This window comes from Puma concolor, chromosome B1, assembly GCF_028749965.1.
Source record: "Puma concolor isolate L17-30 chromosome B1, mPumCon1.1.hap2, whole genome shotgun sequence".
Lineage (NCBI taxonomy): Eukaryota > Metazoa > Chordata > Mammalia > Carnivora > Felidae > Puma > Puma concolor.
In genome coordinates this window covers 82,615,143-82,837,166 of record NC_141670.1, presented here as the reverse complement: position 1 = coordinate 82,837,166, position 222,024 = coordinate 82,615,143, and the positions used below count along the sequence as shown (strand labels likewise).

Genomic DNA, 222,024 nt, shown 5'->3' with positions numbered 1-222,024 from the left:
ATGTCCAGAAAGGTAAGAAAGAAAATAGCAGACAAGCAACATAAATGGTATATCCATGGTAAACATACCTAAACTCTTCCAGGTTAGCTTCTCCAATAAGCAAGTGAAATCCCAAAGAGGTTTAGCTGGTGGTAAAAGGGTACTCTGAAACCTATACTCTGACCCAGGCACAAAGTCAAGGAATTAATGTAGACAGAACCACAACCAAGTAGACATGGTGGCAGAGGGACTCGTTTAGAGTAGACTGGAAAGGAATTTGCTATTTTCTTCACTCTAGTTTTATTGAAACCAATAGGAAAATTGTATTTAATAATGCAATATCAAAGCAAACACAGCATTAGGCATTTCTCTAGGCCATTCATAATCTTCTTGGGTGGCTGACAGCCCTCTGCTTCCAGTGTATTTTAGGTGTGTACTAATGGCTTAGTACAATGAAGTATCTTAATGGCATATTTATTGAAGCACTTAATCTACTCTTGGGGGGTGAAGAGATCAAGTGCATCTCTGTTGAAGCACAGAAGCTTGTTAGAGACTGTATAATGACTATTACAGGCTAGAGTCCACAGACTCACCCTGTGGTTTTGTTGATAACCTCGACTTGTCAAAGTTCTAATTTGTCACCAGGCATTTTGAATGAGAACCTCAGACATTTCATCAATACCTGTCAATCCACACCCAGCAAAGAAAGCGATACAGTGTCAAGCAAAGGATTTCACTTAATGAGCTGGCCATAAACCTGTCATGGGTTGTTTTTACCTAGCTTCCGTTCTTTCACTGCTTCCCAAGCCAGATCCCACCAAATACTCAGGGTTAAACAGAATCACTCAGAGTTGAGAGAAATCCCCATAGACTTCCCCACCACCCAACTGTGTAACCTACCAGAGAATTGGCTGGCCCATAGGGCTTTGGTTTATTTGTCTGTTAAATAAAGAGATGAAACTAAGTGGTTTTGAGAGCTAACATTCCATAATTCTATCTCACTTTTTCTTTCAGTAACTAGTAGTTTGAAGAACCCTGAGTAAAGTCAAATTTCCAATTTTTGCCTCAAGGAAATTTGATTTTTTTCTTTTTTTTTATAAAATAAAATCTCTATGGTTCAAGAAAAGCTGAAGGCACCTATTTTAGCTTTACTCGTTTAGGGAAGTATTTAAAGAATGAAACCAGGAATGGCTGCTATTTAAAGAAGCAGTCACACACACACAAAAAAAAAAAAAAAAAAAAGATAAAACTTATGATGATTATAATAAAATTGCCTTCAATGAAATAACTTCCCATTTGACTGTATCTTCTTTTTAAACCTACCTATGTAGGTATAAATACTATGCCAGCATCTCTGTGTTATAAACCAGCTCACAAAAGGGACCCTGTAAATGAATTATTTTTATTGTAATTAAGGGGTCTAAAAAAAAAAAGGCTAGTTGTGAAAAGGACCTTGGAATTGAAAATCATGCCTATATACTACCTAAGGAAAAATATATATGAGTAAAACTATATTCAGCTTCACTGTTGGACACATAATTGCTAATCATATAATTACTAACTGTGTAATTCCCAGCATTTTCAGTCCAAGCAAAAGAAAGAAGATTAAAGTGTTTTTTGGGTTTGTTTGTTTTTTTAACATTTATTTATTATTGAGAGACAGAGCATGAGCATGGGAGGGGCAGAGAGAGGAGGAGACACAATCAGAAGCAGGCTCCAGGCTCTGAGCTATTAGTACACAGCCTGACGCAGGGCTGAAACTCACAAACCGTGAGATCATGACCTGAGCCGAAGTCGGACACTTAACCAACTGAGCCACCCAGGCGCCCCAAAGATTAAAGTGTTTTTAACGAAAAACAACACATGTAATCAATAATGTATACGTCAGGGAAAGGAGAGGTACTATGCAAGAAATGGGTTTTACAACAAGGGTCCAATAGGGAGACGGAGTAGGGTTGAAAGAACAGATTCTTGAATCGAGCTGAGTGACTCACCTCTTGGTCTGAACCGCATGGAACAGTTTAGCTAAGTCCTACAGAAGGAATTGAATTCCTTCTCCAGGAAGTGGCCTGCTCTTAGGCTATAGTGGGATTAGACCAGTTATTTCTAAGTTTCTTCAAGTCCCTTTTTTCACTGATTCCTGGAAATTTCATACTTTTTTTAAATGCTTATTTATTTTTAGAGAGAGAGAGAGAGAGAGCAGGGGAGGGGCAGAGAGAGAGGAAGAGAAAGAGCCCTAAGTTGGCTCCATGCTGTCAGCACAAAGCCCAACGTGGGGCTTGAACCTCGAACCGTGAGATCATGACCTGAGCTGAAGTCCAACACTCAACCGACTGAGCCACCCAAGTGCCCCTAAATCTTGGAACTTTCAAAGACTCATCCAAATGAAGCCCATGCCTGGTCTGAGGCACACCTGCCACAGAGAAAGCCTTCTGTCACATGCAGTTCCATCTCACCTCAAGCAGTTTATTCAAGATTCTGGCCTTTCCGGTTTCTGAGCTCAGATTTTCATCCCAACTACTCCATCTCCTAGAAATACCTAATGGACTATTAAAGAATTGGCAAAGAGTAAAAGAAATATGTCATAGCTGGTATTTTTATTTTGGTTAGAAAAATTCACAGGTTATTTTAATTCACTGCTATAGTTCTTAGCCCATTTTAGAGGAGCAGTTGGGGTCTGGAAATTTTTTAGTTAGCTTTTCTCTAGACTACCTGAAAATCATTAAAATTGTATCCCCAATTGGTCCCACAGTTAATTAACTGTTCTTTGCAAAATCTTTCTGTAAAGATTCAGTGTAAAACACATTTTATTTCCCATTTTGCTTGTGATCCTAAGTTATTTAGTGGCTCCGCTTAGGCTAATCTTGACCTAATTCTCATAAAAATAAACACCGTGATGTTAGAGTTCACAACCTTTGGGCATCACAGCTGCACTCTTGGGGCTAACACTGCTCTTGTGGGAATGACACAAGAAATACAGAGCACCCAAGTTCTAGGAAGAACTTGAATTATGTGCAGCCCCACATAATTCCCACCAGATGAGGAAGGTGTTTAAATCTTATAATCCTGTTTTAGGAATCTCCTACTGTATCATGTTGAAATGTTCTTTGAAGCTGGCATTTATTACACGGTTACCATCCAGCGGCAATAAGTTAAATGTTTGTTTAGTGATAAGGCCTCCACCTACTCCATTCACCCTTGATCCTGCACTTCTGAGACCCAGAACATACACAGGAAGAGAAAGCAAAGTTAGTTAACAGAAGTAGACTGAGAATTGATTAACTATTAGTTGTCCCTCTGATTAACAGTGATAGTCCTAATGATTCCATGAAGTTTCAAAAAGTTTCAAAAAATTTAATATTAATAATATGAAAACCCAAGAACCCACATTAAAATAGAATGCTTTCATTGGCATTTGGTTACGAATGAGTTGAAATAAGGAAAAAAACACTAGATCAGGAGTCAGAAGACCTGCTTCTGGTTGCTTATGGTTTCCGTTTCATCTGTTTTACGGGGCGACACCTGCCTTACCTGCCTGACAAGGTTGCTTTAAGCATCTAAAGCAGTGGGCATGAATGTTCCTTGTAAACAAGAATGTGCTTTAAAAAATATTTTAATAATTCACTTTCCTCTTATGTGTACAGAAAATGAAATACATTTTTAAAAGAACTTTTTATGGGATGCCTGTATAGTTCAGTCGGTTAAGTTTCCGACTTTGGCACAGGTCATGATTTCGAGGTTTGTGAGCTTGAGCCCCAAGTCGGGCTCTTCGCTGACAGCTCAGAGTCTGGAGGCTGCTTCAGATTCTGTGTCTCCCTCTCTCTCTCTGCCCCTCCTGCTCCCCCATCTTTCTCTCAAAAATAAATAAACATGAAAAAATAATTTTTTAATATATAAAAGAACATTTTATTACAAAGTTTCAAAAGGACTGCAAAAGATTCCCAATCAACTTTTCTACTGGATAGCAAGGTAGCAGCTGCCCAAGGAACCAGAGAGCAGAGAGCTGAAAATCCAGCATCAGGGAGAACACTGAAAATACTTGAACATTTCTAAGAAAGTTTGAAGAAAAAGAGATTCAATGTTTTCCACAAGACCTAATTTCAATTTAATTACTGATTTTTAACTACAAAGCAGCAAAATATTCACACAAGCAAAGCTATTTATTGGCCACCCCAGGGCACTTGTCCTTAGATTGGCCCCTTCTCACATCTTTACAATGTTTTTGGACACCTGTGAAATTCTGAAGGTAAAAGAAAATGTCTGCTCACACCCCTACTCATGCCTGTAGGTTCTCTAACCCAACATTATTATTAATTTGTTAGTAGCTATTAATTTATTAATAATTATGTTACCTTCATAGCAGGATTTAGATTAGACATTTAGATGACAAATGGTAAACTGGATAGATGAAGTATTATTTTAATTGAGATTATACTAATACATGTATGATTTATTGTGAATCCAATGGAGGGCCCTAAAGGTCTAAATGCCTCAGGTCCAGAATTACTTAAACAAGGCCAAAATAATTAAACTCAAGCCTCAGTATGAAGTAGAAACAATAGTTCAAGACGAAGTTTGGAGATATGTGAGTTTCTCTAAGAAAGAGTAGGGGAAAGAAATTCCTTGTTCTTTATAAGGCTCTGTTTAAAGTAAATCACATTGATTTATTTTCAAACAAAGTTGTAAAGTCACGAAATAGTCATGCAAGCCCCTTATTCTCTAAGAAGTTACAGAGAGAAATAAATATGTGAATACTTTTGTCTGTATTCAATTAATTGTTCCTGTTTTCTATCTCTCTGTCTCTCCATCCCTCCTCTCCATTCTTCCTTCTTTTTCTTTTTTTAAAAAAGCAACAGGCTTAGTCTATAAAAAAGTAGGAAGGAATATAGCCTGGTCACCTTTCCATATTTCTTTATCCTTGTGTCCCCATCCTGTAACACGCCCTCTCCTAACAGTAGTGATGTGTGAGGGAAGGTTTTATTTGATAAGGTCAAAGGTGAGAATCCCAGGCAACATTGTCTTTTTAATAGTCTTTGGTATGACAGAAAACATAAAACCAGAGGCCACATACCTATCTTATCCACACATACCATCAACATCAATAGGTACCTCACTACAACCTCAGGCAGTTTATTCTAACAAGCATTCTGCCCTCCAACCACCCCTGTATCCTGGTGACCCAGCTTGCTTTTGACTGCTCACCCATTCCTTGTATTTTCCTCTTGTCTATGGTTTGTAAACAGAAATCAGCTAAATCTTACATTTCATAACAGCTACATGAATATTTCTGATGCTTAAGTAATATTAAATGATTATTGCAACGCAGTATCAATACAAGATGGCATTAATTTTTTTTTCTAATGTTTATTCATTTTTGGAGAGAAAGAACATTAACAGGGGAGGGGCAAAGAGAGAGGGAGACACAGAATCTGAAGCAGGCTCTAGGCTCTGAGCTATCAGCACAAAGCCTGACGTGCGGCTTGTACTCACGAACCATGAGATCATGACCTGAGCTGAAGTTGGACGCTTAACCAATTGAGCCACCCAGGCACCCCAATACACGATGGCATTTTGTAGACAGAGACAGAGAGAGGAAAATTACTTCAGAGTTACTTAACAGTAAATATTCAATTTAGTCATTTAGTAGCTGTGTAATTTTGTCAAATTAATGTTTGTTTCCTTCATTCTACAAGGAGCGTATAATAATTATAAGATTATTATAGGCATTAACTATGATAATACATAAAGAATGCTTCATAATGACTAGCACAAAGAAAGCACTCAGTCAATGTTAACTATTTTTAATGAGGACAAGAGGCAGTCTATGCAGGGACTAGAACACCAGGCCTAGGTACACACCTGTAAGAACCTGGGTGCCTCCACATCCCAGCCCTGCCTACCTTTCATATTTCAGTGTTAAAAGGTGTGAGTGAACAAGAGTACTGAACAGCAACACTTGCAATGAGCAAAAACACTTTTAAAAGGGACTTTTTTAGCCAAGATGATTTGGATTTAACCTGTTGCTATTCTGAATAATGCTAGAATTACTCCCTAAGTTGTAAATAGCATGATCACTGGATAGGCCGGAGTTTGTGGTCAGTCATATAATATTTTTAACAGGCATGGGGAAATAAAATCTAATAAGGAAATAACTAAATGTTAGTGTAGTTGAAATAGCGTTACTTTACTTCTTTAACGTGGAAAATTATCTTTTCACTTGACAAATGCACAGGACAGTGGCCAATGCCTTGTGTATCTTCTAGTTACATGAAATTAAAGCTATGGCATAATTTCATTATGGTGATAATTCCCTTTACAGTCATTTTTACTATGAAACATTTCATATATTTGTAAAATGTAGAGAAGATAGCCCTTGCGTATACACTACTCAGCTTAAGAAATAAAATCTTATAAATGTATCTGAAGCCTCCCCTAATGATCTCATTTCTAATTCCTCTTTCCCCTAGGCCCCAAGGTAGCCCACTGAATTTGGTGTTATTTACTCACATGGGATACATTTTCAAGATTATTTTCTCAGACTAATATAAAAGGGCTCGTCTTCTATCAATATTTAGAGTTAATTACTCTCTTTGTGCCTCTGAGTAGAATTTACAATGTGGCAAGGTCTAGTAACATCAGAATTATTTTTTAAATTAAATCAAAAGAGGGAAAATATCCCATTGTCAGCCCCATCCAACTGTGAAATGCAATGCCCTTAAAAAAAAAAATAAGGTCAAGCATATTTGGAGATGAAAGGGCGGGCCTACGCCGGCAGACTCCATCTTATTCTGTGTCCTTCACCTAGACCACGAGTAACCTCTCGCTCACCCGTTCAAACTTCCTGATCAAAACACGCCCAGCGACCTGCATAACAGGACTCTGACCCTTCCCCAGCCAATCGGCCGAGGCCACGACCCTTACCCAGCCAATCGGCTGAGGCCACAGCCATTACCTCACCAACTGCCCCTAGACCCCAATAAAACCTTTGTGCTTTTGAAACTCGCTCTCTCTCCCTGGTATCTCACCGCTGTGTCGGTGCAGGTAGGGGATTGAGCTTCAGCTAGCTCGAATAAAGGCTCTGTTGCTTTTGCATCGGACTCGGGCTCCCTAGTGGTCTTTGGGGATCACAAATTCTGAGCATAACAGAGATATGTGGAGAAAAAACTCTACAGTGAAAGGAACAATCCAAATGACAGCCCTGCCTTAGTTTAAAATTTTTTTTTTTTTTTCAACGTTTATTTATTTTTGGGACAGAGAGAGACAGAGCATGAACGGGGGAGGGGCAGAGAGAGAGGGAGACACAGAATCGGAAACAGGCTCCAGGCTCTGAGCCATCAGCCCAGAGCCCGACGCGGGGCTCGAACTCACAGACCACGAGGTCGTGACCTGGCTGAAGTCGGTCGCTTAACCGACTGCGCCACCCAGGTGCCCCAGCCCTGCCTTAGTTTAAAGCTAGGTTCTCTTTTCTGCTTATTATGGATCTTTGATAAGAAATACAATTGCTGAGAAGTCTGTTTTGCTTGCTGTTTGCTACGAGCATTGTGAGGCCTTTCCTGAATGTAACCCACTGTGTAGTAGAATGGGTTGTAAACCTTCCTAAATGTAGTCTGATATGTAATGGAATGAGTGATTGTACATGAACTAACCGGCATTTCTCGCTTCTGTAAACCTGCTTGCTTAGCACATTCCTTACCTACCCCCTTCCCCCTTCCCCCTTTTTTCCTCCCGCCACAAGTAACGGACAAAGCCTTCCCGCCAAAGGACAGACAAAGGACGCCCAATCAGAGAACAACAAATGTCCTTACTTTAAAACCAACTAATCAGGCCCCTCATAATTTGAAACCTCCCCTGTGCTATTTGTCTCTGTCTATAAAAACGCTGTACCAACCCTGATTGAGGCCTCTTAGCGTCACCGGCAACGAGTGCGCAGAGGTCCAGGTTCGAACCTGCAATAAACGACCCTTGCCGCTTGGCTTTGACTTACGACTCTGGTGGACTTTTGTGGGAGGTTTCGGAACTTCAGGCATTACAACAGATGTGGAAAGAATTCAAGAATTGAGTTTCAGAAATATGGCAGATTATACATTAAAAATTCCTCCTGCTAGATTAGTTAGGGATGCTGAGAAGGATTACACCAGCTTTAAAAAATGCACAGCTAAACCGATATAAAAGACAAATATCCAGGTGTCAGGAATAATGAAGCAACTGAAACAGGGACTGGCAAATGAGTAGGCTACCTTGCCTTTGCCTTGATGATGGGTGGTGAGTAACAGTCACAAGCTAGGAATTTGGCTTTTAAGGGAATGCAAAGGACAGGAGATGGGAACTTGGCTATTGTAAGGAGGAGAATTGAAGTTAAAATCCCTGCATAAAACTAGAAGGGCTTAAAGTCTCAGAGGAAAAAAAAAAAAAAAAAATCTCCCAACCAGTAAAAGAACACCATAGACAATAGGGAAACTGGTTTATCTGTGCTTGGGCTCTAAGTGAGTTATTTTATATAAATCCCTTGAGAATGTATAAAATCTGGGCCTGCCCAACACAGAGAACTGAATTTATATCACATGTGGTCTACAAAGCCACAAGTCAAAAAATTACAAAGAACTAAGTCCTAAGCCAGAGATCTCCAATGAGTATACACAGAAGTAAACCCAAAACTATGCTAGAAGAACACTCTACCTTAAGCTGAACAAGAATTTTATAGATAAATTCATAATCCAAGATTTAAGACAAAAAAGAAAACAAAAAACAGTGGATTAAAACACCCAAGAAATGAACACAATAGAAATGTCTGATAGAGGGGCTCCTGGGTGGCTCTGTCAGGTGTCGAACTCTTGGTTTTGGCTCAGATCATGATCTCACAGTTCATGAGTTTGAGCCCCACATTGGAATCTGTGCTGACAGTGTGGAGTCTGCTTGGGATTCTCTCTCTCTCTCTCTCTCTCTCTCTGCCCCTCCCCCACTCATGCTCTCTTTCTCTCAAAATAAATTAAAAAAAAATCTGATCGAGACTACTAAATAATCATGACTAAAAGAATTATCATATATTTTAACTAATTAATCTAAAACTCCCTAAAATTCTAATTACTAATACAAAGCTGCATTTCTTAACATACACAAATGAAAAATGGATGAGTAGTCACTCAAGGAAAGATTAATAATTGTATTGGGGAGAAGATCAGGGCAAAACAAGAAATAGGAAATATTGAATTATTCGCCACTGAATTACTTTGGCACCATGTAAGAATATAAAATTGTAAATGCACTTAATAGGTAGTTACTGTAAGGCAATATGGCTTCCCCTTGGAAATGTGTAAATTGAGGCTTTTTCATCAAAAGTACCTGCAAAAGCATCGACATGAAGCAAACACCTACCTATATAGGATCTAGAGGATCTTCGTCTATACATCAAAGCAAACACAGTAGTTTGAAAGTTGGAAGAGGTAGTGGTGAAAAAAATGTTGTACTCATCTTTAAATTTTCTCTTTGGGGCACCTGGGTGGCTCAGTCAGTTAAGCATCCAACTTTGGCTCAGGTCATGATCTCACAGTTCGTGAGTTCAAGCTCTGCATCGGGCTGTGTGCTGACAGCTTGGGGCCTGGAGTCTGTTTTGGATTCTGTGTCTCCCCCGCTCTCTCTCTGCCCCTCCCTGGCTCTCACTGTCTCTCTCTCAAAAATAAATAAACATTAAAAAAATTTAAATTTTCTCTTATATTTAACTACTTGTAATGCTTTATAAATTAATAATCAACATATTCATCATTGTCTCCTTATCTGATTTATTATTGAGGCCCCATCTAATAGACACCTATATAAACATCCTAGAATGTTATCTGTATCTGTTTGTTGATTCCCTTTTACCTAAACCTCCTCCCAGACACATGAATTCATAGACAATGAATTTTGTCTATTTTATATTTCTAGTGATTTCCACTGCCATATTCCTATCTGGCCCCTCATCACATCTCACCTGGGTTTTTCATTTAGTCATCAAATATTTCATTGCAAGCTTACTATGTTTCAGGTACTGTTGTTCCAGATGTTGTTCCTGTTGTTTCAGGTAATGTTGTAGTAAAACTAAGATGTAGAAAACTAAGACGTTTTCAGAACCTATCTTCATTGCCTCCAGTGCTTCCTACTCCAGTTGAATCTTAATGCTTTAACCTTCTTAAAACACATATCACTCACCTACCTGCTCAAAACCTTCAAGGGTTTCCTGAAAGAAGATACAGGCCAAATGTTTTACTTTGACATTAAAAGGCCTCCAAAATCTGGCCCCAAACCACCTTTACTTAAAGTTTTCTCTCACTGCTCCCCAGACATTTACTTGCATTGGTTTGAGAAGCAATATCTTGTTATTGTTTTTTAAGTTATAATTATTTAAGTAATCTCTACACCCAACATAGGGCTCAAACTCAGAACCCTGAGATCAGGAGTCACATGCTTTTCCAACTGAACCAGCCAGGATCCCCAAGAAGCAGTATCTTTCAAATAAGCCATATAGATTTCTTCCTCCCGGAAATCCAAACTGAGTAAAAAACAAAACCCATTTTTATTCTATTTACAAAAAACAGATAAGGGATATAAATATATGAAATGTTGAAAGTAAAAGAAGGGAAAAAGATATAACATTCAACACTAATCAAAGGAAAACTGGTATAGCTTTATTAAATCAGAAGAGTAGATTCTATGGCAAAAAAATACTGCTAGAGACAAAGAAGTACACTTCATCATAAATGATTTGATTCATCAGAAAGATATAACAATTCTAAATGTGTATGTACTTAATAACATAGTTTCAATATATATAAAGAGAAAAATGACAGAATTATAATGAAAAGTAGATATCCACAATCATGTGGAAGATTTTCATAAATCTTTCTTTTTATTATTATTGCTATTATTTTAAATGTTTTATTTATTTTTGAGAGAGAGAGACAGAGAGACAGAGTGTGAGTGGGGGAAGAGCACTCGAGAGAGAGGGAGACACAGAATCCAAGGCAGGCTCCAGGCTCTGAGCTATTAGCACTGAGCCTGACACAGGGCTTGAACCCACAAACTGTGAGATCATGACCTGAGCTGAAGTAGGACGTTTAACTGACTGAGCCACCCAGGCACCCCCATACAACTTTCTTATTAACTGATAGAATGAACAGACAAAAAATTCAGTTGAATATAAAATATTATATAATTATATAAAATAATTAATAAACCTGATCTAATTAACATATATGGAGCACTGCAACCAAAAACTATAGAACACATACAATTTTTTTATGAAACACTAATAAAAATTACGCATATGCTGGGCTATTAAAGCAAGTTGCAACAAATTTCAAAATATGTTCTTTGACCAAAGAGCAATTATGCTAGAAATTAGTGATAAAAGATACACTGAAAATTCCCATTTATCTGGAAAGAAAATTATGAAATGTACTTCTAAATAACCCATGGCTCAAAGAGAAACTTTCTAATAGATATTAGAACATATTCTAACTGAATGACAGTAGATAATTATGTATTAAAACATGTAAGATCAACCAGAGCTGTACTTGGAGAGTAATTCACAGCTTGAAGTACATATTTTAGACAAGAAGAATGCTGAAAATCATTAATCTAAGTATTCATCTCAAAAACTTAGAAAAATAAGGGAAATTAAGCCCAAAGAAAACAGAAGAAAATAATAACAGAAAGTAATGAGATAGAATATGTGCACTAGAAAGGATAAATAAAGCCAAAAGTTGTTCATAGAAAATACTAACAGAATTGATAAATTTTTGCTGAGACTAATGATAAAGAAAAAACATATCACAAATAACCAATATCAGGAATGATGAGGGACCTAACAATACAAATCCTAGACATTATAAAGATAACCAAATGATATGAATAACTTCATGCCAATAAATTTGAAAATGTAGATAAAATGGATAAACTCCCAGAAGAATATAAATTACGAAAACTTACACAAGAGGAAGTACAAAGATCTGAATAGTTTTCCATCTATTTAGAATTAGAAGCCAAACCATAATTATGTCTTCACAATGAATGTTATAATTCATTTAAGGAATTATTCTAAGCTCACACAAACTCTTTCAGAAAACAAACAAACAAAAACTTTCTCATTTATTTTATGAAGCCAAAACATGACAAGGACAGCACAAAAAGGAATATTACAGGCTAATCTCACTTATGATGCAAAATCCCCTGATGCACATGAATGAAAAATTTCTAAACTAATTTTTACCAAATCAAGTTCAGTGATTCATAACAAAAGATAATGCCTATAGCCAAGTTGAATTTATTCCAGAAAGCAGGTTATTCAACATGTAAAATTCAACCAGTGTAATTCAACATAATAATAAAAAAGAATAAAATCATAGGGTTATTTCAACAGATACAAGAAAAGCATTTTATACACTCAGTATTCATTCATAATTTTAAAACAAACAAAAGATTTTGGTAAACTAGAAATAGAAGGGACTAGCATTAATTTTGTTAAGGGTTTCTTGAAAAAACCTAAGCATTCTCAAAAAAAAAATAAATAAATCCAAGAAAACATCATACAAAGTGATGAAATCTTAAAGCTTTCCCACTGGGATCAGAAACAAGGTAAGAGTGACTGCTCTCAATGTTCAATTTAATATCTCAGACTTCTATTTAATACATTACTGGAGGACATAACTAGTTTAATAAGGAAGAAAAATAAATTAAAAATATAAGGAAAGGAAAAAATAGGCATGACTTAAAGATGTAAAAAAATTAAAAGAATCTACAGAAAAGTTATTTTAATTAAGAGAGAAGTTAGGTGTGCCTGGGTGGCTCAGTCAGTTAAGCATCCGACTCGTGATATCTGCTCAGGTCATGATCTCGCAGTTGTGGGCTTGAGCCCAGCATAGGGTTCCATGCTGACAGAGAGGAGCCTGCTTGGGATTCTTTCTCTCCCTCCTCTTTGCCCCTCCCCCACTCCCCTGCTCATGCTCTCTCTCTCCCTCTCTCTCTCTCTCTCTCTCTCTCTCTCTCTCTGTGTCTCCCAAAATAAAATAAACATTAAAAAAAGTGAAGTTAGAAAGTTGCTAGTTATAAAGTAAATTTACAAAAATCAATCTTATTTCAATTTACCAAAACAAACTTCTTTTTAAGTATCATTTATAATGGCCTCAAAAATATCAAATTCCTAGGAATAAATCTATAAAAAAATATGTCTCTCAAGAAAACTATAAAACACTTTTGTAAGACATTAAACATACAGAATCTCATAAAGTCTCAAACATACAGAATCTTCTATAAATTAGAAGACTCAATATTATAAAAATGTTCTCAAATTAATCTATAGATTCAAAGCAATCCCAATAAAAATTCTATACAGATTGTGTGTGTGTGTAACCTGATAAGGTGAATATAAAATTAATATAGTAATGAAAAAGGCCAAGAATAGTTGAAACAGTTAAAAAAGAACAAGCTGGAAGAACTTGATCTATTTGATGTCAAACGTATTACAAATCAGCAGTAATAAAGACTGTGTTGTCTTGATATAAGAATAGACAAATTGAATAGAAGAGGCAGCTCAAAAACACACCACACACATATGGATACTCAATTTAACAAAAAGGTGCCACTGCAGAATGATGGGAAAAGATAGTCTTCAACAAAAAATTCCCTATCTATGTAGGGAAAGAAAAAATTTAATTCCTATCATATGAGGTAGATTACAGATCTAAATCTGCACAACAAAGCAACTAAAGCTTTTAGAAGATAATATAAGATTATGAATCTTCATGATGTTCAAATCAGAAAACATTTCTTAGCACAAAAAACCAGTAAACATCATGGAAAAGATAATAAATTGGTTTACATTCAAAATAACGGCAATTTCTATACCCTGCTATTGAAATGTGAATGGAAACATCTACTTTGGAAATGGATTTGGAATTATCTACAAAAAGTGAGCATATATATTCCCTTTGAGCCAGCTATGTGACTCCTACATACATATCTAAAAACAAAAAATGCACATGCAAAAGGAGTCAAAAGACAAGCACCAGAATTTCATACCAGCATTACTGTAATAGCCTGAAACTGAAAACTTCAATACCCAACAGTAGAATGGATAAATAAAGGCATATTTCTACAATAAAATACTACACATATAGCAGCAAAAATGAACAAACAATACCTACAAGCAGTAACATGGATATGTATTACAAATATCATGCTGAGTAAAAGAACACCAACACAAAAGACAATATATTTTACCTTTGTATATACATATGTACATAATGTACATTACATTAAACATAGGTGAAACTCAGCTGCACCATTTAACTCAGGGTAGAGGCTAATCTTGGAGAGGAGGAGAAAAAAGTGGTTGAGAGCAAACACAAAGAGAAGTTTCAGGGTACAAAGGTGTCCTAACGTTTGGCATGTACATGGGTGTCCACTTTAACCTAATTCATTGAGCTGGTGTTTGGTGCACCTCACTATATGTACATTATGCTTCACACACACACACACACACACACACAGGAAAAAAACTAAAAAAAAAAAAAAAAAAAAACAAGAAAAAAGGCTGACACAATATGCCAAAGATTATTGTAGATATGACGATCCTGGTGCTCATCTAATTCCTATAAAACCAAGTTGCTTTCTTCTAGCACACAAATAATAAAAATTTTCACATACAGAACATTTCCATTAAAATAGTATTTCCTGTTATTGTATTCAATAGCTACAGAGTATATGCAAAATGGTTACTATTATTGAAAACGAGAAACAGCTTACACCATATTGTTTCTTCATATCACTGGTGTAACTCATGCTTCATTTGACATATCTTTAAAAAGAATCATAGTATGAATAATACTGTTTCAAAGACTTGTTTGGTTTTAAAACAAGGCTTTCTTATTTTGAATCCAAAAGTAATTAGACATAAGACAAGCACAAATTGGACCCAAAGGAATCAAGTTGTGTTCCTACTAATGATGATTGTCTTTAAACACACAACATGCCACAGTCCAAGAACTCAAATATTTTTGTAATAGCCGCTTGAGAGCCTTATTTGGAGCTGTGTATGATTTCTGATGGTCTTGCTTACAAGCGTATTTTTCTAAGAATTCCATTTATCTAAATCTCTGGAATGGAAGGAGGGAGCCTGGAACAATGGATCCAAATTGGGCAGACATTTCTAGGATTCCACAAGCATCTAAGGAACATCCTTTGGAAAAATGCAGATTTTCACCCAACTTTTTACCCCAGGCAAACTTCTGATAACCTCCTCCATGGTCCGATGATTATAATTTGATAATTATATATGAAAAATATTAAATATTTTAATTTACATGAAATTGTTTCAAAAAGTAGAGTGTCTATTCCACAGTCTCCTTTACAATGTAAAATGGTAGTAGGTGTTAGGCTACCTATAATGCCTCTATTTTCCTCCAAAGTTTTAATATAGCATTAAATATAAGAATTAGGTAAGGGTATGGATATAAAACTATAGTTATAACAGGGTAAGATTAAACTTTTACTGCACCCTATCCTATCTATTTTCCATCCGATAGCTTAAAGATGTTACAGATTACTCAGGTTAGCACCCCACGGTACCACATGTAAATATAACCTCCTCACTCCACAAATGTGTAGTTTTCCATGCCTAAAGTGCCCTCCCATTTCACCTCTACTTAAATTTGCATATTGCTTTAGAACTAGCATGTAAATTTAGGAACACTTCTTTCTACCCCCAATGATTCCTAACTGGAAGGAAGCTCAATGTCTTTACTCTGAGCCTCTCTCCACCCTGTCACACCATCCCTGAGGAGGTAAACATCTGATTTGTAAATATATATTGAGAATACATGGCTCTGTTCCATCCTCTGTCTTCGAGGCAGCTTCCTGCCTCTTCAATGTGCAACCAGCAATGACATGAATCTTAGGGATTCATTATTAGAAATCCAAATTAGCTACAACTTGAAAATATATCCATCTGCCTTTCAGGAAAAAAGGTAATTATTTTGGCTTTCATCTTCACTAATGTGTTTCTCTACTTGTACAGAACCTAGGAAGGGGGCCTCTTCAGATAACCCTGCATACACGAGTATCTATGTCTTCCATAAGACCCCTTACTAACTACACTAGGCACTGGTGATATTTGCCCTTGTTAAAATAACATTTATTATGTTTCACTCAGTACTACTTTACACTGAGTAGGTATGAATGTCTCTGTGTGTCCCCAGTCATCGTCAGCTAGACTGTAAATTCTTTCTGAATAAGCAACATGTTTTCTTATTTGTATTCTACACTGTATTCAATAGTACATCTTGATTGCTTGAAAAAAGATGTAATATTTTTCTCCTGGTAACTATAACTAATACAATTAATCACAGCATTGTAAGTATCTTTTGTTTTTATTTGATAGGAATGAGCAATCAAGTATCCGTAATAATTAAAAAATGACACTGTGGATTATTTCGGTCTAAGTAAATCTTTATGAAATGCATGCTTTCCAGCCTTAGTATACATAAGCCAAACTACTCACCTTTCTTCATTGGCACCATGTTACTAACTTGACCAATTAGGTTATTAGAGATAGTCTAGAACAGGAACTTCTATTCAGTTGATCAAAATAGAGAAAGCTTACCCAAAGTGGCCTGAGAGAACAACACTGAAAAGAGACAAGTTTGGAGCTAGCAAAATAGTGCTTATCATAATATTCTAAAGAGGCAAGCCAGGACAGCAACAAGAATTAGCTATGGGCTACTAAGGGATTCAGACCTAGATCAGGAGTAACAACCACTTTTTGTTGAATACTGCTATTTGCCACACATTGTGCTAAGTGCTTACATTTATTATCTCTTAATCCTCTGATGCGTACTGCTATTATTTACAGTTTGCCGATGAGGGTGTCAAGGCTTCGAAAGATTATGTGTGACAGGTATCATTTACTGTCTACCTCATATCTATTCTCCCTTCTTCCTTGTGTAGAGAATGCTATTTGTATTTTTGTGTTTTTCAGGGAGATGATGTGTTTTGCCCCAGAAATAGTAGTTTGCCTAAGGCAACAATGACAATCCCACTCCCTGCCTTCTCAGACAAGCTTGCTTCTCTTTCAGGTAGAGACAGCCATGTGACCCAGTTCTGACCAACAAAACATAGGAAGCCCACTGGAGATTTCTGGGGATAAAGGAGGACTGATACAGCCAGTGCTATTCTTCTCCCTCTTCTCTCAAGTGTGATAGCTAGAACTATAGCAACTATCTTTTGGCCATGAGGATGACCTAAAAATTCTCAGAAAGCTGCTGTTATTAAGCTGCTGGACCAGTAAAGCAGACATAGATCTCCAGACTTTTTAATATACAAGAAATACAAAAACTTATTTAAGTCACTGTGGCAGGGATTTCTGTTATTCAATGTAATCCTGACACAGTGATTTTGTGAAAATGATGTATAAGAGGTAAAAATATGTTGATGCAAGATCTTACGAAAACAATGTATATTTATAACTTCATGCCTACTATATGTTGACAACTGTAATAATGCAAATCACTGCATTCCTTGCCTGATTCTTTGAGAGTTAGCCATATACACAATATAACATTCATATGTTAATATAGTACTGGCAGAATACATAAATGGTAAGAGGATTTAGAATAAAAGAATGATCAAAATACACAGAATTAAAATCAGATTAAGTAAAGGCATTCAAGGGAGTGATTTTTGAGCCAGTTTGCTTAGGAAAGTGGTATCTCTTGGAAGAGCAGTGACAGCATTCAAGGCCATTAGATGTGACATATAAAATAGTAAAAATGAGAATAAGGGAGTTGTATGCATAAAACAGATAAGCATATTTGCTGGGCTAGAGCAAAAAGTCTAAGAATAATGGAAAGAAGGTTGTAAAAGAGGCAGGGAAGATGTATGACCTTGAAGGGATGCCAGAGGACTTTGGGTTTATTTATATAGGTAAATTTATATAGGTAATGTGGAATTAGTATAGATTTTACAGAAAGCCATATGATGGAAAATTGTTTGGATAATTTTATCTTAGCATAAACTAAAGACCAATGGCCCAGCTGGGAGCTTCCTGCAATTGGCCTAGAATGATGTAAATGGAGTGAAACTAAAAAGTGATAATGTGGAGAAAGAATCTGCAGGACTTGGCGTTACTGAGTATGGGAAGATGAAGGAGAGGAATTAAAATTACACCCGAATGGCAGTTTAACATTGAAAATTTGAAGAAAAAAATGATGAATTTTATTCTAAACAGCCCTAGTGACTTAGAAAAAAATAAAATTTCTGAAGACCAGGTTACTTGCATCTCCTAATAATTACTGAATGCTACCTAAAAAAATAAGCACTGTTTTAAAATAGTGAAATTCCTTCTTTGTCTTCAGTAAACACCTGAGTGTGTTATAATTTAAGAGCTAGATAGGTAGCTTGTTACCATTCTTTTACTGAGGCTACCCTCTGTTTCATTTTGTTGCCATATCCATTTAACATGTGATTCTTACAAATTTTAACAGTTGAAAAACAAACAGCTGGCTGAACTCTCTGCTTCAGTGTTTTGGATACTTTGCTTCTTGGTAAGTGATCAGTATTTTGATACTGCTGTAGTAATAACAGGAAATGATCTGTTAAAATCTGGATCTCCAGCTATAGATGAATGCCAGGGTAAAGAGGAGAAGTAGTCTGAGAATAGTCTATAAAAACAGTTTGGGAAATTATTTCTAGGACCACAGGGAGAGAATCATAATTTACTCTTAACTTCGGAAAAGCAAATGCAAAGTAGAAGAATATCTTATGATGATCACTGAACTGTATCAGTGGAAAGCTTATAGCCACAAACACAGTAATTAAAACAATTGAGATGGTAAATGCTAGAGCTTCAACAATACACAAGGTGAAAAACCACTCCCTGATAAATTCACACAGAAAAACGTTTTGTAAGTAAAACACTTCTAAATTGGTCTAATTACAATCTTGTCTACGTGCACAAAGTAGTAAACTGGTTCTATTCACCAGAAAGGACAAGAGAAGACGAGCAGGGAACGGAATTAGCCACAGAATAAAGAGAGGGTATTTTCACCTAAGGAGTCACAGAAGTGAGGAAAGCACAACAATGTGGGCAAAAGAAGATAATCTTGGTTTAAAAGATGCACAACTGGGGTGACTCAGTTGGTTAAGCATCCGACTTCGGCTCAGGTCATGATCTCACGGTTTGTGGGTTCAAGCCCCACATTGGGCTCTGTGCTGACAGCCCAGACCCTGGAGCCTGCTTTGGATTCTGTGTCTTCCTCTCTGCGCCTCCCCTGCTCAGGCGCTGAGTCTCTCTCTCAAAAAAATAAACATTAAAAAAATTTTTAAAAGATGCACAACATAAGTGTGTCCACATATAATTACAACTAAAGTATTTTCTCTAATGCTTTAATGTAACATATTTTATAAGTTTTATCAGTTTTAAAAGGTAATTGACGAAACAAACCAGTAACCAACAATTTAACTAAAAATACGATAAGCCAACATTTTATGGAGAATTTTAGAGCAATAACAATTTTCTAAAACACTAGAAATTTTATATTCATAAAAATTTATACTGTGCTGTTTAATCTAGTGTATTAAGTAATGTACTAAATTAGTAGTCATAATGGCTAAAAGAACAGAAGGCATGGTAACTAAAATTACTTTCCAAGATTGTCAGTATTTTAATTGCTGGAAACTTTCAAACAAGAGGAAATGTACAAAACATCACTTGATTCTGAATACACAAATCATCTGTTTCAAATTAATCATTACTCATAAAAACAATGACAGTCTGGATACAAGAACAGACTTGAGAAGTAAATAACTAGATGATATTACAGTCTTTCTTTTAAAATCCCACTTCTCTAACAAATGTCTTCTTTCCTTCACCTCTTTCTGAATGGAAAGTCAACTTTCCTCTCCTTTACACTACTCTCCACCAATTAGAGATCTTATCACTTTAATTTCTGATTTTGCTAATTAGAGGCCTATTATTTCCCCCCTAATAGACTATAAACAACTGGAAAGCAAGGTCTGTATCAGATTTATCTTGGTTTCCTTATCACATCTAAGTCAACAACCAATATCTATTAGTCTTTTTTGAGTTGTATATTTATTAGTGTTCAATGAACTGCTGTATTTTAAAATTCCATAGTTTGATACAGAGAAAAGTTTCTTATGACAGTATTTCTCCAGTTAATAAACTGATTTTGAAGTTACATTACATTTGGATTACATGTGAATTCTTTAAGATGTTTGTTTGTTTGTTTATTTTAGAGAGAAAGAGAGAGACAGAAACAGAGAGAGGAGGAAACAGAGAATCCCAAGCAGGCTCCACACTATCAGTGCACAGCCCAGTGCAGGACTTGAACTCACAAACCATTGACATCATGATCTGAGCTGAGGTCAACAGTCAAATGCTTAACCGACTGAACCACCCAGGCACGACCACAGATCACATGTGAAATTTAAAAATTTAAATCTTAGGGGCACCTGGCTGGTTCAGTCAACAGAGCATGCATTTCTGATCTCAGGGTCATTGAATTCAAGCCCCATGTTGGGGGTAGAGTGTGTTTATTAAAAATTTAAATCTTATTAACTGCACAGTTTGTCCAACACTCAAAAACATACACTGATTATGAATGAATCAGTGAATTCATTTGCTGTCACTGTTTTATTAACTGTTAAAATAGTTCTTCAATCTTAGTTTTTTATTCTCAAATCCTATACAGTAAGACATGGAACTACTTCAAACCTAGCATCTTTGAATGATTACTATGTGAAACAGGTAGAGTAAGCTATTTTAAAATCAGCTTTATTGAGGTATAATTGACATGCAATAAACTGCACATATTTGAAGTATATAATTTGATAAATGTTGGTATATGTATATACCTGTGAAATCAGTCACAGACTAATGAACATCTGTATCATTTCCCCCAAACAGTTCATCCCTCCTTACTTCTCCCCTCTCCCCATCCCACACAACCAGGGATCTGTTTTCTATTGATTTGTTTGTTATTTTCTAGAATTAAAAAAAAAAAAAAAGGCATCAAACAGTATGTACTCTCTTTTGTATGGCTTCTTTCTCTTTGCATAATTATGACCAAAATTTATCCATGTTGTTGCATGTATTGTTCATTTGTATTACTGAGCAGTGTTCTATTATATGGATATACCACTATTTGTTCATATATTCTGCTACTGACCAACATTTGGGTTGTTTCCAGTTTTCAGGTATGAAAATTAAGCTATGAATATTCCTTGTATAGATATATGCTTTCTTTTCTGTTGGGTAAATATCAGGGAGGAAGTAACTGGGTCACACAATAGGTGTATGTTTAAGTTGTTAAAAAAATCACTACACTGTTTTCCAAAGTGGTTAGACATCAGTTTCATCTTCACCATCAGTGTGAGGTTTGGTTCCTCCACATCTTTGTCAACCCTTGCAATCATCTTTTTAATTGTAGCCATTCTAGCAGCTGTGAAATGATATCTCATCGTGCCTTTACTTTGCATTTCACTGATGTTGAGTGAAGCTGAGCATCTTTTCACATGCTCATTGGCCAGTCCTATGTCCTCCTTGGTAAAGTGACTATTCAAATTTTTTGCTTACTTTATTGGATTGTTTGTGTTCTTACTGTTGAGTTGTAAAAATTCTTTATATATTCTAAATACAAATCCTTTGTCAAGTATATAATATGCATTTTTAAAAAAGAAATGCAACTACTTTAGATAATTATTCTTTGTCAATATAATACATGGTCTGTCTGTATTTTAAATAACCCATATAAAAAGGGAAGTATTATTTCCATTATCCTCAGCTACCAAGTTTCCCCATGCCTAAGAAAGGTGGTCACCCAGCTGGCATATAAAAAAGAGAATAAAAGTAGAAATAGAAAACATACGGATTTTCTCAACATTCTTCTCAATCCCTCCTGATTTTAGGAGCCTTATAGCAAACTATTAGTAGTAAGAGATAACAGAGGGGATCATGTAAATGATAATTAGTCTTCTTCCTTTTTCTTTTAAGCAAAATTTTAATAAGCATTTAGCAAGTAATAACATTATTATTAATAAGCCCTCCTGTATTTTTTATTAAATGTCTCTATCTCTTATACTAAGACCCTGTTGTTTACATGAATGTTTTCCTTATCAGACTAAAGCACAAGATTCAATACAGTACCTAGTAAATATTGTTATTATTTCTTTGATTCCCTCCTTTTCTTTTAATTCCTATCCATGTGTTTTCCTCTCTTCTTCCATTTCTAGCATCCCCCAACTATATTCAGATTAATTTGCTGATCCCAAATGAGTCGTGGTTATAGACTTTTTGGTGACCCTATAGATCACCGACCATGCTTCTTACTTCAAAGAAACAAAATGAAAATGACAATAAAACTCTTTGTGGAACTCACTGAAAGAACATCAGATATTCTCCCGAGTGAAAAAGTGACACCTTTTTTTTTTTATAGTAGCCATGCAAATTAGTACTCCTTGCCAGAATAAAGCATACACATAATTATTTTTTAAACTTTACTATTTAATGGATTAAAGACCTAAACATGAGACCTGAAACCATAAAACTCTTAAAAGAAAACACAGGCAGTAATCTGTGGGACATAGGCCTTAGCAACATATTTATGGATTTGTTTCCTCAGGCAAGGGAAACAAAAGCAAAAATAAAATATTGGGAGTACAACAAAATAAAAAGCTTTTGCATAGAGAAAGAAACCATCAATAAAACAAAAAGGCAATCTACTGAATAGAAGGTATTTGCAAATGATACATCCAATAAGGGGTTAATATCCAGAATATATAAAGAACTTCCACAATTCAACAGGAAAAAAAATCTGATTAAAAAATAGGCAAAAGAGATACATGAAAAGATGGTCACTAATCATCTGGGAAATGTTAGTCAAAATCACAATGACTTATCACTTCACACTATTATCAGAATGGCTATTATCAAAAAGACAAGAAATAACAAGTGTTGGTGAGGATGTGGACAAAAGAGAACCTTATAGATTGTTGGTGGGAATGTAAATTGATGCAACCACTGTAGAAAACAATATGGAGGATCCTCAAAAAATTCAAAATAAAAATATCATATGATTCAGCAACTCCACTGTTGGGTATTTACCCAAAGAAAACAAAAACACTAAATCAGAAAGATATATGCACCTCTATGTTTATTGCTGCATTATTTACAATAGCCAAGATATGGGAGCAACCCAAGTGTCCATCAGTAGATGAAAAGGTAAAGAAGATGTACTATATAAATACATACACAATGGAATATTACTCAGCCACAAAAAAGAATGAGATCTTGCCATTTACAACATGGAGGGACTTAGAGGCTCTAATGCTAAGTGAAGGAAGTCAAATAGAGAAAGGCAAATACCATCTGATTTCACTTATATGCGTAGTCTAAAAAATAAAACAAACTCTTAGATATAGAGAATTGGTGGTTGCTATGGGGGAGGGGATAAGGAGGATGGGTAAAATAGGTGAAGGGGATTAAGAGGCACAGACTTTCAGTTCTAAAATAAATAAGTCATGGAGATGAAAGGTACAGCATAGAAAATATAATCAATAATACTGCAACAACTTTGTATAGTGACAGATGGTAACTATACTTATTGTGGTGAGCATTGCATAATGTATAGAATTGTCAAATCACTGTTATACACCCTGAAACAAATAGAACACTATATGTTAAGTATACTTCAAGTAAAAAAAAAAAGATCTAAAACTTTACTATTCAAGACTTCAGTCTACCAAGCAATGCAAGAACCACCCAGGAACCTTTCCTAAACATAAGAGCCAATCTGGGTAAGTTCTGTGGCTAAATAACCATCCTCCTAAAAAGTAGTAGATATAGGGGGAAAAAAAGAAAAACCATACAGAATCAAATCTATTCATTTTAAACCATGGAAAGAAAACATATTTAAGCTCCTTTAAAATATTTTCATATACAAAGAACAATTTTATACATTTTAAAAATTTTTATGAGACATATTATCATCCCTCAGAGAATGCTTCTGTGTCAGACACAAATTTAAAAAAAAAAAAACATCTACTATAAGCAGCACTAGCATTAGAATAAATAGCAGATGATACTGGCAATCGCTGACACAATATCGGGATACAGAGAACCCTGGGATTAAAAGTATTTCATGGAAGTAATTATGATACATTTAACTATATTCCCCAAATCAGAATGGTTCTCATCAGATATCTAATGCTAAGCCTATTTTGACACTATTTTTTAAAAGGCCCAGTATTAAAAGAATAAGCTTCCTCTAGAGAGAGGGGGAAAAAAAGAATAATTTTGGCCTATTAATTGATAGAACATAGTACTGTTCCCAAACATGCAATAAATCATTACTTTAACACATGACCACTATATGAAATAATAACTTGGTTATTAAAAATGGCGTATCTCTTAAAATACTCAGTTCAATTGTTTTTCTTTTGATATAATGAAAAATTTAATGAGGGGCTTCAAATACTTTTTTAATAATGTAAAATATGTGAGCTTTATTATATGTTAAAGAAAATAAAAATACTATGACCCAAAATTTATTTGTTAAAGTTACAATAAAATACTCTTCAATGCATACAAAATTGCAAAATAACTGATGTTTTTTTCAATAAAGATTCCAGATATAATATTTACTGACAAGATAAAACAAAGGTACGTTTAATGACTTTTGTTCTGTGTTAAGGTCACCTTATTGAACGATACATCATGAAATCAATAGTTGTACATCTAGGAAATTTGCCAATGGAGCTCTCTTCCACTGGTGTGTATATTTTAATTTGTCTCATGTGGGTGTCTCTTCCATTTTGGTGATTGGCTAGAACAGCAATCTGTATCATGAATGTGCGAGTGGGCTTCTTATGATTATCAGTTAAGGGAACGTGAATCCAGCCACTTGGTTCCACCAATTCAAGTTGCTGCCAAGAAAACAAAAGTGGGATTATGTTTTCACCCGATGAACATAATTTATTACAATGAACACATTCTAAAGTTGACTTATAATTAACATTTTGCTCACTGAGAGAATGACAGTATGATAACAACCATTACTAGTTATTTGGCACTTTTACACCATGGTCCATTTTTACACTTGCTAATAAGCACTCTACATGTACCATCTTAGTAGACAAAATAAAAACAGATATATGCAGTCTTAGGGTTTATAGAAATCTGTATAACATACAAGTTTAGAATTAGACATGTACAAACGTATACAGCCAATGGAAGACCATGTTGATATAAGTAGGAAAAGAATCTAACATTATGCTTCAAGTATATTTTATTTCAAGGACCATACCTAATATACACAAACACATTCAGATTCTACATAAATTACAAGAATAACAAAAGAAAATCAATCCTTAAAAAGCCATCAGACAAAGCTTTTTTTCCTTGAAAAATAGTAAGTGATTTATGTAGCCTGGATGATATTCTAAACCTAAAATCTAGATTTTTAATATAAAATGCTAGATAAAAATTTTTAATTCTTAATAAGAAATGCCAGGCAAGTTTGTTTTTAATTCTTAATTTTATTTTAATCAAGAGTCCGAACTATCCTTCCTTAACAAGGGAAAGAAAATCCTAAGTCAAAAGATAAACCTAAATTTCTAAAATTTTTGCTAAAGTTATGAAATAGTTTTTAAAACATACTGATTTCTAAATTATCTTAATTATTGAACACATATAAACTATATATATCACAGACAATACAGGCTTATCTTATCAACGCAGCCAAATAGAGGTGTCAGAGAATCTAAATGTGGATTCCATGAGTGACTCTAGCAAAACAATTAAGTGAAAACACCACTGTATCTTCTTTCCTTCCCTTTTTCCCTTCTTCCCTTCTTTCTTTCATGCGTTCTCATTTTTCTCTTCTTCCCCTCCCTTCCTCCCTCCAGCCCTTTCCTTCCTTCCCTCTTTCCCTCCTTCCTTCTTTCATTCATTTTTTTTTATGGAGGAGAAGGGTGGGTAGAAAAAAGTAAAGATGGGACAAGAGAAAGAGAACAGGAATCTTTAAAAAGTCGCTATTTTTAAGACTGAATAATTTCCTCTTTTTAACCATAGAACATAAGAATGAATAAATCTCTACTCCTTGTGGTATTTTCAGTGTTTTGTTTTGTTTTTTATAAACTTCCATTAGCACTAACTTAAAATGAAAGAATCAGACCAGATATATCTGGTTTCCATCACTAACCTTTTATTCATTCAGGTAACAAAATAGTTACTGAGTAGTTAAAATGTTCAAGGTATTTTTCTAAGTAAAGTTAAGTATAACATGAATAAGGCCTTGTTCCTAACCTTAAAAAAAAGCTCAAAGCCAGAGGCGCCTGGGTGGCTAAGTTGGCTGAATGTCCAATTCTTGAGTTCAGCTCAGATAATGAACTCAAGGTCATAGGACTGAGCTCCATGTCAGGCTCCCTGCTCAGTGTGGAGCCTGCTTGGGATATTCTCTCTCTCTCTCTCCCTCTCTCTCTCTCTCTCTCTCTCTCCCCCCCCCCCCCCGCCCTTCTCCCCTGCTTGTGCTCTGTCTCTCCCTCTCTCAAAAAAATAAATTAAAAAAAAAAAAAGCTCTGAGGCAGACAAACAACCTCTCTGACTTCAATCAGTTTCTTCAAGTATATATATTTTTAATGTTTATTTATTTTTGAAGCAGGCTCCAGGCTCCACGCTGTTAGCACAGAGCCTGACACAGGGCTCAAACCCACAAATGCGAGATTATGACCTGAGCCAAAGCTAGACGCTCAACTGACTGAGTCACCCAGGCGCCCCAGTTTCTTCAAGTATAAAATAAAAGGATTGGACAAGTTATCATCTCCAGTGTCCCTTCCAGGTCTGATATTTAATAATTCTAAATAAAAGAAGAAAGATATGGAGGCAGAACAATGGGCTCCCAAAGATATCCATGTCCTTCTTCAAAACCTGGGGTTATTTTAACTTACATGGAAAACAGGGCTTTGTAGATGTGATTAAGTTAAAGATTCTGAGATGACAAAATTATCCTGGATTTCCTGGGTGGGCCTAATGTAATCACAAGATTCCTTGTAAGAGGAAGACAGTACAGCCAGAGAAGGAGATGTGATGGTAGAAGCAAAGGTTAGAGTGATGGGACCATAAGCCAAGGAAAGTAGGTAGCCTCTAGAAGCTGGAAAAGGCAAGGAATGGTTCTCCCTAGAAATCCCTAGGAAAGTAGGCCTCTTGCTGACACCCTGATTTTAATCTGTAAGACCCATTTTGGACTTATGTCCTCTAGAACTGTAAAATAACTAATTTGTGTTGCTTTAAACTACTACATATGTGATGATTTGTTATAGTAGGTAAAGGAAACTATTATAACAGATATTTGTGGGAGTACAGGGAAGGGAGAAAGCACATCTGGTAGGAAGAATCCATTCTCAAGGTAAATGTACTATAATGAACCTCAACAATGAACAAAATGTAAAACTAAGATTCTACGTTTATTTATTTTTGGGACAGAGAGAGACAGAGCATGAACGGGCGAGGGGCAGAGAGAGAGGGAGACACAGAATCGGAAACAGGCTCCAGGCTCTGAGCCATCAGCCCAGAGCCCGACGCGGGGCTCGAACTCACGGATCGTGAGATCGTGACCTGGTTGAAGTCGGATGCTTAACCGACTGCACCACCCAAGCGCCCCTAAAACTAAGATTCTAAATTCAACTCCTTACTAGTAGAATGTTTTTGACAAATTTAACCATTATTTCTGATAGACTCAATGTTATTTTCTTAGCATATCTTTTTTTTTTTTTAATTTTTTTTTCAACGTTTATTTATTTTTGGGACAGAGAGAGACAGAGCATGAACAGGGGAGGGGCAGAGAGAGAGGGAGACACAGAATTGGAAACAGGCTCCATGCTCTGAGCCATCAGCCCAGAGCCCGACGCGGGGCTCGAACTCCCGGACCGCGAGATCGTGACCTGGCTGAAGTCGGACGCTCAACCGACTGCGCCACCCAGGCGCCCCATTTTCTTAGCATATCTTAAATGCTTCGGTGTGCTGAAAGTTATATTAAGATTTTATAGCATAAATGCTTTTTGGCATGATATGCACAGCATTATAAATGTAATAAATTATTCAATAAATACTATTAACATTGCTTCAGAACATATCATAAGGCTTACTGATCTCTATTACTAAAACTACATTACAAAGTACATACAGATGTTAACATCTTTCAAATGGTTTCATAATTAACTATATTGCCCAGAAGTCATAAATTTCAATTCATGTGTCTACTGCAGTTCTACTGTGGGCAGTTTAGAATTCTCAGAGTCATCTCTAGAAAGTTCTTATTCTGATATTGTCATACCTTAGATTACTTCATAGATGCAAAAAACTCAAGTACATTAACTAATTGGCATTTAAATAAAAACTTTTTAAAAACCCGTAACAATATACAGTATATATAATTCTTATGTTTTTATAAATGTTTGGTTAACAGATGAATATACTTTAAGCAAAAATTATAATATTTTTATATTTTAATCAGAAAATCAATGAAAGGTAAAAATTTGCCAATTTAGCTTTCTTTTTTCTCCATTTCTGGTTTACCTCAATAAATGAAAATTTCATCACCATTACTATACAAATTTTTCTATATTTCTCCTTGTTCTTTCTTCCTACCATCTCCCTTTTTGGCTCTTTTCTCTATATATTCACTCAACATTTTTTTATTGGCCTATTACACACCAAAAATACCATTATTAGCTGTACATGTAGGGTAGGGGCTGGCAAATTTTTGCTGTAAAGGACCCAAAAGTAAACACTTTAAGTGTGGCCATATCATGACTGGTCAGTCTATCTTTGCAGAGTGAAAACAGTTACAGGTATTATGAAAGTGAATGAGTGTGCCTATGTTCCAACACAACTTTATTTACAAAAACAAGCCACTGGCCAGAGTTGGCCCTGGATTACAGTTTGCTGACCCCTGACATAGGGAGTAGTTACTGATGGAATTTACCCTCAGAAAGGTAATATAACTTCATAAAATAGAAAATAACTTGTATGCCCCCTGACTCAGCCTGGAGTCAGGGGGCATACAAGTTATTTTAAGAGAGAATTCACTAAGTAGGAATCAAGTTGTTAACTAGAGAAGTGAAGAGGCCAAGAGAACTAAGGTATCATGGAGGGAACAAGTACAAGAAGTGAAATTCTAAGGTTGGGGGAAGAAAAGAAAAGAGACTGAGATTATCAAAACGGGGAAGTTCAGAAAAGGAGTCCTGTGGATTTGAAACTCCGATCCCTGAGGAGGGAGCTGTTTGGCTGGTGTTTGTGCCCCTGGAGGAAGAGCCCTATGGGGCTGGCGTAGGGAACTCTTGAGGAGTGGGAGCTGACTGCCTTGTGGTGCTGACATTTCTGACATGGGGTTCATTGGGCTGGTGCTGTGAGTGTCAGAAAAACTGCAAACTGGAATCAGGTATAGCTATGGGGAGGAAATGCTGCTGTGAAGAAACACTACTAGGATGATGGAAAACAAACAGGACACAAAAGGGAGCAAGTCTCTTTTTCCTCTGCCTGCCATGCAGTCTCCCTCTAGTGCACCCTCTCACCAGAGCTTAACAGATATGCCAGGGCTCCATGCTCATCGAATGTTACTGAGCAAATATTACATGGCAAGCAATGTTCTAGGGACTGAAAAAACAAAACAAAACAGTGGCAAATAAGACAGATCACACCTGAAAAAAAAACTACTCAGAGAAATACAAAGAGATAGGATTTAAACATAAGACTTCAAGAAGTCATAATAAAAATGCTAGTAGTGAGGAAGAAACAGACAAAAAAGTCAAAAAGAATAAATCAAATGCTCATAAAATAAAATGTAAATGTCAATAATAATTCCTCAAAAAGAATGCTCATGATAATAACAGCAGCAACTTCTTACCTAGCACATATTATGTGCCAGGTAATACCCTAAGTACATTAAGTATATTAATTTATTTAATGCTAGCAATGTGGCAGATATTATTATTATTCTGATTTCACAAATAAAACAACTGAGTCACAGAAAGTGTTAACTAGTTTTGATGAGGTCACATAGCTGGTAAGTGGCAAAGCAGTGAATAAAACAGGCAGTGTGATTCCAAAAATTGTGCTTTTAAATACATAATGTGTTTTACATGATGTTAAGATAATAATCTGGTAGTAATTTTTTTATCTGAAATCCTATATTATATAAATAAAACATGAATTAAATGAAATGAAATATGGCAGGAGAAAATTCGCCACTAATCTCCTTATCATAATACAATTTCCTTTACATCCTACACATAAACAGATACATACATGACCTAAAGGGAATTATAAAAGGTAACAATAATAGAATTAAAAATCGAATTTCTGGGGTGCCTGGGTGGCTCAGTCAGTTAAGCGTCTGACTCTTGATTTCAGCTCAGGCCATGGTCTCACAGTTTGTGGGATCGAGCCCCGTGTTGGGCTCTGTGCTGAGAGAGCAGAGCCTGCTTAGAATTCTGTCTCCCTCTCCATTCCCCTACCCTGCTCGTAATCTCTCTCTCTTGCTCAAAAATAAATAAACATTTTTTAAAAAAGTAATCTTAAGGAAAAAAATCAACACAAATTTAAAAAATGGACATACACCTGTACAGACTAAACACACACACACACACACACACACACACACACACACACACACACACAAATGCAATGGGCCAACAAACACAGGAAATTGTTCAATCTCACTAATAAATACATACATATATGTATATATACATATAAATACATATATGTGCATATATACATATAAATACATATATGTGCATATATACATATAAAACATATATGTATATACATATAAATACATATATATGTATATGCATATATATAAAGCATCTATCACATTGGCAGAGATTCAAATAATTAAGAACACGAATTATTGATGAGAATAAGGGAAATGTACTCTCATGGACTGATATGGAAATTATATAGGTATAACCTTTCTGAAGAGTAATGTGGCAATACCTATCAAAATTTTAAATGTAACTATTCTTTAACAGAACAACTTCACTTCTGAACTATAGAGAAATACTAAAGAAAAGGGCACAAGGATTATACATATATATAGTAATATTCATAACTGAAAATAAGTTAAATGACTACCAATAGAAGAGTGGCGGTGGTATCCAGCCCCCAAGAAGACCCTGGTGAGTCACACTCTTAAATAACCTCCTCCTACAATGGCTTAGGGTTGGTTTTGTGTAACCAACAGAGTATGTTACAAGTGACAATGTGTGACTTGGCAGATAAATCATAAAAGGCATTGTAGCTTCTTCCTGGATCTTTTGTATCACTCCTTCTGGGAGAAATCAGCTACCATGACATGACAACACTCAAGAACCCCACGAAGAGGTCCATGTGGAGAGAAACCTAGGCCCCCAGCCACCAATTAGCACCACCCTGCTAGCCATGAGTGAAACACCTTAGAAGTGGATTCTCCAGTCTCAGTCAGCCTACCTGACATAGGACTGTAACTGCATGAGAGACTCCAAGACAGAAATGGCCAACCAAGCTTTTTCCAAACTCCTGAACAGAAATCATGAGAGATAATAAATGATTACTCTTGTTTTGGGTAATTTGTTACACAGCAGTAGGAAAGCACAGAGTGGTTAAATAAATAATGGTCCATCCATATCCTGGAATATCCTATAGCAAGTAAAAATGATGTATCTCTTTACATATTCGCAGTAATTTGAAGCCATCTCTGGTTAATTTTAAAAAGCAAAATACTGGGGCGCCTGGGTGGCGCAGTCGGTTAAGCGTCCGACTTCAGCCAGGTCACGATCTCGCGGTCCGGGAGTTCGAGCCCCGCGTCACAGTCTGGGCTGATGGCTCAGAGCCTGGAGCCTGTTTCCAATTCTGTGTCTCCCTCTCTCTCTGCCCCTCCCCCGTTCATGCTTTGTCTCTCTCTGTCCCAAAAATAAATAAACATTGAAAAAAAAATTTAAAAAAAAAAAAAAGCAAAATACTAAACAATGGATTATATGATTATATATACACATATATACATACATATATACATATTTATTTTATTTTATTTTTTTAATTTACATCCAAATTAGCATATAGTGCAACAATAATTTCAGGAGTAGATTCCCTAATGCCCCCTACCCACTTACCCAATCCCCCATCCCACAACCCCTCCAGCAACCCTCAGTTTGTTCTCCAGATTTAAGAGTCTCTTATGTTTTGTCCCCCTCCCTGTTTTTATATTATTTTTGCTTCCCTTCCCTTATGTTCATCTGTTCTGTGTCTTCAAGTCCTCATGAGTGAAGTCATATTTCCCTGATAATGAGTGATGTTGAGCATTTTTTCATGTGTCAGTTGGCCATCTGGATGTCTTCTTTGGGGAAGTGTCTATTCATGTCTTTTGCCCATTTCTTCACTGGATTATTTGTTTTTTGGGTGTTGAGTTTGATAAGTTCTTTATAGATTTTGGATACTAATCCTTTATCTGATATGTCGTTTGCAAATATTCTCCCATTCTGTCGGTTGCCTTTTAGTTTTGCTGATGGTTTCCTTCGTTGTGCAGGAGCTTTTTATTTTGATGAGGTCCCAGTAGTTCATTTTTGCTTTTGTTTCACTTGCCTCCGGAGACGTGTTCAGTAAGAAGTTGCTGCGGCCAAGATCAAAGAGGTTTTTGCCTGCTTTCTCTTCAAGGATTTTGATGGCTTCCTGTCTTACATGGAGGTCTTTCATCCATTTTGAGTTTATTTTTGTGTATGGTGTAAGAAAGTGGTCCTGACTCATTTTTCTGCATGTCACTGTCCAGTTTTCCCAACACCACTTGCTGAAGAGACTGTCTTTATTCTATTGGATATTCTGTCCTGCTTTGTCAAAGATTAGTTGGCTATATGTTTGTGGTCCATTTCGGGTTCTCTATTCTATTCTATCGATCTGAGTGTCTGTTCTTGTGCCAGTACCATCCTGTCTTGATGATTACAGCTTTGTAATAAAGTTGAAGTCCAGGATTGTGATGCCTCCTGCTTTGGTTTTCTTTTTTGAGATTGCTTTGGCTATTCAGGGTCTTTTCTGGTTCCATACAAATTTTAGGATTATTTGTTCTAGCTCTGTGAAGAATGCTGGTGTTATTTTGATAGGGGTTGCATCGAATATGTAGATTGCTTTGAGTAGTATCGACATTTTAACAGTATTTGTTCTTCCTAACCAGGAGCATGGAATCTTTTTCCATTTTTTGGTGTCTTCTTCAATTTCTTTCATAAACTTTCTATAGTTCTCAGTGTATAGATTTTTCACCTCTTTGGTTAGATTTATTCCTAGGTATTTTATGGGTTTTGGTGCAATTGTAAATGGGATAAATTCCTTGATTTTTCTTTCTGTTGCTTCATTGATGTTTGAAATCAAGAATGAAAGAGGAGAGATCACAACCAACACAACAGAAATAAAAACAATAATAGGAGAATATTATAAGCAATTATATGCCAATAAAATGGGCAATCTGGAAGAAATGGACAAATTCCTAGAAACATATACACTACCAAAACTGAAACAGGAATAGAAAATTTGAACAGACCAATAACCAGTAAGGAAATCAAATTAGTAATCAAAAATCTCCCACAAAAACAAAAGTCCGGGGCCAGATGGCTTTCCAGGGGAATTCTACCAAACATTTAAGGAAGAGTTAACACCTATTCTCTTAAAAGCTGTTCCAAAAAATATAAACGGAAGGAAAACTTCCAAACTGTTTCTATGAAGCCAGCATTACCGTGATTCCAAAACCAGACAGAGACCCCACTAAAAAGGAGAACTATAGACCAATTTCCCTGATGAACATGGATGCAAAAATCCTCAACAAGATATTAGCCAACCAGATCCAACAATATATTAAAAAAATTATTCACCACGACCAAGTAGGATTTATACCTGGGATGCAGGCTGGTTCAATATCTGCAAAACAATCCATGTGTTTCATCACATCAATAAAAGAAAGGACAAGGGAGGAGCCAAGATGGCGGAACAGCATGGAAGCTTTTTGTGTGTCCTGCGTCCATGAAATACAGCCAGACCAACCATCCTACACACCTAGAAAACTGATTGGAAGATTAACACAACAATCTGCACAACCTGAACCACAGAATTCAGCAGGTACACGACACAAAGAGCTGAACTTGGGGAGCAAGAAGCCGTGAAAGGTAAGGAACCCCTTTTGCAGGCGGAGAGAGGATGGAGACTGGGGAGGGAGGAGCATATGGGAAAAGCACCCCTCCCCAAAAGTAGCTGGAGAGAAAGTGGAAAATTGGAAACAGCCGCAGGGACTAAACTAAAAAGGGTGAATGGAGAAAGGAGAGGGTTTAAATTCCATTGAGACTGTAAACAAGGGGAGCGCAAAGTCTGCAACTATGCAGCTCAATACCTGGCGATGCTCTGGTGGGAAGGGCAAATCCCCAGGAGCAGAGTGGGGTTCAGGAGGTTCTCGGGCCACACGGAGAAAAGTGGTTCCACTGCTGGAAGGACATTTGGTAGAGACTGTTAAAGCCACCTGGTCCTAGCAGACACCTGATGGCAGCCACATTTGCTGGTGCTGGGGCAAGGTCGTTGAGGGTGAAGCCTGTTGCCAGATGTGTGTTGAGATTTTCCATAATCCCTGAAACGCTGATGCTACACTGTCTCGCAACCTTTTTTGGGGGGCGGGCTGGCACCTGGCCGCAGTCTCAGGGCACCGGCCACAGCAGGGTCCAGTGGACTTTCCAGGGTGCTGCTGACATTAGGCCATTGCTCATTCAGCCATTGCTCAGCAAGACCCTCCCACAGAGGGGCGGATCGGATCAAAGCCGCAGTCTTTTGGAGTAAGGGGCCAGGGAAACAGCCGCATCTGAGACAAAACTTGGGAGAGAGGTACTGCCTGGGGCCTGGTCACTGAGAGTGGAAAAGTAGGGAGTGGATGAGAGCTGAAGACAGAGGACCTGTGCGTAACTGATGATCTGGGAGAACAGACTGGGTAGCTGGGTAGTGACATTTTCACCACTCCCGCACATGTGCACACGCACCTACGAGCACTGCAACAATCTACCCCAGTAAGCTAGCAGTGCCATCTAGTGGAGAGCGGAGCTATTACACTGAGCCCCGCCCAACTGGGCCAACTTCTCTCTTCAAGGACACAAACCTCACCACTGGCTTAATTTATGGACTATAAAGAGGTACATGGACTGACCTCTAGGGGAAAACGAAGCAATTTCAGTCCTACTTCAATCTGTTAGCAGGTTCATGTATTCAATTCTTTTTTTTTTCTCTTTTTCCTTTTTCTGTTTTACAATTCTTTTTCTTCAATACAGAAAGAGAAAAAACTCATTTTATTTTCAATGTTTATTAAAAATATGTCTTTAATTTTTATTTTATATTTTTTACTTTTGTGTAAATTTTTTCAAATTCTACTTTACTTCCATCATTTTATTTTAGTCTACTTCAGTGTACTCACCTTTTCAAATTTTCAATTTCCTTTTTTTCTTTCTTTCTTTTTTCTCTTTTTCTTGAATGTAGAAAGAGAAAAACTTCATTTTTACTTTCAATTTCTCTTAAAAATATTTTTATTTAATTTTTATTACTATATTTTTGCTTTCATGTAAGTTTTTTCAAATTCTATCTTACTCCCATCATTTTATTTCAGTCTACTACAATGTATTCATTTTTTCAAATTTTCAAATGATTTTTTTCTTTTTTTATCTGTTTTCTCTTTTTTGTTTCTTTACTTTTTTCTTAAATACAGAAAATGAAAAAATTCATATTTCTTTTTAATTTTTTTAAAAATATTTTTCTTTTTTTCTACTATATTCTCTACTTTTGTGTATATTTTACCCAATTCTATTTTACCCACATCATCTCATTTTAGTCTACTTTAGTGTATTCATTTTTTGAAATTCTCAAACGATTTCCTTTTTTTTTTTTTTCATTTCTCTAATCTGTCAACCCACTTTCAACACCCAACCAAAACACACCTAGGATCTAGCATCATCTATTCAATTTGTTTGTGTGTGTAAGTTTTAATCTTAATATTTTTTTAATTTTAATTTTTTTAATTTCAATTTTTCTACCTCATTAATTCATTTTCTCCCTTTAAAATGACAAAACGAAGGAATTCACCTCAAAAGAGACAGGAGGAACAAACAACAGTCAGGGATGTAATCAACACAGATACAAGCAAGATGTCTGAACAAGAATTTAGAATCATGATAATAAGAATACTAGCTGGAGTCGAAAATAGATTAGAATCCCTTTCTGCAGAGATAAAAGAAGTAAAAAATAGCCAGAATGAAATTAAAAATGCTGTAACTGAGCTGCAATCACGGATGGATGCAGTGGCGGCAAGGATGGACGAGGCAGAACAGAGAATCAGCGATATAGAGGACTAACTTATAGAGAATAACGAAGCAGAAAAAAAGAGGGAGGTTAAGGCAAAAGAGCACGATTTAAGAATTAGAGAAATCAGTGACTCATTAAAAAGGAACAACTTCAGAATCATAGGGGGTCCCAGAGGAGGAAAAGAGAGAAATAGGGGTAGAAAGGTTATGTGAGCAAATCAGAGCAGAAAAGGTTCCTAACCTGGGGAAAGACACAGACATCAAAATCCAGGAAGCACAGAGGACTCCCATTAGATTCAACAAAAACCAACCATAAACAAGGCATATCATAGTCAAATTCACAAAATAGGGAAGAAAACAATCATGAAAGCAGCAAGGGAAAAAAAAAGTCCCTAACCTACAAGGGAAGACAGATCAGGTTTGCAGCAGACCTATCCACAGAAACTTGGCAGGCCAGAAAGGAGTGGCAGGATATATTCAATGTGCTGAATCAGAAAAATATGCAGCTAAGAATTCTTTATCCAGCAAGACTGTAATTCAAAATAGAAGGAGAGATAAAAAGTTTCCCAGACAAACAAAAATTAAAGGAGTTTGTGACCACTAAACCAGCCCCGCAAGAAATTTTAAGGGAGACTCTTTGAGGGAAGAAAAGATGGAAAAAACATATATATACACACACACACCAAAAGCAACAAAAGATTAGAAAGGACCAGGGAACACCACCAGAAACTCCAACTCTACAAGCATCATAATGGCAATAAATTCCTATCTTTCAGTATTCACACTAAACGTCAATGGACTCAATGCTCCAATCAAAAGACATAGGGTAACAGAATGGATAAGAAAACAAGATCCATCTATAGGTTGTTTACAAGAGACCCATTTTAGACCTAAAGACACCTACAGATTGAAAATAAGGGGATGGAGAACCATCTATCATGCTAATGGTCAACAAAAGAAAGCCGGAGTAGCCATACTTATATCAGACAATCTAGACTTTAAAATAAAGACTGTATTAAGAGATGCAGAAGGACATTATACCATAATCATGGGGTCTATAGACCAAGAAGACTAACAATTGTAAACATTTATGCATCAAATGTGAGAGCACCCAAATATATAAATCAATTAATCACAAACATAAAGAAACTCATCGACAGTAATACCATAATAGTAGGAGACTTCAACACCCCACTCACAGCAATGGACAGATCATCTAATCAAAAACTCAACAAGGAAACAATGGCTTTGAATGACACATTGGACCAGATGGACTTAACAGATATATTCAGAACATTTCATCCTAAAGCAGCAGAATATACATTCTTCTCCAGTGCACATGGAACGTTCTCCAGAATAGACCATATACTGGGACACAAATCAACCCTAAGTAAGTACAAAAAGATTGAGATCATACCGTGCATATTTTCAGACCACAATGCTATGAAACTCGAAATCAACCACAAGAAAAAATTTGGAAAGGTAACAAATACTTGCAGACTGACGAACATCCTACTAAGGAATGAATGCGCTAACCAAGCAGTTAAAGAGGAAATTAAAAAGTATATGGAAGTCAATGAAAATGATAGCACCACAACCCAAAACCTCTGGGATGCAGCAAAGGTGGTCATAAGAGTATATAGCATATATACATAAGAGTATATAGCAATCCAGGCCTTCCTAAAGAAGGAAGAAAGACCTCAGATATAAAACCTAACCTTACACCTTAAGGAGCTGGAAAAAGAACAGCAAACAAAACCCAAAACCAGCAGAAGACAGGAAATAATAAAGATTAGAGCAGAAACTAATGCTATCGAAACCAAAAAAACAGTAGAACAGATCAATGAAACCAGAAGGTGGTTCTTTGGAAGAATTAACCAAAATTGATAAACCACTAGCCAGTTTGATCAAGAAGAAAAAGGAAAGGACCCAAATAGTAAAATCAAGAATGAAAGAGGAGAGATCACAACCAACACAACAGAAATAAAAACAATAATAGGAGAATATCATGAGCAATTATATGCCAATAAAATGGGCAATCTGGAAGAAATGGACAAATTCCTAGAAACATATACACTACCAAAACTGAAACAGGAAGAAATAGAAAATTTGAACAGATCAATAACCAGTAAGGAAATCAAATTAGTAATCAAAAATCTCCCACAAAAACAAGAGTCCGGGGCCAGATGGCTTTCCAGGGGAATTCTACCAAACATTTAAGGAAGAGTTAACACCTATTCTCTTAAAAGCAGTTCCAAAAAATAGAAATGGAAGGAAAACTTCCAAACTCTTTCTATGAAGCCAGCATTACCGTGATTCCAAAACCAGACAGAGACCCCACTAAAAAGTAGAATTATAGACCAATTTCCCTGATGAACATGGATGCAAAAATCCTCAACAAGATATTAGCCAACCGGATCCAACTATACATTAAAAAAATTATTCACCATGACCAAGTAGGATTTATACCTGGGTGCAGGGCTGGTTCAATATCCACAAAACAATTAACGTGATTCATCACATCAATAAAAGAAAGGACAAGAACCATATGATCCTCTCAATAGATGCAGAGAAAGTATTTGACAAAATACAGCAATGCTTCTTGATAAAAACCCTCAAGAAAGTAGGGATAGAAGGATTATACCTTGAGATCATAAAAGCCATAGATGAACGACCCAACGCTAATATTATCCTTAATGGGGAAAAACTGAGAGCTTTCCCCCTAAGGACAGGAACAAGACAGGGATGTCCACTCTCGCCACTGTTATTCAACATAGTATTGGAAGTCTTAGCCTCTGCAACCAGACAACACAAAGAAATAAAAGGCCAGGAGGAGGTCAAACTTTCACTCTTTTCAGATGACATGATACTGTATATGGAAACCCCAAAAGATTCCACCAAAAAACTGCTAGAACTGATTCATGAGTTCAGCAAAGTTGCAGGATATAAAATCAATGCACAGAAATCGGCTGCATTCCTATACACCAACAATGAAGCAACAGAAAGAGAAATCAAGGCTACAATAGACAAAGCATGGAAAGAGCCCAAATGTCCACCAATGGATGAATGGATAAAGAAGGTGGATATATATATGATGGAGTATTACTCAGCAATAAAAAAAGAATGAAATCTTGCCATTTGCACCTAGTGGATAGAACTGGAGGGTATTATGCTAAGTGAAATTAGTCAGTCAGAGAAGACAAATATATGACTTCACTCATATGAGGACTTTAAGAGACAAAACAGATGAACATAAGGGAAGGGAAACAAAAAGAATATAAAAACAGGGAGGGGGACAAAACAGAAGAGCCTCATAAATATGGAGAACAAACTGAGGGTTGCTGGAGGGGTTGTGGGAGGGGGAATGGGCTAAATGGGTAAGGGGCATTAAGGAATCTACTCCTGAAATCATTGCTTCACGACATGCTAATTTGGATGTAAATTTTAAAAAATAAAAAATAAAGTTAAAAAAAAGATGACATGACAATCTATGTGGAAACCCCAAAAGATTCCACCAAAAAACTGCTAGAACTGATTCATGAGTTCAGCAAAGTTGCAGGATATAAAATCAATGCACAGAAATCGGTTGCATTCTTATATATATATTTTTTTAAAGATTATTTTTGTATGGATAGAGAAAAGTCTAAGGATATTCACCAAAATATAGACAATATCTGTAATGGTGAGAATATGGATCATTTTCATTTTATTCTAACTTTATGTATTATGCATGTTTTTCTCAATAAACATGTGTTTATCTTATTTAAAAAGCTATTTTTCATTTGATAGTAAGAGGAAAAATTTCTGAAAGTTTCAATACCTGATCTTAATATCTCATTGACAGTACTCTTTTCCTCCACTAATAGACTCATCCTTCTTGCTGATTTCAACATCCATAGAGACAATCCATTTAACAATTTGGATTCTTCTTTACTGAATTTGTTCACTTGCAATAATTTTGATATCTACCTTAGTTGTGCCTCCCACAGTCATATTCTGTACTTGATCATGAGTAGTAGCTGCAATATAGCTGAATGTTGACTTAAAATATCCCCATCTCTACAGGCTCCTAAGATACTGGCTTTCTCTAATGACCCCATGGCAATAGTATTAACCCTAGTGAAAGAGCTAGACTATTGATGCTATCTATTTTTTTACTATTCATTAATCATTCAATCTTAGTTCCTACTTTATCTCAATGACATCCCATAGTTCATTATGATAATCAATCTCTTTACACACTTAAAATTCAATGCCCTTCTCTCGTTTTTTTTTTTTTAAGGAAAATAACAATAATCCTGGTTAAACCCAACTCTCTGCTTATTCTATGCCAATTTGAAGAAAAACAAACAAACCATGCTAACTGGTTCTCACTTTATTTTTAATTTATTAATATTTGTTTATTTTTGAGAGAGACAGAGGGCGAGTGAGGGAGCACAGAATCTGAAGCAGGCTCCAGGCTCTGAGCTGTCAGCACAGTTCCCACTGTGTGGCTTGAGCCACCCAGGTGCCCCAGTTCTCACTTTAAATTCAAGATGACAAGTATATATTCAAGTGTATATTTAGCACCATGCATAATTCCTACTATATCCCTTTAGAAAATTTGCTTTCACTGTCTCTGGGATAGCTGTTTCTAGGCTTCTCCTCAAATCCTAACACCTACTCTAATCTTCTCTCTCTGAGCTAATATCTTATTTCACTAAGAAGACAGAGGCAATCAGAAAAGAAAACAAAAACCTTTCTTCCCATCAGCTGTTATACAGTAAAAAAACTGCTCCTGCACTTTTCTGGGGCTAGTTCTTCTACCTGTCAACAGATCCCATTTCTTCTTTCCCAACCAAAGACTCTGCTCCCATCATAAACATTGTCTCTCCAAATCATTTTCTCTTCTCCACTGGATCACTGTCACCAGCATTCGAACATGCCACAGTATTTGTCATTTTAAAAATTAAAAATAAAACAGACCTTTCTTAATCCTATCTTCCTCCACTTGCTGCCCTAATTCCCTTTTACTGCAAAATCCCTTTAAAGTTCTGTTTTTGTTTTTGTTTTACCTGCTAGTTACCTTTATCGCATTCCAATCTGAATGACTGGAATCACTGGAATCATTTCAGTGGTTTCACTGAAACCAATCTTTGACCAATCTGGTCAAAGTCGCCAGGGACCCTCTCAGAAGAGTTCTTTGATACAGTTTATTATTGTATTTTGGATTTTATCTAATGACTTTACTTAATGATTCCAACCATAAGATCTATTTGTATTTAAAGTTTTAAGGTTAATTTTAAAGCTTTATAATAGTATTGTAGTTTAAAAATAGTTTTGTGCACAAAATATGGAACATGGTTTATAAAGATACTAAGAGAATGTTAATATATTACAGAGAAAATAAGTGGTAACTTGGTAAAGATACATGAATTTAAAGATGAATAAAGTCAAGATTTATTAATGTTAAGCTAAATAAAAGACTTGAAATTATGTGCTTAAAAATACATCTACCTGAGTGAACTTGTACTTAGATCCTTTCTAAGACAAGCCTGTGATGAGACCACATCTGGAACATCTTGACTGCAGCCTTCTAAGATCCTGGGTGGAGGATGCAGCTAAGACTCTTGACTCACAGAAACTGTGAGATAATAAACATGTGTTGTTTTAAACCACTACATTTGTGGTAATATGTTACACAGAAGTAGAAAAGTAATACATAAGGGCATCAGATGAATAATGAATACTGAAAAGTGTATATGAGACTAGTGAAAATTCCATGTTTAAAAAGGTCAAGGGTTTTACAAATATTTGTAACTAACCCAAAAAGATATAACAAAATGAGACAATTCCCAGTGTTAATTTGGAACAAACATTTCTTCAATATTTCATTATTTGACCATAATCTTGTTTGGCCAATTTAATCAGCTTCTTATAAAATATGTGTTTTAGAGGCAACCTACATAGTAGCTATTCCACCTAGTGGCAGGAGAAGCAATGTAATGGACCACAACATCAGCACCACTGCCAGACCAAAGCCTATTAAGTCACTTCTGAATAGGAGCTACCACATTTCCTTAATATTCCTTCTTGAATATCAGCTGCTGTGCTGCAAAGACTACAATGGTAAAAACTACAGGTAAATAGAATCCATTAGAGTTTCTCTATGAAATTATCTTCCAGCTTGGCTCTGGGATTCTGCTTCCTACACTAGCCTCTTAGTCATTACCTCTACTCTGGCTATGATTTAAGAGCAGGTGGACCCCTCCAAGGATACACTGATTAACTCCACCATAAACAAAACTCGCATAAAAAAAAAAAAAACAGAAGTGATTCATCAATAAAAACCATGTAAAATATTAAGTACAAAGTTGCTTATATTTGCTGTTGCTAATCACATATCCCTGGAAAAATTAATGAATAAGGAATAACTACTTAATAGTTGTTTCAATAAAATTGTCCTCTACTCTCCACTCTATCTTTTCCTCCTTCATTAACCATAGCTGTGACTTGATAAAATTCTATAGAACTCAATGAGAACTGTCAACACAAAGCAACAGATTCTGGAATTTTAACTATCCTTTCACTTAAGAAGGAATAGAACCAGTTTACAGCAATGATGACCTACTTGTAGAGAAAAAAAAAAAAGTCTAATATGATCCAAAAGAAACTTCAGAAGTTCCAAATGTGCTAAAAGTTAAGAATACCACAAAAGCAGCTTAACAAATTAGAGGGAATCCGACTCAAATAGCTCAGTATGGAAAGCAAGCTCTTTTGCCCTAGTGAGGAAGGCAACTACGTAAGAAGGTGACTTTGAGGTCAAAACCAGTCAACTTGCCGCAGATGGTCAAGACATTCATTTTGGATAGTAAGTCAGAAAAAGTTTCTATACAGAAAAATTTATTCCAAAAATTGTTCCTAGAAAGTTACGATTACATAGCTTAAATGGTCTTAAAGTGTCCTAGTTTTTTTTTTTTAAAAGAGGTCTAACAAAAACAAAAGAACTAGTAGAGTGTCCTACTAATCTACACAAACAATTTTGAATAAATTTGAAATTAATGTCAATTAAAAACAATAATTTCATCAAAAACCTAAAGTGGGAAAGAAATGTTAAGAAGAAACTGCGGAAAAACTTTTGACAACAACAAAACTTGGAAAGCCAAGTTAACCAGACTTAACTATCATTTAAAAAGAAATCTCGTAAATATAAATACATGCACATACACGAAAATCATGCTTTAGTTTTAGTTTATGTTTTAGTTGTAAAGGAAGGCTAAAAGTCTTAGCTAATGAATAATCAGGAAATGATAGGAATAGATAAACATATGTAGTATAGTGGAAACAACATCAGATCAGATGTCAAAATAAGACAAAGATCTGAATTTCACTTCTAATCTTGAGTTTAAGCAAATTACTTATCTGTGCTAAATGTTTACTTCCCCAAGTGTTGAATCATGTGAAATTGTCATTTTAAAAAATGTTTATTTTTGAAAGAGAGAGAGAGAGAGAGAGGAGGGGCAGAGAAAGAGGGGGAGAGAGAGAATGCCAAGCAGGCACTGTGCTGCTCAATCTCATGAATCGTGAGATCATGACCTGAGCCAAAATCAAGAGTCGGATGCTTAACCAACTGAGCCACCCAGGCACCCCGGAATTGTTATTTTTGTAGATCAAAAATAAAAGGAGGATAATTTTACTTCTGTATACTTTTTAAGCTTTCCTCATAGGAATGTTGTAATATAACAATAGAAGTGTCATCATTGCTCAATCCATGGGACACTTTAGTTTGAAACTTCTTATCCTTTCTACATAACCAGAGGCAAAATCTTAATTGAAATGTTCTCATGGCCTCTGTGATTTCACCTTCTTCAGATATTCTTCCTACCTTTCTCTTCTTTTCTTTGTCTTTCTGGAAACTCCTTGGCTGTTCCTCAAGTGTTGTATTCCTCAGAGTGCTGTCCTAAAACTAGTCTCACAACACAGAGTTTAATTTACACAATTGTCTTACATAATCTTGTCCAGACCCATGACTTCAGATACCTCAAGTGGCCGTATGCTAATGACTTAACATTTTTTATCTCCTTTGTAAGAGACAACTTCTGAAGGGAATAGCAAGGGACCTAGGAAGGCAAGGCAAGATAGAAAGATTCCACCACAAAAGCCACATAAGAAAGGTCTAGACTTTAAACGTGTCTCCTTTAAACAGAAGAGAATGGAGTAGTTTGTGGCTGACCAATGTTCCTGCTCAAAATAACTGCAGGTAAAATACAACCATCATTATAGAGTTATCAGAGAGCTGCTAAGCAAGAAGAACTAGAGGGGGCCAGGATGTTGGGGAAGAGAGAATCTCAGAGAGGTTACTGGTCTTTACCTACTTCAATCATGGGCAGGGGGTGGGGTATTTACTGATTCTGGGATGAGACAAGATGCTGAGAATTGTGGTCTTGCCCAGGCAGAGAGTTGCTTCTTGAAGCCAGAGAAACATGCGGGGTTATTACTAGAAGTGTTTCAGAAAAGACAAAATTAGAGACTTCAAGAGCTTCAAGCACACATCTTTCCCCTCAAAATATTTGCCACACTGTGAAACTGCCTGAAATGGGAGGCTGAAGGGATAAGCAAGTGGTCTCTGAGAGCAGAACTGAGTTTCTGGTAATCTCTCAGGGCCAAGGAAACAAGTACTAGAGTCTAGAACATGCCAAGGGGAAGGAACCCAGTGAATACATCAGGCCCCTCAAAGAAAGCCCTGAACAGCTGTGATGTAGGAATATTAAAGAATAGAGGTAGGGGCGCCTGGGTGGCGCAGTCGGTTAAGCGTCCGACTTCAGCCAGGTCACGATCTCGCGGTCCGTGAGTTCGAGCCCCGCGTCAGGCTCTGGGCTGATGGCTCGGAGCCTGCAGCCTGTTTCCGATTCTGTGTCTCCCTCTCTCTCTGCCCCTCCCCCGTTCATGCTCTGTCTCTCTCTGTCCCAAAAATAAATTAAAAACGTTGGAAAAAAAAAAAATTTAAAAAAGAATAGAGGTAGACAGAACGTTACCAAAACAACACAGCCCCAACTCAACTTGGAGACTGACAGGAGTGAAGCTACCCAGTCTACTGCTCTAGCCCAGGAAAAAGCAAACTCTCCCTGAAGAGAGAAAATAGAGAGCAGCACTATCCAGCAGAAAAATAGTGCAGCCACAAATGTGACCCATGTACACAATTTAAAATTTCCTAATAATTACATTTTCAAAAGTCAAAAGAAACAGGTCAAATTAATTTTATATTTAGTATATACAAAGTAACACTTCACCATGTGATCAATATAAAAAGTTGTTAATGGAATACTTTACATTATTTTTTGTTGTACCAAAAAATTCAGCATTTTACAATTACGGCATACCTCAATTAGGATTAGTCACATTTGAAATGCTTAAAATTAAAAGTCACATGCAGCTAGTGGGACTGTATGAATAGCATAAATCTAGACCTGCAAAAACATTTTCTCCTAATGTCCAGCAATCAATGAAAAATTGCTATTAATATGCCTAAGGAATTAAGAGGCCAACATGAAGAAAAAAGACAGAAAATAGAAAATGAAAAGATAAATAATTTCATGTGAGTATTGGAATATATTTTTAAATGTAAATTATAGAGCTGAAAATAAAATATTTGCAATCAAGAATTCATAAGACTGATCAGTAAGTTATCTATAGGAAAAGATAAAATGGACATAAAAGCTAAAAAAGAAGAAATAGAAAATATGATTAGAACTGTGCCTGTTAAGGAAACTGCCTCATAATTTAAAATCTATCACAACACTCCAGTTCCATATGATTTTGCCAGTCAATTCTTCCAAAAATTCAAAAAGAAAAGTGTATCAATTTTGCACAAAGCCTTAGAGAATAAAAAGAGGAAGAACGCTTTTAACTGTTTCTATGAAGGCACCACAAGATTAGTTCCAAAACTTGGTAAGGACATTAAGAAAGAAAATTACAGACTAATCTTTCTCATGACAACAAATAAAAAATTTTAGAACAAAATATTAGTAAATCAAATCAAACGATAAAGATAAAGGATAATATATCACAGGCAAATGGGGTTTATTCCAGGTATACGAGGTTAGAATATCATTTGAAAATTAATGTAATTGACTTCACCAATAGAAGAAGGGAGAAAAATAATACAATCATCTTGGTGATGCAAAAACAGCATTTCAAAAATTCAATACCCATTTATAATTTAAAAACCCTTAGCAAATAGGAACAGAATGCAATTTCCTTAATATGAAAAACAGCATCTTTCAAACAAATAACCTACAGCATTCATATACAATGGTGAAATCTTGAAAACTTTCTCAGTGAGATTATAAACAAAACCAGATTACCACCACTTCTATTTAACATTGTACTGAAGGTTTTAAGCAGTGAAATATTGCAAGGAAAATGGAAAGAAATGGAGGAGAGAGAAGTAGAAGGAAGGAGACAGGATAAAAAGGATGCCAAACGAAGAAAAAAATAACATTATTTGTAAATTATATGACTGCAGATCTAGAAGATACAAAAGAATCTATTAACTATTAGAATTAATAAGAAAATTTAACAAGGTCACTGGATACAAGGTCAACATAAAGGTATAACTAAAAGAGCAGGTAATTAGTGGAAAGATATAGTAGACTAATGGAACAGCTAAGAGACTTCAGAAGCAGACCCACACATTTACAGCCATTTGATTAATGTCAGAGATGACACTCTGGTGCAGTAGAGGAAACATGGTCTCTTCAAATAATGATGCTGGATATTCTGATCTTCCATTTGGGAGAAAAAACATAATTTTGACTCCCACAATTCCCAACATAAACAAAAATGAGCTCCAGTTGGATTTAGATCTAAATGTCAAAGGTAAAATGTCAGAAGCTTTTTTTACAAGAAAATAAAACATGTTTGTAACCTTGGAGTAGATAAAATTTTTAGGACACAAAAAGTACTCATCGATAAATATTGATCAGCTATCTTAAAACTAAGAACTTCTGTTCATTAAAAGACACAATTAGGGGCGCCTGGGTGGCGCAGTCGGTTAAGCGTCCGACTTCAGCCAGGTCACGATCTCGCGGTCCGTGAGTTCGAGCCCCGCGTCGGGCTCTGGGCTGATGGCTCAGAGCCTGGAGCCTGTTTCCGATTCTGTGTCTCCCTCTCTCTCTGCCCCTCGCCCGTTCATGCTCTGTCTCTCTCTGTCCCAAAAATAAATAAACGTTGAAAAAAAAAATTAAAAAAAAAAAAAAAAGACACAATTAAGAAAGTGGAAAAAACAAGCCACAGACTGGAAAATATGCCTATCTCCAGCAAAGGACACCTATCTTGAGAATACAATATACACATATATAATATAGATATAGATATAGATATAGAGAGAGAGATAGAGATAGAGATAGAGATATACACACAATATACAAAGAGTATATATCCAACACATGTTCAACAATGTATACTCAAATGTTCACAAGAGTATTAGTTATAATAGCCAGAGTATCCAAATACATATTGACAGATTAAAAAATTGGAATAAATCACAAAATGGAATATTCTACAGTCAACGAGAATGAACAATCTACAACTACCCAATTACATAGATAACTCTCACAAACATGTTGAGTAAAAGGAGCCAGATGCAAAAAAGTACAGGCACAGGGCACCTGGCTGGCTCAGTCTGAAGAGCAGGCCACTCTTGATCTCAGGGTTGTGGGTTCAAGCCCCATGTTGGGAGTAGAGCTTACTTCAAAAAAAAAAAAAAAAGTATAGGCACAATATGATTCCATCTTTATAAAGTAAAACATCACAAAATAAAAACAAAAAGATTTTAAAAATGCAGGTGAGAGTAATCCATATTGGTACAAGTCAGAATAATGATTAGCTTTGAGGAAGCATAAGGAAACATAAAGGGGGTTTCTGGATTTTTATTTGGTTGCTGGTTATATAGGTCTGTTTAGTTTGGGAAAATTCAGTGAGCTTTTCACTTATGATATATGGACTTTATTGTTTCAATATAAAAATTTTAAATTAAAAAAAAAAGACCCAGACCTTTCTGCTCTGTCATGCTGTGTGTCTATGTTGTCTGCAGCAGCTGCAAGCATCACGCTCTCACACAACAATATCCAAAAAGGCTTTCTCCTCTGTTAATTATGAAGAAAAATATTTTCCAGAAGCTATCAGATTTCCCATTGGCCAGGTCTGCGTCACATGTCTATGCATTAAGTGAAAGGGAAGTTGGAAATGGAGACTCGGGCATTTTCTATTTTTATTGTGGAAAGTGGTCTCTGTTGGCAGGGAAGAAAGATGGAGGAAGAATGCTACATACGGTAATCAATACTATCTGCTACCCAGGATTATTATTAGTGGCCTCTTAACTAATCTTGCCATAGCTACTTGTCTTCTTCCAATCTAAGCTTGGATTAGCAGCAGAGTCACTAGATAAAAATGTAAAGTTGAAAAACCTTTCATTAGCTTCTCATTTTAATAGGAATAAATCCACAATCCTGCATGATCTGGTCTCTGCTTACCTCTTCAGCCTTATCCTGCATGGTCTCTCACCTATATTTTAGTCATATAACCTGCAATAATGCAAAAACAAATTTACATTGTACAGGAAACTGGTTCTGAGCATACTCCAAAGATCAAGAGATGACAGAAGTATTAATTGTATGTCACTGAAAATGGGTCAACTCTCATGGATATATATGGTCATGAATATCTTAGGGTTATATATGGGAGCAAAGATTTTTTAAAATTTTAATGATTTGCTTGGAAAACGAGAAAACAAAAGAGATAGAAAATCAGTGGCTCAATGCAGGAGGTATAAGAGCTAACAAGTGTGAATTCAGAAAGGACAGAGCAAACAGAGAGCAAAAATATGAAAGAATATAAGAGCACCTCCCAGAACTAAAGGACAGGTGCCTCCTTACTGATGGAATCCACTGAACCCCCAGCACAATAAAGAAAACACACACACCAAACACACACACACACACACACACACACACACACACACACACACACACACACAATCATGGCATAGCAGCATGAAATTTCTGAACATGAAGGGTAAGGAGATTATAAAAGCTTCTATAGAGAAGAACCGATCACATGCAAAGCATCAGGAATCAAAAGTGATGTTGTATTTCTCAACCTTTACACTGAAAACTATGAGGCAATGGAGAATGTGCTTAAAATTCTGATGAAAAATTATTTCCAAACTAGAATTCCATACCCATCCAAATCATCCCTCAAGGGTGAGATTAAAATAAACTTTTCAGTCATGCAAGGTTTCAACAATTTTACCTCCCATGTGGAGAATGCATTCCACCGAAAAAAGAAGTAAATCAAAAAGATGAAGACCTGGGATGCAGGAAACAAGGGATCTACCAAAAGAGAAGATGAAGGAAATTCCCAGGATGATGTTGAAGGGATGTCTTAAGCAGATAGCTGTCAGACCGGGTCGTCTGAGAAACAGATACCAAGACATGCATAGAACTTAGAAATTAGAAATGCCAGAAATTTATTAGGGGAAACATCTGTGAGAGAACATGGGGAGGGAGCCGGGGAGGCTGGAAGAACTGTCAGATAGTGATGCAGGTCTGACCCCAGGGGAAGGAGACAGGGAGGGAAGGTTGGAAAGTTGGGTGGACATGTGTTAGACTGCAGTGCAGTTCTAGGGAACGTTCAGCAAGGCCATCAGGGTTCAGCCAAGGTTGCCTGTCAGAGGACTCCAGAGTCCCCAGGAATGAGCTGCTTTTGTACCCCTGCTGTTTCGGTCACTGGCTGGGGGCAGACTGCAGGAGCACATGGGCTCTGCGCAAACGTGGAGATGGATTTCAGACAGCAGCAGCTGGGGCCATCAATCAGTTACTCCCCACAGTCAGAGATCTGAGAAGAATATTCTCATGGCCACCTGTGATGACTCTACAATGTGCCACGGTGGCTAGCCTAAACTACATTTCCCAGGATTCCCTTCCTCACATGTTTCTGGTTATGTGAGACACAAGGAATATTTTCATGCACAAGATTTGGAGGGCAGAAGTGAAGCAGCAGCCATTTGGTTTTTTACAAAAACTCGAGTTGAGGTAGGTGCTCTTGTAGATCACACGTGCTGTCACTATCTGCTAGTCCCCCTTACTGTCATCAGCATGCAGCCAGGCATGTAACTGCTCCACCTTCCTCCTGCAGTACTCGGACTCCTGGGACAGGTGTGTTTACTCCATAATGAACGGCATCCGCTTCTTCTGCAGGACACTCACATCACAATGTTGGAGGCAGTGAGAACTGAGGTGGATTCTAATTCATCTAGTTTGTGCTGATGGGTTCCAGCTTCTCTTTGCTCTTCACCACTCTACATTCATGTTCACTTTTGATTTCCTATGCTATGAATTTCAAGCTCCAGCATCAGACATGAAAGCAACAGCCTTAGAATTTACCCATCTTCCACTGTGTAAGGTAAACTCCCTGTATAAACACCCTATTACATACCTCCACCCACCCTCTCCACACATGTATACACATACGTATATGTGTGTGTGTGTATATACACACACACACATATATATATATATATATATATATATATGCTGCATGCACATGTACACACACACATACACACACTCTAGTGCTCTGCTTCTCTGACTGAATTTACACTGACACACTGGCTGAGCTGGAGATCCAGGAGGGATGTCTTCAAGAAAAACGTGGAACCGAGAGAGGACACATGACTATTTCAAAAGGTATTTTAACCATAAAATACCTAGGAATAGATCTAACCAAAGAGGTGGAAAATCTATACACTGAAAACTATAGGAAGCTTATGAAAGAAATTGAAGAAGACACCAAAAAAATGGAAAAAGATTCCATGTTCCTGGATAGGAAGAACAAATATTGTGAACATGTCGATACTACCCAAAGCAATTTACATATTCAATGCAATCCATATCAAGGTAACACCAGCATTCTCCACGGAGCTAGAATAAACAATCCTAAAATTCATATGGAACCAGAAAAGACCCCGAATAGCCAAAGCAATCTTGAAAAAGAAAACCAAAGCAGGAGGCATCACAATCCCAGACTTCAAGCTATACTACAAAGCTGTAATCATCAAGACAGTATGGTACTGGCACAAGAACAGACACTCAGATCAATGGAATAGAATAGAGAACCCAAAATGGACCCACAAACGTATGGCCAACTAATCTTTGACAAAGCAGGAAAGAATATCCAATGGAATAAAGACAGTCTCTTCAGCAAGTGGTGCTGGGAAAACTGGACAGCAACATGCCGAAGAATGAACCTGGACCACTTTCTTACACCATACACAAAAATAAACTCAAAATGGATGAAAGACCTCCATGTAAGACAGGAAGCCATCAAAATCCTTGAGGAGAAAGCAGGCAAAAACCTCTTTGATCCTGGCCACAGCAACTTCTTACTCAACACGTCTCCGGAGGCAAGTGAAACAAAAGCAAAAATGAACTACTGGGACCTCATCAAAATAAAAAGCTTCTGCACAACGAAGGAAACCATCAGCAAAACTAAAAGGCAACCGACAGAATGGGAGAATATTTGCAAACGACATTATCAGATAAAGGGTTAGTATCCAAAATCTATAAAGAACTTATCAAACTCAACACCCAAAAAACAAATAATCCAGTGAAGAAATGGACAAAAGACATGAATAGACACTTCTCCAAAGAAGACATCCAGATGGCCAAGTGACACATGAAAAAATGCTCCACATCACACATCATGAGGGAAATGCAAATCAAAACCACAATGAGATACCACCTTACACCTGTCAGAATGGCTAACATTAACAACTCAGGCAACAACAGATGTTGGCGAGGATGTAGAGAAAGAGATCTCTTTTGCATTGCTGGTGGGAATGCAAGCTGGTGCAGCCACTCTGGAAAACAGTATGGAGGTTCCTCACAAAACTAAAAATAGAACTACCCTACGACCCAGCAATTGCACTACTAGGCATTTATCCACGGAATACAAGTGTGCTGTTTCGAAGGGACACATGCACCCCCATGTTTGTAGCAGCACTATCAACAATAGTCAAAGTATTAAAGAGCCCAAATGTCCATCAATGGATGAACGGGTAAAGAAGATGTGGTATATATATACAATGGAGTATTACTCGGCAATCCAAAAGAATGAAATCTTGCCATTTGCAACTATGTGGATGGAACTGGAGGGTATTATGGTAAGTGAAATTAGTCAGTCAGAGAAAGACAAATATCTATGACTTCACTCATATGAGGACTTTAAGAGACAAAACAGATGAACATAAGGGAAGGGAAACAAAAAGAATATAAAAACAGGGAGGGGGACAAAGCATAAGAGACTCATAAATATGGAGAACAAACAGAGGGTTACTGGAGGGAGTGTGGGAGAGGGGATGGGCTAAATGGGTAAGGGGCCCTAAGGAATCTACTCCTGAAATGATTGTTGCACTACATGCTAACTAATTTGGATGTAAATTTTAAAAAATAAAAAATAAAATAAAATAAAAAAAGGTATTTTATAGGTCGGCAAGAAAACTCAGGGATATACTGATACTGATAACATTTTAAACATTAAGAAAAAAAGGAGGCAACTATTAATTCCAGAAAAATGAAATTATACATATAAAGGAAATTTAAGCATAGGACATGACATGAATCGGGTATGAACAATACTTATGTGGTCATAATAATGAAAATGTGCATAATCAGCAAATACCATGAAAAGTCACACCAGGAAGATGAAGAGAAGGGAAGTCTATGAGAGAAGAAATGGGATTATAGGGCTAAATCCAATATTTCATAGTTAAGACACCATTAGATCATGTCTTTAAATACAGATAGGTACCCATACATTCAGAGTTGTATGTATGTAGTATAGAGATCTATGTACACATATTATTTAAAAATATGAAAGCAAATACATGAAAAAAGGCTAAAATAACTAAGAGGATTGCTCCTAAGGAGTGGGATAGGAGTGTGGGATAGGGAGACAGGTGCTACTACTATAAATGCTGTCACAATCCTTTCAGACTTTTAACCTATGTACATGTTTCACTATAGTAAAAATACACTTAAACTTCAAAATTAAACTCAAAAAGGGAAGCGTAAAAAATTCAATGTTAAGGTAACTGAAAATTAAAGACTAAGACTCATAAAGCTGGCAAAAACAAAAAAAAATAGAGGCAAAATTTGACAATATCAAGTCTAACCCACTTAGAGTTCCAAATCATGCACTAACCGGGGCGACTGGGAGGCTCAGTAGGCTGAGCACCCGACTTCAGCTCAGATCATCTTGTGGTTTGTGGATTTGAGTCCTGAGTCAGGTTCTCTGCTGTCAGCACAGAGTCGGCTTCACATGCTTGGTCTCCCTCTCTCTCTGCCCCTTCCCACCCCTCTCTCTAAAATAAATAAACATTAAAAAAACAAACAAAAAAAAACACGAAAAACAAAAACAGGGGTGCCTGGGTGGCTGCGTTGGTTTAGCATCAACTTCAGCTCAGGTCATGATCTCACGGCTCATGAGTTAAAGTTCCACATCGGGCTCTGTGCTGACAGAGCCTCAAGCCTGCTTTGGATTCTGTGACTCCCTCTCTCTCTGTCCCTCCCCTGCTCATGCTCTGTCTCTTTCTCTTCCTCTCTCAAAAATAAACAAACAAAAAAACCCATGCAGCACTAACCTACTACTAAGGATGCATATAGGTGGTAAAACTATAAAGAAAGCTAAGAAATTACTATAAAAAAGTTAGCAATACTGGTTACCTCTAAAGAGCAGAGATAGGATTGTGATAGTGAAGGAAAGAGGTATACTCCCAACTTCTGGGATGCTCATAAGGTTCTATTTCTTACACTAGATAGGTTATATACACATATAAACTGTATGAGTGTTTTGTAAACTTTGGGGAGGAGGGAGCATTAAGCACACGAATGAAACTCCAGCACACAGTTGTAGAACTTCTCATACTACATAGAAAGGTTAGCTTTTTCCTAGTCCTTGTTATTCCAAATGAATTTTAATATGCTGTTAAATGAGCTCTAAAATAAATGAATGTTTATTCATTTACAAGGTAAATTTATCTACAAGGATAACATTGATCTTTTATCTCAGAACAAAAATGGAAGTAATTTGTATGTACAGCAGATCTGAGAAAACGTTATGCAAATATATACAATTTTGGACTTTTCACATACATGAGTAATTTTTAAGTAAATTAAAAAGTACATTAATTCTATCCCCTAAATCTTACAACAAGGAAAGGCTAGAGATAGCTTTAAGCACACGTCAGTAATGCATCTAAGCAAACAGGCTGTTTAATGGCCTACCATTTTATTGTAAAGCATTGAAAAACAACGGGAAAAACAGGAATTTAAGATCTGAAAAAATCACTATAAAATGCTTTTTATAATAATCATTTAACCGCCAAGTAAAAAAGTTGCTTGTTTAAAAAAATTCCAGTTGAAGAAGGATACATGGAGACCCAATTCTTTTTTATTTTTTATTTATTTATTTATTTTTTTAATTTTTTTTTTTTCAACGTTTATTTATTTTTGGGACAGAGAGAGACAGAGCATGAACAGGGGAGGGGCAGAGAGAGAGGGAGACACAGAATCGGAAACAGGCTCCAGGCTCTGAGCCATCAGCCCAGAGCCCGACGCGGGGCTCGAACTCACGGACCGCGAGATCGTGACCTGGTTGAAGTCGGACGCTTAACCGACTGCGCCACCCAGGCGCCCCCCAATTCTTTTTTAAAAAGAACTTTCAGGGGCATCTGGGTGGCTCAGTCAGTTGAGTGTCCGACTCCTGATTTCGGCTTAGGTCATGATCCCAGAGCAGCAATATCAAGCCCTTCGTCAGGCTCTGTGCTGCCACTCTCCCCCACTCTTGCTTGCTCACTCTTTCTCTCTCTCAAAATAAAAAAAATTTAATTCTAAAAAAATTTTTTTAATTAAAAAAACATTCAATTTGGTAATGAATCTTTAAAAAGTCTTTTCACAATCAAGCTGCCTTCAAAAGGACTATTAAAAAGCTAACTAGGGCAAGGCCTATAAGAAGCAGGTGACAAACTCAAGTTACATTTAATTAAGAGACATCTAAAATTTTCACTGTAAGGGCATCACAATTATATGATAGCAATGAATAAAAAACAGAATTCTAACTTCTATATAATCATAAATATACTTTCAGGAGATGTGGGGCTCTGAAGCAACTAGAAAGGTAACAGGAAGTATTTAGAAGTCGATGAAAGAGACATTCATTAATTAGGGCTGATTCCAAGTTTTCTGGCCTTATGACTTTTCTTTTTCCATGAGATAATAATAGTTCATAACAACTAACATGTTTGGAACACTTACTCTTTGCCAGGCATTGTTTTAGGAGTTTTACAAGTACTGATTTATTCTAGTAATACATGCAACAGTCCTACAACGTACACTATTTTCTTTTTTTTTTTTAATTTTTTTAACCTTTATTAATTTTTGAGACAGAGAGAGACAGAGCATGAACAGGGGAGGGGCAGAGAGAGAGGGAGACACAGAATCGGAAGCAGGCTCCAGGCTCTGAGCCGTCAGCCCAGAGCCCGACGCAGGGCTCGAACTCACGGACCATGAGATTGTGACCTGAGCCGAAGTCGGAGGCTCAACCGACTGAGCCACCCAGGCGCCCCAACGTACACTATTTTCATCTTCATTTTATACACAAGAAATCTGAGGCACAGAGAAGGCAAACTTCCCAAGGTTCATAGTGAAGTGGCAGTGCAGGAACTCAAACCCCAGCAGATGACTCCCAAGCCCATTGCTCTTGGATCTTTATCAATCCAAAGACATAAATGTATAGCCAATAGTTATGTGTAGTTAAACCCAATTTCAAAAGATTATATGGAAAAGCATAGTGGTGGATGCTTTTACAGCCTATAAAAACATTACCAGTTTTCAAGGCTTTGCTCCATTTATTCATTCTACCATTTATTGAGCTGCTACCATGTGCCAGGCACTTAACATACATTTATTTTAATCCTTCCGACACCACATCCCTAATTTACAGCTGAGGGACCTAGAGTTCACAGACAGGTTATATAGTTTGCTGAGGGTCACCTCACTGGTGAAGGAGGAAGCCAGGATTTGAAAGCAATTTCCCTGCCAAAACTGTGAACATCAAAGTAATAAAATAGTCTTAAAATATGTCTGTCTGGAATAAAAATAAAACAAGAATATATTCTGAGATGAGTACAAGTGAATTAATACTGGCAATTCAGAAAGCTACAATACTGTATATTCTTTAAAGAGATGTGGAACTATACTGGGGAGAAAATAGGAAAATACCTCAACTGTGTGAAAAGTCCCACAATATTCACTGTTTTCTATTAGTGATAGTACCTACAAGTAAAGCACGACAATGGGAATAAATGAAATTCTGGTTACAGGTCTAGGCAAAGGTCAAAACCCATGATACATCCCCGGTTACATTAAAAATTAAAATGTAAACATCTCTAGTATTCTCAATAACAGGTTTCAAAACAGCTGAAGTAGCTCACCCACACATATAAATTTTGTCTGCCAGGTCTGTGATTTCCATTGATTCCATAATTCACATATATAATAGATTTTGTTTATGGAAGTATTTTAAAAACTCAAAAACTCACCTTATAATTTATTTTCAGAAGTGTTTATCCAAATCTGGAATATCTGTCTAGAATAGTTCAGGTGGAGTTATACAAAATGAATATTTTGGAGCAAGAAGTAATGAATTTTATTTTATATAGATTTTAAAAGCTCTGAAGTAACTATATAACTTATTGCTTAAATACTATGAAATTTGACTTCATCTTGATGTGAATTACTACAATTTTAAGAAAAATGTTAACTTGTTTCCTAAAACTGCAATCAGTGACAACTGAGTAGAAAAAGCAAAGCCATTTTTGTTCTATTCACATGCACCAACAAACAGCCCAGTGGGGAAATGGCAGTGTGCCAGGTTGCCTTGTGAGCAATTAGGCTTCGTGGCAATCAGGAGACTCAGGAGTCTTAGGCCCTTAGAAAACTAGTATGTTAAGGACGTGGTGCTTTCACTTCGCTTTCCGAGAAACGTATGCGAGATATATCTTGTGTAGAGGACAATTTCTTCCATCTTCAGGACTGAAAGGTTAAGACAACTAATAAGAAGCAAATTGAGGAAAACATTTGAGAGATTAGTCAGAATCATTGTCTACTGGACCTTATGACTAAATGTAATAACTGGTCCCAGGTAGACAGTAAATTCATCCTAATAATCAGAAGTAATAATAACTAAAAGATTCTTGGGACTGTTATGAAATGCAGTTATAAGTGCATTTTATTAAAAAAAATTTTTTTTTCAACGTTTATTTATTTTTGGGACAGAGAGAGACAGAGCATGAACGGGGGAGGGGCAGAGAGAGAGGGAGACACAGAATCGGAAACAGGCTCCAGGCTCTGAGCCATCAGCCCAGAGCCCGACGCGGGGCTCGAACTCACGGACCGCGAGATCGTGACCTGGCTGAAGTCGGACGCTTAACCGACTGCGCCACCCAGGCGCCCCTATAAGTGCATTTTAATTGGTCAAGAAATTCAGAATGGAATTCACAGGCAAACAAACTGAAATTATATATGAAAAAGAGTTGAAATGGGTAAAAACCCAATACAGCAGAGATGTGTGTATTTACTCTTATTAACCTGTACATGGAAAGTTTCAAAGAAAAAAAAAACGAACGATTCAGATATACCTTACAGGAGATTGTGGGCATCAACTTCCATTTAATGAAACTTAAAAAAAAAATTTTTTTTTAAGGTTTATTTATTTTTGAGGGAGAGAGAGACAGAGAGCAAGTGGGGGAAGGGCAAAGAGAGAGAGGGAGACACAGAATCCGAAACAGGCTCCAGACTCTGAGACGTCAGCACAGAGCCCAATGTAGGGCTCAAACCCACGAACCGTGAGATCATGACCTGAGCCGAAGTTGAAACTTAACCGACTGAGCCACCCAGGTGCCCCACCATCTAACTAAATCAAAGCCAAAGTTCCCCATTATCTGGTAAATGCTTTTTCTTTTTGATGTTTTATGAGTCTGAATGAAAGGCAGAGACTGCGAATACACTGGACCCCATTTTGTAAGTTTGCGGTCTGTGCCTAATACGACACCCAGAAGCATAATAAGAATAAAAATGAATGAAGTGAATGCGATTAGAAATGAAAACAATCAATGTAAGGATCCATAAGTATACTTTCTAATATATTTCTTGGTTACAATAATTATGTAGGGTCATTTGAAAACTTTTACTAATATTGTCAAAAAGCCACCATATTTGAGTATCTGAATTTCAAGTAGGATACAGGACAAATTTACGATACTTTTACAGTCATCAAGCCAAGACACACTTCACTTTATAAATAAAATAGATTTTAAAGGGCAAAAGTCAACATTCAAATTAATCCTTCTTTATATCAAAGGCTCATTATTCCTCACCTTTAATATTTTATAATTTCATTTAAAGTTTTTCATTATTTTGTAGTACATAAACATACAAGGCTTTTCTCTACTTCTTGATGTGCCTGTGACGATCATGTAATACACATCTATAACAACTTATTCTATAAACAGAAATCCTTACAAATTTAAAATGTAAAGACCAACTAATGTTTCACTACACTCAGAAAACACAGAGTCTTTATTCCAAGAGGAACTTTTACTAAAAAAATGATGTGTGAACAGCAGACACTGATGTTCACACAAGCATACTACAGACAACCCAGCAGGCGGTTTTCTGTTTTTTTTGGATTATGCTCTGGAGGTGCTGGCACAATGGAATTTCAATACCATAATTGCTTATTTCTCTGTGTATCTTTAAAATAACAGGTAAAGAAAAAAAATCAACTACAAAAATAACAAAACAAAAAATGTTTTTAATTCTTCTTTTCAAAGGATGTAATTTATAACCATTACACAAATAGAGAAGAAGCACAAAAGGGGGGAAAAAAGAAATAAAGTAATGTTCCAAAGGTTCAGTTTACAAGGACCTCACACTAAGTTTTTTTTTTCTCTTCTCTGCAACTCTTACTAGAAACAGTATTATTTGCTAAAAATGCACTAGCTGCCAAGAGCCATGGTCCATCTAAAGCAAAATGCTTAAGATGGAAACAGAGTGTTAATACAGAAAAAAGAGCAAGATTCAGTATACAAATTTCTGTAAAACCTATTTAAAAAAAGAATAAGATGAAGTTTTGATTTTGGTATCTTTTTGACTAAAAAATCACTGTGGTCATAGATAAAATACTAAAACATATAGCACTTTATTACAACAAAAAGATGTAATCAAATTTCAAACTTTCTAATTAAACCTTTTTTCTGTAAGTTATTGGGAATTCAACACTAGTCTTGGTTCACATGATAGAACAATGGGAAAATTTTCCGAATGGTTGAACACTAACCCTGACAAGTGTGGAGAGCCAACTACAATACATTATATGGTAGCATAACCTGCCACCCACGTTGCTGAGAGAACAGCTTTCAAACACATGCACTGAGCTGTAAAACCACAAAATCCCTTATTACACATTGTTTCATACTCTAGGTGAAATATACCATCAATTCTTTCCATTATAAATCTTTTTTTATTACTATTTTTTGAAGCCCATTTAACAATCTGACTGTCTTTTTCTTACAATGTAAAAGATGCCTTTGTAAAAAGTAAAATGCAACAGGAATGTCATCACCCTACTACAATATTTCAATGAAGGCTGATATCTGCTGCTCAGTTTCTCATAGCTTATTCTGGGGATCCATTTACCTAAAATGCATTTTAAGCTAATGTTCTTTTTGTATTTCCTTTAAAGACCGAGCCTATTGATACTGGTTCACTAAGTTTCTTAGAGCATTTGAAAATATTTACTTTAAGGAAAACTGATCTATTGCTTTGGGGGTTCTTTAATAAAATACATGATTTTCGTCATTACTAAAAAAGAGAGGGAGAGAGAGAATTAAAAACAAATAGTCAAAATTTGTCATGGAGTGAATGTTTTCTCTCTCTGTCTCTTCCCAACATTCCTCCTTCCCCCACCCTGGTGCAAATCCAAACCTATTTCAAAAAACAAACAAACAAACAAATCCATTTTAGAGTCAAAGATATAATGGTGCCCTGACAATATGTGTCTTACGTTGGTATAACATGTAAATGAAGCAAGACTGCAGGATGACAAACATGTTTCATCCTCATTACAGCACTGCTTTGTCAAAGATGTGTTCTTACCTTCCAGAAAAGAGCTCACTGCAATAACGGCTATCAAATCTGTACAAAAGGGCTTGATTTACAGACTGGGAAGGGTGAAAAACAAAACAAAACTTAGACGCTACTTTTACAGAGATTCAAAGACACTACTACTTTGTAGAGATTCAAGATAGCTAAATCTTCTAAAACTATGTGTGTCTAACAACTGGCCTGTTTAATTTCTTTCCAAAATTCTCCCTCCTATCCTTTACATTTCATTCCCCGCAATTCCTGCCCACCATGACCCACCTCCAGCCACAGTCTGCTAACTGAATCACAGCATTCCAGGACAGGACATAACAGTTTCTTCTGGGGTTTTCATTTGCAATGTTGTTGGCAAAGAGAACCCTATTTGTAACTGTTCTATTATACTAGCAAGGTCAATTAGTCCTGTGAACTCCTGGTCTTTCTGCCTGATAGCTTGGTGGATTATTCAAGTGGGACTGTTCATAACCCATAACTGAATGCAGCCAATTAACCTCAGAAACATAACAATACTAGTATCTAATGGGATTTTAAGCTTATCTTAACAACATACCACAGTAACGTCATTTTTCCCACATTGGTGGAATATTATTTGATGGAAACTCTACATTCTCCCCAAATTGAATTAATTTGTAAGTTACAATATACAAATTATATAGAGTAATTAAAAAAAGTTTAAATAGCTTTATTGCTATATAATTCACATACCATACAATTCACCCATTTAAGTTTATTTATTTATTTTGAGAGAGAGACAGATAGGCAGCGCACACCCATGAGCTAGGGAGGGGCAGAGAGGATGCAGAGAGAGAATCCCAAGCAGGCCCCATGCTGTCAGCATGGAGCCCAACAGGGAGCTCGAACTGATGAACTATGAGATCATGACCTGAGCCAAAATCAAGAGGTGGACTCATGCTCAACCAACTGAGCCACCCAGGCATCCCACAATTCACCCATTTAAAGTGTACAATCCAATGTGCATCTATCACCACAATTCTTTTGTTTGTTTGTTTCAAGTTTTTATTTAAATTCTAGTTAGTTTACATATAGTATAATATTGGTTTCAGGAGCAGAATTCAGTGATTCATCACTTACATGCAACACCCAATACTCATCTTAACAAGTGCCCTCCTTAATACCCACCACCCATCTAGCCCATTCCCCCCCCCCCTTTCCCTCCACCAACCCTCAGTTTGTTCTCTATAGTTAACAGTCTCTTATGGTTTGGGGCGCCTGGGTGGCTCTGTCGGCTGAGGGTTCAGCTTTGGCTCGGGTCATGATCTCATGAACCATGAGCTTGAGCTCCATGTCAGGCTCTGTGCTGACAGCTCAGAGTCTGGAGCTTGTTTCAGATTCTGTGTCTCCCTCTCTCTATGCCCCTCCCCTGCTCGTGCTTTGTTTCTCTCTCTCAAAAATAAATAATATTAAAAAGAATTTAAAAAAAAAAATGAGTCTCTTGTGGTTTGCCAAATTACATAATTTCTGTTACAAGAAAGTTCACCATAAAGATGTTGAAGCTTTTAAAAAATAATCAAAATAAAAAATAATAATCCTCCATTATGCCTATATTTGCTTATATGGTTCATACAACTAAATTTATATAACTAAATAAAGAATAGGAGAATCCTTTATTTTTCTAAATGTTTATTTATTTTGAGAGGGAAAGAGAGAGGATGAGCAGGGGAGGGGAAGAGAAGGGGGAGAGAGAATACCACTTCACACTTAGATCTGCTGACAGCACAGAGCCTACTGAAGGCCTCAAACACACCAGCTATGAGATCATGACCTGAACCAAAATCAAGAATCGTTCACTTAACTGACTGAGCCACCCAGGCACCCCAAGAATCTTTTATTGTGCAATATCCACTGCTCCTATCAAGATTTCTCCCAAGATGCAAAAACACTACTACTCTCTCAGAAGCTATGTGGAAATTAATTTGCATTATTCTTCAAATATTCAAAAAGTCTTTAGTTGTCAAATATTATTTAATTTTTAAAACAACAAAAGAGAGTTTGCATCATTTGAGTGCTTACTATGTGGCATGAAATATGAATCCATACTTTGCAAACTATCTTAATCATCTCAGGAATCCAATGAAAAAGGCATTTCCCTCCCTATTCTATGTATGAGGAACCTGAGGCTTCAGAGGTGCTAAATATGTTCCCAAGTTTCACACCGCTAATAAGTTGCAAAAATAAGAGATGTACAACCAGATCAGTCTAGTTTGCCAAATTGTAGTCTTTCAACATCACTTGGCCTAAAAATTATGAGATAACACTGACTCATCTCCCAGGATCACCTGTATTGCCAATCTTCAAAACCACCATATAAAAGAATGATATCTAATTATAACTGAGTAACAACCAGAAAGAAATGAATGAATGAATGAATGGATGAATGAATGAATGAATGAATGAATAAGGGTGTTTTGATATCCATATAATCATATCAACACTAAAGTTTTACTAAAGGCAAGACAGTATTTTTTTTCATATCACTTCCAATCCAAATGCACTCTCACATATATGAATGGACATGCAATCTTCCACACACAGACCAGTATAACTACCTGCCCACATACATGCAACACACAAAGTCATCCAAACTGTCACACCTAATACTCCGATTTCTAAGACAAAAGTATTTTCTGTTATGCCAGGTCATGAAAAGCTGCCTTAATATTGCAGGTATCAAGATATCAGATTTCAAAGAAGGATTTTTAAAATAAGCTGAATAAATTTTTCATACAGTAATGTTTTTTAAAACTATTTGGTCTAGTAAGGCTACTTAACATATATTCTAGCAAAAATCGTACTGTGATTACCTCTGTTTTTGCTTTACCAATTTCAAACAGAAATAACTTGTTCAATCATTAGGCCAAACTGTCCTAAAAGCAAATGCCTATTAACAGGAGCACAGCCTGTGTGCATTCCCAAAACTCAATCACTATTCCCAACTTCCCTGCTATGGGAGTTTTCAGATTGGCCAGAGTTGACTCTCAGGGCTTCACTCACTGCTTAGTGGAAATATTTGTAAAAATATTTGTGCAATTAGGATAAACAGAGCTTTTATGAAAATACTGGCTTAGCTAAAAGTAATGACAGTTAAGATGTGCATAAATGGCATTTTTAAATGTCCATTTATTCCCCCCTACTCTATAAGTTTATTATGATAAATGTTGCATCAGTTTGAAAGAATATATTCTGCAAAGAAAGTAGAAGGGCTAAGAAGTAGAATTCAGAGTCCTCGATATTAAGTCAGCTTTGCTTACTTTTTAAATAAATCAAATAAAAATAAATTGTGTTCTATAAACACAAAAAAATTTCAATAACAGAATGCAAAATCAAAGGATGTATCCAAGTTAGTAAACTTTGCCTTAATTAGTAAAGAAAGATCTAATATATTGACGCAGTGGATGAACATGTGATCCAACAGATCTTATACTATTAACTAGATCATATCAGGAAAATTAAAATTGCTAAACCATTTATTCCCTTTTAAAAGGCACATAATACCAATGCCACTGATGCTATAGTTTCAAAGAACTGAATCTGTAATGGAAATCTCATTAAAATAAAAAACAAAAACTAGAAAACCTGCATGGGACATATGCTCTATCCAATTCTGGACAACTGATTTTGAAGTGCAAAATATCAACCTTAATTAAAAAAAAAAAAAAACCAGCTCACACAGTAAAGAACTGAATCCAAGACGACTTACCTACTCTCTGTTATTAGAGCATGCCTTAAAAAAGAGAAGACATTTATCTAGCATTTTCCAACCTTGTGCAATCATGTATGAGTAAGGATAAAGTGGCCATTATAAAACTGAAGTGAAAAAGATATTTGGAGGGGCCCCTGGGTAGCTCCGTCGGTTAAGTGTCCGACTCTTGATTTTGGCTCAGGTCATAATCTCGCGGTTTTTGAGTTTGAGCACCACATTGGGGTCTGTGCTGACAGGGTGGAGCCTGCTTGGGATTCTCTCTCTCCCTGTCTCTCCACCCCTCCCCCACTCATATTTTCTCTCTCTCTCTCTCTCTCTCAAAATAAAAAAACTGAAAAAAAGATATATAGAAGGATATAAATTTACATTGACTGAAAAAACAATGTATTTGGTATGTTGCAGATGTTTTTACACCGCTTAATCTCATTTAATCTTAACAACCACCCAAATAAAATAGGTATTGTGATTCTTATTTTTTAAAGTAAACAGAGAAAGAACAGAGAAAGTGCCCTATATCACAAAATAGAGAAGTAATAGTACCAAGATTGCAACTCTGATCTGACTACAAAACCTATGATTAAAGCAGCATGTGGCAAAGACAATCTAGAAACATATTCCTTCCTCTGGCATAGGCCTCATCCTTCTGTCCCATTTTGAGTACAATATTTAAAACCCAGATTGCAGATTATGAAACAGCCTGGGTTTTTGCACCCCCCCCCCCCAAAGCCAAGGTTAGAGAACTCTGCGTTCAATGGCGAGTACAATATGACTCTGGGGGAATAGCAGCAAGTTTCAAATAACTACAAATTCAGGTTAAATGGAGTTCAGTGAGTCATGATAATTCCATGCCACTGATAATCCTGATCTTAGTCAAGGGAATTTTCAAATTTGAATTCCATACTTGCCTTAGACAATTCTCTTTCAACACAAGGCAACTCTTCATACAAGGTAAGTATTTTAAAGCGGGGAACACCTCTCAGTGCCTTTCACTAATTTTCTACAGAGAAATAGTAAAATTTTTAAATAGATAAAGCTAACGCTCAACAACCAGATTTTACAAACTAGCTGAGAATAATTTTGAGGGTTTTTTTTTTTTAATCCTTTTATTATCTTAAATGTGAAGCAGCTACCTAAAATGCTAAGGTAGATGAGTGAAGACAGATTTCTTTTCATTCCTCAGTTTGTTCTGATTCCTTGAAGTACCTTCCTTATCATACTTAACTTGAGCTTATCACCTTTGGGCCATGATAAGAGGTAAGTTATGAGTCTCCTGGATTCTCCCTAGTAAGTTACATTTCCTTTTTTCATGATCTCTAAGAGCACATGCTTATACCAGAAAATGGGGCTGCTAGGGTAGAATCAGTTTAAAAACTAATCTGCCTTGGACCCTTTCCTTCAGGAAAGCTAAAACAAATCCCTCCCCCCCCCCCCACACACATACTATCTTTAAAGTAAATACAAGGGCCCCTGCATAAACAACAACAAATTGCACAAATGTTAACTAAACACCTATGTGCCAAGTACTTAGGCTTGAGGGGTATCAAGACAGATACTATCCTTGTGCTAGTGGAAGCTATCAAAGATTTATGGCAGCTCATAAGAAATATGCCATACTAAAATCAACAACACAAGAAACAACAGGTGTTGGCAAGGATGTGGAGAAAGAGGAGCCCTCTTGCACTGTTGGTGGGAAAGCAAACTGATGCAGCCACTCCGCAAAAGAGTATGGAGTTTTCCTCAATAAAAAGTTAAAAATATGTGATGAGCACCAGATGTTGTATGGAAGTGTTGAATCACTGAATTGTACACCTGAAACTAATATCTGTATGTTAACTAACTGGAATTTAAATTAACACTTTAAAAAAATTGGGGCGCTTGGGTTGCTCAGTCGGTTGAGCGTCCGACTTCGGCTCAAGGCATGATGTCATGCTTTGCGAGTTCGAGCCCCGCGTCGGGCTCTGTGCTGACAGCTCAGAGCCTGGAGCCTGCTTCGGATTCTGTGTCTGCCCCTCCCCTGCTCATGCTCTGTCTCTCTCTGTCTCAAAAAAAAAAAATTTTTTTTTTTTTAAATTGAAAGAAGATGTTACTTGTCAGAAGGAAAAAAAGTTAAAAATAGAACTACCTTACAATCCAGCTATACTATTAGTATCCAAGAAATACTATTAGGTAATTCCCTAAAGAATATAAAAATACTAATCAAAGGGATATATACACTCTGATATTTACAGCAGCATTATCTATAGCCAAATTATGGAAATAGCCCAAATGTCCACTGACTGATGAATGGATAAAGAAGATATGGTGTGTATGTGTGTGTGTGTGCATATACATTATATGTATATGTATGTGTACACACACACACACACACACACACACACACACACACACACACAGGAATATTACTCAGCCATAAAAAAGAATGAAATCTTGCCATCTGTAACTACCATGGATGGACATAGAGGGTATTATGCTAAGTGAAATAAAGGCAGGCAGAGAAAGACAAACACAGTATGATTTTACTCGTATGTGGAACTTAACAAAACAAATGAGCAAAGGGGGGGGAGAGACAGAGAGAGAGAGAGAGAGAGAGAGAGAGAGAGAGAGAGAGAGGCAAAGAAACAGACTCTTAACTACAGAGAACAAACTGATGGTTACCAGAGGGAGGTGGGTGAGGGATGGGTTAAATAGGTGATAAGGAACAAGGAGTGCACTTGTTGTGATGAGCACCAGGTGATGTATGGAAGTGTTGAATCACTTCACTGTACAGCTTAAACATTACACTGTATGTTAACCAGAATTTAAATAAAAACTAAAAAAAATATATTCCATAAAATTGCTAAATAAATGGCAGAAGGGTAAGTTTAATGCATAAAAATATATATACAATTATTAAGTAGGTTACAAATTTGGCTCCATGGTTCCTGGCAGCCAAAGCAAAGTGGGTATCATTACTGGTTGTGACATGGTATAGAGGCTCTTCTACTTATAAACAGATCAGTTTCCAAAGAGCTATCATAAGTCCATTTAATGACATATGCAAATTTTTAACTACAAAAGCAACTGCTAATATCATCTACTGGTGACTAACAGAGTTGCCATACTTTGTCCCCCAATCACTGCTCCCTCACAACTGGTAGGTTTTTCATATCTACCAAAGTCCCTATGCTGAAGGGTCTGGAGCAGAAGAACCTGTGTGTATGTGTATAGCAACAACCCAAATGCCTTCCTGAATTCAGATCTGAAGGAAATTTTTACTCTGGATCTGTATTAAAAGACCACTTTGAGATATAGTGGACTACATCCTTGACAATGTTCCTAACAGAATTACAATAATAACATTTCTTATTTCCTAGATGTCTCAATGTAGGCCTATGGATTACCATTAAAGAGAACTTCTATAAAAGCAATTTTATAAAATAATGTAGCCAAAATATAATATTTATAATAGCTAAAGAAATGCATGTCTTTCAAGCGGCTCCTAATTAGAAAGAAAGAAAGAAAGAAAGAAAGAAAGAAAGAAAGAAAGAAAGAAAGAAGAGAAAAGGAAAGAAAAGAGGAAATTCAACTCTTGCAGGAACAGTCTAAAGATCTAAGAATGAGCTTTTAAGACCATTGGCATCACACTCATTGCTTACACAAGTTTTGTGTGTAACACCACTTTACTGTAATTCATAAAATAGGGAAATAAAGCTTTCAGATTAAGTTTTGAGGTTTTAGTAATTATATCTAAAATAAGTATAGTAGTTAGTGGACAATGAAAACAGATACAATTCTTTTGAAAGGGGCTATTTATTTTTCTCATGAATCTCAAAGAAACTGCAATTAGAGGAATAAGTCAAAGGCCACAGTTATTATTGTATAGGGCATGTGTAAAAAGAGACACACTATGTAAACAACATATATTGATTGGCTAGATTCACTACAATTAAGTGAGATGAGAGAAAAAGCAAAAATAGGACCTTGAAGGATAATATACTCTGCCTGAAAAACTTGATTTACTCTAAACACACTACTACTAAATAATCAGAGTACCTTTTCCTCAACTTCAGAGGAGTTTACTGAATCTAAATACTTAGGTTACCTCATACAAAACTGAAATTCAGTTAAGTTAAAGAATATAAGATTATTTTAACAGGGATTCTTTTTTTTTAAAATTAGAGTAAAATAATACTTTTTAGTCTAAACATTTTACAGGATTAGAATCTGTATTTTCAAAGTTGCTTTCTAAATACAGATAAAATGGATACATAAGATATGAAAATTGTTATCGGTTAGAAGCTTCTGTTATAATTATTTTATTGATTTCTGTTATAAAATTGGAAATGTATTCCTACGTAAAAAATATTAAGGTACTCATTATTATGAAATCTCATTTGTTTTGCAGCAAGTACACAGTCTTAGAGAAGCAGGGGAAACAAAAGTTGCCAGCATTTTATAATTGTCTCATATGAGCTCAACATGCCAGTCAAATCCTATGAAAATTTGTTACCCTGAGTGGTGGGGAAAAAGATAGATAGTATATTATATATTTTCTTTTTTAGAACGAGACAACTTTTAGTGCAGTTTTGATTCACAGCAAAACTGAGAGGAATGTACGAGATTTCTCATACATCTCCTGCCCCTACCACCACATGCAGAGCCTCCCTCATTACCAACATTAGGGTTCACTCTTGGTGTTGTACATCTACGGGTTTGGACAAATGTGTAATGAAATGTATCTATCATTATAGTATCTTACAGAGTATTTTCACTGTCCTAAAAATCCTCTGTGCTCTGCCTATCCATCTCTCCCACCACTCCCAACTCCTAGCAACCTCTAAGCCTCTCACTATCTCCATAGTTTTGCCTTTTTGAGAATGTCACAGTTGAAATTGTACAAATAATTCCACATTGTTGGAATTTTACAAATAGCCTTTTCAGATTGGCTTCTTTCAGTTAGTAATATGCACGTCAGGCTCCTCCACGTCTTTTCATGGCTTGATGGATCATTTCTTTTTAGCACTGAGTAACATTCTGGATGTGCCACAGTTTATTAATCTATTCACCTAGCGAAGGATGCCCTGGTTGCCTCCAAGTTTTCACAATAATTAATAAAGCTCCATAGACATCCATGTGCAGAATTCTATATGGATATAAGTTTTCAGCTCCTTTAAGTAAATACCAAGGAGCACTACTACCTAGTCATATGGTTGGTTGAGAGCATGTTTACTTACGTAAGAAACCACCAAACTGTCTTCCAAAGTGACTGTGCCATTTTGTATCTTCACCAGCAATGAATGAGAACCCACGTTGCTCCATATCCTTGCCAGCACTGGACACTGTAAGTGTTCCAGATTTTGGCTATTCTAATAGGTGTGCAGTGGTATGTTGTTTTACTTAATTTGCATTTTCCTGAAGACATGATGGGAAGCATATTTTCATATGCGAAAATATGCTTATTTGCCATCTGCACATCTTCTTTGGTGAGGTGTCTGTTAAAGTCTTTGGCCTACAGTTTGCTTTCTTATTGTTGAGTTTTAAAAGTATCTTGTATATTTTGGATAACAGTCCTTTATCAGATGTCTTTTGCAAATATTTTCTCCCAGCCTGTAGCTTGTCTTTTCATTCTGCTGATACCAGGTATTTTCAACCCGAAAATATCTGTTGCCATGTGAAATTTTTTTGGTGGCAAAGAATGGGAATCTATGGAATATATAAGACCCAGAGTAAGAACTTTTATTCTTCATTATCAAATAAAAGTAACAGAAAATTTACACAGCTACTTAGTAAAAACATATTAACTTGGAATGAGATAAAAGACCTCAGGCTCAGGGCATCTGGGTGGCTCAGCTGGTAAAGTGTCCGATTTCGGCCCAGGTCACAATCCCATGCTTTGTGGGTTCGAGCCCCACATTGGGCTCTGTGCTGACAGCTCAGAGTCTGGAGCCTGTTTTGGATTCTGTGTCTCCCTCTCTCTCTCTGCCCCTCCCCTGCTTGTACTCTGTCTCTCTGTCTCCCAAAAATAAATGAACATTAAAAAAAAAGACCTGAGGCTCAATAAAAATTGAGCTTACATATTATCTGGACAATTTCCCTACTACTGCCTCAAAGTTATGGTACCACTTAGTCTGACTCTAGATCTTGTTCTCATCAGAGTTCCTGGAGGGTCTCCTCTGCCTAGTGCCTCTGTCCTACTTAGTCAAGCACCAAAGATCAAGGCTAGCTGTGGACTATTCAACTAGAAAATTATCCTTCTAAGCTAATTTACAAACGAGACAATTTGTTCTGAAAACGGTGCTGAGATTACTGAACCACTGTTTCTGTTTTCTACCACCAAAAATTGCAAACACAGGAGGGAAGACTATCCACCCCACTCTTCAAGCCTACAGACCCTTGAATGATGATTTTTCTTAACTGCCTTATGAAGATAAAATGGCCAGAGAAGAAAGAATCAATTGGCTTAGATTCCAATAGTTTCCACTCCAATATTCTCTCTCACTCTTTTATTCAGAGGCTTGGAGATGGTTTTTTTTTTCTTTTTTCCTTAGAAATCTTATCCTCCAAATTACATTGTTTAAAGCTTTTTATAAAATCATTAAGCAAAAGCAACCAGCAAAAAGAAAAGCAAGTATTTGTAACTGCTTATGCCAAAAGCATTAGCATTACAGAATCAACCAATTTTCAATAGAATATATCAAGAAAGTAAATACATTTCAAAATTCTATAGTCAATCTATCCCGTCACTCATTTACTTGGCTCCACACTTCAATTTTTCTGAAAAAAATTTAAAGAAATATTTTGGTAACTTAAAATCTAATGTGATGTTAAGCAAAAGATGGAAGGAATATGTATTGCATGTTGATTCCCAGCTATACCACTGCCTTGCCGTATAACATCAGGCAGTTCACTCTGCATCTCGCAGTGGGATTGCACTTTATTAGAAGTTGTTAACTCGTGGTCCTTTCACCACATCCAGACTGTGGACATACCTTGTTTGCCCAGCATATTTTAAAAATTGGGAAATTTCCACATTTTAAAAGTTGGGAAATTTCACATTCATATCCAGATTTCTCTTAAAAAATGTTAGGACTGACAACACCAGGCCTACACTCCCATGGGGCAACACAGGCTGAAACTGAATAGAAACTGCCCCCCTGGCATAAAGGCATGGAACCTTGCTGTTACATTACCTGCCTGTGTAGCATCTAAGCTTTTGATGAAATACACTACCTCTGAAGTTTCTTTCAGCTCTAACATGTAGAATGAGCCACATAGCAAAAGGTCCTTTTAACTTAAGTCTCAACTTTACTTGAATATAGGGATAATAACATCTGATCACCACTTGTGCTTTGGAGACAAAATGAAACAGTGAGTAGTGACTGCTTAGCCCAGTGACATAAATGTTGAGAGTGCTTTCATAAATAGTAAAGGTTACAAACCCAAGTAACAGTGAACGAGAGGACTCAAAAACAGTACTATGATGGTCAATCCAATCTACATCAAAACTGACATGCTGATTCTTCTCTTCCTAACACAACACTGATCCATTAAAAATCTGCTACTTGCCTCTAATTTTTAGAGATTAAGTCTTCATTCACTATGTATAAAATAAGAGGCTGAGAAAAAAAATGAAGGTCCTGAATGGGCTGACCTCAAGATATACTTTAAAATTATGACAAAACTTTTCAGCATGCAGTTTTCAGCAAAATCTGCTGTAGATCTTTCTATTCTAATCACGACCATTCTTAGTTGCCAAGAATAAAGAAAGATGCATTCAAAAGTTTCTACAGGGAAAGGGGGCTTACTAAAAAGTTAGCCAGGAATCCAGGAAAAAGTAAACAACTAGGGACCAGAGAGGTCAGTAAATGAAGAACACTGGGAGCACCAGCCATTCATTCAGCTCTATTTTTCTCTCCCCTAGTCAGTCTGATTCTGTGCCTGCATCCGTTCTATTTGTTCTACACCATCCTACCTCCTCCCATTATCTTAGAGTCTATAGCCTTCTAACTTTGAAACTTGAAACGCACATGGCCCTTCACCTTACCACCCTCTCCATATCGCTATCTCACTGTATCAAGTCTGGCTAACTTGCCTGTTTCTTGTGAGTCATATTTCTGAGAAAGGCAAAAAAAATAAAAATAAAAATAAAACTACCAGGGGTGCCTGGGTGGCTCAGTGGGTTAAGCGTCTGACTTCAGCTCAGGTCACCATCTCGTGGTTCGTGTGTTTGAGCCCCAGGTCGGGCTCTGTGCTGACAGCTCAGAGCCTGGAGCCTGTTTTGGATTCTAGGTCTCCCTCTCTCTCTCAAAAATAAATAAACATTTAAAACTAACTTTTTTAAATAAAAAATAAATAAAACTACCATACAATCCTACAATCCCACTTCTGGGTATACACCCAAAAGAACTGAAAGCAGGGTCTCAAAGAGATATTTATGTTTGCACATTCATATTCATAATAGCATTATTCACACCTCTTGTGGAAGGTCCATCAACAGATGAATCGATAAACATAATGTGGAATGTTATTTAGCCTTAAAAAGGGAAGATATCCAGTCACATGCTACAACACAGATGAACCTTGAGGACACTGTGCTCAGTGAAACAAGGCAGTCACAAAAGGATAAATACTATGAGCCCACTTATATGAGGTATTAAAAGAGTAACCAAATTCATCGGAAAAGAAAGTAGAATGGTGGTTATCAGGGGTTGAGGTGAGGGAAAATGAGGAGGAGTTGTTTCATGGATATAGATTTTCAGTGTTGCAAGATGAAGTGATTCCGAATATGTGTTGTGCAACAATGTGAATCTGCTTAACACTACTGAACTGTACACTTAAAAGTGTTAAGATGGTAAATTTTAAGTTACATGTTTTTTATCACAATTATAAAAAATATTTTTTTGAATTTTTGAGAGAAAGAATCAGATCTGCCCAGATAATCTTCTTTTAAGAAAACTACACAAGCAGGGATCAGTGGCAAGCCTAGGGACTGACTGCTGGTATACTCATTTGACAACTTTTTATTAAACGCCTACTGTTTCCGACACTGTGCTAAGTTCTCAGCCAGGTGCCCACCCCTTCCCTGTTCAGCTGGCCGTACTCAGTACGCTTTCCTTATTTAAATAAAAAGGGTTGATAATCGGTATCTCCAAAACCATGGGCATTTTCACTTTTGTAAGTAAAGTGCATATTTTTATTGCATTGTACCCTGCTATATAGTTAAATAAAGGGTTTTTAATTTTGTTTTTTGTTTTCTTTGTCCCTGGCTGTTCCTACTGTCACTCTGCCTAAAAGAAACAGTGCAGTTCTTCCGTAAGTGCTGCAAAAGAGCACTTGAAAAAGGCGACTCTAGGGCACAATGCTCTTAAAAGAAACCTCATCAACTTCAAAGTTAAGTACGCATCAGCACTACAAAACCTTCCAATTCAAAGCATTACGAAACAAAACAAGAATCCCCTTCAGAATCTTCTTACTTGGTCCAAATATGAGAGTAGGAAAAGTTGGAATTCCTGGTATTAAATAATTTCATTGGTCTCAGATCTATAAATGTAGAAACTATTACTCCAAACAGTGATTAAACTAAACTACTTGCAGAAGCTGCTTACTACAGAATTGCATTAAATAAATTGCCTATGAAAACATGCAACACAGGCTTAGGCAGGAAGGGTTTCATTCCCTATCTAAGTGGGTACTCCTGCCCATTCTCAGCTTCTGTGACATTGTCTCTCAATTTTCTTCTCATCACTGGCAGTTCCTTTCAGCTTTTTCTCACTGAATAATCTTTTTTCTCCCCAGTCCTTGAGTGTTGGCATTTCCACAGTTCCAGCCCTGGCACTCTTCTTTTCCACTGCACACACTCCCTGAATGAATCGGAACTCGCACCGAAGCTTCTTACTTGCATGTTGGTAATTTTCAAGTCTACACCTCTAACCTAGACTTCTTTCTTCAGGTTTGGATCCATGTATCTGGCTACCCCTTGAAAAGCCCTCTGTCAGAAAAAAATACCAGAAGTCAGTGACAAAAACTAATCTCATTAGCTTAACCTTTCTCACCATCCTCGATGTTCCTTAACTCTGCATTCCATTGCTGATTAATGATAAAAATCCACCAGTTGCCAAACATGAGAAGAATTCTAGTTGCCCTCTTCTACCTATTTGAAGCCCCTACCCATACATACTCCCTGTACACCCTAGGTAACAATCAGTCACAAGCCTTTTTGAATCTACTTCAAATGCACCCCTTTCTTTTGAACCCAATTGTCATGGCCTTGGTTAAATCCTCCTAATTTTCAACTGGATACCACCTAGCCGGTCTTCACGTTGCTCCAGCCCCAGCCATCCCACGATTAAACTTTATCAATATCTCCTCATTTAAAGTCCAAACTCCCTAGAAGTCTATGAAAGTAAGCATAACCTGATTTTTGCCTACGTATTCTCACTGTAACAACTACACATCACTCCCCGCATGAACATTCACTCCTTATGTGCAGAGGCCATATTACCATTACCATCACAATAAATGTGTTGAATGACAAGTACTTCTCCAGTCTTTCTTGCCATTGCTTCATAACTACCCAGCTTCCAGAAGTACTAAATTTCTTGCAGTTCTGCCATTATGCCATGCCTTCCTGCTTCTGTACTTTTAGGTACACTGTACCCCTTTCAAAATGCCTCACTTTATTCTCACCTGAGTGGGCTTTATGTTGATCCTTAAGATTCAGTTGAACTATCACCACTTTTAGAAAAACTTTTTTCTTAACTTTTTAAAGTTTATTTATTCTGAGAGAGAGAGAGAGAGAGAGAGGGTGAAAGGGAGAGAGAAAGAGAGCGCACGAACAGAGGAGGGACAGAGAGAGGAGAAAGAGAAGCCCAAGCAGGCTCTGCACTGATGAGGGCTCAATCTCATGAACCTGTGAGATCATGACCAGAACTAAGATCCAGAGCCGGGACGCCTGACTGACAGAGCTACCCAGGCACCCTAGAAAAACTTTTTTTTTACATTTTTTTTTTTTCAACTTTTTATTTATTTTTGGGACAGAGAGAGACAGAGCATGAACGGGGGAGGGGCAGAGACAGAGGGAGACACAGAATCGGAAACAGGCTCCAGGTTCTGAGCCGTCAGCCCAGAGCCCGACGCGGGGCTCGAACTCACGGACCGCGAGATCGTGACCTGGCTGAAGTCGGACGCTTAACCGACTGCGCCACCCAGGCGCCCCTAGAAAAACTTTTTAAACGGTTGCTCCTAATATTCCATTGTATTTCCACAGCACCATATGTCTTTACTAGACTATATTGTAATTGTAGATTTACTTGCCTGTCTTTTCCACCAAACTATGAGGTGCATACGGACAGGAACAGTGACTATCTTTACTGTATTCCCAGTACCTAATACAGTTCCTGGCACTTAGCAGGCCCTAAATAAATACCTAATAAATACAGTATGAATTTGTCTTGTAATAGGAATCCCAGATTACATCTCTACATTGACACAGTCTAGGTTTGTGATCAAACAAAAAACAAGAGATACAAGAATATTTCTCTCTTAAAATATATATATATAATATTCCACTATGTAACATTTTAGATTCAAAAGGAAATACATCCTAAATGCATAGTCATCTCAACTCCATTTTGGAAATAAGTAATGTATATAATCGTGAATAACGCTCTTTAAATTGTGTGTTACTTTTAGAGAAGGAAAAAAAAAGGATAACATTTCTGGCCTAAAAATTATGTGTATCACAACAAAATATTCCATACTCATTTCAGAGATGTCCCAGTGTCAGTTATAAAAACTAATTTTTAAAAATATTTTCTTTTAAATTAGCTAAATTTCAGTAAAAATATTTTTCCAAAGGCTCAATTAAACACTGTCCTATCAAACAAATTTATGTTTATAAGTACTGCCTAAATCATTCCATTTTATATCAAGTTGTTTAAAACAGGCCCCTCATCAGAAAGTAAATATAAGTAGATTTTAAGATCGATGGATAGAGCCAGAGACTCTGTCTGCATCTTCTTACTCCACCACACACATTAACAAAACTCAAATTATAATCATAAATGTTATGTTAACAGAAGAGTTGACTTTTTAACCACTTTTGTCAAAGTACCAAATATGGACTCCCATAGCCATGCTACTGATTCAAGACCCACGGAAGAGAGCCAAAAGGCTCATCCACAAGGAAGAAAAGAAAAATATCATTACAGCTCTCTTAACATCGAAGACTTGTTTCAAGCTTCTTCTTTAAAAAAAAAATCATTTGGTAACAGCTTTATTATCTGAAGACAAAAACAGGGCTTAAAATTCACTTAAGTGCTCAATCTTGTACTCCATTAATATTCTATCCTTTTGCGGTCACAAATTTTAGAAGCAAAACGCTAACAATGAATCAAAGGACAACTTTCACATATGCTGAAAATATCTGCTTCAGTTAACAAGTTGTTTTTTTACAAAACTGTATAGAAATAATTTTGAAAACAGTTTCAAACATAGAGGAGGCAAACCACAAGAGACTCTTAAATACAGAGAGCAAACTGAGGATCAGTGGGGGGCCGGAGAGGAGGGGAAAATGGGTGATGGGCATTGAGGAGGGCACTTGTTGGGATGAGCACTGGGTGTTGTATGTAACTGATGAGTCATGGGAATCTACTCCCGAAACCAAGAGCACACTGTATATACTGTATGTTAGCTAACTTGATAATAAATTACATTTAAATAAATAAATACCACAGAGTAACTCATTTAAAAAAATAATTTTGAAAGTTGTCATTCTATGTCTAATAAATCAGTTTAGTATCATATTTAAGTACAGAAATTTTTTTTCAATTTTTTTAATGTTTATTTATTTTTGAGAGAGAGAGAGAGACAGAGCCCAAGCAGGGGAGGAGCAGAGAGAGAGGGAGACACAGAATCAGAAGCAGGCTCCAGGCTCTGAGCTGTCAGCACGGTGCCCGACACAGGGCTCAAACTCATGAACCGTGAGATCATGACATGAGCCAAAGTCAGATACTTAACCGACTGAGCCACCCAAGCACCCCTAAGAAAAAAATTTCCATAATAGTTTTTAGAAAGAGAAATAACTTGTTAGCAAATTGAAAAAGACTTTAATTTTTCTTGAATTTTAGCTGGAGATGCTTTCTACAAAGTTAAAATGGTCACATGTAAGACATAGTGCTCTTTGGTTTCTCGCTCTAAATGACAAAAAATTTCCAGCTATTTATTTTTCCTTCTGAGAGCAAAGGAAAAAAAACAGCATTAAACCAAAACATAACGCTAAAATGCAAATGATTTAAAAATTTTAAAAGCAACTGTATCTTTATTTGAAAACTTCTCTTGAATAACTTCCTTAATAACATGATGAACATGACTTCCTATATAAAAGTTAACACAACTGAGATGAAGTGTTTTGAGAAGATAATGCCATAAAGACTCTGAAATGCTAAGTCCTCACTCCTTTACAGAAGTAGTCTTGTGTGGAAGCAATAAATCACAAACATCTCATAAATGTTCTTATGTCTTTGGTTCCCAATTTCTGAAGGATGGACAATTTTAAAAACACAAAAGTAGAATGAGCAGCACAAATGAATTCAACTTTGGCGTCAAAAATGTTCTATTTGGCCAAACTTAGTTTTAGTATCTTGTAACCATTAAGCAGAAAATTTAAACCTTATTTCCATTTTAAGTCCCTCCTCAGGTATAGAGATTGAAATATGCATTCAAGATTAGTAAAGGAAAGGCCTGATCTCTTTGTAGAGGTTTTTCAACAGAGGTTACAAAGATCAGGATAGAACAGCATGCTTTGTAACTAAAATGAAGGAAAACATATGATAGCAAAAGAATAATTTTTTGATAAATAGAGTAGCCATTAGCTTTTCTTACCCTGAACTACATTTTTGTAAAAGTTACTACTTCAAATCAATAATAAAATGACAGAAAATAGGTTTTTAGAGTGTTTCAAGTAAACAAATCCATAATTTCTAGTAAAAAAGGAAAACCTATTAAACACTCCAATACACACTACACCCTCCCGTGGGCAAGCCTCCATGGAAAAATATAAAAAGATTTAGTTGGGTTTTCCACTCAGTTAAATCAGTCCTATAACTAATGAAACGATGGCTCTAAAAACCTCATAAAAGTTAACACCATTTTAATCACTTGTCTTAGCATCTGAGTTGGAAGAGTTTTTTAGAAATAACAATTTAGATCCTATAGAGTAGGAAATAAAATCATAATCTGCTTATCTTCCCTTAAAAAACAAAGTGATAATAGATTATTTCTTTAACTTAGAAAAACAGGTAAATAAAGTAAATCACATGTAAAGATATATAATTAAAAGATAAAGTATACTTTATATCATGAGCTGCAAAGGCGGTACTAATATTTTAAAGCAAAATACAAAAATTATGGTTCCTTAGTGAGAACTGTGGCAGAAAAGCAGTATGTTCATTAAGTTTTTCAGGAAAACAACTTACATTATCACCTGGTAATATTTAGTATTACTGGCCTCATGAGGCTGTGTGGTCACTACACAGAAATATAAACACACTTGGAATAAAATTAAGAGACTACCTAAAAGAGCCCTTATTCTATATGGCTAATGTTTCAGTACTTAAATGATAGAATAGAAGCAAAACTAGATTAAAAGTATCTGCAATGGTCCAAATATCATTTGAGTTTCTCTAATTTACAACAGAATACAATATATATATTTAATACATAAAGCTAGAAATCATGTATGAGGATGTACATTTCCCAAAATGCATGAAAGAATTTTTGAATAAATATACTCAAAGAAAAATAAGTTACAACTAAGACTACTTAAGGGCTTAACAACTAGACAGAAACCATCAATTAAAGGACAACAGTGACATCTAGTGGACATTTCAAATATAGGCCACACACATTTTGGATGAAAACATTTTGTGTGTCACATATTTCAACCTGCCTGAGGACTTACGGGACAAATCTTTAATTTTAAAACAGAACAAGCCAGCTATGATACAAAAAGGCTTATAAATATGAGTGACCCAATCATGTGATAAATACAAAATGTTTAAGTATAAGAAGTACATATCTCGCATCTTTAAAGTACTTTGAACACTGATTAAACATATCATATATGACTAAAAGAAGGGCTAGCAAAAGGTCCAATGTAATTACGATAATAAAAAGAATTTAAAATATTCTGAACGAAAAAGCACTGGGGTGAATGAAGAAACTAACAAAGTTTATACTTTGTTTATACTGGTTTATACTTTTGGTTTAGGGGCTCTTGGGTGACTCAGTTGGTTAAGTGTCTAACTTCGGCTCAGGTCATGATCTCACAGTTTATGAGATTGAGCCCCGTGTCAGGCTCTGTGTTGACAGCTTGGAGTCTGGATGGAGCCTGCTTTGGGTTCTGTGTCTCCCTCTCTCTCTGCCCCTCCCCTGCTTGCATTCTGTCTCTTTCTCTCTCAAAAATAAATAAAAACATTTAAAAAAAAAAGTAAATGAACATTAATAAGACCAGGTGGCCATCTCAAAAAGCAACAAACTTAACTCAAAGAAGGATGAAAAAACAAAACAAAACAAAAAACCAAAATACCTGTGGATGAAAATGTTCTTACTTATTCTTATTTGTCAATACATAAACAAATTTCACAAGAGAACAACACCACATTCATTGAGTAAATAATGAAAATATATGTGATTTTTATTAAGTATTTTATTACTAACTCAGGGAAGAAATATAAATGTAGAGGCAGATCTTATAAACACTAAGTCAAATAAGAGTCCAGGCCACAAATTAGCCAGAAGTCTTTCAAACATCACAGGTGCTTCCAGATCTCTCAGAACTACCTAATTTAAAAGATTTTAGTGATTATTTGAGCTCAAAGATTTCCTGACAAGGAAAAAATGCAAAGGGCCAGAACTTTATAAATACAAAGTTCAAACTCATTCAAAGTACATGAAATGTAAACGTGTTGGGACTAGTAACATTCAAGTCACAAAAGCATTATCTTAATAGCTTCAAAAAGTTATATAGTACATAAATAAATTGGGTTATATTCAAACAATGGACTATAACTCCAGAATATAAAAGAATGAAGTACTGATACATGCAAATACAAGGATGAAATGTCAAAAAATTAGGCTGAATGAAAGAAGCCTTACAAAAAGTTATACCTTTTGTGATTTCATTTATAGGACATGCTATATAACAGGCAAAACTGATCTATAAAATGAATGAATGAACGAATGAAATTAGAGCAACACTTACCTCTGAGAGTAGGATAGAGATGGAGATTGACTGGGAAGGAATATGAGGGAATTTTATGGGGTAAAGAAAATATTCTATATCTTAATAGAAGTTGGGGTTATACGTATGTTTGCATTTGTCAAAACTCACCAAATAATACATAATTAAGATTGTGCAAAACATATATACATTGTACCTTAAAAGAAGAACCTGAAGCAAATATTCATAACTCTAGTTATCATATATCATGCTGAAGTATTTGGGGTGACATGTACAAATATCTGCAACTTATTTTGAATTGCATATAAAAATTAGATGAATTGATGGGACAGATTATAATAATGCAAATACAGCAGAACATTAACAATTATAGATAGAATTTAAGAGATGAGTATACTGGGATTCACTATATAATTCTTTAAATTTTCCTGTATGTCTAAAAATTTCCATAATAAAACACTGGGAAAAAATTAAAATGACAATCAGAATTAAAAAAAATTTAAATATAAAAAATTTAAAATGTTTTCTTATATATTAATAATTTTCCATTTATATATTAACATTTTAATCTGTCTAATCTAAAGTCAAATGTAACCATTCTCTAAAGAGCAAGAGTTACAGGAAAACATATTTTTAAAAATGTGAAAGACATACCCGAATTTCTTGAAGATTGTGAAAATTATTTCCTACTCTGACCGAGATCTTGCTTGGAGTATAGCTTTCATCAGATTTGTAGTCTGCATAAATACATAATGTCTTCACTGTTGTTTTTCTTCTAAAAGCAATAAAATAAAAACATGTTCTTTATCACATGGGAAGATTATATCCAAAACATCTTCTGATCGCAGTTCACTCAAATGAGTACTTCAATCAACAATTTCCATTTCATTTCAACAATGATGAAAATGAAGAACAAGTAAAAATACAGATACACATTCATACAGGCATCTCTTATCTAGAACATGGTCAAGAACCAGATGTGAGTAAATTAAAAACAGTTGAGCTAAAATAGGTACCTTAACATGCAAACAGCATTAAGAATTTCAGTCCTCTTCATTTGTTTTACACAAAAAAGTTACTCTAAAAAACTTGGTTTTTTTTTTTTTTACTAGTTAATTACTTAATTTCCTATATCAATATTTGAAAATAACTAGCTAAGTAAGAAATTAAGTCCAACAAAACCAAAATCATTTATAACTTTATAATATATAAACATATATTACAGCACATATTGTACAATAATAGTGTAGTTTTAAAGGAAAATATATTATGTAATGCAAGAAATAAAATTCTGTTTTTAAAATATATATATACCTTAGGAAGAGAAGCAAAGACTATATAACACAAAATTAATCTCAGAAAAAAAAGCAAGTAGCCAAAAAACATGAAAATGTTTTAATCTCTAATAATCAAAGAAATATAAATTAAAATACATAGACATTAGTTTTCTTATCATATTAAAAAATATTAAAATGACTGATAATATCCAAATTTGGTTAGAAAAAGTTACTGTCATAATGAGCTGGTAAGGCACACAGCCTTTGACCCATGAATTCAACTTCTGAGAATACATTAAAAAACAAAAATAACACAAATACTTAAAAATGGATGCAGAAAAAATGTTTACCATCCTGGGGTTAAATTACTAAAAAATTATAAACTCAAATATCCACCTCAATAGGTAATTAGTTATATCTATTCAATGAAATCCTATATAACTATTTCAAATAATCACACACATATACAGGTTAGGTAAAAAGGCAGATTACAAAACAGTATATACAGAAGGATTGCATTTTGGGGAAAACAAAAAAAATTTTAAAGGCATATACACCTACATATATGTATAGGTATACATTACATATATATATATATATATATATATATATATATATATATATATATATATAAAGATGTAGATAGAATCATACAAAAACACTAAAAGGGACTGCTTTGGTGGAACAGATCTATGAGAGAGCTTTATTTTTTTTTTATGATTTATATATTTTTGGAATAATTTTTTTTTACATTAAGCATGTGCTATTTGGGTCATTAGGGGAAAAAAAAACACTAGACAATTTTAAACATCAACCAAAAAAACCCATTAAGAAGTCTATTTAAACATGCTTTAAAAGTTAAGTTCTGGTATAAACTGGCACTAACTTATTAACAATGAGCTCCTTGAACAGAAGTAGTCTGTGTCAAAAGTCAACCAATAAAAACAGCAGGGGATCTGTAGCTCTTAGTGTGGGGACCAAACTTCTATAGCCCAAGCTATTCATCAAAAACAAATGGGGAAAGTTAAGGACTTTTCTTCAAATAATAAAGACAGATCAAGATGTAAAACACTAAGTACCCAGGAATCGCTGACAGGATAAATACCATTACCAGGTTTTCAGAAGAGGCCAGAGGTATCAAACTGACATCTTTCTCTTTCTGTTGGGCCAGGAAGGAGACATGAGAGGAAGCAAGGGAAGAGGGGAAATTTTGAAGGGCATACAAAAGATCTTTTCCTGATGAGCCAGAAGCAGGCAGTAAAAGGTCTGTCTTATTATGGAGAGATCAAAGATCATGAAGATTACTCTTGAAGACTTTTGCTTTTCTTTTTTAACAAAAGCACATCTAAAGAGCCAAGCTTTCCGCTGTTCAGAATAATTTTATCTCCAAGTTATGAAATTTAAGATAACTTAGTCACTGGAACATAAAAGATAATCAGGATGAGGTTAGAAAAGCAAAGAATAACAACAACACAAATGATTATAAAGACAACAGCAACAAGTACAAAATAGCAAATGAACTTTGGCCCAGAAGCAAAGCTTTTTATGTATTATTTAATTCACTTCTCAACCTTGGATACAGAAGCCATTTCCACCTTCATTTTACTGATTTAAAAAAAAAGCAACCAGTAACACTCAGGTTAATATTAACTGACTGAAGGTAAAAAAGCTAGTATGCAGGCAGGCACAGTTGAAGTTGAAAGATGTGTCTATCTGCTTCACATGACCTTAACACATATCACCTTGCTGTTAATTAATTATACTTAACTTACTCAACAATCATTGGTACCAATTTGCAGGAATATGTACGTGTCTGTAGTTCTTTAAATTTTATCTGCCATAAATTGGGATCCATGTATTCCCAGAAATCATATTTAATATGATAATCTGATTACATAATTATATAATTTCATTACATTTGCAAAAGAAACTGTGACCTCACGAAAAGTTTAAAAACTATTACTCTAAAATGTACCCATAAAGCCTTTTAAAATTATTTATCAATTTTATCTCGTGGTGAATGTAAAAACTAACACTGCACAGAAAACCATCTATGTGTCAAATAGCAATGCATGTGGGAAGATTAAATGTGTAGATTATGAGACATCATGGCAGCTACTTAAATTGCTCAAATCATCATTATAATAATAATCACCATACTCTGTAAGCCAAGCATTGTGCTAAACATTTAGGGTAAAGTACTATAGGAAGGAAAGAGGGAGGGGGTAACATGTCCCCATTTCTGATGACATAAGTAACATTCCCAGCCTCTCTATTCCTCACCCATGACTCCCTTTCTGCTGAGAAAGAGCTGCTGGCAGGAGGTACACATTGACTTTGTTCCTTCATGCCACAAATTTAATAGAGGCAGGCTCTACCTGGTCTAGCACCTTCATAACTGGATGGGCAAGTCTGTTTAATTCTAGGGTTCAATATTAGCAAATACACTTAACTGTAGATGTAAGCCCCTTTCTCAAACATCAGCGTTGTCAGTTTTACAAGGGTGATACTTTGGTCTCCACCTGCTGACTCCTGAATAATTTTTCAATTCATTGGGAACCCATGAAATTGCAAGAGAAGACATTAGAGACAGACACTCCAGGTTGACAACCTAACAGCCCCTGTTCCCTTCTTTCCTTATGGCATTCTACTAAAAGACTATATTCCCTAGCTTCCCTTAAAGCTAGATATGACGACATGACTAAGTTATGGCCAATTAGATTTACACCAAATGACTGTATTTTATAAAGAAAGGTTTTTTAAATTTTTAAAAAATTTCTTAATGTTTATTTTTTGAGCATGAGCAGGGGAGGGGAAAGGAGAGAGGGAGACACAGAATCCGAAGCAGGCTCCAGGCTCTGAGCTGTCAGCACAGAACCCAATGCAAGGCTTGAACCCATGAACTGTGAGATTATGACCTAAGTTGAAGTTGGACACTTAACCAACTGAGCCACCCAGGCGCCCCTATAAATCAAGTTTTTAATGTTTATTTTTTTTATTTGCAAGAGAGAGAGAGAGGGCAGAGAGAGAGGGAGACACAGAAACCGAAGCAGGCTCCAGGCTCCAAGCTGTCAGCACAGAGTCCAACACAGGGCTCAAACCCACGAGCCATGAGATCATGACCTGAGCTGAAGTCGGACACTTAACCGACAGAGCCACCCAGATGCCCCAAGAAAGGTTTTTTTAAAGGAAGAAATCCCACTTTACCTTCTCCACCTACTCCTTCCTGCTACCTGGGATATGGACATAATGGGTAGAATTCCAATAGGCATCTTGAATCATGAGGTAACCTTGAGGACAAAACTCATGAACTAAGAATGGAAAGAGAAGGAATCTGGGTCTACAAAACACTGTAGGGCTACCATACCATTCCTGAATTGCCACGCTCCACTTATATGAAGAGGGAGAGAAAATAAATTCCCACCTTGTTTATTTATTTATTGGGGGGTAGGGGCACAATCTCACAATTAGTGAGATCATGACCTGACCAACGCTCACCCAACTGAGCCACCCAGTCGCCCCTCCACTCTGTTTAAAGCACTGTTATTAGAAGCTCTGTTACCAGTTCTCATGCCTATTTAACACATTATCACGTCCACACTACAGATGAGGAAACTGAGCTCAGATTCGGGTTAAGCAAACAGTCTCAGTCACACATCTAGCTATGCAGAGCCAGAATCTGAATCCAGTTCATGCCTGGTGGACTTAGCGATATGCTCCAGTGGGGAAGGAGGGCGGAGACCCAGGAGCCAGCAGATTGGTCTGAGGATCCTCTGGGTTGCAAGGGGCAAAACAATTCCCCTGCTTGCAGTGCACTTGGGAGAGGTGGCCCAGCCTCTCTGGGGGCAGAAGACATGGCAGCGCCATTGAACTGCCCTGTTCACTAACATAGGAATGGGGACACTAGCTAAGGGCAGCAAACTTTGGCACCGGCCTTGTGCTGCACTTTCCCAAAAATTCCTAACCACTGTGAGGTCACGTGACTATTTTCTGGGACAAACCAGCCCTGGGCTACAGTGCAGTGAGATCCTCCCCCCACCCCAGGGGGTCAGTGAGTCTGTGCCTTGCAGATGTCTAAAAGATGAAATAGCTACATGGACAGCTCAGAGGTAGGCAGCGTAAAGGTGGAGATATGGCAGAAGCTGGGGACAGAGGAGGAATGATTGTTTGCTCTTCTGTGAGTGCTTCCTGAAGAGTGAAAGGCGCAAACTCCCCCATCCGGGATGAAATAGGGGGAGATTGCCATTTTCACCCCACTCATCAGCTCAGTGAGCTAAACAGTGCCACCATGTGGAGGCTGGAGCCACATACACCAAGCCCTGACTGCCCTGCAGGTACATTTCTACTAGGGCAAGTACACCTGAGAATCAGCTCAACAGGCCACACCCCCAGAAGACCAGCATAAACCCCTTGCTCACACCAAGTCTACTGATCACAGAGTGATGCAAAGCTTCAACTCTAAGGGAAACAGGATTTAACTTCCTTTCGGGGTTTTGGGTTTTGTTTTTTTTTTTTTTGATACAGAAACAGCAATTTTTAAAATTTTACTATTACTATAATTGTTATTGTTATTATTATTATTTTGGATCAAGCTTCACTTAACAAACAGACAAAAACATGCCCAGGATCTAGCTCCCCCTTTTTTTTTTCCCTTTCATCTCCAAAATGACAAGACAGAGGAATTCACCTCAAAGGAAAGAACAGGAAGAAGTGATGACCAGGGATTTAATAAAAACAGAGAAGATGTCTAAACTAGAATTTAAAACAACAACTGTAAGAATACTAGCTGGGCTTGAAAAAAGCAGGGAAGACACTAGAGGATCCCTTACTGCAGAAGTAAAGGAACTAAAATCTAGTCAGACCTAAGTTAAAAATACTATAACTTAGATGCAAGCCTGAATGGATGCCATAACAAAGATGGATGGATGAAGTAGAGAAACAAATCAGTGATACAGAAGATAAAATTATGGAAAATAATGAAGATGAAAAGAAGAGGGAAAGAAAAGTTTCAATCACAAAGGTAGACTTAGGGAACTCAGAGACTTAAGACATAGTAACATTTACATCACACGAGTCCCAGAAGATGAAGAGAGACAAAAAAGGGACAAAGGTTTGAGAAAATTATAGCTGAAAATGTCCCTAATCTGAGTAAAGACACAGACATCGAAATCCAAGAAGCACAGAGAACTCCCATTAAATTCAACCAAAACTGGGTGATGACCTAGACATATCATAGTCAAATTCACAAAATACACAGACAAGGAAAGAATCCTGAAAGCAGCAAAGGAAAAAAAGTCCTTAACCTACAAGGGAAAACAGATCAGATTCACAGCAGATATGTTCACAGAAACTTGGTAATTGAGAGGGAATGGCAGGATACATTCAACATGCTGAATGGGAAAAATATGCACCCAAGAATACTTTATCCAGCAGGGCTGTCATTCAGAATAGAAGGAGAGATAAAGAGTTTTCTAGACAAACAAAAACTAAAGAAGTTCATGACCACTAAACCAGCCCAGCAGGATATATTAAAGGGGACTCTCTGAGTGGGGAACAAAAGACCAAAGAAACAAAGATTAGAAAGGAACAGAGAACATCACCAGAAACACCAACTTTATAGGTAACATAATGGCAATAAATTCCTATCTTTCAAAAATCATTGAATGTAAATGCACTAAATACTCTAATCAAAACATACTGTGTATCAAAATGGATTAAAAAAAAAACAAAAAACAAGACCCATCTACATGCTGCCTACAAGAGACTCAATTTAAACCTAAAGACACCTCTAGATTGAAAGTGAAGGGATGGAGAACCATCTATCATGTTCATGGACATCAAGAGAAAGCTGGAGTAGCCATATTTATATCAGACAAACTAGATTTTAAACCAAAGACCGTAACAAGGGATGAAGAAGAGCATTATATCATAATTAAGGGGTCTATGTATTTAAAAGATCTAAAAATTATAAATACTGATGCCCCCAACTTGAGAGCACCCAAATATACAAGTCAATTAATAACAAACATGAAGAAACTCATTGGTAATAATACAATAATAGTAGGGGACTTTAACATCCTATTTACAACAATGGACAGATTATCCAGAAGAAAATCAACAAGGAAACTATGGCTTTGAATGACACACTGGACGAATGGACTTAACAGATATATTTGGAACAGTTATCCTAAAACAAGAGAATACACATTCTTTTGAAGTGCACATGGGACACTCTCTAGAAGAGATCACATACTGAGTCAAAGATCAGCCCTCAACAAATACAAAAAGACTGAGATTATACCATGCATATTTTCAGACCACGACGCTATGAAACTTGCAGTCAACCACAAGAAAAAATTTGGAAAGATCACAAATACATGGAGGCTAAATAATATTCTACTAAATAATGAATGGGCTAACCAGGAAATTAGAGAAGAAATAAAAAATAGATGGAAGCAAATGAAAACACAACAGTCCAAACCCTTTGGGATGCAGCAAAGGCAGTCCTAAGAGAAAAGTATATTGCAATACAGGTCTACCTCAAGAAGCAAGAAAAGTCTCAAATATACAACTTAACCTTAAACCTAAAAGACCTAGAAAAGGAACAGCAAATAAAGCCTAAAGTCAGTAGGAGAAGGGAAATAATAAAGATTAGAGCAGAAAAAACAATATAGAAGCAAACAAAAAAACAGATCAACAAAATTAATAGCTGGCTCTTAGAAAGAATTAATAAAATTAATAAACCCCTAGCCAGACTTCTCAAAAGTAAGAGAAAGGACCCAAATAAATAAAATCACAAATGAAATAGAGATAACAACCAATATCACAGAAATACAATTATAAGAGAATATTATAAAAAATTATATGCCAACGAACTGGGCAATCTGGAAGAAATGGAAATAGACTATCAGAATAGAATGATTACAAGTAATGAAATTGAATTGGTAATCAAAAAACTACTAAAAAATAAAGTCTAGGACCAGATGGATTTACAAGTGAATTCTACCTGGTATTTATAGAAGAGTTAATACCAATTCTTCTCAAAGTGTTCCAAAAAAGTGACATGGAAGGAAAACTTCCAAACTCATTCCACGACGCCAGCATTACCTTGATACCAGACAAGACAAAGACACCACTAAAAGGGAGAATTACAGGCCAATATCCCTGATGAACCTGGATACAAAAATTCTCAACAAGATACTAGCAAGTCAAATTCAACAATACATTAAAAGAATTATTCACCACGATCAAGTGGGATTTGTAGGACAGTAGAAAGAAATTCCACTTGATCATGGTTCACTATCAGCTCAATGTTTGCACATCAATCAACATGATACACCACATTAATACAAGAAAGGGTAAGAACCATATACTCCTCTCAGGAGATGCAGAAAACCCATTTGAAAAACTAGCATCCATTCTTGATAAAAACCCTCAACAAAGTAGGGATAGATGGAACATACCTCAACATCATAAAAGCCATATATGAAAGACCCACAGCTAATACCATCCTCAAAGGGGAAAAACTTGAGAGCTTTTCCTATATAGTCAGGAACAAAACAAGGATGTCCACTCTCACCATTACTATTTAACATAGTGCTGGAAGTCTTAGCCTCAGCAATCAGACAACAAAATGAAATAAAAGGCATCTAAATTGGTAAGGAAGAAGTCACACTTACACTGTTTGCAGATAACATGATATTCTCTGCAGAAAACCTGAAAGACCCCACCAAAAAATTGCTAGAACTAATATATGTATTCAGCATAGCCACAGGTTATAAAATCAACATACAGAAATCCACTGCATTTGTATACACCAATAACGAAGCAGCAGAAAAAGAAATCAAGGAATCAATCCCATTTATAATTGCACCAAAAACCATAAGATACCTAGGAATAAACCTAACCAAAGAGTTAGAGATCTGTATTCTGAAAACTATAGAATGCTTACGAAAGAAATTAAGGAGGATGCAAAGAAATGGAAAAACATTCCATGCACATGGATTACAAGAACAAACATTGTTAAAATGTCTATATTACCCAAAGCAACTTACACATTCAATGCAATCCCTATAAAAATACCACCAGCATTCTTCACAGAGCTAGAACAAACAATTCTAAAATCTGTATGGAACCAGGAAAGACCCCATATAGTCCTGAAAGACCCCAAAGCAATCCTGAAAAAGAAAACCAAAGCTGGAAGCATCATGATTCCTAACTTCAAGCTGTATTACAAATCTGTAGTCATTAAGGCAGTATGGTACTGGCACAAAAACAGACACATAGATCAATGGAACAGAATAGAAAACCCAGAAATGGACCCACAACCATAAGGTCAACTAATCTTCAACAGAGCAGGAAAGAATATACAATGGAAAAAAGATGGTGTCTTCAACAAATGGTGCTGGGAAAACTCAACATCAACATGCCTAAGAATGAAACTGGACCACTTTCTTACACCATACACAAAAATAAATTCAAAATGGATGAAAGACCTAAATGTGATGCGGGAATCCATCAAAATTCTAGAGGACAACACAAGCAGCAGTCTTTCCGACCTCAGCTGGAGCAATTTTTTATGGACACGTCGCCAGAGGCAACAGAGACAAAAGCAAACATGAACTATTCTCGGACTTCATCAAGATAAAAAAAACTTCTGCATAGCAAAGGAAACAATCAACAAAACTAAAAGGTAACCTACAGAATGGGAAAAGATATTTGCAAATGACCTGTCTGACAAAGGGTTAGTATCTAAAATCTATAAAGAACTTATCAAACAAAGATAATCCAGTTAAGAAATGGATAGAAGACATGAATAGACACTTTCCAAAGAAGACATCCAGATAACTAACAGACACATGAAAAGATGCTCAACATCACTCATCATCAGGGAAATACAAATCAAAACCACACTGAGATATACTTCACACCAGTCAGAGTATCTAAAACTAACAACTCAGGAAAAAACAGATGTTGGCAAGGATGTGGAAAATGGGACCCCTCTTGCACTATTGGTAGGAATGCAAACTGGGGCAGCCACTCTGGAAAACTATATGAAGGTTTCTCAAAAAGTAAAAAATAGAACCATCCTATGATACAGTAATTGAACTACTAGGTATTTACTTAAAGGATACAAAAATACAGATTGAAACAGGTACATACACCTCAATGTATATAGCAGCATTATCAACAATAGCTAAACTATAGAAAGAGCTCAAATGTCCATCAACTGATGAATGGGTAAGGAAGATGTGCTACATATAGACATTGGAATATTACTCAGCCAGCAAAAAGAATGAAATCTTTACATTTGCAATGGCGTGGATAGAGCATGATACATGCTAGGTGAAATAAGTCAGTCAGGGAAAGGCAAATACCATATGATTTCACTCACTGTGGAATTCAAAAAAGCAAAACAGCTGAACATAAAGTGGGGGGGAAACAAGGAGAGAGAGAGGGAAAGTCACCATAATGGACTCTTAATGATAGAGAACAAACTGAGGGTTGATGGAGAGAGATGGGCGGGGTGTGGGCTAGATGGGTGATGGGTAATAAGGAGGACAGTTGTTAAGATGAGCACTGGGAGTGGGACATAAGTGATGAATCATCGAATTCTATTCCTGAAACCAATATTGTACTGTATGTTAACTAACTATAATTTAAGTAAAAATTTAAAAAATAATCAGCTAACATAACAGAAGATTTGAGAGGGCCCCGAGCCCTCCATAGGGATGATCACCAGATGTCCATGGACAGCTCAGAAAGAAAACCCACATGAACAGGTATGTATTAATTTTCATGGAAGATGCTTTTTAGCTTCCATCATATTCTCAAAGGAGTCAGAACTTCCCCCCAGTTATACACCACTCTTCTGAAGAAGTGTCCTGAGATGATAGAATTAAAAGAGAAAATATAAATACCTACATGTATATAGCAAACCATTCAAAACTTTGTGGCTTAGGGGCACCTGAGTGGCTCTGTCAGTTAAGCATCGGACTTCGGTTTAGGTTATGACCTCTCAGCTCGTGGGTTCAAGACCTGTGTCAGGCTCTATGCTGACAGCTCAGAGCCTGGAGCCTGCTTTGGATTCTGTGTTTCTGTCTCTCTCTGCCCCTCTCCCACTCATGCTCTGTCTCTGTCTCTGTCTTTCAAAAATAAATAAACATTAAAAAAACCTTTCTGGCTTAAAAAATAATCATTATTTTATGAATCTGGAATTTAGGCAAGGCTCAGAAGGGAAATTCTACACAGCATCAGGTGTGACAACTTGACTTGAGATCTAAAGGATCTGCTTCCAAGATGATTCACTAATATGGAAAGAAAGCTGGTACTGGTTGTTAGATAAGAGCTTAGCTAAGGCTTTGACCTTTGATTCATTTTTTCATGGGCTTCTCCACTTGATGTGGGTTTTCTCACAGCAAGGCAAATGGTTATCACATAAAAGAGAGAAAACAAGGCAGAAGTTATACACATTTTATGACTTAGCATTAGAAATGACAGTGTCATAATATCTTTACCATCAAGCAAGAGATCCACAAGGGCCTGACCCATTTCAATTGAGGAGACACAGATGCCATGTCTTGATTAGGCAGCAGCAAAGTTGTAGAAGAGCATGTGTATTAGAAAGTAATATTGTGAGCATACTGGAAAATATAGCCTGCCTTAAAGATGTTCAAAGAATTAAAAGAAAACATGAGCATAATGTGGAAAGATGAAAAATACTTTTTTAAATGGAATTTGTGGACATGAAAAACAATCTGACACAAGAAATTCACTGGATGGGATTAACAGCATTTTAAACACTGCAGAAGATCATGAACATAATGATATAACTCTAGAAACTCTCCAAAATAAACCATAGAAAACAAAGAGCTCTCATCCCTCATTAAAATAAAGAGAATAATAGAGGCGCCTGGGTGGCTTAGTCTGTTGAGCAACTGATTTCGGCTCAGGTCATGATCCCGTGGTTCATGCGTTGGTGCCCCACATCAGGTTCTATGCTGACAGCTCAGACCTCTTTCTCTGACCCTCCCCCACTTGCACTCTGTCGCCTTCTGTCTCAAAAATAAATAAACATTACAAAGGAAATAAACAAAATAAATAAATAGAATAATAGTATAAAGCAGACTAACATGTATGAGTCCCAGGGGGAAAAAATGGGGTAAATAGAAAGCATTTGAAAAAATTATAGCCAAAATTTTTCCAAATTTGATAAAAACTACCCACAGATTCAAGAAGGTCAATGAACTATAAAAGGATAAACATAAAGAAATCCATATAATGATAAGTCATAATCACACTGCTTAAAAAAAATAGTGATTAAAAAAATCTTAAAAGCTGTGGTGGGGACATGGGGAGACACATTAAACACAGAAAAACAAAGATAAGACAACAAACTTCATATCAGAAATAATGATGAACAGCATCTTTAAAGTGTTAAAGGAAAGAAACAACCTAGAATTCAATACGCAGTGAAAGATTATTTTTTAAATGAAGACAAAACATTTTCAAACAAAAGCTGTGAGAATTGATCACCAATAAATTTGCATTATGAGTAATGTTAAAGAAAGTTCTTTAGAAGGAAAGAAAATACCAGACAGAAATGTGAATCTATGAAAAAGAATAAAGAGCACTGTAAATGATAAATATGTGAGCAAACACAAAACATTTTTCACATTTAAAAAGTTTTCTAAAGATACTTTAAAGCAATATGTTTTGGGCTTTGTAACAAATGTAGAAATAAAGTAAATGACAATAGCAGCATAAAGGAAAATGTGAAAATAGGAGTAAAGAGTAGTAAGATTCTTGTATTTTATGTGAAATGTTACATTATTTGAAGGTAGACTGTGATAAGTTGAAGATGCGTATTGTAAATCTCAGAACTACTACTAACATTCTAAAACTTAACATTAGATAAAGAAAGACATACACTTCATAAGCTAATAGTAAAGATCAATAAAATTGATAAATCTCTAGCTAGTCTGACCAGGGAAACCAAAAAGAGAAATAATAAAAAATATCAACACCAGGTATAAAAGAAAAGATAGGGGCACGTGGGTGGCTCAGTTGGTTAAGCTTCTTCCAATTCTTGATTTCGACTCAGGTCATGATCTTGAAGTTGTGAGTTTGAGCCCTGCACCAGGCTCTGTGCTGACAGCATGGAAGTCTGCTTGGGGTTCTCTCTCTCCCTCTTTCTCTGCCTCTCCTGCACTCTATCTCTACCTTAAAATAAGCTTTTTTAAAAAAAAAGAGAGAAAGGAAGGAAGAAAAGAAATAAGGAAGGAAATAAGTGTTGGCATGGATTTAGAGAAACTGGATGGCTTGTATAGTGCTGGTGGTGTGAGGCAGGTGGGTTGTAAAATGGTGCAGCTGCTGTGGAAATCAGTATGGCGGTACCCAAAAAACCAAACACAGAATTACCATTGATCAGGCAATTCCACTTCTGAGTATACACACAAAAATAACTTGTACATTCATGTTCACAGCAGCATTATTAACAATAGCCATAAGGTGAAAATAATCCAAATGTCCATCGGTAAATGAAGGGATTAACAAAATGTGGTATATTCATACAAGAGAATATTATTCAGACTTAAAAGGGAATGAAATTCTGACACATGCTACATGGATGGACCTTGAACACATATGCTAAGTTAAGCTAGATACCAAAGGACAAATATTGTATGATTGCATTTACATGAGATGCCTAAAACAGTTAAATACATAGATCAAATACAGATTAATACAGAAAAAGAAAAACAGTTAAATACAGAGAAAGATAAGTAAAACAGTGTTGATCATGAACTGGGGAAAGGAGGGGGTGGAGAGTTACTGTTCAATGAGTGCAGAATTTGGGTTTGGGATGATAAAAAGTTCTAGAGATAGATAGTGGTGACAGTACCACAATGTGAATGCAATTTATGCCACTAAACTATACACTTAAAAATGGTATATCTTATGTATATTTTATAATTTAAAAATCAATGAAATCACCATCTCAACAGACTAAAGAAGAAAAACCATATGATCACATAAATAGATGCAGAAATGGCATTTGAGAAATTCCAACACCTATTCACTAAAAAAAGCCTCAGCACACTAGAAACTTCATCAGCCTGAATAGAACTTCATCAACCTGATAACCTGGCAGGTTATATTAGTTTCTGTCTAGTAAGAAAGAACAGTCCTCTGCAGGAAGCTAGAGGTATCACCAGAGGCCTAGGATTTGAGGAAGGAGTAAATGATAAATGCACCTTCATCAAAAGAATTGCAGGTGAATTATCCATAGCATTAAGTGATTGTGGAACTAGATTCAACCCACAAAAGCATCCATAAGATAGAGTTAGCTTTAAAACATACAGTCAAGTAAGGAGAGCACCAACGTTAGATCATCAAGATAGAACTGGCAATTGTAAGTTTCCCTCCTCCACTCCCATACTAGCAGGCTTGGGGAGTTCAGAAATTAATTAAGAATTCAGAAGAAGACAAATAAAAGCTAGGTAGGGAAAGAAAAGCAAACCACACCTTCTTCCAATTACAACAGATTGAAGCTTAAGGAGAGGAAGAAACCTTAAAAGAAACTTTAAAGCAAGTCTGAGGCTTTCACTATTAGTCAGGATGGCTAGCTTATCACTATAGCTAGGATGAAATGTTTTAATTTCTAAATTTTGCTATTTGAAGACATTTTTAATTTCTCTGTTTTTCTATTTGAAATGAAGAAAGAAATGTTTATACTACCCCAAAATGTCATACTAACAGCCAGGAGAATTCTCATCCAGGGCAAGGAAAGAATGTGCCCCTAATTTAAAAGGACAATGAAGTATAAAAGTAAATGCTACCTTGTGATTATGCACTTCAAGTCCATCTTGACACATCTAAATACATACCAATTATTACTAAAATCTACATGCTCAACTAGCCAAGGGACTGCTACAAGAATTAAAAGTTGTTTATTTTCTGTGAAGGAAAGAATATCTAAGGAGTCAAAAATTCTGGGGCGCCTGGGTGGCGCAGTCGGTTAAGCGTCCGACTTCAGCCAGGTCACGATCTCGCGGTCCGGGAGTTCGAGCCCCGCGTCGGGCTTTGGGCTGATGGCTCAGAGCCTGGAGCCTGTTTCCGATTCTGTGTCTCCCTCTCTCTCTGCCCCTCCCCCGTTCATGCTCTGTCTCTCTCTGTCCCAAAAATAAATAAACGTTGAAAAAAAAAATTCTGTTTCAACTTAACAGAATACAGTTGACCCTTGAAGAACATGAGTTTGAACTGCATGGTCCACTCATACTCAGATTTTTTTCAACAAACACAGTATAGGACTGCAAATGTATTTTCCTTATGACTTTCTTAATAACATTTTTTCTAGCTTTACTGTAAGGATATAGTGTATAATACACATAACATACATGATATGTGTTAATCAACTATGTTATTGATAAGGATTCCAGTCAACAATAAGCTATTACTAGTTAAGTTTTTGGGGATTCAAAAGTTACACGCAAATTTTCAACTGCGCAGGAGAGTCCCTAACCCCTGTGCTGTTCAAGGGTCAACTGTATAAATTCCCAATTGAACCTCTTTAAAGCTTATTTGTAATTTAATTTTTTCAACACAGGAAGTGTTAAATTAGTGCATAATATACTCACAAACACAATATGAAAATCAAATGGAAGAAAGTTGAGCATGGGACTTACATAATGGAGGTATGAAAGTTGGCTCCTAGGAACAAAAAAAAGTTACCCCATCCTAAATTATATCACGTTTAAGTCATAATCCTTGACAGTAAATTTCTAACATTTCCTTTAATTTTTTTTCATTCATAACTCAAAGTGTAGTTGACTGGTAAAGTCCAATAAATATCCAGTTGAGGTTGACAATTTCTAATGTAGTTGCAATTGTCTTTAGCTTAGTACCTATTTTTTAAAATTAATTTATTTATTTTGAGAGAGATAGAGCACAAGTGGGGAGAGGCAGGCAGAGAATCCCAAACATGCTCCTTGCTGTCAGTGCAGAGCCCAATGCGGAGCTCAATCTCATAAACCATGAGATTGTGACCTGAGCTGAAACCAAGAGTCACACACCTAACTAACTAAGCCATCCAGGCACCCCCTACTACCTATTATTTTTTTAACGGCATCAGCACTTTGATTTTTCCATTTGCTCTGCTTTTTGAAAATAAGGGAGAGGGACACTGGGCTCACCGCGTCCTGTGGATCACTTAGATTCCACCCACACCTGCCTAAATAACGCAGAAAATCGCCAGAAGACTAGCAGAACGGATTCTCTGGAGGGAAGCATAGACGAGAGGCCCATGGAAGAGGGTAGGAAGGGTGGAGAGGCCATGCGCGCTCCACGGACTGGCGGGAGGGAGCCGGGCGGAGGGGCAGCCCGCTGGCCAAGCAGAGGCCCCGAGTCTGGCTTGCAAAAGCAAAGGGGCTGGACGGAGTGTGTTCTGACAGCAAGCGGGACTTAACATCTGGAAGGTTATAAGTTAACAGCTCTGCTCGGAGAACAGGAGGGCTGGAGGACAACGGGAGGGAGAGTTGTTGAGCCCCGGACAACACAGCACAGCGTGGCGGGGAACAAAGGCGCTCGCCAGCACCATCTCCCTCGCCAGCGCCATCTCCCTCGCCCATTCCCCGGCCAAAATCCCAAAGGGAACCAGTTCCTGCCAGGGAACTTGCCTGCACCGCGCAAACACACAAGGCTGTGCTTCTGTGGATCCATCCCTCCAGCGGCAGGTCTGACTCCCTCCCGGTGCCGCAGGGCCCCTCCCAAAGCGGATCTCTGAAGGAAAAGGGAGCTGAGCCTGACCCTCCCGCCGCTGTGCACCCTGCCAATCCACCCCAGCTAATACACCAGATCCCCAGCACCACAAACCTGGCAGTGTGCAAGTAGCCCAGATGGGCCATGCCACCCCACAGTGAATCCTGCCCCTAAGAGAGGGGAAGAGAAAATACACACCAGTCTGACTGTGGCCCCAGCGGTGGGCTGGGGGCAGACATCAGGTATGACTGCGGCCCCACCCACCAACACAAGTTATTCAAGACAGCACAGGGGAAGTGCCGTGCAGTTCCTCACCACTCCAGAGACTATCCAAAATGACGAAACGGAAGAATTCCCCTCAAAAGAATCTCCAGGAAATAACAACAGCTAACTAACTGATCAAAAATGATTTAAACAATATAACAGAAAGTGAATTTAGAATAATAGTCATAAAGTTAATCGCTGGGCTTGAAAACAGTATAGAGGACAGCAGAGAATCTATTGCTACAGATCAAGAAACTAAGGAATAGTCAGGAGGAGCTAAAAATTCCATAAACGATCTCCAAATAAAATGGAAACGACCACGGCTCGGATTGAAGAGGCAGAGGAGAGAATAGGTGAACTAGAAGATAAAATTATGGAAAAAGAGGAAGCTGAGAAAAAGAGAGATTAAAAAAAATCCAGGAGTATGAGGGGAAAATTAGAGAACTAAGTGATACACTAAAGAGAAATAATCTACGCATAATTGGTATTCCAGAGGAGGAAGAGAGAGGGAAAGGTGCTGAAGGTGTACTTGAAGAAATAATGGCTGAGAACTTCCCTGATCTGGGGAAGGAAGAAGGAATTGAAATCCAAGAGGCACAGAGAACTCCCTTCAGACGTAACTTGAATCAATCTTCTGCACGACATATCATAGTGAAACTGGCAAAATACAAGGATAAAGAGAAAATTCTGAAAGCAGCAAGAGATAAACGTGCCCTAACATATAAAGGGAGACCTATAAGACTCGTGACCAATCTCTCTACTGAAACTTGGCAGGCCAGAAAGGAATGGCAGGAGACCTTCAATGTGATGAACAGAAAAAAAATATGCAGCCAAGAATCCTTTATCCAGCAAGTCTGTCGTTTAGAATAGAAAGAGAGATAAAGGTCTTCCCACACAAACAAAAACTGAAGGAATTCGTCACCACTAAACCAGCCCTACAAGAGATCCTAAGGGGGATCCTGTGAGACAAAGTACCAGAGACATCGCTACAAGCATGAAACATACAGACATCACAATGACGCTAAACCCATATCTTTCTATAGTAACACTGAATGTAAATGGATTAAATGCGCCAACCAAAAGACATAGGGTATCAGAATGGATAAAAAAACAAGACCCATACATTTGCTGTCTACAAGAGACTCATTTTACACCTGAGGACACTTTCAGATTGAAAGTGAGGGGATGGAGAACTATTTATCATGCTACTGGAAGTCAAAAGAAAGCTGGAGTAGCCATACTTATATCAGACAAACCAGACTTTAAATTAAAGGGTGTAACAAGAGATGAAGAAAGGGATTATATAATAATTACAGGGTCTATCCATCAAGAAGACCTAACAATTATAAATGTCTATGCACCGAATACGGGAGCCCCCAAATATATAAAACAATTACTCATAAACATAAGGAACCTTATTGATAAGAATGTGGTAATTGCAGGGGACTTTAACACTCCACTTACAGAAATGGATAGATCATCTAGACACACGGTCAATAAAGAAACAAGGGCCCTGAATGATACATTAGATCAGATAGACTTGACAGATATATTTAGAACTCTGCATCCCAAAGCAACAGAATATACTTTCTTCTCGAGTGCACATGGAACATTCTCCAAGATAGATCACATACTGGGTCACAAAACAGCCCTTCATAAGTATACAAGAATTGAGATCATACCATGCATACTTTCGGACCACAATGCTATGAAGCTTGAAATCAACCACAGGAAAAAGTCTGGAAAACCTCCAAAAGCATGGAGGTTAAAGAACACCCTACTAAAGAATGAGTGGGTCAACCAGGCAATTAGAGAAGAAATTAAAAAATATATGGAAACAAACGAAAATGAAAATACAACAATCCAAACGCTTTGGGATGCAGCGAAAGCAGTCCTGAAAGGAAAATACATTGCAATCCAGGCCTATCTCAAGAAACAAGAAAAATCCCAAATACAAAATCTAACAGCACACCTAAAGGAAATAGAAGTAGAACAGCAAAGACAGCCTGAACCCAGCAGAAGAAGAGAAATAATAAAGATCAGAGCAGAAACAAACAATATAGAATCTAAAACAACTGTAGAGCAGATCAATGAAACCAAGAGTTGGTTTTTTGAAAAAATAAACAAAATTGATAAACCTCTAGCCAGGCTTCTCAAAAAGAAAAGGGAGATGACCCAAATAGATAAAATCATGAATGATAATGGAATTATTACAACCAATCCCTCAGAAATACAAGCAATTGTCAGGGAATACTATGAAAAATTATATGCCAACAAACTGGACAACCTGGAAGAAATAGACAAATTCCTAAACACCCACACACTTCCAAAACTCAAACAGGAGGAAACAGAAAGCTTGAACAGGCCCATAACCAGCAAAAAAATTGAATCGGTTATCAAAAATCTCCCAACAAATAAGAGTCCAGGACCAGATGGCTTCCCTGGGGAATTCTACCAGACATTTAAAGCAGAGATAATACCTATCCTTCTAAAGCTATTCCAAAAAATAGAAAGGGAAGGAAAACTTCCAGACTCATTCTGTGAAGCCAGTATTAATTTGATTCCTAAACCAGACAGAGACCCAGTAAAAAAAGAGAACTACAGGCCAATATCCCTGATGAATATGGATGCAAAAATTCTCAATAAGATACTAGCAAATCAAATTCAACAGCTTATAAAAAGAATTATAAATTATAAATTGATATAAATATATCAAATCAATCAATATGATACATCACATTAATAAAAAGAAAAGAACCATGTGATCCTGTCAATTGATGCAGAAAAAGCATCTGACAAAATTCAGCATCCTTTCTTAATAAAAACCCTCGAGAAAGTCAGGATAGAAGGAACATACTTAAACATCATAAAAGCCACTTATGAAAAGCCCACAGCTAATATCATCCTCAATGGGGAAAAACTGAGAGCTTTCCCCCGAGATCAGGAACACGACAGGGATGTCCACTCTCACTGCTGTTGTTTAACATAGTGTTGGAAGTGCTAGCATCAGCAATCAGACAACAAAAGGAAATCAAAGGCATCAAAATTGGCAAAGATGAAGTCAAGCTTTCACTTTTTGCAGATGACATGATATTATACATGGAAAATCCGATAGACTCCACTAAAAGTCTGCTAGAACTGATACCTGAATTCAGCAACGTTGCAGGATACAAAATCAATGTACAGAAATCAGTTGCATTCTTATACACTGATAATGAAGCAACAGTAAGACAAATAAAGAAACTGATCCCATTCACAATTGCACCAAGAAGCATAAAATACCTAGGAATAAATCTAACCAAAGATGTACAAGATCTGTATGCTGAAAACTATCGAAAGCTTATGAAGGAAATTGAAGAAGATATAAAGAAATGGAAAAACATTCTGTGCTCACGGATTGGAAGAATAAATATTGTTAAAATGTCAATACTACCCAAAGCTATCTACACATTCAATGCAATCCCAATCAAAATTGCACCAGCATTCTTCTCGAAGCTAGAACAAGCAATCCTAAAATTCATATGGAACCACAAAAGGCCCGAAATAGCCAAAGTAATTTTGAAGAAGAAGACCAAAGCAGGAGGCATCACAATCCCAGACTTTAGCCTCTACTACAAAGCTGTCATCATCAAGACAGCATGGTATTGGCACAAAAACAGACACATAGACCAATGGAATAGAATAGAAACCCCAGAACTAGACCCACAAACGTATGGCCAACTCATCTTTGACAAAGCAGGAAAGAACATCCAATGGAAAAAATACAGTCTCTTTAACAAATGGTGCTGGGAGAACTGGACAGCAACATGCAGAAGGTTGAAACTAGACCACTTTCTCACACCATTCACAAAAATAAACTCAAAATGGATAAAGGACCTGAATGTGAGCCAGGAAACCATCAAAACCCTAGAGGAGAAAGCAGGAAAGGACCTCTCTGACCTCAGCCGCAGCAATTTCTTACTTGACACATCCCCAAAGGCAAGGGAATTAAACGCAAAAATGAACTACTGGGACCTTATGAAGATAAAAAGCTTCTGCACAGCAAAGGAAACAATCAACAAAACTAAAAGGCAACCAACGGAATGGGAAAAGATATTTGCAAATGACATATCGGACAAAGGGCTAGTACCCAAAATCTATAAAGAGCTCACCAAACTCCACACCCAAAAAACAAATAATCCAGTGAAGAAATGGGCAGAAAACATGAATAGACACTTTTCTAAAGAAGACATCCGGATGGTCAACAGGCACATGAAAAGATGCTCAACATCGCTCCTCATCAGGGAAATACAAATCAAAACCACACTCAGATATCACCTCACGCCAGTCAGAGTGGCCAAAATGAACAAATCAGGAGACTATAGATGCTGGAGAGGATGTGGAGAAACGGAACCCTTTTGCACTGTTGGTGGCAATGCAAACTGGTGCAGCCACTCGGGAAAACAGTGTGGAGGTTCCTCAAAAAATTAAAAATAGACCTACCCTACGACCCAGCAGTAGCACTGTTAGGAATTTATCCAAAGGATACAGGAGTGCTGACTCATAGAGGCACTGTACCCCAATGTTTATAGCAGCACTCTCAACAATAGCCAAATTGTGGAAAGAGCCTAAATGTCCATCAACTGACGAATGGATAAAGAAATTGTGGTTTATATACACAATGGAGTACTACGTGGCAATGAGAAAGAATGAAATATGGCTCTTTGTAGCAAAGTGGATGGAACTGGAGAGTGTTATGCTAAGTGAAATAAGCCATACAGAGAAAGACAGATACCACATGTTTTCACTCTTATGTGGATCCTGACAAACTTACCAAAATTTCTCATGGGGGAGGGGAAGGGGAAAAAAAAGGAAAAAAAAAAAAAAAAAAAGAGAGGGAGGGAGTCAAAACATAAGAGACTCTTAAAAACTGAAAAAAACTGAGGGTTGATGGGGGGTGGGAGGGAGGGGGGGGGATGATGGGCATTGAGGAGGGCATCTTTTGGGATGAGCACTGGGTGTTGTATGGAAACCAATTTGACAATAAATTTCATATATTAAAAAAAAAGAAAATAAGGGAGAAATGCAATAAACTATGCACTAATTGCACAACTGCCTTTTTACAAAGATGTCTGAGTGCTGAAACCACAGTGCTGCCACAAGATAGGTCCTAGTGTTCATCTGTTAACTAGTACTTTTTAAAAACCTAAAACTAATCAACAGAGATGACTGAGCAGAAAGTATAGACATTATAAAACGCAAATTGAGGGACATTCATTAACATAACTGGTCTAGGGGCACCTGTGTGGCTCAGTCAGTTAAGCCTCCAACTTCCACCCAGGTCACGATCTCATAGTTCATGAGTTTGAGTCCTGGATCAGTCTCTGCAGTAAGGAGCTTGCCTGGAATTCTCTCTTTCCCTGTCTCTCTGCCTCTCCCCCACATTCTGTCTCTCAAAATAAATAAATAAACTTTTTAAGAAATGTATTAAAAATAAACAAAACTAAATAACTGGCCTATTATCTTTAAAAGTGCCAAGATCATGAAAGTTAAGAGTGAAGAAATGTTCCAGATTAAAAGAGACTAAAGAGACGTGACATCCAAATTGAACCTGTGATTCAACTCTACTGGCACAATTGGTAGAACAGGAATGGGGCTGTAGAATTAAATGTACCAATGTTAATTTCCTAAGGATGTATTATGGTTATGTAGGAGAATGCCTTTGTTTATAGGAATGACATACAAAAACATTCTGAAGAGCTGAAATATATATTGGTAACTTACTCTGAAATGATTTAGAGGAAAAAAACTTGTACGATACTTGCAACTTTTCTCTAAGTAGGAGATTGTTTCAAAATTCTTAATCAACTTCCCTTTTTGTAAAACACTTGTTTAAAAATGTGTTCCTCGAGGCACTTGGGTTGCTCAGTCGGTTAAGAGTCCAATTCTTAACTTTAGCTCAGGTCATGACCTCACAGTTCATGACTTCAAGTCCGGCATCAGGCACCACACTGGCAGTGCAGAGCCTGCTTGGGATTCTCTCTCTCCCTCTCTCTCTGCCCTTCCCTTGCTTGCATTTTCTCTCTCTCTCTCAAAATAAAAAATAATAAATAAAAAAATAATTTTAAAAATTTTTAATAAAATAAAAAAAGAAGAAGAAAAAGTGTTCCTCAAAACCTTGGGTTTCCCTAGTGACATCAAGGGCTGAGTTAAGCAGGGAGGGCCTTAAGTTCCCGAGTGTTTTAATAAGCTTGAGAAACAGCTGAATACTAATTACAAAATGTTTTTTAAGTCTAGACTGCTAGATCACATCCACCCTCTGTAACTGCATAGGGTGTGGCTTGAACAAATTACTTAATTTTTCTAAGTTTTAGTTTCTTCATCTGTAAAATAAGAAAAATGATACTGCCCACAGCTTACAAAGATATTTGGAGGACCACTTAAAAATGATATATATCAACTACTTAACGCCTGATAAATTTCACAGATTCTTTAAAATTATTTGTTCAATATGCTAGCCTTCCATATAAAATTATATTTGTAAAAAAAAAAAAAGCCTGCTATTCTAATATAATACAATTAAATTAGGACACTCATTATATCAGGTTTAAGTGATAAACTTTGTTGTCATGGAAAAAATTTGCTCTAGGCTATACAGTACAATGGTTAAAAGCACAAGTTCTCAGGTCAGAGCACTTGCCTTCAGTTGCAATTCTGCCACTCATTTGCTGTGTGATCTTGGCAAGTTAATTTATCTAAGGATAAAAATAGCTGTAGAGCAATAACACTACTAAGAATTTATCCAAAGGATCCAGGAGTGCTGATTCATAGGGTCACATGCACCCCAATGTTTATAGCAGCACTATCAACAATAGCCAAATTATGGAAAGAGCCCAAATATCCATTAACTGATGAATGGATAAAGAAGATGTGGTACATATATATAATAGAATACTACTCGGCAATGAAAATGAATGAAATCTTGCCATTTGCAACAATATGGATGGAACTGAAGAGTATCATGCTAAGTGAAATAAGTCAGAGAAAGACAGATATCACATGTTTTCACTCATATGTGTAATTTGAGAAACTTAACAGAAGACCAGGGGGGAAGGGAAGGGAAAAAAAAAAATAGTTACAAACAAAGAGGGAGGCAAACTATAAGAGACTCTTAAATACAGAGAACAAATTGAGGGTTGATGGCGGGGGGAGGGGTAATGGGTGATGGGCACTGAGGAGGGCACTTGTTAGGATGAGCACTGGGTGTTGTATGTAAGTGATGAATCATGGGAACCTACTCCTGAAGCCAAGAGCACACTGTATATAGTGCATGTTAGCTAACTTGACAATAAATTATATTTAAAAAAAGAAAAAAATTGCTGTAGAGGTTAAATGAAATGAATGCATAAGGCTTTTTAGCAAAGTATCTGATATTTTTAGTCTTTAAAAAAATATTAGGTGCTGTTTTTATTTCTGGCATGTACATATTTAATACACAAGGGCAATAGTTGGCATACTACACCCCAGTGCGTGAACTCTGCCCGCCTCCTACTTTTGTAAGATCAAGTTTATTAGAAAAGCTAAACTCAGCCAGTATGTATTGCCTGTGGCTGTTTTCATGCTATAATGGCCTGAGTAGTTGCAACACAGACCTGATAGCCCACAAGGCCTAAAATACTTATTATCTGGATTTTTCATAAGAAATTTGCTGATCTATACCCTCGGTGAGAAAAACACACTAAAAATACAATACCATAAAATGTTAAAACAGATGATATAAGTGGAGAAAGATAACCAAGTTACTGGTTTCCATGTGTCTGAATAAATTCAAAGCAACTGAAAAACATATGGTTATTTTCCTTTCCCCAAAAAAGTAAGCATTTCAAAACTGAAAATGTCCTTCGAGGTTCTAAATTAAAACATTTTTTTTTCCAAATGGAAATACAAATCTGAGAATTAAATGAATAGTCTATACCTAAACAACTTACTATTATCACTCCAGGTGTATTCACTGTGATGCATTAAGGCATTGCATTAGGTCATAAGCAAAGCATATTTTTCCGAAATAAATCACACATGAAAAGTATATTTACGAAATCTCCATGTAAAAGGACCTGTGTAAAGTACCATAAAGAATTCACAAAAGACAAGACAGGGTAACTTAAAACACAATCTAAATAAGCAGAAAAATAATCTCAAGGCATATAAAAACCAGTTAAGTGCATTTCACCATAATTTCTATATTTCTTTAAATTTTTTGTAAATAAAATAGATTACTTTGTCCACTTAACCTACACAAATAGAAAAATCCAAAAATGTATTACCTGAATTGGATGTTTACTAAATGAGGCTGGGAGCCATCTGATTGCCAGTAAGTTTCAAGATTGTCATCTCGTAACTGATCCACTCCAAATCCTAAAACACAAGTGACAGTAAGTTCTCATGAAAAAGAAAGAGCTATATATTCGAAATATAAAATTACCATACACATTTGTCCAGAAAGTTTGATAAAGAGGATGGTCAATACTCTAAACTTTAAATTAGAATTCTTCCATCTTCTTAAGAAGATCTCAACTCTTAGAATATCATTTGCACACACAAAATGTTACATTAGGGCGTTCTTGGTTTTTGGCTTTAATTTTTAAAGAATATCTCCTAAATAAATTCTAAACACAGCATGTCTTCAAATCCAGCTTATACTTTCTACAAGGTGGTAATAAGACTGATCCTCATGTCCTACAAAATCAGGTTTTAAGTCCAAGATGCCATACATCTTTCTTGTGACAAGAAAAAGGACACCTTAGAAATATTTTCAAAAATCACATACATTTTGAAGCCAAGTGTTTCTGATCAACATTCTGATTAGTCAAAAATTAAATTTGCGGGGCGCCTGGGTGGCGCAGTCGGTTAAGCGTCCGACTTCAGCCAGGTCACGATCTCGCGGTCCGTGAGTTCGAGCCCCGCGTCGGGCTCTGGGCTGATGGCTCGGAGCCTGGAGCCTGTTTCCGATTCTGTGTCTCCCTCTCTCTCTGCCCCTCCCCCGTTCATGCTCTGTCTCTCTCTGTCCCAAAAATAAATAAACGTTGAAAAAAAAAAAAAATTAAATTTGCCCAGAATTGCATATCTAGCTATTCTAGATAACTGAAGTAAAAATAACCTGTATTGCTTTTTGATTAAAATCATAATAATGCAGACTAATTGTAGAAATAATTTAATGGTAAGGTGTGGATGTTTCAAAGATATTTAAGAAAATTGATCTAATTTACATTTTAATTTTTTGAGTAGTATATTCATTATAGATCAAATTCAAAAGGTACAAAAAAGAACATGGTGGAAAGTCTCTATCTCCCCCACCCCCACCATCCAGTTTCCCTCCTCAAATATAATCAATGTTATCAATTTTTTACATACTCTTTCACACATACTATACACATATATAAGCAAATGCATAATTCTTTTTTCCCCTCCACACAAATAATGGCATATGATAAATAGCTCTACACTTTGCTTTTCTTTTTCACTTAAATTATCTGAAAGATTCTTCCATATCAATAATAATAATTAATAATAATAATAATAACAACAGCAGCAGCAAATACCAATATCACATTCACTATATGCCAGGTACATTCTAAGCATTTTATATGATTATATCATGTAATGTTTATTTAACTCATATAGTAACTCAGTTAACCTAAGCAGCTCCCACATTTTTTAAAGGTTATACAATATCTCACTGTCTGGAAATGTAATAATTATTTAACCAAACCCCTATAGGATACTTAGACTGTTTCCAATGTTTTCCTATTACAAATAACACTGCAGTAAACATCTACCTATCTAAAATCTTCAAATGCATATCAGTATTTCTGGAGGATAGACTTCTAGGAATAGAACCCTGGGTCATTTGAATTTTTAATTTGATAAATATTGCCAATTTCTCCTCCAAAATGCATCCTCACCAATAATGTACGAGAACATATATTCCTTTATGTAACCAGTAAAACTTGTGATATTCTGAAATCTTTATACTAGATTTTGAAGACTTAGTATAAAAACATTAAATATCTCTATTTAATAATTTATTATATATTGATTACATATTGAAATAATTTTGGATATATGGAGATGAAATAAATTATGACAATTGTATCTTTTTAAATTTTAATAGTGGTACTGGATAGTTTTAAATTACATACGTGGTTTGCTAGATTTCTCTTGGATAGCACTTCTCTGTACTCATGCTAAAATGAAATCATTCTTTTAAGTATTTGCTAACCTGATAAGTAAAAACTTATTATTTCAAACTTTCATTGATCATTTATATTTCTTCTTATAGAAAACACCTATTCATAACCTCCTATATTTTCATTGCACTTTGGTCCCTTTATTGATTTATAACTCTTTTACTATTATGGATATTAACCCTATGTCTGTTCCATGTGATCCAAATATGCTCTCCGCAGTCTGAGATTTAGATCTTAAATCTTCATATGCTGCATTTACAGTATATACTATTGAATAAGAAAGGTTCTTCCAGGGGCGCCTGGGTGGCTTGGTCGGTTAAGCATCCGACTTCGGCTCAGGTCATGATCTCACAGTCCGTGAGTTCGAGCCCCGCGTCGGGCTCTGTGTTGACAGCTCAGAGCCTGGAGCCTGTTTCAGATTCTGTGACTCCCTCTCTCTCTGCCCCTCCCCTGTTCATGCTCTGTCTCTCTCTGTCTCAAAAATAAATAAACGTTAAAAAAAAAATTTTTTTTAAATCAAAAAAAAAGGTTCTTCCAGAGAAAATAATTTTTGCATTAAATTCTGAAGTACTAGTAAGAGTTAACTAGGTAAACAGGTAGAAGGGCAAGGTTAAAAACCATTCAATAAAGAGAAAAACACATAATGGCACAGAAAAGGAAAAGTGGAATCTATAGGAAACAAAGGTAGCTTTTGGTAGCTAAGGCTACACATTGGGTTGCATCAGGAAATGAACCAGAGACATATGAAAGAAGTCAGATCATACAGACTCTTATGTACTAAGATATGAAGTATAAATTATCTTGAAAAATATGCCAACCTACATAAGAATTTTTAATAGGTAAGTTATATGATCAGGAAATAATCAGATCAGAATCTTCAGATAGATTCTTCATTGCCAGGGAGGGAGAAACCCATCCTAAGTAATCAAAACTCCAAGTGACGATGGTCTGAATTCAGACAGTGACCAAGATAAATGTTAAAAAATAGCTTCCTATTGCACCAAAGAAAATCTTAAAATATAAAAACTGGGTTCTCCATTACTCACTCTGTAACTCTTAGATCTGTGCTGTGCAATATGGTGGCGACTAGCTGCATGAGACTATTGAAGAAATATGGCTAGTTCAACTTGAGATTTGCTATAAGTGCAAAATATATATTGGTTGAAGACTAGTATGAAATGCAAACCATCTCACTAATAATAAGTCTAGTTATCTTGAACTAAAAACATATTATTACATTGGGGTGCCTGGGTGGCTCAGTCAGTTAAGCATCCAACTTCGGCTCAGGTCACAATCTTGCAGTTTGTGGGTTCGAGCCCTGCACTGGACTCTGTGCTGATGGCTCGAAGCCTGCAGCCTGCTTCAGGTTCTGTATCTCCCTCTCTCTCTGCCCCTCCCCCACTCGTGCTCTGTCTCTCTCTCTCTCTCTCAAAAATGAATAAACATTAAAAATTTAAAAAAAAAACAAAAACCATATTATTACAATTAGTTGCACCCATTTCTTTATCCTTTTTAATGTAGGTACTAGAAAATTTAAGTTACACATGCAACTTGCATTATATGTCTTTTGGACCATACTGCCTTAGACCATGCTTCTTTCTTTACATGTTATTTCTAAGCCTAATTCAGAATATTCAGTTCTGCAAATTATAAGATAAAAAGTTGTTTTGGTACTAACATAAAGAGTTCTTAAGTTCTAAATCCCTTTTTCTTCTTGTCAGTTTATGAGTTCCCTAAAAGAGGATAACTCAATTACAGGACTCTTCCTTAGGAGCTCCACCATTAAATGTTCTATTGATTAAAAGACCTTCTGTCACATATTTTATTTTAGCTATTTGGATAGTTTTTCTTTCTCTTTCATTTCACAATTTTACAAGTGTGTGCTCAAAGAATTTCACAAAATGGTGTTTTTTCTTAACAAGTAAAATAAACATTAAACAAAAAAACTGAATAACTTATCCAGAATAAGAGGATGTCCTGTAACTCAAGACTAGTCATTTTAAGTGCCTTTCTAATTGATATTGCTTATGAAACTCTAACAGTATAACTAAGTAGGTACACTCTCATCAAGAATTAATCAGTCTAAATCTTTACCTCTGGAATACTAAGTATGATTATCAGCTCTAGTTCTTCAAAATATGTCTCACAAACAGAACCTCTTACAAGCATCTGTTTATGTGCCAGTGCCATAGCTCATAGAGTAAGCTTCTTTTCCAAAGCTTCCCATTCAGCGTTGTATCTGGATTCTTTTTAGTCCAAACAAAAGAACCAAAAGACAGACCTGTGATAACTGCTTTGATAGGTATCATGATAATGCACTCAAACAATATTATCCAGAAAAAAACTTTCATATGATGTAGTGATTCATAAGTCGGTGGTTCACAGTATGGTCCCTGGACCAGCAGCATCACTGCTATCTGGGAACTTATTAGGAAATCTAAACCTACTGCATCAGAAACTTTCAGCATTAACCTGTTTAAGAGTCGGTATTTTAATAAATCCTGTAAGTGATTACTAGGCATGCTAAAATTTTAGAACTTTTATGGCAAGTTTACTCAACTTGGGCACTACTGATAGTGTGCACTGGATAATTCTTTCAGGAGCAGGGGCTATCCTGTGCATTATAAAATATTTAGCAGCATCTCTGGCCTCTACTATTTGTCAGTCACAATTTTCCCCCCAAACCAGCAGTTGTATCAATCAAAAACATCTGCAGATATTACCATATGTATCCCTAGGGGGTAAAATCATCCCCAGGTGAGAACCACTGCTCTAAGGAAAAGAAAACTAGCATTCACCTGTGGTTACTGTTATTGTTTAGTAAATATCTACTCTTCTCTACCCATCCTCTAGGAGAACAAAATGATTCTGCACTCCAGTCACAGTGGAGCTTAACCATGACTTGTTTTGGTCAACACAATGTAAATGAATGTGACACAAGCAGAGGTTTTAAATGTGCTGGCAAGGTCTAACTTGGCACCCTTCTAAATGTTGGCACCCCACTAAGACATTGTGCCTGAACACATGGAGCAGGCCTAGACCCAAGTCACAGCCTACAGCCAAGTCATAGCCAAGCAAAAAATAAATTTTGTTATAATATGCCACTGAGAGATTAGGCTTGTTTGTCACAGACCATTAGTGCAGCAAGAGCTGACTAACACAACATCAATAGATGAGATACATTTGAGTAGCCCAGTTTAGATTGCCTCTAGGAGTAAAACAGCCATTTTCACCTCAAGCATATCTTTTAACACAAATCCTTCCACATTTGCCAGGGTGCTATTATAACTGGGGCATATGTGTTGACTCTGAAGACACAAAGATAGATAACACGTGGTCTCTGCGGAATTCATTTATCTAATACACTATCTATGCTGTGACTATTTACATCTATATCTTTTAACACAAATCCTTCCACGTTTGCCAGGGTGCTATTATAACTGGGGCATATGTGTTGACTCTGAAGACACAAAGATAGATAACACGTGGTCTCTGTGGAATTCATTTATCTAATGCACTATCTATGCTGTGACTATTTACATCTAAACTAATTAAAAATAAATAAAATTTAAAATGATTTTTCAATAACACTAGTCTCATTTAAAGTATTCAACAGAGGGGCGCCTGGGTGGCGCAGTCGGTTAAGCGTCCGACTTCAGCCAGGTCACGATCTCACGGTCTGTGAGTTCGAGCCCCGCGTCAGGCTCTGGGCTGATGGCTCGGAGCCTGGAGCCTGTTTCCAATTCTGTGTCTCCCTCTCTCTCTGCCCCTCCCCCGTTCATGCTCTGTCTCTGTCTGTCCCATAAATAAATAAAAACGTTGAAAAAAAAATTAAAAAAAAAAATAAAGTATTCAACAGAGAGGTGCCTCAGTGGCTCAGTCAGTTGAGTGTCAGACTCTTGATGTGGCTTAGGCCGTGATCCCAAGGTTGTGGGATCAAGCCCCACATCAGTCTCCTTGTTGAGCATGGAGCCTGCATGAGATAACTATCTCTCTCTCTCTCTCTCTCTCTCTTTTTCTCTCTCTGCCCCTCCCCCCTGCTTATGCTCCCACTCGCTCTCTCCCTCTCTCTCAAATAGAATAATAAATAAAAAATAAAGTACTCGATAGCTACACATAACTAGCAGCTACCTCCCTGTACAGTCCAATATGTTCCACTGGCCAGCACTGAGGAACTGAAGCAGATAAATTACAATATAAAGAGTTGAGTGCTATAATAAAGAGATGAAGAAAAAAAAAAAACACAAAAAGGGGTGGCTAAACAACATGCTACTAAACCACCAATAGGTCAACAAAGAAATCAAAGAGGAAATTTAAAAATACCAGGAGACAAAGGAAGATGGAAGTGCAACAGTTCAAATATTTGGGACGCAGCAAAACCAATTCTAAAAGGGAAGTTTACGGAGATAAAGGCCTGCCTCCAGAAACAAGAAAAGTCTCAAATAAACAATCTAACCTTACACTTAAAGGAGCTAAAAAAGAACAACAAATAAAGCCCAAAGTTAGTAGAAGGAGAGAAATAATAAAAAGCAGAGCAGAAATAAATGAAATAGACTAAAAACACAATAGAAAAGATCAATAAAACCAAGAGCTAGTTCTCTAAAAAGATAAGCAAAACTGACAACCCTTCAGACTCATCAAAAAGGAAAAAGAGAGAAAGACAGGGAAAGGGCTCAAATAAATAAAACCAGAAATGAAAGATGTAACAATGGACATCACAGAAATATAAAGGATTGTAAGAAACTACTATGAAAAATTATATGCCAACAAATTGGACAACCTAGAAGAAATGGATAAAATTTCTAAAAACATATTCTTCTAAGACTAAATCAGGAAGAAATAGAAAATCTGAACAGACTAGTTACTCGTAATGAAATTCAAATGGTAATCAAAAAACTCCCAACAAATGAAAGTCCAGGACCAGATGGCTTCACAGACAAGTACCACCTTTTAAAGAAGAGTTAATACCTATTCTTCTCAAACTATTCCAAAATATAGAAAAGGAAAGAAAACTTCCAAATCCATTCTACAAAGCCAGCATTACCCCAAAATCAGACAAAGATGCTGCCAAAAAAGAAAAAAAATTATAGGCCAATATCCCTGATGAATATAGATGCAAAAATTCTCAACAAAATACTAGCAAATGAAATTCAACAATATATTAAAAGAATCATTGACCACAATCAACTGAGATTTATTCTAGGGATGCAAGGATTATTTAATATCCACAAATCAATCAACATGATATACCACATTTTAAAAATGAAGGAATAGGGGATCCTCAGTGGCTTAGTCAGTTGAGTGTCTGACTTCAGTTCAGGTCATGAGTTCCTAGTCCGTGAGTTTGAGCCCTGTGTCAGGCTCTGTGCTGCCAGCTCGGAGCCTGGAGTCTGCTTTGGATTCTGTGAGTCCCTCTCTCTGCCCCTCTCCTTCACTCATATTCGGTCTCTGTCTCTCAAAAATAAATAAACGTTAAAAAAACTAAAAAAAAAAAAAAAAAAAAAAGGATAAAAAAACATATGATCATCTCAATAGTACAACATCCATTCATGATAAAAACTCCCGAGGCAGGAAGATGGCGGCGTAGGAGGGCGCTGGGCTCACCGCGCGTCCTGCTGATCACTTAGATTCCACCTATACCTGCCTAAATAACCCAGAAAACCACCAGAGGATTAGCAGAACGGAGTCGCCGGAGCCAAGCACAGACGAGAGGCCCACGGAAGAGGGTAGGAAGGGCGGCGAGGCGGTGCGCGCTCCACGGACTGGCGGGAGGGAGCCGGGGCGGAGGGGCGGCTCGCCGGCCAAGCAGAGCCCCCGAGTCTGGCTTGCAAAAAGCGGAGGGGCCTGACGGACTGTGTTCCGACAGCAAGCGCGACTTAGCGTCTGGGAGGTCATAAGTTAACAGCTCTGCTCAGAAAGCGGGAAGGCTGGAGGACAAAGGGAAGGAGAGCTGCTGAGCCCCCGGACGACAGAGCTCAGTTTGGTGGGGAACAAAGGCGCTCGCCAGCGCCATCTCCCCCGCCCATCCCCCAGCCAAAATCCCAAAGAGAACCAGTTCCTGCCAGGGAACTTGCTCGCTCCGCGCAAACACCCAACTCTGCGCTTCTGCGGAGCCAAACCTCTGGCAGCGGATCTGACTCCCTCCTGCTGCCACAGGGCCCCTCCTGAAGAGGATCACCTAAGGAGAAGCAAGCTAAGCCTGCCCCTCCTGCCCCTGTGCACCTTGCCTACCCACCCCAGCTAAGACGCCAGATCCCCAGCATCACAAGCCTGGCAGTGTGCAAGTAGCCCAGACAGACCACCCCACCCCACAGTGAATCCCGCCCCTAGGAGAGGGGAAGAGAAGGCACGCACCAGTCTGACTGTGGCCCCAGCGGTGGGCTGGGAGCAGACATCAGGTCTGACTGTGGCTCCGCCCACCAACTCCAGTTATACACCACAGCACAGGGGAAGTGCCCTGCAGGTCCTCACCACGCCAGGGACTATCCAAAATGACCAAGCGGAAGAATTCCCCTCAGAAGAATCTCCAGGAAATAACAACAGCTAATGAGCTGATCAAAAAGGATTTAAATAATATAACAGAAAGTGAATTTAGAATAATAGTCATAAAATTAATCGCTGGGCTTGAAAACAGTATAGCTGACAGCAGAGAATCTCTTGCTACAGAGATCAAGGGACTAAGGAACAGTCACGAGGAGCTGAAAAACGCTTTAAACGAAATGCATAACAAAATGGAAACCACCACGGCTCGGATTGAAGAGGCAGAGGAGAGAATAGGTGAACTAGAAGATAAAGTTATGGAAAAAGAGGAAGCTGAGAAAAAGAGGGATAAAAAAATCCAGGAGTATGAGGGGAAAATTAGAGAACTAAGTGATACACTAAAAAGAAATAATATACGCATCATTGGTATCCCAGAGGAGGAAGAGAGAGGGAAAGGTGCTGAAGGGGTACTTGAAGAAATAATAGCTGAGAACTTCCCTGAACTGGGGAAGGAAAAAGGCATTGAAATCCAAGAGGCACAGAGAACTCCCTTCAGACGTAACTTGAATCGATCTTCTGCATGACATATCATAGTGAAACTGGCAAAATACAAGGATAAAGAGAAAATTCTGAAAGCAGCAAGGGGTAAACGTGCCCTCACATATAAAGGGAGACCTATAAGACTCGTGACTGATCTCTTTTGAAACTTGGCAGGCCAGAAAGAATTGGCACGAGATTTTCAGTGTGCTAGACAGAAAAAATATGCAGCCGAGAATCCTTTATCCAGCAAGTCTGTCATTCAGAATAGAAGGAGAGATAAAGGTCTTCCCAAACAAACAAAAACTGAAGGAATTTGTCACCACTAAACCAGCCCTACAAGAGATCCTAAGGGGGACCCTGTGAGACAAAGTACCAGAGACATCACTACAAGCATAAAACATACAGACATCACAATGACTCTAAACCCATATCTTTCTATAATAACACTGAATGTAAATGGATTAAATGCGCCAACCAAAAGACATAGGGTATCAGAATGGATAAAAAAACAAGACCCATCTATTTGCTGTCTACAAGAGACTCATTTTAGAACTGAGGACACCTTTAGATTGAGAGTGAGGGGATGGAGAACTATTTATCATGCTACTGGAAGCCAAAAGAAAGCTGGAGTAGCCATACTTATATCAGACAAACTAGACTTTAAATTAAAGGCTGTAACAAGAGATGAAGAAGGACATTATATAATAGTGACAGGGTCTATCCATCAGGAAGAGCTAACAATTATAAATGTCTATGCGCCGAATACCGGAGCGCCCAAATATATAAAACAATTACTCATAAACACAAGCAACCTTATTGATAAGAATGTGGTAATTGCAGGGGACTTTAACACCCCACTTACAGAAAAGGATAGATCATCTAGACACACGATCAATAAAGAAACAAGGGCCCTGAATGAGACATTGGATCAGATGGACTTGACAGATATATTTAGAACTCTGCATCCCAAAGCAACAGAATATACTTTCTTCTCGAGTGCACATGGAACATTCTCCAAGATAGATCATATACTGGGTCACAAAACAGCCCTTCATAAGTTTACAAGAATTGAAATCATACCATGCATACTTTCAGACCACAACGCTATGAAGCTTGAAATCAACCACAGAAAAAAGTCTGGAAAACCTCCAAAAGCATGGAGGTTAAAGAACACCCTACTAACGAATGAGTGGGTCAACCAGGCAATTAGAGAAGAAATTAAAAAATATATGGAAACAAACGAAAATGAAAATACAACAATCCAAACGCTTTGGGACGCAGCAAAGGCAGTCCTGAGAGGAAAATACATTGCAATCCAGGCCTATCTCAAGAAACAAGAAAAATCCCAAATACAAAATCTAACAGCACACCTAAAGGAAATAGAAGCAGAACAGCAAAGGCAGCCTAAACCCAGCAGAAGAAGAGAAATAATAAAGATCAGAGCAGAAATAAACAATATAGAAGCTAAAAAAACTGTAGAGCAGATCAGTGAAACCAAGAGTTGGTTTTTTGAAAAAATAAACAAAATTGACAAACCTCTAGCCAGGCTTCTCAAAAAGAAAAGGGAGATGACCCAAATAGATAAAATCATGAATGAAAATGGAATTATTACAACCAATCCCTCAGAGATACAAACAATTATCAGGGAATACTATGAAAAATTATATGCCAACAAATTGGACAACCTGGAAGAAATGGACAAATTCCTGAACACCCACACTCTTCCAAAACTCAATCAGGAGGAAATAGAAAGCTTGAACAGACCCATAACCAGCGAAGAAATTGAATCGGTTATCAAAAATCTCCCAACAAATAAGAGTCCAGGACCAGATGGCTTCCCAGGGGAGTTCTACCACACGTTTAAAGCAGAGATAATACCTATCCTTCTCAAGCTATTCCAAGAAATAGAAAGGGAAGGAAAACTTCCAGACTCATTCTATGAAGCCAGTATTACTTTGATTCCTAAACCAGACAGAGACCCAGTAAAAAAAGAGAACTACAGGCCAATATCCCTGATGAATATGGATGCAAAAATTCTCAATAAGATACTAGCAAATCGAATTCAACGGCATATAAAAAGAATTATTCACCATGATCAAGTGGGATTCATTCCTGGGATGCAGGGCTGGTTCAACATTCGCAAATCAATCAACGTGATACATCACATTAACAAAAAAAAAGAGAAGAACCATATGATCCTGTCAATCGATGCAGAAAAGGCCTTTGACAAAATCCAGCACCCTTTCTTAATAAAAACTCTTGAGAAAGTCGGGATAGAAGGAACATACTTAAAGATCATAAAAGCCATTTATGAAAAGCCCACAGCTAACATCATCCTCAACGGGGAAAAACTGAGAGCTTTTTCCCTGAGATCAGGAACACGACAGGGATGCCCACTCTCACCGCTGTTGTTTAACATAGTGCTGGAAGTTCTAGCATCAGCAATCAGACAACAAAAGGAAATCAAAGGCGTCAAAATTGGCAAAGATGAAGTCAAGCTTTCGCTCTTTGCAGATGACATGATATTATACATGGAAAATCCGATAGACTCCACCAGTTCTGCTAGAACTGATACATGAATTCAGCAACGTTGCAGGATACAAAATCAATGTACAGAAATCAGTTGCATTCTTATACACTAACAATGAAGCAACAGTAAGACAAATAAAGAAACTGATCCCATTCACAATTGCACCAAGAAGCATAAAATACCTAGGAATAAATCTAACCAAAGATGTAAAGGATCTGTATGCTGAAAACTATAGAAAGCTTATGAAGGTAATTGAAGAAGATTTAAAGAAATGGAAAGACATTCCCTGCTCATGGATTGGAAGAATAAATATTATCAAAATGTCAATACTACCCAAAGCTATCTACACATTCAATGCAATCCCAATCAAAATTGCACCAGCATTCTTCTCGAAACTAGAACAAGCAATCCTAAAATTCATATGGAACCACAAAAGGCCCCGAATAGCCAAAGTAATTTTGAAGAAGAAGACCAAAGCAGGAGGCATCACAATCCCAGACTTTAGCCTCTACTACAAAGCTGTCATCATCAAGACAGCATGGTATTGGCACAAAAACAGACACATAGACCAATGGAATAGAATAGAAACCCCAGAACTAGACCCACAAACGTATGGCCAACTCATCTTTGACAAAGCAGGAAAGAACATCCAATGGAAAAAAGACAGTCTCTTTAACAAATGGTGCTGGGAGAACTGGACAGCAACATGCAGAAGGTTGAAACTAGACCACTTTCTGACACCATTCACAAAAATAAACTCAAAATGGATAAAGGACCTGAATGTGAGACAGGAAACCATCAAAACCTTAGAGGAGAAAGCAGGAAAAGACCTCTCTGACCTCAGCCGTAGCAATCTCTTACTCGACACATCCCCAAAGGCAAGGGAATTAAAAGCAAAAGTGAATTACTGGGACCTTATGAAGATAAAAAGCTTCTGCACAGCAAAGGAAACAACCAACAAAACTAAAAGGCAACCAACGGAATGGGAAAAGATATTTGCCAATGACATATCGGACAAAGGGCTAGTATCCAAAATCTATAAAGAGCTCACCAAACTCCACACCCGAAAAGCAAATAACCCAGTGAAGAAATGGGCAGAAAACATGAATAGACACTTCTCTAAAGAAGACATCCGGATGGCCAACAGGCACATGAAAAGATGTTCAGCGTCACTCCTTATCAGGGAAATACAAATCAAAACCACACTCAGATATCACCTCACGCCAGTCAGAGTGGCCAAAATGAACAAATCAGGAGACTATAGATGCTGGAGAGGATGTGGAGAAACGGGAACCCTCTTGCACTGTTGGTGGGAATGCAAATTGGTGCAGCCGCTCTGGAAAGCAGTGTGGAGGTTCCTCAGAAAATTAAAAATAGACCTACCCTATGACCCAGCAATAGCACTGCTAGGAATTTATCCAAGGGACACAGGAGTACTGATGCATAGGGGCACTTGTACCCCAATGTTCATAGCAGCACTCTCAACAATAGCCAAATTATGGAAAGAGCCTAAATGTCCATCAACTGATGAATGGATAAAGAAATTGTGGTTTATATACACAATGGAGTACTACGTGGCAATGAGAAAAAATGAAATATGGCCTTTTGTAGCAACATGGATGGAACTGGAGAGTGTGATGCTAAGTGAAATAAGCCATACAGAGAAAGACAGATACCATATGGTTTCACTCTTATGTGGATCCTGAGAAACTTAAGAGAAACCCATGGGGGAGGGGAACAAAAAAAAAAAAAAAAAGAGGTTAGAGTGGGAGAGAGCCAAAGCATAAGAGACTGTTGAGAACTGAGAACAAACTAAGGGTTGATGGGGGGTGGGAGGGAGGAGAGGGTGGGTGATGGGTACTGAGGAGGGCACCTTTTGGGATGAGCACTGGGTGTTGTATGGAAACCAATTTGACAATAAATTTCATATATAAATAAAAAAAAAAAAAAAAAAAAAAAAAAAAACTCCCAACAGAGTGGGTTTAAAGGGAACACACTTCAACACAATAAAAGCTATATATGAAAAATCCATGGCTTACATCATACTCAATGGTGAAAAACAACTTTTCCTCTAAGATGAGGAACAAGACAAAGATATCCACACTCACTTTTATTCAACAAAATACTGGAAGTCCTAGCCACAGCAACCAAATAAGAAAAAAGAAATAAAAGGCACCCAAATTGGTGAGGAAGAAGTAAAACTGCCACTATTTGCAAATGAAATGACAAGATGCTGTATATAGAACACCTTAAAGATGGCCAAAAACTATTAGAACTAATAATGGAGTCAATAAAGTTGCAATACACAAAATTAGTAAACAGAAATTTGTTGCATTAATGTACACTAATCAAAAAGTAGCAGAAAGAGAAATTAAGAAAACCATCTAATTTACAGTTACATCAAAAAGAATAAAATATCTAGAAGTAAATTTAACCAAAGAGGGAAAGACCTGTACTCTGAAAACTATAAGACACTGATGAAAGAAACTGAAAACGATACAAATGGAAAGATATACCATGTTCACAGACAGAAAAAAATTGATATTGTTAAAATAGCCATACCTCCCAAAGCAGTCTACACATTCAGTGCAATTCCTATCAAAATACTAATAGTATTTTTCATTGAACTAGAACAAATAATCCTAAAATCACAAAAAGGCCCTGAATAGCCAAAGCAATCTTGAGAAAAAACAAAGTTGGATGTATCTCAATCCCAGATTTCAAGCTATACTACAAAGCTATAATAATCAAAACAGTATGGTACTGGCACAGAAATAGACACATAGATCAGTGGAACAGGACAGAGAGCCTAGAAATAAACCCACATTCATATGGTCAACTAAACTATGACAAAGGAGGCAAGAATATACAGCAGGGAAAAGACAATCTCTTCAATACAGGGTATTCGGAAAACTGGACAGCTACATGAATAAGAATAAATCTGGACCACTTTCTTACACCATACTCAAAAATAAACTCAAAATGGATTAAAGACTTAAATATAAGACCTAGAACCATGAATCTCCTGAAAGAAAACATAGGCAGTGATCTCTCAGACATCAAGCCTCAGCAACACTTTTCTAGATATACCTGTTCAGGCAAGGGAAATAAAACAAAAAATAAAATATTAGGACTACATCAAAACAAAAAGCTTTTTGCACAGCAAAGGAAACCATCAACAAAACATAAGGCAATCTACTGAATGGGAGAAATTATTTGTAAATGATATAGCCAATAAGAAGTTAATATCCAAAATATATAGAGAACTCACACAACTCAACACCCCCAAAACAATCTGACTAAAAAGTGGGCAGAGGGCCTGAATAGACATTTTTCCAAAGAACATTACAAAAGTTCCTCAATAAATTAAAAATAGAAATGCCATATGATCCAGCTATTCCACTACTAGGTATTTACCCAAAGAAAATTAAAACACTAATTTGAAATGATGTATGTACCCCTGTGTTTATTGCACCATTACTTACAACAAAATATGGAAAGAACCTAAGTGTCCATCAATAGATGAATGAACAAGTTGTGCTATATAAGTACAATGAGTTACTTAGCCATAAAAAAAAGAATTAGATTTTGCCATTCACGACCACACAGATAGACCTGGAGGGTATTATGCTAAGTGAAATGAGACAGAGAAAGACAAATACCATATGACTTCACCTATGAATCTAAAAACAAAATAAGTGAACAAACAAACAAACAAACAGAAACAGACTCATAAAAACAGAACAAACTGGTGGTTGCCAGAAGGAGGGAAGGGGCTGCTGAGGGGTGGGCAAAATAGGTGAAGGGGATTAAGATATACAAATATCTAGTCATAAAATAAACCATGGGGATTAAAGTAAAGCATAGGGAATATAGTCAATAATATTGTAATAATGTTGTATGGTGACAGATGGTAACTACACTTATTGTGGCGAGCATCGTGTAATGTACAGAACTATCTAATCACTATGGTGTATACCTAAAATTGATATAACATTGTGTGTCAACTATACTTCGATTTAAGAAAAAAAAAAGAGATGAATTAACTAATTTCTTTATATACTGTCTTCTCTTGGCTTCTATCCATTATCTCCCACTCTCCTAGTTTTCCAACTAGTTCAGCGACCACTTCTCCTTTATTGCCCTTTGCACATTCTTATTCCTGCTATTCTGCCAGGCCTCAACATCTTGAAGAGCCCTGAGGCTTTACTCTTTTATTCTAAATACAATCTGTCCTTAGGTGAGTCAATCCAGTCCATAGGCTTAGAATATCATCAGTATATTGATAACCCTCAAAATTTGTATCTCCAATCTAAACCTTTCCCCAAGAGCCCCAAGCTTCTGTAGTCAATTGCCTAATAAACACCTCACTAGAATGCTGATCTAAAAACTAATGTATTTGACTCATAACTTTGTTTTGACCAAAAAAAAAGTATTTATTTCCCCACACACACTATCAACTTAGGAAATACTGAATTATTCTGCCAGACACTTAAGAGTCACTCTTGAATCTTTCCTTTCCCTTAGTAAGTCATAATTTTTCCCACCTCTAAAAATACATCCCAAGCCATCATTTCTCTCCATTTTCAACCATCAGCCTAGTCAAAAACATCATCATCTGACATAAATTACTATACTAGCCTTTCTTTCCCTGGTCTTCACCATTACTCTACCACCAACCATTATTCTCAGTGGCCATGGTGATTTTATTTTTTTAAACTCTGTATCAGATCATCTCACTTTCCTGCTTTACATCTCCAGTGGTATCTCTTTGTATTTCAAATCTAAATTGTACTTCAAATCCAAATTCTACCAGAAATTCATAATCTGACCATGTCTAATTATGTCTCCAACCTCATGTCCTCCTTACCCACTATCCACTAGTCACACTAGACTTCTTTCTGAACCTCAAACATGCCAAACCATTTAGCTTAGAGCCTCTGAATTACCTGTTTCCTGTGTCAGAGAGATTCTTGTCTGAAATCTTTGCACAATGGATTCTTCCTAACATTTATATCTCAGCACAAATTTCATTTTCCATGAAAGGCCTTTCTTGATCTATTTCTTATCCTGCTGTTTTATTCTCACCAATGCACATAATGCTATTCAATGAGAAATTCACTCAATGATCACAATTGTCAGTTATAGCATGAACTTAAAAAGATTTAAATTTAGTAACTTTTTTAAAGAAAAACAGAACTTACACCATTGAATTATGCCTCTAAAATTAATTAATAAAAGCAATGCCTTGGTAAAAGATATAAATCAAGTGGAAAATATATCCTGGAAGATGTTCACAAAATACAGCCTCACTAAATCCTTGTTTTTGTTGGCTTGTAAAGTATCAAATATAGAGTCAAATATAGAGAATGTACCTATTTTTCCCCTTAATTTTGTTTCCCAACCTGGTATGAATTTAGTGCTTACGGAATTAAATGATTAAGCTACTCTAATAAGACTCTCTTGTAATGCTAGCAGCCACACAAATCTGACCTTTAGTTTTTCCAGTCTCTTGGGCAGAGACTGACAATTGTGCTGAATTGTGGAATTGTTTTGTGATGTGTCTTCAATTGAGCTGAATCTACTAAATACATTCTAATTTTAATCTGAGTGAAATATTGAGCCAGTATTTCCAGAGACAGAAAAATAACTTTTCAAAGCTCTATACTACTACCACACTATAGCAGGCAAGTAAATTTGTACCTCCAACAAACTGTTATTAACATTTTGAAAGTTTATTAAAATTCTTCCATATGTCACCTCTCACCTGAATTCTTACACATCTTTTAAACGACTTCTTTGCCGCTAACCTTGCTTCACTTCAATACATCCTCTACACTTCTCAAATATGAACAAATACTGGTTTACTCTGCTACTTAAAGTTTTTCAATGGCTGTATACAGTAAAGTGTCAACTGTTTAACAATGATCAGGCCTCTACCTAACTAGCTTTGCCTATGCCACTTCCCTCTGTTCTAGTTTTACCTAAAATTTTTGAATGAGCTATGTTTTGTCTCAGCTGTACACCTTTGTGCATACGGTTTCTCTTGCCTTTATGTCCTTATTCGGTGAAACCCTATTCTTGCTCCATCATGTAAGATAAGCATCTCCATGAAGCCTTCCCTGATCTGTTAGGCAGAATCAATTAGTTCCCTTCTCAGCCACTACTACACTGAGCCCATGCTTAGTAGAAAGCAATACGATACCACAGAAACTGACTGCCTTGAATCGCAGGATTCCCACTAATCACATGATCGCTATCAAATTACTTAATCTTTCTGTACTATCGTTTCCTCATTTGGAAAATGATAAAAATAACAGCAGATACTGCATATACACATAAAGTATTTAAAACATTTAGTAAATGCTAAATAAAAGTTATAAATTATTGGGGCGCCTGGGTGGCGCAGTCGGTTAAGCGTCCGACTTCAGCCAGGTCACGATCTCGCGGTCCGTGAGTTCGAGCCCCGCGTCAGGCTCCGGGCTGATGGCTCAGAGCCCGGAGCCTGTTTCCGATTCTGTGTCTCCCTCTCTCTCTGCCCCTCCCCCGTTCATGCTCTGTCTCTCTCTGTCCCAAAAATAAATAAACGTTGAAAAAAAAAAATTAAAAAAAAAATAAATAAATAAAAAAAATTTAAAAAAAAAGTTATAAATTATTATACTGTAAAATAATGCCTAGTTTAAAGCTATAATTCCTCCATTAGATTGTAAACTCCTTGATAGCCAGGGTTCTATGCTTTTTATCTTTTACTCTCTAACAGTGTTATAGATTTCAGCAATTGTCTGCTGCCTAAAAATGAAAAATACCTGACCATAGCATAGCAAAAGCTAAACAATTAACCTTCTCATTAATTGCTATCTCATTAATAAATAGTCATTCTTTTTTTTTTAATGTTTATTTATTTTAGAGACAGACAGAGCACAAGTGGGGGAGGGGCAGAGAGAGTCAGAGACAGAATCTGAAGCTGGCTGCAGGCTCTGAGCTGTCAGCACAGAGCTTGACGCGAGGTGTGAACCCACGAACCATGAGATCATGACCTGAGCTGAAGTCAGACACTCAACCGACTGAGCCACCCAGGCACCCCAGTCAGTCATTCTTTATGTATAATCATACAATGGTATTTCACTGATGGGCCCAAAGGTGATGGAAGTAAAATGTATGACACAAAACTGATGAACTGCATCACTTTTGTACCTAACACATTTTGTAGCAATCCCACCACTCTCCTGGCAGTGTTAGCTATTGTTCTCTTCTGTACCTACAAGATGTCAGAGCAGTGGGGCATCTTCAGGGAGCCAGGTACGTGTTGCCCTCTGCAAAATTCATAGCATAAAAGGATGTGAATGGACATTGATTTATACCCCATTATTGACACAGTAAGCCACCAGTTTGAATTATGCTACTAGGTCAAGCAATGGGAAGTGTTCGATTTGAGCAAATTCACAGAACTATTTGATACTATGAAGAATATTAGAAACTTCTGAAGCAGTTCAGGATGTAGGAAGCTGGAAAAAGGCATCACTCCCATTCAAACAAGAAGAAGCTAGATAAATTACAAACTCATAATTTTCCTCAAAAACATGAGAGCTTGAAACAACACAGCAACCCAAAAGCCTAAAACCCAAGAAGGGGCAACTCTCAGCCTCAGGAGAGAAAGGATATATAGCTTTTCCCAACTGTGGTAGAGCATAGGAGGAAGGAACAACGACCAAACACATGAGACATAAGGCAGAACTTTAACAAATTGCTAAAGGCCAAGTGTGGGCTAGCATAAAAGTACAGCAATCTTGGTAGTCCCAAATATAAAGTGAACTCACACTGACCCTCAGACTCTTTTTCCAAGGGCCTTCACCACATATATAAGAGAGCAAGAGACTAGAAAGGCTACTTCAATTGTTGCCTGAAGAAGGGAAGTGACCACCACTGCAGGAAAAGCAAAAAGCCCCACCCTCCCTGCCAAACCCTTCTCTCCAACAGAACAGAGGACTTAAGCTGCTAAGGAATGAGCATCAAACCTACTGACTCCAGGACAGATAAGACCCATCCTTGCAGGGAGAAGATTAAAAGAAAAAATCCTCCATGCCTGGGGTAGAGGCAAGAAACAGTCCTTCCTCTGGGGGTAGGGCAGAAAACTCTCCCACAAAAGACTAGCCACAGATACAAGGCAGAGTTTGGCTATCACATGTAGGAAGGACCAAAATGCTGAGAAAGCCCTACCTTGGAGGCCAGGCACACAAGAGATGTCTAAGATTGAAGCTGGACCAGGAAACCAGAGAAGCCCTACCTCTAATTCCCTACACTGAGTAAAAGGTATAGCATTCTACGGCTGAAGGCAGGGAAAGAGCATGGAGAGACACCCTCTGAAGCACAGAGGTACAGAGATAGCTGAAAACTGAAAGTGGAGGAGGAACATTAAAAAACTCCTCTTGTGGGGGGAGGAGGGTGGGCACAGCTAGTAGAGCTTGCAACTCTTGATCCCAGAATTGTGAGTCCAAGCCCCATGTTGGGTAAAATATATTTTAAAAAATGGGGTGCCTGGCTAGCCCAGTCAGTAGAATGCGTGACTCTTAATCTCAGGGTCCTGAGTTCGAGCCCCACAGTGAGCGTGGAACCTACTCAGAAAAGAAAACAAATAAAAAAATAACTCCTCTGGTTGGAGAACACAGGCAATAACCTCTTTGATATCAGCCATAGCAACTTCTTCCTACATATGTCTTCTGAGGCAAGGGAAACAAAAACATAAATTATTGTGACTTCATCAAAATAAAAAGCTACTGCACAGTGAAGGAAACCATCAACAAAACTAAAAGGCAACTGATGGAATGAAGGAATATATTTGCAATTGATATATCGGGTAAAGGGTTAATATCCAAAATATATAAAGAACTTGTAGGGGGGGCCAGGGTGGCTCATTTGGTTAAGCATCTGACTCTTGGTTTCAGCTCAGGTCATGATCCCACGGTTCATGGGTTCAAGCCCCACGCTGGGCTCTGTGCTGGCAGTGCAGAGCCTGCTTGTGATTCTCTCTCTCTCTCTCTCTCTCTCTGCCCTTCCCCTGCTCACCTGCTCTCTCTCTCTCCCTCAAAATAAATAAATAAAAACTTAAAAAAAAAAAAAAAAGAACTTGTAAATCTCAACACTCCAAAAATGAATAATCCAATTAAAAACAAGCAGAAGACATACAGATGGCCAACAGACACATGAAAAGATGCTCAGCATCACTGATCATCAGGGAAATATAAATCAAAACTATAATGAGATATCACCTCACACCTGTCAAAATGGCTAAAATCAACAACAGAAGAAATGACAGATGTTGGTGAGGATGTAAAGAAAGGGGAACCCTTTGGCACTGTTGGTGGAAATGCAAACTGGTGCAGCTATTCTGGAAAACAGTATGAAGGCTCCTCAAAAAGTTAAAAGTGGAACTACCCTTTGATCTAGCAATTGCATTACTAGGTATTTAGCCCCAAAATACAAAAATACCAATTTAGAGTAATACATGCACACTGATGTTTATAGCAGCATTATATATAATAGCCAAATTATGAAAACAGCCCAAGTGCCCATCAACTGACAAATGAAAAAAGATGTGGCATATATATATATACACACACACACACACACACACACACACACACACACACACTAGAATATTACTCAGTCATAAAAAAAGAATGAAATCTTGCCATTTGCAATGACATGGATGGAGCTAAAGAGAATTATGCTAAGCAAAATAAATCAGTCAGAAAAAGACAAATACTATATGATTTCACTCATGTGGAATTTAAGAAACAATACAAATGGGCCAAGGGGGAAAAAAGAGAGAGGCAAACCAAGAAACAGACTCTTAACTATAAAGAACAAACTGATGGTTACCAGAGGGGAGGTGTGTGGGGAAATGGGTTAAATAGGTGATAGGGATTAAGGATTGCACTTGTTGTGATGAGCACTAGGTGATATATGGAAGTATGGAATCACTATATTGTACACCTAAAACTAATATTATACTGTATGTTAACCAATGGGAATTTAAATTAAAAAAAGACAAAAAAACCTCTTCTGGCAACCCCACCACCATTAAGCACTGGGCATATTTAGAGGAATTTGAACCCTGTGAGGTACTGAAGGTAACCACACAAAACAAAACAAACAAAAAACCAGGGCAATTCCTAACTAACTCAACCCCCACAATAAAGGACTGACAGTAGAAAAGAAGTATCCATTTCAAAGTGTAACCACCATTTCTCTCAGTATCCACTAACATGATATTTAGCATTCAATAAAAGATTAGGACACTCAAACATGCAAGAAAAACAAATATTACCAAAAGGCAAAACAATCAATAGAAATACACTCAGAGATGACCCAGATGTTGGAACTACTGGACAGAGACTTCAAATAACTATGATTAACATATTCAGGAATCTAGGGGAAAAAATAGATGAAATGTTTGAACAAACAGGAAATTTCAACAGAGATTAAAAACTTCTCAGGAGTCAAATGGAGGGTCAGCTGGCTGGCTCAGTCAGTGGAGCATGTGACTCTTGATCTCAGAGTTGTGAGTTCAAGTCCCACGTTGGCTGGAGATAACTTAAAAATAAAATATTTCCAAAAAAAATTTTTAAAGGGTCATATGGAAAAGCTATAAATAAAAAATCACCATATCAGAGATGAAACTCAACAAAGCCAAAGAAAGAAGTAGTGGACTTGAAGCTAGATCAATAAAAAAATATCCAGAGGAAAACAAAATGAGAAGAAAAAAAAAAAAAGGTGGAAAAAAAAAAAGCACCTAAAAGCTATGGGACAATTACAAACGGTCTAGAAAAATCAAATAATCTAGCATATGTATAACTGGATTCACAGAAGGACAACAGAGAAGAAACGGAGCAAAAGAAATACTTAAAAAAATAGTGACCATGAATTTTTGTAAAATAATGCAAGACATCAAACCAGAAGATGGAAGAATCTCAGTGAATCTCAAACAGAATTAAACACACACACACACACACACTCTGACACATCATAATCATTCTACTGAAAAGCAAAGATCTTAAAGGCAACTAGGAAAAAAGCTACATTAACTATAGCAGATTTCTCTTCAGAAACTATGCAAGCCAGAAAATAATGGAATGACATCTTTAAAGTAGTAAAATAAAAAATCTACCAACCTAGAATTCCATGCAGGGAAAATATACCACAGTACTAAATTCAAAATGAAAAAATTTTTAACCAAACATTGCTGGCAGACCTACAATACATAAATATGTTAAAGAAAGTTCTTCAGGTAAGAGGAATATGATACCAGATAGAAGACTTGAATCCATTAAAAGAAATTAAGTTCCAAAAACTGAAAAAATTAATAAAAAGTGGTTATTTCTTAATTGCTTCAAACGATAATTTACCTTTTAAAACAAAAATAGCACCAATATATTCAGCAGTTTAAAATATGCAAAAGTCAAATGTATGACAAAAATGGCATAAAAGATTAGGGGTAAAAATTGGAAGTATCCTTTTGAAGGATTCATATACCATACCTATGGTGGTATACTACTATGAAGAGATGATTAGAGATATATATTGAAATCCTTAGGGCAGGGCGCCTGGGTGGCTCAGTGGGTTAACCTCTGACTTCAGCTCAGGTCATGATCTCGCGGTCCGTGAGTCCGAGACCCACGTCAGGTTCGCTGACAGCTCAGAGCCTGGAGCCTGCTTCGGATTCTGTGTCTCCCTCTCTCTCTGCCCCTCCCTTGCTCACGCTCTGTCTCTCTGTCTCTGTTTCTGTCTCTGTCTCTCTCTTTCTCTCTTAAAAATAAAGATTAAAAAAAAAATTTAAAAAAAAGGAATCCTCAGGGAAACCACTCAAAAATATCAAAAAGGATGTATAACCAATAATGTTAATAGTGGAGATAACACAGAATCATAAAAAAAAAAATACTGAATTTACCCAAAAACAGGGAAAAAAAGAGAAAAAACATCAATAGGAAAAAAATAAAAAGGAAAATTCCAAGATAGTAGTTTTAAATCTAATGACATCAAAAATAATGAATAATTATAAATAAATAATAACCAATAAATGACTCTCAATTAAAAGATGAAGAATAACAGATTAAATTAAAAACCAAGGGGCGCTTGGGTGGCTCAGTCAGTTAAGCATCTAACTCTTGATTTCATCTCATGGTTCAAACTCCTCATCAGGCTCTACACTGACAGTGCACAGGTTTAAATAAATTAAAAACCAAGACCCAGTACTGTCTATGAGAAATCCACTTCAAATATAAAGATATATATAGTTTAAAAGGAAAAGGAAAAACATCCAGCTTCCAGTCTGACACGTAAAGAGCTTGGAAAATGTCACTTTCATCCTCACAATAACAATGAAAAGAAGCCAAACCTACTTAAAAATCAATAATACATCTTAGGTTTTAAAGAGAATTCAGGTCACAGGGTAAAACCACCACCCAGGAAGCTGAAAAACAAAACAAAACACAGAATCACAGCTTACCGGAAGTAGCAAATGTTGCTGGAGTCAGCAACTGGTAGGAAAACTTTAAGAGTAATTGACCAATTGCTGGCAACTAAGTGTAGACTAAGTTGAGAGATAAAAACTCCTAGAAGCCCAACCTTAGGAAGAGCTGCACCTTTTCAAGAATTTTACCTCTAGGTAAATTTTACCTCTAGGAGCCCCACCAAAGTAAAGATCAAAGAAAATTCTCCAGTGCTTCCTGCAGAGATAGCGGAAAAGTAATCACTGTGAAATACACCCAGAGCATCCTGCTGTCCTTAACAAAGATCTGTCTTCTAGGAAAACTGTTTTCAAATCTAACCAACGTGAGTTTTACTAGAGCCTAGCTGACATGGGGGAAGAAAAATACCCAACTCCAGACTCCTCTAGCCTTCCTGTCTCCCATATAAGTAGGGTGTAGGGAAAGTTGAGAAGCACTTGTAAAGGTCACAGCCATGGAAATAGACCTACTAAAATTCTATGATCTAGTCACAGGATTATAGAACGCTTCTGTTCCCCCTACAACTGACCATCATATCAGCAGGGCTCCTATATAATATCAGAAGGTTACAATTCAAAGAACTGTAAGCTTAGACTCCATTTAATGAGCCTCTAGGGAAATCCAAAAATAACAAGGAAAACAAAAACAAGGACACCTAAAGAATTTTAAATTCTGAATCTTAGCCTTTACCCATCAGGCAGAAAATCAATAAGGATTGAATCAATAGTTGAACTGAATAGCACCATCAATCAACTTGATCAAATTGACACTTATTAATTAGTTTATCAGGTGTCAACAGAATATGCAAGCTTCTCAAGAATACACAATTTTTGTCATGCTCATATATAAATAACATTCACAAAGATGGACCACATTCTGGCCTATAAATTATACATAAAAATTTAAACGAATAGAAATCATACAAAACAGGCTCTCAAACCACAACAGAGTTAAACTAGAAATCACTAACAGATAACTGGAAAATCCCCAAATATTTGGAGATTGAGCAACATATGAATCAAGGAAGAAGTATCAAAAGAAACTGAAATATCTGAAACTGAATTAAAATGAAAATAAAAGTTACCAAAAAATTATAGAATGCAGTAAGAGCACTGCTTACAGAGAAATTTATAGCATGTAGTATGTATGCTACAAAAGAAAAGAGATTTAGAATCAGTAATCTAAGCTTTTACCTTAAAAACCAAGAAAAAGAAAAGCAAATTAAACCCAAATAAGCAGAAGAAATAATATAAATTAGAGCAGAAACCAATGAAACTGAAAACGGGTAAATTAATAGAGAAAAAGTCACTTAAACCACAAGCTGGTTCTTTGAAAGGTCAATAAAATCAATAAACCTCCAGCCAGGCTAACCAAGAAAAAAAGAGAGAGGACACAAATTACTGGTATCATTGACAAAAGAGGGGTCATGCCTACTAATCACATGGATAATGAAAAGGAAACTAAAACAGTATTATAAACAATTCTACGCTCACAAATTTAATATCTTAAATAAAATGGACCATTTCCTTGAATGACAAAATCTAACAAAAGTCACACATGGAGAAACAGATCATCTGAGTAGGTCTGTATCTACTATAGAAATTGAATAAAAAATTAATAACCTTCCAAAAGAAATCACCAGGGCTAGGTGGTTTCACTGGTGACTTCTAGCAAACATGTAAAGAAGAAATAATACCAACTCTCTACAATTTCTTCCAGAAAACAGAAGCATAGAAAATATTTCCTAACTCATTGTATGAGGGCAGCATTACCCTAATACAAAAACCAGAAAAAGGGATTCAAAGAAAGTTAAAGAACAGTATCTCTCACAAACACAGATGCAAAAATCCTCAAGAAAATATTAGCAAAAGGAAACCATGTATAAAAAGAATTATAAACCACAACTAAGTGGGATTTATTCCATGCATGCAAAGCTGGTTCAACATTCCAAAATCAATTAATGTAATCCATCATATCAACAAGCTAAGGGAAAAAAAAACATATGATCATATCAACAAATATAGAGAAAGAATCTGACAAAATCCAACACCCATTCAACATGAAATCTACCAACAAACTAAGAATCCAAAGGAACTTCCTCAACTTTATGTATCTATGAAAAAACCAACAGCTAACACCATACTTAATAGTGAGAAACTAAAAAGTTTCCTCACTGAGATCAAGAATAAGACAAGGATGGGGCGCCTGGGTGGCGCAGTCGGTTAAGCGTCCGACTTCAGCCAGGTCACGATCTCGCGGTCCCTGAGTTCAAGCCCCGCGTCGGGCTCTGGGCTGATGGCTCAGAGCCTGGAGCCTGTTTCCGATTCTGTGTCTCCCTCTCTCTCTGCCCCTCCCCCGTTCATGCTCTGTCTCTCTCTGTCCCAAAAATAAATAAAAAAACGTTGAAAAAAAAATTAAAAAAAAAAAAAAAAAGAATAAGACAAGGATGTCCCTTCTCACCATTCCCATGCAACGTTATATTGGAAGCCTTGGCTAACACAGTAAGACAGGAAAAGGAAATAAAAGGTACAGATTGGGAAGGAAGAAATAAAAACAAATTCTACTCCTACAAATTCTACAGAATTTTGCTCCTAAGAATTTACCCCCCCCAAATGAAAACATATGTCCACACAAAAACGTGTAATGAATGCTTATAGCAGCTTATCCATAATCACCAAATATGAGAAGTAATTTTAGTTAACTATTGCTGCATAACAATTACCCCAAAACTTACCAGCTTAAGACACCAAACATGCGTTACTTCACAATTTCTATGAGACAGAAATTTGGGAGGAACTTGATTGAGCACTTTGGTTCAGGAATGTTCAGAAATTTGCAGTCAAGTTATCTAAACCAATTAATTATCTGAAATCTTGACTGGGGCTGGAGGATCCATTCTAAGATGGCTTGATCATCTGGCTGTTGACAAGAAGCCTCAGTTCTTCATTGGCTACTGTCAGGAGGCCAGAGCTCCTTGCCACACAAACCTCTTCACCAGGTCCCTTGTTTCCTCACAAAATGGCAGCTGACTTCTAGTGAGTGATCAAAATGAGAACAAGGCATAGTCACAATGTCTTTTTTCAATCTAATCTCAGAAGTCACATACTATCACCTCTGCCATATTCTACCAGTTCCAGAAACCAATCCTGACACACTGCAGGAGAAGTCAACATTAAGGCATGAATACCAGGAGACAAGGATCACTGGGACCATTTTGGAAGCTGGCTACCACAAACCTAGATTTCCACTAACTGGTGAATAGGTAAACAAATTATGGTATAACCATACAGTGGCACAGTAATCAACAATAAAAAGGAACAAACTACTGATATATGTAACAGCATGGAAAAAAGCACAAATGCTAAGTGAAAGACCCAGACCTAGAAAGCTACATACAGTGTGATTACATTTACACACATTCTTGGAAACGTATAACCAGAGGGATACAAAACAGATCAAAGGTTGTCAGGAGCTAGGAAGGGGGCAGTAGAGTGACTACAAAAGGGCATGAGGGAATTTCTTTAGATAATGGAAATACTCTATATTTGATTGTGATGGTGCTTGGAGTTTGTTAAAATTCACACAACTATAACACCTAAAAAAGGTGAGTTTTATTGTAAATCAATTATACCTCAAAAATTACTTATAAAAAGAGAGAGAAAGGAATCCTAAGAGGAAACAAGAGGCTTGGTTGGGAATATTGCTATAGCAGTCTTAATGTGTAAATAACAAGTTTCCAAAGGAAACTTTGGAAAATGTTATTAAACCAATAAAATTATAATTAACGTTACTCAAGCTAAAAAACTTTCTCTGAGCTTAAGTCTACAGATTGAAAATGCCCATCAAATTACAAGTTAGACAGATGAGAGAAAAGATACACATGTATCCTGGCATATCCTGGCAAAAGTCTTGAACTTTAAGAATAGAAAAGTTTAGGGGCACCTGGGAGGTTCAGTTGGTTGAGGATCTGACTTTGGCTCAGGTGATGATCTCATGGTTTGTGGGTTTGGGCCATGCATCAGGCTCTGTGCTGACAGATTGGAGCCTGGAGCCTGCTTCAGATTCCATGTCTCCCTCTCTCTCTGCCCCTCCCCCACCTTCACTCATGCGCTTGCTCTCTCTCAAAAATAAATGCTAAAAAAAAAAAAAAAAATTGAAATGCTTCCAGAAAGAAAGAACAAGTTACTTAGAAAAAAAGAGAGACAAGCATAAGCTTTCTTATTTGCAACAAAAAGGAAATAATGATATAGTACCTCAAATTTTTGAGAAGAGGACCACGACCCCAAAATTCTATCCCAATCAAGAGTAAAATAAAAAAATCAAAAAATAAAACTTTTTTAAAAGAAAAAGGGGTGCCTGGATGGCTCACTCAGTTGAACATCTGACTCTTGATTTCAGCTCAGGTCATGAGCTCAACAGTTTGTGAGTTTGAGCTCTGCATCAGGCCCTGTGCTGACAGGGCAGAGCCTGCTTTGGATTTTCTCTCTCTGCCCACCCCACTCATGTGTTCTCTCTCAAAAATAAATAAATAAACTTAAAACAATAAAACATAAACTCTTTAAAAAAAAGAGTAAAATAAAGTTACCTAGGAACATGCAATGACTGAAAAAATGTATCACCCACCTATCCCATCTAGAGAGATAACCAAAAAAAATGCTCACCAAATAATTAAATCATTGCAGAGATAGAGGAGGATAAAGAAGAGACCTTATGAAACCTGCAGTTAACTTAAAGTGGAATTAGTAAAACAAATGGGAAGAAATATATAACAAATGAAAACTTAACTTAGTTTAAAATTAAAAGAAACCATCTAAACAAAAAAGAGTATTAAAGTCAGTCCTGTGTACAAGGAAACTGTAAATAGTTATCACAAACAACTTTTTTGGTTTTTCTTTTGTTTTGTTTACCTGGTTTGCACGATGAGAGTGACCAAACAGCTTGTGACCCAATTTCCCGTACTGTTCCAGTCCTTTCCAACTGCTTAGGGTCAGCACCAGGAGGTGTCTTGTTTGGTGTGGTCATTTTAAAAATATTCTACAAAGAAAACAAGAATATCCACATTATACCAGGACCTGAGCTTCTTTCTACAAAAGGTAAAAATTAAAATTTAGTAGCAAAATGGATCACTACCCTTGATATTAACCATCTATTTCTCAAATGAAGTTAACATAACTCAACCACTATAATTAAAAAATCTTGGGGCGCCTGGGTGGCGCAGTCGGTTAAGTGTCCGACTTCAGCCAGGTCACGATCTCGCGGTCCGGGAGTTCGAGCCCCGCGTCAGGCTCTGGGCTGATGGCTCAGAGCCTGGAGCCTGCTTCTGATTCTGTGTCTCCCTCTCTCTCTGCCCCTCCCCCGTTCATGCTCTGTCTCTCTCTGTCCCAAAAATAAATAAACGTTGAAAAAAAAAATTAAAAAAAAAAAATCTTAGGAATTCAATTTTTGTTTTTAAAATATATTATGATTTACAAGATGTGCAAACAGTACAGTATAATAGTCAAAAGAGCATGGGATCATAGTTTCAACTTCAGCCTCTCCTTTAACTAGCTTAGACTTCGGGCAGGTCTGGGCTTTATTTCTTACCTCTAAAAGGGGTTGACTTGATCTATAATTCCATAATGCTATACAATTCTATACCTCTCTGAATAAAAATTCTTTTTTTAAAAACGATTTTATTTTTAAGTAATCTCTACACCCAACGTTGGACTCAAACTCACAACCCCAAGATCAAGAGTGCATGCTTCGCCGACTGAGCCAGCCAGGTACCCCTCTGAGTAAAAATTCTTAATTCAAATGAATTTTTTTCTTTAGAGAAGTTAAACTGAAATGTTCGTATTCCAGGGATGCCTGGATGGCTCAGTCGGTTGGGCATCCGACTTTGGCTCAGGTCATGAACTCGCAGTCCGTGAGTTGGAGCCCTACGTCAGGCTCTATGGTGACAGCTCAGAGTCTGGAGCCTGCTTTGCATTCTGTGTCTCCCTTTCTCTCTGCCCCTCCCCTGTTCACGATCTGTCTGTCTGTTTCTCTCTCTGTCTCTCTCTCTCTCTCTCTCTCTCTGTCAAAAACAAACTTTAAAAAAAATCTAGAAATATTCTTATTCCAGGAATATGTAAATATTCGTTTCCATTTTTTATTTAGCGAATGTAAATTTGTTTTTGATAACTTTTTATTAAAATATAATAAACAGTGTTATATTAGTTCCAGGTGTACAACATATGATTCAACAATTCTATACATTTCTCTGTGCTCATCACTGTAGGTTTACTCTTAATCCCCTTTATGTGTCTCACCCATCCTCCCATCCACCTCCCCTCTAGAAACCTGTTCTCTGAATTTAAGTCTGTTTATTTTTTTCTGCTTGTTTTGTTTCTTAAATTCCACACGAGTGAAATCATATGATATTTGTCTTTCTCTTATTTCTTTCTTATTTCAGACTTATTTAATTTAGCCTTATACCCCCTAGGTCCATCCATGTGGTTGCAAATGGCAAGACCACATTCTTTTTTTATGGCTAGTATTTCATAATGTGTGTGTATCTACCTATTTATCTATCTCTCTCTATGTGTGTGTGTATACCACATCTTCCTTATCCATTCATCCACTGATGGACATTTGTGTTGCTTCCACATCTTGGCTATGGTAAATAATACTGCAGTGAACACTGGGGTGCATATATCCTTTCAAACTAGTGTTTTTATTTTCTTTGGGTAAATTACCTAGTAGTGGAATTACTGGAGTAATTCTATTTATAATTTTTTGAAGAACTTCCATACTGTTTCCCACAGTGTTTGCACCAATTCACATTCCCTCCAACAATGCACAAGGGTTCCTTTTTCTCCAGCATCATTGCTAACATTTCTTATTTCTTATCTTTTTGATTCTACCCATTCTGACAGATATAAGGTGATATCTCACAACAGATACATGAAAAGATACTCAACATCACTAATCATCAGAGAAATGCAAACAAAACCACAATGAGATATTGGTCTCCATTTTAAATAGTCCATTAAGTGAAACAGAGAAATATCACTTCTCCCCACTAGTTGTCAAAAGTTTAACTTATGTGTGCTCTTGCCATAGAAGATAACGTCAGAAAAAAGGTTTCAAGGCGTAGAAGTGAATAACTGACCCATTCTAAACCCAAAAATTTACTGGAACTTTCTCATCTTTTGTTAATCTTGGTAAGTCTATGCAAACATGAAAAAAAAAAAATCTCTGGGGCCCCTGGGTGGCTCAGTTGGTTAAGCGTCTGACTTTTGGCTTCAGCTCAGGTCATGATCTCACAGTTCATGGGTTCCAGCACTGCACGGAGCCTGCTTGGGATTCTGTCTCCCTCTCTCTGTGCCCCTCCCCTACTTGCTCTCTCTCTCTCCCTCTCTCTTTCTCTCAAAAATAAATAAATAACAAACATTTAAAAAATATTTTTTAAAAATATCTGATAGTGAACATGTAAAACAGCTTATGTAGTGCAAAGTTACAGATACTGAACATTGTTATATATGCTATTATAAACCTGGCCCAGGGAGCCTGGGTGGCCTCAGTCAGTTAAGCAACTGACTCTATTTCAGAGTCAGGCTCTGCACTGACAACAGGGAGCCTGCTTGGGATTCTCTCTCGCTCTCTCTCTCTCTCTCATAAATAAATAAACTTAAAAAAAAAAAAAAAAACTTGGCCCAATATTTCAGTATACCATCTCGTTGACACCTTTTAGATTTCAGTTGTTTCCTAATCTCAACAGAGCTCTTGATACTCATTAAATAATAGTAGAGCCACTAGACTGTAAAATCCAGAAAGGCCTGAGACTTAAATGCTCAGTTAGCAATTTACATAACGAATAAATGGATGAACGAATAGGTGCAGTCCTAAGCTAAAGTATTTGCCTTCTGCAATTTAAGTAAGGTCTAGGATGAGACAAGTAAAACTGTGCGTGTCACTACAAGCTGAATGTCCAGTCATTGTCAAATATGCAAAAATGTCAAATTGTCAAAAAAAAAAAAAAAAAGCCCAACTCTACATAGGAGCAGAATTCAACTGCCTGCTTTGATACTGTACGCCACCAAGTGGAAAAAACGCGGAGCTCGGAAAAACCTGGCTTCCTGGCCACTCCGTTCAGAAGAAACTGAAGCCAAGGAGAGAAGGCCACGGCCAGCAGTACCTGGACCACACTCTGTCGATTCTGCTAGATACCTCTGCTAGAAATACTAGAATGGGCAATGGCTCTCCAGCGGCCTTGAGATCGCGAGCGGAAAAGGGGATTGAGAATAGGGATGCGAACGCATCTGCTTACGAGAGAACCATTCTCCAGGACAGGGCGGAGGAGAGAAGCTCACGCCCTTAGAGCTTGCAGACCCGGCTTGCCGCAACCCACCTTTTTAAGATTCCCTGCAGCTCGGTGCCACTCCCACTCAGGACAGCCCGGCTTTCCCACAGAAGTTAATTTGGAGTCGCAGGACAATGACGTCAGTTCTCGCCAGGGCTCCGCCTGTCGCTCTCTGTCGCGCGTGCGCACTGCGTCCCTAAGGCATGCGCGAGGCGGTGGTTGAGCACCGCCATTTTGGCCGGTGGCCGTAAGAACACGCTGTGTGAGAGAGAAGTGAAAGGAAGAACGGACTTGGCTTCTGCGCTCTCCTCCGCAAGGGAGTCGTTTTCTCCAGGTACCTGAATGGCCCGGGGTGTTTGGCCGTTAGCTGTGGTCTCCCACGATTTAAAGACAGTAGGGACGTTGTCCGAGAGCCTTTGGTGAGGCCTCTGGTGTCAGCAGTGAAGGAGGCAGCGGCGCGTGGCAGCCGGCTCGGGAGGGACAGCTGGAACCGCCGAAGCGCGGACGCTGCGGAGGGCTTAGAGGTGCGTCGCGCATCCCCTCCAGCTGACCTGGCTGTTGGCCACTGTTGCCAGCCACCCCCCCGCCAGGGGCTACGAGAATGGATTTACATGCTCTCTCAGAGATGTAATCTCCACCGTCTCCACTCCCCCTTTACTACTACTCTTGCCCTATTACAGAGAAGAAGGCAACTTCAGAACTCAAAGCATCGTCGTTTCCCCCCCACCCCCCATCCTTACCCTGACACAGTGAAATGGACTTATTGGCACATGTGCGTATTTGATTATAGGAAGTCGTGGCCTTTTCTTCCTCGGCTTTTCTGGTGATTATGGAATGAGTCATGGCATTTTGCCGTCTTTATAGAAATGATGGCCAGCTGTAGCTCTACTTTTCTCATAGAGCAACGTGTATTCGATTATCCCAAGTAACCTCCCAGTTGAATGCCTTTAGCTTTTTGGTGCGCTTTTATAGCACTTGGTACTTTCTTCTTGGTGACTTACTTGTTTTCCCCTTATGTCTTAAATTGCATGAGATCAGGGGCGCATTGGTTCGTACCTTGTAGACGCGAAGTCCAAAGCCTATTCTGACATCCCGTAAGCTACATAAATGTATTTTCTCTTATTTTGTGTATGGTAGTCCGTAACAGTGAGAAATAACTGTCAAAACAGTGGGGAGGGATGTGGGAGGGTTTTTGGGGGGGGGGGGTTGTTTTACCCTCTCTTGCACAGAGACTGCTAGTTAGGCATTTACGATAGTGGCATTTGCGTTGCATTTCTCAGTACGTTTGTCTCCTATACTGAGAATATTCATCCTATATCAGCTACCTAACAACAGTGCTTTGTCAATATTAGCCAAGGGCTCTTATCTGTATTTGTATCAAAAAGGGTATTTTTTTTTCCCGTTAAAAACCATGTTAGCCCCATAAAAATTTTTTTTCAGGAGAACATTTAATATGGTTTCTGGGGGGAAAAAGTGGTATTATTTTGTTGTCCCTTCTAAATGTCTTCAGTGTAGGATTCTGAAATCAGAGTTGTGCACCACTCCCAACTTACATGTTTTATAAGACTAATAACCTGCAGTAACCATAAGTTGGGATATTTTATGTGATACCAAGCATCATTTGTTAAGAGCAATCTCTTAAGTGCTTTCACATGGTGTTATAATAATTTTGGTCTTAGACTACAAATGCTTTTCATAATGCCTCACTTCCTTTTTTCTTGCCAGCTGGAAGAATAACACTGAGGGTCATTGTTTGAGTACCTATTTTGAAAAGTTTGTATTCAGATCTGAAATATCTTCACATTTCTCTTTGTTTCCAGAAGTCTGTTACTAAACTCTACCTTCCCCCACCCAAGCCTTACAGCCTGTATCATTCTCATTGAAAAAGAAAGTAGGGATCCCCCCCCCCGCCAATTCTTGAAAATAATATACGAATTTAATCAGTAGTGTTTACACAAGTAACAGTTATACAAAGATTCTGTATTCCTTATTCTTAAATGCATTATAACTTACCACTTTCTTACATAAATCTGCTTATTAGTCATCTCTGATAATGTTTTTATTTTTCTATAAAAGTCATCTCACATTCACTTAGTTTTTAAAAAGGTTTTTTGAAATATCAGATGAAACACTTAAGTAGTTTGACAGAAATAAAGTTGAACGTAAACAATTTTGTGATGAAAGATTTATCCTCTAAAATGAACTTCATGACATTCATTCATCGGATAATTTGTATGGTGTCCAGCTTTATTTTAATAACTAACGAATCTTCAGTTTTCAGGGAGTTGTCACTTACAATGAAAGCTTTTTTTGTAGCAATTCAAAAGTTATTTGATTTCTTTCTCTTCTAGTCTTTATGAAAACTAGACCAGCTTTTAAAGGGGTAATGGGTCTAGAAGTTACCATTACCATTCTGTTTATTACATAAATACTTAGTCTCCTTTTGGTTGATTTTTTTTTTTCTCACTACATACTTTAGTGGATAGCTGTTGCTATGAAATATTGGTAATTTGCAATATTTCTGAAGTCACTATAACCTATAGGAAAACTATTTACTATTTTTAAATTAATTTTCTCATTTATTCAACAGAAATACTTGAGCTTTTATAATATGCTGGACACTGGTTTAGCCACTGGGCTGAACAGACAAGAAATCTCTGCCCTCATGATGGAGTACTTTTTACTTGGGGAGGAAAAAGTACTGTCTGTGTGTAGAGAGAAAGAATATATAAATACATGTATACACACGATAAATACATACATAAACCATATATACACATACATATGAAATATATACTGTGCAGTATACTAGAAAGAGCTAAAGAGAAAAATAAAGCAAATCAGGAAAGAAAAAACCAAAACAGTGGGTGTATTTTTTGGTAGTATAAGCTAGAGAAGGCTCACTGAGAAATAAACATTAAAGACTTGAAGTAGTGAGCCTTGTAACTCACTAGGGGGAATAGCATTACACGCAGAGAGAATAGAAAAGGTCAAGGCCCTGAAGCAAGAACTGTCTGACATGTGCTCTAAGAACCACAAGAAGCCAAGGTGGTTGGATCAAAATGAACAAGAGCTGGAGTAGTTGGAGTTGAGATGAGAAAGTAGTATAAGCTAATCAGTACCTCATTTGTTATTTTAAGGACTTTGGCTTTTACTCAGAATGAGTAGAGAAGCCTTTGCAGGACCTTAAGCAGAAGAGTGACATGATATGGCTTACACTTCAAAAGGATCACCCTGGGGCACCTGGGTGGCTCAGGCAGTTTGGTTCTTGAACCCGGCATCGGGCTCTGTGCTGACAGCTCAGAACCTGGAGCCTGCTTTGGATTTTGTGTCTCCCTCTCTCTTCCTCTCCCCCACTCACATTCTGTCTCTCAAAAAATGAGTAAACATTAAAAAAATAAAAGGATCACCCTTACTTCTGTCATGAGAAGGAACTGTCAAGGGTTGAAGTAGAAGTAGGTAAAAGTAAAGCAGAGAGACCTGATAGGGAGCTATTAGAGTAATGCAGGTAAGAAATAATGATGGCCTAAACCAGAGTGAAGAGAAGTGGCCAGATTCATGAAGGTAAATTGTACAGAATTTGCTGCTGTGGCATGTAAAAGATAACTTCAAGGATTTGGGCTTAAGTAAATGGAAGACTGGAGTTGTCATTTAACAGAATGGGCAAGACTGCTAGAGAAGCACATTTTGGTTGGGACTTCTGGTGTGCAGTTTGGGAGATGGTATATTAGACCTTCAGGAAGAGATGTTGGGTAGTCAGGTAGATAAACAAGTTTACGGTTAGGAGAGGTGTCATGACTAGAGCTAGAAATTTGGGACTTAGCAGCATATAAATAGGATTTAAAGCCATGAGATTAGAATAAAACACCTTAGAGAATGAATATAAATTTAAAAAATGTGACAGTATTAGAGCACTCTTCAACTTTTAGAAGCCTAGAAGATAAGGAAAAGTGACCAGGAAAATAGGAGGGAAACTGGATCAGTACTATGTCCCAGAACCAAGTTAAGAAAGGGTTTCTGCATAGCAGGAAAAAGTCATATTTTGTGTTAGATGCAATAGGTTGTTCGAGTAAATTAGGAACTGTTAACTATTTGTTTTACCCATGTATAGAACAGTGGTGGACCTGACAAGCTATTCTGGTGGAATGATGAGCACTAAAGTCTGAAATGAATTCCAGAGAAAATACACAGACATTTGGAACACTGACTATAGCTATACAGCTCTTCCAAATAGTCTTGCTATAAAAGGAAGGAGGGGGCGCCTGGATGGCTAAGTTGGTTAAGCATCCTACCTACTCTTGATTTTGGCTCAAGTCATGATCTCACAGTTCATGGGATCCAGCCCTTCATTGAACTCTGCTCTGACAACGCGGAACTTGCTTGGGATACTCTCTCAAAATAAATAAGTAAACATTAAAAATAAGTGGAACGAGAAATAAAGCAATGGAGGAATATGGGGGAAGATAATAGATTATTTGAATGCTGATGAAAATGAGCCAGTGGAATAATTGATGATATGAAGTACAGGAGAGAATTGTTAGAAAATTCCCCTTAGTAGGGGCGCCTGGGTGGCGCAGTCGGTTAAGCGTCCGACTTCAGCCAGGTCACGATCTCGCGGTCCGTGAGTTCGAGCCCCGCGTCGGGCTCTGGGCTGATGGCTCAGAGCCTGGAGCCTGTTTCCGATTCTGTGTCTCCCTCTCTCTCTGCCCCTCCCCCGTTCATGCTCTGTCTCTCTCTGTCCCAAAAATAAATAAACGTTGAAAAAAAAAAATTAAAAAAAAAAAAAAGAAAATTCCCCTTAGTAGATGTCTTTTAGTGTGCAAGTGTACTTCACTGTAGAAATTTATATGGGATTGCTGGTTGGCTGGTTCACTTGAGATGACACTAACCAGCAAGGCTTTGCTTTTGTCTACCCATTTTCGGCTTTACATGTGCAGGTGAAGAGTTGTATGTAACTAGGATTATAGTTTAGGATATAAATGATTAACGGTGGAATTTTAGCTGGGTACAGAGGGACATGAAGTTAGAAAAACTGAGGGACAGTGGTAATATGGTAGAATTAAGAGATAATGATAGTAGGTCTGGGGAATGGGGAGTTCAAAGGGTTGTTGGATTGTTGGGTACGAGAGGGGTAAACTGAAAAGACAGGAGTAGTAATTGAAGAATGGGGTATTTGAAAAGAAGGTTATAGAAGGATTGCAGTCATTGGTAATAATAAGGTCAAAGCGGGGCGCCTGGGTGGCTCAGTTGGTTGAGCATCTGACTTCGGCTCAGGTCATGATCTCACAGTCCGTAAGTTCGAGCTCCACATCAGGCTCTGTGCTGACAGCTCAGGGCCTGGAGCCTGCTTTGGATTCTGTGTCTCCCCCTCTCTCTGCCCCTCCCCTGCTCATGCTCTGTCTCTCTCTGCCTCAAAAATAAATAAAAACATTTTTAAAAAATTAAAAATAAGGTCAAAGTTTTCACCAAAGGAATGAGGATGAAAGACAAGATCACTGGAGGAGAGAGGTTACTGAAGTAAGAGAACAGGCTGTTAATAGGAAGATCATCTATGAACATACTGAAATCAAGAGTTCTGACAGGATTTGTAAAAGAGTAAAATTTAGCCTAGGGCTGAAATGAGGATGGGAGTGATATGATGGTTAGTAAATGGAAGCAGTTGGATGACCTGAGAGGCAAAAGCTGACTATAATGAGGAGGGAGAGATAAGATAGTCTGGGAGGAGCATGGAGCATAATCTCTTATCCCACTCCAAACCTAAAGGTATTGCGGAGTGAGAAAGAGGTGTACAAGGGAAAGCAGTCAGTCAAAACAAAATCAGAATTAACACAATCCTTGATAGAAAAGGCCAACAGAATGTCTTTTTTGATGGGTATTCTTTTGGCTTCAGGTTCTGCCATTACATACTGGAATAACCTGGAGTTTTAAGATAGTTTTCAGAATTATTTAATCACCATTCTGAGAAAATTGATGTCTGTCACTAAGCCCAACATGGTAGAAGATTTTTAAGTTCACTTTGAGCTTAGCTGCATAATTGATGGTACTGTTAAATATCAAGACTTACAGAAGCTTTAAAAGTGAGCACAATCTACATGTATGGTTCCTTGGTCTTTTCATTTTAATGCTATTAGCATAAGTGTCATCTTGGCCATATTACAAATTCTTAAAGAAATGGCAATTTTTAACTTTTCCCCTTAGTCAACATCAGGGTCACAGCCTTAATAATTTCCTATTTCTGTTATTAACATCCTTAATAGATAAGACATGAAGTAATACTTAATTTGAGAGAGGGAGTAAACATCTTTATTATATGTATTACTTTTTCACATCAACTCTTTCTATTCTGTTTTATTGGACTGTACTCATACACTGGTATCAGTATTAATTACTGAGACATTATATCATTTTTTTCCATCTGTTAAATCTAGGTTCCCCCATTCCATTTGCTCTTTTTCCTTTTCCTAAACCATTCTTTTTGCATAAGAGCTTTTGGTTTGGCTTGTCTGGTTTAATGTTTTTTCCTTGAAATTGGATTAAATGTATAATTTGGGCGAAGGTTGAAATGTCTGATATTGACTATTCTGTATTGTAAAAACTGAGATAGTGCGTAATTTGATGAAGTCTTTTTATGTTTTTAAGTTGTGATTTGAAAGTTTTCTCACATGTATATATTTTGTAAGATGATTCCTAGATCTTTCCTTTTTTGTGACCAGTGTGCTTTTTCTTTCTTTATATAAATCTTCTGATTAGTAATATATATGTAAAATTTTGTTTTCTCAACGTGACTAAGTCATTTCATTGATTTCACTAGGTTTTTTTTTAGTAGTTCTAGATAATCATATCTGAATGTAGTGATAATTTATGTTCTCTCCAACTTTTATGCCTATGATTCATTTCTCTTAACTAATTGCGTTGACTGTGCCATAATTTTGTTAACTTTTCTTTTAATAGAAAAGCTGGATATTCTTACTTAGAATTATGGCAGATAAATTAACAAGAATTGCTATTGTCAACCATGACAAATGTAAACCTAAGAAATGTCGGCAGGAGTGCAAAAAGAGTTGTCCTGTGGTTCGAATGGGTAAGCAGTTCTTTGGATCATTTAAAGATAAGAAAAAGTTTTAAAAAAATTGACTTCATAGTTCTCTAGGCATATACTTAGTTTCTTTAAACTGTAAAAATAAGACCAGATTTTGTTCTAAATTTTTTATTGCTTTGTGACTAAACGGTCCTATTTTTGCTAATGGTAGAATAATGTATTACCAGTATTTTTTAAAGTTCATTGGCTATAAAAGCAGAGTTTGTTACTAAGATTCTTACTGTTCTACAAAAATTCTATAATTATTTAAGTCTTGGAGAGAAGACTACCAGTATATTTTGGTTTTGATAGTATTCTCATTTTAAAAAGCAGGAATAAATAGCTTAATAAGAATGACTAATTCATGAGGTTTTACTATATATTTCCAAAATTAATTAATTTTCAAAATTAATTTAAAACAATTCAGAATTATTGGTAGTCTTTGAGGGCTATGTTATAATTGTTACTTTAACTGTACTAGTGAGGTGTACTCTTGAATCTTAAACTTTAGATGTCATCTATTATAGTCTGCCGTGCTATTTAGAAATTCTGTTATTAATATCTGTAATGCCAAGTTTAATTTCTTGTGTATATTGGATGACTACATACCTTTTTGGAGCTTTACTGGTTTAGCTAACGTATTACATTCCTTTTCCTGGTGTACTTTGCCATTTCCAAGGTATATTTTGTGAATTAAATATTCAGGTCATTCAGCTTAAAAATAAAACTGTTTTAGGGGCACCTGACTGATTCAGTCAAAAAAGCATGTGACTCTTGCTCTCAGGGTCCTGAGTTCAAGCCCCATGTTAAGGGTAGAGATTACTTAAATGAATAAATAAACTTTTTAAAAAATAACAAAACTGTTTTAGGAAGCATATTTTCTTCCCCAGTAGTAAATTAATATATATTAATAATTATAATTAATTCCCACATAGCACTGTTTTTTTTAGGATATTATCTCAAATGTATTTCTTCCTGTGTTCTTTGTTTTTGAAAATCAGCTTCTGTATGGAGATTTGGAACCAGAATTACCTAAATAACAATGTTCAGAAAATTAGAATGGCAGGGAAAATGACTTCATTCTATCTTTTCTTTTGCCAGGAAAATTATGCATAGAGGTTACACCCCAGAGCAAAATAGCATGGATTTCTGAAACCCTTTGTATTGGTTGTGGTATTTGTATTAAGGTAAGTGATATTTTATTTATCGGATCACATTTGCAAGCTGAAAAAGAAGTCAGAAAATTCTGAATATGTTATAACTGGTTTTTCTAATTTTTTATTTTTTTAGAGAGAGAGAAAGCACAAGCAGAGAGGGAAGGAAGGAAAGGAAGGAAGGAAGGAAGGAAGGAAGGAAGGAAGGAAGGAAGGAAGGAAGGAAGGAAGGAAGGAAAGAGAGAGAGAGAGAGAGAGAGAGAGAGAGAGACTGAGACTCTCAAGCAGGCTTCACGCCCAGCACGGAGCTCAACATGGGGCTCAATCCTATGACCCTGGATCATAACCTGAGCCGAAATCAAGAGTCGGACACTCAACCGACTGAGCCACCCAGGCATCCCCATTATAACTATTTTTAAAGAGGCAAAATATAAAGCAGCGAATAAAGAATATAAATTTAGGAGAATGGTATTCTAGCAAAAATCTAATATTGTTGCTTTTTTAATTAATTAAGCCACCCTATGTAAAAGTTATCCTTGCCACACTCAACTTTGGAAAGCCGTTTCCAACCAAAATTAATTTCTTTTTTCATCCTTTTTTTATTTCACCCTTTTATGAGAAGGACATTCTAGAGCATGTCTTTACAAGTACTTTTGGAAACGTAAATACAAAAAGTATGAGTCATGTTACCTGCAGTCTTTTCAAGTCTGTATTTAATTTTAAATCACATCTTTTAAACAGAAATGCACTCAGCCAAAATTTTTTTAATTTAACGCAATAATTTTTCAAAATACCTCAATTAGCCTGGGTGGCTTGGTCGGTTAAGCGTCCGACTTCAGCTCAGGTCATGATCTCACCGTCTGTGAGTTCGAGCCCCGCGTCGGGCTCTGTGCTGACAGCTCAGAGCCTGGAGCCTGTTTCCGATTCTGTGTCTCCCTCTCTCTCTGCTCCTCCCCTGTTCATGCTCTGTCTCTCTCTGTCTCAAAAATAAATAAACGTTAAAAAAAAATTAAAAAAAAAAAAATACCTCAATTAGTTTTTGTTGCATTGAATGGTTTAGTTAAGGCTTTCAAGTTTAAAATGATAGATTTCCAAACTTAGTTCATAAATAATATTTAAGAACCAGTGCATTATGTTTCTAATTTAGACATTTGTAGATAATTATTTTAAAAAAGGGCTTTTACCAGAGTATGGATACTACCCTGTTACTGATTCTCATAAGGTTTATGTGTATTTTATATTGGTTTCTGAATCTTTAATTAAGTGTCCAAAAGAATTTCATTGGTATGAAAGTGTTTTCCCTCGTTTTGAAAATACAAGCAGGAAACATTCCTTCCAGAAAACATTTACTAATCTCTTATGTACCTGTCAGTGTTGGAGGTGCTGGAGATCTGATTTTGAACAATATATTCTACCCTATTTTCTTCTTCACTGATATAAAAAAATGAGATCTCAAATTTTGGGGTATACACTTCAGTGGCTGAAAGGATACTGATATGAGGAATCTGTGGTGGGGATAATAGATACCCTCTGAACACTAAGGTACTTATAGTGCACCGCATACATGAAATAGTATTCTAAACAGATGTTTATATTACTTACAGCCTATAACCATTTTATGTACATTTGTGGAATAACAGAAAATTCTGTAAATGGAGGTAACTCTATTGGCAGAAAACTATATTGTATACAGAATTAGTAGTTTGGGGGTGCCTGGGTGGCTCAGTCGGTTAAGCGTTCAACTCTTGGTTTCGACTCAGATCATGATCTCATGGTTCTCGAGTTCAGGCCCCACATTGGGCTCTGCGCTGGCAGTATGGAGCCTGCTTGGGATTCTCTCTCTCTCCCTCTCTCTCTGCCTTTCCCCCACTCGCTCTCAAAATAAATAAACTTAAAAAAAAAAAAAGATTCTCTTTCCTTCTGTCAATGTCCCTCTCTCTTGCTTATACACTCTCTGTCTCTAAATTAAAATAAATATATATATGTATATTTTTTAAAAGAAATAATGGTTTTGGTTAGAAGGTGGTAATTACTTTGTTAGAATATAAGAATTTTTGTTTTTTAATTTTCTGTGTTCTTAAAACTTACTGAGAATTCACTGAAATCGTTACATACAAAGATTTTTAAATTGATCCCCTCAACTCTTTGAACAGTTCTGCTAAACAGATATCTAATCTGAGGTTATATTCTTTGAATGTATCTTTATAGCTGTCTGAGCAATGTCTGTAGTCATATTGATGCTCTTAAATGATCTTCCAGTTCTTGCCATTCTTATTCCTTGGATTTTTATTTGATTGATAATGAACTTTTCTTCGAGTTTTTCTATAAGTAAACTTTTTTTTAATGTGAATTTACTCAGTTGCAATATAAAGCATCTGTTTCATATGGGACGGTTAAAAACCACAATGGAAAGACATTAATCCTTGCTCTGTGCAGATATTATGCTAGCTGTTGGTGGGATGTAAATAGACCGAAGTAAGTACCATCTGGAAAGGACTTAACCTTAAATCTGACTAAACGTTAACCATAAAGACCTTAAAGGACTTTACAAAGTACAAAAAAAAGCATACAAAGACAGGAAGAAGGAGGTAGTGAGAAAGCATCTGTCAACTGAATATGGAATGATATACTCAATAAACATGTTTTATCTTGCCTCTTAGCCATATCTAATGTTAAAACACACACACAAATAGCCCTCAATTTTTGTAAGGTTTTTCATTAAGTATTAAAATCTAGAAATATGCCAGTCACTAACGGAGATACAAAATTAGTTAAAATGATTCTTGCCTTCAAGGAATTTAACTTTTATTTTTTAAGTAGATAAGAAAATGAAGCAGTATTTTACATCTTGTGGAAGTCCCACACTTGGGGTTTTTTGTTTGTTTTTTGGTAATCTCTACACCCAGTGTGGGGCTTGAACTGAACCCTGAGAACAAGAGCCACGTGCTCTTCTGACTGAATTAGTCAGGTACCCCGTAATTCCCCCATTTTGAAGATTGTTTATAAAAAATTCTTTATCCGTTTTAGTCATATGTACATTTCTAGAAATTAACATAAAATTCTTTACTTTAAATAACAGAAATGTCCCTTTGGCGCCTTATCAATTGTCAATTTACCAAGCAATTTGGAAAAAGAAACAACACATCGATATTGTGCCAATGCCTTCAAACTTCACAGGTATATTTTCAAGTCAACATTTTTCTACTTTGATCAAGAGTAAAATACATTTGAAATTTTCAGAGAAAGATGAAAATGGGAAGAAGTATTAACCATCCACTAAAGAGAAATGCAAAATTATAATGTATAGAATCATACTGTATATGTCAGTGTTTCATTCTGGCTAACATTAGAATTACTTGGGTTTTTTCTTTAAAAACTAATGCCTAGGTTTCAGCCCAGTTGAATTACATTATATCTCTAGATATTGAATCTAGACCTCAATAAGCTGAAAAAGCTCCCAAGTGATTCTGATATACAAGTGAGGTTGAGAATTACTATTAATAATACTCATATCCCCAAAATAACTTTTAAGGAACTTGTTTTCTATTTTCATTATTTACTAATCTCCTCTACAGAGACTATTACTCTCAACTTAAACATATATTGTTAAATCACAGGAGTGCTTTGAGGTTTTTAATCTGCTAAACACTGTTATTCTGAATCTGAGAGTCTAGATTTAACTAATAAAAAGGTATTTCTCAACCTGCCAGCTTTAAAGAGCCTACTGCAGCAGGGAGAATGAAGTGGAGTATTTCTGGTTGATGTGGCACTATTCTCCTTGTAAGTAAATGGCAGGACAAAAAAAAAAAAAAAAGACAGTGTGAGGTTGCACCTGCTATTTAATTTTGTATCAGAGCATTTGGTTATACATTAAAACTGAGCTTTATATGTAAAGGAGAATTACTTTAGAATGGACATGAATGAAAATTGAAAATAAAATTTAGAGTAATATTGGTCATGGATGCATTTCTAACAATTAACAGTTTAAGTTACTTTTGGCTGTTTTTTTTTTTTTTCTAATAGCCAATAATATCTGGCATATATCTCTTAGCTTATTAATGGTTGTGTGTGGAGTGCAAGTGCATTAAAATACATGATTATGGTATTATGTAGCTTTTTCTACCTAAATCCTAGTTTTATTTATTTATCCATTTTTGTATACTTAATGACAGGTTGCCTATCCCTCGTCCAGGTGAAGTTTTAGGATTAGTTGGAACTAATGGAATTGGAAAGTCAACTGCTCTAAAAATTTTAGCAGGAAAGCAAAAGCCAAACCTTGGAAAGTATGATGTATGTATACTACTTCATGAAAATGAATACTTAGGTCAGTTTTGTGAGACTTTGAAGGAAAGGATGTAATTTTTTTAATGTTCTTATTTTCAGTATCATTCATTAATGCTGAGAAATAATATATAGATGAAACTCCTTTTTAATTAAGATCTGTTAATGCTACTGATAAATATGAACTTCCTTAAACTGTTAATGATGTTTTAAAAGCCAGAAGGCTTCTATTTGGATGTACAGTTGACCCTTGAACAATGCGAGGGTTAGGGGTCATGACCCCCCCTCCACACACAGTCGAAAATCTGTGTATGACTTTTGACTCCCCAAAACTTAACTGTTAATACCCTTTGGTTGACCAGAAGCCTTACACCAGTAACATAAACAGTTACCTATCTTGTACATGTATTATATACTATAGTCTTAAGGTAAAGCAAGCTAGAGAAAAGAAGATGTTATCAATATTAAGTAAGTCATAAGGAAGAGAAAATAGATTTATGGTACTTTATTATAGTTATCAAAAAAAATTCACCCATGTTGTTCAGGAGTCAACTGTGTAATAGTCCTCTTTTTTGCATTATTATGTATTATTAAATTCAGATAATTATATTTCTAGGATCCACCTGATTGGCAAGAAATTTTGACTTACTTCCGTGGATCCGAATTGCAGAATTACTTTACCAAGATTCTAGAAGATGACCTAAAAGCCATTATCAAACCTCAGTATGTAGACCAGATTCCCAAGGCTGCAAAGGTCAGTTGCTCTTTAGGAGGAATTTATGTATTTTAGATATCTGTGGAGGTATAAAATATGTATCAAACTAAACTTATTTTGCTTTGTAACTTTTTAATATTGAAGGAAAATAGTAGTAACTATTTCTGATATATTATGATAGGGGACAGTGGGATCTATTTTGGACCGAAAGGATGAAACAAAGACACAAGCAATTGTATGTCAACAGCTTGGTAAGAGTTTGTTTTGTGTTCATGCTTTAATAGGCCCTGAACTTAACTCATAAAGATAGATACTTATCATATAGATTACTGAAATACAGGGGAAAATCTCTAGGAATTGTTGTATTCACTTTTTACATTAACAGTTTTCAACTGAAATATCATTCATACCCAGAATGATGTGCGATATATACATTTTGCCTAGAAGAGGTAAAAGAAAACTTAACAACATTGAACACAATGCCTCTATATTCTTTGTAGATTTAACCCATCTAAAAGAACGAAATGTTGAAGATCTTTCGGGAGGAGAGTTGCAGAGATTTGCTTGTGCTGTCGTTTGCATACAGAAGGCTGATATGTAGGTTGCTTTGCAAATTTTGTACGTCTTAATCTTTATTTTAGAGTTTTTATTTGTAATACTATTAAGGCATTGCTTTTGAGAGAAGTTAACAGAAATAGTATCTAAAGTTCTGCTTTTGAGCTAAGATGTTGAAACATTTATGCATCCATTGCCATTCCCTGTTATTCCCAAAGGGGGAGAGTAACTCATTTATTTAGATAAGTACTTCACAATTTATGGGTTACAGTGCTGTTTAATATGATCAGTTGCATATTACATAAATTCTGTACATAAAAGGATTTTTTTTAAACTTAAGCTCTCCAACCAGGCCAGCAAGGTTTTTAAATACCTCAAGTAAAACAGGTCTTTTAGATTACCCTAAATCAGGGTGGCATGTCATGTGAGAGAGAAAAGGGAAGAAGGAGTTTCCTTCCTACCTTCTAGTGCCTCTCTTTTCCCAGATATATTGCTCCCACCTTTTTCTACATTCCTACTCTGACATCCAGCGCAGGCTAGCCCTTTTCCACAAAGTGTTCTATAATTCTGTGCGGTGCCCTCCTTTTCAAAAACTCATTTGCTTTAACGCAATGGACTTTAATCAAGAGCAAAGCTGTCTGAATTACTTCAGACTTTATCAGAATATTTTTTCATGAGGCAATAACACTTTGTACATTAGCTTAATCAGAGAGTCTCTCCCCAGGCTTGATAATGCAGCCCTGCTTTTGCAATTTTTTTTCTTTCTACTTCTGAACAGAATACAAAAGTTCTTACTCTTACGCAGTGGACTCCTCATTGGTGTAAGAGAGTATGGTTGTTGTTAAATCAGAAACTATATTACAGAGCTTTAAAATATCATGTAAGATAGAATTATATCCTATTTGTCTTACAAATCATTGTGTTTGCTTTTCTTTCTCATAGTTTCATGTTTGATGAACCTTCTAGTTACCTAGATGTCAAGCAGCGTTTAAAGGCTGCTATCACTATACGATCTCTCATAAATCCAGATAGGTGAGTATAGATTGGTATGTCTGTCTTATTTTGTTTGGGGAGTTATACAGATTTCTAAAGATTAAACACTGGGGCCATCAATGTCATATGTATGTATGTTTTCTATCAGTTATTTAGAGCCACCACTGGTATTTACCTTCCTCTATCTAGAACAGATGTTCTTTATGCAAGACTTATTTACTACCTGCTATTTAATGCCTGTCTCCACAGAGCGTAGGAATACTTTGGAATGATTTGAAAGTTCTGGCATCTGTGTATGGATTTCTGGGAGGCAGATTCTTAGCTTTTACCAGATTCTCAAATGAATATGTCACTCAAACACACACAAAATTTACAACATTATAAGGATCACCACAGTAACTCTGGTTATTTAGGGTCTTACTGAACTCTATAGTTCTTAATAACCTGTTAAGTAATCACAGCACCCTGTAGTTATGGGATACTTTTGTAATTTTCAGTTTTTAAATCCATTCTCTCATTTGAGCCTCATAGCAATCTTGTGTGTTAGACTCTTTGGTAGTATTCCCATTTTGTAGATGAGGAAGATTAAGGTCAGATAAGGTAGTTATTTGTTCTATGTTACAAATTTACTACATGGCAAAACTATGGGATTTTTTTCTGTGTAGTATTTTTTGTGCCTCTCATTAATGACTAATTTAATCTCCAGCTATTACAGAATGCAAGAGAAATCCCTAGGGATCAAAAACCAAAGAAAGAACTATAAATTACAAAGAAGAGACTAGAATATGGCTGGAATATGGAATCGAAATTTAGATAATCGGGATAATCTTCTTCACAGTAAGAAAGTAACATAAAAAGAGGGTCTCAGAATCTTTAGTCCTGTCCTATGGTACCTAGCAGAAGCAAATATAAAATCACTTTGCAGGGATATGCCCTCAACCCTGGTCTGGTCACAGGATTCCTACAAGTAAAGACTCATGAGCTAAAATCCAGGGCTATAAATGATTAAGAGGAAAGCATCTGCAAAGGAGGCAGTAGACACAACAGACAACAGGATTAGACCTTCAAGGAGGTCAGGTGACATTCTCAAACTATAAAATAGTTGTATCTAAAATACACCCCACAGGTGCCCCCGAGTGGCTCAGTCGGTTAAGTGTCTGAATCTTGATCTCCGCTCAAGTCATAATCTCACAGTTTGTGAGTTTGAGCCCCGTGTCAGGCTTTGCACTGACAGCACGGAGCCTGCTTAGAATTCTCTCTCTTTCTGTCTCTGCCTCTAACCCTCCTCCTGCACGTGCACGCTGTCTCTCACACTCTCAAATAAACTTTAAAAAAAATAATAAAATACAAACATAAAAAAGGATACAAAACCCTAAGAATATGGTACCAGAAAAAGGCAATAGGTAAATGTTCAAAAAACCCAGATTTAGAAATTGAAAGTATAGCTGTGACATAAAAAACTCAATGGACAGAGGCACCTGGCTGGCTCAGTCGGTGGAGCATGCAACTGTATCTCAGGGTTGTAAGTTCCAGCCCCATGTTGGGTGTAGAGATTACTTAAAAAGAAAATCTTTAAAAAATTTTTTTAATGTTTATTTTTGAGACAGAGACAGATTCCAGGGCAGGCTCCAGGCTCTGAGCTGTCAGCAGAGCCCAATGCGGGGCTCAAACCCACAAATGGTGAGATTGTAAACTGAGCCAAAGTCAGACGCTCAACTCACTGAGCCACCCAGGTGCCCCAAAAATAAAATCTTTAAAAAAAAAAAAAACTCACTGGGGCGCCTGGGTGGCTCAGTCATTTGAGCATTGGACTTCAACTGAGGTCACGATCTTGTGGTTTGTGAGTTTGAGCCTTGCATCAGGCTCACTGCTGTCAGTGCAGAGCCCACTTTGGATCCTCTCTGACCCCTCTCTGCCTGCTTCTCCTGCTCTCTGTCTCTCCCCCCACTCATGTGCTTTCTCTCAAAAATGAGTAAACGTTTAAAAAAATACAAAAAAAAAACCTCACTGCATAGATTAGGTTAGGGGTAACAGAAAAGAGTGTTAGAAACCCAAAAAGTTGATCTGTGCAAATTACCAGAATACAACAGAGAATGAGATTGAACTCAGATTGAGTTCAGAAAGGAGGGTTAGAGAATGGAATGAAAAGGACTGTTTACATATATCTGAATAGGAGTTTGAAAAATGAAGCCATGAAAAAGATCGTGGCTGAGAATTTTTCAGAATTGAAAAATTTGACTCTCTAGATTCAAGAAGCAAATGATCCACATACATACTTTGAAGTGAAACTTAGAATCAGTGATAAAGAGATAATCTAAATTGAGCCAAATAGTAGCTATAATTTTCACATCATACATAGGCCTGGGTATTATGATAGGCTCTTTGAGGAATATAAGAATATAAGATACAGTCCCGATATTCAAGGATTTATCAATCTGGTAAAGAAAAGAACATACAAGTAGTCAAGTCAGTAGTTTTCAACCTTAGCCCTTTTATGAAATATTTTTATATTTATTTATTATGAAAGTCATAGCTCATACCTACTTTCACACATAATTTTTTAAAATATCAAATAATGTCCTAACCATAATAAAAAGGAGAACTAAAAAGATAGGTAATTTACAACCAGATGACATGTATCTTAATATACAAATGTTCAGGCAAATCATTACAGTCTTCTATTTTGAGAGGGCAGTAACTGTAATTATAATGTGGATAACATGTCAAACAAATTAGATTGACAAAGTAAATAAAATTATTTAGACATTTTCACATTCTTTGGATTCTGAAATTCTGTGATGTGTCAAGGCAGTGTTCAGTCTGTAATGCTATAAAAAGATTGGGTATCCTTTCCTTAAAAAAAAAAAAAAAAAAAACAAAAAAAAAAACCAAGAAATAGAGGATGGATTGGAGAAAGGACACTAAATGCATGAGATTTTTTTAGAATTTGTCCTGTAAGAACATCTTCAGTTAAATTAAAAACCATGTGTAAAAACAAACAAACAAAAACACCCAACTGTAATCCAAACTTAATTGTAGGAGTTCACAGCATAAATTTCTCATTATGCTACAGATTTGTTTCTTTCCAAACCGTTAGGAAATAGAGTGGCTGGCTCACTTAATTCTTTCTTACATTTTGGACTTCTTCATAAGCTCCACTTAATAGTAGGGATAGCAGAATGTATGACATGGTTTTTTTCCTTCTTCTCAAAGCAAATTAAAAGCCACTAGGTGGGCGCCTGGGTGGCTCAGTCGGTTAAGCATCTGACTCTTGGTTTCAGCTCAGATCTCTCAGGTTTCGGTTTCGTGGGTTCAAGCCCCACAACGGGCTCTGTGCTCTCTCTCTAAATAAAGTTAAAAAAAAATTTTTTTTAAAGCCACTAGGTAATACTGTGCTGCCTTACATGGTGTCTAGAAGGCTTTAATGGTAAGAAATAGACAGTTAGTCCAGATAATGGAACATTGCCAAAAAAACACCAAGGCAGGATGAGTACTGGCTCACTTGGGTGATTTGCCATTTTTATTGATGCTTCTTACTACCAATGTGGTAGTAAACATTTGCTCTTAATATTTTCTTTTCATAATTAAACATGCCCCCATTTTCTTTTTCATTCCTCTTACTATCTGATACCTAGATTGCTATGGGAGTTTCCTAAAAAAAAGCCAGTGGTTCTTTCTTCTTGACAGATTAATCTTTCCGAAGTGTTTTTTCTTACCGTTCTCTTATTCTAGAACTGTGCTATACCTTCTAGTCATGTTACTGTTTTAATTGAAATTAAAAATTCATTCCTTCAGTCAGTCTACCCACATTCCACATGCTGCACACAGAGAATATTTTCATAACCATAGAAAGTTTTACTGGACAATGTTATTTAAGAACCTAACCATTTTGCCCCATTGCCAATTAGCATAAGTCCAAAATCTTCATTACCCAACAACTTTATTAAACATCTCTTTGGTACATAGCACAAGACTAAAAATCATAGAGGTGCTAAAATGTATTATATAGTCTGACTTCACACAATTTAGGGACAAGTTGCCGAGGTCCTCAATAATAAATAAAAATAAATAAAAATAATAAAAAATAAAAATCCAAATATCAGTTCAGAGTTACAAGGGGTCAAGAGTTGGGGAAAGAAAGCTCATTTACGTAATATCAAGGGGACCCTACAGAAGGTAGGATTTGTGATGGACCTTAAAGGATTGAGTAAGATTTCAGCAGGTGAGGATTTAGACAGGAGAACATTCAGGAGAAGGAATAACTCTTAGACACACAGAAGTGGAAAAGTGGATTATTCAGGAAACAATGAAAGATCCATTTTTCAGTGTGCCTTATATGTACATGGGAAAAAATAATAGCTGAAGTTTTGGAGAGTTTTGAAACAAAGTCTTAGGACATTAATTTGTTTTATTTGCAACTGAGAGCCATATCTGGGAACCTGAAAAGAGTGAGGTTTGTTAAAAGTTTATAGAAATGTTGAAAGAAATGTGAGAGCCTAAACTAGAATTTAGAAAAAAGAAAAGGATGAAATAAATGCACAAGACATCGTTGAGAAAGAGTTGACAGACTTGACAATTTAAACAGTATATTAGGAATAAGGTTAGTCCTATTTTATGAGAATGATGATTGCGTTAATATAAATATGGAGAATTTTTATTTGTACAGGAAACATAAGTTGGAATTTGAAGTGTCTGTAGGACATTGCTTTTTTTAACATTTTTAACTAACTTGAATAGGAATAAAGTGCTGCATAAAAGTGTCATGACCATTATTTGCCTGATAGTTTGTATGCCAGCAATACTTTTTTCTTACCACTTCACAAGTCATGTCAGATACTGTCCCACTTACAGAGTGCTCCAGTACACACTAACCTATTTCCTTGGCCTTCACTGGATTTTATATCTAGAGAACATGCGTAGCTGTGTAGTTTTTTTTTTTGTTTTTTCGGGGTTTTTTGGTAATGTTTCATGTCTATTCCTTGTCTTCCCCAGCTAACTTGGAAGTTCTCAGGTTAAGCATTCTGTCATATTCTCTGTATTCCCCTACCACAGCTAACAGATGGGACAGGACAACTGTAAGGGCTTATTAACATGCAAGATGAATAGCATAATAAACAGTTTAAGCTACATCAGATTTAAATCTATTGTAATTGTGTCTTTGTAAAGTTTATTTAAAAATGTGGGGTTTTTTTGGCAAAACACACTTATTTCATGTCTCCATAGACTGTTTCATACTAACTTTTTTTTTAGTTTAGGAAAACAATTTGAAATAGGAAGACTGATAGAGTCTTATTTAATGTCTTATGGCTTTGGTTTAGTATGGTCTTTACATTTAATTTTTTTAACATCTGTTTTCCTGGAATTTATACTGTTCTGTGTAAGAGTTTAAATTGTAATTAAATATAATTTTATTTTATATGTTATGTTACATTTAAAAATAAAAATCTGTATTGACTTGCAGATATATCATTGTGGTGGAGCATGATCTAAGTGTATTAGACTATCTCTCTGACTTCATCTGCTGTTTATATGGCGTACCAAGTGCTTACGGTGTTGTCACTATGCCTTTTAGTGTAAGAGAAGGTAACTTGAAAAACTATTTCCACAATGCTGTATTATTTCACTCTAATGCTTAGAAAATGTATTGTTGATATTCAGCAGTTACATGTTGCTCTAATATTTATCCAAAACTCCAGTCTTAATGGAAGTTAATCACTCAACAATGTATATCTAAGGTTATGTACATTGTTTGTTATTCAAAACTTTCTTTTTGGAGAATTTTCTATTGCAATGGGTAGAAATGCTGTATCAGTTTCACTGTTTGCTATCTTAAAAGTTGTTTATTATATTTTGGCTTCTACAACTTCTAGTATTTATCATCTTCAGCTTTATCTTTGAAAGGCCAGAACCAGTAGTGAAACTCTTAATTAGTGCTCATCTTGTTCCCATTTTTCAAATTTTTCTATAATCTGTGTCTTAAGTTTGTAGAACTTAAGACTGTCTAGAAGTCTAATAAGATAGTAAGTGTATTAAATTAAAACAAGATAGTGTCATATAGTTTAATGAGTAACTAGAAGCCTAATAAAATAGCTTAATAAGCCTATTTTCATTTATTCCTTCTACTGTCAGGAAAGAGGGACTCTCTGGCGTCTCTTTTCCGTGTCTCTTCTCCACCTAAGCAAGTTAGGCAAAACTAAAAACTAACCTACTACTAAGTGGCTCCTGAAACAAATATCAGTGCATTCTCCACCTAGTATGCCTTTTTCTTTTTAATTTCTTTGCCATTTCCTACCACTGATTTCTTTCTCCTCTTTTCTTTATATTTCATCTTTTCAGCTGTGCCTTCAACTGACAAAAAGACTACCTAGTTCATAGTTTGAAAAAATTCCTATTTTATAAGAATAATTATTCATGTAGTCTTGTATGTAGATGCCTAGGTTAGGCAGGCTCCTTTTTAAAACAATCTCTTCAAGAATAATTTTTGAGATACGTAAGTACTTATCTGCTTGTACCTTTGAGATAAACATGCATATGTTCAGGAAAAAATTTGTGAGATTGCTTAATTTTCTTTCCAATAGTCTTAAGAGATGATATCAGAAAGTTATTAATTTTTTATTCTCCTCAATTAGCAAGTATTTATTATCAATTCTATACCTTGTAATAGGTCCAGAATTGCATTGATAATGAGGTAGGTTCCTGGCATTCACTCTTAACAATTGTAGTTATAAATGCCTTGTCTAAAAGCTATGCCTTTTTTTTTTTTTTTTTTTTTAAGTTGTTTGTTTTGTTTTCAGAGAGAGCGAGCCAGGGAGGGGCAGAGAGAGAGGGAGAGACAGAATCCCAAGCAGGCTCCGCACTGTCAGTACAGAGCCAGATGCCGGGCTCGATCTCACAAACCATGAGATCATGACCTGAGCCAAAACCAAGAGTCGGATGCTTAACTGACTGAGCCACCCAGGTGCCCCTAAAAGCTATTCCATTTAAGAAATGGTTCCTGTTGAAGCTTTTAATGTGCCTCGTTTGTTAAAACAATTCTAGTAAACTTTCCTTCTTTCTGCTTTCTTTTAATATACTGAAATTAATGTCATACATAACGTAAAAGCTCTCTTTGAGCTCTAAAGACAGTTATAGCTTAGACTCAGTTTTAGATTGACAAGTTTTACAGTAGAAATGGAAAGGCTGGTTTTTTAATGTCTCTGCACACAATTTTCTGAGTCTTCATTTCCTTACCTGATAAATTAGGCATTTGGAATCAGTGGCTACTAAGGTTTCCGTCAAGTCTATGTTCCCTTCTAACTTTTGGTTTTAATTTTTTTAACCTCACATTTATAATTTTTAAAGAGTTTTATGATCAAAAAATACTAATTTTGGCAGGATGAATTTATTCTTTCAGCAAATATTGAACACCTGTGTTCTAGGCGGAGGCTGCAGTCCCCCAGATAGGGCTCTGAGTTCCAGATGAGATGAATAACATCCTCAAGCTTTCTTTCGAGACCTTCCAGACTTGAGCTACTATCTTTCTTTTATCTTAAATATAGGAATCACTGAAAATAGATCTTTGCATTTTTCCCATGTAATCCACTTTTTCATTTCTGTGTCTGCCATTGCACATCTTCACAGTTTTAATATGGAGGGATTCTCGTGCACAATATGTTAGTTTTCTTTCAGTCACTAAAAAATGTTTAGATAATGGTGTATATTTTTGTACAGTGAAGCCAAAAAAATGTTAAATGAAGTTCATTATTATAAATGTGTTGCAAACCTGTAAAATTAATCTGAAAACATGCAGTATTTTAGAACTTCAGCTTATGGTATCTAGATCTCATGTGAAAATGCATATTCATAACTTGTTTATTTAAAAAATTATTCTCCAGACTGTATTATTTTATGTCAGTCTATGAAAATACTCCCATTTTTTACTTGTCATTTTTTGAGAAAAATCACAAGTTTTGATTTAAAAAAAAACAGAAACGGCACCATATTCTTTTGCACAAAACCTGATGGGGAAGAAAATCTTATATAAAAATCACATCATTAGTGAAAAGATATTCTTTGTACATATATGCTTAAGTTTTTTAAACTTGTATCAAATACATAAGACACCCTGTTGTCACTGCATGTTACCACAAATTCACAGATATTTGAAATCTGTGCTTAGATTGCTCCCAGGAGAGCCTAGGATTTTGGGTTTTATATGATAATTTCTTGCTGTGGAAAAGATTACTCTTTAAATGACCTTCACTAATCTTTTGTCAATGACTTTCCAACAGGCATAAACATTTTTTTGGATGGCTACGTTCCAACAGAAAACTTGAGATTCAGAGATGCATCACTTGTTTTTAAAGTGGCTGAGACAGCAAATGAAGAAGAAGTTAAAAAGATGTGTATGTATAAATATCCTGGAATGAAGAAGAAAATGGGAGAGTTTGAGCTAGCAATTGTAGCTGGAGAGTTTACAGATTCTGAAATCATGGTGATGCTGGGGGAGAATGGTAAGTTTTCCTTATTTTGTGATATTTGGAAGTCTGTTCTGTTTATCCAGTTACTTTGTTTCAGCTACTCCATGAAAAATTTTGACTCAGTTGTAAGTGGGAGCTAGACTGAATCCATACATTTCTCAGTGTAGTTCACATTTTATAACATTGTATGATTTAATGTCATTGCCACCCAGTCAAGTTTATATTTCATATATTTTGTTCCATAACTTTTAGTGAAAATAAGATACTTTTCCAAGCTAGTTTTTCTGTGTATAAATTATTAGGGGATTTATTCATCTTAGAAACAGATGAGGAAGGAAAGGATAAAATAATAAGGTAATTCAGAAGGAATCTAGTTTAAGATTTTTTCTTGAATTCCTCCATTTGAGCTTTTATTATTTTAAATTCAGGCTAGTCTACCTTTGTAAATAGTTGTTATTACCTGAATTTTCAATTTTAGATTACTGTCATAAATAGGGCTATGAGTTGAATTCGAGTACCAAATGTCTGGTATTGCTTTCAAGATTGAAAAAAAAAGATTTGAATTGTATACTTATAGCTTATAAGTCTATAAAAGAGAAGTTTTCTACGACGATTTTGCCATGTATTTCAGTCTTTACGTAATGGAAGAATTTTGAACCGGGTTGCGTTTTAGGCAAATGGACTTTCACATGATGGTAGCAATCATAACAATATTACATTCCTTAACAATAAATTGTATTGGTATTTAAGCTAAAAAAGTCTTTTAAAAAGTAGCCCAAAACTTGTAATGGTTACTAATAAGATTTATTAGTCTATATTCCTCTAATTAGTTTCGAATGATACTTCAGAAGCATATCATGAAAGTTTCAAGTATTTTTGTTTAGGCTTCAGAATTGAGTAGTGTCAGTGTATACCTTTAAAACTAATTTCTCAATTAAAATCCAGTAGTGTACATAATGTTTTACTTTAAGTAAACATGAAGCATCTTACAAGTCTGTTTGTTATGTATATTGTGTTGGCAGGTACTGGTAAAACCACATTTATCAGAATGCTTGCTGGAAGACTTAAGCCTGATGAAGGAGGTACTGTTGCATCGTTGTGTTTTTACTCTTTCCCACATAGGAAACTTTGAAGATATGGGTAATTTTCAGTGTCTTCTTTATTTGCATTATTTTGCAGGAGAAGTACCAGTTCTCAATGTCAGTTATAAGCCACAGAAAATCAGTCCCAAATCAACTGTGAGTTATTATTCTGTTATTTGGTTACTAAAGGAAAGTTTATGCACACACACACACCTATAGCTTTAATCTTTCACTGTATCAAAATTCTTCTCCAAATTTCTGTGTTTTACCAAAAATGGCTAAAGAAAGAATTAAGACATAAGTGGTTGATTCATTTCCACATAACACTAGCAAGAAAATAAAAGGCCACCTACAAGATGGGCGAATACATTTGCAAATCATTTATCTAATAATACTCATATCCAGACTCATATCCAGAATATACATAAAGAACTGTTACAACTCAGTTTAAAAACAGACAAAGGATTTGAATAGACTTTTTTTTTTTTTTTTTTTTAAAGTAGGCTCCACACCCAGCATGAAGCCAGTGCAGTCAATCCTAAAATCAATCCCTGATCTGAGATCAATCCCTGAGCTGAGATCAAGAGTCAAATGCTTGGTGGGGCACCTGGGTGGCTCAGTTGGATGAGTGTCCGACTTCGGCTCAGGTCATGATCTCATGCTTCGTGGGTTCGAGCCCTGCATCAGGTTCTGTGCCGCCAGCTTAGAGCCTGGAGCCAGTTTCGGATCCTGTGTCTCCCTCTCTCTCTGCCCCTCCCTCACTCGCCCTCTGTCTCAAAAGTAAATAAACATTTAAAAAAACAAAGAGTTAAACGCTTGGGGCGCCCAGATGGCTCAGTTGGTTGAGCATCCAACTCTTGATTTCAGCTCAAGTCATTATCCCAGGGTCGTGGGATCGAGCCCTGTGTCAGCTCTGCACTGAGTATGGAACATGCTTAAGATTCTCTCTGTCTCTCTCTCCTCCTGTCCCTCTCTCTCAAAAAAAAAAAAAAAAAAAAAGTCAACCGACTGAGCCACCCAGGCACCCCTGAATAGACATTTTTTCAAAGAAAATATTCAAATGGCCAAATAAGCACCTGAAAAGATGCTCAGTACCATTAGTCATTAGGGAAATGCAAATCAAAACTACAGTGAGATATTGCACACCCACTAGGATGACTTAAAAAGACAGTAACAAGTTTTGGTGAAGATGTGGAGAAATTGGAACCCCATACATTGCTGATGGGAATGTAAAGTGGTAGAGCCACTTTAAAAAAAAAAACACCTGGCAGTTCTTAGGATTTTTTTGTTTGTTTGTTTTTAGTTCTTACGATTAAACATAGTTACATACGAACCAACATTTCCACTCCTAAATACATACCCAGGAGAAATGAAGACCTATCTCAACACAAAAATTTGCACACAAATGTATTCATAATAGCCAAAAAGTGGAAAACAACCACAATGTCCATCAATTGTAAATGGATAAACACAATGTGCTATATCCATGAAATTGAATGTTATTTGATCATAAAAAAAAAAATACTGATAAATTTTAAAATATGAACCTTGAAAACAAAGTTAACCTTTGGTTCTGCAAGTATTGTAGTGAACTTCTTAACTATGGTATTTGCACTCAGGACCTCAGCCTTCACTTTGTTAGGCCTATTTGAGATTGCTTAGATTTACACTAAAAGTTTTATCATTGGGGGCACCTGGGTAGCTTAGTCCAACTCTTGATTTTGGCTCAGGTCATGTCTCACGGTTCGTGAGTTTGAGCCCCACGTTGGGCTCCACACTGACAATACAGAGCCTGCTTGGGATTCTCTCTCCCTTTCTCTCTGCCCCTCCCCTGCTCACACTCATACTCTCAAAAATAAATACTTAAAAAAATTTTTATCGTTGGTACTTTGTATAAGCTTAGCTTTTAAGTTCTCAGACTCGGCCCTCTCCTAAAATAACAAGCACATGACATCTTTAGAAATCATCCCTATTATGCATTTTGTCCTATCTTGCTGATTGCCTAAGGGTACTTGATACCCACACTGACCTTGAGCATTTTTCCTATTCTCAAATGATTTCTTAAACTTTTTCTTTTTTTTTACTATTTATTTATTTAGAGATCAAGAGCAAGCAGGGGAGGGGCAAAGAGGGAGACAGAGAATCCCAAGCAGGCTCCGTGCTTTTAGCACGGAGCCTGACCACAGGGCTGAAACCCTCGAACCGTGAGATCATAACCTGAGCCGAAAACCAAGAGTCAGACGTTTACCTGACTGGGACACCCAGGCGCCCTACCAAATGATTTCTTTCTTGAAACAGTCATTGTTTACTACTCTAAGATTTTAAGATTGTTTTTACTTGTTGGACATGATGGGTTTCTAATAATTTTAGGACATGCCATAGACGATGGAGAAGCAGAATACTATCATATCTGTGGGTGGTAAATTGATATACTTTTGCTCTGGAGCTTAACTTGGTGAAGATACATAGAGGAGTTCTGTACTGAAAATTCCAATACTTTTTTCACTAAAAACAGGGAAGCGTTCGACAGTTACTACATGAAAAAATAAGAGATGCATACACTCATCCACAGTTTGTGACTGATGTGATGAAGCCTCTGCAAATTGAAAACATCATCGATCAAGAAGTATGTATTTTGGTTCTTGTTATGTTATTATTTTAAGCTTTGGGTGTCTCTGCGTAGTTTGCTAAACTTTTTTTCTCCAAATAGGTGCAGACGTTATCTGGTGGTGAACTGCAGCGAGTAGCTTTAGCTCTTTGTTTGGGCAAACCGGCTGATGTCTATTTAATTGATGAACCATCTGCATATTTGGATTCTGAGCAAAGATTGATGGCAGCTCGAGTTGTCAAACGGTAATGTCCTGCCACTAAGAGTATTACTTTTAGTTAATGTGCACTGGCATACAACGGTGCTTAATACACATTTGAATATTTGATCATGTAAAACTGGAAACATGTTCAAAATCATGTATTTTAGTTTCATACTCCATGCTAAGAAGACAGCCTTTGTTGTGGAACACGACTTCATTATGGCCACCTATCTAGCAGATCGAGTCATCGTCTTTGATGGTATTCCATCTAAGAACACAGTCGCAAACAGGTACAACTGTTTTCTGAAATATTCAAGCCTAATTATAAGTTCTGTTAGAAAAGTATTATTCAGAATTTTCCAAGAAGCTTATAAACATTAATCATACCATTTTAATTTTTAAAGAAGTAGCCAGAAATTCTAAGAATGATTCTGTGACTCCCAGGATTATTCATATTGAATACTGGATGGAAGTGTTCAGACTATATAGTTCAGTTTATTCCTGACCCTAGGGAATAAGCATGCAGAGCTCTGGGCTGCTCAGCTTTTCTTGAAAGTTAACTTTTGTCTGCTTCATTATTTGGATTTTCAAAACATACTAGGATTTTGATTTTGCAGGTAATTCCCTGAAAACCATAGATGTTTTTGCATACAGCAGTTAAGGAAACAAGGTTATATGATTTGCCCAACTTACACTGCTAGTGGTAATGCTCATAGTGGACCCCAAATATCTGGTATTGATCTATAGCAGGGTCAAAATGATTTTACCTTTTCTCCTTATTTTCTCTAATTTTTCCTTATTGGCCTGATTTAGAGCTCTTGTAATTTAGAGAAGTCTCACATTGAAATCAGTTTATGAGGAATGTCTTAGTGCTAAAACCCTCTGTTAAGTTGAACCGTATGAAATTACTGACATTCAGCCATTTTTTACCTATAAAAAGAGCAATTTCGTGTGATTCCATTATGTTCTCTGATTTTAGGGAGGAAAGGAGTTGCTATTTGAATAAAAGTACTTTACTGAGCTTCTTCCCAGAATTTCTTTTCATTTTAATTTGTTCATCAATTGGGAATTCCATATTTCTTTGACAGGGCAATTTCATAGGCTCTGTAAAGCTTATTTAAATAACCATCATCTGTATTTACAAAAAATGCTTATTAAAGTGTTTCACAAGTATGATGTAATTTAGTGTGATTTAAGAACTAATTTGGGTAAAAAAAGATGAATGATGCATAGAAATGGAAAAAGGAGGTACGAGTAAAATCCCTTGTGCTGTACATACTCCCTCCAGTGCCAGATTTCTGATGTGAACTTTACCTTTTCTGTTAAATTCTCTTATCTCCTATAAATGTCAGATTTGAAATTCTGTAATCTCCTAATTAATGATCTTTTGTTTTTCTATAGTAGTAACTTCTATCTTAAATGTTTCTTTTTCCAGATTAGAAACACAGGTCAAACTGGGTCTGTTTTGCACAAAATATTATAGCCAAACTAAGTACTCCAAGGAAAGACACTTCTGAACATAGAATTAATTTATAATATGCTATAATTATATACTATTATCCAGATATGATTAAGGAATTAAAACAGTGATGCTTAATATTAATACTCTTCAATCCCAAAAAGTAGTTAACTTTGGTGGGATGAATTTTAATCACAGAATTTAATCACATGAATTTTTCCTCTAGTCCTCAAACTCTTTTGGCTGGCATGAATAAATTTTTGTCTCAGCTTGAAATTACATTCAGAAGAGATCCAAACAACTATAGGCCAAGAATAAACAAACTCAATTCAATTAAGGTATGTAGAAAAGCTATCTTAAATCGTGGTTAATTTCTCATTATAAATCATTGAAAGGCATGTTTCAAATTGGAAGACTTTCGTGAAAAATTTTGTCATTTCATTAATTCTGATTCATATTTTTCTCATTTAATAGTCTGGTAGGCAGTAATTCTGATATAGTTGCTATTGCTACATGGACTCATACCTGTTATCTCGAGTTGTACCCACTGTTGTACTGCCTGTGTTGAGTTTACTTGCCTTTTTAATATCTTCAGAAAGATTACACTAATTCACTGTTGATACAGAGTTTTTACAAATGACCGGTTTCTCTTATTTTTCAAGAGCACGAGAGCAACACCTGATTAAAATATTTTAAGAATCCAAGCAAACGTCTTCAATGAGCATAAAATTCTACACAATGGAAAAACATTTTGTCAGTTTAATTGGCAGCGTTTTTCATTGGTGTACATAAAATAATTGATTATGCTCCTTATAGTTGATGTAGACTATGAAACGTGGTTTTTTTTTTTTTTTTTTTTTTAGAAGATAATAATTACTTGGTCACTTGGGGAAAAAAGCAAATGACTTCTAAAAAAGCGTTTCTGTGTTTTTAAATACCTCCTGCAGTGCCTGCTTAAAATGCTGCTTATGCTTCATGGCCCTCTAGCCCTTGTTTTTAATACTACCATTTACTAGATTTTATTATTTTCATATTTGTACTCTAGCTTTTCCACTAAAGTGTATGACCTCTTGGAAAGCAGAGACAAAGCCAACATATACATTCTGTATTCCTAAAGAGCTAACAGTGTCTTAATGCCTTTAGGCTTCACTGTGTATTTTGTTTGGTATGCTTTATCTTACTCTCTAGCCAAGATAAGGAAATTACAATTACAGTTTTAAGCCAGTATGTAAACTGAACTGGGAAAAAAATAGTTCTGTATGAGTTCTGTGTAATAGGCAGTTCTCAAACTAGACAATGTTACCTTTTGGACTGGGAGTTTAAAGTCAGAATGATAAAGGTGGAATTCAAGAGTTCAGCTGGAAATAGTATTTTAAAAAGCAGAATTTTACATGCATACGTAAGGCATGTTCTATGAAGAGGCTTTGCTTGAGGATGGACCAAGGGAAGTGTTCTGGTTGTAGGGATGACTAGCAGAAGTAGTAATCCTGCCTTTGATTTAGTGGACCCACAAATGTCTAGAAGCAGACAGTGCGTGCAGAGGAGGTTGTATAGACACTTGTAAACACTGCTAAACAAGACTGGGTGAAAGACTACCCCCCCTACGTATAGGAGAATGGTGTTGATTTTTGTTGCTTGTTTCATTTTTTAGGATGTAGAGCAAAAGAAGAGTGGAAACTACTTTTTCTTGGATGACTAGACTGAATCTGAGAATGTTGAGAAGCCATTTCTTAAAAGAAACATTTATTGGGAATTTTGTCATATAAAACTTGAATCAGGTTTTTAATGCCCCACATACTCTGGAGCTTGAAGTATAATTTACTTAATGTAACATCAAAAGCCAGTTGTGTTGTAAATTAGTACGAACACAGAAAATGCCACTTTTCTGTTCTTGATAAGGCCCTTTTTGTATATAACATTCTAAAATGAAGACATTTCAAGCTATACAAATTACCTCCCAAGTTTTCATGATGTATGGGAAGATTTCAGTAGGTGTTATCATATTCGTGTACCAAATGCTGACCAGTGTTGCTCCCTTTTAAAAATCTTGAAAAAGCTTTCCGTACTTCTAGTTTGCCAAATATGCCAGTATAATGAAACTGCCCTTGTTTTAAAAGCCGAAGACTCCACTAATGAAATTTGATAAATAAACATCAGGATTATATTTGTTACTTGTTTTCAGTCTTTGCAAGTGTGTTTAGACTTTCAAAGCAAAATTACTACAAAACCCCACTGTTGGAAAATGGCCATGTTCCCAACTTAGCATTGTTTACAGCGTTGTTTTCGGTGTGTTTTAGTATCAAAAATCATTTCCACACACCACCCCCATCTGCCAGAAAAAAATCCTAACTTTCCTCTGAATTACTCAGTTTCAGCATTCCGTAAGATTCTATAATTCTCCCAAGTAATGTCATTCTTTAGACATTTGTGTAATCATTGATCAAAATTTAGGAAAAGCATTTTAAAGAATATTTGCTTCCTTCAAAATATTTAGAGTTGATGCCTAAGCGTCTGTGTAATTTTAAACTTCCACAGGTTTCTGATGGGCAGCCAAGGACAACATTACAGGCGACATTAATGCAAACGAGTCCCCAGATAGCATTGTAAAATATCTCTTGGTACCAAATATACTCATCTCCACGTTTGGATCTAGAGGACATTAATTACATCTGTTTGACTTTGGAGTTTTGGATAGTATGTAGCAAGAGCTCTAAAAACTTACTGCATCTCAAGTTCCTGAGTTTGAACAGTGGGATGTGGTGTGAAACCACTCTCAATTACACTTCTAGTGCACTGAACTGGAACTTATACTACAAGTGAGGAAAAGAGTTTACTGAAATGAATTAATGGGGCAGGTAAAATAGGAAAATTAGAAAATTACTGAACAAACTTTTAGAGCTCCTTAAAACCATAGAAGCGTTAATTAACATGCAGACAATGAATAGAGAATGTGATTTAACTGGTCCCCTTTAGGCCTTTTAAAAATTTATGAGTAATCCATAAATACATGTTTGTTGTGAAAAATTCAAACCTACTGAAATACATGTTAATAAAATGTCCTCTCCTCACATTACCCTCCCAGAGGTTACCAGTGTTTGCATTTAATAATATATATCCTTTTATGCTTTTTCTGTGCACTTAGCTAAGTGTGAATATGTAAAGGGTTTGTTTTGTACATAAATGGGATTATACTAAAATAAGTAGTGGCTATTTTTAAGGATAGGTTAAATTTGTGAATGATTATTTCAAGTATATTGAATAAAATAAGACAAAAGCTGTTTTTACTTACTGATTCCATATTCTGTCCTAAAGAAAACACTTGTGGTAAAATAAGCACAGTTCTACGTATTGCTGACGACAGAATATGTATTAACTGTAATATTGTTTGTGTAAATGAAATTTTTAAAATATGGATTTAGACGTTAAACTTTTATATAGCAATAGAAAAGATCTTACAGGGGCGCCTGGGTGGCGCAGTCGGTTAAGCGTCCGACTTCAGCCAGGTCACGATCTCGCGGTCCATGAGTTCGAGCCCCGCGTCAGGCTCTGGGCTGATGGCTCAGAGCCTGGAGCCTGTTTCCGATTCTGTGTCTCCCTCTCTCTCTGCCCCTCCCCCGTTCATGCTGTGTCTCTCTCTGTCCCAAAAAATAAATAAATGTTGAAAAAAAAAAAATTTAAATAAATAAAAAAAAAAAGATCTTACAGTTGCTAACACAAGTTTTTCTATAAAAACCAACTCAAATACACTACCAATGCAGATGTTAGCTATTAAATTTGGACATTGGAAAATCTCTCTAAATGGTGCAACAGTTCATAAATACACCATTTATTGAAAATATATAAAATATTAAAATACCAAAAGGATACTCAAGGCAGTAAGCCTTTGGGAATGCGAACTTGGCTAAATAACAGGCAAAGGAAAGGGGATATATACACATATGGCCATTACCTTTTGAACTTCATATACTGTATCAACTGTTTAGAGATCATTTAAGTTTTTAAACCTTCAATAAAGAATCTGTATTATGTTCAACCAGTGTACAGCAGTATTAACAAAAGCAGTGTATTTATGCAATTTAGGTTTACCTGATATTAGACCATAGCATCTTGAAACCCAGTCCCGAATCTCTTGCTTATAATTGCATAGTTTGACATCTGGCATGTAGTTTGCCTTCTACATCGTGGCCAGAGATAAACAACTCAGTTTATAATTTCATCCATATCCATTAACATTTAGATACATTTATGTCAAGCTCACAACCCAGTGTTTGGCGAATGCACACTCTGGTTCAGAAGAGAAACCATTCTGGGTTGGAGAGTCAGGGCTAAGTGAAGGAGGTAGCTCCCAGAAAAAGTAACCTCTACAATGACAAATGATAATCTAATGCGAAGCAGAATGTCAGGTGAGACAGAAATCAGCATGGGCATGAAGAAATGAGAGGAAAGGATGAATACAGGCAGGTTTAGTGGATTCTCATCGCCTTCATTACAGGTTTTTACGTGCTCGTTAGGGATTGAGGAGATAAAGCAAATACCAGTTAAGGCAGCAGCTAGAATTACCAAGACAGCAGTTCTTCAACAGCTTTTAGTTTTTATTCTGTCGTCTTTCAGTATTTTGGAACCACTTAGATCCTGTCCACTTAACTGTTTCTGCTACCTCTTACTCTTGATGGGATTATTTCCTTGCCTTTTGGTTAATGAATTGATGTTGTGGTATTTTATCTGTGAAAATCCCAAGGTTTAGTGCGCTAAACACTCCCCTTTTCCTTCCCAACCTTGTACTCACCAGCACCTCCTTCCTTGCAGTTTCATAGGGTAGTATGTACCCAGCACCGGACAGTGGGTCATAAATGAGCAAAGACAATCATGACAAGTCCTTCTTCATTTTCCTAGTCTTAGAGCTAGGCATGGCCATGTTGACCCAGTTCTAGCCAGTAAGTTCAAAGTAGAAGTCTCTTGGAGTGTTTCTGGAAGCCCTCTTGACTTCTTGAGAAAAGGAGATACTTATCTGGTAATACTTCTTGTGGATTTGTTACCATAAAGTGGCATAGGGAAATGCCAAGAAAGCCACAAGGATGCTAGTCTTCACATTAAAACTGTACAACTGCCACCTACCACTTCCCTCGAGATTTCTCATGAAAGGGAAATAAAACTTTATTTAAGCAGTTAAGTCCAAACAACCTTCCTGTTAAAGTAACTTTGCCTCCTTGGCTGAGGTCTGTCTCATGGAAGGCTCTGCATTCATTTCTGGCTAGGCGACCCACATATATTACCAGCTAGAAACTACTTTTCATCTTAGCTTGCCAACACATTCTCAGTGTTTGGGGCTTTTAGGTTTATCTTACTTTAGGATTGCCTTTTTTGCTGGGGTGCTCCTGGCTTTAATGCAAATGTTAGTTCCAGTTCCCAACCCTGCACGTGCCCCAGTCTCTCCTGTATCTACACAGTTCACAGCTAATGAAACTGTCAGCCACGTCCATCCATCCCTTTTCATGGAATGCAGGCTTAGTGTCACTTTATGTCCATACCTTGGGTTTCTGGCCTCCACTTTTGGCCCCTACTTTGTGAATATACCCTATATAATTCTATATACCCTATAAAAGTATACATAATTCAAATACTTTTAACTAACTTCTGGTCTAGGAAGTAATACACAGGAAACATTCAACAAGCTACATAGTCATAGTAGCAGGTACATACACAGGTAGGTACATACATATAGCAGTTAGTCTGGTTTTCTACTCCATCTGAAGGTGGTTAGCCTAAAGCCAAGGTTTTCATTTAAAAGAAAAAAATTAGTACCCAGAATTTTTATTGTGAACAGTTAAGTAAAATATTCAAAGAGATAGGAGGCCATGAGAATCACACTGTTCATCTTCTGTATTTGCATCTTTTGATCTCGATTTTTTTTCTGAATGTGAAAACTGAAATCTAGTTACAGAAATATTATGTACATAAAAAGGATGGACTTTGAAGCTCCAACTTCTCTAATGAACAATCTAAAAAGCCTCTTAACATGTTTACAACCAGTATCTGTAGCTTTACACGTGAAGAGCTTATAAATTTAAGGCTTAGGAAAGGAAGCTGTTTACTTCTTTTGTAGTTTACTTTCTCATACTATTCCCCAAACATGGACCCAACAGCCAAATTAAGCAAAAATACAACAAAATACTCAAAAGTGAAAAGTCCTTTTAATTATAGACAACTTAATAAAAGAAACTGTATAGAACACTTCTGGTCACCTGCTGCCACCTTTTTATCCATCCACTTCAAGTGACCAAATTCAGAAAGTGCCCCACCCAACACCGAGTAACACCCTTCTTGCTTTCCTCATGCTCCAGCATGCCACTCAAGTCTATGGCACTCACTCAGCTAACAGATAAATGCTTCCCTTTGTTTCTCCTTCTCTCCCTCCATTCCAAGGTTCTGTGATACTTCACTCACCTGCCTGGGCAATCTCAAGGTCAGGCCTACATGCCTAACCAATTTATCCTTCCCAGCTTGCTGCCCCTGTTCCCAGCTCACCTTTCCACGAAACACCTGTTACTGAAAGCTTTTGTTTCAGGCTCTCCTTCCTGGGAAAGCCATTCTTTAGACAAAGTCCATATAGTGAGTAGGTTAAACAAATACTAAGAAATTTGGGGTTTCAGAGAGTTTATGTACACCCGCTGGGTCTTAATTTTTTTTTCATGTTTTTATTTACTTTTGAGAGAGAGGGAGAGATAGAATCCCAAGCAGGCTCCACACTGTCAGCGCAGAGCCTGATGCAAGGCTTGAACCCATGAACCGGTGAGACCATGACCTGAGCTGAAATCAAGTTGGATGCAAAACCAACTGAGCCATCCAGGTGCCCTGTTTTCAAATAAAACTTTCAAATAGTTTTATCTTTCTTCATTAGACAAATATTACAGGCATACCTCAGTAATACTGTGGGTCCAAGTGAGTGAAAGAGGTTTTTTTTTTTTTTTGGTTTACACCACAGTCTATTAAAGTATGCAATAGCATGTCTAAAAACCATGTACGTAACTTTAAAACATTTTACTGCTAAAAGTTGCTAACCATCATCTGAGCTTACACCAAATCATAATCACTGATCACAGACCACTATGACAAATAAAATGAAAAAGTTTGAAATATTGAGAATTATCAAAACGTGACAGAGTGATCAAGTGTTAGAAAAACAGCACCAACAGACTTGCTCAATGCAAGGTTGCCACAAACCTCTTACCTATAAAAAACACAGTATCTGCGAAGCACAATAAAATGAAGTGCAGTAAAACAAGGTATGCCTGTATTGAATACTAACTTTAAAATAACCCATTTAATCTGTAAAGTATCTTAGTCTACACATCTCATTTCATTTAATGAACGCTGGAAAAAATGACAGCACTAGTTCTAAAACCACTCAGAGCTAGGTACAAATGCAAATTCTACCACTTATTGGCTGCATGACTTTAGTCAAATTAAATTAGTTGGCCTATTTTTTAAAATTTCAGTTTTATTATATATATTAAGTAGGGAAAACAACAGTACCTACCCCACAGATTATAAATCCCACGTGGTTTTTGGTTTCACATACTAGAATTATCTTCTGACTGGATAAAAAGCATGGAAACCATCTCTTATTTTTAGATATTTACTAAAATTCCTCTTAAGATTTATACGCTATATTACTTGGTTTACCCTGGAACCAAAGAATCACAAGCACAATCAAGAGACAAAATTTAATATATGCACACAGTTTTATATATAATGCAGCATCACACCATGTAGGGCATTTACTCTTATTTTATACATTCAGATATGTTTGAAACACTTCTTAAGGCTACAAAACAGAACATAGAAAAATAAACAGGAATATATCCAACACTTACAAAAAGTGATATGATAAAGAATATAAAGTACTATTTTCCTTTCAACACTTCAAAAGATATGTATATATACTTTTTTTTTTACAAGTAACATCACAAATGATCACATCTTCACATGCTTTTAAGTATTATTTGTACTCAGTGTAAGGCTATTATCATTTTTCATACATAAATTTTCTTCTAGCTCTGTAACAATGCAATTTTTAATCCATTCAAGTAAACTCAACCCCAAAGTTGCTGTTTCCCAGCATTAAGACATGCACCCACCCCTCTTCTAAGATTTTCTAAAACTTGTATTTCAGGGGGGAAAAAAAATTCCCATTTAGTGGGAAATCCCAATTAGCGGGAGAGTAAATGGCTGACACTAGGAGCAAAACCTTAGTTCTTTGAAAATGACATAGTGGAACTGAGCCATTACTAAGATTTTAAACAAAAACATAATAGTATTTAGACATTAAATAGGAAGCAAAATACAGTAAACAGAAATCGTGTAGCCAAATATGCATTCTCTTCAGCTACACTAAAATGGACCTTGCTTAGTACCCATAAGTGAAAGACTAAGGTTACCTCATCTAAAACCAAAGGTAAAATAAATGAGGCATAAATAAATATTGCTAGTTTCTAGGATGGCTGAATGTTTTCTAAACCAGAAATGGTCAGAAAGGAACTTTATTGCACCAAGTCAATCATTAGCAAGTTTGCAGTTCACAGGCATTTTAATTCAACCTTGAGTCACAAAGGAAACACACTGCAAGAATATACATAGTTTGCATCAAATAAGCTGTTGTCAGCATCGTGGTTTGGGAAGACCTACTCCTGCCAGGTCAAGGCAGGTTCTGAGCTTAGGTCAGCCATGAAAATGAACATATGGGTTACCAGGAAACAAGACAAGGACTGCACAGATGCTGGCATCCTGCTGCCACCGACTGCGTGGAACAAGAGCCGAAGATGTATCTGAGAGGAAACGAGGAAACGACTGGAAGAGAAATATACACGACGCTAAAAGGAAAGGGACAGGAATCAAGTTCAGCAAAAGCAACTAACTAAAATGAACAGGTGAGCTTTGGTCATTCTAAACATATGTTCTTCAAAATGTGTATAATCGTAATATGGTGAAGTTCCATAATTTCTAACTCAAAATACAAATGATTCTCACTTCTAAGCTTTTGTTTTTCTCTTATACAGGAACGTTGTATCTCATAGCAACATACCTTATGACTCAGTTAAAATGAAGGAGGACAAAAGCTTGCTTGGCCCTAATTTGAGCGCAGTATAAGGCAAAATCCCCTGCACTAATACATTTAAAACAAAACTAAAGGGAAAATAAAAACTGACCTTCATGCAAAGACTAGTAATTTTAAAACTATCAAAAGTCAGAATCCTTTTAGTCCAGAGGTCACTGAGTAAAGTACAATCTGCTACTAAAGTTCTCGTTCAGCACTGTTTCCGTCATGTCCTGGAGTTAAGATATGGGAAACAGGAAGCAAATCAGTGTTTCCTGCAAGAACTATATATTCTGTTAACTGAGGTAAGACACAGGGACAGTAAAAACATGAATGATATTCTTTCCTATCCAATTTTGAGACGTGTCCAGAAGAAATCGATCAAATCTCAGTCAGAAGATCAAAGACACTGGGAAGAGCAATTTCTTTTGGACTCCTGAGATCAAACGTCTTTGAACATTAAAATCTAGTCATTATAATCTAAATGTGTTTTCATAACAATTATCAGGTAAGCTAATATGACATATAAAAAATGAGCTGAAAGTGGAGGACCCTATATAATCTGATTCCATAACTGTTTCTGTTAACTAAGATAAAAATGGCTTCAGCAGTACTTTCCCCAATTGTTCTAGCTTAGAAGATGACAACAGAAATTCCTTTCAACAAGTTCTCTCAAATTTTTTTTCTTTTCCACAAGACCATCCATCTTTACAAATTTCTACCTAGCACCATCATAATAAAATGTTATCTTCCAAAGTGCTCTCTAAAATCCTATGTCACAAAACATCTAAATACTAATCACTACTCAAATCAGCAGTTACACAGACATTAGGTAATTAAAACAACACAGAGGTAAATAACCATTATTACAGTACAGTGGAGATTCAACTGAGCCTAGCTGGCATCCAAACATTCCTGTGGGTAATCGAAGAACCCAGAGAACTCATCTGCTTCAGTTTGTCAAATTCAAGTGAATTGTATTTGCTTTTAAAAGTAATTTGCCGTTTAAAAAAAAAAATCCATTTTTGGCTAGGTATATTACACATGGCATGCAAAGGGAAATTACTACATCATTTGCATAGCACTCAAACTTCCTGACCAAAAGAAAACATAAACACAGATGCATGAATACTGTGTTGATTCAGAGTTAAATCTCCAACTGAGAAGAGAGTGCAACATGCAAAGGGAATTTCCATAAATACTGCAAAGACCAAAAAGAAGCAGGATCAGAAGAGAGATGGTACAGAAGGGGTAATAAGCTATACAATGCAAAGCAACCATTTTCTAGCAGCATCCTCTAGAAAAGAACTAGAAATCACAATCATCCTTTTTTTGTACAATAGTCCCAGGCATGTGACAAGTAGAACATGCAATGTAAAGTGATACACATAACCAATGGTGCAAAGAGAAAAACAAAACACAGTAACTCCATAGAAACCTGTCAAGCTAAAAATTTTTTAACATTTCTTCTCACAAAATATTTAAATCTGTCAGTGCATTAGTGTTAAAGTGGCATTAAAAAACTTCTGCAGTTTTAACAGATGCAGATTATTTTCAAAATGCATAGCATCTACATTTCTTTCAAGTAGGCACCATGATATTTACACCAGTGCTAGGAATTCTTGGTGGAAACAGCCATTTCATTAGATTTCCTATTATTTCTTAAACATCTGTCTTGTATGCGATCTCAAGTTCAACAAATACTCACCAAAATTCAAAAATATACCCTATGAATATTAAAAGAACTATATACAACATTTCTAAGACACAGGTTAATAGGCTGCCTTATGTGTAATATTAAAGAGAAGACATTATTCAAGTTTGACAGATACTGAGATGAAAGGCCTTTGGGTTGGAAGCATTTCAAAAGACAACAGTGTTTTAGGCTAAGAATCATTTGAGCCCAGTTTATGACTAAGGCATTGCATAATAAAATATACATTTCTATTTGGTGCAATGTTATGTTTTGGAATCTATAGTGTGTCAAATGGTATATTTTTCTTGTCACTTTAGTAAACACTATAAAGCACACATTTCCAACATCTGAAATTAAACTTATGTAAGGAAAAAAACCAAACACTAAATCTAAGTTTTATATTAAGCTGTTTATAAAAAATACTTTAACAAACTTATTTTCTACTTTTTATGGGGGCAGCTACCTGATAAACAGATTTTGAACAAAGAAAAATGGCAATGCCAGGAATTCACCTGCCCCTTGAACGCATATCCAAAATCTCTTGTCCAGGATGGGAGTGAGGGTGAAGGGGGAGGGGAGGAGATAGTTCCAATGTGGGTTTTCATTTAATGATTTTGTTAAAGCCTTCAGAAACATTCCACCTAAGAAGAGGTTTCTGCTCTAAAATACCACAGCAGCGACCGTCAAGTGTTTTGTCCCCGATGGCCATCTCCCATCCCAGACCTCCTCCTATCCCCCCGATAAGGCCGTCCTCGGACATTTCGATGGTACTGATAACCTTCATCTCGGCTTCTGCTTGGCTGCCCCTTCCAGGACTCCTCACCTCGCGCATGTTGATAACCTCCTCTACCAGAAGAGCCCCAATCACTTTTGTACTTCCTGCCTCCATAAGTCTGATTATAAAACTGCTTGGATCTACCACTTCTCAGAATATTAGATACTTCGTTTTCATCTTCTGAACTCTCTTCTTTTGGTCTTTGCACTCTGCTAGCCACAGAGTTGGCCCCACTGACCACATCAGCAGCAATCTTAGGATCTTTCACTTTTTCTGACTTCTCCTTCAGACTTGGAATGGTCCTCTTAGGCTCAAGCTCAACAGGCACAGTTTCTCTCTCTCGGTTTAGAATCTGAGTGGGAAGATGAGCCTTTTCCTCTGCTACAGGAGGGATGGTAGCCGATGCCAGATCTGCCTTAGGTGTCTGGGATGACTGCTCCGCTCGGCCCTCACGCTTACTCATACTAGCTTCAGGGAGAGAATGTGTGCCTTCGCCTCTAGCCTCCCGAAACTCATCCACTGCTGAAACTGAACCACATTCTTTAGACAGATCCAGATTTTCCAGGGGGAGATCCAATTCTTTCTCATCAGAGGGCAGAACAATATTCTGCCGCATTACTGGATTTTCTATAAATCCCTGAAAAGGGTATCCATACCAAACATGAGGAAAGAAAGGAGGTGCAATAGGAACTGGGCCTAAGAATGGACTAGGTCCAAAGGACGGTTGTGGGAACATATTCTTGCCACTTAGTGACTCTTCATATTCAGCATGAAGAAGCTGCCCAGAGTTTTCAGATTCAAGATCAGGCTGGTAAGACAACTGTCCGTGACCTTCAGACACCTGAGATGGAGGGATGACCAGAGGTGAAGAAAATGTTGGTGGTCCAATCTCTGCCTGTGGCATCTGACCATTAACACTGGCCTCAGTCTGCATAGGAAAGTGTGCATCGGTACAAGTACAATCACTTTCATTCTGAGCAGAAGGAGCTTCCTGGAACCAAGGATTTGGAGGATACACAGGGACAGAGACCTTTGGGTACATCCTGCAGGCTGCCAGGTAGGCCTGGTGCAGAGGGTACAGGTAAGAATGTGGGGCCCACATAGGACAACTATACGCCTAAAAGAGACAAAAACAGTAACATAAACAAAAAGGGGAAAAGAAGTTTAGAGTGAGTGCATCAAATGTCTCGTGCCTACCAAGACCATATAATCACTGTGATACGGAACATGAAAAGGAATTACAAAATTCAATCACTGCTCTAAGATTCCATTCTTTATTCCTATCTAGAAATGAACCCAAACTCCTGGTACTGAGGTGACAGGAGACAATGTAATGAACTCACCCACAGATTATCATAATCATTAATTCCATCCTTTGGATATAACTACATCCCAGATCTGTAACTAGATCCCAGAAACAACCACCATTAAGCACTTGAGCTGCCATCTTTGAATAGCTCAATCGCTGGTTGTTTAGCTTGACCTGCATTTGTATTCTGGCTCCACCACTAACTCACTGTGTGACCCCATGCCAACTAGTTAATGGGTCTGGACCTTTCTGTTCTACCAGAAAAATATTGGTATAGAAGTAGATGATCCCCAGTGTTAAGACTCCACAGGTCTAGGAGCCAGACCCAAGGGCATTCCAACCGCAAGGATTAAGTCAGAGAAGGTAATACTGAAAATAATCCGAATCCTTCCCCTGCAAAGGGCCAGCTAACCACCAAACATGAAGAAAAATGTACCAGCTAATTGGCAAATTAACCAATTAGCTAAAGCCAACATTAACTAGGTAAATATAAAACAAGGCAGTGAATACAGTAGACGATAAAATTAATTAAGTCTCCTTGTATGAACTCACCGGTAGATTACAGTACAGCAATTCATTTCATATTTTAATAGTCTAAAACCCACAGAAATTAATCCAAGACAGGAGCTAACACATCAGGACACAGAGTTCTCCAGCCTCTCTTTCTGAGGCAAGTTATTTCTAGGTTGACTACTTCCCAAAGGATACCTCTGCTATGCTCGTGAACACACCACCTCCCATAGGAGAAGTTTTACAAGGTTTTTCCTTCTTCCTTTCAACAAATGAGGTAGATGGAAGAGTATTATCCACATAACACAAATGAAAAAAGCTAAGATACACTAAATGACTTGCCCAGAGACAGGCAGCTAAAAAGTGATGAAGCAGAATTTCAAACCCAGATCTTCCACTGAATTCCCCAATGAGGGCATTTTCACTAGGCTGCCCCAGGGATGAGGACTATTTCCTGAATATATTCACAGGGTTAAACCATTTCCAGTTAAAAACAAAAACAAAAACAAAACAAGCAAGTTCTAGAGCCTCAACCACTACCAAAAACACACAATACAGTGCTGAAAATCCTAGTTCTTAAAATAATGTGATCTAGTAAACCTTAGGTTGTTATTTACTAACAGGGTAGGAGTTAAGATTATTTAAATACTGATAATTTAAAACAGCATTAACTTAAAACCAACTTTTAAATGATAAAATGTAAATACCTTTACACCAAGATTAAAGAAGAATCGAAGAATGTTCTTATCTAAAAATAAATAACAATAATTACTAAAATCATACATTCAAAAAGGGTTTTTTTTCCCCATTATCCTCAAACAATATAGCTCTGAAGACAATTTTGCCTACTCAAATTGTTTCCTCTAACCTGTAATATGAAATATAGGTAAAAACTGTAATAACCCAAATCAAGTTCTGTTACTGTAAGGTAATTCCAGGTTCAATATGCTTTGTCTGTGCTAACATCTAAGTCCTAAAAGGGCTTAAATTGAGATTTTTATCTGATTAAAATTAATTTTGTGTGAAGGAAATTCAGGTGTTCAGTGTATTTGTTTCTCAACTTCTCCGTGGGGTTTTAAAAATTACGAAATAAAAATGTTGGGGGATAAGAATAAAATCAACATAAACCTAACTCATTGTTAACATCAGAAAGTATTCATTCGACATTAACCAGTTATCCACAGACTCAAACATCAAACCACTAATAAAACAAAATTGTCCACAAAATCCAGGTAAAGAGCATAAAGTCACTGCATTACTCTTTCAATTTTTCTACAGATAGAAAATTCTGCAAACTAAAATTCCTTTTAAAAAAGGCAAACTTAAAAGAAATTCTTAAAAAATACATAGTTATATTCATTCCTCTCATTTTTTTCATGGAAAAATAGGAGTGGTCTCAAAACCCAGTGCAGTGATGAGAAAACTCAGTAATGTTACCTAGTTGGTGACATTATTAAAATTTGACTCAAAATGGTTTTAGGTTGTTTTTGAAAAATGACATACGGGAGGGATAGTTACCAAACATACAAAAACCATATTCCAATCAAACACAAGCTGAAACAAAGTGAATGCCTCATAGCCAAATCCTTCTCTCCCTACAGTCAGCCCTTCGGGTTCCTCCTAAGTAACATAACCTCTGACACCTATTCACATTTCCTGCTGAACCCATATCAGTATTTGATAAATAAAATCATTCTGAACTAGGAAAAGGATCTCACCTTTAGGCAGGTCCTCCCCGGTGTGACACAGTGAATAAGGTGGTGCAATGGCTCGATCTCCCTTTTCATTATAAGGAAACCCAGGGTAGAGTGGGTCCTGGTAAAGGCTCAACGTCTGAGGCAAAGGCATCAAGGGCTGGTTAACTGCCTGTATTGACACAGGAACTGGAGAGGGTGTTAAATGAGCTTGGGACACAGCAGAATCAGGTCCAGTAGTCAGAGTCTGTGTCACTGACAAAACAGGAATTTGAGCAGGGACACCTACAAAAGAGAAAAAGGAAGCACAAGCTATAAAAAGGTGAAAATATTTCTCCCTAAAATACAAGTCTACATTAAGCTAAAAGGTAAAGAATGTTGTACAACTAACATAACTGATAAAAAGAGGCGTTTAAGCAATCTTTTATTGATTATTAATTATTAACCTTTTACTTTTTATTAAGCACCTTTTATACCAACTAAGGACCCTCCGAGACACACAGGAGGAAATGAGGCCAGGAAACAAGCCTTGAGTCAATGTCCTCTAATAGTAGCTCTTACAAACATGAGCAAGACACACAGCCTGGCAAAAGGTTCAATGGCTGGGGCAGGGGGAGTATCAAGTGCTGGTCAATGGGAAATGCAAACTGTGACTGTCAGTGCTGAGCAATCGAAGCAACTAGTGGGGACAACCAGCTCAAACATTTTGCTCCTGAGATCCTGAGGGTACATGTCGAATACCAAATTAAACTGGTCTTCCCATGCTAGAAGCAGGGCAAAAGAGAGGATCACAAAAAGCTCTGTGAGGCTCCAAACGCCTAACCCTGCTCTGAGGTCAAGCTATCAAGAATTTGAACTCTGGGGTGCCTGGTTGGCTCAGTCAGCAGAGTGTGCAACTCTTGATCTTGGGGTCACTGAGTTCGAGCCCCATGTTGGAAAAAGATTACTTGAGAAAATATTTTTAATAATAATTTTAAAAGTTTAAAAATAAAGAACTTAAAGTCTCTGACTTGGAAAGCTTTCATTGGCTGGTTCAAGGAACTTTTTAATTCTTATCTAACCTGTTGGTCCGAAAGTTGTAGGTTCACTTGGCCAGGCTGGCACAGTGGCTGGTAAAGAAGGCACCGCAGGAGTTAGATGTACCTCTGGAGAAACTAGAAGGGGAGCTGGATTTGACAAAGACACATGTTCTGCTGGCTTCTTCAAGAGAGGGGGTGGAAAAAGACAAAAGTTCATTTTGCTTAACACTAATTTTAACACCAAATGTACCCTGAGCTGCCTTTTACATAACTACAGCTTCTATATAGATTTTTCTGATCTCAGAAATGAAAAACACAGTAGATAAAATTTCCACACAAATTTAATCCTAACCAAGGATTGCCTACCAAAAGTCACAGAAGACACTGGCAGAGACATAAACAAACTCTAAAGCATCTTAAATAATGCTTTTCAGGAAAGAAAGAAAAATCACTGAAATCATTTTGAAATTCACGAGTTATTTAGAACTGCTCTTCACACACAGATATACCATAAACTGTATGCTTTCTAACGAACATGAAGAATGTTAACTGAGAGGCAAGGAAGGACTAAGAACTTTATTCCTATATTAGACTGAGACCCTCCCTTCTATAAAGTGTTAAAGATTCAGACAACTCTTTAGGAAGTTTTAAAATACTGCAGTAATTTGTAATTTCCCTTCAAAAATCTAATTTTCAAGCCAACCCACCATAAAAATAACACAAGACACCAAATATTAAGTTTATTCAAAATCAATTCACAAGTAAGACTTCTATGTCCAAAATATGGTGACTATAAAAATAACATTCCAGGTGGCACCTGGGAGGCTCACTTAAACACCCTACTCCTGATTTCAGCTCAGGTCATGATCTCACAGTTAGTGGGTTCAAGTCCTGTGCCGCACTCTGTGCGGACAGCTCAGAGCCTGGGGCCTACTTCAGATTCTGTGTCTCCCTCTCTCTCTCTGACCCCTGCCCCTATGCTCTATCTCTAAAAAAATGTTAAAAAATAATTTTTTTAATAAACAACATTCTACAGAGGAATGTCTGGCTGGCTCAATCAGTAGAGTATGTAGCTCTTCAGGTTGTGAGTTCAAGTCCCACACTGTGTGCAGAGATTACTTCAAAATAAAATCTTTAAAGGGGCACATAGGTGGCTCAGTCCCGTTAAGTGCCTGACTGATTTCAGCCCAGGTCATGATCTCACTGTCATGAGATCTGAACCCCACCTCAGACTCTGCACGGACAGCAACCAGCCTGCTTGGGATTCTCGGTTTCTCTCTCAAAAAAAAAAAAAAAAAAAAAAAAAGTCCACAGAAACAGAACATTCTAGACTAAGCAACAAAAGAATTACAGATGAATCATAACTGTACCCAAATTATGACGCCAGAGTAAATCCTCCCAATTTGTTTATTATTTATTTAAGAGAGAGAGAGAAAGAGAGAGGGAGAGAGGGAGAATGGGGGAGAGGGGCAAGAGAAAGAGAGAATGCTAAGCAGGCTCCAAACTAACAGAGGGGCCCTGATGCTGGGCTTGATCCCACTAACCATGAGATCATGACCTGAGCTAAATAAATTCAAGAGTCATATCCTCAAACAACTAAGCCATCCAGGCACCCCTGGGTTTCTTTCTTCTTTGTATGATCATTTAAAAACAGGGGCACCTGGGTGGCTCAGTCGGTTGAGTGTCCAACTCTTGATTTTGGCTCAGATCAGGATCCCAGGGTTGTGGGATCGAGCCCCATCGTCATGGGATTGAGTCCCACATTGGACTCTGCGCTGACAGCATACAGCCTGCTTGGGGTTCTCTCTCTCCCTCTCTCTGCCCCTCCCCCACTTGCTCTTTCTCTCTCAAATAAACATTAAAAAAAGAAGAAAAACCCCACAGAATGAAGCATTCAATGTCAAATTCAACAATGTACTTACTTGCTCTGCAGGTGGGCATTCTAATTTCTTTGACTTTGATGGTGATGAAACTCTTGTACATTTCTCATCACTAACATTCTTTAGAAGCAAAACAAAAGCGAAACTTTATGTCAAAAACCCAAATTCTATGATAATCATGGTTGTCTCTACAGTTCACCCTACCTGCACCTGACTGAACCCTCTCATGACTAAGTATTTTTTCAATTATACCTGGTCTTAAACAGGTAGATAACTTGGCCTGCACATCTTGATCCTATCAAACTATTAGACAGTTTTTACTGGGAACGTGATTTCAAAAATCTCTAAAAATCTCAATCTATACACAGTAATGGAAAGTAAAGCTACTCTCCACCAATTCAGATAGGTGATCATCATGTAGCCTTGAAGAAATGGTTATAATTTGTGAGTGAATTCTCCTCAAGCACTATCATCTTTTCCCAATTTTTTTCCTCTGCTTTTCTACTTCTGTAACACGTAGTTATGAAATGATGAAATCACCTCCAGCTTCTCCTTTTACTTCTTCCTGCTATACTACCCACGATGTTTAAGAAGGAAAAGAGAGGGGCGCCTGGGTGGCGCAGTTGGTTAAGCGTCCGACTTCAGCCAGGTCACGATCTCGCGGTCCGTGAGTTCGAGCCCCGCGTCAGGCTCTGGGCTGATGGCTCAGAGCCTGGAGCCTGTTTCTGATTCTGTGTCTCCCTCTCTCTCTGCCCCTCCCCCATTCATGCTCTGTCTCTCTCTGTCCCAAAAATAAATAAATGTTGAAAAAAAAAAAAAACTAAGAAGGAAAAGAGAGAAAGAAAAGATGCAATTAGTATTTAAAACATTTACCTCCAATGTGCTTGGCTCAGGTTTTTTATCCAAGTGCGAATGTCCATGGACAGAGTCTATAACAGACCAAGATAAAAAAGAAAACAGTATCAACCAGACAGGTCTGGTCTCAGGACAGAATAAAATATGAAGACAGAGCCTAAAGGACTATCTGAACTGTGTTTAGTCAGTGAAAAATGCAGTTTTCAGAATAACATTTAACATGCTTTAGCTTGAGTCAATGTGTCTCTGCAATAGTGGGATACATGACATTATACTGTTTAATGATTTAAAAAGGGTTCTTTCCCAATGTATGACTTTAAGCCAGGCACAGAGCTCTAGCATCTGCTTTCAAATGATGAAATAACATACCTTTATCTTTCCGTTCTTCGGTATCCATTCTCCGCCTGCTTCCTTTTCTATCACTTACATGTGACGATTTTCTCTGGACACATGGGTTGCTACTCTGAGAAGCTGACTGACTGACTGATGAGCTCTTAAAATGAACAAAAACCCAACATTTTGTTTTAAAGATTTACTCACAAATATATGAACAAAAGTCTTGTAATTAATCTTAACTTCATACAGCTGATCAGAAATCTCAATATTCATAGCCCTATGTCTTTGTACTTCCAAAACTACAAAAAAATAGGACACGGGTTCATGTTTAATTAATACAGCAACAGCCGTATTAATAAACCAAAAATATCAGGCAATCAGACCATCGGCCTAAATTAGGAGTGAAACCCCCCTTCAGGAAGTCACCCTTACCAAACCTTCACCTTGCAACCTACACTTACATTCTTTGCACCAAGAACAGCACTCCTCATACCAACCTTCAAAAGCAGCTATTGTAGGGCCACAGTCCTTTGTGAGGGAAAGGAAAAATACCCAAGTGCAAATTAGCAGATACAGTACACTAGGATTCTTACCACTGAAAATGATGACCATCAGCAAACTACTTAAGCTCTGCATGCAAGCCAACCTTCTAACTGGTGAAACAAAGGGACTGGAGTAAGTCAGGTTTCCAAGCTAACCTATCACTGAAGTCCTTTCCTCCTCTAGCTCTTTGTGAATAAATGTTGCACACAGCTGAGAATAGGATCTCAGCCCTCTGTGGCAGGAGTTTTCTAGAAGACAAACCTGAGTCACTATCAAATCCAAGACAGGTCAACAGGTCTTAAAATGGTGAGTATGACAACCCATTTTAATAACCAAAAAATTTCAATTTATTCCATCGCATTTACAGTTGTATTTTTATCATTCACTAACAACAGCAACAAAAAAAAAAAAAAAGAAAGAAAAGAAAAAACTAGGAGTACAAGCTTAAATGATTTGTACTTTTTTTATTATCTAAATGTTATGTTATGGGAAAATAACATCTATCACATTGGAGACAAATATACTTAGATATAGACCACGCCTAATGCACACACAGATTTGGGCACATCTTCCAATAACTAAGCTCCAACCCCTGTGCCAGACTGAACTGCTATTCCAGATTAGTGGTTTTCAACTGAGCATCTGATACTTCTAAAGGATTCCACAGAGGTCAGAGGACAGAGAATGGAGTGTATGATGCTTTAATATTTTATACTGGTATACCTGGTAGCCTCCTGTAACGTTCTATTTCATTTGTTTAATCCATCGTTAAGAAAAAAGTGCCCAACCACCATTCTGAATCACACAGCGCTTGGTACTACTTACCAATATTTAAAAGACCACAGGCACAGGGCTACCACTACTTCCAAACTGAATTGGTTACCTTTCTCTCTATGCTGCCAATGAACCCTCCTCACAGAGCATTTTACTTCACTCTCTAGGAGAACTATTTTTCCTTCTGACTCCCCCAAAAGAATGAAGAAACCCAAGGGTAAGAGAACATTTCTTTCATCAGAGGGGTATTCATCATAGCCCAGCATCTGACACACAGAGCAAGGGCAAAGCCACAGGGTTACATATAGCAGCACCTCCCAACAGCCAATACTCTGACAACTCTTCTTGGATATATTAGGTCCTGGTGTATTTAGTAAAGGACACTGAAGAGTTTCCTGATTTTATAGATGTATCTTTTTTACTGAATGTGAACATCTATTGCATAACTAACAGAATAAATATATTCTGTTTTGGTTCAGGAGAAAATACTAAACTAGAAGTGAGCTAACCAATTTACTTGCATCAACTCTGCCAACAACTAGTAATATCTTCAGACCTCATCTTCTTCATGAATAATGTAAAAAGGAAGGGCAACTAAATGATCTTTAAGGTACCTTGCAGTTTAAAAATAACTAGTCTACCATTAGAAACTATGGTTTCATATAAAAACTGTATTAAGGACAGACTTCTAAACAACTTTTAAAATCTCTTTTTATACATACGGAAAGGGCTGGGAAAGCCTGTTCATCTCTGTTCTGAATCTCGTAGAGTAAACGAGATTCTTCTATAGCTTGCTTCTCTCTGCGCTCTTCTGGGGAGAGGCCAAAATAGTTAGATTCTCGACTCGTGTGATCAAAATCCTCAGCTCTCTCACGATCAGGTTTTCTGTCAAATAAAACATTGTCATGAAAAAAAAAAAAAAAAGACAAAATGTTTGAGTACCTAAAATAACCTTTTTTGCAATACAGTATTTGACTAACTTAGCTACACTACGATATTACAGAACTTTTGATGGCCTAATAAATGTTCAGTAAATGGAAATTCCTGTAGCTCATGCTACATGTCAAGAAGACTAACAACAGGGGAAAAAAAAAGAAAAATATAACTCACTTCTAAATGATACAGAAATAATTGAGATTTTTTTTTTCTCTTTTCATCAGGGCAGAAATTTAAACACTTATATATACTCTTTATGCCATATTCCAATACTTTCATAGAATTTACTTTTAAAAGAAAGAGAAAGTTATTAGTTTAAAACTCAAGAGCACTCTCATTTTCTGTACTAAGGGAAACATTCAAAGCAGACACCAGGACCATCTCCCGCTTTTTGGATGATACTGAAGAGAAATAGAAAGCTGAAAAGAATAAAAATTAAAATACACCCAACTAGATACTAACTGCAAATAAGACTACCATCACCTCATTTGGAAGTCTCGTCCAAGAAGGATGACAAAAAATACACAAGTAGTTTAATAGCCTATAACGTAACTCTAATGTGTTTATATGGCTTATAACTATTATAAGCAGTATGAATACTATTTCTACCATGTCAAATAGTTCCACAATAGTGGAAAATGAAAATCCAAAACCTACAGGAAAAACACACTGTCACAATACAAAAACATATAACTTCCTTTAAAGAGTGAGGACACAATGATACCATCTCATTTTTTTTATGTCCAAAATTACGAATAGCCTTTTCATGTCTTCAGATAGTCCCACTTAAAATCACACCCTAATTCCAATAGGGCAGATGTCAATCCCAATTGGGAGGCAGAGGAGCAAATGTGGACCTTCATAATCTTAGTTAAACCAGTCTTTCTCATATCCCAGAGAGGATTCAGCACATGCTGCAACATCTCTGGAAAGCTAACACTACCCTTATTACACTGTGTCCCATCACCCAAAACTGTCCATCTCACCCTCACCCACCACACAGCAAAAATCAAATCCTTCCTATTTGCATTTTGCTAAAGAAGAGATACCCAGCAATGACATTATTCCTTTTCAGCACTTGCACAATGAAAGCATCCATGTCAATCCTAGGTTTCTATTATATTTTATTATCTCCAAAGGAAGAGACCAATATCAGTAAGAAATGAAAAAGTGAGGTCTCACATCCAACATTACAATTATAACTTCTTTTATTCTATAAAAGAATTCAAAACGAATGTGTTAAATATAAGAAAGTCAAGATAAATCAATGGGCTTAAATCAATTGGACTATTAGTTATAAAATTCCATACTTTAGATTTTTTAATTATACAGAATTATTATTATTATTATTATTATTATTATTGAGTATTCAATCATCAGCAGTCTCTACATTTGTGTTAGTATACTAGTAAAATTCACCCTCACAACCACAGTGGAGAAGGTATACTAACTGCAAATACAACAGGCTCCTGTCATCAGTCAAATGTTAAAAATTCTTTGAAGCTTTATATCTATAAATCACCCACTGCCTTCTCCTATGAAGTGTTATAATCTACAGCTAACACATTTAAAAAAAAAAAAAAAAAAAGATCCTAATAAGACAAAGACATTTCACAATTGGTTATTCTACCAATTCCTAAGAGATTGGATACAACACGAGAAACACACCGGACATAAATTCAATCTGTAGTAAATAAAATCATACAGTTAGTTATTTAGTAGTGTATGTGTATTTTCTTTAATATTTAAAACACTGAAGAGTATCTGTGTTCAAGGGGAAAAAAATCCTTCTCAACTCTACTAAAAAAGTGAGAATTTTATTAAAGGAAAATCTCAATTCTGCCTATGACATTCCTATATTTACTTCATATTTTTAGGTTTCCAAAGTTAATATTCAAAATAAGTTAGTCCTCTGAAACACTTTGCCTGCTTTGAATAAGAAGCTATTGGATGTTAATGGAGTCTAATGTCCAAACAACAAACTTCAGCCACAACTACTTGATTAATGGCTCCAATTCTGTCTGTGGGGAGCAATAACCCACGAGGAGTCCTGAATGTCCTGACACATTATTGCTGGGTTTGCCAAGAATTCAAGGCCCTGACTACTCCTTGCCGAGGGCAATTCTCAGGACTGTGTGTGTATGACTAACCTTTAGGGATGAAGTAACATCTTCAAGGATTTTTTTTAAATGAGTTTTTTATTCTTTGTTAACGCTTATTTATTTTGAGAGAGAGCACACGCATGCAGGCACGGCCGGGGCAGAAAGAGAGAGAATCCCAAGCAGGCTTCGCACTGACAGCTGGATGCAGGGCTCGATCTCATGACCATGAGGATCATGACCTGAGCACACCTGAGCCAAAATCAAAAGTCAGACACCTAACCGACTGAGCCACCCAGGCACCCCTCTTCTGAATGATTTTTAATCATTTGTTCTCATTAGAACTTTTGGAAAGTTGACTATGAATATATACCTACTTTTTACAAATACATAAAGTATCCCTGCAGGGATACACAAGAATCTGCTAACACAGGATGGCCTCTGCAGAACGAAACTAGATCACTGGGAAAATAGGAATAGGAAGAATTATCAAATAAATAAACTTTTGAATGTTTTGGACTTTGAACAATATAATTTCCTACCCCTAATAGTTTGTTAAACTAAAAAGAAAAATGTTAGAGACTTGAAGTAGTGGTGTTTTTTTATGATTAAACTGTGCTTTTGTAATTCAAATCCTAAACCTTGGTACCTGTGCATATGACTTTACTTAAAAATAGAGTCATTGAAGAAGTAATCAAGTTAAGATGAGGTCATACTAGGGTAGGGTGGGCCCTAAATGCAAAATGACTGGTATCCTTATTAGAAGAGAGACAGACACAGAGGGAGAACTGCATGTGATGATAAAGGCAGAGGAGTGATGCATCCATAAACCAGGGAACACCAAGGACTGTAGGCAACACCACAGAGAGGAACATGAAAGAGATCCCATTCCCCCCCCCCCCCCCCCCCAAGCTTCAGAAAGAACATACACCTACTGACAACTTGATTTCAGACTTCTAGCCTCCAAGACTGAAAATAAACTTCTGCTGTTAGGACACCTGGGTGGCTCAGTCAGTTGGGCATCTGACTATGGCTCAGCTGATGATCTCACAGTTTGTGAGTTCAAGCCCCACATGGGGCTCTGTGTGCACAGCAAGGAGCCTGCTTGGGATTCTGTCTCCCTCTCTGCCTCTTGCCCAGTCCCTCCCTCTCTCTCTCAAAAATAAACATTTAAAAAAAAAATTATGATCCTTAAAGCCACCCAGTTTGTGGTACCTTGCTATAATAGCCCCAGAAAACTAAGAGTGTATTTGTAATGTCAGCCTAGGAACCTACAACTGTCTAGAAGATGTTACATAAGCTGTCTTTAATGACAAAAAGTTCAGTATATTCCCAAGAAAGGGGAATGCCCAAAAGCTAAAAATAAAGGAACTTCAAACCAGAGCTAGATACATAAGCTGATGCTCTAACTGTTCAGGCAACTAGGGATAGGAGGTTTGGAATGGGTAAGGCATTGGTCACAGCAACCTAGGAGGGCTCCAGCATCCACAAGACACACGACCACGTTTGCATGAAAAGGACAGCCTCAACTTAAGACACATCCTCTCAAAGTTCCTCCAACGGGCTATAAACTACTCCACAAAAAGGCAGATTAGGGAAAAAATAAAATCCACTGCACAGGAAAATTATGATCCTGAAGTTCATCTGTCTCCGGACATTCAGTCAGATTGCTAATATTCATGATTACATTTACTTACAAAACTTGTAGCCCCATTCAATATGAGACACATTACCAGACAACCCAACCTTATCAGAACTAAACCAACCATTTTGGTTAAGTTCCTATATAAAGAGTATATAAAGGGAACATCCCCACCCAAGGAATAGGAATACAATTTGAAATTCAACATTTAACATATTACAAGCTACCAGAAAACAACTAAGTGCAAGAGTAAGATTTGGCTACAATAAGGTCTCCCAAGTCATTTGAAAAAAGTTATTCAAAACTAAAGATGCCTTACCTTCAAATTACTTAGACTTATCTGAAGAGAATTAGGTAATTCTAATAAATTAGAATAAAAATCTAAAAGAACTAAAATCTTCACATGGTATTTTACCAACAATACTTTTAATATACTATAGACAAGTAAATGAACAAAAAGTTGCAAATGTTTAAACTCACGTAATTTAGCACATAAAAGAAATGCCTCTCAATTTATATTTCTCTTGCATTCAGGAGGTTACCTTATGATCTGTGAGGGTGTCCTATTAAGATTTTTGTGCTCATTGGAGGGTTTCTGAGACTGTGACCCTGCAGAATGACTAGAGAATGCATGTGGTCTTATTCCTGAAGGATGCTGGAGTCGAGGAGGTAGTGCTGATGGAGCTTTTATTGGCTTGCTTTGATTCTTTGGCCCTCTGTAATCCATGTCTGTGACAAGAAGCCAAAATACCTCATCATTTTCCTATAATAATAATTAAAAAAAAGCCCAAGTACCATCACCCCTCCTCCAAAGAAAGATTAATTGGACATAATCCTAACCAGAGTGGAAATTCTGTCCAGAAGTAGGTTTTCTCATCTTCTTCCCTGACACGGTGTTCCAGCTTTCTGAAGGAGGTGGTTTGAGATTCTTCGGGGAGTGTCTTCAAAAGAAAGAAAAAGACTTATTATTTTCTTTTAATGTTTATTTACTTTGAGAGCAAGAGAGAGAGAGAGAGAGTTGCACGCATATAGAGGAAGGGAAAGAGAGAATCCCAAGCAGGCTCTGCGCTTCAGCACAAACCCAACACAGGGCTTAATCTCATGAATCATGAGATCATGACCTGAGCCAAAATCAAGGAGTCGAATGCTTAACCAACTGAGCCAACCGGGAGCTCCAGAAAGACTTATAATAACATAATATTCCTAGAAAGAAGATCAATTTTTAAGTATTCTGCATAAATATTTTCAATTTATGGAAGATTTTAGTTTTATAGTTTCTTAGATTAAAAATTAACGTACAAAGCATTTAGCAATCCTAAATTCTAGTCAACTAAGATGACATAAATCAAAAGCCTATTTTCCAACCTAAAAAACTAAAGACTAAAAAGCTTTAATCACAATCTAAGCAAAAGATCAGATTAAAAAGGAATGATTGTTTATTCTGTTAGATGTGATGATAGTGCTATAGTTAAGGTAGGGAGGAAGGAGTCCTTACTATGTGAGAGAAACACATAAGCATGTTAAGTGTCTATAAGAAATGGTGTGGTGACGGGGATTTGCTTTAAAATATTCCATCCCATTCTCACTTTTAAAAAGGGGGCGGTTAGGGAGAACAGATTAGAAAAGATTACCAAATGCTGTCAGTTGCCGAAACAGGGTGATGCTTACACTGGGGTTCACTGTACTGTCTTTACATTTGTGGATTTGAAATTTTCCATAGTAAAGTTTAGGTGTGATTTATTACCCTTTTTTCTAATAAAGACAGCAGCAACTGAAACGAAAGGTGCTGTGAGACTGTGGCAGCAAGTCAGCCACAGTATTTCACTACTCCATATGACATTTACTGAAAACTAACTACATGCAATGCAGTGTTAAATGAAAATTAGAAATGAACATTGGCCCCTGTCCTCCAATGCTCCCCACTTTACAGTTACAATTTATAGCCAATTTCCCAAACTGCCTTTGTGACAAATGGCACATCTGAAACTGTAAGCAAAACAAGTTTTTAAAATGTTAACACACAAAACACAAAATTTAAACTCAAACTGCTGTTTCATAAGATCTAAACAAATCCATTTCCTACTAAGAGGCAGTATTTTTGACTGTATTTATAAACACACAGGGCCATTTAGAATTCCTCATGACTTAAGCTAAATGGAAGAGACCGTAAATGTCTTAGCTGAAGAGTAGTACATACTTCTTTCCAAGTTCTTCGACCAAAACTGGGCCATTCTCAGAGTGAACCCCTTGAAAGTCTGCATTAGAAAATTTTCCATTGTGATCCAACCTAACCTGTTGAACAATTCCAGAAAGAAGAAATCAGTCACCCGCTTCCTTTGCGTTAGTGATCACCTTTTAAGTTTTTATCATTTTCAATTAGAGAGATGACGACTATACACTGTTAAAAACAAAACCAAGTTCAAAAGGGTACACCACAAATAATATTTCTCTGACCTCCCAGGCCTCTGTAGCTCTAGCTAAAATAAAGACTTTTCTTTGTGTACACTTCCAAAATTTTATGAACTGTTTTTGCAAGTAATTCAGGGAGAAGCAAGAGCACAATCAAGGCAGCATGTCCTGGTTCTGAACAAAGGACTATAGCACTGCACACACCAGGATTCTAGGCCCATCTTTTTTGTACTTACCAGCAATATGACCTTTGGCAAGATACTTATGCTTCAGTGTCCTCCCATGCAAAATGGAGCTAATAATAGTACCTACATCACTCATGGAGATGGAATGAGGCACATAGGATATACAGAATGGACACTAACTGCAACTTTGCACACAGCAACCACTCTATGAATGAGAGCAACTATTATTTTAATTACTACTGTCTTACTTTTCCAATATTGACAATGTATAACTGAGACCTTTTTGCCCTCTAAAAATAGATCCATCCCATGTTATCTAATATACAACTGTATTACCCAATAGCAATCTGTGACCAGAGAAAGCCTTTCAGTTTCCTCCTATAGTCAAACGACACTCAATGAACAGGGCTGATCACTGCACTAAAGCCCAATGTACAGCAGCTTCAACTTAACCTTTTTTTTTTTTTTAACTATATCAAAATCCTAAAGCTGAGGTTTCATTATTCATTAAGCACAAAAGGACCCTTTGCCTTCCTCTCTTCAAGAGTCTAACAATAAAACATATCTTTCTGAAGTTAATTTGTACCAAAAACTTAAACTACATCTTATATGCTTGAGTATAAATGCACCTTTGAGTCATAGCAAAACAGTTTCCAAACAGATTTCAATTAAATTTTACCTGAAATAGTCTAGTAGATATAGAAACAAAATACTCTTAAAAAAAAGCAAGTATCTGCTTAGCATCTACTTTACAAACAGCATGTATTTTACTAAAACCAACTGCAACCTCAAAGGAAATATGCATGATTTAAAACAATGAGTAACAGTTTTAGTGATGCAGCATAAGATAAGCATTCTTCTCTGTTAAGGAGGAGTGAGAAGGGAAGGAGGAGCCCTAAACCCTAGATTTACTCTTTTGGTTTTTTCCAAATCACTGTAACAAAAAATTCCACAATTCTGTTCTGTGATTATACCACATTTCTGACAACTCCGTAAGGAAGAACCTAAATGAATCATATCTTCTTCTTCCACTTTCAAATACCTCAGAATCAGAACACTTTTACAACTTCTTAAGATAGATGGTCTTTGATGCTGGTAATCCTGGTCAACTGGCTTTTTACAAACTACTTTACCACACAGGAAATGAGTGTTACCTCTACAAGGAAAAATGTTTGTCAATGGCTATTTTAAAGTAGTTTGTAAAAGGCAACACTTTTCAATGAAAACCATATTTTTACGAACATTATCTTCAAATAGTATTTGGTAATTTCTTTTTTTTTTTTTTAAATTTTTTTTCAACGTTTATTTATTTTTGGGACAGAGAGAGACAGAGCATGAACGGGGTTGGGGCAGAGAGAGAGGGAGACACAGAATCAGAAACAGGCTCCAGGCTCTGAGCCATCAGCCCAGAGCCTGACGCGGGGCTCGAACTCCCGGACCGCGAGATCGTGACCTGGCTGAAGTCGGACGCTTAACCGACTGCGCCACCCAGGCGCCCCAATATTTGGTTATTTCTATCACCAAATAGTATATAGGTTATTTCTGTCTTGGAATTAGCATTTTTTCATAAACAAAAACAGTAAAGGAACCTTGGAAATTACCCAGAGTTTCTCCAGCCTTGGCATTACTGACACTAGACTGGACAAGCGTTTGTTGGGGGCTTGGGGGGATGCCCTGTGCACTGTAGGATGTTTGGCAGTATCCCTGGCCTCTACCCAGTAGATGTCAATAGCACCTCCCCAGTTGTGGGACTACAAAAATTGTCTTCGAACATTATCAAATACACAGTGAGGATTGCAAAATCACTCTAAGTTAAGAACTGATATAATCCAAATTTCCCCTTTTCCAATCCGCTACTTAAATCCAGAGCAATAGTTTATTCAAAGTAAATGGCATGTTTTCACTCATATGTGGATCTTGAGAAACTTAACAGAAGACCATGGGGGAAAAGAAGGGGGGGGGAGTTACAGAGGGAGGGAAGCAAACCATAAGAGACTCTTAAATACACAGAACTGAGGGTTAATGGGGGGGGTGGGGGAGAGGGGAAAGTGGGTGATGGGCACTGTGGAGGGCACTTGCTGGGATGAGCACTGGGTATTGTATGGAAGTCAATTTGACAATAAATTATATTAAAAAAAAAAGTCAATGCCAAAACTTCCTTACTATTCACTCTTTTCTCAGTCTAACATAAAACCATTATGTATCTATCAAAATCTTCCCAGATGACTTCCATAAAACTGACCTGTAATGTCAAGTTCAAATCAATTTTGGTAATTTGCCAACTATAATGAAACTATCTAAAAATCTAAAGTGCTATTGCTGCTTCTTTCAAACAAGTAATATCAAAGACTGACATTGTTCTTAAAGATCATGTGATGGGACACCATCGACATACACACAATTTTTACAACGTATTCTAATGGATCAAAAAGCTAAATATTTACAACTATTAAAATGTGTATGTGATAAAATATCTTCTAAAATCTCCAATTAACAACACATCAAACTTGAGCTGTTTTCTTAGATCCTATTAGAATAAGATTTCAAGTAAAATCTTTTCTTCCTGTACATAATCACTTACTTGGCATTTATCTCCAACTTCATACTGTAAGCCAGCAGCAATGGAATAATCACGTTTTTGTTGAGCTGTAAACAATATCAGAATATCAAGTTGACTTATTTTCAAATGCCACAAAGCAAATTTATGAAAAATACACAGATTTTTTTTAACTCACCTTGCTTAGACTTCAGCCAAATTTCATATTCCACATTTCTATAGACTGCTGGATTAAGTGACTTAAGAACCTTTCTTGACAAAGGAAGGCTAGGAGAGTTCCCATTGTCTTTCGGGTGCTAAACAAAGTGAGGAAGTCCAATCAACACAGAAATGCTTTTATTTTTTTTTTATTTTTTTTATTTTTTTTTATTTTTATTTTTTCAACGTTTATTTATTTTTGGGACAGAGAGAGACAGAGCATGAACGGGGGAGGGGCAGAGAGAGAGGGAGACACAGAATCGGAAACAGGCTCCAGGCTCTGAGCCATCAGCCCAGAGCCTGACGTGGGGCTCGAACTCACGGACCGCGAGATCGTGACCTGGCTGAAGTCGGATGCTTAACCGACTGCGCCACCCAGGCGCCCCAACACAGAAATGCTTTTAAAACACTTTTGAGATACGTACAAGAGTAAAATCAAATAAAGAAGAAAACTTACAAAATTAGGAAGCCTTATTACACTTTGTCAACTTCAATTTAAATTTAACAAGATTTTTAATTAAAAAATAAAAAATAAACTAGGAAGCCACCAAAATTTTTCTCACAGTCAGATGATCCTGACTCCACTGAAAATGTTAAAAAAAATTAAGACTAAATTCATGTACTTATATGGAAGAACTAGTTAAAACCATTAAGAAAAATACCTGATCACTTGACAAAGGTTTAACTCCATTCACATCATTAGCGGTGGTAGTTTTACTCCTACAAAGAAAGAAATATAACCTTAATTAAAAGTACAAAAGTATGTTTATGCAATTAACATATCCTAACCTCATATAAACATCTCCAAAGTCACAGTTATGTTCCAAAAAGTTAAAGCTATATTCCAGTGAGCTCCTAAAAAGTCTCAGTATAAAGGTGTATTTATACACATACATACATATGTGTGTATGTATATAAGTCAAAAAGTTTTTTATCAGTAATTCTTTTTTTTAAATATTTATTTTTGAGAGAGAGACAGAGACAGCACACAAGCGAGCAGGGGACAGGCAGGGAGACAAAATCTGAAACAGGATGTAAGCTCTGAGCTGTCAGCACAGAACCCTACGTGCCCATGCGAACTGTGAGATTATGACCTGAGGCCAAAGTCAGATGCTTAACCAACTGAGTCACCCCGGTGCTCCTCAATAAGTCTTATTGTATGGCTCAATCAAAAAAACAAAAACAAACAAAAAACTGTTAAATTTAGGTGCATAGAAAAGTTCAGTTTATAAAAACATTCAATGTAAAAATGTCCTTTTAATATACAGATGAGGCTCCATTAAACAAAATACTCCACAGCAATCTAATGAGAGCAGACACAAACTAAATTTAGTAATCAGTGTGTTAAATGCTGATAAGTGCTATCTATGGGGTGGGGTGGGGGCCAGGTAGCAGAAGTGATAGTTTTGACACAGGCTCAAATAATAAAAATTAAATAAAAATAATAAAAAATGACTTGCTGAGATGCCTTTTTGAATAAAGAATTAAAGGTGATGAGACAGCAAATCATATGGCTATTTAGTATTCCAAGCAGTATTCCAAGCTGTTTCAGGAGAACAGCAAGTGGAAAGACCCTAACGTGGCCAAGAGACTGGCAAAGCTGGAATACAGTGATGGCAGGTCAAATGGGAGATGAGACGAGAAACTACTTACAGTCTTCTGTCCTACATTTCCTCCTTAGTAAATCAATCTCTAGTCTTCAGAACAATCTCCAAATGTATGCCCTCAGCAATATTTAACAGACCCCAATCATCTTCAGTCTAGACTAAAAAAAAAAATCACCGACAATTTCCACTACTTCAGGACTAACCAATATGAATGTGAAAAGAATCCAGGCACAAGAGTATAGTGACATCCTTGGTCTTTCCTCCTTATTACCAAGCTATGCCAATCCAATCTATGCCACAATTATGTGGCATTCTTCTTTAATTGAAGCCTTGTCCTCCTTAAGTCAGACATAATACAAATAAAAAAGTATTAGCAATGCAACAAAAAGTTAATTTAAAAAAGGCTTCCATGTTCCAAGGGCTACACTAGCACAGTATAAAAACATTGTGCATTACAATAATCACACCTTTTCTTGTAAACTCCAACATACTACCCTTAACTCCATACTTCATAATTCATCTGCCATATCAGACCCAACTGTTGCTAAAACTATTAGCAGCAACCAAAGGGCATGTGCCGAAGTCCCTAAGTCCCTCCACACCAACCACAAACAATAAGTTATAACAAGCTAGTCATTCTCTCCCTCAACTTCCCCTATGTTCAATGGCACATCCTAATCAGACAGCTGTCACGTTAAATGACAGAGCAGAACTTCCATTTGTTCAAGTTAATTAGCCTATTCTAAAATTAAATTTACCATAGCAGACACAGATTCTAACATCATTTCCCTCTTACAAAGAAATGGTAGTCAATCAAGTTTTCCGACAAGAGTCAGAAAAACATAATTCAACAAATGCCTGGAATTTCAGATAAAAGGGGATATATTTTAAGGGGTGCCTGGGTGGCTCAGTCGGTTAAGCATCGACTCTTTAATTTCGGCTCAGGTCATGATCTCAGGATTTGTGAGATCAAGCCCCATATCAGGCTCTGCACTGACAGCATGGAGCCTGCTCGAGATTTTCTCTCTCCCTCTCTCTCTGCCCCTCCCCTGCTCATGCACATACTCACTCTCTCTCAAAATAAATAAACGTAAAAGAAAAAAAAAAAGATATATAGAAGTATTTAATGAAGAATTAGATATCCTAAGTCATAATTTCATTTATTTCTCTAGTTTTACAGTATATAACACCAAATAGGATTTTTTTTAACATTTATTTATTCTTGAGAGACAGAGAGTGAGCATGAGCAAGGGAGGGGCAGAGAGAGCCAAAGCAGGTTCTAGGCTGTGAGCACAAAGCCCAATATGGGGCCCAAACTCATGAACCATCAGATCATGACCTGAGCCAAAATCAAGAGTCAGCCACTTAACCGACTGAGCCACCCAGGCACTCCCCCGGCACCGCCTTCTTTTTCTCTTTTTCAAGTAGGATACCTTCATACTCTCGCATACTAGGAATAATATATTTTTAGCTCTACTAGGAATTGAATACAATAGGTTCTTATAAAATACACAGTAAATGTCTTAATATTATCGATAAAAACTAATGAATGTTGAACACAGTATCTAGCAATTACGCTATACACTTTACACATTATTTCATTTAATTCTTACAAATTCCCTCCTTCAAGGAAATACTAATATATCCTAATTTTATAGCTATAGAATTAGGACCTGCTAGTGAATTTAAGTAACTTGCCCGAGGTCTAGTTAGTTGGCAGGAAGCCAGGACTGAAACCAGGTTTGGCTGTCCACAGCCCCAAGCTTTTAATCACTACCCTAATATATCCCATCATCCTGCATGGAAAAAAAAAAACCACCTCAGAGACTCCAAGTTAAAAGATGCTTGTTCACCCCTCTTTCTCTCTCCTCCCCCTCTCATGCTCTCTCTCTCTTAAAAATAAACATTAAAAAAAAATTTCTTTTAATAAAAAAAAAGGGGGGGCACTGGGTGGCTCAGTGGGTTAAGCATTCAACTCCGGCTCAGGTCATGATCTCGTGGTCCTTGAGTTCAAGCCCCGCTTGACAGCTCAGAGCCTGGAGCGTGTTTCAAATTCTGTGTCTCCCTCTTTCTCTCTCCTCCCTGGCTCATGCTCTCTCTTCTCAAAAATAAATAAATGTTAAAAAAAAAAAAAGATGCTTGTTCACAACCTAAACAGAGGTATTATTCAGAGCTGTTCACATACTTATACCCCAACTTGGGACCTTTATTATCCAAAAAAGAAAAAGAAAGGCGTTAGAATCTAAGTTAAAAAAACAAGAAAAGAAAGTCAAGGAGGGGAGCTTGGGTGGCTCAGTCAGTTAAGGTCCTGGATGACCTCACAGTTTGTGAATTCGAGCCCCATGTCAGGCTCCACACTGACAGCACAGAGCTTACTTGGGATTCTCTCTCTCCCTCTCTTTGCTCCTCCCCTGCTCTCTCTCTCAAAATAAATAAATAAATATTTTTTTTTAAATATGCTAAAGAAAGTCAAGGAAATAAAAAATGGCTCTTTTGCATCACTGGATACGTAAACAATTACCTGGTTAACCTTAAAATTTTACATTACACACACTATAAATCTATTCTACACATATACATCTAGATTATGTAGAAATAAAGCCTAGCAGCCAAAACATCAACTTCAAAAACAATCCCGTAATAGAAATTAGATAAAATCAGTGGCAGGAAAAAAGAAACTGGGACTGCAGGTTGCTGTATTTCAGGAATACCATTCATAATATCTCTATATGTGAGGCAAATCCATGCAGAAACATTCGTTGAACTGTTTCTTTGTATGGCACTATAAAGACATTTTAGGACTTAAATTCATTCTTACTTGCAACTGTCATCCTCTGAATCTGATACTTCACTGTTGTTTTCATCAGCTACTTCAGAGGTGTCTAGCCCCATCAAAATTTTACTAACATCAGTTTTAAACACCTTTTCATACAGCAATTCATAAAGGAGAGCTGCAATTAATAAGAGAAATATTATGCAACACTAATTTTATGTTTTAACATAAAATTGACAATGTCCATTGCCCAGGCCTCTAAAATCCTAACTATGCACCTGTCACACTTTATGATTAATAACACAATTTAATCAGGAAGTTATCTAGAGAGCAACTAGAATTTCTGTCTGTGCTATTAATTCAAAATCATTACATAAGATACTGCCATTTTTAAAACAACACAAAAGGGTATCATAAGTGTAAAACAAATATGACAATAAAAGCTAAACATGCATACTGAGCAACTGCTACATTCCATGCACTGTGTGAAGCCTCTATGTATGGTCATATTTAATAGCCCAGCAGTCTAGTGTTATTATTCTAACTGTACAGGTGAGGAAACTTGAGAATATGAGATGTCACACAACGTGCCCAACCTTAAGAGACTCAGATACTGGATAGAAAACATTTCACAAGGGACTCAAAAAATAAATGTATTCTCAGCAGTCACTGAAGGAAAGAACTATATTCAGACAACTTTTTTGCTTTTAAAAAAACCCTCCAGGAACCACTGAAATATTTATTACCAAATACTTAAAAACAAATTACACATGGCATTTAGGACTCTCATTTGGTTATATCGCAGTGATCTTTATGAAATTAAAAATTCATCAACAGGTGCCCACCCTTTAAATGAGTCGCCAAAAAGACCACCTTCTCACAGATCACCTTTCTTCTGCCCCTGATTATCATTCAAACCACAGGCACTGACAAGTACAGGTAAGGTAGGCTCCAGGAGCTATCCTTCCTAAAGCTGAAATGTTTAAATTTTAACCAGCTGGAAGAGAAGCACACAGCCCAAGATACAAATAGACTTTCAAATCTCAAAACAGATCAATCAATTTTAAAAACTGCACTACACATATCTTTACTGGTCACGACTAGCTTAAGAACAGAGGAAAGAGCTGCTACAGGCCCAGCATTGCTGCTCTGTGTGAGTGAGGTGCACTTCATCAGACAGATGGATAAAGGAAATAAAGGTAAAAAGAAGAAAAAAACTACTAAAGCGGTGACTCTCCACTGGGGAAGGAGAGGGGATTTTATCCTCCTAGGAAATATCTGGCAAAATCTGGACAGATTTCTTTGCTTGTCGCAATGGGAAAGAGAACTCTCTACACAGCATATGCCAAGGACACTACTAAACATCTCATAATGCACACAACAGCTCCGACAGAGTTATCTGACCCAAAATGTCAATAGTGCCAAGGTTAAGAAACCCTGCTTGCTCTAGAGCCAAAACAATCAAATGCTTGATTTGTTCACTTAGATTTTCAAGGTCTACACTAACAACTTTAAAAATGCATACAAATCCTTATTACTGAAATGAAAGACTGCAAGAAAGAAAGAACTTCATATTTACAGGTTGAACTCAAGCTACTAGCTCCGTTTTTTCCTAGTCAAACAAGTTTTTAATAAAATATTAACATTTTTGCTAACCTGAGATTCTTCGTGTATCTTTTTATACAACAAAACAGAGTATATTTTCTTTGACTTGTCTGCATTGACTAGATAGCCTACAAATATAACTTCCCATACAAGCACAAGGGTGATACTTACATTGACACATTGCAGAGTTCTCTTTATACTTTATGGGATAGACAATATCATAATGATTTCCATTTGAAAAACACAGTAATACCTGAAAGGGAAAAATTAAAGACACCTTTTAGCCCTTCACATATGACACTTACATAGCAACTTATACCTCCAATTTCTCTTACTAGTAAATAATTTCCAAATAGAAGATGATTATTTTAGAAGCAACCTAAACCTCCAAGTTGGTCAATTATGGTACATCCAATGCTGAAATGTTACACAGCCATTAAATTAAAAAGTTCTTAATGATGGGGAAATGCTTATAGGATACAAAAACTGGACACAATACATGAAAACAACATGATTTCAACTATTTAAAAAGACCATTAAAAGACTTTAAGAAATATTAAATACTCCAAAACCGTATTAAAATGCTTACCTCTAAGAGGCACAATCAAAAGTTCAATTTTTCTGATGTTTAACATTTTTCTTTTAATGTTTGTTTATTTTTGAGAGAGCAGGCAAGCAAGAGTAGGGGAGGGGCAGACAGAGAGGAAGACAGAGGATCTGAAGCAGACTCTGCACTGACAGCAGCAAGCCTGATGCAGGGCTCAAACTCACAAGCCAGGAGATCATGACCTGAGCCAAAGTCAGACACTTAACTGACAACCACCCAGGCACCCTGATGCTTTACAGTTTTAAATGCTTTCTAGTCAACTACTTACACAAGGAGAAATACACACTGATTTTGATTAGATTATGTCATGATCCAAAACTTGGATTGGAAAGGCCAAATCCAGAGCCAAGAAACTCCAAAGTCCTTTTTAAAAAGGCAGCATTTCGCTCAATTCTCCTCCCCCTTACCACCATTAGCATGATGACAAAACACTTCAACTTGGCTTGGATGATTCCAAAACAGGTAATTAAAACAAAGTTCTTTTAATAATGAATCGATTGAGGTTTTTTTCTTTCTAGGCTCACATAAATTTTCAGTTGTTTCCAGTCTGTGACTAGATATTAACACGTAGGCCAGTAAATTATCTTTATAATCAAAAATAAATCACTATTATCCAAGTATTTCTGGATGCAATGGCAGAACCTACTTTCACAAGTTATTTTACTACTTAATGTTTATACTGATGCAAAACAGTCTAGTTAATCATATACACTAGTATTGCAATGTTTTTTCCTCTAGTGAAATGTTAGGACACAGTTCTCCACTGTGATTTCTGGGGTAAATCAAATACAAAATATGATTCAGTAATGACTAACAGGAACTTTTAAAAATTATCATAAACTTCATAAAAAACATTTCAAGAAGGCACTTTAAATTTTAGCTTACAAGGTCAAGGTGGCAAGTGATTCTTTTACTTAAATCCTTTAGAAACACTTAGAAAAATTCTTACCTTTTCAGGAAAATTATTTTCAGTTACTTGTGAAGGAGAAACATTTGGTTCCCGATAAATTATAAAATCTTTCCTGAAAATAAAATTTAGCAATTACTTCTGAGGGAATGTATTTCATGATCTGAGATTTAAGTATTCATTTATTCATTCATTCACTCATTCATTCAAGAGCCTAATATGTGCTAAGGCACATATGTGCTCCAGGCATTGGAGATGGAGCAATAAATAAAAGATAGTAATAGAATAAGTTGTAAGGTACCTATATAAAAGTATCTTTTTAAAAAATAAAACTTCAAATATAATTTGCATATATGTTATCTTTAAATATAATTCTAAAAGGAGTCTTCAAAATTACAAAAACTGTGAAGACAAAATTTTATACAGAAATTTCAAAAAGAAAAAAAATAAAGCGTTCACCTGCTCCTCTACTAGACAGAAGTAGTAAAATACTAACATGATTTTTTGCCTCAGTACTAGTGGCCATTTGATGCTACTGGCCCTGAGAAAGTAGGAAATCATTCCTCTATGAAGTTGATAAGTGGTATCGTTTACAGGCCTGGAAAAATGTATTTCTTTCCAAAAATATTTTGAGAATTAAAATTTCTAAACACTGACATATTTAATGTCAAAATCTTATTGAGACAATTTAAAAAACTTTAGAAAAGATGTTTCACAACCAAGCTTTGCTATTTTAACTATTTTAGTAGAACGGAATATACTAATTTCCCACTGACTTTATTTTTGTTTACTTATGTTACTATAAGGTTTACCTGTACATAAGAGAAAGGGCACTTATTTCCACTTGTCCAACCCATTCCTACATTGAAGAAAAAAAGTTGGCACTTAGGTATCTCATACTTTTTACAATACATATGCCTCTATGTAATACCTTAATATGTACCTTTATACGATGTATCTAATAAGCTGGAAAAGCTCATTAATATTAGTCTTATGAATACTATGAACGCATTTATATAAAACAAACTTTACGTATGTAACTAAAAAGTTACTTCAGAAAACAGCCCAAGTCTCTGTTGTAAAAATCCTTAGTAACACAGGGTAAAAGGATAGTTCGTATTGGTGTAATAAGACCGTAAAATGGCATCTCTACATGGAGCACCTGCTGACAAGAACTATGTCCTCTAACCTAGCACCCAAGACAGAGCTTGGAACGTGTATGGGCCCAGAAAATGAGATGCTGAGTAAAAGCAGAACTCAAGAATCAGAAAGGATAAAAAGGAGGTTTTCAGGGTGACTGAAAATACAAAGAGAACAGTGTCCTAGCAATCTTTCTGAAATGATTTAAAATTCTACAGCCCTAAATGAGTCATTTTTTTTTAAGTCTTTAAGCCTTTTAGAAGGAAATGGACAGTATATATCAAAATTTTAAATATCCATATACTCTTTGACCCAGCAATTCAAATTCTGTAAACCTATCCTAAACAGGTATTTCATATGTTCACAAAAGTATAAAGAAGGATGTTCACTGTAGCTATTTGTAATAGTTTAAAAAAAAAATTTTTTTTTAAAGAAAGCCCAATATTCCACTAGTAGGAAAGGAGAAATCGAATAATTTATGGTTCATCCACACAATGTATGGAACACCATGCAGTCAGGTATACACATATGAACTGACTTTATACTATGAAGTATAAAAACTAAGTCACGGTTAAAAATACAAACAAACAAACAAACACCTATTGTGTAAAAGAAAGAAACTGCTATGTTTAGTATATGTATGTGTATGTGTATGAGAACTGGAAGGGTACATCCTAAACTGACAATGGAGACAGGGAATTCAAGATCAAGGAAAATGAAGGAGACTTTCACTCTTCATTCTGTATTAAATCTTTTACCATGAGAATGTGTTTCTATACCACTTATGAAATTAGTAAAGACTTAAAACCAGGACTCACTAAAGATAATAAGCTGAGCTACAATAAGTGAATGCAGCCACGTTTTCCTTTAAAGAAATCTGACATAGGGGCGCCTGGGTGGCGCAGTCGGTTAAGCGTCCGACTTCAGCCAGGTCACGATCTCGCGGTCCGTGAGTTCGAGCCCCGCGTCGGGCTCTGGGCTGATGGCTCGGAGCCTGGAGCCTGTTTCCGATTCTGTGTCTCCCTCTCTGTCTGCCCCTCCCCCGTTCATGCTCTGTCTCTCTCTGTCCCAAAAATAAATAAACGTTGAAAAAAAAAAAAGAAATCTGACATAAGATTTTAAACACTGTTTTCATCTCAAAGATAATCTTCCCCCCAGAGATTCTTCATTTTAATAGTTCTTAAAAGTTGGCTCTGGTTTTCAAAACGAAACGGGTGCCATATATTAAAATAGACTTCTTAAAATAGGCCTCTCACTAACAATCAGAGCTTCTCATAAGCGGCTACAAGTGACACTCTCTGGTGTAGAGGAGATCCTTCACTCAGACCAGTTTGCTTAAATCACAAACACAAGCTACATCTACTTCATGCAAAAGATGTTACCATCACTTCTAAAAATGGAACATTATTCTAGTGTCAACAAAATACTACCTCTCAAATAATGTACCATTTCATAAGTACTTAATCTTCAGAATAAATTCTGTTGTAGTCTGGTTAAGTAAACAATGGCTATCATAACATTCTGTCTTCTCTAACCAGGGTCAACTTTAAATTATAAAATGTATCTATGTTCTACCGTTGTATTCTACCTTAAGGCTATAATTTTATTTACTCAGCACTTCTTATGATGTTTAATATACCTCCTTATTGTGGGTGACAGTAAAGCATTTCTGCAAAATCTGTTTTAACCATAATGAACCGTATTCAAAAACATAAAAACATTAAAAAAAAACTTTTGTTCCTAAGGATGCCATTAAGAAAATGAAAAGATAAAGTCAGAAATTGGAAGAAAATATTTGAAAGATACATTTCCAATTACAGAACTCTATCCAGGTTAAAGAACTCTTACAATTTGATAAAACCAGCAACGTTAACAAAAGATGGTCAAAATCTACGAACAGACATTTCACCGAGATAAATGGATGGCAAATAAGCACATGAAAAGATGTTCGACATCAGAGAAATACACAACCACTAGAACAGCTACAATTTCAAAGGCTGACAAGAGTGAATGTTCAAAGATGTAGAGCAGTTGGAATTTTCGTATACTGCCAATGAGGAAGCAAAATGGCAGAGCCACTTTGAAAAAGGTTTTGCAGTTTCTCACTAAGTTAAACATACATTTACCGTATGACCCAGCATTTCCACTCCTGTGTGTTAATCCAAGAGAAAAGAAAATATATGTCCACACGAAGACTTCTATTATAAGCAAATGTTCTCAGCAGCTTTAATCATGAAACAGCCTAAAACTGGAAAGAACCCAAATATCCCATCAACTGACAAATACATGGATGTGCAAATTGCAGTACTCCGTATAACAAATGACCACTCATCAATAAAAAGGAACAAACTACTGATAGATCCAACAACATGGATGAACAGATGAACGTCAAGGTGTCTTCCATAATGTAACAGGAGCCAGATACAGAAACTACAGATACTACAAACTGTACCATTCCATTTATATAGTCTAGAAAAAGCAAAACTTACAAAACAGGTCAGTGGTTGACAAGAGCCAGAAGGTGGGGGAAAAGGGATTAAGTGCAAAAGGACATAAGGAACTTTGCGAAGTGATAGAAATGTCCCATATGTGTCTGTAGTGGTGGCTACACAACACCTGTGAAATCTCATCAAATTATACACTACTTAAAATTGGTGAATTTCACTGTATGTCAATTTTACCTCCATAAAACTGACAAAAACATATTCTTGCAAAAAGTTTGAGGCATTTTTCAAAATGTTTCACTTGTTTATTAAGCAAAAGCATAAAGATGCCTTCTCTGAGAACTGGACGAAACATAACAGTTTATCAACTGTATTTCTCTTCATTTCATACATCCTAAGTATCAGGGAAAAAGAAAAACAAAGACATAAATATCTTTTTCTAATAAAGAAGCACAAACATCTGTTCAGAAGGTACCTGTAAAACATCTGGGGAAGAAACCTGAGCAGACTGGGGAGAGCAAAGTGTCATAAAAATAAAAAAGCTGGCCAGCCAGCACCTTGGGAAAGAGGCACTTGTCCCACGAGCTCAAAAGCACAGCGACTTCCCTCCTTCCTCTCACACAGACTCCTAAATCAGTCTCAGTTCAGTTCACACTACCTCATTTCCTCCCTTTATCCCCTCTCTCCATTCTCATCTGGTCCATTCTTTCTCAGAACCTCTTAGCTTGATAGCCTAAATTGCTACACAAAAATTACCCTAACATTACATTGTGGGATTTTTCTTGAGTAAAAAGTTAATAAATGGGCGGGGGGGGGGGGGGGGGGGGAAGGCATGACACTTGGATGGCTCAGTCAGTAGAGCATGCAACTCCCAATCTCCAGGTCATCAGTTCAAGTCTCACGTTGGGTGTAGAACTTACTTTAAAAAGAAAAAAAAAAAAGGAACAGGGTGCCTGGGTGGCTCAGTCAGTTAAGCGTCTGACTCTTGATTTTGAAGCAGGTCTTGATCTCACAGTTCGTGAGATGGAGCCCCACGTCAAGCTCCATGCTAACAGCATGGAGCCTGCTTGGGATTCTCTCTTCTCTGTCCCTCATGCTCTCTCTTGAACTTGCTCTCTTTCTCGCTTTCTCAAAGTAAACGTTTAAAAAAAAGGAGGGAAAAAGTTAATAAATGGTCCTGTCATGTCCTTTATTTTCTGTAAATTGGAGTAAAAATGACCAGTAACAGGACTATAAAGATAACATTCTGGTGTTTATCTTTCCTAAGATGTTATATATAATGCAATATGGATTTAACATTCATTCAACATACACAAACTAATCATCAGTTTGGCACCTCAAATTAAAAGTAATGATGAAAAAAATTCCAAAAGCAATAAAATATACAAATCTTTTCGAAGATGGGGCGCCAGGGTGGCTCAGTTGGTTGGGCGGCCAACTACAGCTCAGGTCATGATCTCGCGGTCTGTGAGTTTGAGTCCCGCATCGGACTCTGTGCTGACAGCTCAGAGCCTGGAGCCTGCTTCTGATTCTGTGCCTCTCTCTCACTGCCCCTTCCCTGTTTGGTCTCTGTCTCTCTCTCTCTCTCTCTCTCTCTCTCAAAAATAATAAACATTAAAAAATAAATAAATAAATCCTTTCGAAGCTTTTTTTTGAAGCAGCAGCTTTAAAATAAAAGAAAAAAATGAAAACTTCAGGAAAATGGTTATTTGTGACTATAGAACTCAATACTGAAATCACTGAATTAAAAATGAAGTTAGATCTAGAGAAAAGGCCTTCAGAAGGTAATTGTCTCCAAAACTGGAACAATGCTATACTTACTTCTTTTTTGACACTTCATGTACTGTGTACATTTTTCCATGTATTCAACATTTTTTTTAAAAAACATGCAATTTGTCTTCCCACCTCTGTGGTCTCATCTACCCCCAACCATCTCTGCACAGTATTCTATCCATCCATTCAGACAGCCAACAAAGATGCACTATTCTTGGTTCTGAACAGTGAACAAAACATACTCACTTCCTGCCTCAAAAAACTTAAAAGGTTTCCCAACACCAGATTCTCAGGCCCCCAGGCGTAGACTTTGATTCAGGTCTGGAATAGTGGCCAGGCAATCTGTATTTTTACAACCACCTCGGGTAATTCCAAATGCAGATGGTCTATGGTTGACACTCTTGAAATGCTAGCCTAAAGCAGAAGCTTCTAACTACTGAGCCTAGCACTGAATGCTCTTCTGTGATCAGCCCCACAGATGGCCCTCTGACTTCTCACTACCTCCTACCTTCACATGCTCCATACAAACTAAACTGCTTTCTGAAAGCTGCCTTGCTCACAATTTTCCCTACCCAGAAATGCCCTTAACCTTAGGCATTTTGCATCCAGCAATTTATTCAGACTTCAAATGCCAACCCACTACCTCTTGTTTTGTCTACTTCAGTAAAAATAAAAACTTGAATGCCTATAGCATCATTTCTGTACTTTTTAATGTTTTATTTATTTTTGAGAGAGAGAGAGCATGTGCACCTGGAAGCGGAAGAAGGGCAGAGAAAGAGGGGGAAAGAGGATCTGAAGCAGACTCTGCACTGACAGCAGAGAAACTCATGAACCACCAGATCATGACTTGAGCCAAAGTCAGATGCTCAACCTACTGAGCCACCCAGATGCCCCACATCTATACATATGATACATGTGCTTTCTCACTTGCGTTAGGTATTTTTCCCTATTACAGGGAAACTTCTGAGAACAGCACCCAAACCTGTTACTTCTGCATTCCCAGAGTGCCCGGCAATTCTTGGCACTCAACAAGGACTCAAACTAGTGTCAGAGAACCAAATGGAGATACCAATTGTTAATCAAACACCCTGTTCCTATATTATCCCTTTTCCTCCCTACCTAAATCCTCTTCTTAGCTTCTTCCTTTGCTAATATTATTTTAAACTCAATAGAGATTACCTCTGAGGATGATGGAATATTCTACAGGGCATTCTATGTGGCATTTCATGGTATTTGGATTTTTACAGGGAGAACAGTTTTGTAAGCAGAAAAAAAAATTCTTTTTAACTTCAACATGACTGAGAAGGCATGACAGCAGGATTTGGGGAAGTCCCATCCTTTTACTCTCAATAGTCTCTTCCTTCTTCTTAAGCTGATCATGGGAAATGGAACTACATAAAAGAATCTGTCTTCTCAGTGGCCTAAAGAAGCAATCAAATCTTGCACCCTGTCGATCTGCCCAATACCCGTACCAACACAGCATCCTGAAAATCATCACCAGTGTTATTATAGGTCTTTTATACTACATTCAGATGTCATTATGACAAAGGTAAAGATAGCATGACTCTGTCCTTAGTGAGGCAACATCCAGTATACAGCTCCAACTGGCTTCCACATAAATGCTGCATAAAATGTGCAACTAAGAAGTGTTTATTAAAGAAAAGTACTCACTATAACTGCTCCATACACCATAAGATTACATTTTAATGAATTCTGAATACATTATTTGAATACATAAAAAACATAACATATATTACAGAATCACTGCATACCTGTGGATTTTCCAAACGTTTTAAATACTCTTCAAATGACCCTTCTATAAACTGCAAAAATAAATAAATAAATAAGTCTATTAGAAATACATCGAAACAAAAACCTTTTCATTGTGAATTCCTGAGTTCTGACATGAACCTTGGATACGTTAGTAATGATAACAGTAATACAGGTATATACATTCAGCCTAATTATTAAAATACGTAAAAATCATTAAGTAAAGACCGTAAAGATACAAAAGAATTCAGAAAAGTAAACATTATCAGAAAAGATCTCCTGGACAGGATACAGCCAGGCACAGACACAATGTGGTGTGAAGAGGCACTGTGTTGGGAAGACAGGAGTCAACTAGCCAGGAGGAACAGGAAAACCTGGTGGGGACAACAGACTGAGAGAGGAACTCAACTGGACACCTGTTTATAGAGGGACTTGAGGCCAGGAAGGACTTGCAGACTGAGGGAGAAGGCAATTCAAGGTCACTGCTGGTGACATTATGAACAGAGAAACATACAAAGCAAGCACTTAGGGATTATTCTGGTAATGGCCAATGCAGAGAGGAGAATTAAAGAAGGACAATATACTAGCTAAGAAATATTAGTTTACTAATATAGATATGCATACAACTCTTAGGTCAGTCATACTAAAAACAGAGATGAGAACTAATAATACTACATATTTTGTTGAACCAACTAGGTTTTTCATTTGCTTCATGCTTTAACATAAAAAGTTTATTTAAGCTGTTATGTTTTTTGTTAGCCATCACACTAATTTAATTGAGAAATCTCCCAAAGACATTCATCTGAAATACCAAACTCAATTTTATTTAAATTATAGTCTCAGTTAATTTAACAAAGTGATACACTTAGAAACATACACTCTCCAGTCTATAAAAATCTTCTAAACACCCATTTCCTTTTTTGAGACTGATATTAATTCTTTTATTGATCATATGCTGTCAAATGCCCCAAAAGTATCTTAAGTTTTAACACATACTTATAATAAAATAGCCACATATTTTAAATATCCCACCAACCAGAGGCTACTCTTCTGTATTAGGTAATTATTTATACTTTAGGGGAAAAAATTAAACCCACAAAACCATTTAAAGTTAGAAGAGACCTAAGTGGTGTTCTGACACAAGCCTGCATCCAATCTGAGATTCTCCTTTCTAATCAGAAAGTATACATCTAGACTCTGACTAAACATTTTCAGTAAACAAGGCACACATCCCCCACCCTCCTTCCCATGACAGCCTTTTCCAATTTTGGCCAATAGAAATTGTTTGAAGGTACTTATTATAAAAGGAAATTAAAACTTTCCCCATTGGAACTTCCAACTTCTGATCATACCTCTTAAGACTGTAAAGGCTAAATAAATATATGCAAAGCATTTAAACAATGCCTGGCACATAGAAAGTGCTCAACCAATGCAGCAATTTCCACTACTTGTGGTCAACAGTGTTTTATACTCTGAAGCCAATAATAATGATTAACTTGTAATTTCTTTAAAATACTTGGGGCGCCTGGGTGGTGCAGTCGGTTAAGCGTCCGACTTCAGCCAGGTCACGATCTCGCGGTCCGTGAGTTCAAGCCCCGCATCGGGCTCTGGGCTGATGGCTCAGAGCCTGGAGCCTGTTTCCGATTCTGTGTCTCCCTCTCTCTCTGCCCCTCCCCTGTTCACGCTCTGTCTCTCTCTGTCCCAAAAATAAATAAACGTTGAAAAAAAAAAAAATTTTTTTAAAAATACTTAAAGACCATTCCACTCTCCTCACCTCTCCCCGTTTTCTATCACACCCTAATACTTTTATCTAGCTTCCACACATCACCAGTTTCTTTTTGTAAGACAAGTTCTCAAATCTGATCAAGTGGGTAACTCTCCTTTCCAGAATATATTACTGTCTTTCTTATAACACGGTACCCAGAATACACTCAGAATGTCACCAGTAGTAACATTTTTCCTGAATACAGGAACACTAATGCAAAAGCACATCCAAATTAAGACACTGAAAGAAACACACACACACACACACACACACACACACACACAAATTAAGAGCTATTTACCTATTAAGTTTTAGAATTGAGTTATTTACAAGGTGTCAATGTTTTTTTGGCAGTCAAAGGGGAAAAATATTAAAAAGTCATCAGATGACATCATTCCAGGTCATAAAACCCAGAACTAGTAAATCCTACTAAGGCTTTCAATATAAAATGAAAACAGGCCACTGTGGCATCTTATTTCACAGCCTACTATATACTACCGAGAAAATTACAGTAAGTTATTATACAACATTATAGCAATTATTAATCATTATTTACATAATTAGTGTTGTGATGTGTGATTCATAATGATGAATCCCAAAAAGTAAAAATCTGTAACTGCCTCTGATAAAATCAAAGACTCAGTATTAGCTAAGTTCAGCATATTTTTTTTGCTCCAAGTCTGAAATTTTTTAAATTCACAGAGGATTACCAATCACAAAAAACTATTAGTTAACCATGACAAACAATTCCCTGACCATGACAAAGCTCCCTCTTAACATGCAAGGATTCTGTCCAAGTCATGCTTCCATCTTCCACAGCTCAGTGTCTTTATCATAGAAGCTTTCTAAATGTCTAAATAAATGAAAACCACAAAACAACCTAAAAATATCACAATATAATTGGATTTAAATCCAATAAAGCAGTTTTTTAAGGGGTTTATCTTCATAACCTGCATTAAGAGCCAGCCTGTGAAATTCCCACCAGATCACTACAGGCTAAGATGTAAATGCAAATCAAGACACCATTTCATGTTTAAAATTACAAATTACCGCTTCAAATTTCTCTCTGTTCTCTCGAAGATAGTGAATACAGGCCATTCTGACTTCCACATGGCGAGACTGAGAATGCAATACCTGAAAAGAAAAAGCAACACGTTACTAAGCATTTTGTTAAACGAGGATTTAAGTTACAACCTAGCACTTTCTTTCACACCCAAAATAACCTCAAAACCGATAAAAATCAGTCCCTATCCATTTGCCGTTCTGTAATTTCTACATCTTTATTCATTCCCACCTCTTCCTCTAGCCACAGATGACATGACATATAAGATCGATACTACTCCTTAAGTCATTCTATAAAGCACTTATTACCATTTCTCCTTTAGGTCACTTTTGTGAGGAAATCTTTGTAAACTTAGATAATTTCCTCTCTTCACCAGCCCTCTTCTACCTCTGCCCTTCACAAAGCATGGCTAACAGAATCCCTGCAAAGTAGTGGTTACCTTCATCCTATGCTTGTTGGAAAAGAGAACAGGCAACTTCAACAAGAATCCTCTTTAAGGCTTTAAGTCTGTAAGAATTAGATTTCTTTTTTCCCAATAATTTTGAATTACTTGCCTTATGTAGAAATTTAGTTCCACTGTGGTTTCAGAAAAACTAAGGTACTCATTCTTAAATCCTTAGTTGTCAGGCTTACACAACTCTTGAAAAAACATCCAAGTGGGCAGCACACGGGATGCAAACATGCTGCTATGTGCTGTCACCCCAACAGCCTTGAAACTTGCTCTTTGTCTCAAAATATTTCGTTTTTTTCCTAATTTTTTTTAATGTTTATTCATTCTTTGAGACACAGAGACAGAGCATGAGTGGGGGAGGGGCAGAGAAAGAGGGAGTAACAGAATCTGAAGCAGGCTCCAGGCTCTGAACGGACAGCACAGAGCCTGACGCGGGGCTCAAACTCACGGACTGTGAGATCATGACCTGAGCTGAAGTGGGACAGGACTGAGCCATCCAGGTGCCCCTCATTATTTTTTTTTAAACTAGGCTCCACGTACAACATGGGGCTCCAACTCAAGACCCCAAGACCAAGAGTCACATGCTCTACAACCAAGCCAAGCAGGAGCCCCAGCCCAAACCAAAATCTTAAAGCACCAACTGAAATAAGCCACACTACAAAGATGACCCAAACTCTCTCACATAGTAGTCTCTGTATTCTTATGCTAAACAATTAGTTCAACAAAAAGATAACTTACTGGCATTTTGTTTCTTACTAAAATGCTAAAGCTCTGGTGTGAAAAAACTAGTATTATTAAGTACTTAGAACTCTTGGCTAGCCTCAAATACTTTAACTATCATGCTTAAAAGATTACAACTATTTTCTATTAATGGGTGTCTCAAATGAAAGTGTTCCTGGTACCTTAAAGGGTCAAGGCAGAAAACAAACAAAAACCCTGAAACATTGAAAATAACCACATATCAAAAATTAATTAACCACATGTCAAACTACTAATAAGGCTTTTAGAATTTATATTAATGTAAAGTAGCTTTAAGAGTTAACAGATCAAGCCCCGCATCCACTCTGGGGGCTCTGCAATGACAACACAGAGCCTGCTTGGGATTCTCTCTTTCAAAATTAAACCAAAAAAAAAAAAAAAAAAAAAGGCATTACAGGTCCACTCAGCAAACAACAGATGTCGGAAAGGATGCAGACTTTTACACTGTTGGTGGGAATGCAAACTGGTGCAGCCACTCTGGAGAACAGTCTGGAGGTTCCTCAAAAAATTAAAAGTAGAGCTACCCTGCAACCCAGGTATTCACACTGCATTACTAGGTATTATCCAAAAAATACAAAAATGTTGATTCAAAGAGGCACATGCACCCCAATGTTTATAGCAGCACTATCAACAATAGCCAACTTATGGGAAGAGCCCAAATGTCCACTGACTGATGAATGGGTAAAGAAGATGTGGTGTGTATATATATATGTGTGTATATACATATGTACACACACATGCACACACAAATGGAATATTACTCAATGATCAAAAAGAATGAAATCTTGCTATTTGCAGCAACGTGGACGGAGCTAGAGTTATTATGGTAAGCAAAATAAGTCAGTCAGTGGAATTTAACATAACAGATGAATATAGGGGAAGAGAAGAAAAAAAGTAAGATAAAAACAGAGAGGGAAGCAAACCACAAAAGACTCTCACAGAGAACAAACAGAGTTGCTAGAGGGGTGTTGGGTTGGGGGATGGACTAAATGGGTGATGGGCATTAATAAGGGCATTTGTTGAGATGAGCACTAAATGTAAGTGATGAAGCACTAAATTCTACTCCTGAAACCATTATTTACACTATATGTTAACTTGGATTTAAATAAAAGTTGGGGCGCCTGGGTGGCTCAGTCAGTTGCGTGTCCGACTTCAGCTCAGGTCATGATCTCACAGTCCATGAGTTCGAGCCCCGCATCGGGCTCTGTGCTGACAGCTCAGAGCCTGGAACCTGCTTTGGATTCTGTGTCTCCTTCTCTCTCTCTGCCCCTCCCGTGCTCATACTCTGTCTCTCTCTGTCTCAAAAATAAATAAAAACATTTAAATAAATAGGGGCGCCTGGGTGGCGCAGTCGGTTAAGCGTCTGACTTCAGCCAGGTCACGATCTCGCGGTCCGTGAGTTCGAGCCCCGCGTCAGGCTCTGGGCTGATGGCTCAGAGTCTGGAGCCTGTTTCCGATTCTGTGTCTCCCTCTCTCTCTGCCCCTCCCCCGTTCACGCTCTGTCTCTCTCTGTCCCAAAAATAAACGTTGAAAAAAAAATTAAAAAAAAAAAAAATTAAATAAATAAATAAGTTACAAGTCCAAATAAGTAATTTCCTCTCATTCAGAGTGAGCAGATAATTCAGCAAAACGGAGGCTCTAGCTGCACACTTTACAAGTCTCTTTGATAACAGCCAAGGTTCATTTGTACTCACAGAACCAGAGGCACAACTCTCTGGACAGCTAGTTATGTCTTTACATTAAGATACACTGAAGATGCACTAGCTGAGGTTACCGATGAGTTTGTTTTCAGCATACTAGCTGGTTTTCAGCTTAACAGAGTACACCTAACATTGCTATCTTGGGAACTATTAAAAAGCCTCCTTATATATTCAAAACTTCCAGCTCTGGAAGAAATGTTTACGTATAAAAGTAACCACCACACAATTTTTTTTTTTCCAATTCAACAAATGATATTTAGCAAACACTTCTTCCACAGAAGCTATTTTAGACACTATTAAGAATCAAGGTATTATTACTTTGAGTAAACCAGTGTCCTCTGATAGGGCTTCCTACCATTAGCCAAGCAAAGATAGTTTTAAAGGCATTTACCTAGCAACAGGTGGCAGACATTAACTGAATAAAACTTATTTTCCAACAAAGACAATGGCAAGCAAATCTGTCTTTTCCCCTTTCAACAAAGATTTTATTAGCACATGAAATCTGAACCTGTCACTCACAAACAAAATTCTCAGCAACTTCCTTAAGGTGTAGGGTGCTGGAGCTTTTACAAAGTCAAGCACTGCAAGAGAAACAAGGTTAAATGACAACTATTTAAAAAGTGTAACTGCAAATGAGGATGTATGAACAGACCCGAATCAAACCTGCAGCCTGGAGCAGAGCTTGTGCAGCTGATACGCAAGTCTGGGGATGAGAACTGAATGTGTGTTGCTGTAAGCCAGTATGATTTTGGCATTATTATTTAAGCAAAAGTTGGTAAAAGAATATCCCACCATAAAGACAATGACAAAAGAAAACAAAATAGAAAAAAAAAAAGTGTAACTGCAAGCTCAAGGACACTCAGGAAGAATGCAAATATTAAGACAAATATCTCTGCTAATTATTATACACACACACACACACACAACCTAGAAAATAGGAGACTTTCCAATCTTCACTTGGGACAAGACAGTGATAAACACTGGGAAAGGCCGAGACATACTGCTTTAGCAAATCCTCTAACAGCACCCTATTTTTAGCTCCATGGCCACAGAGCTGATTCAGGTCAGGCCTCCTGCAGGCCCAAGTCCAGAAGTGTAAAAAGGGAAGGACCTATCTAAATCAGGTAATTTGGAAGGAAAGACTACTCCTAATTGAAGTCTCTCCCCCACCCTATCCCCCAAAGACTGCCAATTAGATTACTTACTCTGGCTCCTTCTTAGAAATGATAAATTTTTATATTATTGGGAAAACTGTTGGCCAAAAAGTAAATCTTTTGTACATACTTTTAAAGAGCACACCCTTTAAGCCTGACTTTGGTGTTACTTCCCTTCCCACCCCAACACACATGCACTTTGCCTTTAGACATGAAAGCTACACCCTTAATCCTCGTGTAGTGAAGAAATGAGCTTCCCCCAAAATTCATGGTATTAAGCTTTCTAAGCTCAGTATACTAAAAATCATAATCACATAATCAAAGGGGGATATTTCCTTATATCTAATTTAAATCCTATTACAAGATACAATAAAATGTGTTCTATGAAAGGAGTAATGAGTTCTTGACACTAGCTTTTGCCCCTTTCTACCTAAACATAGAGATCTCACTTCAGTAAGAGAGGTTTCTGTATAATCATGTTTGCCAATTATGGCATACAATATAGAAATTACACACAGTTTTCTACTTCAATATAAACTAGGATCTGGATAATCCAATGCCAAATAAGCACCATACTTCCCTTATTTCAATTCATTTCTACCTCCTTCCTTACCAATCTCTTGCTAGAGCTAACACTATGTATAAATAAGGGCTGATGAATTCACTTCCACCCCTTTCCCCTGCTTCCGGAGGTGCTGAGGAGTCCACGGGAGGGTGAGGAAGAAGAAGGAAGGCAGATGGAGATCCAGAAAATTCACAAATGGGACAGACTGTTTACCAACAGTAAAGACTGGGGTGGGAGTGTGTGAACATATCCCACAACACTGAAACATCCTAAATTTCTAAAAATGAGAGAAATCTAATGAACTGAAAAAGAGCTGGATTTAGGGAGCTGTACAAAGAATGTCTGAATGACAACACCAGCAACATAATACAAAGCTTATGTAGTTAAATCAATGTTAGAAAAAAAAAATTTTTATGATACAGATGCGAAAACAAGGGCCGCTGGAATATAGCTGGCCCTCAGAAGTTGAAAAAAATGAGAATAGTCTACAGATGTTAAGTAAAACATTTATTCATAAGTAGAAATTTTGGGAAACTATTTAGCATTCAAAAAAGGTGAGAAAAACAGAAACATAAAAACTCCACAGGAAGGGAAGAGAGGAAGGAAAAGCTCTTAAGCTGAAGGAAAGTAAACTGTGAAAGGTATGAAATACACACCAGGGCAGTAATGTGAAACTTTTGTCCAACTATTTCGACAGCTATTTTTCAATATAGGATGGGTTTTGGTGACTGCATACCAACTACACACTGTTATGTAACATGGAAAAAAACTCGTATAAAAGAAAAAAATTTTCCTGTTAGAAAATGATTTTGACCATTAGCAGGGGAAATTCGGTCAAGAGCCTAGAGAACATCCAACACCAAAACAGCCTTTTAAGAAGAAAATTATTTTCAGTAAACCTTGCAGAGTCTAACAGAGGGTGGAATCTACTCCAAGACAACTGTTTTAAAACAGTTATATTTTTAAAAGGCTGACTTTCCCAAACTACATTTTTCCGCTCTGAAGTCAAGCGGACATCGACGAACTAGACTCCCCCACATTCCAAAGTCCAGTAGAGAAAAAACAATGCTCAGCGAGTTATGCCGGGTGCACCACCTCCTCTAGTAAACACCGGTTTACTGGTGTGAACGCTGTGCTTATAAAGCCGAGAGAAGGTGAATGCGGAACAGAATGGAAAAATATCATTTCGCCAAGTCCCCGGCAATCAATCTACCGAACAAGGCGCTCAACAGGCCTCACAGGTTGTCCTCATTATCTCTACACCAAGAGGGACAACACCCAGTTAATTTATGTGTTTTTAAGTTTCGATTTACAGCCTCCAGACCCAGGAAAGTGTCCCATTCCGGCGTTACAATGAACCGCTGTGACGACAGCCGGGCCACGCGCTGCTCCGGACGTGGGCGGCCCGCAAAGCTGCCCGCCGCCTCTTTCCCACCCAGCCTTCCCCGTCCCCCACCTCATTACCTGCTCCGCCACGGCTCGGAACAGGCACGACCCGTCCTTGGCGACCAGTTTCCGATACAAGCCCAGTTTCCGCAGATAGGCGTCCATCGGCGTCGCGTCCTCGCGGGGCCCCGCGCCGCCCTGGTCCACGCCGTCGGAAGCGCCGACGGCCGCCTCCATGTTGCCGGTCCTACTGCAGGCCAGGCGCGGCGCGGGCTAGCCCCACATGGCCGCGCTGCCGGCTCCTCGACGCCCCGGCCTAGGAGGGGCGGCGGCTCGGGCTCGGGCTCCGCGGGCGGCGGCAGGCAGCGGCGGCCCGAGGCAGCGGGCGGCGCTCCCCGCGCGCATAGGGGAGCCCTGCCTAATGCATGGCTGTGCGCACGCGGCCGCCTCCCGAGGGACCACGCGCCCGGCGGCAACGGGGGCAAATTAAAGAAACCCCGAACGTGAGAAGTCGCTGCCCGGCTCAGGAAAACAGCCGGGGGTCGCCGCCCCCACAAGTTTCCTCGTCCCGACCGGGGTGAGGCGAGGAAACCCCCGGCACCCCGCGTGCGCGGGGCCGGCTCAGGGGAAGCGAGGCCTGCGTCCCCCGCGCGCTCCCCACCCTAGGAGCCGAGGAAGCCAAAAGAGAAAGACGCGGCCTTTCCTTTCCCCACCTCGCAGGAGGGCGCCGGAGGGGCGGAGAGCGGGTGGGGGCGCCCGGCGGAGGGCAGCACCCTCGCAGCCCAGAATTTGTTTTCACTTTCGGCCCCACAGCGGAGAGGACGCCGGGAGGTGTAGTTTTGGCAGCGGCAGGAAGTCGGCTTGCGGAGGGTGGGGACGCGCGGACCGTCCTACCGGGGGAGGTGCCTGGGAGGCACGCGGACTACAAGTCCCTACAGCGCGGGCGCCGCCGCTGCCGGGAGCCGGCTTCGCGCTTCCCGG

At 37.0% G+C, this 222,024-nt stretch overlaps 3 protein-coding genes across 5 annotated transcripts; 1 reads left to right on the top strand and 2 right to left on the bottom strand.

Annotated features, from left to right (window-relative positions):
• Nucleotides 1–23,163: 23,163 nt before the first annotated feature.
• Nucleotides 23,164–138,651, bottom strand: ANAPC10 (anaphase promoting complex subunit 10). Of its 3 annotated transcripts, none has more exons than XM_025921716.2 (6): nt 138,526–138,651; nt 135,062–135,188; nt 106,176–106,266; nt 81,230–81,350; nt 31,517–31,585; nt 23,164–24,951 (listed from the first exon to the last, which is right to left on the bottom strand). In XM_025921716.2, the coding sequence occupies exons 2-6, from the start codon at nt 135,174–135,176 to the stop codon at nt 24,721–24,723; spliced, it is 627 nt and encodes a 208-aa protein (XP_025777501.1). In that variant the 5' UTR covers nt 135,177–135,188; nt 138,526–138,651; the 3' UTR covers nt 23,164–24,720. The 3 variants fall into 3 exon arrangements, with proteins under 3 accessions (XP_025777501.1, XP_086560285.1, XP_086560286.1); XM_086704159.1 differs by lacking the exon at nt 31,517–31,585 and adding an exon at nt 80,597–80,626 and having other exon boundaries at nt 138,526–138,626; XM_086704160.1 differs by lacking the exon at nt 31,517–31,585 and having other exon boundaries at nt 138,526–138,650.
• Nucleotides 138,652–138,654: 3 nt separating this feature from the next.
• ABCE1 (ATP binding cassette subfamily E member 1) lies at nt 138,655–170,347 on the top strand. The gene is made up of 18 exons (XM_025921431.2): nt 138,655–138,811; nt 145,429–145,558; nt 146,657–146,742; nt 149,789–149,886; nt 150,882–150,999; nt 151,607–151,744; nt 151,887–151,956; nt 152,206–152,302; nt 153,203–153,292; nt 158,715–158,836; nt 161,524–161,745; nt 162,735–162,794; nt 162,892–162,950; nt 165,310–165,420; nt 165,505–165,647; nt 165,772–165,894; nt 167,290–167,401; nt 168,715–170,347. Exons 2-18 carry the CDS (start codon nt 145,456–145,458, stop codon nt 168,760–168,762), a joined length of 1,800 nt encoding a protein of 599 aa, XP_025777216.1. The 5' UTR covers nt 138,655–138,811; nt 145,429–145,455; the 3' UTR covers nt 168,763–170,347.
• Nucleotides 170,348–174,773: 4,426 nt separating this feature from the next.
• Nucleotides 174,774–221,422, bottom strand: OTUD4 (OTU deubiquitinase 4). The gene is made up of 21 exons (XM_025921851.2): nt 221,122–221,422; nt 215,016–215,099; nt 212,203–212,253; nt 205,886–205,932; nt 205,116–205,188; nt 203,731–203,812; nt 202,000–202,132; nt 198,237–198,294; nt 197,555–197,672; nt 197,401–197,465; nt 194,423–194,517; nt 193,066–193,166; nt 192,768–192,954; nt 188,271–188,433; nt 186,265–186,388; nt 185,914–185,969; nt 185,083–185,160; nt 183,203–183,341; nt 182,166–182,426; nt 181,155–181,195; nt 174,774–179,745 (listed from the first exon to the last, which is right to left on the bottom strand). Exons 1-21 carry the CDS (start codon nt 221,278–221,280, stop codon nt 178,537–178,539), a joined length of 3,324 nt encoding a protein of 1,107 aa, XP_025777636.2. The 5' UTR covers nt 221,281–221,422; the 3' UTR covers nt 174,774–178,536.
• Between the last annotated feature and the right edge of the window lie 602 nt (nt 221,423–222,024).

Bases quoted from the DNA above. Each gene is read 5' to 3' on its own strand.
- ANAPC10 (XM_025921716.2), bottom strand. From the start codon at position 135,176: ATGACCACACCAAACAAGACACCTCCTGGTGCTGACCCTAAGCAGTTG. The intron at 106,267-135,061 runs GTAAACAAAACA...CTTGTGTTTTAG, and splicing joins ACTCTCATCGTGCAAACCAG to GATTTGGAGTGGATCAGTTA. The intron at 81,351-106,175 runs GTAATACATTTT...TATTGCTTTTAG, and splicing joins TTAGTAAACATCCAATTCAG to AAGAAAAACAACAGTGAAGA.
- ABCE1 (XM_025921431.2), top strand. From the start codon at position 145,456: ATGGCAGATAAATTAACAAGAATTGCTATTGTCAACCATGACAAATGT. The intron at 146,743-149,788 runs GTAAGTGATATT...TTTAAATAACAG, and splicing joins GTTGTGGTATTTGTATTAAG to AAATGTCCCTTTGGCGCCTT. The intron at 151,000-151,606 runs GTATGTATACTA...TTATATTTCTAG, and splicing joins CAAACCTTGGAAAGTATGAT to GATCCACCTGATTGGCAAGA.
- OTUD4 (XM_025921851.2), bottom strand. From the start codon at position 221,280: ATGGAGGCGGCCGTCGGCGCTTCCGACGGCGTGGACCAGGGCGGCGCG. The intron at 198,295-201,999 runs GTAAGAATGAAT...CTTTCTTTGTAG, and splicing joins TCAGAGGATGACAGTTGCAA to GAGTAAAACTACCACCGCTA. The intron at 194,518-197,400 runs GTAAGTGATTAT...ATTGTTCAACAG, and splicing joins AAGTTGGAGATAAATGCCAA to GTTAGGTTGGATCACAATGG.